General features: G+C 33.0%; 25 protein-coding genes and 1 long non-coding RNA gene across 35 annotated transcripts; 15 read left to right on the top strand and 11 right to left on the bottom strand.

Annotated features, from left to right (window-relative positions):
- The first annotated feature begins 13,554 nt into the window (after nt 1-13,554).
- LOC130828094 (cation/calcium exchanger 5) lies at nt 13,555-21,114 on the top strand. Its single transcript, XM_057693893.1, has 2 exons — nt 13,555-14,442; nt 19,374-21,114. Exons 1-2 carry the CDS (start codon nt 13,654-13,656, stop codon nt 20,136-20,138), a joined length of 1,554 nt encoding a protein of 517 aa, XP_057549876.1. The 5' UTR covers nt 13,555-13,653; the 3' UTR covers nt 20,139-21,114.
- Nucleotides 21,115-25,293: 4,179 nt separating this feature from the next.
- Nucleotides 25,294-31,936, top strand: LOC130828093 (nuclear transcription factor Y subunit C-3-like). Of its 3 annotated transcripts, none has more exons than XM_057693891.1 (4): nt 25,294-25,397; nt 25,703-25,761; nt 30,459-31,245; nt 31,545-31,936. In XM_057693891.1, the coding sequence occupies exon 3, from the start codon at nt 30,460-30,462 to the stop codon at nt 31,225-31,227; it is 768 nt and encodes a 255-aa protein (XP_057549874.1). In that variant the 5' UTR covers nt 25,294-25,397; nt 25,703-25,761; nt 30,459; the 3' UTR covers nt 31,228-31,245; nt 31,545-31,936. The 3 variants fall into 3 exon arrangements, with proteins under 3 accessions (XP_057549874.1, XP_057549873.1, XP_057549875.1); XM_057693890.1 differs by having other exon boundaries at nt 25,311-25,397; nt 30,443-31,245; XM_057693892.1 differs by having other exon boundaries at nt 25,322-25,397; nt 25,703-25,727.
- A 43-nt stretch (nt 31,937-31,979) lies between these two features.
- LOC130828092 (increased DNA methylation 2-like) lies at nt 31,980-36,531 on the bottom strand. 2 transcript variants are annotated; one of them, XM_057693888.1, is made up of 4 exons: nt 36,350-36,531; nt 33,303-33,836; nt 32,801-33,193; nt 31,980-32,720 (listed from the first exon to the last, which is right to left on the bottom strand). In XM_057693888.1, the coding sequence occupies exons 1-4, from the start codon at nt 36,393-36,395 to the stop codon at nt 32,473-32,475; spliced, it is 1,221 nt and encodes a 406-aa protein (XP_057549871.1). In that variant the 5' UTR covers nt 36,396-36,531; the 3' UTR covers nt 31,980-32,472. The 2 variants fall into 2 exon arrangements, with proteins under 2 accessions (XP_057549871.1, XP_057549872.1); XM_057693889.1 differs by lacking the exon at nt 36,350-36,531 and adding an exon at nt 34,823-35,151.
- A 22,864-nt stretch (nt 36,532-59,395) lies between these two features.
- LOC130828091 (alpha-crystallin domain-containing protein 22.3) lies at nt 59,396-69,209 on the top strand. The gene is made up of 3 exons (XM_057693887.1): nt 59,396-59,568; nt 65,620-65,948; nt 68,495-69,209. Exons 1-3 carry the CDS (start codon nt 59,549-59,551, stop codon nt 68,740-68,742), a joined length of 597 nt encoding a protein of 198 aa, XP_057549870.1. The 5' UTR covers nt 59,396-59,548; the 3' UTR covers nt 68,743-69,209.
- Nucleotides 69,210-69,806: 597 nt separating this feature from the next.
- On the bottom strand, nt 69,807-70,430 carry LOC130828538 (uncharacterized). The gene has a single exon (XM_057694502.1). The coding sequence runs from the start codon at nt 70,428-70,430 to the stop codon at nt 69,807-69,809; it is 624 nt and encodes a 207-aa protein (XP_057550485.1).
- A 47-nt stretch (nt 70,431-70,477) lies between these two features.
- LOC130828090 (root phototropism protein 3-like) lies at nt 70,478-77,347 on the top strand. Of its 2 annotated transcripts, none has more exons than XM_057693886.1 (4): nt 70,478-70,582; nt 73,887-73,959; nt 74,587-75,717; nt 76,735-77,347. In XM_057693886.1, exons 2-4 carry the CDS (start codon nt 73,957-73,959, stop codon nt 77,083-77,085), a joined length of 1,485 nt encoding a protein of 494 aa, XP_057549869.1. In that variant the 5' UTR covers nt 70,478-70,582; nt 73,887-73,956; the 3' UTR covers nt 77,086-77,347. The 2 variants fall into 2 exon arrangements, with proteins under 2 accessions (XP_057549869.1, XP_057549867.1); XM_057693884.1 differs by lacking the exon at nt 70,478-70,582 and adding an exon at nt 72,351-73,076 and having other exon boundaries at nt 76,735-77,341.
- A 4,147-nt stretch (nt 77,348-81,494) lies between these two features.
- Nucleotides 81,495-87,312, top strand: LOC130828089 (uncharacterized). Its single transcript, XM_057693883.1, has 6 exons — nt 81,495-81,713; nt 81,905-82,005; nt 85,842-85,921; nt 86,021-86,195; nt 86,380-86,441; nt 86,577-87,312. Exons 1-6 carry the CDS (start codon nt 81,569-81,571, stop codon nt 86,884-86,886), a joined length of 873 nt encoding a protein of 290 aa, XP_057549866.1. The 5' UTR covers nt 81,495-81,568; the 3' UTR covers nt 86,887-87,312.
- Nucleotides 87,313-87,792: 480 nt separating this feature from the next.
- LOC130828085 (amidase 1) lies at nt 87,793-92,996 on the top strand. Of its 3 annotated transcripts, none has more exons than XM_057693878.1 (9): nt 87,793-88,158; nt 89,423-89,575; nt 90,576-90,700; nt 90,785-90,910; nt 91,074-91,256; nt 91,400-91,547; nt 91,656-91,824; nt 92,306-92,440; nt 92,541-92,996. In XM_057693878.1, exons 1-9 carry the CDS (start codon nt 88,058-88,060, stop codon nt 92,700-92,702), a joined length of 1,302 nt encoding a protein of 433 aa, XP_057549861.1. In that variant the 5' UTR covers nt 87,793-88,057; the 3' UTR covers nt 92,703-92,996. The 3 variants fall into 3 exon arrangements, with proteins under 3 accessions (XP_057549861.1, XP_057549863.1, XP_057549862.1); XM_057693880.1 differs by having other exon boundaries at nt 87,833-88,158; nt 89,388-89,575; XM_057693879.1 differs by having other exon boundaries at nt 87,833-88,158; nt 89,385-89,575.
- Nucleotides 92,997-95,636: 2,640 nt separating this feature from the next.
- On the top strand, nt 95,637-100,473 carry LOC130828086 (mevalonate kinase). Its single transcript, XM_057693881.1, has 5 exons — nt 95,637-96,098; nt 98,197-98,440; nt 98,709-98,962; nt 99,315-99,728; nt 100,063-100,473. Exons 1-5 carry the CDS (start codon nt 95,972-95,974, stop codon nt 100,185-100,187), a joined length of 1,164 nt encoding a protein of 387 aa, XP_057549864.1. The 5' UTR covers nt 95,637-95,971; the 3' UTR covers nt 100,188-100,473.
- Nucleotides 100,474-100,566: 93 nt separating this feature from the next.
- LOC130828088 (NADPH-dependent aldehyde reductase 1, chloroplastic-like) lies at nt 100,567-103,502 on the bottom strand. Its single transcript, XM_057693882.1, has 4 exons — nt 103,035-103,502; nt 101,900-102,276; nt 100,912-101,270; nt 100,567-100,827 (listed from the first exon to the last, which is right to left on the bottom strand). Exons 1-4 carry the CDS (start codon nt 103,155-103,157, stop codon nt 100,805-100,807), a joined length of 882 nt encoding a protein of 293 aa, XP_057549865.1. The 5' UTR covers nt 103,158-103,502; the 3' UTR covers nt 100,567-100,804.
- Nucleotides 103,503-104,847: 1,345 nt separating this feature from the next.
- Nucleotides 104,848-108,874, bottom strand: LOC130828084 (NADPH-dependent aldehyde reductase 1, chloroplastic-like). The gene is made up of 4 exons (XM_057693877.1): nt 108,475-108,874; nt 106,608-106,984; nt 105,540-105,898; nt 104,848-105,181 (listed from the first exon to the last, which is right to left on the bottom strand). The coding sequence occupies exons 1-4, from the start codon at nt 108,724-108,726 to the stop codon at nt 105,159-105,161; spliced, it is 1,011 nt and encodes a 336-aa protein (XP_057549860.1). The 5' UTR covers nt 108,727-108,874; the 3' UTR covers nt 104,848-105,158.
- A 1,473-nt stretch (nt 108,875-110,347) lies between these two features.
- Nucleotides 110,348-113,178, top strand: LOC130828083 (uncharacterized GPI-anchored protein At3g06035). Its single transcript, XM_057693876.1, has 3 exons — nt 110,348-110,429; nt 110,534-110,656; nt 112,184-113,178. Exons 2-3 carry the CDS (start codon nt 110,569-110,571, stop codon nt 112,675-112,677), a joined length of 582 nt encoding a protein of 193 aa, XP_057549859.1. The 5' UTR covers nt 110,348-110,429; nt 110,534-110,568; the 3' UTR covers nt 112,678-113,178.
- Nucleotides 113,179-114,960: 1,782 nt separating this feature from the next.
- LOC130828081 (uncharacterized) lies at nt 114,961-122,257 on the top strand. Its single transcript, XM_057693874.1, has 10 exons — nt 114,961-115,678; nt 115,840-115,906; nt 117,547-117,842; nt 117,925-117,984; nt 118,111-118,602; nt 118,681-118,749; nt 118,862-119,023; nt 119,249-119,465; nt 119,638-119,982; nt 120,619-122,257. Exons 1-10 carry the CDS (start codon nt 115,124-115,126, stop codon nt 120,729-120,731), a joined length of 2,376 nt encoding a protein of 791 aa, XP_057549857.1. The 5' UTR covers nt 114,961-115,123; the 3' UTR covers nt 120,732-122,257.
- Nucleotides 122,258-122,835: 578 nt separating this feature from the next.
- LOC130828082 (uncharacterized) lies at nt 122,836-130,951 on the bottom strand. Its single transcript, XM_057693875.1, has 2 exons — nt 130,416-130,951; nt 122,836-123,375 (listed from the first exon to the last, which is right to left on the bottom strand). Exons 1-2 carry the CDS (start codon nt 130,754-130,756, stop codon nt 123,360-123,362), a joined length of 357 nt encoding a protein of 118 aa, XP_057549858.1. The 5' UTR covers nt 130,757-130,951; the 3' UTR covers nt 122,836-123,359.
- Nucleotides 130,952-132,261: 1,310 nt separating this feature from the next.
- LOC130828080 (uncharacterized) lies at nt 132,262-140,266 on the bottom strand. The gene is made up of 6 exons (XM_057693872.1): nt 140,044-140,266; nt 139,919-139,958; nt 139,750-139,830; nt 134,380-134,563; nt 133,227-133,494; nt 132,262-132,660 (listed from the first exon to the last, which is right to left on the bottom strand). Exons 1-6 carry the CDS (start codon nt 140,098-140,100, stop codon nt 132,454-132,456), a joined length of 837 nt encoding a protein of 278 aa, XP_057549855.1. The 5' UTR covers nt 140,101-140,266; the 3' UTR covers nt 132,262-132,453.
- Nucleotides 140,267-143,656: 3,390 nt separating this feature from the next.
- Nucleotides 143,657-147,905, top strand: LOC130828079 (uncharacterized). Of its 2 annotated transcripts, none has more exons than XR_009047317.1 (3): nt 143,657-143,889; nt 145,363-146,111; nt 147,237-147,905. It is a non-coding gene; the product is annotated as an uncharacterized LOC130828079 (long non-coding RNA). The 2 variants fall into 2 exon arrangements; XR_009047318.1 differs by having other exon boundaries at nt 145,919-146,111; nt 147,237-147,895.
- Nucleotides 147,906-154,784: 6,879 nt separating this feature from the next.
- LOC130828076 (mitochondrial Rho GTPase 1-like) lies at nt 154,785-170,303 on the top strand. The gene is made up of 15 exons (XM_057693870.1): nt 154,785-155,005; nt 155,097-155,308; nt 155,492-155,624; nt 156,670-156,819; nt 157,263-157,439; nt 157,592-157,843; nt 159,016-159,084; nt 159,409-159,464; nt 160,100-160,181; nt 162,592-162,803; nt 163,087-163,156; nt 166,230-166,342; nt 167,839-167,989; nt 168,910-169,096; nt 169,782-170,303. Exons 2-15 carry the CDS (start codon nt 155,106-155,108, stop codon nt 169,850-169,852), a joined length of 1,926 nt encoding a protein of 641 aa, XP_057549853.1. The 5' UTR covers nt 154,785-155,005; nt 155,097-155,105; the 3' UTR covers nt 169,853-170,303.
- A 515-nt stretch (nt 170,304-170,818) lies between these two features.
- On the bottom strand, nt 170,819-175,423 carry LOC130828078 (cyclin-P3-1). The gene is made up of 2 exons (XM_057693871.1): nt 174,874-175,423; nt 170,819-171,937 (listed from the first exon to the last, which is right to left on the bottom strand). The coding sequence occupies exons 1-2, from the start codon at nt 175,257-175,259 to the stop codon at nt 171,637-171,639; spliced, it is 687 nt and encodes a 228-aa protein (XP_057549854.1). The 5' UTR covers nt 175,260-175,423; the 3' UTR covers nt 170,819-171,636.
- A 1,438-nt stretch (nt 175,424-176,861) lies between these two features.
- On the top strand, nt 176,862-179,643 carry LOC130796797 (putative UDP-glucuronate:xylan alpha-glucuronosyltransferase 5). Its single transcript, XM_057659194.1, has 2 exons — nt 176,862-177,822; nt 178,567-179,643. Exons 1-2 carry the CDS (start codon nt 176,982-176,984, stop codon nt 179,457-179,459), a joined length of 1,734 nt encoding a protein of 577 aa, XP_057515177.1. The 5' UTR covers nt 176,862-176,981; the 3' UTR covers nt 179,460-179,643.
- Nucleotides 179,644-191,536: 11,893 nt separating this feature from the next.
- On the bottom strand, nt 191,537-194,312 carry LOC130796764 (probable microtubule-binding protein TANGLED). The gene is made up of 4 exons (XM_057659145.1): nt 194,086-194,312; nt 193,837-193,979; nt 193,113-193,171; nt 191,537-192,651 (listed from the first exon to the last, which is right to left on the bottom strand). Exons 1-4 carry the CDS (start codon nt 194,170-194,172, stop codon nt 191,843-191,845), a joined length of 1,098 nt encoding a protein of 365 aa, XP_057515128.1. The 5' UTR covers nt 194,173-194,312; the 3' UTR covers nt 191,537-191,842.
- Nucleotides 194,313-213,150: 18,838 nt separating this feature from the next.
- LOC130796741 (uncharacterized) lies at nt 213,151-217,685 on the top strand. Its single transcript, XM_057659114.1, has 9 exons — nt 213,151-213,590; nt 214,946-215,033; nt 215,702-215,815; nt 215,942-216,024; nt 216,144-216,258; nt 216,701-216,792; nt 217,014-217,079; nt 217,151-217,244; nt 217,382-217,685. Exons 1-9 carry the CDS (start codon nt 213,310-213,312, stop codon nt 217,490-217,492), a joined length of 1,044 nt encoding a protein of 347 aa, XP_057515097.1. The 5' UTR covers nt 213,151-213,309; the 3' UTR covers nt 217,493-217,685.
- Nucleotides 217,686-217,970: 285 nt separating this feature from the next.
- On the bottom strand, nt 217,971-220,860 carry LOC130796740 (pentatricopeptide repeat-containing protein At3g05340). The gene is made up of 2 exons (XM_057659113.1): nt 220,735-220,860; nt 217,971-220,654 (listed from the first exon to the last, which is right to left on the bottom strand). Exon 2 carries the CDS (start codon nt 220,265-220,267, stop codon nt 218,285-218,287), a length of 1,983 nt encoding a protein of 660 aa, XP_057515096.1. The 5' UTR covers nt 220,268-220,654; nt 220,735-220,860; the 3' UTR covers nt 217,971-218,284.
- Nucleotides 220,861-221,735: 875 nt separating this feature from the next.
- Nucleotides 221,736-239,145, bottom strand: LOC130797300 (mannosylglycoprotein endo-beta-mannosidase). Of its 2 annotated transcripts, XM_057659851.1 has the most exons (11): nt 238,820-239,145; nt 236,269-236,407; nt 235,917-236,144; nt 233,724-233,782; nt 233,164-233,212; nt 226,816-227,046; nt 225,806-225,975; nt 225,529-225,733; nt 223,185-223,856; nt 222,856-223,083; nt 221,736-222,718 (listed from the first exon to the last, which is right to left on the bottom strand). In XM_057659851.1, the coding sequence occupies exons 1-11, from the start codon at nt 238,963-238,965 to the stop codon at nt 221,924-221,926; spliced, it is 2,922 nt and encodes a 973-aa protein (XP_057515834.1). In that variant the 5' UTR covers nt 238,966-239,145; the 3' UTR covers nt 221,736-221,923. The 2 variants fall into 2 exon arrangements, with proteins under 2 accessions (XP_057515834.1, XP_057515835.1); XM_057659852.1 differs by lacking the exons at nt 233,724-233,782; nt 236,269-236,407; nt 238,820-239,145 and having other exon boundaries at nt 235,917-236,056.
- Nucleotides 239,146-243,494: 4,349 nt separating this feature from the next.
- On the top strand, nt 243,495-249,903 carry LOC130796906 (protein AUXIN RESPONSE 4). The gene is made up of 2 exons (XM_057659335.1): nt 243,495-244,789; nt 249,218-249,903. The coding sequence occupies exons 1-2, from the start codon at nt 243,575-243,577 to the stop codon at nt 249,473-249,475; spliced, it is 1,473 nt and encodes a 490-aa protein (XP_057515318.1). The 5' UTR covers nt 243,495-243,574; the 3' UTR covers nt 249,476-249,903.
- Nucleotides 249,904-263,793: 13,890 nt separating this feature from the next.
- LOC130796711 (probable linoleate 9S-lipoxygenase 5) lies at nt 263,794-269,208 on the top strand. Of its 2 annotated transcripts, none has more exons than XM_057659080.1 (9): nt 263,794-264,345; nt 265,080-265,354; nt 265,726-265,972; nt 266,305-266,646; nt 266,723-266,808; nt 267,066-267,170; nt 267,274-267,581; nt 267,681-267,944; nt 268,356-269,208. In XM_057659080.1, exons 1-9 carry the CDS (start codon nt 263,979-263,981, stop codon nt 269,104-269,106), a joined length of 2,745 nt encoding a protein of 914 aa, XP_057515063.1. In that variant the 5' UTR covers nt 263,794-263,978; the 3' UTR covers nt 269,107-269,208. The 2 variants fall into 2 exon arrangements, with proteins under 2 accessions (XP_057515063.1, XP_057515062.1); XM_057659079.1 differs by having other exon boundaries at nt 263,864-264,345; nt 265,086-265,354.
- Nucleotides 269,209-276,644: 7,436 nt separating this feature from the next.
- On the bottom strand, nt 276,645-278,314 carry LOC130828536 (uncharacterized). The gene is made up of 5 exons (XM_057694501.1): nt 277,883-278,314; nt 277,660-277,803; nt 277,321-277,588; nt 276,908-277,153; nt 276,645-276,841 (listed from the first exon to the last, which is right to left on the bottom strand). The coding sequence occupies exons 1-5, from the start codon at nt 278,312-278,314 to the stop codon at nt 276,645-276,647; spliced, it is 1,287 nt and encodes a 428-aa protein (XP_057550484.1).
- Between the last annotated feature and the right edge of the window lie 8,833 nt (nt 278,315-287,147).

Here is a 287,147-nt window from a genome sequence, read left to right as displayed (position 1 = left end):
GACACGGCCAAAGGGGTTATCGGCCAGCCGACGCCCTTGGAAAAGTATGAGCTCATGCCCCCTCCAGCTGACCCTCTCGGGTCCTACCTTCGGAAAAACCTAACACACTAGGGTACTAAACCAGTGAAGAGGCCACCATATTGGGGTTTGCAAGGCTTGCATAGTAACACCTCGGTCAAGGGGCGGTATCGGCCACCCGGCGCCCAGTGACCCAAGCATGCTCATATCCCCCTTACGGTTGTCCCGTCAAACCTCACCTAGGAGACTACTAAATCAACTGGACATAATTCATTTGAGTCACGTCAGCTAATCATAATCTAATACTTTATCAGATGGGAATAACTTCCACTTTCGACTATTAATGAGCGCCCTGGGATAACAGCATGCAAAAACCCACTGAGCCACTCAACAAAATATGAAATTCACCTCTAAAGGAGTCATTCTAACTCCAAGTAAGGCATAATCCAATTCTTAGATAAATAAGGGAGTAGTCCCCGCCTCCTACTAACACTCTCATTCTCTATAGCTATTCTAAGCGCAAGGATTTCATAATCGATAGCTCTTCATATAAAGTGTACTCACTAGTATCTCATAGTTTCAATGCAATGTATATTATCACAATAAACAATAATGTCTTAAAGCAAATTGCATATAAAGGTTAGTTACTGCGTATACGTACCTGTAAGCATCACTGCACGATCAAAAGTCACCAAATCACCCAACTAAGGCTCTACTTTCCTCTTACGAAATGGGCACCTATATAAGTTATGAGTAGAACTAATAAGTTCCCTTAACTACTTTGTCATACCAAACTAATTACCAAAGTAACCGCTATCACCCATTCAACATGAGTTTTCGATTACTCTAGCACGCACAGAACTTATTTAATACAAGTCAAAATCATTAACTCAACACAACATAAGTTTTTCCATCAATTTAAAGTAGAAGTATGTGTGAATCGTTTCCTTACATTAACTAATTTTGAGCATATCGGCTCGCGTTACCCAATAATAACTAATCACAACTAAATCTTACAATTTTAATATAACATTAATATAACGATAAGACAAATCTTAGAGTTATCGTATCGGGATATCATTTGTTACATTCTCCAAAGCTATTAAGAACTATAGTCAAACCAACACGACAAACAACTTTAGCAACCATCGACGATAAGTTGGCATTATGCTCTTCGCTTACTAATATCATGTATCTATAACTTCAATAAAAACCTAATAAGGGTATTTATAATTCACAACAATCAAACCACGACAATAGTAACTATTTTCCCAATTTAATCAATCAAAATCACTTTCATAGTCAACTAACATCATCACCATTACTAATTATTCACAACAATAACCAATCGACCAAATATTATAACAACTTTTAATTTTATTTAATCAATCATCACCAAAATATAGTATAAAACACACATCATTAGTAATTTCATCTCTAAATCCAAGCCCTAATCGTTTCGTGTTCAAAGATAACATATTTAATTACTACCCATACTAAGATTCAAAGAAACTAATACAAAATCAACACACAACCCATAATTTAAAATCACACTTCAAACCCTAAGTCATAAACATGTTTAATTCATCAATCAAATTCTTACCCACAAAAATATTCAATGAAATTAACACAAAACCAACATCAAACTCAATACACTTAATAAAACTCTAATTAAAACTAGAAAATTAATTAGAGAATAAAAGAGATGGCTTACTAAGATGAAAAAAGAGAAGGGTGAAGAAGGGAGGAGTTGGTATGGTGGTGTTGGGCTACTGCTGTCGAGAAAACCACCACGAAGGTGGCTGCCGCTGCGTGGAGACTCACGCTGCTGCAGGGGGGAAGAAGAGAACAAAGCAGCCACTGATGTTGGGTGCCCACTACTGGGTGCCGTGAGGGAGGAAGGCGACGTTGCTGCTACGGTGACTGCTCACCGGTGGAGGAAGAATATGTGGCTGGTAGTGGTGGTGTGCCGCAGTGGAGGGATGAGAGAAGGGAAGAGGAGAGGAGAGGGAAAGGGGAGGCGTGTTTTGAGTGAGGGAAGGAGTACTCACAACCCTAACCCATCCTTTTATATTATTTATACACTTATTTATTTATTTATTTATTTACCTAGGTTCATCTTCTTGCGAGGCCCAACTAAGAAACTCACCTTCGTGTGCTCACACATTTTAATAAAATAATTATTTTGATTCGAACCTCTTTATTTAGAAAATCGTAATTGAATTTTTAATATAAATATATGTTAATATTTAAATTCGTATATGAAAGGAATTTATTAAAACTATTTCAAAATTAATTTAATATAATTACAAAATACCCAAAAGTTATTAAAATATTAGTTAATAACGTCAGAAAATCTCGGGGTGTTACAGACCACCCCTCTTAAAAGGAGTTTCGTCCCCGAAACTAGAGTAATAAGAGTACAATTCATGAAAATTTGTATTTCTAATAACTCATGAAGGTTTCTTAATGATTTTAAACCTAAGGAATTAACTCAAAGATCGTGACTTTATTGACACTATTAACAAAAAGATACTCAATCTATCAGAATATTCATACGTATTTCATTTCGAGTATTCATAATCACCTAAATTAACTCAACACCCAATTAAAACATGTAAAAAAATCATGCAATTGACTCAACATGATCAATTAGAAGCATGCAAATATCACACCAATTGATTCACACAATCAATCAAAGCATGTAGATATCACATAGATAGGTTCAAACAAACAATCAAAAGCATGTAAGTTTGTAATAGGTTGTTATCATAGAGGCGAAAATGCGTGAAAACGCAGGAGAAAATGCGTGTAAACGCGCGAAATTCTATCGCATTCTACCCCCCTTAAAACTTAGTTACGACCCCGTAACTCACTAACCTCGAAACATATGCAAGGATAGTGTGGTTAGACCATGGAACTCTAATTATTTAATATCTTTAATCTCAGTACTACACACCCTAGTATGTAGGTCTCAATATGTTCTCTTAGTAAGATAACTCTCCTCAATGTTTACAGAAGTAACAGATCTAGCAGATGTGGCTTTTAAAAAGTGTATCACTTGAGCTCGTAACAACATGAAATGTCTTGTCATCTAATGTAATTCTTCAAACAACCTTTCCACTTCTACGTGACCACCTAAGGTCGTACTTTGATAATCTTGAAATGTATGGAAGGTTTAACTATTATAATTTAAACCATGAATGGGGGTAAAATATCAAAACAACAAAGTCCTAAAAGTAAAGTGCACGAAGTTGCTCAACACTTAACTCGTATTACAATTAGACACCCTAGACCTGAGGATACTTGAATCTTACTAAACTGGTTGATTATCAACTCCCAAATCGATTCACTGCTAACTTTACTTATCATAACATAATCCTAACCTTTTACTTAACATGAAATGCTCTTTTCATTAATCATATATGATCAAATCATTTTATAACATATTAATTCATACATTAAGACTCGATTAGTAGATTAACAACTCAAATTAATAACTCAGAACATAATAAATGTTTTAAGTATATAATCAAATTATATATAACACATTTTAGCAAGTTACTGTAGTTATTAATTATACTTTTACAGCCATGATACCAATAAACATATCATAATCGTTCAACAATAACACACTTTATTCATCATAATATCAAATTCTGATTACGACAATATGAGGATGATTTAAAATCATGATGGGCAATGTCAAAGGTTACCAACGTTTTTTTTCAACTATTCACTTACCATACGACTAGATATGTTGAAAGTATAGAATTTTTTTATCAATTAAGATCACGAACTCATATATGACTAAAGTAATGCATCATGTTCATAGATAACGACAGTACTAATGGTACTAATAGGGTAATAATAACAGTGATGATCAACAAAGATGACATTTTATGTATACAAAAAAAATGCAAGATGAAAAATAATTGATGAACACACCTACATCACCGCAATATCTAATATCAATAGCAAAGCAGTCATGTATCATCTAGTTTGATAAAGTTGTGATACCAACACTAATTTCACAATATCCAATCTACATCATAACATTTCCATCACAATACTACCTCTAACTATAAGACCATTATCGCAACCACATGACTGCTACATTAACAATCCTAAAACTATACTAAAGTACAACAACACAAAGCCAACAAAATAACGCAACACTTGAAATTATGCATTACAATTATTCCTTCGCAAACAAGTGGAAGTCAATCACCCTTCGACCTAAAATGCGAAACTTAGAACTAACAACTATAACATAATCGTTTGTATTAAAACACGTCAAAATTTCAAAACTCTTTTCATCAAATGCTTATTACGATCCAATGATTTAGTAACATCAAATTAAAACTCTTCTTAACACAAGTGCGAATATTATTTAACTCTCTTTATCGCATAATAATGATTGTGTATAATAATCATTTAAGACATAATCCATTATCTCGATTCATCTCTCAAATTATTACTATACGCATACTCATGGTCTTTTTTTTCAATGTTTAAATTTTAAAACACCTCTTGATTTTTTTATTAGGACCATATTATCTTCAGTAACTCTCCAAACTTAATTTATCACGTATCACATCAATCATTATTAAAACAGTAACCTATGTAAAGTCGGCTTCATTTGGAAACTCATCTAAGTCTTAACATTTCAATGCACTGGCAGGACTATTAAATTGGTGATCAATGAGATAATCTAAAATACTTAAAACATTTAACTGTGTCTTATGTGCACAAAGACGCTCATTTAACCTCATCGTCAGATTATTTTATCGTTATGTCTTATAACTGCCCAGGAGGCCATGAGAAGACAAATTATAATATCACTGATTCCTTTTTAATTTCAAATATCATTCTATCTAGCTAACGCTTTAAAACCATCACGATTCTTCTTCACATTATCATCCGATTAAAACATTCATCACTCTATATAAGCATTTAATAAGACAAAATGTCTTAACTTAATAGTGCTCCCTCGAATCAATCCTTAGGCCCTTAACATGCAAATTTGTTTACGATGATTATTCTTTAACTATCCACTTTAATATAAAGTTATCAACTTATGTATGAATGATATATCATGTCTCAACGAAATACAGAACTCAAAGGACTTGCGAATAATAATTTTCTCCTTTGATACTCAAACTCATATGTCTTCAAGAAGGAAAAGAAATAAAAAATAAAAAAATAAAAAAATCACCCTTATTTTTTCCAAAAAAACCACTTCAACTAGTTTTTTTTTTTTTTTAACAACAAATAGTGATTTAAAGAACGTTATCACTCGGCAAACATGAAATACTATATTCATTATGATGAGAGTTGGATGCTTACAAAAATCAAAATCAATGACAGGGGACCCTTATAGTATATAATTCATCAAAATATATATAAAATGATTACTAAGGCTAATAGGTTGACTATCGTTTTCACTCTCAACTGATTCTCAAGGTCTCACTACAAGCATAAGATGCTGGGTTTAGAACTAACAAATATATATTATATTAACCAATTTAAAGCATCAGTCTCAATCACCGTATGAGATTGAAAACGTTTATTGGTAGACACGATTATACCACACTAAAACTCAACACCAATGTTACTATAGCTAATTACAAAGGTCAAGAGCCTCAACCTAGTAAGAATTATAACTTCAAATGAAAATATTAAGGCAATTCTAGTTTGAACAACAATACTAATGTGATAATTTAGTTCAACTGATATAAAATTATCTTTAAACACTTAGAGACATTGAAAACAATCTCTTAACTTCAACTCATCACTATATGAAGAATATATCAATAATACTCTTATAGATCATGACCCGAAATTGGGGGTTGAATTGTCAAACTATAAACTCTTGACGTGCTCTCGAACTTCTCCTTAATATTTAGGTTTTTTTAACGCATCTATACTTTAGCTATGACCACATTATTATCATCAACTAGTGATTAAAACTTTATTTTACAAGGTATCGCATACAAGACCCCTTTCTTTCATTTACAATATATCGAACTCTTATTACACTTTAGCTTTTGTCCTTATTCTGATTCAAACTACTTACGATCATACTTGCACAATCATTAACCATATTCAAGAGAATTATGATCTCCACCTTCTATGTTATGATGAACGAATGCACTTGACAAATGAAATGCTCGAGCAGATAATTAAATAGTGGGTTCATGTATAGGATCAATATCAAAAACTTATAAGCTTTATGTAAACAATTAACATGAACAAATATTCAGACACATAAGACTAAATTTCATATTATCATCAAAAGCAAGAGAAAGTTCCCAATGCAACCAACTTCTCTAGAATTTCATCATTCATACTTCATATCTGACTACTTATAATACAACTCATGAGTTGAACCAAATACTCAAAAATTTCATTGTTACTTGATAATACATAATTCAAATCTACTGATTTGTTAAATCATGTCATCATTCAAACCACCATCATAACCTTTAATTATAATAATAACACACATGAGAATGAGTCTCATAACAAGCTTAACAAACTATATATTTATCTATGCACGTGCATTGATAATCATTATACATGAATATGTAATATACACCTATCCCATATCTACCCAAACTCTCACGAATAACTTCTAACTTCAAGGAATTTCTCAACGAATTTGAGGACACAAAGCGTCGAAAATAGGGACCACTGGCTCTGGTAACCACCTGTAACACCCCTGAATTTCCGACCCCTTAACGAAACCAAAATCGTAAAGGACGGGAGGAAATTCGGGTGTTACATATCCGGTCACCGACCTCTTGGTATCCACATCAGCTGCATAATCAGAATCACTATAGCCTGTTACCAAACACTCCTTACCATTCTCATACACAAGACCAATCAGTTGTCACTAGTGGAAAAAACCTCATTTGCTGCGGTTTTTTGGCCATAATATGCTGCAATTTTGGCCCCAAGCATTAGTGATAGAAACAGATGGCCTATTTTAAATGTTGCTAGTGTTCACTTCCAGGTTAAGCCATGAACCTACTTACAACACTAACAGCGTGCGCAATATCCGGCCTAGTACAGACCATAGCATACATCAAACAACCAACCCCATTGGCATAAGGGACCCTAATACAGACGTTGCTAGTTTGAGTCACCATTAACAACAAATACTAATTTATATCCCATCTTCTAATAAATACACCACCCCTACTAATTACACATCGATCAGATTCGAATACTAATTTATATCCCATGCAATTCAAGGTCGGCCCCGACACTAAATTCCTTGCAATCTTAAGAGCAAACATCACTTCCCACTAGTAGAAAAAAACGTATCTGCTGCTAATCATTTGCTGCGGTTTTATATATATGCAGCAATAAATAGGAAAAAAAATTAGGAAAAAAAATAAACATTCAAATGTTGCAGTTTTAAGCTTGCCCGCAGCATATAAGCACTTGGACAACTTAATTGTTGCAGTTTTTGGCATGCCCGCAGCATTTTACACTTTCAAAAACGCACCTAATAACGTTAAAATGCAAAGCCCTCTTCTGTTTCATTAAACATATGTTTTCATCTTCTTCAAAAACCCAGCTCTTCAAAAACCGACAGTTTCTTGCTTTTCAAACCCTCTTCTTCATCATCTTAGTTCTTGCTCTTCTTCATCATTCTTGCTCTTCTTGCTTTTCTTGCTCTTCTTCATCATCTGCTGCTTCAAACGCACTCTGTACATTGTTGTTGCTCTTCTTAAACCCAAGAAAAACCCACAAAATTTAGGCTTAGTTCTTGCTCTTCTTCAAGGTATAATTTTTTAAATCTTAGTTCTTAAATCATTGTTGTTCAAGCTTCATTAATTGTGTTTTAGAGCTTAGTTTTTTTTATACTATTTTTTTTTTCATTGTATAGGTTATACACAACCCAAAACCCACAAAATTTCAAGGTGTAATTTTCATTTTGATTTTGTAAATTAGGTTTAAATTTATCATAATTTATGAATGTGTATGTAGTTGTTGTTTTTAAGTTTTAAATTTATCATACATTTCATGTTTTGTAATATTTCTAAGTAATTTCTTCATTTTGTTTATAAATGTGTATATAGTTGTGGTTTTTATGTTTTAGATTTATCATAATTTTTTTATAGTTTGTAAATTAGGTTTAATTAGGGTTGTTTATGGTTAAATTTATTATTATTATGGTTAAAACAATATTCTTATTAGAATATACCTATTTTTTGAACAATTTATAGATTGTGATGGTTTATTGTTAATATTCTAAATTAGGGTTAAATGAATGATTATTACTTAATTTTGTGGTTAATTGAAGTTCGTTAAGCATATATGTTAAAAGTTGTTATTAATTTTGTTTTGAATTAATTAATCACACTAATTAGGATGACAAAATATTGTTCTTGGATGTATGGAAGCATTGAATCGTCAGAATTTATTGATGGCGTATTAGAATTTTGTAGTATTGCGATTGAACATCAAGTTAGGACGGGGAGAGTTGGTTTTGATTGCCCACGTGTCACTTGTGGCAATGTATCAAAGGTAGATAGTGTTCATATTCTTAGGGAGCACATATTTCGACGTCAGTTTAGGGCTCAATATCATGTTTGGGTTTGGCATGGTGAGGAGGGAGTTTACAAAGAGAAAAGTGTTGTTGAGAATGTCAATAATGTGGTTGATGTCAATGAGGATGTAGTAGATCATGTTGATGGGTATGAGACAGATGAAGAGAATGTCGATGAGGATGTGGATCGTGTTGATGAGATGATGGAGGGAGTCGAGGATGAGTTAGGAAAATGTCCTCGTGTTTTTGACTTGTTGACAGAGGCTTCTCAAAAGCCTTTGTACCCTGGATGTACAAAGTTCACCATATAGCGAAATACAATTCAACCGAACCTTTCTCAAGAACTTGAATAGTAGAATTATTTCTCATATAGCGAAACTCATCACCATCACACTTGTGAAAGGTCTTGAACCATCTCCTATCCATGCAAACATGCTTAGAGGCACCCGAATCGATGTACCATGAATCATCCTGCACACAACAAAAATATAATTTGTTCCATTTAATTCCAAAATGGAATTAAATTTAATTAATTGTGAGGAAATACCTTCAGTCACGGGATCTTGGCTATTAGAAGCCTCACCCTTGTTACCATTCTTTTTCTTGAAAAGAAAACAATCTTTATTGCGATGTCCCGGTTTTCTACAAAACCAACACCCACCAACCATAGGTTTCTTGGAAAAATTAGTAGATTTCCCTTTGAAAGAACTCGAACCCCTTTTCTTATTCTTTACAAGTTTAAACTTGTTTGAATTTTCTCCAACCATGTTAATAGCAGAAACTGAGGATGGATCCTTCCCTTTTTGTTGCTCACGAATCCCAACTTCTATGAGATGATGGGTAGCAAGTTGGGTAAGATCGATTTCCTCCCTTTTGTGCTTGAGGGTACTCCTAACATCTTTCCAAGATGGTGGTAATTTATCAATAATACTAGAAATAACAAACAGTCCATCCATATTTATGTCATGCCTTTTAAGATTATCATATAACCTTTATATCTCATGAAATTGTTCCAAAATAGGGCGATTATCATCAAACTTAAAATTATTGAAATTACTTACAAGAAACTTTTTGCTTGATGCATCTTCGGCCATATATTTAGTTTCAAGTAAGGACCACATTTCTTGAGCGGATTCATCATTTTGGTAAACATCGAAAAGAGTATCACTCATACCATTAAGGATGTGCTCCCTACAGATGAAGTCGTCATCAACCCATTTACTTCTAGCACGGATATCCTCCGGAGTCTCATCTTTCTTTTCACTAGGCCTTGGTGTACTTATCACATAAAAAACTTTTAAAGTAGTTAAGAGAAAAAGCATTTTCTTTTGCTATCTCCTAAACTCATTGCCTACAAACTTGTCAAGTTTGACAAAGTTGGTAGTCAAATCCTTGAGACTTGTTGTTTCGTAATTCAAAGAAATTGATGTTTTAGATTGTTGTAAAATGTTACTTTAATTTATTAAATAAACAATAAAATAAAGCTACAAGTTTGTAGTAGAAAACAAATTACATATGACAATCAAGAACTATGCTTATATACACCACCGAGAACTCCGAGAAACCGATCTTCAATCCTGAACAAAGTAACAAGAAGATTTTGTTTGAACTTGATATTAATTCTAGGCGAGATGCTCTTTCCTAAAACATCATTTCCTCCCTACTACGGTGCTTGGGAAATAAACCGGAAATATGTTTTGAGATACAAAGAATTACACTAAATTCCTAGCACATGGAATTTAGAACGATGCAAGGAAAACTTAAATGGAACAAGATACGGAAAATTACAATCGAGGATTGCAAGTTATCTATGTAAAGTGCTAGAAAGAAAAGAAATCAGAAATTGCATGTAGAAAATAACCATACAAGCCTTCTATATTTATTGAATAGCTTACACCTTTTCACGAAGCAACATGTTACTCTATGAAACATAAGATTGATTCACGAACTAATGTCGTCTTTCAACCAAACCATCCCAATATATCTGGTTAATATAACCATATTTAACCGTTGGTAGTTACATTAAAACTAACAAAATGGATAAACTAACTTTGCAAAGAAACCCGCAAAACAGAGCGAAACTCGCGGGCCGCGACCTGCTGCTTCCACAAAACAGTAGCTTTCCCTTCCTTTCTCGCGATCCGCGAGTTGTTTCACAATCCGTGAATACTACTTTTTGCTCAAAACAGAAACTTTGCAACCTTGGGATATTCTCAAATTAATTTAATTTAATTAATTATAATTTTCAATGACCATTATACACTCTAAATGACAACAATGATCACCATTCACCTGTTATAAATTGTATCCATGTGCTCCAGTTTAGTTTCCTAGAAGTATTTATTTTTGAGGATATTTAATTCTTTATTTTAGGTTTTTGTAGGCTGATCCCTACATTTAGGTAAAGATTTTATGATTTAATATTCTTATTATATTATACACTCTTGACAGGAACAACTAAGATAGAACGTAGGTTCGGTCTTGGAAATAGGCTTAAGGGGTAGTTGTCTAGGGTCTAAGATTTAAATGCATTTTAAGGTTATTAAAGGGAATCGATATTGTATTTAAACAGTCTGCTCTTGTAAAAGACCTTTGACAACTTTTACAAACGGTCCAATTCAATTTTTAATAAAAGAAAATTTCAAAAAAAGGGAAATTATCTACTCTATGTGTTTGAGGAAAGCTGAAATTTTACACATAACTAGTTCCTAATACAAGTCTTCTTAAAATTAAATGGCATGTTTGGAATTCATTTCCAAATGTTAAATTGGCCTAAATATTATGTTTGGCAAATCTTCATTTTGGAAATGTAAAATTGGGTCAATTCCATAGAGTTCCAACAACGAAGTAAAAATAGGCCAAATATCAAAAGTTGAAAATTTCAAATACATAGGTGTTGTTTACAATTCTTGAATTTGAATACTAAAATTGAATTCTTTATTTTCAAATAAATTCTATGTTGTCAAACACTATCTTAAAAAAAGATTTTTCAATCATTCAACCTTAAAATCACATAGAAAATTGATAAAAACAAATTTAAATTAACATTTAATCATTCAACTTATTGAAGAGGGAATAATATGAAGGGTTTGGTACTTGAATTTGACATGTTTAATTTACATTTTAATATCAATCAAACAACTATGAAAACATAATCAAAGGTAATATATTCAAAAGTTATAGATATAAAAAAAAAACAAATATTGGTAATGATGCTGATGAATATAGTTGCAGAATAAAGATGATGATATAAAGATGAATAAAAAAATTTTACTTTTATCGAAACATATTGATTTGTTAAAAACACCAATTTTAGTGCGTAAATTTTACTTTGTATAGTTTAACAACCTACATATAATTATCTTAAAATGTCTTGTATTTAATTTGTGTTAAAACATAATAATCTGACCACTAAAAATTCGCATCAGCTTTAGTATCTATTTTAATACGTAACAACACATATTTAAGTATTTTAAAATATCTATTTTAAAAAGTTAAAATTCCTTCTTTAGTACTTAAAATACATATATTAAATGGTTATAACACCTATTTTAAAAATAACTATTTTTTATTTTTAAAATCACCTACTTTAGGAGTTATGAATAGCTACTTTAGTACTTAAAAACACCTACTTTAGTACTTGAAAATATCTACTTTGGTACTTAAAAACACTTATTTTAATACTTAAAATATTTACTTTAAATGGCTAAAACACCAACTTTAGTACTTAAAATACCTAGTTAGATGCAAATACCTACTTTATAACTCAAAAAAGCCTACTATAAATGGTTTAAGCACCTACTTTAGCACTTATAAATGCTTATAGTAGCACATAAAACACTTACAGCCCGTTTGGTACATAGTATTAGAGGGCGGTAATGGTAATAAAATTAAGTAATAAAAAATTTGGTTGTTTGGATGCCTTCAATGGTAATGGATGGTAATAAAATAAGGTAATGAAATTACCAAAAAGGGCCATTTTTATTACCATCAAACAACCTGGTATTAGGCTGTAATGGTAATGAAGTAATACTGTGATAATAAAATAAGGTAATGTTGTTTCGAGCTGAAGAAAAAAATAATGAAGAAAAAAAAGGTAATGTATGTAATTATCCAAAAAATATTATTATTAAAAAAAGAATCATTAGACAGAATAATTTAGATACAATAATGCTTTTAGATACAAATATACAATAATGAAACTAAGAGTCATTACCATTTTTTATTACTAACAAACAAATGCAATCAATGGAATATTATCTTCCATTATCATTCTTTAGTCATGTACACCAAACAAAAGAATCTTCATTACCAATTCTCATATCCATTCCTTCATTATTATTGCCATTACAACATTTCATTCTCATTACAAATATTTACTTCAAATAGTTATAACACTTACTTTAAAACTTAAAAATATTAATTGAAGTCAAGATTCGAATGTGCTTAGTAAATTAAATTATTTAATTGTAGATTTAGCTTGTTGAAGAAGCCATTGAATGATTTCATCAACATCAGTTATTTAACCTAATTCTCTTTTGAATTGAAAAATCATTGCTTCACAAAGTGCAAGCATTCTAATTCTTCTTCCATTGATTCAAATAAGTTGATTTTCTCCTGAGTTTCTATTGTTGTATTCTGAAATTTTCATCCCATTTTTATTTACTTTTATTTTTTAAAAATAACCGATTATTTTAGGTTATAAATTAACTGAACACCTTTAAAAGTTAAAATGATATAAAGTTAAAACATTTAAAAGATAAATTAAAATTAAAACCTTTTACACCAAAATACTGAAAATTCGTATCTTTAAAACTAAAATTTCCAAAATAATAAAATGTCTTTTATTAATAGCGGATCGAACATGATAGTTATTAATCAAAATTTTTGTATGAATTTTTACTTAAATTTATTGTGAAAATACCGACAACATTTATTTAAGATAAAATTATGTAAATGTTATTTAAAAAAGAAGTTTCATAGAAAACGCGCAAATCTGGTCTGCAAATCAGCTGTATCTTCCGATTGTCCATTTGTCTCCTTTCACCATTTTCATCTCCATCTCTAATGGCATGGCAATCTCTCTACACTCCCTCACACTTTCTCTCTTTCTCCTCATCACTCTCATCTTCTTCCTCTCAATCCCTTTTACTCAATCCTCACTGAACCCATTAACTCCTCACAGAACCCTCTTCACAAACCCTTGCTCAATCCTTTCTAACAATGGCGGATTCCTTAACTACCTTTCTCTCCATACCTGCGTCTTTCATTCAAACCCCTTTTACTCTCTTCCTATCCTCTTCCTTTTCCTTTTTCTTCACTTCTATATCCTCATCAAAACCGCTCAAACCCACTTCTCATTCATAGTCACAACACTCTCTTCACAGCTTTCTCTCTCTCCTTCAATGGCAGCTGTTACCCTATTAGCTCTCGGGAATGGCGCCCCTGATGTTTTTTCATCGGTTGCTGCTGTTGCTAGTGGAAATCCACGCACTGGGTTTGGAGCTATTTTATCAGCGGGGACTTTTGTGTCGGGTTTTGTTGTTGGATTTGTGGGGATTTATGCGGCACCGTTTTGTGTTGATCCCTCGTCGTTTGTTAGAGATGTGTTGTTCTATCTGATGGCTGCTTTTCTTCTTTTTTATGTTTATTTAAGTGGGGAGTTGTATTTTTGGCAGGCTGTTGGATTTGTTGGGTTTTATGTATTCTTTGTTGCTTTTGTATTTTGGATGGATTTTGGTAGTAGGAGTAGAAAAGTTGAAGATGCTGAGGCTCATACTAGTGAAGAAGTATTATTAGATTCTAAAAAGGTTGATCACATTCATGTACATAGTCCGGTGCTTTTCACATCTTTGAAGAAGGTATGCAATTTAGTTTTTTATTCTATTGAATTAATCTTGCAACAATGTGTTGGTTTTATGCATCTAATTTAGTTTGATACTTACATTACTGATTATTGATATATGTAGCTTATTGAAATTTAAGGTTTGATAAGTTTAGATGAGTTTGGGTAAGGATTAACAAGGCTAAGGGTTGATGGGGGTCAATAAGTTTAGGTAAGAGTTAATAGAGACAATAGGTTTAGATAATATTCAATCAGGGTTAGGAAGTTTGATTAAGATCATATAAAAGTTGTCTAAGTTTAATCCAGTACTACAATGAGTTTATAAGGGTTATTACTTACTAAGCTAAGAAATCAGTTGATACGACCAATAGTATTGGATAGCTTAATAAGGGCCGGAAATTTTCAACATATGTTTAGGAGAGGATTGGATGAGTTGGATGAAACCTTGAGGTAAAGGGTACAATCATTTAAGGTTGTGTTTGGGAAGTGGGAACATATATCTCATTTCAAATTGTAGAGTTCAGTTATGAAATAATAAATGAAAAATTTGAGAATGACGAGGTTTAGGAAGTCATTCTCAAATTCTTAACTTTAAGTACTTTTAAACAATGGTGGATTGGCTCAACCCCAAATTTAATTTTTTTTATTAATTTGTCAAACACTAAGTTTGAGCTAATTTTTAATTTCCAAATGAAATCATTGTTCCCAAACTTAGCATAAAATAATTATCTTTGTTGAGTAGTTTTTTGTGATTGCATTGTAATCTGAAATGTGTCTTATAAGTTGCATGATTGACTTGTTGAAAAGCTTAATCGTTCTGTAACATTTTGCAACATGTTTCTTATGTGGTTTCTTTGGTGGCTCATTGTAAACTGGCTAACTTTATCTTGGGCTATTGTTGTGAAATCTAATGGAGTTAAAATGTATTCCAGTGTTTGGCTTGCTGTTTAGTCTGAATATGTTACTTTGGGATATTATACACCAACCCAAACCTCAAATCCTACCTTGCCCCAATGATTTTATTTTCATTGTATGAAGCATCAAACCACAATTACCTCAATAATGATAAGCATGCCTGCCAACGGCAGCCCTTCGCCTCACCCAATGTTCCAGACTTCTGGCATGAACTAACTTTCTTTTTTGGTGTTATAATTTTTTCCAAGGTGTAACTTTGATTTTTAAGTTAGTGCAATAGTCAAAATGGGTTTCTTGATTTTTCATTTGCTACTGTGAATCTTTGACTATCTATTTTTAAAACTTTATCCGGTTATTATGGAAGGAAAGAATCTTCTTGCATAAAGTTGAGCTTTGTACTGTTTGAGCTCAACTTTTGGGACTTTTCTTTTTAATCAGCTTTTCATTTCCACATACTTCGATTATACGTTTTTTATCGTTTTTTCCCCCTTTGGTATTTGATATGGACATTCCTTCAAAAGTGATGGGGTCTTCTTGAATGGCTTCAGGAGCGAAAGGAAAGGAAAGGAAAGCACCTTGAGGGTGCTGAATTGGCGTAAGATGAGAAAAAAAAGAAAGAAGGACGGGTTGTTTGTGGGCTCTGACTTGGTGAATGGGTGGGATGTCCTCCATGACTTTGATAGCCATGGCTTCGTAATCTGTGTTAGAGGATCGCAAAATCTTTCTAGAGTTTAATTTGACATAGAACTATTTCACCACAAATTAACTACCTGAAGGTTCCAAGACCACGAAGTAGTCTTAGACAAGGGTACAAGCATAGGCGACTTAAGTTCACTCCCAATCCCGAAAGAGCATACAAAAGACAAGAAACATAAAACGTCTAGAGAAAAGGTTTTCTAAATAACTCTACTTATTTTTATTAATTTTGTCCAATGGAGTTATACAATACACTCATTTGAATTCAAAAAGAAAACATGTAATAGAACACTATATAATTTCTACTAACTAAGATTTGCACCATAACGTTTTATTCAAAAGTTATTTTATGAAATTTGAAAGTATGTGGCACCATATGTCTTCACATGTCCTTCATCCTTTGAACATTTTTGAATCCTCTAAAGATAGCCGTGTGTAGCTTTTAATTTAGGTTCCTTGAGAATGGACATGTTTTTCCTTGAGAGTAGGCATGTAAGGCTTTGAATTTTGAACTCTGCATTGAATTTTTGGTTGGCTCTTAAAGAACTTGGACGTTCATCATTTGACTCCTTTTCAAGCTCCTACTTACATGCCTTAAGACTTGGTTTTAGATGTTTTGAATTCAAACTCCAAACTTGCCCCTCATTTGGATTAAACTTTAAAGTTTTGGACTTAGCAAGGGAAAGGTCAAAATAATTAAGCCCTAAATAATGCCTTGAGCCCTTTTACGTTGGTTCTTTCTTTAGCTTTATTCCTAGGCTTGTGGACTCTTCGCATTCTTGGGTCTCTTTTCATTCAATCTCACATGGACTCTATAATTGGTCTATTCCTTGCGTCTCTTCTTGATCCAACATTGGATGGGTTGGCCTTCCAAGCTTTAAATTATGTTACAGACTCAAAACAACAATATAACATAAACTCCTAAAAATCGAAAAACTTAAAAAAAAAATAATAATCCTAGGGGGAACATTCAAATACTCTAATGAACCCTTGGAAACTTACTGAACCCAAATGGATACTATCGAGGAAAGTAAGTCGAAAAAACACAAAAACTACATTTCACTTGATTAAGTAATGGCTATTAACTCCTAAAAAAATGTAAAGGCTATTAAAGAACATCTTGAAGAGTTGACTTAGTGTTCATCAATGTAACCTTGGACATCATACCTCCATTGCAGCAACATAGGACCTTCAAAAATTATGGACCAGGATCTCCATCACTTAAATCTAGAAGATGAAAGATCTCTTTGGATGCTGAAAAAAATAAATTTGTCATCAATGGAAGTGTGTAGGCCTTGGCTGCTCAAATCACCTTAAGCACAGAAAGAGCCCACATTGATGGGATTATAAAAGGAAAAGATAATCTTATATATCACCTTTGATGATGCTGGATATAATTACGCAAGTTTTTATGCTCGATTCAATTTTTGGGGTATGTCACACTTCCTTTGTGCTCTCCGTTTCGACAAATCCTTCTCTCTTTGTTAACACTCTCCCCTTGTATTTTTTTTTTCCTGCTCTCTACTTCCGACTTTTTGATCTATCAATGTTTTCAACTATTCTTTGATACTTTTGATATGAGGGTGTATATGCATTACTATTTGCTGTTCGGTATCTATACAGTTGCACTGTATAAGTGGATTAAACTTTGAAGCTTTAGACTTCAACTTATAGGAGTCTAATTTAAATGAGGGTCTGTAGCTTCAATATCTCCCGTAGTTCCATGAACTAATTCTGTTAAATACTCACGACTACAAATGCTCTCAATATTTTCTGTGTAGTTCATTTCTGATGGTTGATAATAGTAAGTAGTGTGTAATAATTATCTTCATGAGTTTGCACTGAATATGACTGTGATATGCGTATCATCTGTCCTTTTCTAAAATTTGATATTGTTTGGCAAAGGTGCTTGGTCCCTAAAGCTGACACTAGAAATTTGGAAATAGTTTCCAGAAATAGGAGCTCGAGTATGAAGTTTCTTGTGATCTAATGAAACTTTACAGCTTTCAAATTTACCCTCCACTACTTGCAAAATCCTTGTCCGTTCATTCCTGATACAAAGCATGTTAAATTAGGCTGGACTTATTGTGAATGCTAGCATATTAACGGGGGACACAAGTGCACACACTTCATAAGCCAAGGAGATATATACCATCCCAAAACCATATGGCAATGGGAAGAAGGTCTCTAATAGCTTATAAAGCGTGCACACCATTTTCAATTTATCGATGTGGGATAACTCATCCGAACACCCCCCTCACATGCGAACCCTCGTCAAGTTCGCATGTGGGAGTAATCAATTAGGGTAGGAACGCCATTCTTTTTCGAACCTACCATTTTTTTTTAAATTGTTGATCGAACCATCGGCTCTGATACCATGTTTAATTAGGCTGGACTTATTGTGAATGCTAGCATATTAACGGGGGACACAAGTGCACACACTTCATAAGCCAAGGAGATATATCCCAAAACCATATGGCAATGGGAAGATCTCTAATAGCTTATAAAGCGTGCACACCATTTTCAATTTATCGATGTGGGATAACTCATCCCAACAAACCAAAGCCTTAGTCCTCGTACTCCAATGGCCAATAGAAAGTATGTGTCTCCCTAGCTTAATAATCTTCAGTGCAGGGCATATCATATATAAGCTGCCAACGATGAGTGTGAAGAGAAAGAAGGGGGAAAGAGAGATAGAAGGCTTGATAATATTGACAGTGGTGACCACATTTGGTGACTGACAGGTTTGTCTGGTGGGAAGGAGATGCTAGAGGAAAGGCGTTGATCTGGGCTTTTTGGCTTGAAATTCTCATTGATCATATGGCTTAAAAAATTCATCTTAAATGTTTGGAAAAGGGTCACTATGCTAGTACATTTGTCGATTGGTTCTTTCATGATTGATGATTTTACAATACAATAGCCTGTTTTCTTCTCTTTTGAACATTGTCACATCTTATGTTATGTTATCTTATCTTATTTGTTGCTCTCTTTTTTGGGAACTCTCTAGTATGTGAGCATGTCCCTTCGTGTCTAAAAACTGAATATCCAACTAGAAAAACAACCTCTAACAACCAACCAGGGTAAAATTCACTTGTGTTTGAAAAGTGCTTGTGAAGTTGTGTAGGCAAACATCCTTGGCATTTCAGAAGAAACAAGTTTTGCATAACTGCTTTTGTGAAACAGAAGTTATTTCCCAAAAATTAGACCAAACAAACTAGAACATTTATGTTGATCCTTGTTTTGTTTGGTTATTGATTTTTCTTTATATTCATTGGCTCTGTTCTATGCTCAAATTAGTTTTCGAGAAACTAACATCATTTTTTCTGTTATGCTTAGATCTCAAATATGTGGGAGACTCCAGTTTCTGTGCTCTTGAAGCTGACAATTCCCCAAACTTCACCATCTGAATGGAGCCGGTTTTATCAGTCGGCTAATATTGCTCTTTGCCCTCTGGCACTTCTTTATTCTTGCAAGTCATTCATGCCCATGGATCATCCTGTCAGATTTTTGATTCCCCAAATGCATCTTCCTTTATGGTTAGTGGTACTCTTCTCAAGCTCCTCTTTAGCGATTCTCCATTACATTGTCGAAAAGAAACCTCCCAAAACCGAGCAAATCCACATTGTGTTAGTGGCATTTGTGATGAGTGTTTTCTGGATATCCAATGTGGCCGGAGAACTACTCAATTGTCTAGCAGCCTTGGGAAAGATTCTCAACTTGCCACCCACAATTCTCGGGCTAACAGTACTAGCATGGGGGAACTCGGTTGGCGATCTTGTTGCTGATGTGGCTGTTGCAAAAGCAGGACAACCTGCATTAGCCATGGCGGGTTGCTTTGCGGGTCCAATGTTCAATATGCTCGTAGGACTTGGAACAGCTTTAGTAATACAGACAGCCAAGGTCTATCCTGAACGTTATGTGCTCCATTTCCATGTCAGTATTGTGATAGCATTTGTTTTCTTGTTTTTGAGCTTGATGGGGTCACTTCTAGTGGTGACTTGGTCAAGATTTCGGGTTCCAAGATTCTGGGGTTTCTGTCTTGTTGGCCTCTATGTTTGTTTCATATTTGTGAGCTTAATAATAGCCAAGTTTTGGACTTAAAATCACTTTTGCTTACTGTAAATTGTGGTATGTAATTCTATGAAGGAGGGTATATACATAACAGTGACACAAATCTGAATCTGATGATTCAAACCAGGTGGAAATTCAATCAAAATTACTAGAGGTGTACATCTACGTTTTCAGGCAGGTTTCGGTTATGATATCTGGGGTCTAGTTAATTCGGTTCTTGTGTATATGTAAAAATCTTGACAATCTGATTTGATTTTTGTACGTAGGTGTTACGGGTTGAGTCGAGTCTAGGTCAATTTCGGTTATTTGAGTCAGTATTGGACAGATCTAGACATAACACATCAGCTCATATGTGCATAATCATCGATCAGAACTAAGAGCCAAAGAGAAGCAGCAATGTCACTGGCTACCCTCTTCCACTGCAGAGTATAATTGAAATTATGTTTTCCCCCGGCCCCTCATATTGGTGGATTTTGATCCTCCAAAATTGACAGCGTATAAACTTTTATCTTACTAGATAGTTCTGATACACAATTTCTTGGGAGAACCGTCACTTTGAGAGATTATCTTTAATTGGGCTAACTTATTATATATTTTTTTGAAATATTATTAAAAGGCATTAAAAATAATGTAAGTAGATATTTAAAATATTGTAAGTAAGCATTAAGGATAATATAAGTAGGCATTTAAAATACAATAAGTAGGCATTTAGTTTTAATGGGTTGGACCTGAGAGACGATCTCTCAAGAGACTAGCTAGTTCTGAATTCTGATAACTGCTTATAGACAACACTGTAGTCTGTAAAGTATGTTGTCCAACTATGGGTGTTCAACGAGCTGCTTCTCCATTTTGGGCCCTTGTGTGACCCCTTTTTAGAAGGATTTTATAAGGGCTGGGACAGAAAATAGCCCTGTTATAAATTTGTGATTAAAATAAAGCGGGCTATAAAAAAGTTTAATAAGGGTCGTAAACGGATTTTTTTAAATGGCATAATTTATAGATAATTTGATTATTAAAATGACAAGGTCAGTAGATTATTAACGTTTCTACAATTTAATTATTATAAATGATAATTTTGATTATTAAAATTAATTATTGGGAATTATAATAATTTTAAGTAATAAAAATGGGCTGAGGAGGCCGTGGTGGGCTTTTAAAGCCTGGCCATATTATAGCTAAAGGGCCATTATTCATTTCGGTCTATATTTAGTTAAGCTCGATCTAGCCCTTATCCGTCCAACTAAAGGTGATTCTTTTGCAATGTAAACTGCCACCAATAATAAGCTTTTTTAAGGGATTTTGTTAAGCTAACCCACTGAAGATTAGGAATAAACTGTTCATGGCTTTCTTTTGCTTTTTTATTTTTTTTATTTTTTCCGTTTTATTATATTTGTAATTGATAATATATTTTTCTATGTAATATATCACAAATAATTACAAGTATTTTAGAACCAACGTAATTTACTTGGTGTTGCACTTCAATGATTTTTTAATTGTGGTCGTGGTTTTGATTTTAATACTTTTAATTTCAGCTTTTACTCTATTGTTGTTATATGATATAACTTGTAAGTAGAATATAAGGATTTTTGAAATATATTGTGACTAGTAAGAGAAAATAAAATTAATTATAATTTTATTTGAGTTGTCTATTTATATATTTTTATAATACAAGTTTTTTTTTTTTTATATATAATTTTACATTTAGTTTTAATAACTTAATTTTAATGATCAAAAGAAAGAATTTTTATCTGGTAAAAAATAAAATGGTGCAAGAAAATAAATTGGAGAAAGTAGCTTTTTTGATTCTTATCAATGATCACATTTTTCATTGATGGTTCTTAACACCAATGAAACTTAGTCAGTTAGTTTGTTGAAAATAATTTTTTTTATAAAAATATAATTTTATTTATTAATATTCCTATAATACTTTAGACCAATTTGGCTCCACAGACCTGTTTTCCGCCATTGGTTTTAGGCATACACGCCCTATAAACATTTTACGATCTAATTGAGTTATTATATGACTCCTATATTATATTGAAATTATAGATTCATTTGTTTTCAAAGTTGTAAAAGTATCACTATTAAATTGAGATATATATTACTAATATATATAAAACATAATCATAAAACCATGCACTAAACAATATAGATTATAAGTAACTACACAAAAATGATAGAAGATTTCAACACATAAAAATAATATAAATAATTATTTAAATGTTTAATGTCTTTGGAAAACCTTAGAATAAGCTTTCAGCATAAAGAACATACAAAATTATTTTGATGAAAATAAATTTTTTACATAAATAATTAATGTATTATCCGATAATTATCCATTGTAATTAAAAGATACTACATATTTTAATTGATTGTATATGGTAAAAAATAGTAAATAAGATATAGTTTTAAAATCTTTTGTAACTCATCTATTAAACAAATCTAATCAGAAAGATATTACATGATATGCTAAAAAAATATTTGCCTAAAGAGAACATTAAAAAAGCGGAAAAACTTTTAATGTGAATTCGACATGTAATCTAATTGTTTTTTCATTAGTATATTGTATAGATTAGTATATCAATGTGAGTATTACTATATGTCTTATGGTTAGTATATCAGTATTCATATTAGTATATTAGTATTAATATATTAGTATGTTAGTGTTAGTATTAGTGGTAGTAATTGTATTAGTATATAAATATTAGTATTAGTCGTATTAGTATAAGCATTAATATATACACTAATATTAGTATATTAATATTAATATACTTATATGAATAATACTGATACTAATATTAGTATTAATAATACATTTAGTTAAAAGTTATAAAAAATTCAAAATAATATAATTTACATTCAGACTAATCAACCATACCAAATTAGATCAAACCTTAACAAAATCAAAACAGACCAATCCAATTAGACGTAGAAGAACATACCCTTTGAGTGGAAGAAATAAATTCAATCTTTGGATCATCCATGGTAAATGCACAAAGTGTTTTGGTGACCATCATGTAGAATTCGGAAACATAAAGCAATTGTGTACTTTTGTAGAAAGTTTTATTTAAGTAGCGATGGTCATGTGCAGAATCCGGTTAGACTTGAATTTAAACCCATTATTTTATGGTGGATCATACTCGAATGCAAACTTTTGGGTCTAAAAATTTTTGATTTGAATTCAGACCCATCGGATCCAGTAGTCTATGGTCCTAAATGAATTGTAAAGGGGTCTTAATTTAATCATTCATACTTCAACTGTTTTACATTTCAAAGATTAAAGATTTCATTAGTAGGTCCATATATATGTCTAAATTAAGACCAAATAAATATAGAACTAGATTTAGAATGAATTTAAAATGATTTTAGATTGTATAATAGGTCGGATGTAGACTGAAATAAAAGCCTCTAAGAGGTTTAACAATGAAAAACGAATGAAAAAAATATAATGCAAAGATGAACACAAGTGTTTATGAGGTATTTTGGATACCTCCACCTCAAATGTAGTTTTATTATATTGAAATTCAACAATTACAATGTAATAAACCTCCCCTTGTCTTGAGAACAACCTCTCAAGATCACAAATACTAAAGCAAAGTAAGAACACTCTCAAGTTTCTAACAATGCAATAGCCCTCTTAACAATATGTGTGTTTTTGGTGGTTGTTAATATGAGTGATGAATAATCCTATTTATAAGCAAGGTATTCATCACTCTTAGTACCCCTCATAAATCACCATAAACTCACATGTAACACCTCAATTAACACTCCAATTAACTATGACAATAAACAATAGAGTAATGCACCACATTATTGCATAATCACTACAAATTATGACCAAAAACAGGATCCATTGTAGTATGTTCGACTACCGCTCGATCGAGCCACTACCTCGCTCGGTCAAGCGAGTGTTTTGGACATTCTGCTCGATCGAGCCAACACCACTCGACCGGTCAAGCTAGGCACTGCTCGATCGAGCGCCTAGTTGAGCCACTCACAGTTTGCTTCTTTTCTTGTTGCTTTGATCAAGCAACTCTCATCAACCGTTCCAAATCTTAAACCACCCATATCCGATATATCTTTATCGACCCTTTTCAAAGTACAAGACAAAGCATGTTCGATTATATGTTTAAAGTTAACGTCATTATTAAGATTATTGGCACTTGCTTTAACATAGACCAAATATATAATTTATATTAAAAATTAATTTATAATTGTCTAATTGTTTTTAATTAGCTCGATTTAAAAATTAGTAAATTTTATCCAAATTAACTTTTAATTTGATAATATGAACTTTTGAGATTTTTAACTGTTATATATTTTTCATAAAACAAACCAATACCCACGCTGTTTGCTATTATTCATTTATGAAATTAAAAAGCCCCAATATCTACATTGTGCTTTTTTTAGTAAACCTAAAATAATTAAATATCTTGCAAATTTATATACTATAATCTAATAACAACTTTAATAGTAGTAAATACACAGTAGATAACATACCTAGATTTTGTAGTAGGACATTATTATAATTATTATGGGTGGCAATGGCAAAAGGAGATGAATAAAGAAGAAAGGAGTTGGTAAATGCTATAAATATTGTAGCAGTTGGTAAAGTAGAAGTAGGACAGACAATCTGAGAATGAAATGATACCAAACTTAAAACTATTTTACGAGTACTCTTGCTACTTGTGTCATTTTTGCATTACCACAAACGCCAAATTACTGAATTAAATTATTCCAAATCAAAAAAAAAAAAAAAAAAAAATCCTCCAAACTCATATCAAATATTCCATTTGGAGTTATAAATCAATTATACTCGATTTTCTCTGATTTCTCTTAATTTAAATTTTTAAATTTTTTATTTTGACACAATTAGATTTATTAAAGATTAAATAGTATGGTGATAATCTGTAAAAGTGAATAAGACATTTAATTCAAATATGAGAGAGTTTAATTAATTTATTCTAATAATAATAATAATAATAACTAAATATTAATAATATAACAAAAATAATTATTATATTATTAATATTTATTATTATTATTTTGAAATAAATAAATAAATATTAATAATAATTAAAAAAATATCATATAACCCTAATTTTTTAAACACAAATTGTTATGAGAGACGGTCTTTTTGAGAGGTAAAGAATATCGATTTCATTTTTTTTTGCGTAGATCAAATTGAAAAAGGAAAATAGAAGAACAAATAAAAAAAGGCAAAAGCTAAGGAAACAACAGAGGAATCATTTCTAGCAACCCCTTCTTCAAACTTCTGCAAGTACTCCTGTATTTTCTCTCTCTCTTTCTCTCTCTCTATCTCTTCATTTCTTGATTTTCTTTTTAATTATTTTCGTTATCCAAATCAGATCAAAACCCTAAAAACACGATAACGAAAAGATCTTTGTCTCACATAAAAATCCCTTGTTCCCCAATCATGGGATCAATGTTTTTAACACTGTTTTAAGCCTTTTTCCTTTTCTGGGCACTTTTGAATTCATGCAAATATTTTTTGTTTTCTTTTGTGTTAAATTTTTAATGGGTTTACATATATATGTTGATCGATCGATTTTTGTTCTTGTTTTCTGTTTTAGGTGTTGCTGTACTAGTCGAAGAGAAGTAAGTGGAAATTCTATAATTATTGTTGAATCAGGTACTTTTGATTTTCTATCTTTTATCGTTTTGTTGCCATTTATTGCATGAAAGTAATCCGTGCTGTGAAAATTTTGATTTGCATGTGTTTGTTGGATTATGGCAACATGAATGATTGGGATAGTTTAAATTTGGTCACCATTGTTTACTTTCTTGAACTCAATTTTTCTGTGAACTTCGGGCAACTGGAATCAGAAATTGAAAGAAACCGTGATTGTGATTATTTTTGTTGGTAAATTTTTTCAATATTTTCTTTTTTATGCTTATTAACAATTGCTTCAATTGGGTTTTCATCCTTGTATTTTTTTGGTTAAAATTCAAATTGAAATAGTTCATGCTGAATTATTATGTCGAATTTATTTTTTTTCTCTTCATGTTTGATGTTTGTATTTGATTTGATTTGTAGAAACGTGTTTAAGTATATGTGAGCAACAAAGTTGCAATGGACCACCCATTGTAAGATGTCTAATAAGTCCAAACCAGCAATTGGCATTGTCTCTGTCTTTCTATGCAAGTACTTTTAAAAAACTCTATGGATGTATTTTTGTTATTTTTATATTTTCCGCCGCTTATAGGTTTCTATGTAACGAGGTTCAACCAATTACTCTTATGTATTTTGTTGTGTTTTTGGTTTTGTTTAAGTATGCTCTTCCATCTTTATTTTAGTCAATTTTGTGGCCTCATTTATGTTTTCTTGTTAAATCTCTTGGCCTTTTGCCTTTAACACAACAGTTAAACTCAAAAACAGTAATTTATTTCACCTATTTTGTCTCATACATTTGGCTTAGTTGCTGTATTCAACTGTATTTTCTGTTTAAATTTTAGGGAGTTCATACATCTTCAAAAGTAACATTGATATATTTATTTCACCTCGTATGTTGATCGTTTTAAGAAAAGTGAGATTACTTTTGACGTTCTTTTATAGAAAAACTTTATATGAGATTTATTTAGAGTGAAGAGTGGGACTTTCATGTTTGGGAATTGCAGCAGTAGTGTTTGTGTTGGACTAAGAAGAGAAGCAACGGAGTGACAAGCGTGTTGTGAGTAGTTGGCTCACTTGACTTTTGAGATTGGAAAGCTGTGCTTTATGAGTACATCTTGGAAGTATTAGATTTTGGAAATTTGTAAGATTGTTGTTTCTTGATGGATCCTGTAAAATATTGTGACCTATTCATGTCTGCAATAATTTGTATGCAATTTGTGTTCTGCTATCGTATCTTCCTGTTGTGTTACCCAAAAATTCAATGTTTGAAGCTCTTTCCTTTTTAAGTAGGTTCTTTTTCCTATATCCTTGTGTTGAGAATCAACTTAGGTCTGATCTTTGCGTACCTCATTTTTTAGGCTTCTTTTAGTTTTTCTTCATGGAATTGCTTATAAATTATTTATGCCATGAGAAACCCGTTCTATACACTTCCATATAGTGCATACAAAACGAATATAATTGTTTTAGTCTTTTAGATTAGGAGTGCCTTTGAAGTTTAAAGTTGAAATTGTCAATTGGGCCTGCTAGGGTGCTTAATATTCTTGTTTAATTATTTGGGAACTTCTCAATATTTAGCTTTAGCATTGCCTTTGGCGATCTTTAGGGGATAGAGGCTTTTAGATTTTTGTAGATACTAGATGCTTTCCTTAACTTTTGACTGTTTTGATTGATCTTACTCTTTAAATGTACAAGTGTATTGATCTTACTCTGAATCTGAAATTTGTTGGGTGTCTTGATGATTAACAACCATTCTATTTGGAACGAAATTTTTTAAGTTGAAAGTTCATGGATCTAAGATAGTCCTAAAATGATATGATGATGTATCTAATGTTGGGTTATTCTTTTTTTAAGTAGTTAAATTTCAAAGGTTCTAAAAAGAAGTAAAACATAGATATTGATTGAGATTGATGATGGAGATGAATAGACCTTGTTTGTTGTGGTGTACCCCTTTATTATTATAACTTCGATTTTTACGTGGAAATTATGTACATGGTTGGCAAGAAAGGCATTTTTTGGAGTTAGAAGCATAAGTTGAAGTTTTTTTTTGATGCATTATCAACTTTTCATTGTTTGTGAAGGGTGGTTCAGAGGTTGAGGGTGTATATGTTCTTCATTATGTTGGTGTGCATGTGATGTTCATGTGTGAAAATGTTTCAACATGTTTTTGTGTTGTCTCTCATTCTCATATTACTAGTTCAAGTTGAATAACTCGCTTGCTTGGCAAATTCATGGAATTTGGAACTTAAGGATATTTGAATTTCTTTGTATCATCTACTTACTATTAGGATGTATCAGTGCTTGATGCAACACACAACATTGCATTAATCCAATGTCATTAAGTGGCTCACACCTAGAGTGAGGTACAGAAGAGTTGGATGTACGCAATCTTACCCTTATTAATGATAAAACTAACAAAGAGGTTGTCTTCGATTGACAGTTGGTGGAAAATGTCATGTAGTTCTTGATGGAGGTACAAATTTATTATTTCTTTTCAAAATATAATGGACTAATTTTAGGCGTTTCTTATTTATGTGAAGTTACAAAATATTTGTAATGAAAGCCAATCAAAAACAACCTCTTTGTCATTGAAGGGCAATGTTGCGACTTGCGACCACCCCTAAACGACTTAGTAGCATTGGAGCTATTGAATGTTGTTTTAGAAAAAACTTAGTTGGTTCATGCTCTTTTGGAAAGGAATAAGCAGCCTAAATGCTTACATTAGAGCATTTATGAGGATTGACTTTGGAAACTTGCATGAGGAGTATTTTAGAAAATCTCCAAAGCATCACCCGGATATTTGCAAATTATTTCTAGTAGAAGCTTGATATTTAAATCTTGGATTAAATCATATGTCATTTCATGTGTGCTTCGTTTCATAAATGTTCTATTTCCTTCTACATTACTAACAATTAATTTTCACATTGATACCCACAATCTTTCACTTTAATATGTTTTGGTTCATATAATTGACCCCTTTCTTTGAAATTAAGGCTTTGGTACTGTTTTGTCGTTTATGCGACACTAATTGTCCGATTATAGAAATTAGATTTTTCTAGTGTCTTTGGATAGTAATAGTGGAGGGAAAGGGAGATTATGCGACATAGAATAAGTAGCTTTGATCTTTCTTTCAAATAACTTTGTTAGATTCCATTTTTCTCCCCTTCTCTTACTATTTATTTCAAACACAGGAAAATGACTTCACTCTTTCTCCTATTGCTTCCTCTAATAATCTCATTCCAGTTTTATTGTTAGTGTGACATATAAATCTATAATTGGCACGACTTTAATCTCACTAGTGGTAGTTCTCATTGTGTTAATACTATATATGTTACCAGCTTGCGATATATGTTGCATTGGTTTAGGATATATATATATGTTGATTAGAAATGTTTATATGGTAAGAAAGATCGAAAGTTGGAGCTCAGGAGACTTAAAAAGAGGGTGATGAAGACCGAAGAAGACTTGGAGGGCCAGGATTAGAAAGGAATATGAATGCTCTAGATTTACAGATTGAGATGGTAAAAAATTGAAATGAATAGAGGACAAGAATCCCTTTGAAAAAAAATTGAAAATAATATATTGTTATATGTAGTCGTCCCCAATCTTATGAGACTAAGGCTTTGACATTGTTGTTGTTGAGTGGAATAAGCATACTGGTCGAATTTGTATGACATTGTGATATGTGGATTACTATACATTATGTGGTAAAAGGGAACAATTAAGAAGTCCTATAATCTTTTTAAATGCCTTCGATTGAATCTCAATTTTCACTAATGTTTTAAGCTATTTATAGAACTTGATCTTTATACTTTATTAGATTAGCTTATTATAGAAAGCAGGGTTTGTTAACTTTAATTATGTTTTGTGTTTTGTCACTTGTTTCACTTCATTGCATGACTAGTTTTGGTAGATTCAGTATGGGCTGAGGATTGTTTTTTTTCCTCGGCTTGTGACTGCAACTTAAGATTTTTTGGCCCAACCCAATGTCAGGTCTACGAGCTGCCATTTTGACCTAGTATATATTCATTGCTTTCTGTGGGGGGTTTGTATGCTCTGTTCTGTATTCTTTAATCGCTGTTTCATGAATAGCTTTCTCATTCTTGTATTTTACTATTGAAATGGTGGTTTTTACAAGGCCTTGGCTATCTGGGTTTGTTGTTTCCTTTCCCGTTTATTTGCTTGCTTGTTTAGTGTAATTTCATTTATGTAAATTTAATCTTCAAGATTGTTAGAAGATTTTCCATAACAGCATCACCTTTTTAGTTTGTTCCTATTTATATTTTGAATACATTGGTTTGATTTTTTCGATCCTGTTTGTGCAATCCTTTGTTTTCATACTTGCTTTGTTGACGCTTAAAACTACTGTATTTAATATTTGACGGTTGGTGAGAAAATGTAAAGTTGTCTGTATTGGTTTCTTTAATATGCGATGATGTCATCTGAATATTGTGATTACTCTGTTATTATGACAATCAACACGCGAATCCTAACTGTACGAATTTCTCTTAACATGGTAGATGATTTATTGTTAAAACTAAATAACGCCTGTGTTAATTACTAGTATAAAATACCCTTGTATTTCTGAGCAATTCTAGAATGACATTATCGTTCCCCTTTCTCTTAACATATTGTTTTTCTTAACTCTTGACAAATTTTTTGCCAAAAACTGCTACGTTAATGTTTTAAAATGAATATATAGTTTCTGTTACTTGCAGAATGGACCAGCAAGGGCATGGTCAAGCCCCAGTGGTAGGAGCAGTTGCTGGGGCAGGCCAAGTTCCATATGGTGCGGCATACCCACCTAACCAAGTTACTGGGGCACCCTTAGTTGGTTCTGTAGGTGTGCATGGTTCTGCACAACCTTCTGGTGCACAAATGGCCCAGCACCAGCTTGCTTACCAGCAGATCCATCACCAACAGCAACAGCAGTTGCAGTCCCAACTCCAGTCTTTCTGGCAGACTCAGTACCAGGAAATTGAGAAAGTCACTGATTTTAAGAACCACAGCCTTCCTTTGGCAAGGATCAAGAAGATCATGAAGGCTGACGAGGATGTCAGGATGATCTCTGCTGAGGCTCCAGTGGTGTTTGCTCGGGCATGTGAAATGTTCATACTTGAGTTGACCCTGCGATCATGGAACCACACTGAAGAGAACAAGCGGCGGACGTTACAGAAGAATGACATTGCAGCAGCAATCACAAGGACAGACATCTTTGATTTTTTGGTCGACATTGTTCCACGGGAGGACTTGAAGGATGATGTGCTTGCGACTCTCCCGAGGGGTGCAGGGATGCCTGTTCCTGGTCCTGCAGATACTCTTCCCTACTACTATATGCCACCAACACAGAACCCTGCACAGGCCGGAGCTCCAGGTGTGATGATGGGTAATCCTAATGCGTATGCCGCACAGCCTCAGCCTTACATGGGTCAGACAATGTGGCCTCAGGCTCCACCTCAGCGACAGCAATCATCTTCTGATGCTTAGCATCTTTTAATTTAAAAGGTAGGTGCTTTTTTCTTGGACTCGATCAATACAAATAATCCAACTGTTTGACTTGCACATTGTTGGATGCTTGACAACATGGAGAGCTAAAATGGCGTTTGCGAATTCATTAAGATTATGTTTTTCAACAGGATTTTCAATTAAAAGCTACTCTAAATTTAGCGTTATAGTATCATCATATATGATCCTGCTATTTTACTTGTCTCCTCCTCAATCCCCTCTCTAGGACAGTTGATTATCATTCATATTTTGTTATATAAACTATTTTGCTGATTGAATGTTGTTCCATATTTATACAGGCTCATGGGCATGGCTAGTGGGCATTAGGAAGATGCAATAGGATTTGCTGAAGCTGGGTGGGCATAGAGTGGAAATTTGATCATCTGTGATACAGTTCATCTTCTTATTAACTTATGTATTTGGCTATTAGCCTCTCTTATGTGAGTTACATACTATGATTGTCATCAATAGCTTTGCCGCTAGAGATTAGTTGGGTCTTTTTGACCGAATTAGAATTCAAAAGTAGCACAGATAATTTGTTTTTGACTTCTCTGTTATTGCATGTCTTATCATTGCAAATGTGTCAAGAGGTGATCATGTATTCACTTTTATTTCCTCTCACTGTTTTGTGCCTTTTTTAGCTTGGGATTTATGTAGGGGATGTTGAGGGAAGTAAATATTAATGGGATTATAGATATGTTTGACAAATGACTTTCAAACAAAGCTTAACAACTGGCTTTTAAACAAAAACCTAAAAAGTACGACTTCTAATTTTTTAATCTACTTTTTCTGATTTAAATGCAAATAGAAAAAGCCAATGCTACCAGCTGGTATTAGATTGAGCTGGGGTTTAGCTACTTGTAGTATTGGATGTGTTCCTGTAGTGTAAATTTTACTTTTGGCTAGACACTCTGGCCGGAGGGATTGAGTTTTCTTCCGTGCATGGATTGTTGGAATCAATTGGAGGGGTTGAATTTGCCTCCTAGCAGAAATCTATTGGTGTCGGCAGGGGAATTGGATTGCTCTTCGAACATGTTCTTTCGGGCAAGAAACCAACCCACGACTATTTACATCAAAAAAAAGGCTGGTAGTTACTACTTTAAGGTTAATGCTTCGGTTTGTTAGTCTGAATGCACCAGCATTCCCTATTTGAAAATATATACATAAGAGTCTAGGGCTGTGCCGACAAGCAGGTAGTTTACAAGTCACAAAAATGTTAAATTGAAATCACGTTGAAGGTTTTCGCTTCATAACGATGCCCTCGAGGATGGCATCTGTACCGAATCTACCAGAAAATTGTCGAGGATCAACTGGACCTGGCAGCTGAAATGAGATGGAAAAGGGTCCTGATGGGCATAGGTTTTGTGTTTGCATAATAAACGTTTCTGAGTGACGGTAAACTTTCTTCTCGCCAGTCACTGTTTCTCCCTTGATCTGCACTCGACCATCACTTTCGACCTCACATTGGAATGCTCCTGCATATACCGAAAAACAGTTGTCTTTACATGTGTAATTCAAAAATCAAAGATCATGTGTATAGCCAGTGTGCACTTACGGTTTTCTCTTTTAACTCCTGGAAGGGCAACACGAAAGAGGTATGAATCTTCGGATTCTTCAATGTCCATAAGTCCAATAACCGACCCAATGTGACCCTTTGCAGCACTTCCTGTCACTGCATATGCATTTTTAACTATTTCCCCAATACGCTTCAATTCGTCCCTACTAGCCTGCGAAGGTAGAATAACAATACCAGGTCCGTATCTCATGTCAGATCTCGATTGTTTGGCTGAAGATGGCAAAGCCAATTGAAGTGCTTTTGCTGCACCATTACAATTCTGCAACTGTGGTTTCGGGTTTGCAGTCCCCATTATTTCAGCCAACCGCCTTTTTTTTTGACAACCACGGTAGTAATTTAAGATGGGCACCTCCTCAATCCTATCATCATTACCTACAGAAACGATTCAATACAAAATAATATATACAAAATTAACATAAAAATATTTGAAAATATCTAAAAATATAACCATTTTCGAAGGGCACCTGAGTCCGCCACTAACCTGAGCCCTCCTCGTCAAGATATGTACTATTGAGCAATTTTGCGACAGTATCGTTGTCTATGAAGAGTTTTTCTAACCGTGCTAGTCTCTTGAACCTGTCAATATCCTCGTCCTGGATGTAAAAGGTGGCTGGATTCCGAATGAACACAACGTCTGCTACAAGTCTACTACGGTTGAGTGACTCCGTTTGGGGATGCAAATGAGGAGGAAAGAGAGTCAGAAAACCTTCACCCTCAGAAGGATATTGTCCTTGGATGAACTGATGCAATAAGGGTAGTTTGACAGTAAGTGATCTATCCGCTGATCGGAGAAGAAAGTAGTAAATTAGCTCGATTTCAGACGTTCTGATGTGAGAACCTTGCAGGTGCTCCTGTGTGTAGGGTGGGAGACCTTCGGCTATCCTTTGTAAAGCCGACTTTTTAGTTTCATCCTCTTTAAGATCGGGGCCGAAGTATGTTCCCATTATGAAGTGAAGGAGGAAACAGCTATCATCATTGGTGTTCATCTTGTTAATCACATTATTGTCTGAATTCTCTGTATTATTCACAGTAAATCAACCATTTGATAAAATTACCCAAGAAAAAATGTTTAGGAAGGGGCAGGTAATTCATTTTAGAGTTGATACTTTAGCCCCAAAGTCTCTACTAAAAGTTCAACATTACAAACATAACAAACGAGGGATGTAATTCTTTTTAACCGCAAAGTTCATCTCTAGTGTCAATTCCCACTCCCATATGTTAAACATCCCCTAGAGTTAATAGGTGTTAACCATACATTTGATAAACCCGACTTTGACATGAGATCAAAAATGGATTTACAATAAAGTAAAAACCAATGTAAGACACAAGACATAATTTTAACCCTACCCATAACACCTAAATGAACACTCCTACCTAGAGTCTTATGTAAATCACAATCCATTATCTGATGCGAGTAAGTGCCTCCTAGTAACACCCTTGCACGTCGGACAACCGGTGAGCTAATGCTCATGGAGAATGTAGACAGACCTCATATACCAACACAAGTCTTTTCAACGCACTTTGGCCTTACTGATATGCACCCTGGATAACTTCCTAGGAGGTCACCATCCTAACACTTAATTGTGAAGTTCTTAGCAAATGGACTACCATGAAAAGAAGATGCACCTTATTTTTTTAAAGCTCAATCTGGACTCATACTTTGGCTTCTATGTATAATATAGATGACCTTTTCTTTGTAATAAGGAATCTATGATTTGTGATGTTAAGATTATTGGTGACTTATGTTCACCAAGTAATCAAAATATGATTAAGGTAATTAATCATTTTAGTTAGTATAAGATAGAAGAGAACAAAGTACCACAATTGTGATTGGTAGTATCGGAATCAATAGTACATGGTACTATTGATGGTGTATCTTTAACATGTGAAGACTAAGTGTGCAAAAATCAGTCCTAGGTTCAAAGTGTAATAGGCCTTAGAGACCGTGGGAATACATGGAAAAGGAAAGACTAGAAACAGAACCAATGTCACGCCTCTGACCTGCTGCTCGACCAGCCTACTCGCCCGAGCCAAGGGTCGAGCAGCTGCTACTGCCTTCTGTGCGTGATGTAGTGGTGCCTGCTGTCTTTATCAATTGCTGTCCCATTTTAAGCCCCACTGTAATTCATTGTTCCCTCTATAAATATACTTGTAAGTTGTATACTAGGTTATTAAGTTACACCAAAGTCCCACATCTAAGAGTTACTTTCTTTGCTCAAGTATACTCCCTAATTAGCTCCTCTCTTCCCTTACACTCATCTCGATTCTCGATTGTAATTTCTTCAAGTTTGTATTCTCTCCTTTAAACGCATTAATATAATCCATAGGCTAGATGGTGGATGTAGCCCAAGATTGATAAACCTCTTTAAATCTTTGTCTTGATTATCTCTTTATTATAGTCATTCATCACTACTCGCATATTTGATTCCTACACATTGACATAACACAAACCTTGAGTGAGGTTAATACCTTTCCTTTCATGTGAAATTGCAAATGTATACTATCATGCTAAGGAGGTTGATTATCAGATTCTCCCAAGAACAGTTAAAAATTTTATTAAAACAACACAAATGGTATGCACTCCTACAAAAAATTTAAAACTATTAATATACTCCATCCTATTTAGATATGCGTCCCATTTCCATACTTAGTCAACTCAACTCAAATGTCTTCTGGGTACTTTTTTTTTCAAATAAAATATAAACAATACAATAGAAAATGAGTATTATATTATTATGGCTTAAGTTTTTAGGGTTCTTATTCATCTTTTGTTGGAGGCCAAAAATAAACGAGATTACCATATATATATATATACTAAGATAAGGAAAAAAAACTTTAAAGAAAATGCAGTATATCAGACAAATTCAGAAAATCATGATGATATTCCAAGCATCTTAAGTCACTTAAGTTATGAATCAACCTAAAACTAATAGCTCAAAAGGATGATTTTCTTTTTTTTTTTTTGATTTTTTTTTTTCTTGTATTAAGGGAGAAGGCTTCTGAATTCAAATTGAAAGGATAAATCTAAATAAAAAATACTCAATTAGAGTGAATTCTAAATGGGGAATTTAACTGTAAAAAGAAAAAGAAAGAAACACATGATTATGAGAGTCAATGAGTCATGGGTTAGGCTTGTGGTTATAGGCTTTCCCTTTAGTCTCACACTCTTGTGAGAAGAGTTTGATTCTCACATTTAGAAGGGTTCAAAACAAACTCGCCGATGATATAATATTTATTCGATCTTATAACCGAATCCGACTTAACTGAATTTATATAAAAATTAATACAAGATCAGATTTTGAACATACTTAAAACATTTGATCCAAAATCAACTCGATAAGGCGAATTAACACCACTACTCAGTACTCACCATAAATAGAAAAATTTTAATTTTCTTTTCGTGTCTGTAGTGATTCTCTTGCCTACTCCGAATAAAAAAAACAAATATTCATAGAAATAATAATGGCAAAATGCAGCTAAAATATGGCAAGAAAGGGGGTGAATAAGGAAAGTATAGGTAGAAGTCACCTGGGTTTTCAGAGATGGAAGAAGACAGAGGGTCTGTAGTCAGCATAGTGAGGAAGAAGAGCAGGATCTGATCACTGTGGAAAACTGAGAACCAAGAATCTCAAATGTTTTTAGTAATTACAAGAAAAAGGGTGAAAAGGTTCATGCAAAAAGCAATAAGTAAAGCATGACACATGTGATTATCAAAGAATAAGTGGCTACTAATAACTGGCATTTGTCCTAACTCAACACTTTTATTTACTTATTTGGGGAATGTGTACTATTTTGGGTGTGGGGAGATGCTACTCATGTACTGATTAAATTAACAAATGAATTTTTAAAATAAGAAATAAAGTAGGAAAAACATTTTGTGGAAAGTTAGTAAGTCTATTCCCACTATAAAATAATTCCCTATTTTACCAACAGGCTAACAACAATAATACTCAATGAAGTAATGCTTTGCCTTTGTGATCTAGATCAATCCAGCCCAACATTAACTATTCCAAAGTTCAACTTGTTCAACATTTGGGTTTGGTTCTCTTTAAATTTTAAGCTAATTTTCAGATTGTTATGAATGGTATCATGTGTGACTTGAGTGCACAATTAAAGTGTGTATTCATGTATGTGACTCTTGAGTTTTGGAATCCAAAAGGGTCTAATTATGTGGAAGAGTATTCATGGAATTATTGGTGTTAATGAAGGTTAATGAAGAAGTAGAAAGGACTTGGTTTATGATTGCTCGATCAGAATTCTGGTAGAGGAAGCAGAATGGTCGCTCGACCTACCCGCTTGACCGAGCGAGCCTTATTGGTTGGTCGAGCGGTCAGACAGAATGTATCCAGAAGGTATCTACTGTTCGCTCCACCGAGCCGCTCAACCGAGCGAGCTCTCTGTTCCAGTCGAGCGGTTTCTCTAATGTGCATGGAATGCTGTTTTCGACCTTTCAACTTCTTGAAGTTATTTCATATTATTCATTACTCTATATTAACTCTGTATTCAAGTGAGCTATTGACATTCATTTCGATTTGTGGGGGCCTTTACGAAAGCCCTCCCTTAGTGGTGGTAATTATTTGTTGACCTTTATTGATGATTTCTCAAGAAAAGTCTGGTGTTACTTCATTAAACAAAAGAATGAAGTTTTTGATGTCTTCTTGGAGTGGAAGAAAATGATTGAGAAAAAGACCGGTAGGAGCATCAAAACCTTAAGAACCGATAATGGTCTTGAATTTGTTGATAATAAATTTCTCCAATATTGTTCTAGTGAAGGTATTGTTAGACATAGAACTTGTGCAGGGCGTCCTCAACAAAATGGCGTTGCGGAGAGGATGTATAAAACATTGTTGGAGAGGGCTCGGTGTATGCTAAAACAAGCAAATTTGGGAAAGCAATTTTGGGCCGAAGCGGTGGCTACGGCATGTTATTTGATCAACCGCTCACCTCATACCGCCTTAAAATTCAAATCACCACAAGAAGTGTGGTACAACACTCCAGAAAATTATTCTAGTCTTAGAGTCTTTGGTTGTCCAGCTTATATTCATGTAAATGATGGTAAGTTAGAACCTAGGGCTAGAAAATGTATTTTTGTGGGATATGTAGTGGGTGTAAAGGGGTATAGGGTATGGTGTAATGAGTCAAAAAGAATAATTGTTTCTAGAGATGTTGTATTTGATGAAAATAGCATGCTTGTCTCTAGTATAGAAAAGTCCACTGATAATGTTGTAAACAATGATGCACAAGTGGAGGATCAACCTCCCAATATTGATGATGACAAAATTGATGATGATAATGAACAACAAAGGTCTCCATCTTTGTCCAAAACTAGACAAAGAAGGAAGATCGTGGCTCCAAGAAGGTATATTGAAGAGTGTGATTATGTTGCCTATGCTCTCAACATTGCTAGCGAAGTCGAAGGATTACATGAACCGAGTACGTACAAGGAGGCTATGGCCTCAAATGACTCAAGCAAATGGTTGATAGCCATGAAGCAAGAGATGGAGTCTCTTGCAAAGAATGAAACTTGGAATATTGTTGAAGCACCAAAGAAAAAGAAAATTGTTGGGTGCAAGTGGATATTCAAAAGGAAGGAGGGTCCTTCTAGTGACGTTCCTCCCATCTACAAAGCGAGGGTAGTTGTAAAGGGATACTCTCAAATTGAGGGTGTTGATTTTCATGAAGTTTCTCTGATGTGCATGGAATGCTGTTTTCGACCTTTCAAGTTCTTGGAGTTATTTTATATTATTCATTACTCTATATTAACTCTGTATTCAAGTGAGCTATTGACATTCATGTACCTAGTACTATATATAGAGCTCTCATACTCATTCAAAACATCATCAAACACAACCCCTAAGCCAAACACATAGCCTTTTGTTTTTATCTCTTACACAATTGTAATACTTCATTTGTAAGTGTTGTTTACACTTCTTTGATATAATATAAACAGAAACTACACACCACGGAGGACGTAGCCATCATTGGGTGAACCTCCTTAAATCTTTGTGTCTCTTTTGCTTAGTTTACATTATCAAACATTGTTTTGTTCATTGTTGTTTGTATCGTTCTTAACATCGTAAGGATTTTGGCAAACATTTCACAGATTATTCGAGATTTATAAAGTAAATAATCTAATCATTTAGTTGTTTTTTTAGTTCACATTTCAGTTTTAAACTATGTTGCATCGTTAGTTAATTGAGTCTTTCTTTGTTATTTTAATTTCGAGTTATGAGTCGTTTTATTAATTGAGTCTTTTATTTTATTTTGAGTATTTGAGTCATTTTATTGTATTTTCTTTTATTGCAATAAATCAAGTCTTAGAGATGAGTAAGCCAGGTTTAGAATCAAGCTTCTTCATTTATCATGCTTAGTTAGTCGACTGGTTGGAAAATTACAAAGCTTGTGAAGCAAGAATCAAAACCAAAGACAATCAGCTATAATCTCATGGCAAAATATTCAAGGATACATGGAGAATATTGGGTAGAATAAATTGCAAGATTACAAATCAAAACAAATCCTCGTTTCCAAAGTTCAGAATTGGAGCCGTTTGGAGCAGCTCATATCAGCCTATTTTTTGAGCAATTTGGCATGAATATTATATTGGATATTTCATAAAGATTTCATCTACAAATCAACCATAAATTATCCCTTGAAAATTGAAGAAAATAATTGCACAATATTGTTTATTCTAGCCATTAGAAAGGAGTAGAAATTCTGATTTTTATTCTTTTGCAATTGTAATCTTTGTTTACTTATTTCGTGCTGAATTTTCTAGTATAAATAAGCTTGCTAGCTTGACTTGTATAATCAATTATTCATTCAACATTATTACAAAACCTTTTAGCAAGTTTGCTTTGTTCTTTCTTTGCAAATTACTTTAACTTGGATTAGTTTAAGTAATTTGAAGTTCCTATACTTTTTATTCTTTTAGCTAAAGATTGAATATGTTCTTCAGAGTCCTTGAACTTGTTTCGTGGTGTATCTGTATCGAAACAACTCTTTGATTAAGTCGTTTCTTAGTTGAATCATTCAACATATCCTTTTTAATTTTCCTTGCTACAAAATCAAAAAATCACAAAAACATTTCATTTGCGACAAAACAACTTTGTTAGATTGGTTTGTTTGATACAAAGCCAACCTATATCACTTTGGATTTTATCTAAATCAATATTGAAATTTCGGCCCATAACCTCTCATCAATCCCAGAATTATTTTCCAATAAAAATTTTTAAATAAGGTAACTCGCTATCTGAGATGGCAGTTTACTTTTATATTTCTTTTTAATATTTTTCTAAAAATCATATTTTGAATTAACTGTCATCTCACATAGTGATTTGCTAAAAGAAATAAAACTGTCATTTGTAATAGCTATTTGATTTGAAGAATAAATAAAAAAATATTTTGTGTATCGTCCTATGTGGACGATACATGGAAAATAAGTTCACAAATTCTTGTGAGAGACAGTCTCTTTGAGAGACCATTTCTAATTGGGTCGGCCCGTTATATATTTTTTTAAATATTGTTACTATGCATTAATAATAATGTAAGTAGACATTTAAAATATTGAAAGTAGACATTAAGAATACGGTAAGTAAGCATTAAGGATGATGTAAGTAGGCATTAAGAATACGATAAATAAGCATTAATTTTTATACATATCTCAAAGAGACGGTCTCTCAAAAGACTAGCTGAAATAAGTTTCCCATAAGTGTAAGCTACAGTAGTATGAGAATTTATCAAATATTCTCAACTTCGTGCTTCCCAACTTTAGAAGCTTGTTGATACTCCTCATAGAAACAACTTTGTGCTTTGGAACTAGTTTGTTTTACATTCTGTAGAAACATACTGCAAACTCCTATTAGTATATTTATGATTTTTTACCCTTTAAAACTTAAAGGATTAATAACTGTTGGGTGTCCAGCCCATTTTGGGAGTTATAACATTTTTGGGTCTTTAAATATTTGAACCTACCTATTATAACTTTGGGTTACCTTTCCTTGGAAGCTTTGAGTTGTCATTTTTTTTAGTCTTTGTACAGCAAAAAAAGGGGGCAGCAGTTGCTAAAAATCAGCATAAAAAAACAGTAGAAAAGAGAGAGAGAAAAAGTGGGTTGTTCATTTAAAAATCAGCCTGCGCAGTTTCTATCAACACATCCGATGGAAGGGCAAAAATGTTCCAATTTGGCTCAATTCTGTGTATGTTGTAGGGGACACATAAGGCTTCAATAGTAACGGTGGTGATCAGGTGTGGTGGTTCGGTGTGCTGGAAAACGTACCAAAACAGTAACTATCCTGTTTTTGGTGAAATTCTCTTCATTTTCTTCTTTTATTGTATTTCTCTTGTTGTTGATGGTTGATGGTGGGTAGTGCACTTTGTTGGATTGCTATTGGTGTAACACCCCTGAATTTCAGACCCTTCAGGGGTGTCACTTGTGGAAATAAATAATTATTTAGATAGGAAAAAAAAAAAAGATGACGTTTGAAAACTTCCAAACAAAGTCCTACGGAAATTTCGGCAGCATCTGCCTTGAAATTTGACGCGCCGAAGATTTAGACAAACGATAAATCATCATAATGAAGAGGCATCAATGGCCTCGTAACAGGATCACGGCGGAAAGGTCATCGCCAAAACCTCTGTCGACATGCTAAGCATGGATCGTGGTTCCCATGTAAACGCTTGGGTTTTCCAAGCAAAAAGGTAATCCACTGTACAAGTCATTCAAGATACTATAACAAAATATAAAACGATATAAATCTTTGCAGCGGAACGAATTACATCAAAAGGAGGACTCATGCCTCAACCAAAACATATACACTTTCAATTCGAAATCACATGCAGCGTCAAAAATGGTTCGAACAGGGCACGCGTCAAGGTTCTCACTCGATCCCCCCCCCCCATATGCAATGCAAGGAAACTCCAAAACCTGCAAGACCTATCTACGACGTCCCTGCTGCTCAACGTAAAGTCGTGGACCAAACGTGTCATAGCAGGGCCATCAGAGACAAGCCGTCAACAAGGAAACAAGCAGTACACGTCAGTATCTAGCAACAAGTTATATATGCAACCAACAATCAATTCAACAAGATGAGAGAAGATAGACACTCCAATGTATAAAAATCTACTCCAACCATTCCTCACTTCTGTGCACTTCTCAATGCCTTCACCATTTTCTATTCCTTCCTTAATTCCACGTATTATCTTTTGTGACTAGAGGCCACCATATTGGGGTTTGCAAGACCCACATGGCAACACCTCAGCCAAGGGCGGTGACGGCCATGCCGGCGCCCAATGGCAAGTATGATACCCCCGTACAGCGACCATATATAGATGATCCATGCCTCCGGGAACTAAACCAACTGGGGTACCAATCCAGTGGAGTCACAGTAACATCCAACTTAATATCTCATCAATAAGGGACTCATTCCCATTCCATCTCATATAATCCAACATTCTACTCTCGCGATATCAGAACTCAATCTCTACTATCTTTACAACTGATTTTCACTTGTGACACGAACTTAACCGTATTTAAATAGCACATCATATTCAACCTAGTTCGTATAATATTATCACGCAAGGAAAATAGATTGAAGATGCATGCAAGAATCAGTTACTGCGTGTACTTACCTGCACTGCAAGACGACAGCCACAAAAATCGCTTCGAAGGGGTTCTTACGCCCCTCTTATGAACCGGGCACCTATACACGTTTAAAGTAAGACTAATAAGCCTACTTCACATCATTTACGAAGCACCGACTCCATACAAGCTACGCTATTAGCCAATTAAGTTTCGATTCAAGCTAATACGCATTCTACGCATACTCATGTAATAAATTCAACCCATGTTCATACATGAACTACGCCATCAATTCCAATCAAACCATAACATTAGATTCTAGTCAGGTTTATATCAAGATATGTTCAAGAACACGTAATACATGACGTTACACTTAATAACAATCATATCACCTATGATAGTAGTGGTTTATTATTTTTCCAAGGTTTTTAGAGTGAAACGATTAAGAATGAATTAGATTTGTAGCTTGGCGAATCAATAACGATTCGTATAATTTGGGTCAAAGTCACCCAACTTAGCAACCGAGCTCAAAACTAACCACCTCATCAACGACTATAACCACGATAATACTTTCATTAATGACAATCGCTACCTTAATCCGTCTCAGTAATTATTATTATCGTTTACTCTACAACAATGGATATTAACAATACTAGTCACCATTCATCCAAACCACAAAAATAGTATATACTACTTTTAATTCATCCACCCCTAACTTATTCAAGTTCAATTCACACTTTCAAATGCCTACCCACTTTAAATCCTATTAAGATATAACTTAATCCAAGCTAAGATTCATGAATTTACCCAAATTACTATCTTTAAATTCATCATAATATAAACCCTAATCATTTTATTTCAATGATAATTCTTTTAACTACTACCCATACTATGATTCAATGAGACTAATACAATATACAATCAACACACAACTCATGAACATGGTAGATTCTAATTAAAATTAGCAAATCAATCAATTGAAAAGTGAGATGCTTACAAAGATCAAAACTAGCAAGAATGGTAAAGAGGAGGATGAAGGTCGTGGTGGTGGTGCACGAAAGCCAAGAATGGCTGGAGAAGACCTTAAATCGATAGCAGCTGACGGCTGCTGCTGGTTTGGCTGCCGGCTAGACACAGCGAGAGAGGAGGGGTGTGCTGCGGTGGCTGCTGCTTGCGTGGGGAAGGAGAAGCCGGCTGCTACTGCTGGTTTGGAGGAAGAAGAGCGCAGCCCTTGCTGCTGCTTGCGAGTGGAGCTGTCGGTTGAGGGAAGTGGGAAAGAGGCGCACGGGAAGAGAGAGGAAGAAGGAGAGGGAGGAGAAGGAGAAGACGGCTTGTCTTCGATGTTTAGGGTTTCGTGGGTCTTTAACCGTTTTTTTTTTTTTTTTTTTTTTTTTTTTTTTTTTTATTTATTTCGGTTCATTTTGTTGCAAGATCCAACTAAGAGACTCACCTTCGCGGCCTCATACATTTTAATAAAATAATCATTTTGATTCGAACCTCTTTATTTGAGAAGTCGTAACTATATTTTTAGTATATATATAAGTCGACATTTAAATCCATATGTGAAAGAAATTTATTAAAACTAATTCGGAAATAATTAAATAATAATTGTAAAATCTTTAAAAACTATTAAAATATTAAGTGATTACGTCATTAAAATGTCGGGGTGTTACAGGCTACCCCCCTTAAAAGGAGTTTCGTCCCCGAAACTAGCGCAACCAAGGTACTAATTGAGAAAATTTATATTTCTAATAACTCCAGAAGGTGTCTTAACGATTTTAAGCCTAAGGAATTATCTCAAGGATCGTGACCTTATTGACACTATTATACTCACTCTTATCCAAATATTCATGCATATTTTGTTCCGAGCATTCATAGTCCTCTAAATTAACTCGACACCCAAACAAAGCATGTAAATGTCACACAATTAACTTAACATAATCAATCAAAGCATGTAAAAATCGTACAATTGACTCGACACGATCAAACAAAAGCATGCAATTTTCTAATAGGTCGGTATCATAGAGGAGGAAATGCATGCAAACGCGCGAAGTTCTATCACATTCTACCCCCCTTAAAGACTTAGTTACGACCCCGTAACTTACTAACCTCAAGAAAAAGGTGCGGGTATTTCTCACGCATGGAATCCTCAGTTTCCCACGTTGCCTCCTGCGTGCGCTGGTTAGCCCATAGAACTTTCACCATTTTTATATCTTTTCTCCTCGTACTACGCACCTTAGAATCTAAGATCTTGATAGGCTTCTCTTCATAAGATAGATTCTCATCCAGATCTAAGGGTTCGGGATCTAGCACATGAGATTTATCGGGAACATATCTCTTCAACTGCGAAATGTGAAACACATCATGGACCTTACCCAACTCATTGGGTAATGCTAGTTTGTAAGCGACCTTTCCTACCTTCTCTGTGATCTCATAAGGTCCTATAAACTTTGGGCTCAACTTCCCCCTCTTGCCAAACCTCATGACTCCCTTCATGGGTGAAACTCTCAATAGCACATAATCCCCTACGGCGAACTCATCAGGTCTCCTCTTAAGATCTGCGTAGGACTTTTGTCGATCCTGGGCCGCCTTAAGTCTTTCTCGAATCATTTTTACCTGATCGGTCATCTCCTCTAACATAGCCGGTCCTAGAGTAACAGATTCACTGAAATCGTCCCAACATACAGGATTACGACAACGACGACCATACAGAGCCTCAAAAGGTGCCATCTGGATGCTTGCCTGGTAACTATTATTGTATGAAAACTCCACCATATCTAGGCACTCATCCCAAGATCCTTGCCTATCCAAGGCTACGGCTCTCAACATATCTTCAAGAGTCCGATTAGTGCGCTCGGTCTGTCCATCAGTGGCAGGGTGAAAAGATGTGCTTCTTAGAAGTTCTGTTCCCAGAGCTGCTTGAAAAGCCTCCCAAAATTTTGACACATACCTAGTATCACGGTCAGAAACTATAGATCTAGGGACACCATGGTATCGCACAACATTTTTAAGGTAAGCTCGAGCCAACTGATCCATACTCCATTGATTATTCATCGGAATGAATCTTGCACTCTTGGTGAGTCTATCAACGATCACCCATAACGTGTCATTTCCTGACCTAGTTCTCGGTAAACCCAAAACAAAGTCCATCGATATGTCATCCCATTTCCATACAGGAATATCCAAGGGTTGGAGTAAACCTGCAGGTCTCTTATGTTCACTTTTGACCTTTTGACATGTCAGACACCTGGAAACAAACTCAGCAATATCTCTTTTCATCCCAGACCACCAGAATGTTTGCTTCAGATCTCGATACATTTTATCTCCCCCCGGGTGGACGGAATACATCGAACTATGAGCCTCTGATAAGATTTTATCCTTGAGCTCTGCACAAGAAGAGGGTACACACCATCTACCCTTGTATCGAATGCTACCATCCTCGAATATTGTGAATCCTTCAGCTTTTCCTTCTCTAACCTGCTCCCTCGTTTTTTCCAATAAGGAGTCACTCACTTGATGTGTTAAAATTTCTTCAAAAATTGAGGGTCGAATTGATAAGGCTGTTAATCTGGACCTCAGCTCCCCGTGCTGCACAATCTCGAGGTTCAACTTTTCCATGTCTCTTTGCAACTCTCTAGGAATAGTCAAGGTAGCTACGGAATGATTGGTCTTTCTACTTAGAGCATCGGCTACCATGTTCGCCCTACCCTCATGGTAATTAAACTCTACGTCATAGTCGTTAATCAACTCTAGCCATCTTCGCTGCCTCATGTTCAAATTTTGTTGCGTATACAAGTATCGCAAACTCTGATGATCAGTGTAGATCTTGCACTTCACTCCATACAAGTAATGTCTCCAAATTTTCAAAGCAAAGACAATGGCTGCTAGCTCCAGGTCGTGAGTTGGGTAATTGACTTCATGTGGTTTTAGTTGTCTGGATGCATACGCGACCACTTTCCGATTTTGCATCAATACACATCCCAACCCATACTTCGATGCATCACTATACACAAGGTACTCAAGGGTGCTATCTGGAAGAGTAAGCACGGGTGCGGTAGTCAACCTCTCCTTTAAGGTTTGGAAGGCCAACTCGCACTCTTTAGACCATTCGAATTTCTTGTCTTTCTTCATCAAGTTGGTCATAGGGCAGGCGATCTTTGAGAAATCCTTCACAAATCTCCTATAGTAACCAGCTAAACCCAAAAAGCTCCTTACTTCAATCACATTCTTCGGTGCAGGCCAATCTCTCACCGCCTCAATTTTTGCAGGATCAACGGCAACTCCTTCTTTGGACACAAAATGCCCAAGGAACGAAACCTTCTCGAGCCAAAATTCACACTTTGAAAACTTCGCGTACAGCTTATTGTCCCGGAGTAATTGCAACACCTTCCTCAAATGTTGTTCGTGTTCCACCCTATCTCTCGAATACACCAAGATGTCATCAATAAAGACCAGCACGAAATTGTCGAGGCACGAACTAAACACCTGGTTCATCATGCACATAAAAGCTGCAGGTGCATTAGTCAACCCAAAAGGCATCACTGTGAACTCGAAGTGCCCATATCGAGTCCTAAAGGCTGTTTTCGGAATATCGCGCTCCGCAATCCTCAGCTGATGATAGCCAGACCTCAAGTCAATTTTGGAAAATAACCCTGCTCCCTTAAGTTGGTCAAACAAATCATCGATTCTCGGAAGAGGGTATTTGTTCTTCACAGTTATCTTGTTCAGTTCTCGATAATCAATACATAACCTCATAGTCCCATCCTTCTTACGAACAAACAAGACAGGTGCTCCCCAAGGCGAAACACTCGGTCGAATGTATCCCTTCTCTAATAACTCCTCGACTTGCTTTTTAAGTTCCTCCATTTCAGCTGGTGCCAACCTATATGGTGCTTTTGATATAGGTCCCACCCCTGGTACCAGGTCTATGGTGAACTCAACAGCCCTAACAGGTGGCATCCCCGGTATCTCCTCTGGGAAGACGTCTAGGAACTCATTTACGATTGGCACTGATTCAGGAGTCAACTCCTCGTCTTCTATCTTACGTACATGACATAGGTAGCTTGGCAGTCCCTTCCTCAATAATGTTTTCATCTTCAGGGACGATACTATCTTCGTTTGCATACCTGAAGTAGCTTTGCAATACTTAACTTTCTTTCCCTTGGGCCCCACAAGCCTGACTTCTTGCCTCTCACATTCAACAATAGCTTTAAACCGACCCAACCAGTCCATCCCAAGAATAATGTCTAAGTCGCACATCTTTAACTCATATAGGTCACTAGGAAAAATGGTTCCCCCAATGGTCAAAGGAACACTCTTATAAACTCTAGTGCATTGATACAACTCTCCTGAAGGAACTGCTACGGCGTACGAAGAAGGTTCGGGATCCTTTAATCCTAACCTTTCAATTATTGATGCAGATACAAAAGAATTTGATGCTCCAGTATCAAATAACGTATTGACAGGCACGGAGTTCACAAGAAACGTACCTGTCACCACATCCTTTGCATCCTCTGCTTCCCTTGTGCTGATGGCGGTTAATTTTGCAGGTGTTGATTGAGTAGTTAGCGCGCTGGTTCCCGCACTTCCATTACTTCGACCATTCGACTCTCCGGGTTTATAGTTGCTTGGACTAGGCCGATATCCGTTCCCGTTCTTCGACTGATGTAAGTTTTGACCACGGTAGTCACTCCCATTCCTCTGATTCCCAAAATTCCTCTGATAAAAATGCTGCTGTCCCCCATTCTGTTGATTCGGACGCCCATGCTTGGCATAACATTCGAAGCCACGATGACCCAACTTGCCACAAACATTACATTCTACTAAATTCCCATTACAATCCTTCCCTGGGTGGTTGTTTGGACACCTGCGGCAGAAATAAACTCTTTCCTTACTATTACTGTCTCCACTCTTCTTTTGATTGCTGAACCCCCTATGGTGCGACTTCCCATTTCTTTCGAGACTTGAAAAGCCCATGTGTCTCTTATTCTGCTGGGAATGGTGTTGCTGCTGGAAGCTCTCCTTTCTCTTATCCCCACTGTTGACACCTGCACTGCTAGTTTCAAGCTTCTTTCCCTTATCTTTGTATAGTAGACTTCCCACTTGAGCGGCTCTTTGGTACATCGCATCCAGAGTGGTGTACCGGTCACTATCAACGTGCACTTGAATTTCATTGCTCAGCCCCAATTCAAAACGCTGCATCTTCTGCTCCTCGGTAGGGACGTCATCAGGGCAATATTTCACATACTCCATGAACTTCTTATAGTATTCGTCAACCGTTAAATCCCCCATCTCGAGCTTCGAAAATTCATTGGACTTTTGCTTCCTGATATGAGGTGGGTAGTATTTTTCCCGAATCACCCTTTTGAACTCCTTCCATTGCAACGGCTCCTGAGGATCACTCATCAAGTTGTCTCTAGCATTGGACCACCAGTAATCAGCTTCTTCTTGTAGGTAGAAAGCGGCTTGGTCCACTCTCAGGTGCTCAGGGCATTGCACCACGTTGAAAATCTTGTCAAATTCCCGTAACCAGTTCTCTAAGATTGCGGGTTCTCCAGTTCCTGTAAACACAGGGGGTTTGTTCTGTGAGATGCTCTTGCTCACGGAGGCTGCCGTCTCAACTTCGGGCGCAGACCTAGATCTCCTTTCCTCGGCTAGCTCCATGACCAGTTCTCGTAAGGCCTTGTTCGAGCGTCTCTTCAAACGTTGACTAGACAACGGAGGCATTTCCCTGCAAACAAGAGTTTCACAAACGAGAGATGTTCACCATTCGATAAGATAACATGCTTCATCGCCAAATACACATTTTGCACGCAAATTCCAACCAGGCATACATTCTTATTTTGCGTGGAATTCGTCCTTATTTTGAAATATAACAACTTTACTAAGGAAAATGAACTAGTAAGCTTATCTAAATAATTTTGACATAAACTACTAACCAATGAAACATAAACACATAATCAACTAATATAAGGTTGCAGGTAAGTACGGCAACTCGTAGCTTAACTAGGACAAGCACATAAAAAAAAATGTAGCCTCTTACGCAACCCATAACTTGCAACATTTGCTCCTACAAACATAATTCATGCTTAAAATTTCAATTAATAAAACGTCATCTGTTAAGTTACCACAAATTCATTACAAAGATTCATTCCAATCATTGCAAGGATCGTAAGCCTAAGCGTGCAAATTCATGTGCAATAATACTCAAAATGCATGCATATATAAATGCACCTAACCCATGTCTACCCATACTCTCAAAGCAATTTAACTTCGAAAACAAAACAGGAATAAGTACTAGAGAAAACACAAAGCGTTTGGGAAAGATAGGAACCACTGGCTCTGGTAACCACCTGTAACACCCCTGAATTTCAGACCCTTCAGGGGTGTCACTTGTGGAAATAAATAATTATTTAGATAGGAAAAAAAAAAAGATGACGTTTGAAAACTTCCAAACAAAGTCCTACGGAAATTTCGGCAGCATCTGCCTTGAAATTTGACGCGCCGAAGATTTAGACAAACGATAAATCATCATAATGAAGAGGCATCAATGGCCTCGTAACAGGATCACGGCGGAAAGGTCATCGCCAAAACCTCTGTCGACATGCTAAGCATGGATCGTGGTTCCCATGTAAACGCTTGGGTTTTCCAAGCAAAAAGGTAATCCACTGTACAAGTCATTCAAGATACTATAACAAAATATAAAACGATATAAATCTTTGCAGCGGAACGAATTACATCAAAAGGAGGACTCATGCCTCAACCAAAACATATACACTTTCAATTCGAAATCACATGCAGCGTCAAAAATGGTTCGAACAGGGCACGCGTCAAGGTTCTCACTCGATCCCCCCCCCCCATATGCAATGCAAGGAAACTCCAAAACCTGCAAGACCTATCTACGACGTCCCTGCTGCTCAACGTAAAGTCGTGGACCAAACGTGTCATAGCAGGGCCATCAGAGACAAGCCGTCAACAAGGAAACAAGCAGTACACGTCAGTATCTAGCAACAAGTTATATATGCAACCAACAATCAATTCAACAAGATGAGAGAAGATAGACACTCCAATGTATAAAAATCTACTCCAACCATTCCTCACTTCTGTGCACTTCTCAATGCCTTCACCATTTTCTATTCCTTCCTTAATTCCACGTATTATCTTTTGTGACTAGAGGCCACCATATTGGGGTTTGCAAGACCCACATGGCAACACCTCAGCCAAGGGCGGTGACGGCCATGCCGGCGCCCAATGGCAAGTATGATACCCCCGTACAGCGACCATATATAGATGATCCATGCCTCCGGGAACTAAACCAACTGGGGTACCAATCCAGTGGAGTCACAGTAACATCCAACTTAATATCTCATCAATAAGGGACTCATTCCCATTCCATCTCATATAATCCAACATTCTACTCTCGCGATATCAGAACTCAATCTCTACTATCTTTACAACTGATTTTCACTTGTGACACGAACTTAACCGTATTTAAATAGCACATCATATTCAACCTAGTTCGTATAATATTATCACGCAAGGAAAATAGATTGAAGATGCATGCAAGAATCAGTTACTGCGTGTACTTACCTGCACTGCAAGACGACAGCCACAAAAATCGCTTCGAAGGGGTTCTTACGCCCCTCTTATGAACCGGGCACCTATACACGTTTAAAGTAAGACTAATAAGCCTACTTCACATCATTTACGAAGCACCGACTCCATACAAGCTACGCTATTAGCCAATTAAGTTTCGATTCAAGCTAATACGCATTCTACGCATACTCATGTAATAAATTCAACCCATGTTCATACATGAACTACGCCATCAATTCCAATCAAACCATAACATTAGATTCTAGTCAGGTTTATATCAAGATATGTTCAAGAACACGTAATACATGACGTTACACTTAATAACAATCATATCACCTATGATAGTAGTGGTTTATTATTTTTCCAAGGTTTTTAGAGTGAAACGATTAAGAATGAATTAGATTTGTAGCTTGGCGAATCAATAACGATTCGTATAATTTGGGTCAAAGTCACCCAACTTAGCAACCGAGCTCAAAACTAACCACCTCATCAACGACTATAACCACGATAATACTTTCATTAATGACAATCGCTACCTTAATCCGTCTCAGTAATTATTATTATCGTTTACTCTACAACAATGGATATTAACAATACTAGTCACCATTCATCCAAACCACAAAAATAGTATATACTACTTTTAATTCATCCACCCCTAACTTATTCAAGTTCAATTCACACTTTCAAATGCCTACCCACTTTAAATCCTATTAAGATATAACTTAATCCAAGCTAAGATTCATGAATTTACCCAAATTACTATCTTTAAATTCATCATAATATAAACCCTAATCATTTTATTTCAATGATAATTCTTTTAACTACTACCCATACTATGATTCAATGAGACTAATACAATATACAATCAACACACAACTCATGAACATGGTAGATTCTAATTAAAATTAGCAAATCAATCAATTGAAAAGTGAGATGCTTACAAAGATCAAAACTAGCAAGAATGGTAAAGAGGAGGATGAAGGTCGTGGTGGTGGTGCACGAAAGCCAAGAATGGCTGGAGAAGACCTTAAATCGATAGCAGCTGACGGCTGCTGCTGGTTTGGCTGCCGGCTAGACACAGCGAGAGAGGAGGGGTGTGCTGCGGTGGCTGCTGCTTGCGTGGGGAAGGAGAAGCCGGCTGCTACTGCTGGTTTGGAGGAAGAAGAGCGCAGCCCTTGCTGCTGCTTGCGAGTGGAGCTGTCGGTTGAGGGAAGTGGGAAAGAGGCGCACGGGAAGAGAGAGGAAGAAGGAGAGGGAGGAGAAGGAGAAGACGGCTTGTCTTCGATGTTTAGGGTTTCGTGGGTCTTTAACCGTTTTTTTTTTTTTTTTTTTTTTTTTTTATTTATTTCGGTTCATTTTGTTGCAAGATCCAACTAAGAGACTCACCTTCGCGGCCTCATACATTTTAATAAAATAATCATTTTGATTCGAACCTCTTTATTTGAGAAGTCGTAACTATATTTTTAGTATATATATAAGTCGACATTTAAATCCATATGTGAAAGAAATTTATTAAAACTAATTCGGAAATAATTAAATAATAATTGTAAAATCTTTAAAAACTATTAAAATATTAAGTGATTACGTCATTAAAATGTCGGGGTGTTACAATTGGTGCTTGTACTCTCATTTTATCATAATAAGAGTGACTTGGGTGGACTCCCTTGACTAGTCCCGTGGTTTTTATCCTTCACACCGAAGGGGTTTTCCACGTAAAAATCCTTGTGTATTGTTATTGGCTATTTTTCATTATTGTTTGTCTTTTGATGCTCATTGTTAGTTATTACTGGGGATTGAAGTGAGTTAGGTTTTAGTCTTGATTTGATTGATTGTTTTGCCTAAATTGATCTTTGGTGTGGGTATTGTTGGAGTTGTTATCAACCCTTTGTGCCCAACAACTAGTATCAGAGCGAACATATATTTAGGCTAAATGGAGACTAGTACTAGTAGTACTGATCCCATGATTAAGTTGACATCAACCAATTATTCCATATAGAGACCCATGATGGAGGACTTGTGTTGTAGAGATTTGTTTGATCCTATTGATGTAACCACTTGTTGTGATGATGGTGCTAAAGCTAAGACCACAAAACCTCAAAAAATGGATGAAAAAGATTGGGTAAAATTAAAGCGAAAGACTTTGGGTACCATTAGACAGTGGATTGACATTAGTATCTTCAATTATGTATCTAAGGAAACTGACCCTTATGAGTTGTGGAAGAAATTAGAGGGTCTGTATGAAAGAAAGACTGCTCACCACAAATTCTTTAATCAAAAGACTTGTTAATTTGAAGTTAAAAGGTGGAAAATTAGTCTCCCAAAATCTCAATGATTTTTAAGGCATTATTAACAAGCTGACGACAATGAAGATTGTTCTTGATGATGAGTTGCAAGCTTTATTCTTGTTGAGTTCTTTGCCGGACAGTTGGGAAACTCTTGTAGTGACTATCAGCAACTCTGCTCCAAACAGTGTACTTTCTTTGGATGTCATCAAAGAGAGTATGTTCAATAAAGAGTTGAGAAGAAAGGTAATGGGAGTTGATAATTCACAAACGTTAGTTGTTTAGAACTGGGGAAGAAGCAAGAACATAGGTCCTAAGGGGCGTGGTAACTCACATAGTAGGTCCAAGTCAAGAGAGGGAAAAGAGACTAGGACTTGTCACTATTGTAAGAAACCTGGCCATATTAAGAAGTATTGTTTCAAGTTCAAGAGCAAGCATAAAAGGCAAAAATCACATGGAGATGGAGACGATAAAAATACTACAACAACTGTATCTAAGAGTGATGATGAGGTCACTTTGATTTGTGCAACTTGTGAGTGTCATCATGTTGATGGCTCAGACTTAGAGTGGCTTGTGGATACATGAGCTTCTTATCACTGTATCCGTAGAAGGGAATATTTTCAAAGCTACAAAGCTGGTGACTTTGATAGTGTGAAAATGGGTAATCAAAGTTCGGCGAACATTGTTGGCATTTGTGATATTCGAGTCAAGACAAGCATCGGGTGCATGCTAACTTTGAAAGATGTGCACCATATTCCTAATCTACGCCTTAATTTGTTGTCTGGAAATGCTCTTGATCGAGAAGGCTTTAGAAATACTTTTGGTGATGGTAAATGGAAGTTGTCTAAGGGCTCCATGACAGTTGCTCGAGGTGATTTGTGTTGCACTCTATACAAAACACATTTGAAGGTGTGTTTTGGTGAGCTATATGCGGTAGATGAAAGGTCTTCTCCAAACTTGTGGCATAAGAGGCTAAGCCATATGAGTGAAAAGGAATTAAACTCTTGGCTAGCAAAGCTCTTATTCCTATTGATACTATAACTTCTCTTAATCCTTGTGATCATTGTTTGGCTGGCAAGCAACATAGATCTTCTTTCGCTAAGAAGTATACTAGAAAGAAAGAAAAATTGGATCTTATGCATTCGGATGTTTGTGGTCCAATTGAGCTAGAGTCTCTTGGTGATGGTAAATAATTTGTCACTTTTATTGATGATGCTACGCGAAAAACTTGGATTTACATATTGTAAGAAAAAGGCTAAGTGTTCAAGACATTTCAGAAATTTCATGCCATGGTTGAAAGGGAGACAGGAAGAAAGCTCAAGTGTCTTCGAACTAACAATGGTGGTGAAAATACACGTCAAATGATTTTGAAGGTTATTGTTCACATCATGGTATTAGGCAAGTGAAAACTGTTCCAAGAACCCCACAACATAATGGTATTGCAGAAAGAATGAACAGAACCATTGTGGAGAAGGTGAGGTGTATGTTGAGAATGTCAAATCTTCCTAAGCCATTTTGGGCTGAAGCTGTGAATACCGCGGTTTATGTGATCAATCAAGCTCCATCAGTTCCTTTGGGTTTTGAGATTCCAGAGAAAATGTGGAAGGGCAATGATCCTTCTTATTTACACTTGAGGGTATTTGGGTGCAAGGCATTCATGCATGTTCCGAAAGAGCAGAGGCTAAAACTTGATTCAAAGTCAACTTCTTGCATATTTGTTGGGTATGGTGATGAAGAGTATAGTTACAAGCTTTTTGATCTTGAAAAAGGGAAGGTTGTAAGAAGCAGAGATGTGGTGTTTTATGAGCACGAGATGGGTGCAGATCTTCTGAATGTTGATAAGGCTACTACTTCAGATTTGCCACTTGCTACTGATGATACTTCTACTCCTATTCCTATTAATCGCCTAGCAAATGAGGAGGTTGATGAAGTTGTACTTGAGAATGTTGGTGAGGTACATCCTGATGGTGACGCACTTGATGAGCTAGAATATGCAAATGATGATGATGCTCTACAACATGAAGAAGAGGTTCATGAGCAGGGGGAGCAACTTGTACCACCGGTGTATGATTTTGAGAATGCAGACATGTAGAGGTTCGAAGGTCAATTAGAGGAAAAATACCTTAAAAACAATATCCAAGCTCCACATATATCCTAGTCACTGATGAGGGGGAGCCACAGGACTTTCATGAGGTATTGTCTCACAAAGACAAAGACTTATGGTTCGAGGCGATGAGGGAGGAAATGGATTCCTTGAAAAAGAATGACACCTACGTGTTGTAAAGCCTCCTAAAGGTCGAAAAATCTTGAAGAACAAATAGGTTTTCAAGAATTAAAAAGATGGTGAAAATATAGTGAAGCACAAGGCCAGATTGGTGGTGAAAGGTTGCAACCAGAAAAAGGGCATTGACTTTGATGAGATCTTCTCACCGGTTGTCAAAATGACTTCTATCAGAACGGTGTTAGGATTGGCTGCAAGTCTTGATCTTGAGCTGGAGCAGCTTGATGTGAAAAATGCATTTTTGCATGGTGATTCGTTTATGACAAGCAATGGCTATAGGCGAACTTCAGTTGATCCTTGTGTGTACTTTAAAAGGTTCCCTAATGGTAACTTCATCATTCTTCTTTTATATGTTGATGATATGCTGATAGTTGGGCAAGATGCTGAGATGATTCACAGTTTGAAAGAAGAATTGTCCAAGTCATTTGATATGAAGGATTTGGGTCCTGCTAAGAAAATTCTAGGCATGGAGATTTCTCGTGACAAAAAGTCCAAGAGATTGTGGTTATCACAAGAAAAATATATTGAACGGGTGCTTGAAAGTTTCAATATGAAGCAAGCTAAGCCACTTAGTAATCCACTAGCATCACACTTCAAGTTGAGTAGGAAAGATTGTCCTACAATGGAGAAGGAGAAAGCACGTATGTCTCCCATTCCTTATTCTTCTGCTGTTGGTTCATTGATGTATGCTATGATGTGTACTAGGCCAGATTTTTCACATGCAGTTGGCTTGGTAAGCCGATATTTATCCAATCCGAGTAAAGTTCATTGGGAAGCAGTGAAGTGGATCTTCAGATACTTAAAGGGCACCTCCAAATTGAGCTTGTGCTATGGGAGCTCTAATCCTATTCTACAAGGTTACATTTTCAGGAGGAGCCATCTCATGGCAATCCAAGTTGCAAAAGTGTGTAGCATTGTCTACTACTGAGGCAGAGTATATAGCAGCAGTGGAAGCAGGGAAAGAGATGCTTTGGTTGAAAAGGTTCCTCAAAAAGTTGGGTGTGAGCCAAGATGAGTATGTAGTACTTTGTGATAGTCAAAGTGCTATGGATTTGAGCAAGAATGCCATGTATCATGCTCGTACCAAACACATTAATGTTAGATACCATTGCTTACAAGATGTGATTGAGGATAATCAGATGAAGCTGAAGAAAATTCACATGTACAAGAATGGTGCAGATATGTTGACAAAGATTGTTTAAGGAAGCAAGGTTGAGCTTTGTAGAAAGCTTGCCGGGTTGAGTTTCAAGTGATCATTGAAGCATTGTTATCTCCTCCGTAATGGGGCTAGAGGGGGAGTTGTTAGGTGTCCAGCCCATTTTGGGAGTTATAATATTTTTGGGTCTTTAAATATTTGGACCTACCTATTATAACTTTAGGTTAGCTTCCCTTCAAAGTTTTGAGTTGTCATTTTTTTAGTCTTTGTACAACAACAAAAGGGGGCAACAGTTGCTAAAAATCAGCATACAAAAACAGTAGAAAAGAGAGAGAGAAAAAGTGGGTTGTTCATTTAAAAATCAGCCTGCGCAGTTTCGATCAACACATCAAATGGAGGGGCAAACATGGTCCGAATTGGCTAATTTTGAGTATGTTATAGGGGACACATAAGGCTTCAATCGTAACGGTGGTGATCGGGTTTGGTGGTTCGGTGTGCTGGAAAACGTACCAGAATAGTAGCTATCCTGTTTTTGGTGAAATTCTCGTCATTTTCTTCTTTTATTGTTTTCTCTTGTTGTTGATGGTTGATGTTGGGTAGTGCACTTTGTTGGATTGCTAATGGTGCTTGTACTTTCATTTTATCATAATAAGAGTGACTTGGGTGGACTCCCTTGACTAGTCCCATGGTTTTGGGTTTTCTATGTAAAAATCCTTGTGTGCTGTTATTGGCTATTTTTCATTATTGTTTGTCTTTTGATGGTCATTGTTGGTTATTATTGGTGATTGAAGTAAGTTAGGGTTTAGTCTTGGTTTGGTTGATTGTTTTGCCTAAATTAATCTTTGGTGTAGGTGTTGTTGGAGTTGTTATCAACCCTTTGTGCCCAACAATAATTTCCTTAATTTTGATGAATGACAAATCTAAGGATAAATTTTTAAGAATTAAGGAGGTAAATGATATATACTCAATTATAGAATTGGAATGTTAATTATTACAGGGAGTAACGGAGTATTATTTAAATTCGTTAATGTGTTAAAGTTTTTTCGACACACTGCACACTTAAAAAAGGAAATCTCATGCTAACATGTTGTCGATCCTTCCTTCACAACTCCCACCACATCCATGGTCGCAGATCCACCATCACTCTTTTCTTTCGTATTGTAGTTGAAGTCTTAATAACCAAAGATATTTTAAACCTAACACTATCATTGCTAGATCTAATCTTTTCATCTAATTGCATGTGAATTTGATGCTAATTTCAATAATCGCTTGTTTAACCTCTTATTTCTTGAGCAATTAGGTGATGAATCTCTCTGGTTTTTTATTTTATCTTTGATAACATATTTCTCAAAGTTTAACTAAGCTCAAAGCTCAATAAATAATGGCGGAAATTTGAGTTCAATTCCACTAGCTATTCTTTTCCCTTTTTGTATTTCAAAGCTTAAAGCTTAATCAACATTGATTCAATCATAATTTACCATATTGGTTCACATACAGTTCTATTTGAAGCTCGTTTGTTAATTTTTTCTTTTGTTTTTCATTCTTCTTCACTATAATTAGTGATAATAGCTGAAGATGATTAAGCAAAAGTGATGGTTGGCTGATGAATTTATTTTGTTTCTTCAATTCTGTGAAATATATTTTCGCTTATGAAAGAGCAATAATAAAGTAATAACAATTGCTACTATTAAAAACATAAAAAGATGTAATAGATTCTTTCCGAACAAAATGTATCGAAAAAATATTACCATTTCATTACTTGGTATATAAAAATTGCATACCAAACATGACGTCATTAAATACATGGTTTGCAAAGGAAAAGGCATTCCCCACATTAATATTATTTACTACTACTTCATAATTCTTTATTGACCGACTGACTGTTCATATTAATATGGTTTTCTTTATTATAGTTTTGTGTAAATAAATTTATGTGGTCAAAAGCCTATAGTTTCTTTACTTGTGTTGATATCAATATGATTTTTTAATATCACCTTAACAACACTATCTTTCCTCTATTGAGTGTTCGTGTTGTTGGAGGTTTGCATTTTTGTTCTAAATTATTTTAGACAATTGATAAATTAACATTTTATATTTTTATGTTATTCATCATCTTGGTTTCTTAGAGTAATATATATTAACGCAGCAGTAAATTCAATAACTCTATTCGCTACTTATTACGTCTAAAATTAACTCGATTAATTAAAATTGAGTATGATTTGACCTCACCCGAAATCATCATCTTCGTCATCATATTTGGTGTATTCTGCTCATAAAAACTATGATCGAGGTATCTAGCGAGAGATAAAAGACGACAAACTATACCTGTAAAGAAGAATAAGGCTCAAGAGTCTCTTAGCTCAAAAAAGGTTTACAAAAGAAATCAAAGAAAGACAAAACAATATCAAAACATGATAAGACACTGGAAAATTAAAATTAAACTGTCAATATATTTAGTTATATAAACATATAAGAACCGAAACTACTCAATCTGAAACATTATATCCAAAACTTATTCAAACACTAAATATACTCCAATATTCACTATCATCAGATTTTTAAGTAAAAAAAAATATCTTTCCCAACATATTTTTGGTTGAAAACAAAAATCAATTAGCCGAATTACTTTTTTTTTTTTAAATATAGCCGAAATACTTGATATGTATACGGTGTTTCAGTTTGATATACGTTGTTTCAGGTCTACAAGTGGAATAAAGGGAGTTACTCATTTATTTTATTTATATTATTTTATTTCAAACACAATTCTTGTTCAACTCTTCATACTCTCATACTCTCAGTTTCTCTCACCCTTTCTCTATCTCCCTCTTCAATTCTCATGGCGTCTGCTTCATTCAGGTACACCCTAAAACACCTTCGCTATTTCATTTTTGGTTTTTTATAATCTGATTTTTGAATAATTTTTTAATGTATTTTTCTTGTAATTTTTTGTTCTGTGTTGTATGTCGTCGCTCTGTTATGGTATTAATGTAACTTTTGTACACAATTTTTTTTTGATTCGATGGATGATTTAGAATTTTTATTGAAATTCATTTGATTGGATTTATCTCTTTATTTTTTCTTGTTTTGAATTTTGATCTTTAATTTAATAAAAAAAGGTTTTGGAATTAATGAATGATTAAATTTTAGAGAAACTGGATCTTTTTTTATTCAGGTTGCTTGGGTTATAAATTTTTGTGGATGTTTGCCTTTTTAATGTTAATAAATGGATCCATATATTTTTGTTGCATTGTTTTGAAAATCAAAATGCAAAAGATTGACCTATTTTTAGATATGAGGGGAATATAAGTCTTGTTTTTTGATGGAAGATTAAAGTGGATTGATTGAACCATCTTAAAATTTTTGATTTAATGCTTTTGAACTGTTTGGTTTCACTTGATGGAGTATTTGTTGTGAAACTATTTTTTGAGAGGACAATTATAAAAAATTTTACGTGGAACCTTGAATTTTCTACTTTTTCACGTGGTAGACAAACCTTTATTATAATCCATGTGGTGACCTTGACCGGACAAAAGAAGTTTTTTTTTTTCGCTTTACGCTATTTTTACCCGACGTAATTTCATTTTTTTTCAGAAAAAAAAAATCGTGATCACTCTAATTGACCATATATTTCGAAATCCCGTCGAAATAAGTACTTAATTTAACAAAATACGTAAAATTTATCCATCACATAGAAAAGATGGAAGCTCAAGGTTACCAAGTAGATTTAAAAAATATTTGTGAAAAAGCCAAAAACTCAGGCCACCGCATGGAATTTTAGTTTTACTTTGTTTGGTTTGATAAAAATTGAAGTGGAAAGGGCAATGGGAATGGAGTGGAACAAGTCGGAAGACTGACGAGGCCGTCTCGGATATTTTAGGGCCTTGACAGAAAATTAAAATACGAACGTGCATGTTTCATTTTTTAAAAATATTATTAAGAGAAAATTTTTCTGATCAAACAAGACATTACTTAGCCTATTTAACCCAATAAAATACAACAAATTAACAATATGTGTACTTGGCTACTTAGATTTAATGTTTTTCTCTAAAAAAGAAAATACCAAACAATACTGAGCACCCCTAAACAAAAATAATAATTGAAAAACATAGCTATGTAGTATTAGCAAGGTAATGATAATTATTATTTATGAAAATTATTGACATGAGTTATACAATGACTAATGCACGTTTCTCTTTTAAATGAAAATAATATATTTTTTAATATATAATCTATTAAGTATATATATATATATATATATATATATATATATATATATATATATATATATATATATATATATATATATATGTGTGTGTGTGTATGTGTGTGTGTGTGTATACAGTCACACACACACAAATAGGCCCTCAAAATAACGAGAATTTGAGTTGTCACTCATGCAACTCATGCTACATAGCCGGGTTTGGAGAAGGTGAAGAGAGTAGGGAGAATTGAAATTTATATATAAGTGGTATTCTTACTAATGTTATAGTGTAACTGGCCATGGTGCCATGAATTGACGTCTTATAGCTCCTTTAATGTTGTAATTTAAGATAATATCCTCGTCTTTTAATGGTTATACTTCTCTTTCGCGTGAGAGTTCTTTTTTGAGAAAAGTGTAACAATTTTAAATAATGGATGATAGTTTCTAGAACATACATTTTGTAGAGTTTAGCTTTAAGATGATCTTTTAGAACTCTCAACAAAGCTAAAGCTATAATCCCAAAAGATTGAATTTGCTTATATGAACCAATTAATTATTTTCGGTGGTGGTCATTTACACGGATCTTTCTTTCCATTCAATATGATTTTCTACCAACTCAAACAATAACTTTAAATGATTCATGTCCCTTTCTTCTCCAGCCTATTAAGTAAATTATTCATTTCCATGTTTAGATTTTTCGTTTCTCGTATTTCGGTATCTTAGGACACGTTACTTTGAATTGTAAATTAAATTTCTTAAGTTAATGGTATAGCTGTTAATTAGCCGGAATTAGTGACTTTCTCATAGCTTTATATATTGTACTCTATATATCCCACATTCCTTATATGGTATTGTATTTTTTACGATCCTTTTTCTTCTTCATTGCTGTGTTATAATGGTCAATAATCAAACGTCTTTAACTCCTTCTAATACCATTACCATGGCTATTTGCCCTGCCATTGATTCTTCTTGTTTATTAGATAGCGGAGCTTCTCACCATGTGACTAATTATCTCACTGCTTTTTCTTTATGTTCCATATAATGGTAATGAAGAACTCATTGTTGGCGATGGTTTTTCCCTTCAAGTTACTCATCGGTTCTATGCCTCTCACCCTTTTTATTATTTTCTAGTTCTTTATTTCTAATGTATTATATGCTTCTAAAATTTCTCGTAATGTTTTATCTTTATCTTGCTTATGTCTTGATAATAATCTTCGAATTCTTTATTAGTAAGGACCTGTCCACTAATCACATTATTATCAAAGGTCAAACTAGTCAAGGAGTATATACATGCTTTTTATTCTCACTAGCAGTTTTATTCTACCATTTCTTCCAAGTGCCATTCTTGTACTTGGCATCATCGTCGTGGTCATCCATCTACAAAAGTATTAGATTCGATTTCCGACTTCTTAGATATTTCTCCTACTACATCTTTTAGGGTTAATTCCTGCCTTGTTAATAAAAGTCATAAGTTACCATTTAATGTTTCTACTCTTCAAATGCACCTTTAGATTTGATTATTTTAGAATTATGGACTTCTCCTGTTCAATCTTATGACAATCTTAAATATTGAATCATTTGTGTTGATCATTTCGCTAATTATATATGGCTCCACCCTACACAAATCAGATTCTTTAAATATTTTTCTTAGATTCCAACCATTTGCTTAAACATATTTTAATAGACCAATCAAACAATAGTGATAACGGTGGTGATTATATTAAATTACAATCCCATTTCTCATCTTGTTACATTAGTCATTTAACTACTCCTCCCCATACACCAGAATCATAATGGGTATGCTGAACGCAGACGCCATCACATTTTTGAAATTGGTCTTTCTTTACTCACCCATGCTAAATTATCACTAAACTTTTGGTCTTTAGCCTTTACCACTGTTACATATCTTATCAATAGACTCCTTACTCCGAGTCTTAAAAATATTTCTCTTTATTATGCTGTTTTCATGTTATTCTATTTATTCAAATCTTCGATTATTTGGTTTTTATCAACCTAAATTGTATTTTTTGTTGGTTATTCCTCCACTTGAAGGGCCTATTATTATTTAGATTCACTTCTTGATAAAATATATACCTCTGGGCATGTTAAATTTTTTGAGCAAGAGTATCCTTATATCAAGCTTAAAAAATACTTGTTCTTATTCCTCCTCAAAGTACCTCAATACTTTGAGGGTAATTATGTTCTTCCACTTGAAGAGGATAATTCTATCCTCAACACTTTTCATACGTGTCAACTTTCAATCCACCACCTACGAAGTTGACAATTTCCGCTATTCATTTATTCCCTCCATCAAATCCGCACGACACATCTATAGATTTCCTACAACTCGCGCTTAGTCTATCTCCAATGAGTCGGTCTTTGACTCCCTCTCACCCATCTAATTTGGCACCAAATCCAACACATGTGCCATATGTCACTACATTCCGTTCATACGTATCGAAGTCCTTTTATATATTTCATTTCGAATTTTATTTCTCAAGGTATGTTTGCTCACTTATCGAAGCATTCACATATTTGCTACTCTATCTTCCTTCTATGTTTCTTTTTAAAAGCAACTTCTTGATCCATCATAAAGTACCGTTGGTATAATATCCATATTTGCCACCCACACTTAGTTTTATGGGTTACATTTTGTTGGATATCCCCATTAATCAGCAATATGGATTCAAGGTATTCGAAATATCACTTGATCAATTTCTTTCTCATCCAACTTTATGGTCTCTCTGCTTATCTCATTTTTGCTAAAGTGACACTTCATGTACTCCGTTTAATTGAAACCCTTGTTAATCCAACTTTTGTCTTCGCCATCCTAGCTTAGAATTTAATCCTCTACCAAAATAATGTTGTCCGCAAACAATATGCTCTAAGACACGTGTCCCATCTAGGACAATTGCAAAAACAAAAGGGATTAAGGTCGAACCTTGGTGAAGGATAATGGTGATTGGAAAATCACATTTGTTATCACTTCTTGATACATAGCTTGCAATATATTTAAGTATTTCCTAGGAATACTATTCCTTGTTGTTGCCTACTACGATACTTCTCTAGCACGGGCGATTCTATAAAGTAGTGAAGGGTACCAGGGGCTACCGATTTTTAAAAAATATATATTTTATAATATTAAAAAAAATAACATAAATGGTTGATTAATTGATATATTCCCTGAGTACATTATAAGAGGTTTGTGTTTTAATTTTTCTAAACTACTTTTAATTAATTTTTTTCTATTTCTTTTGTAAATTGTTTATTAAGATTTATAAGTTGCATTTTTTTTGTTTAGTTCTTCTTTCCCTAAAAAGTGATTTTATAGGATAACTACTAAATTGATGTCTATGTTCCATTAGTCGCATAAAAACTTTGGCTTTTATATCTTTGATTATACAAAAGATACGCTCTCAATTAAAATTGTAGTACACAAGATATTTTACGCCACCCCTTCGCCAAATTTCTAGATCCGCCATTGTTTTCTTGGTATCCTGTTTTATGCCTTTTTCAAGTTAATGAATACCATGTGCAAGCCTTTTTCTACTAGCTCTGTAGTACATCAACATTTGTGTTATTAGATAGATTGCCTACTAAGTTAAAATAGTAGATTATGAACCTAATATGGTTAATTAGAGGTTTATAACTGTAGTCAAAACAAGATACACGCAACGGAATGGCATTTGTGAACGACAAGTTCAAAATCGATTGTATTAAAACCATTTAGTAATTTAGTGGTCTGTTTTTGGTTTAATGGACCTTGTAGTATGTTCTAAATTTAGTATATTGGAATTTCTTCTAGCGTCCCTAAAGCAGATGCAATTCTATGTTGATTAAAAACCATGTGTTAGGAATGCAAAACTTACTTATGGGTAATTAATTGATTATTTGACTATTAGAGTGGTAGAAACTCATGTTTATGACGAAGCATGAAAGCTGATTTTCCTTATTCTTGGGAAATATTAACCACTTTTATAAACCACTATGATTGCAATCCAGAGTTTGATGAACTTCAATTGGCTTTAATGAATCAAACCGACCCAATTTGGGATTTACTTGTCGGAAGATAAATTTCCACAACTATAAATTGTAGGGATTTATGATAGTAAAGATTATCCTTTTTTGTTACATAGCTATGACATACATCACCATTTTTGTGTCTGAAGGCATGTTGTTTTGTTTGCATCATTTGCTTGTACTTTGTTCCGATGTTCCAATCCTTTATATCATAATACACTTGTAGTTGCTAAATTAGAACTTGACTGTTGTATAGTAAGGATTGCACACCCTTGTCGAATTTTCAAGTGTAGGTAAGTTAAGATGAAGAGTCAAAGTAACATCATTTGTGGGGGCCATCTGTGGAAAATTGAGGCAGGAGCTTGGTAGTCTTACCACAATGGAAATTTTTGTCTTGAAAAAAGAAATTTCTATTAGGTAGTTGAAATTAATAGATGATTGTAAGTTACACAAATCCTGAAAATAGCGAAAAAAAAACACTAATAAGTAATGGTGGTAACATTATGCAGTCTGGTGCATGCAATATGACACTACCAACTGTAATAATTCTGAGTAAAAAATCCCTTGTCATAATTTACCTTTTCTTAGTATCAGAAAGTGAAGTTAAATTTACGGTTTTGGATGTATTTATTTGTTTATGTTCAACAAATAAATAGGCTGAATCTTTTGTTTTGTTGTTGATATAGGGCTCCTCAGCAACAATTTTTGAACGTAACTCCTCTGAATAGCATGCCTTATGTTGATCCAATTTCATCTCATGGTGATAATTCATCTCAACCTCAAGTCAATGGAGTTAGAGAGGCTGGAGAAAATTCTAAGCCAACTTTGATATATTTGCCCTCTGAACCAACTGCGGAGGAATTAGGACGAATTTTATCTGTCACAAGAGATGGAGTTGCTTTGAGTGGCAGTGCAGCAGCAGCTGTCTCGATTGGACCAGCTCTTGGAAAGATGGATATTAGTGAAAGTGACGATTCCTACTACTTCCGCGTGGCTCTAGCGGGTGTTGCAAGAGGTGAGACTATGCTTCGTTGTGCCTTTTAAAGTAATAAATATTTGTACCGACTTTCATTTTGATAAGGCTTTGGCATTGTTTTGTGTTGTTTTGTTTCAATTCGTTATTCTTTATTGTTTTCTTGGCTCTTTGACGGAATTTTGTCAATTCAGGCATGGCTGTTAGATTCAAATTGTTTTCTTTATTGGTGACTCTTGCAATTGTATGTAGTTTTGATTTTGATTGTCCATCAAGTGTCCATCCGCAATAACCTCTTTGTTTGAATAATGGTAAGGTTGTATATCCGATCTCCGCCAACCCTTTTAGGCGGGAAACATTACCATAATGAAATGTGTACTGCATTATAGCTAATTAGATAGATAGATAGATTCCCGTGCCAAGTACGGTTTATGAATTATTTAAATAAAAAATTAGTAATCCTATATGTGTAATTAAGTTATTCTATGACTCTTAACTTCTTAGTATATTGAAACTATAAATTGATTTGTTTTAAAAACTGTAAAAGTATTACTATTAGATTGAGATACATATTATTAATGTATTACTATATAAAACATAATCATAAAATTATGCACTAAATAATAAGATTATAATTACTTACATAAAATAATAGAAAATTTCTAAACATAAAAAATAATATAAAAATAATTTAAATGTTCAATGTCTTTGAAAAACCTTATAAAAAGTTTTAAGCCTAAAGAACATATTTTTTACTATAATAATTAACATATAACTTAATCTAAGTATTTATGTATTATAAACTTGTCAAACATAAGTGATAAAATTATCATTTGAAATTTTACCGATATCTTATCCTAATTATTAATTTTTATTTACTTAAATAATTAATGTGTAATCTATTTAATTTGTGCAGTTTTTTTAATATAGCTATGTAAGTAATATACAGGTTTATCTATGAAAAACTTTCAAAATTATTTTCTTTTCTTAATTTATTACAAATTTATTTTAATGAAAATTAATAATTTACATAAATAATTAATATGTTATTCGTTAATTATCCATTCTAATTAAAAGATATTACATATTTTAGATGATTGTATATGGTAAAAAAATTAGCAAATAAGGTAAAGTTTTACAATCTTTTGTAACAAATCAATTCAACAAATCTAATCAGAAAGATATTACTTGATATGCTAAAAAATATTTTCCTAATAAGAAATTGAAAAGAGGGGGAAAATTTTTATTATAAAGTCGACATGTGTCTTAATCGTTTCTTCATTAGTATATTGTATAGATAGATAGATAGATTGCTAGCACTTTGTTATTTGTGTGTATTTCTACCCGAGTCATCAATTAGTTGTATGCTTATTTGTCACTTCAAACAAAGTGTTTATACACATTTTGGTCTTTGAATTTAATAATACGTAAATCTTCCATCCATTTCTGTTTTCATGATTTTAAACTCAAATGATGCATAGTGCAACTAGATGTTTTTTTTTTTTATGTAGAATTTCTTTCGTAAATTGCAACTTGATAGAATAATATTGGAAAGATTCGACTTGATGAAGATGTATTACTAAGTGGAATAGTAGTAAATTCTTTGGCAATCGCTTCATGTGCTTCTGTATTAATGTTGGACAATTGTTTCAATGTTCCTAATTGTATTTCCGTTGTTTTTGTAATCTTGCAACATATGGTCAATAAGAGGGTTTAAAGAGGGTTGAAAACGTACCTTTGTAAATTTAAAATGGGCTTTAGTAATGTACAGTACAACCCTTGCTGAGATACCGCATTTCTGAGAAATTATGACAATTGCTGCCTGCTGGATTCTATTATATACCTTGTAATTTGCATTTTGGCTAGTTCAAATTATGTTCAATGCACTAAAAAGCATTGTATAATATTTTGTTTATTTTGTCAGCTCACCAAGTTCTGCCATATTTGCTTATTTTGAATTCTGGCTAGTAATATACTTCGAAATTTCAGATTACATACAAAACAATTAAATGTGTAACACTATGAATCACCATATTTGCTTATTTTGTCAATTAACCAAGTTCAGCCCAACACTTGTGTAATTTTTTTTAATCGTAGATATGGTCGGTGTATTCAATACGTCCCTAAAATTTGAAATAAGATAAACGGTTTGGGTTGGGTCGAATTGGGCTTGATGGGCCCAGCCCGTTGAAAGCCCGTTTCCTATTTTGTAAGGCCTGGCCCGTTTCTACTAGAGCCCTATCCGGCCCATTGCACAGGTCTGCAATTCGCATAGCTCATCAAAGTTTAGTCAGACGTTGCAAGCTTTGTTTTGTTGTAGCGTACAACTTAATGACTTGATTATGTTGTCATTCAACATTTTCCGATAGTTTCTTTTGTTTCCTTTGAATTTTCACAATGTCATTGACCTATATCCAATAAAATACAGACTGTGAATAAGACTTTTGTCCTTTACTTTGATTTGTTTTGGACCGAGAATTTTTGGTGACTTGTTGCCCGTATTTAGTAAAGCCCGGGAGAAGGTTGTTTCTTTGTCATTTATCTATTCACTTATTCTGATCAGCTGTATTGCGTAACTGTAATTACAGATGACTTCACTTGTGACGTGGCTCCTGACGGGCATATATTAATCAAAGGAGTTACGACAACCGGGGAGAAGGTTGTTTACAAGAATTCAATGAAATTCGAGATGCAATCTCAGAATCTCTGCCCACCAGGGCACTTTTCCATCTCATTTCATCTGCCAGGACCCGTTGATTCCCAAGATTTATCTGGCCATTTTGGCATTGATGGTATTTTTGAGGGCATCGTGAAGAAAGAGCTGGCATCTGTTTAATGTATTCGTACAGTAGTTACCATATTCGTGAAAATATTTCGTAGCACATTGAATTAAGCATGGATAGTTTGTATTTGTTTAGTTTTATAAACCGCAGTAAGATCAGGTATTCTGGTTTTGGGATACAGTTTCTTCACCACCAGATTAGAAGCTTCATCGGAGTTTTGTTAGAGCCCATCCTAAGATAGCATGAAGGAGCTTGAATCTTAGCTTCTGGTTAATCCGGCATGCAGGAGTTCTTGCTCTTTTAGCTATCTAGGATACATCTGGAGTTGCTGTGTGGAGCTTTTAGTTGTTGTAATATCTGTGTATTCTAGAGTTTAGAACCTGTGTTAAGTTAAAAGTTTAGACATGTTACAAAAATGACTTAGTTTCATAAAATTTAAAGTTATTTTATATTTGGACAGCAAATAATTTGTGTCAATTTAATAGAGTGTGATTCTGCTAGCCTATCTAGCTATGCATTTAAAAACAATCCTCTTTTTCGAGAAAGAGCTTATTGTTTAACTCCATCATATTCATTATATCCGCTCATACAAATTAAAAATTATGTCTGTAAAGTGTTAGAAGATGACAAACAATACCCTTTGTCTATATCAAGATAGATAAAGGGTTACAACCACTAAGATCTTCATTCCTCGACTTGAAAAAAACCTACAAATGAAATTAAAAGAACCAGAATGCGCTGTACACAAGACAAGCTAGACATGAAATATAATTATTTTTAGCTTTAATTTGTTTTCCATGTGTTAATGCATGCTTGTGAATTAAGATATTGAGGTGATTGCAGAACATATAAATGAGCAATATGAGAGAGCAATTCAACATTTCATTACGGTACAATTATACAAGAGACTGCACAAATAACAAAACTGCAACCCCAAATGGCCAAACAACAAAAATTGTATTGTACAAAAAAAAGAAACAATAAAATTGTAAAAATTGAAGAAATTGAAAAAAATTAATCTTATATGGAACTCGTTTTTAATGATTTGTCGTCTTTCTTTTTTATTCTAATTATAGTTTTCTTTGAGCCGAATAGAATGGTAACAATGACATATTCCTCATATCCATCTCCTAGTTCTTCTCTTCTTTGTATTACCCAACAATTTAGCAGAATTAGACTTAAATCCATCAATCCATCTCACAAAACATTGATTATTTCTTAAACCCAAACCCATCATCATAGCAGCCCCACAAGAAAATCCCAAAACCCAATCTTTAATTTCTCTTCTCCATCTCTTCACCAAACAATAAACAACAAATGCAGAAATCAAAATCAACAAAACCCATACAAACAATTCATTTTCTTTACCAATTTCTTTCTCCAAAACTACCCATAGAGCCAAACTTGAAGAAATCAACAACACCACCAAAAACCCTAATTTTCCTTTCTTGCGATTTCTTCCATTACCATCACCACCTCCAAAGCTTTTTCTGAACCCAAATTTCCCCCCACTTCCACCACCAAAAACACATAATTCTCTGATTAGTGAATCCCAGGGTTCGGGTAGAATCTTAACAGTGGAAGCAATGTGTGCAATTGAATTGAGGATGAGTTTGCGAGATGCTTGAGACCCAGATCGTTTTTTGCCCCATTTTGCAGAAATTAAGTTGTTTTTGAAATTTAATTTGTGTGTTGGTAAAAGTAGAGCGGGAAAAATGGGTTTAATGGAGATTAAGGTCATGGATTGTTGATCAATCTGATGCATTTCTCTGTTGGTTATTAATTGTCTTCTGTGTTGAATGGAACGAGCGGAAAAAGTAACCGTTTCAAATGGGATGTGAAGCGTGATTCCGTGAACTGTGAGGTTAACACTTGGTGTAATTCAAAAAGGAGGTAGACACTAATTTTTTTTTTAAATTCTATCTGATAATATTGAATTTTTGGCTTTTTTTCATATGATATATAATTTTATGTAATGTACGTAATCGCCTTTACCTTTCAATGTTTTTAAGTTGTAGATAAAATAGAAGTTTTTGTTCTTAATTTTACTTTTTTTGTCTAAAGTACTGATATTTTTTTAAAAAACAAACATCACGATTGTCCTAATTGACCACATATTTTAAAACCCAATTGAAATAAGTAATTAATTTAACAAAAAATTTAATATTTTGTCAACCACATGAAAAATTTAGAAGCTTGAGGTCACCACGTAAATTTAATAGAAAAGTCAAAAACTTAAAGTTACCGCATAGAATAATTTTTTTTTAATTTTTTTTAATTTTTTAAGGTGGACACTACTTTTCCCTTAGAAAATGGACAAGCTGTAAAAGGATTAAAAAATACTTCAGTATTATGAATTTTTTGTGGTACTTAAATAATTAAAAGATTGGACATAATGAACATAAAGTTACAATAGTAAGATAGGATCGATTTGAATTTCAACTCCAATTTTGTCCTTTTGTTCAGTTAAATAAAAATCATTACATTTTAATTTTTAATCATGTTGATGTAGTAGGTTAAATATTTTACTTAAATAATTTGGGTTGAATATGTGGATTTGTTTTGAATTTGTGACCTTTACTCTAATAGATTATAGTAAAAAAATTGAACAATTGAAACACAAGAGAAACTTATACTTCCTTCATTCATATTACTTGCACTAAATCAACTTTTGCAATATTTATCATTTTATGGTAATTTACATATTTTGGCTATTATACGAGAAAAAACATAGTCATGTGCTCTTGTTTTATTCATCTTATCACATATTTTTATAATATTAATTTTTTTAATAATTTTTACTTATGTATAACTCTAAATATAAACGATTTGACAAACACATTAAATTGTGCAAAAATGTGTTTGTGCAAGTATTTTGAAACGAAAGAAGTAATAAATAACAAATTTACATGTATCTTTAGTTATGTAAAAATCTTTGTGCAAGGCTTTCAAAGCTCAGCTTGTGATGAAGTGTGGTGGTTATACCATTAATGAGGTCTGTTTCGTATTCCTATCAACAGCTTGCCATGCCAAATCTATACCAGAACTATACATAAGCTTGCATTAACCATTCTTGAGACATTATAAACCACTCTTTTTATGGCTGATCTTCTCATCAATTAGTTTGTCAAAATCATCTTTCATCTTTTTTTCCACATATTCATTACCTGTATCCATCAACTATATATAGTGCAAGATCGTATAGTTTTAAGCCACATATCTTGCAGTTGGGCCAATTCAGAAAAATCATACAGACAAATCACATTCATGGGGATGATTAATTTTAGGATAATTTAATAGCTAGTTTTGAACGGGACGGCCTCATAATAAGATCGTCAATTTGGGCCGGCCGTTCGTGCGTGTAACAATCTGGACATTTTTTTCATTTTTGGGCATTTTTCAATTTTGATCTTAAAGGTATCGATTTTGACCTTAAAGGTATCAATTTTTAAAATTGTTACCTTTAAGGTCAAAAATGATAAATGCGCAGAAAATGAAAATGTTGTTACACGCGGGAATTGGGCTGGCCCAATTGACGGTCTCATAATAAGACTGTCTCGTGCAAGTTTTTGTGTAATTTAATATATATTAAACTTACCTTTGAGTTATACAAATTTTTGTTAGAGACGGTCTCTCTGAGAGACTATCTTTAATTGGGCCAGCCTATTATATATTTTAAAATATTGTAAGTAGGTATTAAGAATGATGTAAGTAGACATTTAAGATATTGATAATAAGTATTAAGGATACGGTAAGTAAGCATTAAAGATATGGTAATTAGGCATTAATTTTTAATGGGTTGGGCTTAAAATATGTCTCTCAAAAATACGATCTTTCAAGAAACTAGCTGTTTAGGTTATTTATATGGGGAGATGATTACATACAAGACTTGCTTAAGATTTTTTTAGTGTAAACTTAGAGGAACAAAGGAAATATAAAGCCTAGTTTTTATAGAGAATAATTTACTTAACGAAATTTTTAAAAGCTTATCAACTAAATTTTTTTTAATTTAATGTGAAAACAACATTATGCTATCTCAAAGGGACATTCTTGGTTGGTCCCCCAATGGAGTAAATACTATTAATTACATACATCTAAACTCTTTCTATTCCAAAGACTTTGTTGTCCGTTTTATATAATGCATGCTCATCTAATCACAATACAAAAAAGAAATTAGATAGCAACTTAATAATAAGGTTTGAATGAAGAACAAATTTCTTGTATTTGGGCAAGATAAAGCCAGTATGGGAATAGGAGGAAGGCGGAGTACTGACAAAAAAAGTAAAAGTATGGGGAGTGTTACAGGGGAAAAGCATAATCGCTGTGTGATCCTTCCGTCTTCAGCTGATATCATAGCTGAAGCTATTGAAAGAAAACACACTAACTGGTTAGTTTTAATCATTGTCTCATTATATTTTAGTTAAGTTTTTATTTAACGCCATGAAGTACCAATTCAACCAAAAATTAAAGTTGATAGTTGATGGTCCATAATAAATTATATACTTTAACACGCTCCCTCACACAAGAGCACTTTGGACTACAAGTGTAGATACAACACAAGTCTTCCACGTACCTGACGCTAAATATTTCACTTTAAATGATAGGTGGTTGAAATTTAAACTTGAGTCATGATGGTTTCTAATACCATGTCAAGGAATCAACTCAACTACAAGTATAAGTTTTTTGTTGAGTTGAATCCTTGATATGAGCTTTAAGTTATGGTGCAAGCTTCATGATATGCGATATATTGTGTCACGATTCACATCCGTTTATACGAGCACTTTTTAGGCTGGAAGTATGATACAACGCAAGTTTTCTTTATAACTTGACACTAATATTTTTACCTGAAAGGAGAGTGAATAAGATTTGAACCCCTAACTTGAAATTTTAATATGTATGTTAAAAAAAATCAAAAAATCATATTACGGTAGAGACTCCTTAGTATGTTATATCTAGGTCGTTTTTGAGAGTAGTTTTAAGGTGCAACCGTCTAAGTCCTAATTAATAAAGGGGCTCAAATTGAGTTAATCCTCGTTATTAAAATTTAGTTTGTGCATAAGATGGAGAAAAAAGAATCAAAACTCTACTTATACAAAGACATTTTTCGTCTAGGGCCCAAACAAGGTTAGAAACCACACTGTCTTGTATACTCTATGTCTCTATCAATATGATATAGATGACATTTTTTTTGGTGTAGGTTTGTTCGAACAAAAGTCCCAAGCGATCTAGTCATACAAATTGGAAACAAGAGTAAATTTCACTTGCACATGGTATAAAGTTTTTTTTTTTTTTTTTCTCCTGCTCTTCTTTTTTTGAGATCTTTCATTTACAGGAATTCCCAATTGTGCTTATTATGTGTAAATCATGCTTCATTTAAGTGTGTGCAAGTGACTTTTTAGCTGATTTATGACGTTTTACTTTTTGGTTGGTCAAACAGTTAAAAAGAATATTTGGTAAATGACTTTAAAGTAAAAAACAAAAGCCATTGTTAAATAGCCTTTTCATTGGCTTATGTCGTTTGATCCACTTTTTGTACATCAACAACTAGCATAAACAGGTAGTAAATCAGCAAATACTTCCGGCTAATCAAACCTGCCAACATTCATTTTCCAAACAGTCATCAAAGCTTAAATAGATTCTGTAAATTATAAGCTACTAGTGTCTCAATCTTCTGCACCAGCAAGCCTCATATGATAAGAACTGCAAATGAACATCTTAAGATCAACTCACCTCATTTAACATATCTATACACTACAATTTATGTACATTTAACTTCAACTGGCTATACATATTATTGTGTTGTATGATCCTGAAATTGATTGCTGCACTATTAGATCAATTACTTCTATATTTGAGCTGCACTAACAATTTTCATTCATGTGTTTCGTCGATTCAAGCTCCCCATGATCTCAAGAAGTGCCTATCTCAACAGACTAGTGTTCGAGAAGAAAAACGCAGGCGGGTCAATGAACAACTTAAACATCGAACTGAACAACCTTCCTGGTGGAGCAGATATATTCGAGTTTATAGTCAAATTCTGTTATGGTTGGAAGATTGATCTTACTGCCAGTAATGCTGCACTGCTATACTGTGCTGCAAACTTCTTAGAAATGGTCGATGATCTAGAAAGTGGGAACCTTATTTCTAGAACCGAAACATTCTTAAGTTTCGTAATCTTTTCTTCGTGGAAAGACACATTCCTTGTTCTGAAAACGTGCGAGACAATCTCTTCATATGCCCGAGAACTACACATACAAAGAAGGTGTTCTGAGGCCATTGCTTGGAAAATCTGCACAGACCCAACCGCGATTTCTGTTGGGAACGATGAATCACAATGCTTCAATTATTCGGTTGAAAACCACACAGATTACTCATATGAGAAAAAAGTAGCAGAAAATTGGTGGTTTGAAGACGTTTCGACACTTAGAATCGATCATTTCATAGAAGTTTTGGGGATTATTAAGCAGAAAGGACTTAAACCGAAGGTGTTGGGATCTTGTATAGCTTACTGGACCAGGAAATGGCTATCGCGAATCTCATTTGGAGTTTGTATACCAAACCATAAAAGTATGAACCATCAAGTAAGGAGGGTGATAGTAGAAAGCTTGATCAGGGTAATTCCTGTTGAGGTAAACTCGGTTTCTTGCAATTTTTTGCTTCATCTTTTAAAGCTTGGTTCTATGATGAAAATAGATATTAGTTTATTGTCTAATTTGGAGCAAAGAATTGCCTTAACCTTAGAGGATTGTATCCCATTAGACCTTTTGGTTAAGAATTTTGGGGAAAGTGAGACTTTATATGATGTGGGTATTGTTGCTAGAATAGTGGATGCTTATGTTTCTCTTAGTGTGAGAAATGCTGCATCAAAGATGTTTGTTGTTGGGAGGCTGGTAGATGGGTTTTTGGGTCTAATTGCAAGGGATAGGAGCCTTCCTTCGCATGATTTTCGGAGGCTTGCGGAGTCGTTGCCACAAAATGCTCGATATTCTGACGACAATCTCTACCGAGCCATTGATCGATACCTTAAGGTATGCTCTCCACTATACAGTATGCTTTACTTGGTTAAGATTTGAGGATACTGTATGTTCTGAATTTTCTGGTTATATTTTGCTAACCTTTACCACTAGCCGTAGTCATACTGGAAAAATACGATCTTGGTCACAGTCGTGAAACGGATTTCACAACCAATACGAATGATGTTGCGGTCGATGCGGCCTATATTTTGGTCCCAGTAAACTCAAAAACCTTTACAATATGATCACAATACGGTGATGCGACCTTATTTTTGCTCTATACCCCAGCTCAAGTATGAAATACTATGTAGTTTTGCAACCCAACTGTAGAACTGCATTATATGTAAGTATGTAGACTCGTTGAAGTTTGAACCGACCCGACTAAATTTGACCCATTGTCTAAGATTTAGTTAAATTTGAGTTTTATGTCAATATTTATAAGTTATAGCCTATTATTTTTTCATCAATTTTATTAGTTGAGTCAATATTCCACATTTATGACTTTAAAAGTTGTTTTTGGCACATATAACAAGAAAAACTAAATTTTAATTTTTATCGAACGAAATTACATTGTATTTGATCTATTTTTTTCAATGTTAGAGCAAGGAAAATAAAATAATTATAAATTCATGATTCATTGGGTCAAACCTGACTAACCTAAAACTGACCCAATTGCTATTTGACAGGTTTAGTCTTAAGCAAACAATTTTTAGATTGGTCATAAAAAACAATCACTTTGTTATTACAATTACAAGAAATTTATTGCTGTGACTAATATTTTCTTTGGATCCATTGTGAAAGCTAATATATTATCGAGTAAACATAAGGTGCACAACATATCTATGCGCACTATTTTTAAATTTGTCAATGTAAGATAAAACATCCGAACAGATGAGTATTGACTATACATATATCTGATAAGGTTTTATATTAGTCAACCTATTTCTAAATCTTCGATGTGGAATTACATGTACAAATAACGAGAAAATGTATCGTAGTGTTTTAAGTTGATGATCATTATATATTGTTCAGGCACACCCAAATTTGACGGAGGAAGAAAGGGAGGGGGTATGCAGAGGCATGGAGTACCATAAGCTATCACAAGAAGCACGCGAGCACGCAATGAAGAATGATAGGTTACCCATGAATATGACCACTCAATTTATCCTTCTCCAACAAGTTAATATGGTGAAGATGATGGTGAATGATGGGTCAATGTATCGAAGAACCAAAGCACAAACGATTATCAGCAAGCAAACTGAATGTTTTAAGGTTCAAAACCAGATGAAGATTATGAAACAAGAAGTTGATAACTTGAAGATTGAGCTTAATAAATTGCAAGTTTGTAGAGTAGAGATCAAAAAACTTGCAAGGAGGTTGTAAATTGAAACTAATTAAGATCAAAATACACGGATTTATGTAATGCTAATAATTATTTTCTTAATTTTAAAAGTATTTAACAAAAACTATCATTATTGTGTATTGCATGGGTACTAACCTGGATAATGTATAAAAGAAAATTATAATGAAGGGACAAAACATATTCTATCTTAAATTAAGTGGATTGACTCCTATAGAATAATGGAGTTGATTGTAAATTTCTTCTATAATAGGTTTCAAAAACTCTACCACTAATGTTGAATACATAAACAACAGTCCAAATAAGATACTGAAAGCTTGGACCCTCAAATGGCAAGAGGAGGTGTAGAAGACAGTAGGAAAAATAGTATAAACAAGAAAATAAAAAGATTGAAGCTTTGATGAACAAAACATACACACAAAGATAAATGGTGTCTTGAACACCTTCCTTTCAAATGGGATAATTAGAGGTGTTCAACGGGGCGGGTCAACCCAATGGGTCAAGGGTCGGGTCATTAACGGGCCTTCGCATAAAGGGTCGGGTAGGGTCAGGCTGGATAGTTATAGGAATTGGTAATTACCACTTTTTATATGATATTGTTATATTCATAGTTGAATTGATCTAACGGGCCATAAAAGTTGTAACATTCTGGAAAAATACTCGGATCGTTTTTAAAAAAAAAAGAGACGACCTTCTAAAGAACTAATTAAAGTCCGAGTCAAACCAGGATGTTAGAAGGCAGTTATAAAACGGATTTGAAATCATAGAAAGCTTGCAGATTGAGTTCTATTAGTGTTATTATAAACTACTAGATATAAGGAATTCTTGGCAACGGATAAGATTGTAAATTTAAATCTACTTATTACAACTTGAGAACGTAATCGCCTCATAAAACCAAATATTCTTTAAACTTTATTAGAAGTTCTTATCAAGATTTCTGTACCCTAACGATTTATTTCTCCAAGAGACAATCCTCACTCCCCAGACCTGCAACTTAACTTACTGCTAGTCATTGCCCAGAAGGGAAACAACATCATCGCAGGATCGTTAAGACCAAAAGTACACGTCAGCAAACGTCGCATACCATTTAATTAAATACAACAAAAGAAAGATTTTAATAATTGTCGGTTTCAGGAAATACGCTTCGATCACGCTAATAAAGAATAATCAATTTCATGTAAGGGTTAGTCAGCCACACTGCTGTACTTTTCCAGCCATACTGCCGGTACAACTCCAATCTCCATAAGTGAGACAATACATTAGGGGAAGCTAACCCCTAAGCACGTCTCTACCATAGACACTCGCCTTACTTCGGTGCCTATGGTTAAGTATGCATACCCCCGCGGTGGCTCATAATGCCCCCATATACCGCGAGTAATTCTTTTCCACCAATTGACGTCATACTACGTCCACTTTAAGGTTAGTGAGGTCATACTACCTCTGTTTATCAAAACAAATGTGTCGAAATTATTTATTCGGAAAGATAATATTATTCGTACTATATATCCATACTTTATTTTTGTTTACCATTAATATATATGGTACATCGGACAAAATGCAAAACTTCGCTGCGTGTACGTACCTTAAACAAGATAACCAACTCTCAAGCGTCTTATTCAATTCCCCGTCACGAATCAACTTCCTACAAGGTTCAATCGTATTCGGGAAATAAGCACACATACGCACTTTCCTCAAAACAACCACAACACATACATACAACTCCTACCACACCTAAAATACCACACACATCATGAACATCCATCACATACTATAACATGGTAAACACACAAAACAGGACAACATACATAATCTGTCCAGATTCGCAATTTAAAACTATCAAACTGAAAATCCGACTTCACCGTTGCGTCCGGAAGGCATCAAAACCCCCGGGTACCAATTTCCATAATTTATAACATAGTATAAGTATTTTTAATCTAATTTCAATGCCAAAAATGCTCCAAAAACATCCTTTTTTCACCATTCTCAAAACCTACGGGATTTTGTCATTTTTTTAATAAATACATACGAATTCCAATGTTCACATTTCTTATTAAATCCCTACCATCAAAATCATAAACTCATGTCCACATATTAAAAACTATCTTCATAGTTTCAAAATAATTCATTTCTTACAAATACAATTTTTTTTTTCCTAAACAAACCATTCATCAACACATTTAGAATTTACATATCACACCAAAATAATTCCTTATACTACACACAAGTTTCTCCATGAACAACCCTAATTTATATATATATATATATATATATATATATATATATATATATATATATATATATATATATATATATATATATATATATATATATATATATATATATATATATATAGTTATTTTTTTTTTATTTTTTATATATATATATATCCACCCATCATTTTAATTTAACATACCCATATAAAAATAATTTCTAAAGCAAAACATCCTATACTAAAAAAAAATTTGACAAGGCATAAATATAAAATTCATATCATCACTTTAAATCATGAAAGAAATGTCCAAGGATCAAAAATTCACAACAAGCCACCAATCACATAATTTAATTTAACTTAATATAAAGAAAAATAAATGGAGAATAATACTTACAATTTATATGAAAAGAATACCAAAATCAAGATTGCAAAAAGGAGTACTAGACGTGTGAAAATAGCTAGAGTTTGTGGGAGTTTTTTTTTTCCTTGAGTTTTCTAAGAAATTTGAAAGATAAAATGCAATGAGATTAAGGTAATTAGGAAGATTAAGGAAATAAAGAATTAAGGAAATAAAAAAATTAAGGCAATTAGTGTGATCCTTCAATATTCTCACAAGGGAGTTACAAACTCTACAATTCCTCCAATAGGGCCGGCCACCCTTTACTTCCCTCTAATTTATTTTTTTTTTTGAAATAAGAAATGGGTTAAAGGGTTTGGGCCCGAAAAGCTAGATTGTTAAAAAGACTGAAATATATAAGCTCAAGCCCAAAATAAATCAATAACAACTTTATTTATATAAAAAAAACTTTATTTATATTAAATAATATTACTAATAAATCATTAAATATATCGGAAAAAATATCGGGGTGTTACAAAAGTATAATACAAAAACTATTTTATAAACTTTTAAAAAACGGGTTAAAGTGGGTCGTATTTAAACGGGTTTAATCCCCCCCACCCCGCCCATTTTAATTTTGAATTGACCCACCCCGCTCCGGCCCATTGAGCACCTCTACAAATAATCAACATACTATCAAGCTGTAAAATGTGTTACACAAGCTTAAAGTTTGTATGTTTAATGGTGTTCATGAGCTCATCTAATACATTATGAATTCTCTAGGCTCTCAACCTCTCTTTTTCCTTGTATTAGCCTTTTTAGGGATCTACATAGCCCAAACAAACCTAATTTAGGGACCTTATATGGCCCCTAAAAAAAAAAAAAAAAAAAAAAAACCCATAGCCCAAAGGCCCAAACATGCCCACCAAGTTTAAGTCAAAACAGAAACTCGCAAAGGGGCCTCTAAACGAGCACATGGTGCAGTCCATTTACTGACTTCCATGTGCACTTGTGCCTCGTTCAAGGCACATTCCGTGTATCCCATGCCTTATCTAAGGCACCTTCCATCTTGCCTTGTTCAAGACACCTCTTGCCTTGTTCAAGGTACTCTTGTTGCAATCCTATCTTCTTGTTCTTTATTGCTCCATCATCATGACACATCAAAGACCCTCATTTATTACTTCCTTAAAGCCTCTACTTCATTGCACTCAACACCCTTGCATCCCCATCATCACTCATAACATGATGATGTGCATTGGATTAAGTTATTCGGTGATCAATATCACCTTCACATGTGTAGATTTGGCTCTTGTACAGTTGTACTAACAAGTAACAAGTACATTTACATGTCTATACCAAGCATAAAATACTTCTTATTTTATTTTGTTGTATAAATTTTCTTTTTTACATTTTTAGAATATAATTTGAATCTCAAAATACATAAATATGTTTCAAAAAAAGATAAATTATATAAAAATATATACATTGAGACAAACAATTTGTCACATGAATATATTTTAACTAACTTTTATATATTCACAAAAATCATGTCTATAATTTTCTCCTCTTATATGAAATATCATAAACATAACCAATAAAATAAACCCAATGGATTACAAATGTATGTAGTATAAATTAAAAAGTTAAATATTTGGATAAAATCAAAATATAATTGTGAATGAGATTAAAGAAAGTTAAAAAGTAAGTCTTGCATAGGTTATGGAAATTAATTTGAAAATGATAATGTTTGAAAAATATTGTTAACCTGTGAAACCGATCACCATTTAGATAAAAATATTGTTAAAATTATTATAGGAAAATTAAGAAAATAAATTTTGATATGAAATCATGATAAGAATTTTAAAATTTCATTTTTAGCTTAAAAAGAAAGTGGAGGGATGTGCCACACTGCCGAACCCAGCCGTGCAACACCACCTAGCCGTGGCGAGTTGGTGCAATGGATGATTGTGATCCAAACACAGTGTTACATGTCTCAGTAATGAAGGATAGTAACAAGGATGAAAAACCCAACAAAGATCCTTGCCCTATCTGTCTCTCTCTCATTTCTCAACACTCTTCCTCCTGTTTAGATCGCTGCTTCCGTATGTCCTTTCTTTTCCTCCTCTTTCTCTTACTCTTTTATTCTCATTAATTTCTGCTCACTTTCGTTAATCTTGATTACTTTTTTGCATAATAATGGATTTTTTCAATTGAATTCCTTATAATTTTTGGTTTTCATTCATTAGAATGGCTTGTTCGGTTGTTAAGCTATAAATTGATGTGAATTTTGCAGATGAATTTTGTTACAAGTGCATTCTTCGCTGGATTCAAGTGGTTTCTAGTAGGTCGACTTCTTTGCCCCAGCCATCTTCCATCAAGTGCCCTTTATGCAAGGTCCATATTCTCTTACTTTTTGATGGGTACTTTAAAATTGAATACTTTGATGTCATTTTTCATAACTGAACATTACTGTGGTAATGCATCTCTGTGAAATTTGATACCTAATTTTGTTCTAGTGGAAGTTGAAGATTAACCTATAGCTTTGAACCCATGTTTATGGGACTTCCTGAGTTATTGCTAATGTTTATTTGTGTGATCATCTTTTTGTTTATTGCAAGTTGGACTGAGAGAGAGGGGGAGCTAGGTTAGAATCAAAGCTAGAACCTTTTCGGAAAATCGGTACTTGCTCCTTGCTCCCTGACTGAGACATGATATGATTCTCATTTGTGTGATCATCTTAGTTTTTCATTGACTTCACTTTTGATGTTGGATATTCCTTTAAACGCTAGGTACTAGTTCATCTACAAAGAAGAGATCCATCTTTTAATTATTACAACATTTCTCCTACATGCTTGGGTGAAATGTTGCAACTTTTTAAAGACCCGGAAAATATAATTCCCCAGTAAATTAGGATGTCTAACCATTTAACTATACATCCTCATAGCTAGGTAAATGCACTTTATAATTGATTTTTCCAAGCTGGAGCATTGTGAATTATATACTATGAAAGGCCAAGTAGTGGTGAAATAACTCCAATTGTTGTTTGGCTAAGGCTTTAGTAAGATCTAAGACGATCTGCTCTTTGGTCTATAGTAAGATACATAACATAATCACTTCTCCTACAAAGTGGCATTCAATCCCAATATGTTTAGTACACTCATGGTAGTATTTTGAGCAATATACAAAACTTATTTTCTATCACAATAAACAAACATAAACATTTGTATGATGTATTTGCTCCCATGTAAATCAAAACGACATCAATCTGAATTATATTCAATAAAATTCCTGCCAAAGAAAAAGTCAAGTTCAAGATGAATCGTCCATATATGGGTAGTTATGGAAGTTTCTTAATGACTTTTTGGAATGTTGTTAGTACATCAAAATGGAGGAAAAAGGAAGTCAAATTTCTTTCGATATACCTCCTTATTTGACTCGTGACTCAAGTGAGTTGTGGGAAGTCATGTACTTACGCAACCTACTAGTTGTTATCGCCCTTTAAATTGAAGGACAAGAATCAAAGCTTTCCTTCCCTTTTTTACACGTATGGTTAGGGCTTTCTTTTATTTTATTTCTTCTATAAATACTCTTGTAATTCTTCATGTAAATCGTTGTTCAATGAATCATAAAATTGAGCTTTTGCTTGTTTGTTTTTTTTCCCAGTACTAAATTTTCTATTGGATCAAGAGCTTTACTTGTGTTTTTGGTGCATACTGAATGCCTTCTTAGGAGCCTTAAATTTATATGTTTTCAGTGTATCTCTAGATTGTAAACTTTAGCCAAACATTATCCTTTGTCCTTCTATCTTTCGTACTACCTTAATTCTTCATTACTTTACCGAATCCATTTATTTTACTTTTCGTTAAAAATCACACGCCAATTTCTTCTTCATCTTTTAACGTTCTTCATTGAAATGTTACATAGATACAAAATCGTTCACCCCTCTCCTTTGAATATGTTCTAATCTTCTATTCTACAAATTCTTTTAAAGCTTCTTGTCTCTTTTCTCATCAAAAATAGACCTCTTTCTTTCCTATTCAAACACGTCAAAATACCATGTTATCACCTTCTTATCTCTCGTTTAATCTTCTCAATCTTAAGGATAAATTTTGTTCATGTATAATTTGCTTTGGACACCCAACCTAAGAAGCACTGGGGCCAATATATGTAATGGCCTCTCCTTTGTTTATTACATATAATATACTTCATTCTTAGTACTAATTTACTATTGTTGGAAATTGATGAAAGATAGCATGCAAGAGAAGATCATTTTATATTTTTAGTTTTTTTCCCCCCCACATAATTCTAATATAAATTTTTTTGCTTGAAGTAGTTTTTTAGATTTTTTAAGTGAATGACCCTAGACCATTTGCTAGCCTTGTTGTAGTCTTTATGCTTGGGTATAGCAATGCAAAGTACGAATTATCTAATTGTCTCTTTTTCTAATGGCAAAAACTGTGACTTTTTGTTTATGAAAATGAAAACAATACTAAAAGGAAATTTAGTGCTATTCCTATGTCTGAAACTATTGAGGATCAAATTGCATGGAAAATTCTGAAAAATGCTATGACAGTTCACTCTAATGAAGGATTCTGATACACTTCATATCGAATCTCAATGAAGTGTTCTTTGCCTTGTTTTTGCACTTTGCAAAAATGCAGTAATGGTCGTTGCCGCGGTAACGAAATGGTGATGTGGTATTGTAACTCCTAAATATTGGTCAAAATCATGAAATATCTTTTGATATGGCCCAAAATTGTATTTACCCCTTTACATTGAGAAAAATGTCTGTTCGTTTTTTATTAAAACTTTTACAATGTAACCGATGCGATGCGATGGGACCTTTTTTTTTCACTATGATTATGGTAGGCTTTGTGCTTATTTTGTGCGGAAATGAATGTGGAGAATAATATTAATGCTTTCCTTACATGCTCTCCTTCATTGCATCATCACAAACCAGTCTCTTAATAATTAGACTATTTCTTCACTTAAGATTTTGTGTTTTGATGTATAACTGGATTCTTAGCAATGTATATAAGTATATAACTTACTAATTATCATAATGAATGTAAGTAGCTCTTCCTTGAATTTCATTGAGGTTTAATACAATCTTCTTTAGCCATATATGTCCCTTAATTCACAATCCTTGCTATAGTGGTTTTGCGTTTGAGATAACCTTGAAATTCCAGTGCAAAAATTGCAGTTATAGTCGTAGTCTTTGCGACGGGCTCAAAACTGCTTTTTCTTGTCAATGCGGATTTTTTTGTGGTTGTTTCTTCCCATATATCGGTCGTGGTTAGCTCAAAAAGGTTTTCAATACGGTCGCGAATAAGTGATGCAAATGCACTTTGCACGAAATCGTACCAATTCCTACATAAATTATGTAACCTGAGGTGATTTATTTATATTGAACATGAAAACTGATTTTCTTGCTGTGTGAACCGATTGGATTGGTTTGTAGATTTATTTAATCACCTATCATTCAATATTGGTATTAAATCTCGATTTCATGATAATGGTTTAGAGAGGCTCAACTGTACACAACTTCAAAAAATCAGGACATTGTTTCTGAATTTCTCCATGTGAGTTTGTTTCTGTAAAGCATGACTAGTAACCTGTTCGTTATAGAAGTTGTTGACTTGAATTTCATCTATGGTCCATACTCCCTAGTCCCTCCTCAATAATTCAGGGAATCTGCTTCTTGTCAGTAGGATGCTTTTTGACCTATGCCTGCTGAAATTGTCGTGAGGTTCTTGTACTTTTTTAATAGACCAAATATATTTTTTCCTGAAGAGTTCGGAACTAACGCAGAAAATTGAAGTTCTTTCTTTTTATTAATAGCTGTTTTATACATACATTGTTTTTCTTGATCATCCTTTACGCTGTTTGGATAGCAAACTAGAAGAGAAAAGGAAGGACGGGTAGGGGAAGGGAAGGAAAGGAAAGGAAGGGGAAGGGAAAGAAAGAAAATTTCATTTTTCCTTCCAAATCTTTCCTCTTATGGAGAGATATTGATGTTAAAATAATTAAGGGACTTAATCCCTCCAAACCCCTCCCTCTCCCTTTTTGCTATCCAAACAAGGGGATCTTCATCCGTCCAGAGTCCTGATCCTTTCCCTTCTTTTCCTTTCATTTTTTTTCCATCCAAACAAGGCCTTAATTAAACTTCTTTTTTTTTTATCGCTTTTCCCTATTGGTCCAGATTATTTATTTATCCAATGACTTTGCAGACAGAAAACTTTTCAATCATTTTCGGATATGATGGAAGTACTTTCCAAAAGCATTTTATCAATCAAAACAATAGCAATAGGTATTTGAGATGGTTGCTCTTTTCACGTTATGATGCTTTGGAGGAAATGATGTGCTGCTGTCCATCTGAACTTATTCTAGCTGTTCAATGAGTTTGCAGCAACTTCTTTTCAAAGGATCACAAGTATAGACTACAGTGCTACTACACTTTTCCCGAACCACGTCTTTTAAGTGATGCATTTAAAGTGGAGCGCTTTTGGAAGTTGAATAAGTATCTTCAGCCCAACAACTGGCTTGAGAAGTGGTTGAGAAGGGAGCTACAGGCTCTGATACAGGTGATCCTACTTTCTACTCGATGCATCAGTTCCTGTGTCGAAATCTTATTTTCTCTTTAATCAAACAATATTTCTACTTGATGACCCATCCAAGTTGCAAAAAAGTAGTTTTTCTCACTTTATACTTCAGTTTTGTCTATTTCCTTTTTTAAATAAAGATCATTCACTTGGCTCTGCCTTGTAGGAGGAAGATGTTGAAATTATAATGCATCACATACTCGGGGTGATCGACACATTTACAAGAAGGTATATTTATAACAATCTTTAATATTTTCATGCAGCAATAAGAAAGTTCAGATCTTTAAGTTATCGCCTTTGTGTTGATATATAATATGTGCTAAATGATGGTGTAATATCCGAATTGCTATGCATATTAATCAGTTCTTATTCCAAACAAACAACGCACTCAGCACAGCAAAAGCAACAAGAGTTCAAGGTTATAGTCGCTGATGCCGCACTGCCTTTCCTTACAGCTCGAACAAAGCGGTTTGTAGATGAAATGGAATTATTTCTCGCCTCAGGCTTGGCTGTCGAGTATTATGATAGAGCTTATAGAAGGTGTTTAGGTTGGAAGCAGCATGGGGAAACTTCAGAGGACGGAGAACAAACTAGCAGGGAACAGGAGCCAATTGCTTCACATCTTTACATTTTGGATGAAGACTTGGATGATATTGATTGGGCTGAAGGATAAAAATACATAGCTTTTAGTAATTCATTCATCTCAAACTGTTCTCTTGCCATTCTGCAATGTAGAAAAACTCAAAAGCATGTTTTCACCTTCTGTACACTTTCCTTTTCTAAGGATCTTTCTCGAGCTGAGGGACTTTTTAGCCGCATCCTTCTCTATGGGTATGGGTTGCCATCCTCCTTCCCTCCTCTGACCCTGATCATAGTTTTCTATGAGCGGGGTATACTGGGTACGATTATGATTATGTACACTTTCCTTTTTTGTTTAGTTCATTAGTAAAAAATGATGATCGATGGGGAACCTTCACTCATGAATCATGATCATATAGTAGTGAATTAGTGATTTGTACTAAGATGTTTGTATCAACTATCAAGTGATGCTGTTTATAAGCTCTCGTTGTTGGAGCCTTTGTTGGCATGGACACTTATCTATTTGCCTTAAAATAACTCCTCAACTTATTTTTATTTTATTTATTTAGTTATAGAATTTGTTATTTGTTTCATGGTGCAGGCCAAATCAGGAAAACAAAAAAATATAAATTTTTTTAATAAATAAGCTTTTTTAAATATTAAAATAATTTTTTATAAAAGTTATTTTCTAAAATAAGTGTATTTTTTATCCGAACCATTAAATGGGTGCTGTTTGATATGAAAAAACGACAAACAAGAAAATAGTTGATAAAAAAGATCAAAATCCAACATTATGTATACAACTTTCATATGTTGCACTTTAAATATTTTAAATGTTTAGTTATATTTAAAAGTTGTTTTTATTTGTTAATTTTTCTTATTAATGACCTATAATTATTAAACATACTCCTCTTTCTCTTTAATTTTATCATATTTTCTTTTTATAAAAATATCCTCGCTACATTTATTAATTTTCATTAGTAAATTTTTGTCCAATGCCATCCTAACAATATCAAAGAGATTAAGAGAGTAACTAATCGAACAAGTTTTGTTCATCATCCAATTAGAATGATTTCATAACGTTTTGACCCAGAATTAAACCTTGAGGCTTGAGACAAAGCAAACTTGGGGAAAAAATATCTAAAAGTTGCAATTAGTGAAAACTGAAACACGACATCTGTAAAACGTTAGCTATCATCTTTTGGACTGAAAACCAGATTACCATTAGAGGATTGTGATTTGTGGCCTGTGGGTGAGGAAGAGAGATGGAGTTGCATCATGGTGCTTTCATGGAGAAATTCACACTTCTTCCATCTTCTTCTGGGCAACTTCCTTTATCTGGTCTTTCTTTTGCTGTCAAAGATATGTAAGTAACGTCTTCATTCTTTATTTTACTCATTCTTATTGCTTCTTTTTGCTTTTTCAATCTTCTGCCCTAAAATTTTTCATTTACTCAAAACCATCTTGTTCTTACAGTAATCTAATAACATTTATTTATGGGATTTGTTTCATAAATTTTATGAATCCAAATTGCATTATGCTTATGATGGGAATGGGCTATGATATTTGACGAAGAACAATAAACAAACTAATGCAAAGTAAACACCCAAAAACAAAACAGAGCAAGCAACAACAATGGCAAAACACAAGAATATATGAAGTATCTAATGATACCTCCCCCTCAAACAAAGTATCTTATCATTAATATAAACTCATTTACACTAATGACTCACCTTTCAAAGTTTTAAGAACAATCTCCCAAAGCAAAGATTGAACCTTTACTTCAATCTCTCACAAATGTGCAAATACAAAGAGGAAGAACTCTTATAGTGTGAAACCTAGTTTTACTCTCTTGTATATGCCTCACTTAATCCCCTAATATACGCGTACTGTGGGCTGCTGCACATTGCTCGACCCGAGCTGGATTGGCTCGACCAGTCGAGCGCCAGTTCTGAGCTCACTGGACAGCTTCTATTTTGTGGCTCGATCAAGCTCTTCATGCTCGACCACTCGAGCCACCTTCGAAACTTTATATGAGCACTCCTTGCCTTCATCAAGGCACACAAAGTCTCCCACTTTGATCACTTCATCAAGTGATCCAAAACATAAGTTTCCATACCCCTTTGCATACACTATCACCCTCCAATGTGCAAGCCAATGAGTATCCTACGAGGTGATCGAACTCACCTCCATCATGTTGAGATTTGAGGCTTGACTCAACAGCTTAATTACTATTGAATGTTTGAATTTGTTTTGCCTGGAGTTCATTAAGTGGAATCTTTAGATGTGTATTCACACTCATGTGAATGGAAGATTGATAGAGTATATAACTCCAACTACAACCGTAAAACCAATTATAACTTGACTCAATTCGAAATACCCAGCATATTAATAATACACAAGAATCTATATCAATCAGACCTGAGATATCGTATCCAAACCCGCCCTAGCTCCAACCATTTATTGTTTGAATTTCATTTCAGTTTCAAATCCAATGTTCTTATGATTTTTTTTTCTTTTTGTGTTCTGCAACTAATTTACATTTTATCCTTTGCTTAAAATTTACTTTGTTATAATTACAATTACAAGTAGCAGGCTGAAGTTAAAATCTTTGTATTTTGGAGGGGCAGATTTGATGTTGAAGGGTTGGTAACTGGATTTGGGAATCCGGATTGGGCAAGAACTCATCTAAAAGCCAAATCTACTGCTCCTGTTATTTTGGCTCTTTTGAAGGCGGGTGCTACTTGTGTTGGTAAAACTATCATGGATGAAATGGCTTACAGGTTAGTTTTTCCAGTTAGCAATTGACATTCCAATTATCTATTTGATTAACCTAATGGATCATTGTGCTGTTTTCTTGTGACTTGTATGATTGTATCTGAAAGTGAAATTATTTTAATTGCTTAACTTTTGAAGATGCTTGAAGATATTAAATTTATTGCTTATGTGTTAAGTACTTTCACACTTGTGATATATGGCTTTCCTGTGAAGTGTGAACATGGGAGATGCCGACTTTTTTGTTCGATATGGTTCTAAAGATGGAATTATGTAAATCAATTATTTACTCTTAACGATCTGTTTGGCCATCGTTATCAAACAGTGAGAATGGTAATGAAAACTTAGTATAATCTTGGTAGGAAAAGCTTTTTACAAATTTAGTATAATCTCAATTTTTTCACAAAATTCATACAAGTTTTCAATGTATTACCATTTAGATTGGTAGTATTAGGTGATAAAGAAAAATTGCAAACATAGAAGTATTTTTATGATCAAAGTTGTATCACCATTGGAACGGCATGGCGATTTCATGAAAATTTATACTATAAATCATTCTCATTACCACTATTTAGTACCAACAACCAAACAGTCAAGGGCAAAACATTGAGCAAGGATCTGTCACTAATAATGGTTTACAATGTCTACGTCCCAGCATCCCCTAAAGAAGGTGTGATTCTTCCTTAATCCTAGCAAAGATGATTTATGTTTTATGGTGGGAACCTAACTCTATATAACTCATTTTTCACATTATGTATTATGAAGTATTCTATCACTATTCACTACAATAGGCAATAAAAATAGAATAGTTATGTTGTTAAGCATATATAAGGACTCAAGTGTTGCTAAATACAAAGTCGATAAATGAACCATTCGGCTAATGTTTCAGTCAATTATACTGCAATTAGTTTGTTTCTTTAGCTTAGTAGCTTGCTTTCTTTTATAATTAATTATCTAAAATGATATATGATGTAATTATAAACCACTCCTTTCCATTTTGTTTCATAGCATCAATGGAGAAAACATACATTATGGTACTCCTAGAAACCCATGTGCAGCTGATCGAATTCCTGGAGGATCTTCTAGTGGATCTGCAGTTGCCGTTGGGGCAAACATTGTAGATTTTTCTTTGGGTACATATTTTCTTGCCTTTTATGTTTTCTTTATAACTCAGCATGACTAAAAAATATGGCATTGTCTTTCTTCAATGTATTTAGGTACGGATACTGGAGGAAGTGTGAGAGTCCCAGCAGCATTTTGTAAAATTTATGGAATTCGGCCTTCTCATGGGATTGTCTCTGTTGATGGTGTTATTCCTATGGCACAGAGTTTTGATACAGTTGGTATAAATTCCACTATTCAACTAGTCCCCCATTATGTGTCTTGAACTGGGTTATCTCAAGTACAAGATACCCTGGTGCAAAACGGCATTTTGACTACATATGTAGAATCACCCTTCATTCTTCGATATGATGTCCAACCCTTACTTTAGCTTCAATGTGTCAGGATGGTTTGCTAGGGATCCGGCAATCCTGAAGAGAATTGGAAATGTGCTACTCCCACCACTTGATGCTAATCTTACAAATTCTAAGTCAATAATTATTGCTGAGGATTGCTTCAAGCTTCTAAACATCCCCATTGATAGAGTAAAACAAATTCTTGTCAAGTCAATAGAGAAATCATTCGGTGGTAAGATTATTGGTGCTATTGCTTTAATGCTATGAAAAATTTAGTTGTGATAAAAGCTTTTTGCAACTTCTTCTGTTATCTTGACAAGTGAAACTTGATGAATAATTTTTTTTATGTTAACTTCACTAATCATCTTTGTTCAGGTCAGGTTATCAAATATAGGAACCTTGGGGAATACATTGAGATAAATGTTCCTAACCTAAAGCATTTTATGAGCCAGAGTGGTCATGCAAAAGAATACAGCGTACCTTCATTAATAGCTCTCTCGAGTGCTATGCGAATTCTACAAAGGTACAGATCAATAGTATATTAGTGGATCTTTAAAACCTAACTGATTATTATATGCTACTGTAGTCATTTCTGTGGCTGACCTTTTTCTTTATTTATTTGGAAGTGTAGATATGAGTTTAAGGTTAACCATGGGGAATGGGTTTCTTCCACTAAACCTGAACTGGGACCAGGATTAAAGGAAAGAATTTGGGAAGCTGTCTCATCTAATGATGATAAGGTTGACATTTGCAAATCTGTTATGACTGAGTTTCGAGATGCACTTACTTCATTTCTGGGGGTAAGCTCTTGACTTAAAAAGTACCATCAATCTGGTTAATACTATCTCAACACTCAGAATGTGAACTTGTAGTCTTGCACATGATAGAGTATACATAATATTTCGGGCTTTATCTATCAGTTTAATATTTTGGTTGAGTTGATTCCTTGACATGACAAAAGGGTCACAATTTCGAATCTCATCCATCGTTCATTTCAAGTAGAATATCTAGCACCATGTTAGAGAAGGGAGTGTGTTGCAATTACCCTTCTAGCTTGCATGACACTTGTGTGAGGCGGCTTGATAGTACATATAACATATCTCGAGGCTTCAACGATCTGTTTAAGCTTTAGATGAGTTGGTTCGTTGCACCAGAATAGGTTATATACTCTACACTAGCACAAAGCTTGATCAATGGCTTAAAAGTTAAACCACATCGGTTTTTGGATTTAGATGTTCTTTCAAATTTTGAATAAACTCTTAAATCTTTATCTGTTTGCAGGATTCTGATATCCTTGCAATCCCAACTGTTCCTGGTCCACCACCAAAATTACAGACTGCAACATCTTCGTTGGAAACTTTTCGCTCTAGAGCTTTTAGCTTACTCTCCATCGCCGGAGTGTCTGGATTTTGTCAGGTTCTTCCCTCTACATTAGCAAATCCAAGGCATCAAAACCTTCATTCATTTTTTGGTCCCTTTCTCGTTTTCATGACAAAGATCTTTTTTATTTTTGCAGGTAAGTATACCACTAGGTTTGTACGATGATCTTCCGGTGTCTGTTTCGTTGTTGGCCAAACATGGATCAGATATGGTTCTGCTAAATCTTGTTGAAACCCTTTCTGGAACTCTTGAGGAGCAAATTGATGCTGATCAAGGTTGTGAGTCTAACAAGATTTGAAATTTATCTGTGTTCTTTCGCCAATGTGCGTCCGACGCATCTTCAGGTGAACTCTTCGACGTGTATTCATCCTGTTTACCCTATGTAGAGTAAATAATTCCGACAAACAGCTAGTTTTTGTGATAGTTTTTTGTATCAACTTCTAGCATATATAAAGAAAAGACACTATATACAACATTTCATTAGCACAATGTGTCATTAGTGACTCCTACCTTGGTGAGGTATGTGAAAGTCAGATGTAAGCAATTAACCTTGTTAGTGGAAAGGGTAATTGAAATCAATAGTTTGATTAAATGATACTCCCTCTGTCCCAATAAGAATGCACTTCACATTTTTGAATGAACTTTAGTGAAAAGGGTAATTGAGTAGGAAAATAAGAAAAAAAAAATTTTAAAAAAAACAAGTAGATGTTAAAAATAAGTGGTGAAGAAGAGAGATAATAAGTTTGTGAATGAGATTTAAAAAAGAGAATGAAACCATTTAGGTCTCAGTTTCATTCTCCTCCGACTTGTGGGTGCTGATTACATACTACATGTTCAAAGTGGTGAGGAGAAATCATATTTTATTTATCCGTCTTCAAAACTCTACCCCTTTAGATTTATCTAGCTTGACAAAGTTTGAGTCTGAGTCATCTCCTTAGGGCGTGACATTAGATAAATGGGAAAATATAACACTTATAATTTAATTTTGACAATGAAAATCTTTATAAAATCTTCAATGAAAACAATGAATCTTGATGATCGATGACGATCACAAACAAAAGAACAAGAAGTGTTTTTTTTTTTTTTTTTTTTTTGACTTGAGGTGCGTTTTAAGTTAAGAGTTAGTTCTCCCATAGCGCTCGAGTTTATGTCTTGAAAAATTTTGTAAGTGTTACACATTGAACATCCTTTAAATGGCAAATTTAAAAAACAGGACTCACTTGTGTTTGAAAGAATACAAGTTAACAATTATACACATAATATTAATCCTTACACTAACATCCATTGAAATTCCTTCAAATTTGTACTCTTTCCTTTATACACATAATATTAATCCTAGACCAGATGGTGGATGTAGCCCATGTTTGGTGAACCACCTTAAATCCTTGTCTTGATTATTACTTTATTATTTTCATTCATTACATACTTGCATCATTTGTTCCTACACTAAGACACAACACAAACATCCACTTAAACTTCATACTTGTGATCCTTGAGTGAGATTAATACCTCCCGTTTCAGTCAATTTGAAGTCGACAACCCAACTTTGCATCTCTTGCGATCAAGCCGAGAATTAATCTTTAAACCAATGACTGACGATGACTTGTGGAGTATGGTGAGTTCTAAAATCTCTTGCTCATGTACTATTTGGCATTTGACAATGAAAGGGGGTGTTTAACCTCACTCAAAGATCACAAATAAAAGTTTAAGTGAAGGTTTGTGTTGTGTCAATATATAAAAATCAAATATGCTAGTGTATTATGGATGACAATAATAAATAAATAATCAAGACAAAGATTTAAGATGATTCACTAATCTTGGGCTACATCCACCATCTAGCCTAGGATTAATATTAATGTATTTAAAAGATAAATACAAAACTTAAAGGAATTATAATAAAAATTAGTGTAAGGAAGAGAGGAGCTTAAATAGAGAGTATTACATGAGCAAGAAGGTAGCTCTTTTATGTGAGACTTTGGTGCACTTACTAAGGTCTAAGTCTTGTGTATATATAGCATATAATGGGCTTTTAGTAGTACAAGGGGGTAGCAATTGAAAGGCATCAGCAGCTGGCTGCTCATACAAACAGACGAGGGGCAGCAGCATGTATCAAAAAGCAGCAGGCAGCCTGCTGCTGGACTGTGCTTGCTTCCTTTGTTTGACTTTCCTTACCCATGTATGCTTTGGTCTCTAATGTCCCTTGTTCTTGAACCTAGGACTGAATTGAAAAGTTTCCTTAATTATGTTTTGATTACTTGATTAATATAAGTCACTAATGATCCTAACTGACAATTTATTGATAAAATTGACTCTTTCCCATGATTTATAATTATTCAAACAAATCAATACATTATTAACTTAAGGATTTGAATCTGATTCATGTTGGATCCCAAACCTTAATTATATGTTCAAAACTTCTAAGGAGATTTTTTGTTAGACATATATTGAGTTAAAAAGTAATCGCTATGAATAACCAATAATTATTGTAACTTTGTTATTTATTGACTTTTGATAATACTTGTTGAGACATTCATTTCGTGTATTAATTGTTCCATTTCACATGTAATCGAGAATAAGAAAAAAAAATTGTCATAATAATTCTACTTATTATCTATCTGTTGTAAATTATTATTGATTATTTCTAAATAATTTAATTTTAGTATATTTTTTTGCTGATAACATCCTTTGTTATATTTCAACCGGCTATTGTAAGTATCTACAATTAAAAAGGAGTAAGGTTAGACCAACGAAGAAGCATAAGGAGGAAGAAGAAGTGAATGGAATGGCTAGTAGGTCCCTACTGTGGCCGATTAAAATGTAATAAGAGGTGCTGTCAGGAAAAAAATACACAAAGGTTAAATTATTTAGACATAATCAATAGTATAGATTATTCATGACAGATAGATAATAAGTGAGATTATTCAAGACAATTTTTCCAAAAAAAAAAGAGAGAATAATATTCGTTTTGAAACTTTTTCATTTCATAACTACAGAAATATAAATTTAGAACATACATATTCATGTATTCAGCATTGACAGTGTAAAAAATATTAAAATTTTATCATAAGTTAAAAAATATAAATTCATTTTCAAATCTAAAGAGTGCGACATGAAAGTTTCGCGAATTTAAATCCAAGTTGAAATTTAAAATTCGTATAGTGTAATTATGAGATTTAATCTAAATCTAACTATCGAAAAGTTTTGTCAAACATAACGTCGGAGTTATTAAAAGAGACTTAATTGAATAAAAAAATGTTAATAATGATTTTCTTTCCCAGTTACAAAATCTTTCTTACTCATCTCATATTTCCATATGATGAAATTAATAATTTTCTTACATAGGTTAATATAATATGAAATCATCATAGGATTTTCATCAAATTTGATATTAGATTTTGGCATAGAAAGAAAAGGGAAAATAAAACCCCCACACCCACGAGAAACGCTTGCAAAATGCGAATACGCCTCGTGGGCTTTGTTCACACTCTGCGTAGGAGTATATATTTTGCACGAAAGAAAAAATTTTATTTGATCTCTCGATCAAACTGAAAACGACCGGAGAAAACTATGAAGGTAAGAGCAAGAGCTCCCGGGAAAATCATACTTTCCGGTGAACACGCTGTTGTTCATGGATCTACTGCTGTTGCTGCCTCCATTAATCTTTACTCTGTTGCTTCCCTTGATCTCTCTTCTGGTAATATTTCTTGTCTTTTTTTCATTTTGATTTTGATTATTTCTTTTAAGTACATTTGGTGCAGTAATGTGGTTTATTTTTCTTTATTTAGTCATTATCAATTGATGTTACATTGACAATTGAATGTCACATTTGTTGGAGTGCTTTAATTTTTCAATTTAGAAGCTGCATTCCGTCTGGGAATTATTCATTTGGGAGTATTAGCTGATTTCCCTTATTGATTATCTATGATTTTACGTTTTCCATGTTTTGAGGATGGAAATTTATAGTGCTTGTGGGCAGTGGAGTTAATTCCTGAAATCAGATCACATGATCCAACAGTGAATATTGATTGAGAGTGACTTAAAACAGTAATTTTTTTAGATTTTATAACCCTAAACTTGATTTAGTTCATCCGATGTGAAGACTAAGTAGACCGTAATGTTTTAAAGTACTCATCTTTGCCAATGAGTTTGCTACCTAGGAGATGGACACAAATATTTAGTAGTAGTTTTGACTAAAAAATTAAATTGTGTGATTATACTAAGATATAAAGAAATGTATTGATGAGAATTATGTAATGTGGTGGGGACGGTTTAAATGTAGCAAAATTAAGTGGGACGGATAAAAATTCAAGGCTCAGGGGCTAAGGCATAATTTTAAATGAAGGGGTGCCAAATAGCCAATATATTTAGCAAAATAATTGTTATTAAAATGATTAATACAACAACAAGCAAGTTGGGATAAATTCAAACTTCTGACCTTAAATTTCATTTCTACTAATTTGAACACTTTACAATAGTTGATTTTGTGATACTTAATTTGCTTTTATATTATATATTACTCTATACGTATTTTTTAATTGCACCCAAAGGTCCCAAACCCACTATGACACTGTTTATCATTCAATGTTATGTTACATATTGCAGTTGAAAAAACGTAGTTATGTATAACACCAGATATAAATATTCCAACAAACCTATAGGACAAATATAGATTATTAAATGGCTGGGTTAAAAGCACATTAAGTTGTCGCTTCATATATCATCTATGGCGTTAAGGGTCATCGATGGCTCTAGGTTCCAGACTAAGGCATTAGCCTTTGAGTCCAAAGCATCCCAAAATTCATACAACAACATTTTAATACCCCAATGTCATTAAGTAGTCCATCTAGAGTGTTGTTTTGGGGGTCGCATGTACGCAATTTTACCCTTTTTATTATTGTTAGTAATAACAAAGAGGTTGTATGCAATTGATCCTTGGCACTGAACATCATTTGCAACTTCACATAAATGGAGTATAAATAAACTAATGAGCCATACCTCAGAAAAAACCATATGAAGAAAGGAAATAAAGAACAAGAGAACAAAATTAAAAAGAAGAGAAGAAAATACATAAAACATATATCAAATGGACTTATTCAGAGGCTGAGACCAATTAACCAAAAGGCTCTTGAAGGCATTGTGAGGTGTTCGTTTTAGGCTTTATAATGATTTTTGAATTGAGGCGCTCTTAAGGAATCGAATTACCTAATGCTATCCATGCCCCTAGTCCATCGCAAGGCATTCACCTTAGGCGTACATATGGAAGCGTTTTACAAGAAAGTCCTTTGGTAGCTTCCTTTTGGATGTATAGCTTTCGATGTCCATTCAAACAATTTTTGACATCACTCATGAAATAAAAGTTCCATGGAATTGCGAATAGCTAGGCATTGTATGCATGCAAGCGCAAAGACCTAACTTATATAAAATTGGATGAACTACTTCAAAGAGTCAGAGTTGAAAATTTTGTAATTTAGATTTTTATCATCAATCGGCATTTTCTGTAGGCGTGGTTACAAATTTCTATAAACTTGCTTTGGAATTTTATCTTCACTCTTATCGATTAGCCTTGGACGTTCTACTAGTTGTCAAAGGTTCTAATCTTTCATACTCTACTAGAAAATGGAACATGAAGGCACTTTATCTATCTTGTTTTTAAAATAAGATACATAAACAGGGCAGAAATCTCCTTAATGTGTTTTTCTAAAATGTACTGTTTTTGACGTTGCTAGTGTGTCACTATTCTGAAGGTACTGTATCATGTGGGGTTCTTTTTTTTTTTTTTTTTTTTTTTACAGATGATGACGGTATGCTAAAGCTTGAGCTCAAGGATACAGAGTTAGAGTTTTTGTGGCCAACAGGGAGAATTAGAGAAGTATTGCCAGGTTTTGACTGTCCTTCGCCTTCAATACCAAAATCCTGTTCAACAGAGTCATACAAGTCCATTGCGTCACTTCTAGAAGAGCAAAATATTCCGGAAGCGAAAATAACATTGGCTTCTGGAGTGTCTACATTTATCTGGCTATACACTGCCATCCATGGGTATGTCTTGGTAAATTGTCTCTTACAATTACTTCTTTTTTTCTCCGTGACTTATTTAGGTGCCACCATAATTCAGTGGTTATCAGTATCTTAGTTCACTCATAGTCATATAGTCTTGTCTTAGCAGTTATTTTTTGGTCAAGTATTGTATTTTGAATGCCCTTTTATTGTGCTTGGTTAGTATGAGTGTTTTTGAAAATTTTATTGTTTTGCTTCATTGAATTTTCTCATATTAAATTTCTTTTTAATGTGTTTCTTGGTATGTCAGGTACAAACCTGGAAAAGTGACTATATATTCTGAACTTCCTTTAGGCGCTGGCTTGGGTTCATCAGCTGCATTTTGTGTGTCACTTTGTGGTGCCCTTCTTGCCTTATCAAACTGCTGTGCACTTGACTACGGTCAGCAAGGCTGGGTGACAATGAAAGAGAGTGAGCTTGATTTGGTAAACAAATGGGCTTTCGAAGGTGAAAAGATAATCCATGGCAGGCCATCTGGCATCGACAACACTGTAAGCACCTATGGTATGTCAGCCATGTATGTTGGGCATACTTAGTTAAGGTCATAACATTTTAAAGTTATGCATCCGTTGGGCATACTTAGTTAAGGTCATTGCATGTTCATTTTTCTGTCCAATGAATTTCAAGCATCAAGTTACATTGTTTTTGTCAAACTCAAAGTGAGAACAATTGTAGAATTTTGAAAAACATAAGAGGTACCACATAGGGTTGTTCTCATTTGCCTATGAATAGATTGTTGAGATTTTATACATAGCCTTCCTGGTGCGTTAGTCACATGTGAATATGTGATACTTACTCTTAGGAACACCACTTATGATGTATCATGTGAATCACCTATTGAAGTTGTATTGCACAGGAAATTTGATACAGTTCAGGTCAGGCGAACTCACACGGCTCAAGTCGAATCTTCCATTAAAAATGCTAATTACAAATACTCAGGTTGGAAGAAACACAAAAGCCTTAGTTGCTGGTGTGTCAGAGAGGACACTGCGCCATCCTGATATAATGGCTTCTGTTTTTGGTGCTGTTGACTCAATAAGCAAGGAGTTGTCAACTGTCCTCCAAACACCAGTAGCTGATGATATAGCAATCACAGAACAAGAAGATAAGTTAGAAGAACTAATGGAAATGAACCAAGGTTTGCTTCAATGCATGGGAGTAAGCCATGTTTCAATAGAAACTGTCCTTCGAACAACACTCAAGTACAAATTAAAATCCAAACTCACGGGAGCTGGTGGCGGAGGCTGTGTATTGACACTGTTGCCAACACGTATCCTTTTAAAACTCTTGATGTCTTGCATTAATTCAACATTTAAATCATTAATAGTTTGCTTGATTAATTAAAAGGACTCGTTTAAATCATGTGCACTTGTTATTTATGTAAAGTTACAAATGATGTTTGCTACCTCGGGTCAATCAGAAACAATCTCTTTGTTGTCGATAACAAGAGTAAGGTTGGGTACATTTGAACCTCCAAACCCCGCCAAGGTGGGATCCACTTAATCACACCGGGGTAACGGAATGAATGTAATACCATCCAAGTTGTGGCCTGGTCTATCTTCTTCCCAAAGTAAAATGCCTTTTTCCTTAACCAGGTACTTTAGTTCTGTCCAGTGTTGTGGTTGATAAAGTAGTTGCCGAGTTAGAAGCTTGTGGCTTTCAATGCCTCATAGCAGAAATTGGAGGCAGCGGCTTGGATGTATGCTTCGAGAATTCTTCCCGGAATTAAAAGGTTAATTGTTAGAGCAATTTTAGTCTCATCTTTATTGCGGATTATTGCTATTTGTACCAGTGCAAGTTATTCTTCTTTGTTGTACAATACGCTTGTACATTAAATTCATTATGGTAGTTGGCATCCTCATTCGTCGACTACATTAATATTTCTCTTTCGTAGCTCAATGGTGCTATGTATTATTGGGTCCTTAGATCTTTTGAGTAGTACATTGTGTGAAGTTAAATATTGAGCATTTATTAATTAGATTTTCGTTTTTTGTTAATTTTATAGCAATTTTATGTTTTATCTGATGCATCAAGAACTCATCTATTTTCATCCCTCAAACCGAAAACCTTTACAATACGTTAAAAACCTTTACAATACAATATGGGCAAGCCAGCCTTGTGTGCAGCTGTGCACTATAAATGTCACCTTTGTTGCATAAGAGAAACAAAACCCTTTTATTACCATTGTATACTCTCTTGGTACAAAGTTTCTTAAGATACATCCTTTGCAAGAAAGGAAAAAGAACTTAAAAAGGAACAGGCAACTAAATTCCAGGTATGACCATTGTACAGTTCTATTCAACTACACTGCACAAACCAAGATGTCAGAACTAGCCAGACAAAGATTTAGCCGTTCACAATAGCCCCTCCTGCATAATAGATGCAAACTTTCAGCATAATTCAAAACCGAAAAACAGAAACCTTAAATTTGAAAATAATGTTAGTAAGCCTACCATTAGGATGGAGGACTTGTCCAGTAATGTAAGAAGAGTCTGCATTGCATGCAAGGAACACATAGGAAGGTGCAACCTCGCTAGGTTGCCCTGCCCTTTTCATAGGAACCTCTGATCCAAAGCTCTCAACCTCGTCCTCCTTAAACGAGGCTGGAATCAAGGGAGTCCAGATAGGACCGGGAGCTACTCCATTGACACGGATACCCTTTTCTACGAGCTGTAGGGCTAGACCCCTGGTGAACGCCACAATCGCACCTTTGGTAGAAGTGTAGTCCAGTAATGATGGCTGCCCTTTGTATGCCACAATTGATGTAGTGTTGATGATGCTCGACCCTTCTCTCATGTGCTTTAGTGCATGCCTGCACAAATGTACATGGAAATAAACCCTATTGACGGTGATAAATCCTCGTTCTGCTACTAAAATCAAATTATTCTATTATTCACCCTTGAAAGAAGATTATGATCTAGTATGCTTTATGCATTACAAAATCATGCATTGTTGAGTTATACCAATGTTAGGTATCATCTAGAGGTGAACCTCGAAAGGGACTAGAGGATCTTAATCAATTTTTTTTGAATTTTTCAAAGAGAAAGAAAAATCAAAAGTAACTTTAGAAGGCCCACCAACAAAATCACTAGTTGTACGCATTAATACAATACACAAACCACATGTATAGAGTATCTAGTCTGGTTCCTCTATAGTTAAAAACCTAAACCTGGGTCCGCCTATGACATAACCCTTGGCTATGTTTAGCATGAATTTTGCAGCAAGATGCAATGAACAGTATGAGTTTCTGCAGTTTTTAAAGTACATTAAAAGAATCGGATGTTATCTCAGTTGGATCAAATAACATTTTAGTACCGTCTTTCCCAAGCAAAGTTCTGAGGTCGAATCTTACCCAACCCTTCCTCAGCCTACCTTGTAATCAAAAAGATATGAAATCCTCCTACCTTGTAATAAAAAAAATATGAATAAAAATGTGTTCACCTTGTGACAAAGAACTGTGAGAAGATGTTAGTCCTGAACACCCTCTCAAGCTTATGCTCACTAATCTCCTCTATACTGGAGCGCTCATACTGCTCCGCACAATTGTTGACCAGGATGTCTATGCGCCCAAACGCATTAACCACCTGGTCGACTACTCTTCTACAGTTCTCATCGTAGCCTAAATCAGCTGCAACTGCTATAGGATCCTTAGCACCAGAGCCCTTGGCACTTTTGATAAGTTGAACAGTATCGCTAGCATCCTTGTCCTCCTGGCCCTTCACATAGGTAAAGGCTATGGTTGCTCCCTCTAAAGCAAAGCAGTGGCACACTGCCTTCCCTATCCCCGAGTCTCCCCCTGTCACTAGGGCCACTTTCCCCTGCAATTACAATTGAAATATCAAAACTTTTGAAACATCTATCAGAAGCTTGATAACTAGATCAGTATCTTTATTACTAGACTATAATATTAAAATTTTACAATTTTAGGAAATTTGACCACTTTATCAAGGCATCTAGGCCTATAAAAGGAGGATTGGGCAAAGAAATGATCTAATTTTGGTAGTCAACAATCCATTCTTAGGATTGACATACTCCTTCTGTTGGTGAAAAAGGCGAAAAGTGATATGAAAAGTGATATGTGGATGAGATGAAAAGTTATGTTGAATATGCGAATGAAAATTATAAGAAAATGTAGACCATGACAAAAATATGAAAACTCAACGCTTCTCTGGCGCTTGCCTTTAGGTGGCTAGCCTGCCCTCAACGCTTGCCTCGGCAGGCACTATAAGTAGTCTACTCTCAGCGCTCGCCTCAGCAGGCGCTATAAATAGTCTACTCTCAGTGCTCGCCTCTAGGCAGCAGGCGCCCTTAGACACTTGCCTCTAGGCCCTAAGGCTATAAGGTGCCCTCAGGTGATACAAGGTGCTCTTTGGTGATTGCATCTAAGCACTACACGACGCGATGAACTAATAAAATGGCCTCACCTAGCTCTATCAAGACAGCTTAGCAATAGCCCAGCCTAGGCGCTAGCCAAAGGTGCTTCTTGGTGAGAAATCCAAGAAGCTGTGGTTGTGGATAGATTAGTGTGTTAACTATTTATCCCAGACGGAGGAACTAGGAAGTATGAGCTGAATACCTGGAGCTTATTGGCAGGTTTGTAATCAGGGTGGACGGTTCCAGGGACAGGATCCATGACATGCTGTTTCCCTGGCTGAGTTTCTTGTCTCTGTGCTGGAAAATTGCTTCCATTGGTCGCCATGTTTATCTTAGTTATAAGCTTCTTATCAAAGATTGAATAACAGAAGTAGAAGAAGATGACACTTATCTATAATGTATAAGCTTCTTGGCTGAGGCATTGTATTTATACTGGTAAGGTATTGTACTGGTGTAATGTCGAATGTGTTATCTTAGAAAACAAACAGTGCAACGTGGAAGAGAGTAAAGTTTATGAGTGTCCTTTACAAATCTTCCCCTAGACACGTACAATCTTTAGTGCATATTCAGATGGGTATGTATGCATATTCAGATATGGTTCCGTTTTGTAGTCATACTGGTATGCCACATTTTGCTGTCCTTATTAGAAAGCAAGATAAAGGAAATGGATGATTGCTGAGAATTGTACGGAAGGTAATTTGTAAGGATGAAATCCTTCACAATTTAACAAAACAAATACTTCCAACGTATGAAAGATTTAAAAGAAAAAAAAAAATACATATATTCCTTCTGTTTTACTTCTCTTTCTTTCCAAATTTTTATTCAAACAAAATTAAAAGATCGAGTTATTAATTCCTTCTATTTTCAAAATCCTTTGGACAAAAGAACCGCAATTCAATTATAATCACATTTTTGTTCAAATATCTAGGACGAAAGCAACATAAATCATAAATAAATTGAAAGAAAAATTGGATTACCAGAAATTAAGTTTGGGAAATCATATTTTATATATATATATATATATATATATATATATATATATATATATATATATATATATATATATATATATAATGTGATTTAATTCATATAACTGACATCAATCATAAACTTAACCTTATATCTAATAGATCATACCTTGATTTTGTTCAATCTCATAGAATAGATTATTATGTTAATTAACTTCATACTTAAATTTAGTTGATACGCTAATTGAATGGATCAGTACAAACTTATACATATTTAGTTCAACCTCATAGAAATAGAAGTATAAAATAGATCATTTGCTTAATGAAACTAATGTATACGCTGATTTAAGGCTCATACGTTGATTAAGTTTATAGTTGATCTTAATTTGGTATGACAATAAGAGGCAGAACAAAAATTGATAAATTCTTTAATGACCTTGTACAATTTTATATTTTCCAACAACTTTATATTTTTGAACACTTAACATATACTACATAATTTAATATTAAAATCCCAAATTTTTCGGAAGCCTATGCGTTGAACATGCTCAAAACCTCCTTTGGAGGCATCTTTTATGTCCTTTGAATAAATCAATTGTTTGGTGATATTCACGACAAATTTAAATATTAATTATTAGTTATTTTATGAAAATAATCAACAAGTCAAAAACCAATAAACAACCATAGGGATAGCTCTTTCATTCGGTTTACACAAACTCACAAACCATTCACCTAACACATTTTAAGTTTTTTTACCAATTAACAAAGTTAAAAACCAACCAAAAAGTCACTAAGCCGGATTCAAAAACACATCCATAATCTCTATTTCGATCTATCCCTTATTGAGCTGTTGGTGGTGCTTAACTTCCAAAAAGCATAGCTTTCTAAAAACAAATGGAAAAAGAAATCATCATAAAACCATATGTGTTTTAGTCCCACCTTTTAATTTCCAAATTTCCATTTTCACGTACCAAACACCCCCACTTAGTGTTTAACTTCCTAAATACAGATAGAAAAGAAATCATAAAACCATATGTAAATTTATGATTACATGATGTTATCTTATTTATTAATTGTCATTATCATTATCTTTTATGCACATTTTACAGTGCTGCTTCTGTAAAGGGACATTCTTATAATACATTCTTATTATACATGAGCTCTTTAAAGCTCTTTTAACATAGCAAAACAAGATGAGTGTTTCTATTCTTTAGTCTTCTGACTTCCCATACACCCATATGAAAAACGTCTACTCCACTAATTCTTTTATTAAACCTTCCGTTAAACTGTTTAAAACCGGCTGCACAGACCCCAAAAACATCCCTTAATCAGCATAACAAACCATTCATGATCAAGTTCTAAGCATTCACAATAGCCCCACCTGCATACAAGAAACAACCATCATTAGCTCACACCAAAACTATCAAACAGGGGACTAAAATACGGCAACAGTCTCAAAATGGATTTCAGGATGATTGTGCGATCAATGGGCCTATTTGCAGTCACAATACACATAACAAACCTTTACAATTCGATCATGATACGGTATTTTTTCATTATGCTAAGACCCAAAATCAAAACTTTCACGGCCAATATGGATGATACGGATGATTTTGAGATCAATGCGGCCTATATTTCAGTCACGGTAAACATAACAATTTGATCACAATACGGTGATGCAGCCTTATTTTCGTATTATGCTAAGACCCAAAATCAAAATTGTAAGTTACGATTCTTACCATTAGGATGGAGGACTTGCCCAGTTATGTAAGAAGAGTCTGCATTACAAGCAAGGAACACGTACGACGGGGCAACTTCACTAGGCTGCCCTGCCCTGTTCATAGGCACCTGAGACCCAAAACTTTTGACTTTGTCCTCTGAGAAAGAGGCCGGAATCAATGGAGTCCATATAGGTCCGGGTGCAACTCCATTGACACGGATTCCCTTCTCTGCAAGCTGCAAAGCTAGTCCTCGGGTAAAGGCCACTATTGCACCTTTGGTAGAGGTGTAATCCAACAGCTTGGCATTACCCTTGTATGCATTCACTGATGTTGTATTTATGATACTAGATCCTTCCCTCATATGCTTCAGCGCATGCCTGTAAATTAAATCAAAACCAAATATATTACCCAAATTCCAAATGAGAAGATTTTCAATGAACCAACTCCACCAAAAGCTTAAACCGATGCTTGAGATTCCAAGGCATGTTATATACCTCCTCACACGAGAGCCCTTTGGACCAGATGTGCAAATGCAGCACAAGCTCTCCTCATACCTGGCGCTTAATATTCCACTTTAAATGAGGGGTGAGGAGTACTTGAGATTCAAACTCGTAACATCTTGCGCTCGCTCTACCATGTCAAAAAAACGACTCAACCAAAAGCTTAAGCTAATAGTTGAGGTCCCAAAATATATTATATAAATTGATGGTTGAGGTCTTAAACCATCAGTATTGGGTTGACTCAATATACACTTACTAATTTAAAGTGATGACTTATATTTTAAAGTCATTACTTACAATTTTAAAGTGATTACTCATAATCTTAAAGTAATCAGATAGAAAAATAGACTAACTATATAAGCTCATAAAAAAACTAGCTCTAATCATTCTTTTTCATCATGAGATTCTATCATAGAAACATTTCACATAATGGTATTAAGTGGCTTTGCTAAACCTTAAGATAACAAAAATAAAAGATACACATAATAATAAAAAAAAATTAATAAAAAAACACATGCTCGAGCAATTCTATCAATATGAGAATTACATAACTCTTTTTACGTGAACAATTCTCTTTTAGACTTACCTTGCAAGGAAGAAGTATGAGAAAATGTTGGTCCTAAACACCCTTTCAAGTCTAGGCTCATCAATCTCCTCAACAGTAGTGCATTCATACTGCTCGGCACAGTTATTGACCAGGATATCTATGCGTCCAAATGCATTTACCACTTCATCGACAACCCTCTTACAGTTTTCGTCGTATCCTAAATCAGCAGGGATAGAGATAGGGTCTTTGGCATCAGATGATTTGTTCTTCTTGATCATTTGAATGGTGTCTTGAGCATCCTTGTCTTCTTGGCCTTTGACATAAGTAAAAGCTATTGTTGCGCCTTCCATAGCAAAGCATTGGCACACTGCTCTTCCTATTCCTGAGTCTCCTCCTGTCACTAAAGCCACTTTCCCCTGCCCATCACAAGCTCATATTCATATTTCCTTATAACTGTACTCATCAATTATTCCCATATATCAAAAGTTTGTGTAGAATTAAAACATAAGAACTTGGGAGAGATGGTCTCATAGACCGTACATATGGGGCCAGCAAAAAATTGAAAAATAAAAATAGACGGTCTTCCACAAATTAAAGAACAAAAATTCAATTTAATCTTGAAGATACCAATTTTGATCTTAAAAGTATCAAATTCAACTTATAATAAGTTTTAAATAGATCAATTAAAATAAAAAATTTTAATTTTAAAATAAAAGTGATCAAAGTTTAATACTAAACTAATCAATTTCATAATAGAGGTAATAAAATAGTATTATTATTCTATTAGGTAGTGTTTGGGAATAAGTATTTCATTTTAAATTATAAATTTCAATTATGAAATAAAAAATAAAAGAATTTGAGAATGACAAGGTTTAGAAACTATAATTCTTAACTTTAACTATTTTAAAAACAAAGGTGGAATTTAATCCAAATTTAAATTTGAAAATTTTTGATTTCCAAACAAAAAAATTTAAGCCAATACTAAAATTTTAAATGAAATTATAATTCCCAAACATAGAATTTCAGAATTCCCAAACATACAAGTATTATTATTCGATACAACGTGATGATTCTAAGAACATAGGAGTATATATACTCTTTAATTATCAATCAATAATAGAAGTACTACTCTTCTCTCAATTACTGTAGTGTTTGCTCCTGAAAATAATCAATAGAGTTCATGGCTCTTATATTATAAAAAAATTTCAATTTAAAATGATCAATTTAAAGCAAAGTGTCAACTATGATCAGTTAACTTATAAAAAAAATCAATTTTAACTTTAAATATATCAATTATGATCTAAAATAGATCAATTACTAATCGCATTTTGAGAAAAACTATAATTAGACAGATTAAACTATCTGTCTCGTATTGAGACCGTCGCTCAACAAGCAATTGGAATTAAAATAGCAAATCTCTCATTTGGATTCATCCATGAACTATGGTTTCATTGATAAATTTGGGTTGTATACAAAGAGTGAGAGTTGATTGGACATGTCCTGATGAGCTTCTATATCCTAAATCAATTGGTATTAAGAAGAATAACCCATCAAGTATGTATAATTATCAACCTCATATCCAGCATGAACATCATTCTTTTCAACCCGCAAATCAATTTTTTCGATGTGTAATTGGATGTGGTTTATTTTCCAATACTCATATCCCATGTTGAACAAGATCAGATCAATATTGCAAAAATTATTATTCAACTAATTCCACCATTTCTGTATCATATGTTATATTAGGATTTTGAATCAAGCAGACTTGGTCATGATCTAGTGATCTAGACAAACTCGACCCTAATTTCATCCGGGCTAAATGTAATCTGCTATCGATTAATACCTTAAAGAGTGATGCAAGATAGCAAAGAGTAGATGTAATAAAAAATAAAAAAAAGTAAAAAACCAGAAGCTTATTGGCAGGCTTGTAATCTTGTCGTAGAGCCTCAGGAATAGGATCCATAGCATGCTCTTTTCCAGGCTGAGTCTGCTGCCTTTGCGCAGGAAATTTATCACCATCAGACGCCATTCTAACCTTGTGCAATTGTTCTTGCCTTCCACTCACACGCTTCACGATCGGATACAACCTCCCAGTAGAGACCAGAGAAATACTTGCTGCTGTTACAGCCCTAGATGTTACTACTCCACGCAAAAACATACAAACAACAAAATGATCGATCAAACTCTTTCTAAATTTAGCTATTTATATTGTTCTTCATGCATGGTTGTGGTCACTAAAATGGGAAATCATGATTCATGGGATTGCTCATTTAACGTAATGCAACGTGTCTTAAGGATTGATCATTAATAGTTACGTGTAATGGAGATGGAATGATCTGTTGAGATAATTATATTCGTTTGTGAATTGTGTGGCAATTTTTTTTAATTCTTTTTCAATCTTTTTAGAGGATTATTACATTCTTTATTACCGCTTCACAATATATATTTTCTAAGCCTAAATTAGATTTTTTTTAAAATTGTTAATTATTTGAAGAATTTTGTAAGTAATTAATCACTGGATGAGATTGAATGCAATTAACCCTACGTGAATTTGTGTTAGAGAAATGATTAGTCTTATGAATGCAATTAATCCTACGTGAATTTGTGTTAGTGAAATGATTAGTCTTAATAGAGATTATACTGGTATAAGATTTGATTTTACTATATAGCCACTGAATTTAATTAGATTTCACCCATGACCATTTGTAATCATGACTGATTCAATCTTGAATTAAAATGCAATTTTAACATATCTAAAACACATTTAATTTATTTAAAACATATTTAATAGGCGAAAAATAGGCAAATAAGTATATGTGTTGACGAATTTTCGAAAAAGTCGTAAGGATAATTGCGACGTCCGTTTTTTGAAAAAATATCGTTGTGACGGGTTGAAACGACGTTAAAGTGCTAAATCACAAGAGTACAATTGTTAAAAAGAAAGTCAAAGGTGATTGGAGATGATCAACAAAAGTCAAAGGAAACTAGTAATAGTCAACAATCATTTAGGCTGATCAAAGGTCATGTGAATTGGTGAACAGTCATTTGGCTTGAATAATAGTCATACTTTTGAGGTTGTAATTCGTATTTCCAAATTTCAATACAATTGTGAGCAAAGTGTATGCATGATTGCCACGTGCATGTTGTAATAGCTAGTTTTTGATATAAATAATTAATTAATTTTTATATAATAATTCAAACATCACGCTTTATAGTTTTTGGTTTTGGCTTTATTATTAAGGAGTCAACTCAACTAAAAGGTTAAGCTGATGGTTGAGACCCAAAATATGTTATATATTTTAATATGCCTTACCACACGAAAGCCCTTTGGACTATAAATGTGGACGTAGCACAAACTCTCCTTATACCTAGAACTGACGCGAAATAAAAGCTAAATTAGATTCAAACCTGTGACCTTCCAACACGTAGGCTTCTGATACTATGGTAAAAAACTAACTCAAACAAAAACTTAAACTCATGATTGAAACTCTGAATATGTTAAATACTCAAACATTTATAAGGTAATATTGCAAAACGACTTATTAAATTATAGAGTTTCACTTTTTTATGCAAAATTGTAAATTATGTTTTTTCATGTAAAATAAACTAAAAATAATAACTATAAAGATAAAATTATAATTTAAAACTTGCGCATTCAGTTATTACAATTGCAATAATAGAATATTGTCCTTTTAAGATTTGAAATAAGCATGGATAAACGTTGAAGAATAGTGGAATTATAGTGAGACCCTGCATGTTTGCAACGTGTATCAAAACACTTGACGTCAACTTTATAATCCTCTTCATTCACTTTATCATCATAAACACTTAACTCAAAATTTACTCAAAAATCAAAAATTGGTAAGCAATCTCTAATTTCTTTTGGTTAGTTGTAGTGAATAGTAAATATTATTATTTGGTTATTTTGTGAATTGTGATGCATTTCATTTATGTACGTGTTTCAGGTAATTATAAGAAAATCAGATTAATTGGGTAAAAAATGGGACCTAAAAATTGTAAACTTGTATTCATGCTCTTTGTGCTGCTCCTTCAAGCTTCTCTACCGGTTCCAGTTATTTGTGGTGATGGTAACTTTTTATGTTTGCTAGTTCATTTCAAGTACATTCATTTTAGTTAAAGCTTATATGAACTTATTAGCTATTGACCAAATTGGTGGATTTATTTGGAAATTAGGGAAAAGCTCACATTATGAGTCTAATATGAAGTTATGCCCTTAAATAAACGATAGAGTTGTTCATTCGGGTTAACAGGGGCAAAGTCAGAATTTTGAGTTAAGGGGCTAAAATGTGGATATATTAGCAAATTATTTATTCTACAAAAATTAGTTAAATTATGAAAATTTTTAAATTAGATTGAAATTAACTTGAATCATGGCAAAAATATTTTATTTAACAAATAGAGTTGAAGTTTTCCTATAGAAGTAGGTGTTTTTAATGCTTTTTAAGTCTAAAAAAACACTTAAAATTTTAAGGTAGAAAAAATATACTGAAAAAATGAATGTGAAATTAAGATGAATGTGAAATTTTGAAAGACAAATAATGACATTATAATATAAATTAAATTTATTAGTCCATTAAAAAATTATAGTTTAAATTTAGGTTTGATCCAAATATGTTATTCCAACCATTGACGTAATTTTTGTTAGAATTATGCACTTTTTAAATTATATAATATAATATATAATATATTAGTAAGGGGCCAAAGCGATCGTATTTTCGACAAGGGAAGGGGGTCGTGCCTCCGCCTGCCCCCTTGCTTTGCCTATGCAGGTCAACCTATAAATTTGATGTTCTAGGTCGGTTATATACTCTTAAACACTTACGCAAAGATGATGTTTTGATTGATCTTGGTAACAAACATTATGCACATGATTATTTTAATATAGTTCATCAGAATTAGGCGGGTAAAATTATACGGATTTCGCATCGCATCTGCTCCGGTTAAAGCGCGGGTATGGATATGATTTTGATGGGTAGTAGGTGGTGGGTACGGGTATAGGTATGAAAAATGTACATTATGAGCCATGGGTAGTGGGTAGGTGGTGGCTATAAAGTCTTATCCGCCCATACTCACCCACCCAGGCCCATATCCACTGCCCCACTTGTCCTGCGCGTCCCATACTTGCCTACCTTATATATATACATCTATAATGTACTAATTTATATCATATTTATATATTTTTATTAAAAACTATTGACAAAAAATTAAAAATATTTATTTTATCAAATACATCGTAAAATTAGATGTAAAATTAGATGTACAATTAAATTTATAAGTGATTATAAAGTATGTAATGCGGACTTGGAGTGAATGTGAGATGGGTATAAGGTGGGTAATACCCATAATGGGTATATACAGTTAGTCATAATGGGTGAGGATAGGTTTGGATCTATGCTCAGGTGGGCAGACGTGGCTATAAAAATTAACCAACCATGGGTGGTGGGTATGAAAATTCTAGGTGGGTATGGGTATGGGGGATGCTGCATCCTGCCCATTTTACCATCCTAATGAGAATAAGGACATGAGAATGCCAAATTTTTATTTCAAAGAAAATGATAAGGGAACAATTGTAAGCAATTATTTGTATGTCACAGATGATGAAAATAACCTTCTGCAAGGACTAAACAGCTACAGAAGCTCCCTACAGCTCCCACCCTTAACCAAAAACAAGCAAGCAGGATGCCTGGCTGACGAGCTAGCTGATGAGATCGAAGATCGTCCTTGTGTTCCGACTGTAGCAGCCAATGCTATACCAGGGGGTGCAGGAACCCAATTTGAAGACTACCCAAAGCTTCTTAGAAAATGTAACATCAATCCCAATACTACAGCGAATGCTATAATCTTACCGGTTTGCGTCTCAAAACTAGTTCCAACCCTTGTCCTTACGAACTACACTCGAACTGGCTATGCGCGTTACGTCAATGATTCGAGGTTTACTGGAGTTGGTCTTGGCTCGGAGGATGATTGGATGGTGGTAGTGTTAACTACGAGTAGTCCGGCGGGTAGTCTTGCTTCTGATGCTGTAGATGTAGTTTATGGACTGACCAACTATTTCTTGCCTCTTGTTGCAGGCTTGTTTTTAGTCTAATATCTTGTTGGTTTAGTATGTGAATGGCTTGGTTAAGATTTGTCAGATATATTCTCGTTTGTTTTTTATAAAACAATTATGGGCGTCTTTTATGGCATTGAAGCAATGAAATGTTGTGAAGGTATGGAGTATGTTTTATTCTCTATTTAGATGAAAAGTGTCGGATTTAACTATCCCAACCAAAATTATATTTTCCTTTTTTTTTCTCATATACAATGTGTTAGTAGCTTAAGCTTTTGGTTGAGATGGTTCCGTGACACGATATTAGAAGCCAATATGACAAGAGGTTACGGGTTTAAATCTCAATAACCCTTCATTTTAGTGGAATATTCTGCGCTTGTGTGCATCTATACTTTTAGTTCAATGGGTTCTCGAGTGAGGAGCAAGTTATATAAGATATTCTGGGGTATCAAGGCTCTTAATCATCAGTTTAAACTTTTAATTGGATAACGACTGGGTATCAACGCTCTTAATCATCAGTTTAAACTTTTGATTGGATTACAACTGTTTTTTAGAGGAGTAGGACATTACCTAAAAATTATAGGAACATAAGAGACTGAAGGTGACAAATTGTACGTGGTCGTTATTAGAATGGTACAAAAATTCAGTCTTTTATTTAGCCCCACTGCTTTAGTGTTTGTTTCCAGAAGTTACAAAAACAGATGTTGAGCTGAAAATAGAAAGAGTTATGAATTTGATGCATTGCTGCTAAACACTGTACATCAATAATCTGATATTATGACACATACAATTATGTTATTGTTGGGTTTTTTTCCATAAACAATAGAATTTTTTGAGGATTAAGTTTTATTTGTGTGTATTATTATTTATTTAGATTGGTAATAACTGACAGATTTAAAAGAATAAATTTATAGATATTATCATCTAATCAAAACATCTAATATGTTTTTCATCAATTTAACGTAAAAATATCTAATTCTAACTGATAATATTATTGTGTATTTAAACATAATAATGTGGTGTTATGTTGTGAAATTTTTAAAAGTTAAGTGCTACTATGTAGAATATTTTATATAATATTAATTTTTTATTTATAAAAAATAATAATAATTAAAAAAATAAAAAATAATAATAATTAAAAATTAAGAGTATACAAAAGTCTAAGTGTAATATGAACTTGGTTCATACTACTTTTAAATTGAAAAAATTATTCGGAATAATCCGATCTATTGTCCATCAGTTGTAAATAGCTTCTACTATTGATTATTTTTAAATAATGCAACCTTTGTATATTGCTGATAGCACCCATTTTCACATTTTTACCGACTACTATATGTACCTACCACCAAGAGGAGTAGGGGTAAACCAATGAATAATAAGTATAAAGAGAAAGAAGAAGTGAGCGTAATGGCGAATAGGTATCTATAATAGTCGGTTAAAATGTGGCAAATGGTGTGTCAGCAAAAAAAATATACAAAGGTTAGATTATTTAGAATTAATCAATAATATGGATTATTCACAGCAAACGAACAATGGTTTAAATTATTAAGGATAATTTTTGCTTTTAAATTTTGATATTATGAGTTTATGACTTTAAACCCTTATCTCATTTAGCATTATTTTTCATTTTAGGTTCTTCCTCTCTTTTTAGATATTTTTATTTCTGGTGGTAAATATTCAACATATAATATTAATTTTTTATTGATAAAATACTAAAAATAAATTAAAAATTAAAATATTATGTGCATATTACGTAAGTAAAAGTCTAATATGAACTTGCATATAATTTTTATATTGTTATTATGACTCTACTTTCTTTGTCCCTCAACCTCATTTAGGATAGTTTTTCATTTTAATTGTCCTTATAATATTTATTATTTTTATTTTTGAAAATGGATCCACAACTTTTTATAAATGTCATTCATATATTCTAATTATTTTTTATTTTAATCCACACAACTCGATCTATCTCCTCATCCATCACCAAAATACTCTTTTTAAAAAAGAATAATTTGCGAATTACTAATTAAGGTTTAAGACTTTTGAGAAATTATAACTACAATGTTTATTTTTTTGAAAAATTACAACAACCAAAGTATTAAAATTTACGGCGTTCAGGCCAAAATTAAAAAATTTCGACCACTTAACTTAAAACTACGATCACTTAAATGGTCAGAATTATATGAATTGGCCTAAACGTAATAAACTTTAATATTTTGATGGCTGTAATTTGTAAAAATTAAGTTTAAGCTATAAATTATTGCTTTTTAATGCTACAGAGTAACGGATGAGTATAACTGTATAAAACTATTCCGTATAATAAAGTGAACAATTAAGAATTCGTTTACATTGACCGTCGACACTTGATTGATCTATCTCACATAGAAATCGGACGGCCGGAGAGAAAACAGGAATCCAGAAAAATACTGCAGATTCAGAACAACGATCATCTTCTTCTGTTGCTGGGAATCTCGAATTCCCTTCAATGGCGGAAGACGATGACGATTCCTTTTATTTTGGTGATTTTAAGTCTGCACTTCCTCTTCCTTCTCAACCTCACATCAATGGCGTCACTTTTAAATCCAAAAACGACGACGTATGGGCTGATTTCTTCTCCTCTCCTTCTCCTTCCCCTTCTCAATCTAAATTCAACAACGGATTCGGCCCATCCCCATTTCTCACCGATCCGAACCCGAATAAGTTCCCAAAACATAACGGAGCTTTACCCTTATTCTTATTTGGCGAACTTGAAGAAAATAATGATGAAAGTAATACAAAAAATGTTTCCTATGGGTTTTTTAATTCGAAGCTGAGGGATCAAAACGGAAACTGTGAAGCTCATGAAAATGTTGATTTGATCAAATCTGAAATTGGGTTTAGTTTTAATTTCAATGGGCAGAATCCAGATTTGATTGTTAATAATGGAAATAATTCTGTAGAAAAAAATGAAGACGCAGATGATTATGATGATGATGATGATGAATGGGAATTTACTGCTGCGTTTTCTGGTAATGGTGTTGTTGCAGATGGGAATTTGAAGGTATATAATTAATCTTTACCCCTCTTGTTTCTGTATGCTTTATATTGAGTCTAAACTGTTCACAATTAGCTCATAGTAATTGATTTCCTTTGTTAATGGCTTAGAGTGGAATTTGAGATTAGTATTATGTTTACTGATTAATCAATTATTGTTATGAACAGGGCAATTCTGTCGAAAGCGGATCTAAATTGGAGTCTATGGCGGCGATGGACCAAGAAAAGCCGGCCGGTATTGTTATACACCCTCATCCCTCCCCTTCAATAAAATAAATAAAATGCTGCCTTTCTTTCAATATTGTTGTTTAACTAGATGATTTCAAGGTGTTTTATTGGAGATTATGATCTTATTAGTTGAATCTTGGCTGTTAAATAGTTTTTTTTTTTTTGAGTATTTAAGTTATTTATAGAGTTAAAGAAGATTAGAATTTGTATACGAATCAGTAATGGTTCTTTTTATGCTGATACTTAGGAGTGCAAATGACAGTAGCTTTCAAAGTTGATAGTAGGAGGAATACATTTCCTTTCTTTTGGATCAATGTGAGGGGGAGTGAATTCAGTGGGTATGTCAAGCATTGATAGAACACTCCTAGGTATTGAACCTTTTGGCCTAATCTCGAGGCACTATAGATATTTTAGATTTTTATGGAGTATAATGTGTTTCTTGGTTCTATATAAGAGGGTAGTTGGAAGAAAACATAATGGTACTCGACATTCTACTGAGATCTTAGCTTAATGTGAAATTGTGATAATGGTCGCGATCGTGATAACGAAACAGTATTGCCTAAATATCGATCGAAAGCATAAGATATCCCTTGATACGTCCAAAATGCGGTTTTTTACAACTTTACACCGCAGGAAATATTAGTTAGGTTTTTTTAAAAAACGTTACAACACGGCCTACGCTATATGATTTTGCCTTGTTTTTACACCATGGTTCTTAGGAATCAACTTGGAGTATGTAATAGATAAACAAGAGAACTCACCCAAAAGACTAGTCTAATAGGTGAGAGAGTCCATTTACTCTATAAATCCCACATTAGTTGCCGATACAATCGATGTGGAACAAAAACCCATAAACTTATAACGGCCTCAAATCCATTCCATTACAAAGTCTCATGCAAATAGTCCTTTTTAGGATGTATTTTCCATACCTTATTTAAGCCTGCTTGTTGGAAAATTATTTTTGATAAGGCTGATAAGTTCAAATAAGATGTTTCAAAGGCAAATAATGAGGGTTGATAAGGTACAATAAGTTTATGAAAAGGCTAATAAAGTGTAGTAAGTTCAATTGAAGGTCTTCCACAAGGGTCAATAAGTTCAGTTGATGGTTGATAAGAGTGAATAAGATCAACTAAGAGTTGATAAGGGCCAATATGTTCATAAAGGTCAAATTTCAATGAAGAATACACACCCTTGTTTTGGAAGAACTCCTAGCTATTCCTTTGGATTCAAATAACAAGTCTGATCCTATGTGTTTTTATTTGAAAACTACCACTGATCCTGTTAGGAAATTTTCCAAAAAGGGAAATAAATAAATTATATGTTCTTAAATATCAGAGTATTGTCCCAGTATTCAAGATGGAGAGTGATTCATCTCCTTTTTGATGTGCTGTGTGAATATGTTATAGTAGATGCTTTCAATTGCTGGGAATATGGGGATATTTGACTTTTCAGACAAAATAACTATGCAATGATTTATGCTCGAGTAAGTTTATGATTTCAGTTTTATGCGAGGTCCTGCTGATATAATCATCAAATGGATTAGGATATGGTGATTTGTATGCTTGTACTAGAGCGTCAATTTTATGAAAATTATTATTGGAAATGGTACATAATCTTGATGCATTGAACTATCATGTCAATTGATAGGTCAGAATGCTTCCAACTCTGTTGAAAACAAGCCTAGTTCCCTCAACTTCTTTCTTCAATCTACTGATTTTTTCGCTGCATCATATGAAAATGGGACTAGTCAACAATTCAGTGAAGTGGATGCTGGTTTAAAGGCAACCACGAGCATGTCTAATGGTTTCATGTGGGACCCGTTTCCTAAAGTTGAAGACATTGGCCAAGCAGGTGAAGCAAACGCAAGATCAATAAATGATGATGATTTTGATGATTTTGGGGATTTTGTAGATGCATCTCATGAAACAGTGTCAAAGAAACAGGTGATTTGAGGTTTATCTTCAATTGAAATTTCGTCCATCATTGTCCATAGTATTTGATGACTAATCCCTGTGGTTGTGATAGGACCCTGTGGTTGCTCAACTGACTCCCACAAAAGCTCAGTTACCACATGAAGAAGTCCAGGTCTGTATTTTCTGTGCTCATAATGTCCAGTTAGAGTAAATTGTATGTATCAAGTAACTAGTTGTCACCTATAGAATTGTTGTTCAGTTGAAGTGTTTTTTCTCCACCATTTTTGGCATTTTACAGGAGAAACAAACAGCACACTCTAGAGGAGCTTTGCCGCTTTCCCTTTTCAGTGATGTTGCAGAAGAATCTAACGATTGCTTGGTTCTTCAGAACGAAGTGATTCATAAGCCCACCCTTAGTACTGGTTATAGTTTCAACACCCAAGGTTCTGGGATACCTATCCATGATCTCATATCAAATTTGTACAGTCAAGCACAGCTTAATACAGTTGATTCCACAAGAAAAGTTGCTGAGAATGGAGTCCATTTCCCATCAACAGTAGCAGTAACAACTCCATTGGACGGGGGTGATATCGGGGATGATGGATCCTGGGAATATATAGATGCATCGTCCGAAAATGAAGTTAAAGAACGGTTGCCCACTGCTATTCCTGGAAATATGTTTCAGAAACAGACTGAGATCTTACCAGAATTGCAAACTTACATTGATTTTTATGAGCAGTTGAGGGATTCATTGTGCTTTCTTCTTTCTTGGCAACTTGACGAGCTGAAGGTTTGTGTACTTCTAAAGATTTTTATATGCTATAGTGGCCTGTAATTTAACACTGACATTAAATCTGCTTACTGCTAGAAAGCTCAAAGCTCAGATGCTGTGTCTGACTATGGAGGGACGGAAAACCCTCATGACGCTGAAATCCAAGTTTGTATTTTTTTTAAGTTTTTCCACAGTTATTTTGGAAGTTGACTTGTTAATCATTATTGGATTATGAGTACTTGATTTGTCTGAATTTGCTCCTCTTCTTTTTTCATAGGAAGCTGTTAAACTATTGGAAAGCAGTGGAATACCAGAGGAAGTACTTTCAAAGAATGACCTTGAGAGAAAGAACTGTCTTAGCAATTACCTTGATGTTCTTCGAGAACCAAAGTTTAATGTGATTGAAGCAAATTTTTCACTGTCAAAAAAACTGCAGTTGGTATGCCCTTATGCAAATAATCCTTTTTTTTTTACTTGTGGCCTTCTGTCACTTGGAAAATATAGTATGGTGATGCTAATTTGATGTAATTGTCAGTATTCACTCCCCATGTGTTGGGCTTAAGCTTTGGCATTATTGTATTTTTTTCCTTTCTCGATCCATAATGTTGGTGCTTTTGACTCTGCTTTGCCTTGTGGCTTGATAATCTTCTATGAATGTACTTAGGCAACAAATGAGCTGAGGGTGGCAGCTGAACTGTTGAGGCATGCCCTATCAATGCTGAAAATTCTATATCTGGGATCAGCTTACGAGCAATCTATTTATGTTTCCACTTGGTCTAAGATTATCAATGTTTGTCTTCAAGAGTTGAGTTATGGTGCATTGATATGGAAACGGGCATCAGAGGAAAAAATAAAACATCAGATCTTGTCAGACTCTCAAGGTACGGATCCTGCATGTTTATATGTGATGTGATATCTTGCTAGTACCCTCAACTGCTTATTTTTTTGGATGTTTATACCCGATAATATAAACTTTAATAGCGCAAAACGATATTAGCCTCTAGCCTTGTGAACAGTATTGGTGGAGCTTATTGAAACCTCCTTACTGTATAGGTCAGCGGTATTTTCAAGCCCTTGGAGAAGTTTACAAGGTTGTGGAGCTTCTTGGGTTATCGGCCGAAGTTTTCAAGCCATGGATACTTCTAACTTACTCAAATTCTGCACAGTTTTTTGGCATTTTGGATGAGTGTAATTCTCTATGGTCAAATTCAGGTCTGGAAGAAGCGGTCCAAAATTTATCAGATCATGTTGATTTTGGATGTACCGAAACTGCAAAGGCACTTTTGTCTTCTATCAAGAATATCCGTGATATTGATATCATTACTATGTATGATTGCATTTTCATACAACGTAAGTCTATTTGTCGGATGTCAATGCTGCCTGAAGATATGCTGGAAGGTAAATTATTTTCTCTAAACACGTTTTTTTTTTTCTATTAACAAACAAATAAAAACAACCACTTGTCTTATTCTAAACTTTGGAGAAGAAAGAGATCTTTATATATGTGTTGGAAACTGGACAAAGCCTTTTTAACTTCATTGTTTCTTATGGAAGAGAATTTATTTTCAAGATTCATCCTTGCTTCTTCCAGGCTGCTATCTCATTAACAGTGGCGAAACTTGAATGATTAATTTAGGGGGGCAATACTTTAAACTCAAAACTTGGGTTTAATAATAATGGGGCTAAGTTTTGAGCTCGTGACCTCTTAGCTATATCAATTTTACTAATTTTTTATTGAGACCGTCTCACCGTGTGACGACTTCAATTGGGTCAGCCCAAACTATTTAAGAAAAACTGATTCCTATACAAGGAATTTAGATTTTATTGTTTTTTGTGTATGTTTTTTTTACTATCGGTTGCTTGTATTGGCCCGTCTCACGGTGAGACGATCTCATACAAGACTTGTTGTCTTAATATATATATTATATTTGGAGAAATTTTGAAGGGTGATGTGACGGATGTCCCCTCCCGCCCTTACTATCTTCCTCCACCGATCTCGTATTAAGCGTTGTTTTATTTTCCTTTCCTGACCAGACTTGAAGACAGTGATGTGGGGTGAGAAGACATGCTTTGTAAACTTGGCTAATTTGTGGGCTAATCTTATCAGTTGTGATCCACCTCAATTACCGCTATTGCAAGTTAGTTGAGTAACATGAGTTTTGAACTCCTCAAGATTTTCTCATTGAGATGCTGCTTGAAGTTTTGGGTTTTCCGAGATGGGGTTGTTGGAGTTCGTCTCACACATCTCAAGTGTTCAAGGTATGTGAGTCGACAACTCGACAGATCTTGGATATAGGTATTCATCTGTATTCTCATTATTTTCCTGTAATCTGTTTGCATTTGATATATCATTCTTTTATAGAAATTGTAAAATAGTGCCTGTGGTATAGAATTATAGAAATGTGCTAGGATAGGACACATTGACAAGCAATGTTCCCTGTGAGAGTATCAATTTAAATTATAAAGATGTTCACTTGTAATAAGTTAATAAATTTTGATTCTTTTTCCGGTGAGCCATATCAAACAATTTGCATTTTTATGCAACATAACAAGACTGCTGTCACCTGTCCGCGTCTTGGTCAAATAACGAATCAGATGAACTTTATTTCTCTTTTCTTTCTTTTGGATCGAGAGTAAGTCTTGAGAATTCTCTACGACGGTGAGCAAGGTTAGGGGGAAGGGGAAATTCTTGCCGTAAGTGATGGAAATCAAATTCTTGTCACAAAGGTATTTATTGTGAAGGTTAATTTGAAATAACGTCTTTGTTATTACAAAGGTACTATATGTGCATCCGACTTTTCAACTTATTTTAAGAGCTGACTTATCAACTTGGGGATGATTACATTTTGTTATATTCAAAAAATAGTTGTCATATTGCTGCCGTGGAAACCTTTACAACAATCACGATATTAGAGTTTTAATCCCAAAGATTGAGGTCGGCTATTTAAACAATTATTGGTCACAAATGAATAACTCGATGATCTTTATAAGCTCGGGTACAGCCCCGCGGGCACTATGTTATATAGATGCCAACAACATAGAATCATAAAATTTTATTGACCCTTCCTTTAAAAGCACGCTTGATTTCTTATTATTTTCTAATAGACCGAACCTGTAAGAACCTGGCCAATCTTGAAAAATAAAGGGTGAATTCCGTTATAAACAGGTTGGGTCACAAAGTTTTAATAGCTCCTGCCGCATTGAACGCCTTTAAGTCACAAATGATTATCTCGATTGAGGTGTTTATTCGGGTCATGTGTTTCGAGTTGGTTCAAAATCAAGTCTTGTGTCCATATTGACTTTTACATAATTTTAAATTCATTTTGAAGTCAGGTCAATCGGATAAAAAGCGTATTATCGGATATGTTTTGAACAACTCTAGGTAGAACCCTTCAGGCACACTTAGAGGTGTTCATTCAGGTAATCGGGTCGGTTTCGGATGGGTGTTATTCGATTCGGATGCGTGTTGCGACGGGTCATACTCGGGTCAGGTCGGTTAGTCACGGTTCAGTTGAAGATTGGTTATTCGAGCTATCAAGTTAGCATCAGTTCGGTGTCGGTTGAAGTTCGTGTTGAGTTTCAATCGGTCTCGGGTTGTTATCGGTTAATAATTGGTTCAGTTTTACTGGATGCAGATCGGATTTGGATATTTTTCAAGTAAAATTCGGCTACGAATTGCAAATTACTAATTACTATTGATCGAGTCAGTATCAGATTAAGTTGTTAGTCTTTTTTAATTGATAATAAGGTTTCTTTACTTAAAGCAAAATAGTGAAAATGCAAATCAATTAGTGATCATTATTACATTATTACTTTTACTTGTTTGACCGGAAATTAAAATTATAAAGTTCTATCAATTTTCATATAATTCGATTAAAAGTAGTTAAATAAACATTGACCATTGATTATTAACTCTAAATATATGAAACCATGTATTTATAAAATTTATTTTATTAAAATATTTATGACTTTATTAGAATAACTAATAAGATGATTGAATATGAGTCAATCATACTTCTATGTAAAAAATTGGTTCGGGTTTACAGCAGTTTGATCTAAACTTCGTTCGGGTTAAGTCAGTTTTAGCCGGATCGAGTTTGGTCTTGAGCATGATTCGGGTCGAATATGACTCGGGTCGGTCACTATTAAGTTCGGGTAATCTCGGTTAATAGTTAAGTGTCGGTTAGAAAAATCGGTTACAGCTCGGGTTCAGTTTTCTCATTTTCGGTTGTCAACCGGTTCGGGTATAGCTTCAGGTCGGGTAATATCGGTTTGATAAACCTAAAAAAGGAACACATTTTCGGTCGGTTTACTTTCAATTTCGAATCGAATTTTTAGATCAGATCACTTTTGAACAGCTCTAGGAACACTATGTTCTATCGATAGTGACATAATGAAAGAACATGTTACTATCACTAGTAATGTGAGAGGAACAGAAGAGTATATTATATTATATTATATAAAAAAACAATTGTTGTTAAATGCAAACAAACAGTAGCAGATTAACTGGTGGTTGTACTACATTAAATAGACAGACAGCAGACATATTGTATCAGCATTCAAATTTAATCTAACTACTCGTCTTTTGAAGCCCCACCAAGTTTTGAAAACAGTAGGGAGTGAGAGCACACCACGTACATTAATCATTCATCAATCAATCAAGACTCAAAACTGAAGAGGATCAACAATGTCAATGCCCTGTGGGCTGTTAATTCCAGCTTCTCGATCATTTCTCTGATTCTGCTATTTCCTATAGCATGTATGCACTTGATCTTCTACGTCTTTTCTTCTCTGCTTACCCAAAATACATGAACACCAATTCATCAATGCTTGCTTACTATACAATCCTTTGTTTCTAAACAATGGCCGATACAAAATAGTAGTATAGGGTGCAGAGTCGGCTCTACCGCATGAGCGGCATCAGCGACAGCTTAGGAACCCCATTATTTTAAAGACTCAAGAAAATTATATATTAAATTTAAAATTAAATATCTAAAATATAATATTTTTTGAAACACATGTAAATCTTCTTATAATTTGTGTGCATTCATTTTCATAATTAAGGACGATCATTAGTTGAATAGCGATTACATGTTTGATAATTATTGATTTTGGGTTCTGGCTAGAAAGTATTGTTCGATTTATTTATTTCACTATTAATTATTCAATTTGGGTGAGAAAGTAGTTTTATCATTCCTATCAAAAAGCTTATAGTAGTATTTGACTTTTGCTTAGTACTCTTAAAAGTTCGAAGACGGCCCTAATAAGGTGAAATGAACATATTCACCTCTGTGTGTTATAAACCAATTTGAATATTTTTTTTACATATTACATATTTCAATATTAATAGGAGTTTTATGTTGAATAATCAGGGCCAAGGCCTAGATTCTCTCTTTTTCTTGGTGGAGCTCTTAATTTCATATGATAAAAAATATTTGAACTAATTTGAAACCAAACAGTTATAAAAGGATGAAAATAATAGTGATTGATAAAATTAAACCAAATTGAATTAAAAGTAAGTCAAAAAATAAGAAAAACAAGTTCAATGTCGATAATAAGTAACATAAAGTGATAATCCACCATATAACTTTTGTCACATGGGAGTGAATTGGCTCCTATTTTCAAAGATGATTACTTTTGAATTCCATTTTTCATATAATTTTGTAAGATTTTATATGTTATGAGATGAGATAGAGAAGCTTGGCTAATATTTAGTCAAGAGAACACTTCAAAAAAACATATTAGCGAGAGATAGTCCACCATTAACTTAGCTAAATTTAGCTTTATGGCTAATAATTGCATATAGAGAAATTGTAATCATTGTCCTTAATCCCTAGGTTGCACTAAAACGGACACGGGCATGGACACGGACACAGGTACGGGAAAACGCCAACTTAAAAATGGCGGACACGGGGACACGAAAATGATAATATAATAAATATATTAAATTAATGATAATTTTACAATCTTTCATTTGATATATGTAAATAAACACTTTAAAAACATAAAACTCACATAAACAAATAACAATTTAAGAATTAATAAATGTTCAAAGAGGATATACAAAAAAATCAAGAACAACATTTCAACTTTTCAAAATTCAAATTACAAACACTAAGATTAAGAATTTAAGATTAAAAAATAACACATTAACAATTTAACATTAACAAATAACCATTAACAAATATTCAAAGAGGATGTACAAAAAAATCAAGAACAACATTTCAACTTTTCAAAATTCAAATTACAAACTTTTCAAGATTAAGAATTTAAGATTAACACTAAGATTAAAGATTAGAACAAGATTAATATTAGGATTTAGGATAATGAGTGAAAATACCTTAAACAAAATCAAAAATTTCAATTTTTAGGAGTAGCAGCAGCAATGTTCGATTCGAAGTTTCAAACAACCCACAGGGCAGCAGCAGTGTTCGTCTGTGATGGAGGAGCAGTCGGCGGTGACGTGGTGCGAGAGTGCGGCAGCGACAGTGGAGGAGGAGGAAGAGTTGTGGAGAGTTTTTAAGGTTAGAGTGAAAGAGAGTTGAGAGGAGTGAGAGCAAGAGAGGGAAATGACTCTTTGGCTTCAGTTCTGCTTCTGTTTGAGAGTTTTCAATTTTTTTATTTTTTTATTTTTTTTTTAAAAAAACGTGTCCTTGACTCTTTGCCGTGTCCCTCCCGTGTTCTTGCCGTGTCCGCGTGTCCGGAAAAATAATAAAATATTAGACACTACATTTGGCGTGTCGGACACGAATTTTCGCGTGTCCGTCGCATATCCGTGTCCGACACGCGACACGTAGGTTCAGTGGCGTGTCCGTGTATTCCAGCTTAATCCTTGTTAACATCTTTGTCAGAAGTTTACACAACTTGGCTTTGGGCATGTTTGCTAAATAACCATTTGTTAAGTTTACTCACTAGTTTGACTATTTGAAAGATTTGGCTGATAAACATATTGTTATTAATATGTTTGATAAAATCTATTATTGTATGTTAGCTGTTTACTAGAAAATAGTAGATAAAAAGCTAAAAAGTCTAAAACTCATTAAAAATAGTACTACTCCTAAGAGTTTTTTAGTTAGCTTAAAGTAATTTTCCAATAATTTTTGTTGTTTGATCAACCAAAAAGCCAAAATGACAAAGAAAAATTACTCCTAACTTTTTGTTTTGGTTGGTAATTTTTTTTACATACTAAATTTATTTACCGAATAAGTAATTTTTTATTTGTTTAACTAATTAAAAAGTGAAAAACAAAAACTTTAAAGTCAACCAACGAGAAAATGACTATCCTATTTACTAAAGACACCCTTTTAAGTACTCAAATTCAAAACAATTGTTCCAAAAAAACAATTACACTCTTTGGTCGAAGATGATAAACATAACATGATGTCATCATGATGATAATTAAACGTACATATGAAATGAGTCAAGAACCTGAAGAATTATAGTCATTGTTCATGCACTTCGTTCTCACCAACAATGCTCCATGTTTTCGGACTACAAAATTAAATTTCAAATCTTTTTTTTTTCTTTTTCAAATTATTGAGAGTAATGGTTAGTAAATATCAAAAAGAATTTTTCATACTGAGATCTCAAATAAAGAAATTTTTTGAAAAATTTAATAGGGTAATCCTGAATTTTAATGAATTTTTGACTTTTTCATTTGATAGATAAACCTTTTTTTTTAAACTAACGTTGTGACCTTGATCTTTTAATTTTTCCACGTGATAGACAAAAGGATGTTTTTCGTAACCACCCCAATTGTCCGCATATTTTGAAATTCAGTCGAAATAAATACTTAATTCAACCAAAACTTAACATTTTGACTATCACATAGAAAAGTTGGAAGCTTAAGGTCTCTACGCGGATTTAAAAAAACATTTGTGGAAAAGTCAAAAGGTCAGGATCACCACGTGAAATTTCCCAAACTTTCTTTAACAAGTCTAACTTATGCTAAGATGAAAACTAATAGGATTTTAATAAAAATAATATAGTCCAATAAACAATCACAATTAAACAAAAATAATTTCATTCCTATAATTAAGAATAAGTTTATTTTGATTATGATAAGTTTAATTTAATATAAATGAGTATAGATAAGCAAAATTAAAATTAATTAGAGGAAAATATGTTAAAATAATAACAAATATTATTTATTCACTCAAAATAATCTCTAGTATCTGTTAAATCATAATAATTTATATTAATGGAGTAACATTCTCATATTTATTAAAACAATGATTTTTTTAATTAAAACTTGGTATTATTTATAATTTTTTTATTAAAACTTAGTACTATTTTGAAAAGATGGATTGAACTTTAAATTATTATGTAAAGGTATTTCAATGTATCAAATATTTTGAGTTGATATGTGTGATTATTTTTAATCTAATTTTATTAACTAGAAAGGCTTAAGGCAAACCTTTTTAATCAACAAAACTTATAATCCTATTTCTAAATATTTTACTAAAAATTATAGCTGTGAAAGTGAAGTGTATACTATACTATAAATAAGAGTAGTGGAAATTAACTTCATAATTGATAACTTGATAAATAAAAAAAAATTATATTGATTAAAGTCTTCATCATTTTGAACTTACTTTTATAGGTTTGACCTGGTCCAAAAGCATATGTAAAACTCACGTTTAACAAGAGAAGAATGATGAAAAAAGTCAAAAATGGGAAGATGAAAGACAATAGAAGTCAAATAAGGGAGCACTACGCAATGAAATGAGCAATGAGCGAAGGAGTGTGGGGATCACATCCTAACGAACACTAAACAAATATTAATCAAAAAATGATTTTAAGTGGATATTTACGAGTGATAAAAGTAATGGACTGTTTGATCGCATATTTCTTTATGAATATTAGTTATTGTCTTTTTTTCTCCTCAGATCCTGATTATAATTTTCAATGAACAAAATACACTGAGTATGATAAAGTGGTAATCATGATGATGATGATGATAGACAATTGAGAAGACATCAAATTTTGATCTGATGATAGAAATCAATTCAACTTGATCCATCGAAATTTGATCGACTCAACCCTTTTCTTTCTAACATTCGGTAAATTTTAAGTTGTATATGGATATTTTTGAATTATACATATAGAGCTAACAATAAAATATTAAGTATATTTATGATCTGTTGGATAAAACTCAATCAACTCAAAACTGACCCGATTCGACCCATCCATACATATATAAGTCAAAGTAAGAGGTTAGTAAATTGGATGGTTTTTTAAATTTGAGTGTAAATTAAGTGTATATGGTGCCGAAAAATAAGCCATAAAATAGGGTATTTGCTTAGTTTAACTTTAACCACATTGATTTCTTAATTAGCAAGCTTAATACTGTTTCCCACTTTACTCGAATTTTGTGCCTATAATGCTTCCGTTTTCCTTTGCATAAGGCCAACCATATTGACTAGTTCATTTGAGGATTTTAGATCATGGTTTATGATTTAGGAATCCTGATAGGAGATTTTCAAATAAATTAAAAGTTAAATATCAACGAGTTGCAGTTTGACCTGTTTTATTATATGGGTTCGAATGTTGGCTAATTAAGAAAATATACACTCATAAGATTAAAGTAACAAACATGTGAATGAAATGAATGTGTGGGCATACTTGTCAAGATAAGATTATAAATTAGATTTTGAGATAGAGGCTATAGGTGTTAGACTCATTTATACAATGTGTGCAAACAAATTGAGATAATTTGAGCATGTACAAAGGAAGTCCACAAAAGCATCTATATGAAAGGTGGAAAACATCACGATTGATGAAAAGAAAAGTTGTATTATGGCTAATAAGATGTCAAAGAGAAAAGTAGGAATGACATGACATGAGTGAGTTACAACTCTCTAGAACTTGACTAAAGCTAAAACTAGTTGGAGACACACTATTGAAGTCTTAGACCATCGATAGTTATCTTTGTCATGTTTATTATTGGTGCCTATATGATTGTTTTATAAATATGTGGTTTGTTATTACTTATTAGTTTGTTTACTTGCCTTATCTTTTTATGTCTTGGCTCAACTTTTATCTTTGCTTGTAACAGGTTTAGGGTCTTTTGTTGTTATTTGCATGTCTTTCTCGAGTTGAGATCTCTATAAACGTAACTTAGTTATTACATGTGATAACAGTATTATAGTTTGTCTTTAATAAAAAAAGATATAATTTGTCGACTTATATCCCTCCTCAAACTCAGATAATAAATTATTATAATTGGTATACATTCGAACATGTACGAATTACCTCGTGGCTAGGCCTTTCACCTTATGTAAAAAAAAAAAAAAAAAAAAAAAGAAAAGATCATATCTCATCTTATAATAATAGATCGTTAATGTCATATTAAAAAAAGTTACATTTATGAACTATTCATTGGCATGTTCTCTTCCACAAGATTGGTAATCTCAAGCATCAAGCAATCATTTTCAACATGTTAGTGTATCTTGGTTAGCCTAGTGCGTGTTCAAGGTCTTTTTTTTCATTCTTGTGTCAGCAGTTCAATTTTACCATATAAGGAAAGGATTTTGAATTTGCATAGCCTACCCCAATCAAAAAAAATTAACTTTTGTACTTTAACACATTTTGCCATATTATTCTCTAAATAAACTCTAATCCTATATTAAAAAAAAATATAGCAAAGACGAAGTAGTAGTATCTATAAAATACTATTGTCGTCAATACAATTATTAGTATATATATATAATTTAAAAAAAGCTAATTAATTTGCGAATAAAATTGATTTTCAAACCCTACGAAATCTTACCCTAAAAAAGTTGTTCTAAGTAGTGGAGGAGAATTAAAGCCTATAGTTAAGGCTCTTTACTTCTACTATTTATGGATTAGACCACGCACTTAAATTCATTTTAAAACACCAATACCTTCTATCACAACAAACAATCACTATTATTATTAATTACTCAAATAAATTGCCCCCAATCATTTTACTTTCAAGTGCCTTCCTTTTTATTTTTTTCATTTTACAAATATATATTTTTCTGATGGATCACTCCCATCTTCCCCCTGAGCAATGTAAAATGAAATAAGCCTATATTAGAAGATTCCATATACAACATCAAAAGTTAAAAGCCAATGGCTGAGCTGCCAATATATGTTATATATATTATATGTTATGTTTCCTCGATTTTGACTCTTAAGGGTTAATATATGATATCATCATACATATTAATAAAAATGTTGGAAATTGACAAATGTCATTTTTAGGAAGCCTTGACAAATAGAATTATTTTAGTGGTTGATACTTGATTACATGACAAGATTTACCTAATTTAAAATTTGATTATTTTAAAAATTAGAGCTAAATAAGGTAAGGTATTTTAATTTATAGAAATTCTATATATCTAACTTAGAATTGAAAATATTTAATTGAATGAAAAAGTGATGCATTCGATAAATAATATTTAAAAAAATAGTATTTAATTTTTGCTATATTCAATAAATTTAATCATATATACTTGCATAATAAGTCTTTAAAGTTAAATTTTTATATATTTCATACTCATAAATTCATGCAATACTACACGAGTTTTTATACTAGTATACTCCATTACGTCCTCATAATCCTCACATAAGAATCTTTTGGGCTAAAAATATAGATGCATGGTTCACTAATGTTCGTTATACTTGCATTAATAAATCTACTGAAATGGAGGGATGAATAAGATTCGAACTCTATCTCAAGACAAACAAAAGTTTAAACTTATGGTTGAAACCCAAAGTATGTTATATATTCTAACAATCACCAAAAAACAACTAACTCAAATCTATCATAGTTATGTAATATAAAATGACAATAGAAGATTTACCTGTTATGCAAAGGATCTGGACCAGTTGGAACTGCTCTCTCACTATCTGCAACAGAACCTTCAAATTCATGAGAAGTATAATTACTACTTCTACTGTTGTAGTTACTAACGTTGATCTCATCATTGTACATCACTTGATCCTGTTGTTCATGTTTCTGATTTTTAGCTTTACGATCAGTTACTTCTGTCGATCTGTCTAAAAGCTGATGATCATCATATCTAAGTTGACGAACTCCCAAAACTTGGGAATCATGTAAACATGAAATGCCAGCCAAAATTAATACCAACATGCATAAAGCGGCTCTTTGTCTTTGTCGCCATTGATAAAGAGGAAGAACCATTTTAATTTAGTGTGAATTTGTGAGAATAGTGAAGAGAAAAGAGAAAATAATGGAAAATAATTGATTTATATGTTAGTTTATTAAGTACAATTTGGGGAAAAATATGTGACAAAAGTTGGGGGAATATTCAAACATAATTAAGGGAATATGGATATGAAGAAGAATATATAATAGGTTAATTTGTTGTTTACTATAAGATTTTAGAAGTTTTGTGAGCGGTATTATAGAGTTAGGACTTATTATAGATAGGGACCTAATAAGACCTTGTTTGTTTGTACTAATTATTTACCTTTAAGGTCAAGGCATCGGCTACTTGTTTTTTGCTCAAAACTGTGCAAGTATACGTATTACGATTAGAATTCACCGCGTTGGAACATTACTCTTGTTTCTAATTTAAAATTATGATTAGTTATAGACATGACAGAGAATAGAGATAATAGCGTATTAAATTTACTCTAAATATTTAACTTTGATTTTGAATTGACTCGGCTTTATGTTTTGTAAATTTGCTCCCGCTCGCATTCTTAGATCGGGAGTCAAATTATGATATGCACGTGGTCCATTGTTTAGAATTATATTTGTTTAACTATCTAATATTACAACAATAATGTATTTCAAATAAACTATGATTTATTTATTAAAATTTTACTTAACAAAGAAAATAATCTAATAACAAAATAAATCAAATAGATCAAATTACTCAAAATGATTTCCATATTCTTTTTCAAGCATTAGTTACACAAAATGAAAATCATCCTCCCTAATTTTACTTCTTTAATTTATTTCATATTTTATATTGGAAGAACATAAAAAATCAGAGTGAATAAACATAACAGAACATATACTTTATTTTCTAAAATTCGCAAAAAATTATTGAATCTAAAATTGTAAACCCATTAAAACTCAAAAAATTTAAAGATTGGAGTGAGTAAAGAATTTTTAAGTTCAAATTATAAAATGTAAAATCTAAAAGTAGAAAAAAAAATTAAACATTTATACTAGAAAGGAAATATAAATTTTATATAAATTTTCTAATGTAAAACCAAATCCTCTAATTTATATAAAAAAAAATTAAAAAAAAAATAATCTAAAAAATATTTAAAATAAAAAAGACTACCCACTACAAAAAAAAAAGACGCTATACCGACTAAAAACTTCCGCCTATCCTATTTCAGTTAAAATTTTTCAACTAATTTTTCGATTAATTCGGTGTAGTCAAATTTTTCACCAATCTCTGACCAAATAAGTAGTAGTTGGATATTTCGACTATTTTACGACAGGATCTTGATGTTTGTTGGAAAATTTATGACGGTAATCACTATTGCTGCGTTTACATTTCTTCACCTGACCGGCATTCTCTTTGTTTATGTCGATATTCTTTTTTCTTAAATAAATACTTCTATAAATTTGCTTTCTTAAACATTTTGAGAAGGCAATATACACAAATCCGACCAAAAGTGCTTCATCATTCAGACTCGAAAACTTACAGCCGGCACTAGGTAAGATGATCCGAAAGAGAACTCGATTCGACTTCAAAGTCTTTCCAACATATAAATCGCCAAAACTAATGAATACAATAAGGTTTGGACCATGAACATCTTTGAATTAAAAATTGACGGCCAAAATGCAGGCCAAAATTTTGCCATATGTATAACCGTAAAGTTACAACATATTCATTTAAACATTGATTAACTGTGTTAAACTGAGACCGTAAATAGGTAGACCTTTAGTGCAATTGCCAAAGCTACTTGTAAGAGAAATATGGCAACAACGATAAGAAACCACCTTTCTCCGGCTGATTCAATGTGTGCTTTAAGATTAAGGGCAACAAAGCTTGCAGACATAAACCCAGCTACGCCAGCAATTACCCATCTGAATATATCAAGGGGCACCACAGACAAGCACTGCATCCAAAGCATGCATTAATTAATCAGATTTAATTTACTTATGAGTTTTCGAAAATCTAAGACAAATTCTGCAGTGTTCTTCTACTTTTATTAGATCAAAATCAGGCCCCCCGTCCCCTATTTAATTCATCTGTAAGTCCTATCAAATCCATCTGTACTAAAGCCCGTTCTTTACATTTAAACCTGGAATCAAAGCCCTGTTGCTTACCCTTGCACTCAAGGAAAACATACCCAAATTTAATCCAGGGGTCCAGCCTGGGGGAAGCTAAGGTACCAAGTACCAACTAGTGGACTGTGGTGCCAAATTTTTGTATTCTCTCTACATTAGGTTGAATTCATTTAGTTATATCTCATTCAAGAATGAATATACTGTCTAAACTGAAGTACCCAGAATACACTGCCTCGCTGTAGAAACACAAACTACATAACCACTAATTATAGAGCTAAGTTGCAAACAATATGTTCTACTCTTCCATGATCATGTAATGGGCTATACTTGAACAAGAACATCAGTCATTTTATTTCACAAGGGTGCTTTTAAAGAAAAACCAAAGAGCACTTACCAAAGCAGGAACAAACACAAACAAGGAGTAACCATAAAGGCATAGTAGTTGAACAAAGCCGGATGGTGCAGAGAAGTACTTCAGCACTAAATAAAGGCACAGAGGAACAACCGTCACATAACCATAGAACAGACCCGCGGACCATGTCACCAAGCTTATATCATAATTCCATTCTTTGCTTTGTAGCTTGTGTGAAACATATGTAACAAATGTACCAATGGATGCCGCAATGAATATTAAAGTAGTGCATATCCAAAAAGGTCCATACCTGCCCAACATTTCACAACAGTATATATAGTCAATACTCAATAGCATGAGATGAACTCAAGAACCTAACGTACCAAATCCACAAACAAGGAATTAGGGATAACAATTTCACCAATCTACCTCTTAAAAGGTATACATAAATTATCAAATGAGACGGTCTCACAGTGAGACCATCTCTATTGGGTCGGCCCAATGTACACTTATAGTCTCAAAAAGTGATTACTTATAACCTTAAAGTGAGCACTTACAATTTTAAAGTGATCACTTTTTATAGTCTTAAAGTAATTACTTATAAGCTTAAAGTAATCACTAACGATCTTAAAGTGATCAATTAGAAAAATAGGCTAATTATATGGTTCGTCTCGAGGTGAGACGGTCTCATAAAAGACTTGCTAGAAGGTGTAATGGAAAAACAGAGTTGCAATGTTTAATCATACCCTATATTATAAGAATGAGTAACCCCTCTATCCAAAAATAATTACCCTAATATAACATAATTTGAACTATAGATATGGTAACAGCATCCTAACAGAAATAGTAATGATATATAGCCACAAACGCTGTGGACGATACTGCCTTAGCTCTTGATCTGCCGGCATAAAAACGTGAAGAAACATATCCAATCACCTTACAAAGATTGTGTGAAACTAATTAGCAAATCATACAGATCAAGTACAGAAGTACCAGAGATTAAACATAGTACAAATTTTTCTAACCTTACTGGTCTGCCAAGAAAGCATTTTCCATCTTACTTATAAAACCTTCATATGAGTAGAAAGATTTTTTATTTTCAAACTTGAGGCCCAAACAATGAAGGATGCAAAGTTCAAGTTCACAAAACAGAGAAATGTTTACCAACTCATGCAAGTAATAAAACTGAACTTACAAATCTGGGCTGTTGGAGATTAGTTCTGTGAAAGTCCCTTTCCACGGAAAAAGTGATTCTTTAATCCTCTCCAAGACATCAGAAGTATCAACATCGAAATATGGTTTGTAGGCAGCAACACTGAAGATTCCAAACCAGCCACTTGATTGAGGCTGATCAGAACGAACTGGTTTGGAGAAGGTATCTGAAAGAAAAAAATGTGTAAGGCACGATTACTAAATAGCTTATGACATCTTTATATACTTCAGCAGTCAGCACAGACAAATAAACAACACATGAAGTGTGGGGAAAGAGGCGTACTGCATGAATGATAAAATAAGCAATGAAGATATCAATACTTTGTTGTGAAAAGATCATCCGACTTCATGATAAAGACAACGATAATCCCTTCTTAAAACCAAACTATCAATTCATGAGCAACAGGGGCAACAAAATAAGGTTATTATTCCACTTGTGGAAAAATAGCGAACAGGTTACAAAACTCTGCAGAAAATTTGCGAGGAAGAGACAAATAGTATGAGTTAAAAGTTCAGAACTCATCAAAGAGGTAACTTTTGTATACCAGAATTTCCTTACTTTATATTCTTATTCCCCGCTGTTTTTCCTTTTACGCTTTCTTTAATCTCTTGTGGTAATACACATTTTACCAGAACCCTAGTGGCTAGTGACTAGTGTTACTTTCTCGTCTCAACTTATGGCACAACAACAATGTCAATTGTCAATGACTTAACCACAAAAGACAGGCAATTATTGGCATGAAATTTATGCATTTAGAATTTAAGATGACGAAATCAAAGAAATCAATTGGCTCACGATGAATTCCAAGTAGAATTAGTCAAGAAACTTCTTCAACAACACAGAGAATTGATAAAATGGTCAGGAGAAATGGAGTAAAAGCATACTTAGGCTGCAATTATTTATGATAAAGAAGATGTGCAGGATTGTTCAAACTATAGAGTGTGTTAAAACTTTCGAGTCATAAAATCAAGTTATGGGAAAATAATACTTTAAAAAAAGATTAAGAAATGGGTTAAAATATTAAAGAAACATTTTTGAACAATATCCCAGATAGCGTATGCAAAAGCCATTCGTCTTCACAGATATCTCAAAGAAATATTGCATACAAACAGGACGGCATATTTAATATTACTGAATAGATTTCACGAGTATGGACCCAAAAAGAGAACTATAGAATGACAATGACAAACATGGGTGCATCCTGAAAATGCATTAACATAATAAACTAGGTGATGCGGAAAAAAAGTACTAGAACATCAGCAAGAGGATTGCCCTATTGCAATAGGGTTACATATGGATTATATTAAAACTTACTACTACCCAATCAACCCCATACCAAGTTGGGCCTTATTATAACTTGTAATTTACAAGGAGTATATTGAGAAGACACTAAGTAGCTATTTAAACATGCCTTTACATATTTAAATCTTTATATCGATTAAATATTCATAGCATAAAACATCTAAAAATATATAAATCATTTACTCGTGAAAGTCATAGTCATAGTCAACAACCTAGTAGCATAAAACATTAATTAACCACTCATGAAATTAAATAATTATAAAATGTACATCCATCTAGAATATAATGTTAAATGACTAAAAATCTTGACCCCAACCTTTTTCAATCCCACTACAATTTTTTTAAAAAGGTAAATTGCACTACTATGAACCCGTTACACAACACAAATCGTTCCTCAATCAATAAAACTAGAACAAAATCATACTAGCACTAATTATAGTTCAAAGGGTAAGGAGGAAGATCATATTATGAACATAGTGTAACCAAAATGCAACAAGGACATGAGTGGCAAGTTGAATTGAATACATGTGGGAAATAAGACAAGTTGAATTGAATTCATGTGGGCAATAAGACAATAGTTGCAGTGAAAGGACGGTTAGGAGAACCTCAAGCATTGGTTTTGGTATGTGTGAACCTTGAAATCAACATGAGTTCTACAAATGCGTTGAGGAAGGCCAAACAAGACTTGGATTGGATAAGGGAAAACGGATATGAAAAGTTTGCACTAGATGGTGCAGCATACTAGTGTATCTTTAAATAGTTAAATAGAGGAAAGGATATTTGTGAAAAGCTAGAGTATCAATTTCATTTTATGCAACCGACCCCATCTTTTGAAACTATAGCTTGAGCATAGGATCATTTGTTTTAATATCTCTGATTGGATATGGGATTCATAGAAAATTCATTGTCTTGAGTTTCTTACATGGGTCCTCTCACTCTTAAAATCTAATGTGCATGTGATCCTAATAATTAATATACCAATTCTATAAATTGTGTTCCAATGATTAATAAGCCAGCATTAAAAAGATCAATGAACGATTCAAGTCACAAAATAGGAATTGGAGTGCAATTCACCATTCTTCAAAAAATGAAGGACCAAAAAAACATGGGGCCCAATTTTTTAGGTCCTAGAACGTTATATTTCGAATTGATTACTTTTATGAATTATGAGAAAATAATATATATTAAATTAATATTTTTCACTATCAATATTTAATTAAACTAAATATTTTAAATTTTCAATAAATATGTTATAGCATGTTCAAATAGATATTTAGTGTTCCGTCAATATACTCCTGGTAATTACAAGGTAGAATAGAAGCAAGTATTTATGGTGGGTCTATAGCCCACTTGTCACGCAGATCTTACCTTAAATAAAAAAGTTATCAAAAAAAATTCAAAATGAAATATCATCATAATTGACGGGGTGATTCATATCAACCAAATTAAGCATTATTAAGTTGACGTGGGAGCAGGTTATCCTATTCATTTGCATGTTCAGTCACGTGGGAGTAGGAATAGGGCTCCTTTTAATCTTTATATAATGGGACCGCCAACACTATAGGTTTTTTATTTCTTATTCTTCATTTCATTTTCTTGCTCGCGACATCGCCTTCAAGAATCGAGCTTCTAGAAAAGTGGAGCTTCAAAATTTCAAGTCTTTTAGCAAGTTTTTGTTGCTTTTTTCAATTTGTTTTCTATTTCTTGTGTGATCTTCAAATGGCTCTATTTCTCTCACTAATATTTGGTTGATAAAAAAGGATACAATTCGCGTATCCCATCAACTTGAGTGTGAGAAAATTATTTGGTGATGGTTCATTATCACCTAATGAAGATTCCAAGTAACTAAATTGAAAGTCTAGGTTCTTTACACCATTTTCTATTCCTTACCTCCAAGTCATTTTGGTCGTCCTCATCCACTATTTAAGTCCTCTGAGCTCTAACTTTCTATCTTTCTCATCTATTTGCTACTATCCCATCTTTACAAATGCCAATATTATCATCAAAGATTTCTTTTATTTTTTCCTCAATATTTACAACTCCTAAATCATATTTGATATTATTATTTCTAATTTTTTTCTCGCAATTTATGCCTTCTTGTCCATCAAAGCATTTGAATTTTTGCTATTTTCATCTTCGTTCAATGATTATTTTTAAAAGTCTAATATTCTGATGCTTATAATAGAGTTGGTCTGATGGTCTTTCGATAGAACTTACCCTTTAGCTTTAGGGGCACACATCGATCACATATTATTCCAGTTGCCGCTCGCCATTTTTGTCACCCATACTTAATTCTATGGGTCACATCTTGTTTGTTTATCCCCAATACTCTACAATATGAACCCAAGATATTTGAAGCATCCACTTGATGCGATTTTTATCTCTTCTAGCTTTATAGTATCACTTGTTATTTCGTTTGTGCTATAGTTACACTTCATGTACTTTGTCTTACTCCATTTTCATTTAAATTCTCATGACTCCAACTCTTTTCTGAATCATTTTAGCTTTACCATTTATCATCTCCCTGGTCTCATCTACCAAAACAAAGTCATCAGTAAACAACATGCATCAAGGCATGTCTAAACAACACGCATCAAGGCATATCTTGTATCAATCGAGTAATCTCATCTAGTACATTTTCTAAAAAAGAAAGAAGGTTATGGTCAAGCCTTAATATAAGTTCAATTGTGGTTGGAAAATTTTGTTTTCCCCCTCCACATATCCTAACATTTGTCTGTACTTCTCAATACATAACTTCAACAATATTAATGCACTTTTGGGAATACTTGTCTTCATCAGTGCCCACCAAAGTACTTCTTTTGGCACCTCATTAAACTCATGCACAAGTCTCTTTTTCTAAGCTTATAGTTCTCATCATTTATCACATAAGATTAATTGCTTCCATAGTAAATCCCTTAGCATAAATCCAAATTGGTTCTCTGAGTACATAAAAACATATGTATCCCTATCACTCTTTTCTATAACTTCATAGTATGGTTCATGAGTTTTTCTCCTCGACAGTTGGAGTTATCTTGGATATCTCCATTGTTCTTTTAAATAGGCACTATAGTACTTTTTCTCCTGTCGTTAGGCATCTTGTATGTCCTACAAATCTTGTTGAATAAAATTGTTAGTCAAGTTACTTTAATCATCACTAGACATCTCCATACCTCAATAGTTTTACCATATGGCCCAACAACTTTTTTCAGTTCATTTTCTTCAAAGCCCACTCCACCTCTAATTTTTGAATTCTTCGCCAAAATTCCCTATTTTCATCTAAGAAAGAGATTGTTATATGATGTACAACATTTCTTGTTCTCCATTACATAGCTTCTAAAAATAATCCCTTCATTAACCCTTATTCTTCTTAATATACTTTACTACACCTATATAGTGTCACATGATTCATTAATCTCCTCGCGAACTGCAAATTGAAAAACGCGAATTATGGTCAGTTTTAGGCTACTCTTGGACAAATTTGAGCGAATCGCGAATTTAAAAGGCGAATTAGCTAGCAAATCATGTTACACTGCACCTATATCATTAGTTTTGCTTGGCTCCTCGTTGTCATCCTATAGATATCTTTGCCATCCTATGCAAATTTGAGAGAGTTAGTTCCTTTAAATCACTCTGATTCACTCCGTCCAAACATAATGTTAACCTAGAGGCCAAATTAATTCACTAATGACCTTGAGTCTATAGTTAACACTAATGACTAGAAGTCTAGAACAAATCGATTTTTCAGTTAACACAAACATTGACCTCAACAGGTATACCAGGCACATCTCTAAGTGCTTCGACTCTCAGAAAAGGGGATCCACCGTCATTTCTCAAGAAAAGGCACTTGCAATCATAAAATGACACAATTCGTTTTTGAATCGTAATGACTGACAAGACAGCTGATGGTTTCAAGTTTCAACTATGAAAAGCTCAATTTATAGTTATTTTCTTTTGCATACCAATGTTGCTGATCAATAAAATTCACAAAAATTCAAATAAGGCGGCTAAAAAATATAGCTCAAAGCTATAAGATAGAAGAACTCAATATACCATCAGCATCTCGAGGAGGTCGGGAACCACCAGCTATCTTCCCAGACGCTTCTGATGGAGGAAATGTCTGAAGATTTGATTCTAGCATTCACCACAACAATCCAAAAAGAAAAAAATTAGCAACAAATCTAAAATTAACCATAAATTCAACGAAAGTGATCATAATTACCGGCGAATTGAACGGGAACATGGCCGGAATCTGCAACTGCCTGGAAACAACAAACGAGAGAAAATCAACAAAGATCTGAGAACAAATTCGAATTATCTGGTTAAAAATGGAGGCGAAACATTTACAGGAACAGATCCGGAGACGTTCTGATTTTCAATGGTAGTATAATTGCCGGACATCATCTTTGCGAACAGAGTTGGTAATTGCGAGCGTTGTTCGAGATCTGAAGAGAACTCCTCGACTCACAGTGTCCCACTAAGTTTTACCTTACACTTTTGGACTCGTCATCTTTCACCAACTCGCGTTTTGTTTCTTTCGACCTTTTGGGTGTGAATCACTCTTCCTCATCAACTTGCGGAAGAGTTCGGCAATTTTATTTTTTTTATATTTCGAGATTTTGGGTTTTTCACATGGTAATCACAACTTTTAAAAGCTTTACGCAGTAATACTGAGGTTTTTCAAATTGTTTCACCTTAACTTTTTTCATATAAAATATTAGCAAATTTTAATTTCGATGCTTTAAGGCTGGTGTGCATCTATTTATGCGACTCACTTTTTCAAATTCTATCAGTTTCAACCTTTTCTCAAAACATAAACCCTAACTGTACTGTAACAAGCTCAAAATTCTTAATCTTAATCTTCCGATTAATTATTCCGAATTTTTTCAATTCAAATTCCTAATCCTTTGTTTATCTAATTCAAATCACCTTTAATTCCTAAACCCTTTTCCGATCTTGTAATTTCTTCCAAATATTAAACTTAAAAAAATTATTTTCTTAAAAAATTATTTTATACTACGAAAAGTTAAATTTTAATATTATATTTACGATTTTGTTAAAACGTTACGTTTTAATTTCATTTCCTTAAGCTAACTTTACTACTTATCACTTTAACTTTACAACTTTGATTTAATTATTTTATACCTAAAAATTAACCAAATTTTTATTATTAACTTTAAGTATAGTTTTAACCAAAATTTTTAAGTGAACTATCATATTTTCATAATCAAACCTTAATCAAACTTACCCATTATTATAAAACATATTCACTTGTATAAATTAGAACAAAAATTTGATGAACCAAAATCTTTTCTATAGTAACCCATGATGTTCATTACTTACACAAGCTATCACCATTTCCTTACACAAATTAACCTTCTTCTACACTCCAAACTCTTACACATTCACTTACACACTCCAACTCTTACACATTCACTTACACACTCCAACTCTTATACATTCATTCATACACTCTAAATCACTTATACAAGTTAACCTTCTTCTATACTCCTACCACTCTTTTTCATACAATCTAATGAACTACAAAGTTGTCCAAAATCATTATAAATACCGTCCTTAGCCATGAGATCTTACGCCACCATCATCAAATAATTCTACCATTCTTTCGTATACCTTTGCTTCATTAAAATCTTACTAATTTTATACCTTTTTTATTAGTTGAAGAATCAAATGAAGATAGAGCTTGATCTTATCACTTTTTAAGCCAATAATCATCAACTTTTGAAAAGTCAAGTATTATCATTTTGAAGCTTGGATATCATTTTTGGGTTAATTGAAGATCTATTTATTTGAAGCTTGGAGCCTTGAAGACCTTCTCTTTTGGAGCTTATTTCTTTGAGTTCTTATTTTCCTATTATTATTCTCTTGCTTGGTTTACCACCACCTTTGGAGAAAAATGGTACATTTTCTTAACTCTCTTATTATGTGATATTTATTTATAGTTACTTGATAATATGAAAATTATGATCAACATGATTTTATTAAGCTCGACATGGTCATATTGAAGTCATATCAAGTTTAGTGATATTTTCGTAAAAACAATAATACTTTTGGGGCACTCTAAGAAAAGTTATAAGTACGGAAATTTTTGATTAATATGATAGTGTAGATATATATGAATTTTTATGTGAACTATTATTTTAAGTTTCATGTAGTTAGCTTTATGAACTTTTGCATTGAGAAAATGCTTAAAAATGATATTTAGTGATGTTTTTTGTGATGAAATATTGGTAAATAAAATTGGTGTGAACTTGAAAATTTTGAAAAAGAGTATTTTATAAGTGCTTTATAATAGCTAAAAGTTAGGATATCATTTTAGATATGTTCTTTAAAATTTACTTCATTAAAATAACGTTTAATCGAATTTTCGTTTAAAAATATTGTTTTAATGGGAAGAGGTGTTGAATACTTTCTTAATTATTAAAAATAGCTAAGAAAATATATTACTTAAGTTTAAAATAAGTAAAAAGTTTATAAATAAATTTATAAATAAAAAAAAGTTAAATAAGAAATAAATATTAAATGCGTTATTCTTAACTTGTAACTTTATGAGACACTCTTATAACATGTTGAATCACATGATAACCCTTGGGCAAATTGTCGTGAATCCTACGGACTTTAATTATATTTATAACGATTTATGGCTAAAATGATCGTATTAATTATTTAAAGTAATAATCATGAATTTTATTGGTTAAATAAACTTATCTCTTTAAAAATGATTCCATATCATCTTGATATTTTGATAAAGTTTTTTTATTTTTTATTTTAGACTCAAGTAATTATAAAGAATTATTAATCAGTTTATCAGTAAAATAGTGAAACTAATTTGTTGAAATGCTTCGTTATTTTTCTTGAACTTTTTAGTCAAAAACTCATTTCATTTAGATTTTGGACCCTTAATAACTTATCAGATTATTTTTCATTGTTATCATAGATCCGTTTTACTATTTTACTTAGTTATTTGATAAAATACGTTGTTAAGTATTTAGAAATATTACCCATGACTTTTATGATTATTTATGACATAATATATGACTTAGTTTAGCCTCTGAAATCTTAGTATAATTATGAATATTTATTATTTAATTAATATTAATTTATTAGATAACTAGTAATTTGTTTATATTAAAAGGGTAGAATTGTCTAAATTTTAACTAGTGGAAAGTTGACTTATAAGAATTTAAACTAATTTGGTTTAGAGTCTTGTTTTATATTGCATAATATTGATTGTATGACTCTGATAGTAAGGTAACGTCGAACCATGGACTGGCATGTAAAATCTCAGCGTCTGTGTTAGCCGGCACAGTTAGGGTTTAGGACTACGGCCCTCACCTAACCCATCCTGTGAAGTCTCGAGCATAACAGTATTGAGAGGAGTAACGACTCTCACCACAGTTAGGGTTTAGGACTACGGTCTTCACCTAATCAGACCCTTACATATATCAGTAGTTATTATTGTTGTGATCTTGTGATGTGATATGATGGTAAAGTTATGAGGTTTAATCGAACTTGATTGAATAAGCATTAAGGTTACCCAGTATTTAGTAGCTGTAATCACTACAAAAACTACGGCATGTAGCTACACTTATTTAGGCATGCTTATTTAAGTGTGACAGATTTTTTTTGCAATTCGACTCACTTTTTGCACTTTAGGCTCGATTATCAAGCGTAAGAATAATAGTCTCACTTATAAGCATGGCTACAAGTCAACTAAATAATGTTAAAATGTTATAAATTCAATCACACTAATAAGCGTGGCAAAATGTCTTAATCAGTTCAGCACACTAATAAGTGCGGCTAAAACACAACTAAGAATATAAAAGCGATCAAATCAGTCACACTAGTAAGCGTGGCTAAACACGACAAATAAATAAACCCTCACCCAATACAACGTTATTAATTAAAAAAATTTTAATCTCCCTCTCAGTAACGCATGTTCTACTTCCACACTCGAACACAACAATACTGATTTCCCTCTCTAAAATTCTCACCCTATACCACCGCACAGCAAAAACGATCCCCACCCCTTCTCTTTGACGCCCACAGCAATTTTCCGTCACCCAAACCAGCCCACGCCACCACCAACTGAGTCCCAACCCCACTGGCACCGCAACGACCGATCTGTTTCACCACCAATATCGAGATTGTATCTTGGTCTTCGATTTTCAGGTATTTTCTTCTAGTTTTTGTCCACTATTGATTAGTTTCACTAGCCTCCATATTCTAGTCTTTGTCCGCATTTACCAAAGGTCGTTAGTTGCAAACCCTAGATCGAGATTGTTGTTATAATTTTATTTGTTAATTGCAATTGAGACTGAGTAAGTGTTTTTTTTAATTTGTACAAAAAATTAGATGTTCACTGTTTCATTGTTTCATTTGTTTTTTCTTCATTTTCGTTTGTTGTTTCAAAATTTTAAATCCAGAATAGAGTAAGTGTTTTTTTAATTTGTACAAAAAATTAGATGTTCACTGTTCCATTGTTTCATTTGTTTTTTCTTCATTTTCGTTTGTTGTTTCAAAATTTTAAATCCAGAATAGAGTAAATGTTTTTTTAATTTGTTCAAAAAATTAGATGTTCATTTGTTCTTTCTACTGTATTGATTTTATTTGTTTGTTCTTTCATCATTCCTTTTTAATTGGCATACAATAAGTGTTTCATTTAATTTGTTAGCAATGATTGTATAAGATTGGATCTTTCAAACAAATTGATGTGGCTTAATTATTTGGCATACAACCATAGCAAAAAATTACTTTTTTTTATTCTTTTTAAATAATCTTATTGTGAGGAGTTTTGTTTAACACTTTTTCTTTAAACATAGAGCTTTGTGAAGCAAGTAGTTAGTACCCTCTTATAATGTGAACTCCTGACTAAATTTGAGCTTTTTACCAGTAATTTGTTGATCCTTTAATTATTGGCTATACAAGTTTTTGTGGCTAGGTGATGTGGATCACATTAATTCTGATCATAAGAAATTATTACTGACCAATACTACAATGTAGATATTTAAGCATTCAAATGTGGCATCAAGTTTTTTTAATAGAGGATATGATTGTTAAATGAGCAAGATCTCTTTGTTATGTGGGATTAGCATGTTATCAACAATGTTAGCAATCTTAACACTCAAAGAATGAGCAGTCACTCTACTAACAGCACATATTTTATGTGTTGTAAAGGTGTAAAAAAACTCATTTTGGCCTGTTTCAAGGCATATATCATGCTTTTGTCCAATATTTGGCTTTATGATGACCACGTCTTTTTTGTTACCGCAACACCATTCTATTACCGCGATCGCAACCGTAATCATATTTTCGCACTATGTAGTAAAGTGCACTACTGGATGAAATGTTAGGACTAAGACTTGTTAATTAATGGTTAATTGGCATTTTCTGTTATATTTATTTCTTGTTTGCATTTAAACTGGGCACTGTGAGTCCTGTTACTATCAAATACAACAAGATTTTTGTTGACGCCTTATGAAACAGTAGGAAGTAAGAGTTTCTTTCTTTCGTGACTAATCATGATTACTATATGCGATTTCTTGTTCATCTTTCATATTTATCCTTGTTTGGAAATCATAAGCTAGACTTCTTTGAATGTTTAGTTATGTGAACAGAATTTTGAACTAAGCTTAATTTATGCAGACAATCATTCACAATGCATATGCTTCAATTAATGACATCATGGGCTGTAATTTGTGATGTTTGGTACTTGAAACCAAAACTACAATTACTTAATTTTTCCACCTCCTCTGTCAACCATCTTGGATCTATTTAAAATTCTTTCTACTGTTGATGCTCTATTGAGTGAGTTTCTGATCTTGTTGTATAGTTGATTTTAACTCTTATCTTGCTTGCGTGTTGCTGCTTGTTGCTGTTTGGTACCCTTCTGCTAGGCTTTATGTCTGATTTAATACCATCTTGATGCTCCTGATTGTTTATAAATACAACTAGTGATCTTATCTTGCCCTTCCGTGAGGATCTCAAGGGTTGTTGTGATGATCCTCCATGGCTTTTGGTTCCTTGAGAATCGTGCTTGTGTTAGATGGTATTTCTTTTTTATTATTTAAATGGATTGCTGTTAAAAATATAACAAGTCATTACAAAATTCTATGAATATGAATAATGAATAATGCACTTGAATATGAACAAACTATTGATGTGCTGGTTTATATGTTGTATTGCTTGCTATATTATGTAGAGGAAGGAGCAACTGCTATTGCTGCTGCGCACAATGAAAGGAGCTGGTTTTAGACCAAGAAGATATTGTGTTATTGACTGTGTTGTTGCCCTGTTAGTCCTCTGTCACGTTGCCACCAGGTTGCTTTATATTAATGGGACAATGTTTGGTCTACAAACTGCTTGCTAGTGTATGTGCTTCTGTACATGCAGAGGTACACACCCGCTTGTGATAATTTTCATGAGATTAATTCACTTTAGACACCTTCATTACCATTATCGTAGCCCAATAATTTTGTTTGAGTTGTGAGTTTTTATTTAGGCTAAGCCACTTCAATTTAGGCAATTGATAAGTTTGGGATTGCAACAAGGGCAGAGCCTTGAGCAAATAAGTCACCTGCTTGGGCAGTTCAAGGACCATATTGTTCACCGTATAAAAAAATAAATCAACCAATATTTGGCACAGTTCATTAAATCAATACGAATATGATTGTTCAGTATGTGAGCAGTGAACCCCACCCCTTGGGTCTTGATAAACCAAAATAAAATTCTATGTCAGTACATTAAATGTTATTGCCTTGTGGGTAGTCCCTAGAAAGTCATACCAGCTTCAAGTTCGCAAAATCTCAACTTACTGTGAGCAAAATGATTGGTTAAGTCGTTTCATCCATTCTGTATATTTATTGATCATACATCAGCTGTGGCAGGAGTTAGGAAGTTTATGTACATGGGTCATTGTCGATAGTCTCTCTAGTCTATCTACAAGGCTTTCGTGAATTATATATAAATAGTTGCTCATGTACATTGTAGAACATGATCTTGATTTTTAAAGAAACGGTGATTCACAAAAGAAATTGTCCCGTGTTTCGATCAGGCCAGATATTTATAATTCATTAATTCTTTGGTCTCATATTATGACGGACTATGTCAAAATGATATATTAAATCATGGGCACTATGATGTTTGTATCAGGAGTTTAACGAAAACAACCTCTTTGTTATCACTATCAATATTCAAGGGTACCGTTACGTACATCCGACCACTCCCAATCCCACTTATATTAGAGCCACTTAATGGCATTGTGGTAATAGGATGTTGAGTAGTTCACAGAATTCTGTGCTTAGAAATGAAAATGGATGCAGCCGAACCTATTTCTTCCTTTGTTCATAGCAGATACGCTTCTTGTTGCACTAACCCATCAGTTACCTCTTTATGAGGAAATAATATTCATTTTTTCTCTCACACATAATTTTCATAAATTGTTAGTCTGGTCTGCAGTTCTTGTTGCATTTTAAAGCTGTTTCTTCACTTTTTGAAGCTGTTCGTATTCTGATTTGCAGTTCTCTTTTGCCTCCTGTGCGTGCTCTCCCGCAGATGCCTGTTGCCTGCTGTTTTCCTGCTTAAGTTGCTGGTCTTCAGCTGCCTGCATCTGTGGTTTCTTTTGTTGTCTGATCTGCACAACTTAAGATCAAATATCTGCACATCTCTGATCTGTAGTTCTCTTTGCATTTTCCTGCTGCTGCTTGGTGATCTACACCTATGCAGGTCCCCATACGTATGCAATGAAAGCTGATCAGATGGATAATGACCATACTGCTGGTTTTGCCTTTTGCCCCCTTGGTAGTACAGTTGAGGAGTGTTAATTACTTTGTCGAAGCTTTAGGCATGCTAATTTTGTTCTCATAGAAGAGTTTTGTATTTTAGTAAATGTATAGACGATTCATGTGTAGCTACCCTTGCCAACTGTGGCTTTTTTTGGGTTTTGTGGTTCCTCCTTGTTTGATTGTATAGACCTTTATTCTATTGAATGATATATATATTTATAATATAAAATAATAATAATAATAATAATAATAATAATAATAATTTACCGTCAATATTAGTTAAAAAAAGTTCAGCCACACTTATTTGTGTGGGAAAACATGAAGAAAAACAATGGACTATGAAATCAATGCAGCCACACTTATCAAGTGAGGGAAGTTTTCAATACCTAAAAGTGCGGCTAAAAGGTACTACTAGCCACGTTTATTTGGAACTTTAGCCACACTTATTAGCGTGCCTAAAAATTTACCAACACAAGCACAGACCACGCTTAATGCGGTTAAATGTATCAGCCTCACATATAAGCGTGTCTAATTGCATTTTTAAGCATAGGTAGATGCAATTTTTTTGGTAGTAAATGAACTTCTGCAAGTATTGAGAATGTAACTTAATGGCTTAATAAAGGTCAATAATGAGTAATAACCTTCGATATTGTGCTTGATGATTATTTTGTAAGCATGATTTAACTATCGCATCATAAGCTTGTTGAGGAAATTATACTCGGTTTTATCTATAACAACCCGGCTTACCGTTGACTAAGTAAGTTAGGTCATCACGGGGTTTACTTACCCAAAGAACTCAAATGTCAAACCATAACTCGTGGGGAGGGTCACGAGGTCTAAAACATAACTGTAACAATTAATCTTAAATCCAAAAATCTAAACCAAGGTCCTAAAGTAATCATAAACTAACCATAAAAATCCAAAATAGTCAACATAACCAACTACGACATAATTACTAAAAATTGTTACAGATTCTACAACCTCTATATACATACTCAAATACAACATGTCTTTCCAAGAATACTCTAATCACCTTCGCCATCTCATCGTTCCCGATCGGTACCGATCTGTAAACAATCTAAAAGATGGAAACAACAGGGAGAGATGAAACTGAATGAGCAGAAGCAATCCAAAACAAACATGAAATCAAAATAAAAGATTTAAAAGCAACATTAGTTTCCTAGATCTTTGTGCGTACGGGGAGTCTAGTTTGAGAGGTGCCCCATAGCTCTAAGGCTATCTCGCTCTCCAGTGAAGTAGTCAATATTTGAATGACAACTCGCCTCAAAAACAAGGAGTAGGAGACGATGTCCCACCACTCCGTCAACGACCAACTCGCAAGCCCGATCCATTGACCCATGTAACAATATGGGACATAATAAGTCACAACGAATTTGTCTCAACAATTAACAATTTCAAAACAATTTTATTAAAAATATTTCCAAGAAAAGTAGGTCTAATCAGACCCTTTAAGGGACTGCTACTACTCACCTACAATGTTGTTTTAACGAGTCGAGTCCAATCCACGACCATCAACTAGAAGGCTTCTCGACAAAGATGTATCCTGAAGTATAACAACATCACAACATTATGGAAGACAGTATTTGCAGGAAAATTAAACTTAGGTTTCGAATTAGGCTGCAACTTTAAATATTTTATCGAGGACTTAGCTGCATTGATTTTATTTATGACTTTGATGACTATATTGTACTTATGTTTTTTTATTGTGTTTAAGCAACTCTTATGTTATATTTTCTCAGTTGTAATATCTTTAGCTTATGTTTTAAATAGTTTTAGTTTTTAATGGTTTTTAGCAGTTCGGCGTTTTACACTTCTGCATTATTTATCTTAAATATAATTATTAATGTTAATTATGCATCGAGAGTGCCGCGTCTACTACATCTATCATCTTTCATCCAAATCACATTTTCCCCCTAAATTCAAATATAATACTTGTAATGGTGAATTAGGGTTTATGTTTTGGGGAAAAAAGTTGAAACCGATGGAATTCGAAATGATGAGTCACATAATAGGTGTACATCAGCCTTAAAGCTTCGAAATTAACGTTTACTAATGTTTTATTTGCAAAAGGGTTACGATGGAACAATTTGGTAAACCTCGGGGTTATTGCGTGGATTTTTTTAAAAGTTTTGGTTACCACGTGGAAAATCCAAAACCTCAGGGTTATCACGTGAAATTTTCCATTTTTTTTTAAAAAAAATATTGTGAATAATATAAATTTTTACTATTTTTCTTATAATAATACCAATTTTTGATCAACTATCAATAATAGTAATTTAAAGGAAAGGATGTTTGTCTAAAATAATATCAAATTTTGTTTATAGTAGACTATTTGGCAAAAAATAAAAGGTAAATTGATGGTTAAACAAAGTTGGTATTATTTTAGGTAAAAACACTCATAACTTGGTATTATTCATTGTTAATCAAAAGTTATTATTATAGGAAAATTAACAAAAATTTGTAGTATTCACCATAATTTTTCCTTTTTTTTTCCCTTTGGTTATTGGCATTTAGCTTTTAAGTGCTTTTGGTTGGTCAAATATTTACAAAAGTGTTTGATGTATAGTTTTAAGTCAAATTCAAAAAACTACTCTTTATTACTTTTTTTCATTGGTTTTTAGCTTTTAGTTATCTTTTCTCTAATAAAAAGTCAACATTCAATTTTTAATAAGTTGCTTTTATTAGCGTATTCAAAATCAAATGGTCAACAAATAAAATTAGCTAGTTAAATCAATTGAAAAATTCAACTAGTTAAATTAGTCACTTCAATCAACTATTAACTATCAATCGTTTATCAAACACCTCATTTGTAAATATACTCATTCACTCTCATTATCATTATTCTTGTAAAGGAAAAAATACAATTAATTAGCACCAAGTATTTTTGTGAGTGTTAAGGTTTGTTTAACAGAGATTGTTAGTTGAGAGGCTTGTCTTTGCTATCTAGTCTTCTTTGCGATAAGACCACTCTAATGATTGTATTTGCACTGGTAACAAGGGTTAGGAGGGCTCAGAGATATTCTTCAGAGACCTACTCCAACCCCCTTGTCATTAATATATAAGATGAGTACCTAGCCAACCCATTCCCAAGTGCACTGTGGATCTTAGCATGAAGGAACTTCATTAGGATTCGTTTATGATGTGAGGCCCGAATTAATTCTCTTGTCTCACAAGAGTAAATGAAGTAAATCAATACAAAGATGATTGAATGCAATAGTTTGTTCTCAATAAATACAATTGAGAGAGAAGCTAAGTTCAATAAAAAGTGTAGTCAAAATATCAATACGTTGAGAATGGTTAAAAAGAGTATGTATATCTCATCATGTAGCTATGAGTCTGATGTGCAAATTTTAATTAACTACAAGCGCACGGTGTACGTGTAGCAATACGGGTCGAACTCAGGGAAGCGAGTAAATAGATTCGTTCAGTTTATAACCATGAGATACGGATAAACAAATATAAGTGGGTTGAAAATCTAACACTACTATGAGCAATAATTTAATTGATATAAATGAAACTAGTAAATAAAGTAAAGACAACATCTAATATGAATATAATGATAATAAAGCAAATTTAGGATGTCGGGAATCGCCTAATTCTGACAATCGCCTAATTCTGACATGGAAGTCAATTACTCTCATAATTGTATGAAATTGAGTCTTTAGCATGATTAAACATGATCTAATTAATCTTAAACTTTTGTTCTATTGATCAATATCGGTTTAAGACCTTACTAATATTAATTCTCAAACTTCCGTTTTATTGGTTAAACTAATATGAATTTAACTTAAATATACCTTAATCCTAAATTAATCCTAATCTCAAACTTCCGTTTTATTGAAAAAGTTAATAAAGATATTTAAACTAAGATTCATTAAGCATAGGTTTAATCATAGACCCAAATTTCACACAATAAATCGATAAAATATCATTCAATGCATCAAAATAGGGTTTATCCCTTAACCCTAGTGAAGAAATCTACTCACTAGACATGGTGATGAACATGCAATTAATGATGAATGAAAACCTAATTAAAATACTACACATGAAAATAATGAATAATTTAATGCAAAAAGACAAGTAATAAAGTAAGAAACTTACTAATTGAGAAAAACATAAATGTAATTTGCAATAAAATAAATGTAACGATGGAGTTCAACAATCAAACCTCTCAAAAAAATAAGAAAAAGAGAGAAAACTGAAAATAAACTAAGAAAAACTGATAACTAGAGCATTAGGGCATCTAGGGCACTAAAAGCACAAACAAATGAAATTAACTAATGCATATTTATATTCCAAGGTTTCTAGGGGAACAATCTCCCCAAAAATAACTGATTTCTAATAATAAAATAAAGCTAAAATAAATAAAACCACTAAAATAGTGAAAGAAAACCGTCAGCGGGATATCAGCAGTTGGAGACGAGTCGTAGCTTTCAGGCGATGACTCGTCGCTTTGCTTCTGACGGGCAAACTTTAAACAACCGCCATTTCTTACTCGGTTGTCGGAATGGGACATATGATATATCGTTGGAAAGCTCTTGAAGTCTACTTTCCAATGCCCAAATCTTGCATTAATGCGATCTTTCTATCAAAAGTTATGACCAAAAGAGTGAGCATGTATCAAATTTCACCTCAAAACTTTTGCATTTTAAACACTTTTCAACTCTTTTGCCCATCTTCATTGTAAAACATCTTCAAACGATAAATAATCACCTTAATAAACTCCGTCATCATTAAAACCATAAGAATTATGCTTAAAAACGATCAAAACTGCTTAAAATCAACATAAATAACCAAAATGGGTAAAGTAGCATAACTCTTCAAAATAAGCACGAAATTACTAACAATAACCATCGTTAAGGAGTATAAAATGATATAAATAAGTGCAAATAATTGCACTTATCAGAGTCTAAAGGTCCTAACGGTACCATGGATAATAGAATATTTCTTCTCATTTTGGGGAATCATCTGCATATTCTCAGCAACAATACTTCTCTGTCAACTCATTAAAGTCAATGAGGTATTGTAGCAGCATTGTTCCTCTACGACTTTCATTTAATGCTATGTCCTTTGTGAGACTGATCATTTTTGCGTCAAGATTATCTTTGATGAAAAATTTGTCATTCTCAACATGCATGTTTTATTCGGTCATGCTGTGCTGGTTCTTTTAGATGCTAATTGCTTCTTTGTTGTCGCAATAGAGCTTACACGTTTCATTCTGAGAAAAACCAAGTCCTTCTAACAATTTCCAAAGCCATAAAACTTGACAACTCTTTTTGCAACCTCTAAACTCTACTTCTACACTTGATAGAGCAGTCACTATCTGTTTTTTGCTTTTTCAAGTCACAAGATTTTCATCAATCAGAGTGAAGTATCCTGACGACTAACGTGGATTTTCTTTCATCTCGGTTTCTTACCCAATCTGCATCTGTATAGACTGAGAGATTTATATGATTATTTTTCCTAAAGACAATCTCTCTTCCAATAGTGCCTTGGAGGTATCTAAAGATCTATATCACGACATCCATGTGTTGGATTTGTGGTTGGTGTATGAATCTACGAACTATGCCTACTACATATGAAATATTAGGTCTTGTATGTGATGGATAGTTTAGTTTCCTAACAAACCTTTTGATAACTTCCTTGATCCGTCAACTTAGCTCCTTCAACAATCTGGAGACCATGATTTACCACTATTAGAGTTTTGACCATTAATTCATGTGTGGTGATCAAGAGAATTGTTTATGATTCGTTGTTTGTTGTGTTGTGTTTTGTATTGTTAGTTGTGTGTTATAAATTAGTGAATGCATGAGGTGCATCGGGATAAATTAGTTTGTGTTGTGCATGTTCGCTAATACATGGTTATTAAGTTCAATTATTTAGTTCATCAATTTGTGAGAGGTCATTAGAATCCCTTGAGTTGCACTTTGAAATACCCATCTCCCGTGGAAGATGATTATAATTCTTGCAATGGATGACCATTAATCCTTGAAGTACCCTTCAAACTGATATATTTATAGGAATCTTCTCACCAACGATATAAGCAATAGAAGCAAAGTCCTACAATTTTACCATCTTTTTGAACTCAAAAGTTGATAGAGGCTACAAGGACCCCTTCCTTAATAACTGGAGAAATAAAATATAAATCCATCCCTTTGCACCAAGAAGAGATTTTAAGAGATTCCGTTATGAAGATTCAAGATTACTTGCAACATGTTCCTCATCAATGGATTGGCCTACTGTATTGTTGGTTTGTGCCCTTTTGGCTTTCAAACTCTTCACATGATCCACTAGGATTTGTAACTGCCTTTGTGTTACAAATAAATCTACCACTTCCACACTAGTTTCTAGGAATTTCTTCCATTAGAAATGGGTGAAGGACCTAACTCCACAAGCACTTCAATTAGGTTTGGAACTTCTTCAATAGGAACTTTATGTAAGGAAGATTCTCCAACTATACATGAAGCTTGTTTGGTCTTTGATTGAACCATGACAATAATCATCTATTTTTCTGTTGTAATGGATTTCAAAGCATGAAAATCTGATGATTTTTTATAAAATAGAAATCTAGAGTTGATTTCCTATTGAACATTCCATGATTTATGTTATCATAGAAATAAAGTTGATTTTCTAATAGGCAGATATATATTTTAAAGCATGCAAATGTAATGTGATCGAAGAGAAAGTAATAGAAGTCAATATGTCTCTAATTTGATTCACCACCTCTAGACTACATCAATAATCATCTCCTCATTCTACTAATTCACCATTCCAATAGCACAATAAAATTGATAATTCAACTATTTAATTTCTGAATGCAACAATCATAATATATAAACCACCAAAAAAAAAATAACAAATACAATGCAAACACATCTACAATTGTATATTAGGGCACACAACTTTCAAATAACATATGACTAAAAAGACATATCAAATAAAATTTTAAACATCTTTAAAAATGCAATTGAAATTAAAAACTCCATCAACAAAGGATTTTGAGTCGAACAAACAAAGGGCCATAAATTAGTTGTTATCGTCTTAATTTGTATCATCATAATTTTAAATATTTTGAGCATTAATATGTCAAAATGAAGAGAAGTGGATATTGTATATATAAGGTGTATAAGCCCATACTACAATCAACCTTTCTTTTTCAAGTACAAGTAATATCAACATTTTATTCTACAACAATGTGGAACAATCCAAATACCAATTGGACATAAATGATTAGTGGGGCATTATTTTGGACAAGTTGGAGAAGCATAAGAAATTTTGAAGGATAAATACTTAGCTGCCATTGCTGATTCTATCCATCTTGATTCTTGAATCTTTCTTCTCCCATCCTGTTTTCCGCATCTACTCAGCAATATTCCAATTTGAATAACCCAAATAGAACTAGGGTTCTTCTTCCTCTTTCTCTTCCAACAATTAATCTTCTCCCGGCACGTCTTCCCATACTCCCCGAACTCCATAACCAAATCGTAATTTCTTCTTTATTTTCTAGAATCTTGTACTATGTCTTTCCTTCTTCTCTAATTAATTTTTGACTTTTTCTTTGTTTTCTTTTAACAGATAGTATTCATGGCAAAATCTTCAAGTGGCAACAAAAATGACATCCGAATCGTTGTTGCTGGTGATCCTGCTACTGGTAAATCCAGCTTGATTCTTACCGCGGTTTCCGAAAATTTTCCGACCAATGTTTCTCCGGTTTTGCCGCCTTCTCGTCTTCCTGACGATATGTTTCCTGATCGTGTTTCTATTACTATCATCGACACTTCATCTAGGTATACCAAACCCTTCTTTTTCATGCATTTGTTGCTGTTTTTATTTTTAATTTTTTAAGCTAGTGAGCTGTTGTTTGTATGGTTCTGATTTAGAACTTTATTTTGAAGGTTATTAGTTTGGGGTTTAATGTAGTTTTAATTGATTGGGTTTTTATGAGGAGTTTTGGTGTTGGTTTTGATCAGTGTTGAACTGAGGAATAAAGTCGGGGAGGAGATGAAGCGTGCTGATGTTGTTGTGCTAACTTACGCGTGTGATCGTCCGGAGACTCTTGATCGTTTGAGTACTTATTGGCTTCCTGAGCTACGTCGATTACAGGTGCTGCCGCCTTCACCTTTTATGTGATGAGTTTTTTGTCATGCTATGTTTATTTTTTGGTATACCTCTTGTTTTTTAATAGTTGGAACACCTTTTGTTTTCAGCTATTTAATGTATTTTTAATAGTTTCTTGTTACTCATGCTTAGAAAATATTATTATAAAAAATTAAATATTTTAAAAATATGCATCGATACAAATCAAACAAGATGCAACTTAATTATGTTTTTTTTACACGCGTTATTACTGATTACTAGTGGCTACTATAAAGTGTATTGCTTGATAACTAGTTTGTGGCTACTAAACAAGTATTGCAACTATTAAAACCAAAGGTAGTATTAGAGAAGTATATGAAGTTGTTCACTAAATTAGAAGTATGAAGTTCCTTCGACAAAAGTTTTTACTTATTGGTTGTATCAGGTGACAAAATTCACTATCATAAATGACCCTTTAAGAATTAGATAAATAAATTGTCATAAGCAGTACAATAATATCTGATACATTCCACATATTAGAATGCTATTATGTGGTTTTGAAAGCTTTCACCTGAAAGGTTAGATATGAAACCTTAACCTTGTGATATGGTGTTTTTTTTACTGAATGTGACGCACAATAATGATGATTAATTATTTAGTTTCAATAATTAATCTTCATGTTATCTGATTTTATAGGTTTTACAAACTTTGTGCATATCTATTAGATCAAAGTCACAACATTACAATGTTAGTTAATGTAGGGTGTGGATTCTTTATTGTATTAAACTTGCTCTTTTTTTTCCTGGTACAATTTAATTAGACATGTATTTCTTTGTATTTCCCATACTCAAACTTTTGGCACAACTCCTTCATGTTCGGGGAAACCTGTTCGATTGAAGTTTAATATAGAGGCAAACTACATTACAGGGACAATTTTCAGTTCTGTATGAATGGCCACCGCTGGATTAATTGATAATGTGATACATGAGTTATATACATGTGTTTATATATAAATGGTGTCATCTTCAGCTTGACTTCAATTTTCATTTGAGGAGTAAATATGCATGATCAGGTTAGAGTCCCTGTTATAGTTGTGGGTTGCAAGTTAGATTTGAGGGATGAGGAGCAGCAAAGCAGTCTGGAGCAGGTGATGTATCCAATCATGCAAAATTTTCGTGAGATTGAGACTTGTATAGAATGTTCTGCATCCAGACATATACAGGTAAATTAACTTTGCCATTACCTTTTGAGTTTTGAGTTTGTCAATCTCATTTCCACCAGTCCGCTGTCTATGTGTGATACTTTTGATATCTATCACTGAAAAATTCAACAAAACTCAGAGTCAATATCTTTATCAAAAGAGATACCTGCCAGAAAGAGTCTTAAGCCTGCCCGAAAAAGGAAGTTTCCTTCTGATTTATACATTTCATTTCAAAACTAAAAACATTTCTCCTGCAATCTCGCCGTGTGCGGAAATTTTTCTATGAATTTTAAGTTTTTTGTTGACATCATACTTGATAGTCTCTAACTGCCTTGATTTGTCATTTGTCTTGACCTTTGTATCTTGGTGGAGAATGTTGAATGTTTAATTTGATTATCTGTTATTTTTTTGGGATGGTAGAGACAGTTTTTGTACTGGACTTTTATGAGTATGACTTGTTGCAGATTCCAGAGGTATTTTATTATGCCCAAAAAGCTGTACTTCACCCCACAGCACCATTGTTTGATCAAGAGACTCAGACATTGAGACCACAATGTGTCAGGGCGCTGAAACGCATATTTATATTGTGCGACCATGACAAGGACGGTGCGCTAAGTGATGCAGAGTTGAATGATTTCCAGGTTTGTGTATAGAATTGTAATAACTCTATGGGTATCATAATATTGTAACTTGTTGCTTTCAGAATATTGAATTTTGCTAGTTGCAGGTTCTTTTAATGATGTCCAGTATGATTTCTGACTACTGTATGACTATATATGTTATCTGTAAACAGGTTAAGTGCTTTAATGCTCCTCTCCAACCATCAGAAATAACAGGTGTTAAGAGGGTCGTGGAAGAAAAATTGCCTGAAGGAGTAAATGGTCGTGGTCTCACTTTGAGAGGATTTTTATTTCTTCATGCCCTTTTCATCGAAAAAGGGAGGTTGGAGACGACATGGACTGTCTTGCGTAAGTTTGGATATAATAATGAAATCAGGCTTGATGAAGATTTCCTTCCACCTTCATTTAAACAAGCCCCGGACCAGGTCAACTCACTTTCTTCTTTTTTGTGTTGGCTAAAAGCTGCAGAACCATACATTTGTTGTCTCCCACTCCTTGTATAGGCCTTGTTCATGTCACTTCACTGTCATCATTGTTGCATCTTGACAATGTGCTTGTATTATTGGCTTGTTGCCATGTGTGTGTTTAAATTGACATAATCATGAAAGAATGGAGTGATGAAGAAAGCAAGTTTTTGTTGAGAATAGTAAAACTCTATTCAAGAATTATGTACATGCAGAAGATTGAAAGCATAAAGACATAATACTAAAGAGAAATGAACTCCCAAATTTTGACATCTACTTTCCTTGATTCTTCTATTTAAGACACAAGCATTTTATTCTTTTATGAGATTCCTTTAACTTCATGTTCATGCCTTTTCCTCTGAAGTGATTTATCTTTATTTCTCACTATAAAACCCCCAACCGCCTTCTGTAAACTTTTACTACTAACTACAGTATAAAGTTATTTCCAGTGCACCCCTCTTAGCTAATTCATAGCAGAGTCAGGGTGGTACCTCACATTATTAGCAGATTTACATTGAAAGTTATACTTTTGAGATATGCTGATTGAAATGGAAACCTCATTAGCAAAGTAATGTTAAAGGTGTGTTTTTCAAGCTATCTAGACTGGACTGGGACTATCATAAAACAAATTTATGTTACATGGTATGCTATTTGAGCTGTTTACGTTGAAATGGGGATCTCATTAATTCATTTGAGAACCCTACCTGTTGTTTTGCGTGAAAGCAACACGAGATATTTGGAATTATTTATGGTAACCAAGTTAAGTCTAGATTGGTCGTGCCTTTTTGTTGTATGTGCTTTAGTGCTTATGTCAAAATAATAATAATCTCAAATAAGAAAATTTAGGGCTCCATTTTCAGAGAACTTCTGTAAGGAAGTATCTAGATTTAATTCCTTCCTAATCTTGGACCATAGTATGTTGTTCATTGCAAAGTTTATATTTTGTTCCTTGGTTAGTATGGTTTAAAGTTTAACCACAGTTTTGCTGTTTGATACCATGATTTTTTTAGTTTTTATATGAATGCTATGATGGAAGTAATCAATACATCACGCCATTGATGGTCTGTTGCTTTCCTTGTTCTTGTCGTATCTCTAAAGGTGGCTTGTTGATTTAAAATATTTAAAATATTTAGGGTGTGGAGCTGACACTTGATGCTGTAGAATTCTTGAGAGGAATCTTCAGTATGTATGACAATGATAATGTAAGTTTGTCTATTTCTTATTTCTTCTGTTGTAATGGATTTACATGTTTGTACAATCATGCAACAGTAGTGTTTCTTGTCTTTTTATTGTAATCCTTGAAGCGGTTTGAATAGCAAGTGATTTAGTGTTGTTCAGCTACATAATTTTGCCTATACATCGAATCCTAAGTTTGTATAGTAGTTTCCGTCTCTTAATATCCATCGTATCTATCCTTTACTAACTGTTTTCCTTAAATATGTTGCTCTTTGATTTGCATCTTTTATTAGTTGGGTTGAGTTGTATTTTTTACAATTGCTTATATGGATTAATACGTTTCATGGTAGGATGGTGCTATACGCTCTGCCGATTTGGATGATCTTTTTTCTACAGCACCAGATTGGTATGGCCTTGTTTCCTAATTTTTTTTGTGTATGGCCTTGTTTTCTAATTTTTTGTTTGGTTGTGTCTTATCTATATTACTAACACCCTTAACTTCAAAAAATGCGCTTCGCTTTGCGGCTTGTGCGCCTTAAGCTGTAGCTTGGTTGAAAATGCCTCGGGCGCCTTGGGTGCCTTGATGCGCTTCACGTGTTGCTCTCTGTGCGCCTCCGTGTTTCTGGGTAATTAACTTATGCTTGTTTGTTTGAAAAGAAATGAAACTCGAAACCCAAATTTACTTGGATATGATGTTGAAACGTCGTTGCTTCTTTAAGAAAAACAAAAAGCATACGAAGAAGAAGAAAACAACTTTGTGAATTCTTCATATTTTATTATAATAGTTATGCGCTAAAGTGGTGTTACCGCAGGGATGATGAATGTTTTCAAGCTTGTTGATACTAAAATATGATCATTTTGTTTGAAGGATTATATATGTTTTAAAATTGATTTTTAAGCTTCCGCGAAAAAGTGAGCCTTACTTACAAAAAGTTCGTGCCTTCACCCATTTGCGCTTGGGCTCTAAGGATCTTTTGAGCCTTGGTGCACCTCGAGCTTTATAAAACTAAGGTATACATGTTTCTTGTTTTAATGATTTAGTCCTTGGAGCAAAGGTCCATACTTAGGGGCTGCACCAACAACTGCATTGGGAGGTTTAACAATGGATGGGTTTTTATCCAAGGTATGTCTTCTTGAGTATTTTATGACCTATTGTTGATATTTATTTTTTGGCATTAATGATTCGTTGTTAAGATTGTAAGTTTCGCAAAATCATTATGCCTGCCTTTTTAGTTTTTATTGAGGTTGTATAGTCCATTTTCTTTCAGCATTTGATAGAATAAAAAAGGAGATTCTATTTGTTTTTGGGCGACTGGTCTCAACTTAGTTGCAATGATTGATTATTTGATGCTATTTTCTGTTCATTTACTTCATGTTTCTGGTGGTAATACATCCCTTCTGGTTGTATAAATTTATTCCAGGGTTGCCCTTGCATGAGAAAGGTGTAAGCATGATATTTGTGGTCCCTCATTTCTCCTTTTAGTTACCATGGGAAAATGTTATGATTTTTCAACCATTCTATCGCAATACCATGTTAACACAATATGATGTAGTAGTGTTTGCAATTTTCTTTTTTGTTTACTACCATTTAGAGGGTCTATTAGACAAAAGTAGTTGTAGAAGTAGCTGCGGTGTAGTTGTTAGTTGTACGAATAGGTGTTATTATGTTATGGCCCATTGCAAGGTATGAGACTTGTCCCACATTAGTTGTGAAATGCAATTGATGTGGGGTTCATAGGCAAATGAGCTCTCTCACCTAATAGGCTAGTCGTTTGAGTGAGCTTTTCAGTTTGTCCTATAACAATGGTATCAGAATTAAACTCGGAGTGTGTGGCCTGCAGAGTGGATGGCTTGCGGAGTGGGTGGCGTGGAAGAGCCAGTCGTGACCTAACGTAACCGTGACTCAATGCAACAGTGACCCAACGAGGACGTTGGCCTTATGGGGGGTCGATTGTTATGGTCTATTACAAGGTATGGGACTTGTCCCACATCAGTTGTAAAATGCAATTGGTGTGGGGTTTATAGGCAAACGAGCTCTCTCACTTAATAGGCTAGTCTTTTGGGTGAGCTCTCCTATTGATCCTATAATAAGGGTGGCTGGTAGAGTGGGTGGCTTGCGGATTGGTTGACCCAGATTAGCCAGTCGTGACCCAACCTAACCGTGACCCAATGCAACCGTGACCTAACGAGGATGTTGGCCTTATGGGGGGGTCGATTGTTATAGTCCATTGCATGGTATGAGACTTGTCCCACATCGGTTGGAATATGAAATTATTGTGGGCCGTGACCTAATAGGCTAGTCTTTCGGGTGAGCTTCCTGTTTGTCCTATACCATATTATTGAACTCGTAGATAGTGGTTATTTGTCAAAATTGATATTTGAAGTAGTATGTGAGTCTAGGGATGGTCATGGGGCGAGTCTGGAGCGAGTCTAGCTAGACCCGGACCCAGACCCATTTATTTTTAATGGATCCAGACTCGGATCCGAACCCTAAGGTTCTAAAATTTTCGGACCCAAATCTAGACCCTTTAGATCTGATGGGTCTAGGGTCCTTAATGAGTCTAGGTATGTTTATATGATCATCAGTGAAATTCCAAACAATTAAGAGTTTTTTGTCTAAAAATCTCAAGCAAAAACATCACATTAAACATTATATGACAATCAACTTTCAAATATTTAATTTCTAGGTATTTTTATATATGACAATAAGCAATAACAACCAAGCACAACTGTATGAAGTCGTGAGCCACAAAATCTATTTTCCATAATCATACAAACAAGCATAGCTATATGGAGACAAGTTTTATACACTCATAATAAGTACTTAAGTGAAACAAAATAAACTTAAATAAAATAAACTTAAGCCATGGAATTCTCATGCTTGAATTCCATCCAAAAAGTCTTGTGAGGAAGAACTGAAGAAGACGAACGTGACCATGAAGAAGAATTGAAGAAGCAAAACTACACAAGAATGAAAAGGTCAAAGTTTTTAGGGTTTGGGTTTTGGGAATGAGTGGGAACAAGGATGGGGACGGCGTGATTGTAAGAGAGAGATTGAGAAGTTTGTAGGGTTTGACAATAATATACTCATAGCCATAAATTCGAGAATTAATATAAAACAACTGGGTTTGGATCCGGGTCCGGGTTCGAGGGTCAGGATTCGAACCCAGACCCGTTATTTAATTTTTAGATCCAAATCCGACCCGGATCCAACGGTTCTCAAAAAATAAGACCCAGAGCCTTAAAAAAGTGGCGGGTGCGGGGCGGGTCCATCAGGGTCCTGGAACCATGACCATCTCTATGTGTGACTATTAAAATGTGTTTTTAAAAGCATTTGTAATATAATCTAGTTTTATCAGCATTTGCAAAACATAACCGTAAAAGATATAAACTACTACAAAACATCTTTCCAAAAGCAATGTATTGACTAAAGTCAAGCCACTAAAAGCTAACCTAGAAGCTACCAAACAAGCCCGAACGTAGCTTTATCGATTATGATGCCTGGTTGCATATGTGTTCTATGTTATCTGCAGTGGGCTCTTATGACCTTTCTGGAGCCAGCTAAGAGTGTGGAGTATTTGAAGTATATAATGTATAATGGGGATGCTGCTTCGGCTATTCGTTTGACTAGAAGGCGGCGTACAGATCGCAAGAAGCGGCAATCAGAGAGAAATGTTTACCAATGTTTTGTCTTTGGACCAAAAAAGGCCGGTAAATCAGCATTGTTGGATGCTTTTTTGGGAAGGTTTGTCTTGTTATCTATAATTGCATGTGCATTATATTAAAATTATGACTATTGTAGCATTTTTTATTGTTAGCTCTTCAGCTGGACCACATATAATGTTATATTTTTTCTATTCTGTTTGATTCTAAATTTACACCTAAAAAGCTTCGGCAATTTTGTAGAAATGTTGCAAGTAATAAAGTCTGGAAGAATTATCTGTTAATTAATTCTATGTATGACTTAAACAGTTGGAAATATGAATGTGTTTTAGCATTCTCCTAGTTAACTCATTTTCCAAATGCAGACGCTTCTCTGAAAAGTATGGTGCAAATGCTGAAGAGCGATATGCTGTTAATGTCGTAGAAGGGCCCAGGGTTAGTCGTCCCTTTTAACTTTGATTGCAAGAGTTTACACTTGTTCGTATCATGCATATCTAATAACATGATTGCTTTTAACCGGCTTAGTTTTAAAAAGCGCGCTGTTGTGTTGGCCAATTACAATAGAAGGGTTATTCTGTTTCTACTTGGTTCTTTTTTGCTATGATATTCCTATGCTAATACATGCAAGATAATTTCATGTTGCTGAAATAGCTACTCTCCTATGATAATGGTAATATCATCAATTAGTTTCCGGCTTGTGATTATTTTTGTTTATAGTTCTTGGGTAAGAAAAATAATTTTTAGAAGGGATTCCTTTGATGATACAAAATAGTTCTTTAATCATGATAGAAATTTATTTTGGTTGAGTGAACAATGGTTACTGTGGTTTTGTTGGCTTGATGATGGTCTAATACTTCCTTATATTGTTATGTCTTCTAAATCTCGTGAAATTACATCATTGGAGGAAGAATGGTTTTGGAATTATTTTCATCAATATGGATAAACTATTGCAAATTTTAAAAGAAAAATCCCACCTTTCAACCGTATATATAAATCCTATCTTTGTATTATTTATTCCACTAAAGTACTCCTAGGTTACGTCGTACAACTTTCGGTCCACATGTCATGTCCTATTAGTCCACTTGGTTGAAATAATATGATATTTTTTTTTTAAAAAAATGTCTATAAAGTTGAAGCAAAAAAAAGTGGAAATTTAAAAATAAAATTTTCCCACCCCTTTCTATATGATTTTCTCTGCAAAACCTTATAGCAATGGTGCATGAAATTTTCTAATAATCTTTCCTCATATTCAATGGAAAATTTGTTAATTGAGAATAGATCATGAAGGGAGTAATAAAGAAACTACCTATGCATGATACTGGTATTCGAGCCTTTAGATATTCCAACTTATTTTGCTCTTAATCAATACCCTTAATCGTCAATAATCTCTCAGTTTTCATATGCTATTTTGCATGTTAAGTTTGCTTTTGTCTTTTTCTCCCCTCTTATTCTTTATCGATTGAAAATAACTTGCAAATAAGCATTTTTGGGTTCCTGACATAATTTGGCTTGAAATAGTCCATAAATTGAATTCCCACTTTCTTGTCTTTCTTTCTTCGTCTTCAAATCATATTTTATGGGTTGCTAATATAGATTTCCAATAGTATTGATGATCCGGTAATTCCCGCCTACAATCTTGACAAAAATTCCCTTTTTAACCCAACTTCTACCAAATGTTTATGCTCAAAAATTGCATCAATTAAGTTACCAAATGAAGTGAATGGAGTTTCATCTTTCAAACCAAATGCTTCTAATTTATTATTCATAAAATTAGTTTTTGAACATAATCATTGAGTAGATATTTAGTGGCTGAAAACGAAAAGATGTGTAATTAAACAATGAAAATGAAAAAAAAATTGCCCTAAAGAGAATCATGGTTTGATCTAATAGTTGAAGGTTGTGCCTTTCAACCTTATGACAAGAGTTCGATTCTCAAACTCTAGATGAGGGGATTAGTTTCTCCTACCCCATGTGGGGGATTCTTAGCCTTACTCCCGAACAAAAAAAAAAAAAACTTACCCAGGACATCAATCATGATATAAGTAATGCAAAGGTGGAAATTTAACATACTAATGCAAAGTTGGGATTTTAAAAGGCTTAATTCCTAAAGATGAAAATTTTTCTTTTTTGATTTTTCTAGATATTTTGGTACAAATATATTTAGATTTGCTTATGATTTAGAAAAATAGAGTCTTTTGTGATTATTTTTTGTTTTGAATCGGATAATTAGTGATTTAGGCTTCTGTTGTAAGTGAAAATAGCCTTTTGTTGTGAAGACGTTGAACATGATTGAAGGGGTACTACGACCAGTTAAACTTTTGCTTTTTTTCTTTTGGAAAATTTATATTAATAATCCAACCTTTCACCCATCCGCTCTGAATAATCCCAGTTTTGAATTACTTTTTAATAAAGCAACCTTTGCCCTTAGTTTGCTGTCACCATACTAATATGGTATGTTGATATCAAACTAAGGGCAAATGTTGAGTTATTATAAAATAAAAGGTTATCCTAATAGCAAACTAAGGGCAAAGGTTGAAGTATTAAAAAATAATTCAAAAGTGGGATTATTCATAGCGATGGTTGAAAGGTTATTGTTAATATCATTTTTTCCTTTTTTTTTTCATATTGAAGGCTTGGGTCTGTTGTTCAGGATGAATGTACTCCCTTTCTGGGTAATTTCATTGGCATAAGTTGAAAGGAAAGATGTAAATTGGCTGGTTTGCATAGGAATAAGGAATCCTGCATCATTGAAATTTGTAGCCTGATTGGGTTGGTTCTTTGTGGTGCATAAGGCAGGCAGGAGTGTGATAGATCTTGAGAGGCAAAACCTTGCTTTGCTAGGCTTCAATGGACTTTTTTGAGGCTTTAATATTGCTCGAAGTATGTGCTTTACTTTGGGAATTTATTTATCATGTTTCTAGTGTGTACAAAATCATGCATGATTGAGTAGGTTGTTTCTGCAGTGAGTTATTTTTGTTTCCTTTCTGGTTGTATTTGTTATTCAGTTTATTCTGTGGTCCCTACTCCCTTCAATGGGTTGTGAAATTTGACTTTGATGTTGGAGCAAATAGGAGCATGAATTTGTAAAGTTCTTTTGATAGGTGTAGCACAAGGGAAGGTGTTTCTTGGTATTACGTTATCTCTTGCAGGGCTATTAATCACTGAAACAGACACAAAGTCATTTTTGGTTGATGCTTTTTACAATACAATCATATTTTAGGAATTCTACAAAATTGTATTAAATATGGAAAAAATGTCTCTTTTCTTTGCAATTTTTTTTTGTAACAAAACAAAATAAATGGTCAAAATAGTATTAAATATTGAGTATATTAGTTCTGGTTATGATGCCTTTATTTTGGTGAAGGAGTTTTAGTTTACTTGTTTAGGGCTTATATCGGATACTTTAAATTATTATTTTTTTTTCTAAAAAAATGAGAAAAAGGAAAGAAAGAAACTATTACATGTTTATGGACTATGGTTATGTTTAAATTCCAGTCTTTTTTGGCAGGGAGTCAAGAAGTTTCTTATTTTGAGAGAGATACCTGAAGATAAAATTAAGAGCATACTTTCGGCAAAAGAATCTTTAGCTGCTTGTGACATAGCGATTTTTGTATATGACAGGTGCGTGTACATTATTTTTATGAAGGAGCTTGTTGCTTTATAATCTTGGATCCATTTTGCGTCTGACAAAATGTAGTCATGTTCTGCTGCAATGTGCTTCGAACTGGTTATGTTTTGTGGAATTCTTTTTCTTTACAAACTGATTGTCATGCAACACATTCAAATCGTATATGTGCACCCCATGTGATCAAAACCTTACTAAACTAAACAATTTGAGTCAAAATCCATTGTAATTCGATTGAAAAATTTTGGACTAAACAATTTGAGTCGAAATCTATCCCAAACTTTTCTCGTGTTCAATTCAGTTGTGCTTAACAATATTCCATGAGCTCTAGACTCCTATTGTGGTTTAGTTGAATCGAAAGTATAACTTTAAACCCTTTTCTTTTCCTTGCTTAAGTTTATATAGTTCCATTTCGTTCCTCAATTAATGACAGTGGAGCTTATAAAAGAGAAAGTACAGGATATTAAACATCTTACTCAACAGGGTTAACTTCCGTGTAGTAAATGAAATGGATAAAAGGGCCTTGGTGGGAAAGTTTTATTACTTGACTGCTACGGTTGTTGATAATTTTTTAGGCAGGATTTGTCAAAGAAAGTGTCTCATGTGTCGGACTTCAATTGGTTAAAGAGATTGATGTATTGCTTCACAACACATGGTGAGCATAAGACAGTTTCAGAATATGAGAACAAGGCCTATATGGGAGGATGTTTTGCCTTACTTTGTTTGATAATCTAGGTTTGTGCTAAAACATTTATGTGAGGTGTGGAGCTTGTTGTATGCATATCGTGTGTATCAGACACTAACTCATTATGTGGAAGTAGTAGGATTTGAGCAAGTTATGTTTAGCAATTGTGGCTATGAATTATGATATTCTTTCTATACCTTATGTTCACCTCCTTTACCAGATTCACAAATCACTAATGCATAGTTAGTGATGAAAATTGTGGACCCTAATCATAAAGCCACTATTCGTAGCTGTTAGTACCTAGTTTTTGATATTAATACCCTTCATGGATTGGTGGAATTTATTTATTATGTTAGTAACTAGTTTTCCTAGCTGCTTTTTTGGTGAGGGCTTTTCTTTCAATTTGCCATGACCGGAAGAATTTAGTGTACAAGTCAATTGTCTACTTTAAAGTTCAGACATACTTATTCTCCTTGATTTGATGAATTGATGATATTGTATTATAGTACATGATGTTTTTAGCAGTTGATAAAAATCAAGTATTAAATTTCGTTAATTGTGGGGCTTAACGTAGAAAATCAGTTTGCTCTAGCTTGTTGTATGTTTTTTTTGTTATTGGTTACTGTTTTTGCTCAAGAAATTAAAAATGTGTGAAGAATTACCATTCTAGATCTTTTGGGTACAAGTATGGAATATAATCTTGCATCTAGATTGTCTACTACAAAGAAGAGATGAATTGACTGACTAGATTTTGGTAACCATTTTTGTTTGTATACTTGTGAGTAATGAGAGGCATTTTAATCACAGTTCTGACGAATTATCGTGGAAAAAGACTGCTGAATTGCTGGTAGAGGTTGCTGGCCATGGAGAAGATACTGGGTATGAGGTGCCTTCTCTTATTGTGGCCGCTAAAGATGATATGGATCCATATCCTATGGCTATCCATGATTCAACTCGGGTATTTGTCTTTCTATTTCTTGCACATTAACTTCCTTGTTTTATGTTTTGTATCTATGTTGGTTGGGTAGAGTAGTAAGTGTATCAAGATTATTTGCTGTGATCTCGGCCAGTTTTTCTGCTTTAGTGCTGTTATATTCACCTGTTTGCATTTGTATTGTTTGCTTTGGAAATGTTGATGCGGGTAATTATGCCATAGAGTGAATGAATTTAAAATCCATAATTCAACCTTGTTTTCTGATGTATTTTATTATATCTGCTAGAGGTGAAGTGGTAGTATTTGGTACCAGTACGGGAATCAATTCAAATCATCATTCTAAAAAGTATTAGGGAAATTATGTAGGCTTCATAAAAGTACAAGTTTATTTGGAGCCCGGAGGTACTGAAGTAATCAATTTTGTGAAGTACTGTGAGTCTGTCTTACCGTATGACCTACTATTTGTAAAAGTTACTGCTAAGAATCAAAAACGAGATCCAATAATGTTATTACTTATAAGAACTATCTGTTTCCCTTAATTGTGGTTACTTTGTCAATTATTAGAGCAATTTCCAAATCTTCATAAAATTGGAAGTGGTGGAGAGAAACTTTCTGAAACTGAAAATGGACAGAAAAAACAAGTGCTTTAGTAGGTATACTACCATTACTTTTTGCAGGGTTTGAATCCCTGATGTTTTTGCAAAGGATGTTTTTTAATAAAAAATCTGTACGAAGGTGTCTATGCAAATTTGGTGGGCATATTGTATGCTGCTTTGACAAACTTGTAGTGAATCTGTTTCTGTCTTCTAATATTGAGGGTTGGGGGTATTAGAAAATCTACATCTTTTCATATTAAACATTTTGGGAAAGCAGGACTGCAGGAGTGTGTTATGTTAGTTCTCTTTATAACTAAAGAAAGAATCAATATAAATTTTTTCCTTCAGGTTAGCCAAGATATGGGTATTGATGCCCCAGTGCCTATCAGTGCCAAGTTGGGGGACTTCAACAACATATTCTGTAGAATTGTGAGTTCAGCAGAGCGTCCTCATTTGAGCATTCCTGAGACTGAAGTTGGACGAAGCAGAAAGCAATACCATCGTCTCGTCAAAAGTTCTGTTACTTTTGTTTCAGGTATTTCAAATCCATAAAGCTTGCATCGTTATATTGTTATTTCTGCATTGACGAGGACTTTTCCAGTCTTGAGCCGTAAACTTTTCTTGAATTTATTCTTCAAAAGCTCTTGCGCTCAACACTTTCTAGGAGAACATCAGCTATGATAACATTCTTTCCTTTTTACTAGAAAATTTTAGATACATGTAGCACATTAGCTTTTTAAAAGGGTTTTAAGGCAGGCTTTCTTGCAGGTGAACTTTGACTTTTAAATGCCAATATATTTCTGTTAATTTTGCAATTATAATTGGGATTTGGGAGCAAGGAGTCTTTTTAAAACAGTTTTTCTGCCTTGTATATTCTGTAGTTCGAATTTTATGATCTTTGAGTGTACTGTATAGTGGATATTGCTGATTTTTTCCCCTGTAACTAGTAGTCATAGGAGAAGCATTAAAAAAGCTTGACATAATTATTTGACATCTTAAGTACCATTGAGAAAAGACATTATGCGGTCTCTTTAGCATCTCACAAACGGAGGCATCAGAATATTTCTGGAATTTGCGATTTTCCTTGTGGCTTGTTAGACTTAATTTGCTTATAATATTTTTAATCGGCCTTGTGAAACCATTGGCTAAAGCATGAGCAGACACCTGCTTATTTCGTTGCACAAATGCATTTCTCTAATTCTGGTGCTTTATTTTGACAGTTGGAGCAGTTGCCGCCCTTGCCGGATTGGCAGCTTACCGTATTTATGCAGCAAGGAAGAATTCCAACTAAGAAAAGTTCATTTCCTCCCTGCCATATTTGTTCCTAGTATGGGTACCCGCCTTGTGTCGTTCATTGGAGACGCGCACACCGAAGTTTGGGCTTTCAGGTTTGTATCTCAAATGCAAGGTTTTTATGGTAGTGTATAGTGGTTTTATTAGTGATTATGTGCACAGTATGTGCAATAAAAATTTTGCCAATTATTAGTTTTACATTGTTAAGCAGCAATGATTTAAGTTGACAAAATTTATAATGTTTGATTGCCATTTATCTTTTTGATATTACTTAGTTAATGTTAAGGTTTTGTATCATGCAAGCCTCATGCCCAACTATGTAGTCCAAACTTTTTCTTAGGGGCTGATCTAGAACAAATTTAAATGTCGATAATATTTGTTAAAATGTGCTTAATGTATCTGAGTCAATACTTTCACGTAATAAAGCTCTTATCAATTTAATAACTACATATATTAGCATCTGTAGATATATGTTTTTATAGCGAATAAATTGGTTTTAAACTTTTAATCTAAAGTCATGATTATAGATGTGTTGTAGTTGTAGTTGTAGCATGCTCAACTAGTTAAGCGTGCTGTTTTAAAATAGTTTGATTGCATCTTGTTGACTAATCCCATTCAATAATAATTAACTATCGGACATAAGTGGGGTGGTCTAATCAACTTTAAAGTAGGAAAGGTAGTCAAATCTGTTATTAATTTGCAATTGAAATATAAAACAAAGAAGAGGTGTTTAACAAACGGTTGATAGCTGATTATAATGGCTGATTAGACTAGTTGATATTATTAACTAGTTTGATCAGCTAATTTTAAACTCGTTATGAGCAGTTTGTTCAAAAATAGCTTATTCATAACAAGCTGTTTCAAACCTACTAGTTTACCAAACATTGGCATTGGTTAGCTTGATCAATCAACCCTCAATTTGTATCAAAATAAGCTAAAATTGCCCAATAAATTATTTTGTCAAAAACTTCGTAAGTGATTGAAAGAAAAATGTTAATGTAATAAAGAGCAAAATGACTTTGTGTATGAAAATACGATAATATATGAAAAGTAAAATTAAAACTTAAAATGTAGTAAAATTAAAAGCATTAAAATGATACTTAACAAGCAAGTAACATTGGTTAAAGCTTTTAACCATCAATTCACCGATAAGGCTCCACCATACCAAAAACATCTCATTAAATCAAGAAAACTTCTTATTAATGTTGAGATAATGTTTTCAATTTTGGGTTAATCGGAAATAATTTCTTTATTATTAGTTATTACTGATGAGGCTGAGGTTGTATATATTTGACCCCTTCAAACTTTAGTCTAATTGAGAGCTATTTAATGACGAGTAAAAAACAGTTGTAGGCTTGTAGCATAACAAAAATGTTTTTCTCATCTTGTCATTGTGTCTATTTTTGTTTGGGTGGAGGGTAAAGTATCACGTAATTTACTGGCCACACTCACATCTATATTTATGATTTTATTTTTACGATATGTCTTGGCCTTGGAATTCAAGCACAGTTGGTCTCCTGAGAGATCGTCTCTCAGACTCAGTTTATTAAAATTTAATTCCTATTTTTACACTATAATTTTCTGTAGGACTGATCCAATTAAAGGTGGTCTCTTAAAGAAACCGTCTCTTGAAAGAATTTGTGATTCAAGTATATAGAAAATATATATAAACGTTTGTTTATGAGTGGAAATTAAAAATCATTAACTCTTTATATCCTCTTTTGTATGTCGCATATCCCGTACTTTTTGGGACATTACAAGAGTAAATATGGTAGTAGCCAGTTATAAGGCTCCACAAGTATACCCAACAAATTTAGGATTGCATTTAGACTCATTCTTCTTGAGCCAGCTACCTCTGAGACTACAGACTTGAGTCGCTCGCTCAATTTGGCAGTTCCTTCTCTCGCTACCAGAACCAGAACCAGCAATATTTGTCCTGTTCAACTCTAGACAATATTGATCGAACGTCTCGACTGTGACATGAAGCCTGTAGCTGAGGCTGCATAAAAGCTTTAACTCTAACTTGTTCATTTCTGCTATGTTTACGCCCCCTATTTTGGCAAAATGTGCGTTGTTGTAACCCCTGCATTATTTCCAAACTCTTTTTTTATCATGTTTCTTACCATGCCACAAATAGTGTTTATAGAAACACTCTAATAAATGTACATTATTGAGAATTGCAACTGCAAATTTGGAGATGTTGGGTCTTTTGCAAATTGAGAGTGGGTTTGAAATATATATATATATATATATATATATATATATATATATATATATATATATATATATATATATATATATATATATGTTGTGGTAACTATATTATTTAAGAATAATTTGAAGAGTATGAGAGATAAGTGTACAATTAGGCCTGTCAACATATCAAATTGGGTCGGGTTCGTGTTCGGGTTCAGCTCATATATAAACAGGTCAGAACCCCTTGACCCAAACCCAACTCATTTAGTTGATTGGGTCAAAAATCACAATCTTGACCCATTTTGACCCCACTTGCAACAGATCAGGTCGATCTGATTTTGACCCACTTAACGCACTTAAAGTTTTTTGTTTTCATTTTGTGGTTTTAACATTGGTAAAGATAAAGGTAAAGGACACTCCTAGTATCCCGTACAAGGCAGGGTCCGGATGAGTTTATTTTATTTTATTTTATTTATTTATTTTTTTTTTCCTGAAAGATACGGACAAACCATATATGTCCCTCTCAAAGAGAGGAGTAAAGAGTTTTTTTTTAACATTGATTACATCAAATTCCTTTAGGCTATAATTTTCAACTTTTTGTTTTTAAGGTGTTTATTTTGTATTTACTATGAAAAATAAGAAAATATTAAATGAATTAAGTTTAGGTTATAATTATTGATTTAACTCGAAATAAGTCGTTAAATTGAATGGGTTATATAGGTTTGTTTTAGGTTTAAATTTTGACTTGAACCTAACACATTTAATAAACAGATCAGATTACATTGATCCGTTTAATTAATTGGGTCAAAAGTCTCAACCCAAACCCACTTATTTCAAATTAGGTTCAGGTGGAGCTAATAGATCGGTTCAGCTTTTGCTTGGCGTATGCACAATAGATGTTTTCTATGGATAAAGCATAACAGTAATAGCATCTATACAGAATTATAAACATCGACATTATTTTTTATTTTTCTTGAATTATATTGTTTCCAGAAATCGAGAGTAAACAAGTTAATTATTTTTAAATAGGTTGATACAATTGGTATGAAATTAAACACTTGTTAATTGTTGTTAGAGGTGCATATGATTTGATTTGATCGGTCTGACACTAAAATTAAACTAGACCAAAATCATGATATGAAAATTTTTTAATCAAATTAGACCATTTAAATTCTAGATTGTACCGAACTGGACCGTTCTTTAGTCTGTAATTTTTTGATTTTTAAATTTTTCTAAATCATTAATCTATTTGTTTATGCAAATATTTAGCACGTATAATCACCAAATATAATACTTTGTGATTAATTGATCACACCAACATAAGTCAAGTATATATTATCATAAAAAACTGTATCTTGAAAAATCTAGATAGCAATTTATTTTAAAAAATAAAATGTTTAAAGTTTTTGATCATAGTATAATTTTTGGCTTGGTCTAAATTAAAAAGTAAAGAACTAGAATCAAACTGAAAACCATATTCTATTTGAAAAAATTGAACCAAACTATTTAGACTATAGATAAAAAAAACACAAATTGTTATGAAAGACTATCTCTTCGAAAAATGCATTAACTATATGGACTAAATAGCTTAAATAATACAAATTAAAAAGAAAATAAGAATATAAATTTCTTATTTTAAGGTCGTCTATCACAAAAATAGCTGAAAAATAAAACAATAATTTAGTCTGATTTAAATTGTGATTTAGACCAATCTTTCCCGGTACTACTTGTTATACCAAAATTGCAGCGTAGGCCGTAGAAAAACGTATTTCTTACCCTCCCGTATTATAACTCCATCCACCTTGCCCCACTCAATTAATACTGTCTTATCACCTTTGACAACCTTTATAAATGCTCTTAATTGCGTTTTCTTCTTTTGACGCAGCAAACCTGGTAGTGCTCCATGGGGTTGCAATGTACCCCATCCAGAAATATGTGATGTATACTTCTACTATTTTTTTTTATTTTTTTTTTAAAATTTAAGTAAGTGGACACATAAAAATAAATGCTATTTCAGGAAATACTATAGTAGATGAAAATCACCATTAATTTTAATAATCAGATGGTCAAATATAAGAAATTTCAAGATTTTCTCTCGATTCCAACATTTATGTTTTATGTATTTTGCATGTTATTTAAAATTTTAATAATTAAATATTTTAAAATTATACCTTCAACTTAAAATTTTTAGATACACAGTGCTATCAAATATATATATATATATATATTCTATTTTATGAGACTAGGAAACAAAAAGTTGCATATAAGACCTAATAAATTGCGAATAAATCAACTCAATCAAAAACTTAAGCTATCATATCCTTTATGAAAGCCAGTACGTTAGACGTATGGATGCAATACAAAATCATTCATATATATATATATATATATAGCTTCAACGGGGATGAATAAGATTTTCTATCTAATATTATGTTGACTTCTGATAATGTCAATGATTTGACTTAGCTAAACTAGCTTATTGGGATCTTTATATATACTCTATTGTAAATCAATGCAATACTGTTAGAATATATAACATTAGGGCTTCAACCATCAACTTAAGTTTTTGGTTAAGTTGATTCCTGTATCAGAGCAAACTTGACAAGAGGCCACGGATTCGAATCTCAACCAACCCTTATTTAAAGTGGAATATTTAACACCACGTATATGGAGGGACTGTGCTGAATTCACACTTTTAGCCCAAAGGGCTCTCTGTGAAGAGTCGTGTTAGAGTACATAACATATTCTGAGACCTCAACCATCGGCTTAAACATTTGGTTGAGTTAGCTTACAAAACAAAATAAGAGCAGAGATTGTACTTACACATCTTCAATAAACTTGGTAGCCACAAGAACAGAAGCAATGAGGAGACGATGAGCATTGAGAGAAGTAAGATAACAATTAGTAGCTTGAATAAACCTATCCAAGTATATATAAGCTACAACAAAACAAGAAGAACTGCATTTGGAATACTTGTATATACGCTCCAAGTATTGTGGAATGTCCATCGTAGGAGCTCTCGAACCATGAAATATTGTCACCCTATCTTTACTTCTCCATTTCTTCAACAATTTCTCATTCTTTTGAATGTTTCTTTCAAGAATTGAGCCTATGATTGACACTATTTTCGGGGGTTTTTCTGATGCATCATATAATCCTAGACTTGTGTAAAGTTCTAAATTTCTGGTTTTGGGGTTTAGATTTTCCATAAAAAGAGAGGAAAATTAATAATTTTAATAAGGGTTATTTGTTATTTGATTCTTGGAGTGATTCTAAGGGATGATTGTTTGGGTAAAGTAGGTAAGGCATAGATTTGGTTCAAATATTGAAATGCCATCCTTATCTCTCTTTTCTTTTTTTTTTTTTTTTTTTTTTTTTACTTTATGCTTTTTGGTTTGGAAATTAATAATGGGAAATATTGAAAAATATGAATGAAATTTGATGCTTTCCTTAAAGATGAAAAGGGAATATGATGGGTATAATGACAAATGATTATTCCTCCTTGTGTTGGACTTATCTTTGGTCATGATAGATCAACTCTATTTTATGATTTTGGCCTTTTGTTTTGGAAATAATTAATAAATTTAAAATTAGAGAAGGCGGAAGAAGTTATTTTTTTATATATGAGAAATTAAATGCATCACTTTTGGTATTTAAATGAAGATGAGGTGATGTTGGGAGATGACGATGGTTTAAATTGTTATTATGAATAAAAAAACTTTTTGTTGTTAGAATGATCTTTGTGCAAGAAATTATGTAAATGGGTTCAATTGTTTAAAATCGTTTTCACTTGCACTATATTTTGTTGTCTCAGGCAATGACATTACTCAAGTATGAACTCGTGATATTGAAACAAATATTACCTAAACTTAACAGAAATTAAGTTTCCAAATTATTTTGCCTTCAAGCTTATTTCTAAAATAAATTTCAGAAAAAATGTATTTTTAAAAGATTTCATCATACATTTTGTAGTCATCCATTTAGTATTAAAAAATGCAATAACATATGCCAACGGTATGAATGGGCTAGTTTTTTGTGCCACTGAGATGCATTGCATTGGGCTTATTGGCCCGTGGTCCCCTTTATTCTCATCAGCTGATCTTCTAAGAAACCGTCTCTTTAAGAAACGTTTGTCAGGCCAACCCATTAAATCTTAATGTTCACTTACTGTATTCTTAATGCCTATTTACATTATCCTTAATGCCTACTTACAATATACTTAATGCCCATCGAAAAAGTATTTAAAATGCCTACTTACGATATTCTTAATGCCTATCGAGAAACTTAGCCTACTAGCCTACTTACCATATCCTTAACGTCTACTTACAATATTTTTAATGCCTACTTATAATATACTTAATGCCCACCGAGTAAGTACTCAAGTACCTATAATATTCTAAATGCCTACTTAATTATAATATTCATTTACCTCAAAACTTTTTACACAAATTTTTGTTGTATAAGATCTAAATCTTAATTTATCGTTTTGCAATAAGTTTATTTTTATAGATTTAGTGTCAATAAGTTTATTTTGTAGATTAACTTCTTATAAAATAATGTTATTTTATGGTGAATAGAAGAACTCATATTTAAGAGTAAACAATTGGTTTAACAATGAATACCTAGTTTATGTTTATTGGTTTTCACTCTTTGTTAGTCTCCCTTCAAATTGTTGCACAACAGTATTATTATTTTATATTTTATTAATGTGTATTAATTATTATTTCCTCCCTTGTATTATTATTATGAAAATTAATTAATATCATTTTTCTTATAATAAACCCTATATATCAAGTCATGCACAATGAACCTACACTTAAATAAACCAACTTCATCCCTGAATCTCCTAACAATTACAAGTAGTTATCAGCTAGCTAAGCTAATTTTAAACAAGACATGCTAAAATAAAATTCATATCTCATCTAATATACATGGCTTTCTACAAACCAAGCCTATCATCATCAACAACTACTTCCATTTTTACTTCCTCCTACAAGAGAAAAACCATATTTCTCTCCTCTTTCTTCCTCATATTCTTCCTTCTACTCCTTTTAGGCAATGTATTCTTCTCAAACCCTAATTTTTTTCATGTTGAGCACCTCCTTATCCAAGCAAAACCATCTCAACCTCAGTCTTCGTTTCATCCAAACAAGATTAAACCACCGGAATTGTTTAAGGTCATTCTCGAGAATCAATTAAGACCTCATCAAACCCTAAAAGTAGGTTTAATCAATTTTGAGGACCCACCACATTCATACTTAAATTTTGGTGGGACCGTAGAAATTGTAAACATAAAGCTTGAGCCAATCTCATCTAACATCACTTGGGAAAAACTTTTTCCAGAATGGTTGGATGAGACCCAAACCAAAGACTCGTGCCCAGAGATTCCCATGCCAAAGCACGGGACATACTCTGGGCTCGATGTCGTGGTGGCAAAATTGCCATGCACAAAAGGAAAGGAGGAAATCAACATGAATGGGAATTGCTTAAAGGAGGGAATTAGAGATGTTCATAGGCTACAAATAAGTCTTGCAACAGCTCATTTGGTAGTTGAGAATGGGATTAGTAGCAAAGAGAAGAAGGTTTATGCTGTGTTTGTTGGAAAATGTAATGAGCCCATGGTGGAATTATTTAGGTGTGATGATTTGCTATGGCATAAAGGGGATTATTGGGTGTATAAGCCTAATGTTAAGAAGTTGAAGGAGATGATTGGCATGCCCGTGGGAAGTTGTGCTCTCCATCATCCTTATGCTGGATCTTCAGAAGAGAAAGGTACCGGATAAATTATTTGTTTTTTTTCAGCTTATCTACCTATGTAAAACGATATTCTTTACATTGATTTTGTGTTAGTTAGGAACGACTTTGGGATGGTCTTGGGTCAGATCCAATCAAATCCGAACCCAAAATTATTAACTTATATTATTATGAATTCATATTCATATTCAAACTTTTAGGGTATGATAAAAATTTTGGACCCGTATCTAAATTTGCTGAATTTGATGGTCTAGGGTTCTAAACAGGTCCTAAATTAATTTTGATTTAATTATTCATACTTAAACTTTTTTATATTTTAAAGGTTTTATTAGTACTAAAATAGGTCGTCTATGGCTTGTATTTAAGTCTAAATTGAGTCTAAGATTTGAACGAAATTAAAATTGATTTTGGGTTGTATAATAGGTTAGGTCTAGAATTGGACTAACAAGTCTGAGTCTTAAATAGATCCAAAAAGAGAATGTAGGTCTTAAATGAATCGAGAGAGAGAATGAGTCTTAAATGGGTTCAAAAAAATATCTGTGTCTAAAGATCCTAGACTCAAATCCAAATCTAATTATTTTTTTCACATACATCTCTCCAAGAGTGACGACACTTATTAATTATACTAGAAACAATATCTATATTTATTTTAAGTTGTTTCTATTATTTAGAGGGCATTGTTATTACTCGCATATAACGTAATTTCTACACACACCAAGACAAATTTCAATTAGAACTCATTTAGTTAATTATATTGCTCAGGAAGTAGAGAGTTGCTAGCCAATGGAAATCAATTTCTACACGAGCTTCAAAGTGTGCCAAGATCTACAAGCACGTACGCACCAAGAGAAGCCTACGTAACAATTATCCATTCATCTGAGGACTATGTATGTGGAGCTATAGCTTTAGCGCAAAGTATTCTCCAAACTAATACCACCAAGGAACTAGTCCTTCTTGCGGATCATACCATATCTCATCACTCCATCTTAAGGCTCCAATTGGCCGGTTGGATAGTAAAACGGATTGAACGAATCGATAGCCCTAACCGCAAGATGGATGCCTATAACAAGTGGAACTATAGCAAGTTACGAATTTGGGAATTAGTCGAGTATGAGAAACTCATTTACATCGATTCTGATTTTATAGTTCTTCGTAATATTGACCATTTCTTTAACTTACCTCAACTTTCCGCTGCACCAAATGATAAGTGGCTTTTTAACACGGGAATTATGGTCCTTGAGCCATCTAAGTGCTTTTTTGACGATCTTATGGCCAAGCGTTTCAGTCTTAATTCATACAATGGTGGAGATCAAGGATATTTAAATGAGGTCTTAACTTGGTGGCACAGACTAACGTTGAAAATAAACTTTATGAAGATTTTTAGTGAAGGAAAAAGAGAGATACTTGTTCCTAAGGATAGGTACACAATTCATTTCCTAGGAACAAAACCATGGTTATGTAATACAAGTTATGATTGTAATTGGGATAGACTAGAGAATCATCGTTTTGCAAGTGATGATGCTCATGCATATTGGTGGCAAGTTTATGATGCAATGCCAAAGAAGCTGAAAAGATATTGTGGGACGACAAAGAAACAAGATAAAGGTGTTCACAATAAAAAACCGAGAGCTCGAGAACATCTCATTGCACTATAATAAATTTAATTTTTTGTGATATTAGATTTAGTGGCATTAAAAAAATGTCACTAATTCATATTTTTAATGTAATAATTATTAGTTTTTATTTTAAGTTCCACCATAAAGTGATTTAGCGACACTTTATTTGGCCTTTAGTGGCATATATAATTGTTACGATAGTCTATAGTGGTAGTTATGAGAAATGCCATTAGATCTTATACTGCAAAATGTTTTAGTGTGATTTTCTAGTATGCGGCTAAAGGGTCTAATAAATGCCACTAAATCTTCTATATATACTATTAGCAATTTGCAATATCGACATTTAAATTGAATATCGTTAAATATATCCTACTAAAAGCAAATTATGTTGTAGTGTTGATAAATTTACGAATCCACGTGTGTAAGGGGCCAAATACAAGCCGAGTCCAGCTCAAAATTAAAAATAAAGTAATGCAAAAATTAAGAGTTTGAAAGACAATCTTATTGATGGATTAGTAAAGAGATTGAAAATGGAAACAAATTGATTGTTGTTTTGCTTCATAATTTCTACAAAATTGCCGAATTAATTTTTTGATACAAAACCCTTTTATCAACACCAATATTATCTAGCCGCATGTTTCATGATTCATAACCCCAAATTCGATTATAAATTAATTTGGAACGTTTTGATAAAGAATTCATCTGGCCAAATATTATAATCAGGATTAGATCTTCTTAGAGATATTAGTGGATAATATGCTAAAATAAATATAAAGCACTCGTAATAATTGGGAAATAAATTTTTATTTTAAGAAATTAAACTTAACAACCTTAAAAAAAAATATACTCCCTCCTATTTAGCTTATGTGTCTCATTTCCTTTTATGGTCAAGTCACTTTAATTGTCCCATTTCTATTTTTGGTATGGGTTTTTGCCTTTTATGCCCTTAGTAACTTTATCCTATTTTCAATTATACCCTCCATTACCTATACTAATTTTTGTTCCTTACACTAAAAAAAACTCATAATACCACTCTCTTTCCTACCATTAGGATCCCACTTTTAACGCTCCTTAAAATCCGTGAAAAGTCAAATAGGACTGCTAAGGTGAATAGGAGGGAGTATTAAAGAGCAAGCTTGTTCCAGAACATTTAAGTAGCTATCGCTGAAGGTCATATGGGGGATTTGAATTTTACAAAAAGCCTGAGAAATGAATTGTTTGATTTTTATAGATTTTACAGGCCGGTCAATTCCACAATGGGAGAAATGCATGTGTTAAATCATGTATCTTAGCACTACAATTCTATCCATCATTTGGCAGCCGCGTAACAAACAATTTTAGGGTTATGTTTAATTTTTATAAATTTTTAAAATTAAGGCCTTTTATAATTAAAAGAGAGATTTTCTTATACTAAAATAAAACTCAACGCAATTTTAGTTTTGAGTACTTGAATTAATAAAAAACTTGATACAATTTTTATTTTATTAATATTTATTTTATAAAAATAATTTAAATTAAGTTGTAAAAATTAAATTGTCATAAAGAATTATTTTTTTATAATAAACAAAGTATTCTATTGCATGTTACAATTATAGTAATTAAAATTTAATAAAAACCATTGATGGACATTTCTTGATTTACTTGGGTGATTTCATCAATATAATAAAGCTTAACGATATATCACTTGATAAAATTTTATTGATTGATGGTAATTTTTATGTATTTTTTCACATATATTTTTAATATAGTTGTATAATAAATTATTTCTTCGCTTTGTCAATTGAAATATATTATTACAATAAATAGAAAGATTTAAAGATTAACTTTATGTTGAAAATGAATTAATTTTATAAATTAATATTAATATATTCATATAAGTAAACATTTATTACATCTGTATTTTACGCAAGAATCTATCTAATATAGTCTACTAATAGTCTTATACTCTTATAAGGAGATCTAATCCTAATTGATTTGTTATCATATACTTGCCATATGTTAATTGGTACTTAGTTTTCTAAATAATTATAGACTTTTAATAGTCATATTTTACTTACCTCTTTTTGTTATGTAGTTTTTATTTTTTATTTTTCTTTCTTATTTTATTTTTATTATTTATTTATTTATTTATTTAATGTTTTTCAAATGATATAATTTTAGTCCAACTTGTTTTGTGTTTTGCAAGTAACTTTTTTTCCATGTTATCTTGGTGCTAATTAATCATCTTTTATTTTGCAGGGCTTTCATTACATGCGAGTTTAATTATCGCGTGCATTCCTTATGGCTTCATCCTCAAGAGGGTATGAGTATGATCTATCCGTAACTTTTCCTCTGGACTCTAACTATATGCGGAACTGTATGGGCTTATAACCATGACACATATCCATGAGTAAACTTATTACAAACTTGAATATTAAGATTACATTTAAAATAGATTTAGGAAGAATCGAAACAAATCATATCATTAATGTTATATTCACACAAACTTAAGATCAAACTTGGAAGTATATCATTAGAAAAGGCAACAAAATTCAAAATGTTTCCTAAAAGAAATAACATCTTGCTGATCTATTTTCTATACATTAAATATGCTTAAAATCTATTTTTCTCTATTATTGAAATGTACACCAAAATGATTTCATTATATAGTTATGAGGTACTATTGAAATAAATCGTCCCTCAATAACACGATTTCAAACAAAAAGTTCATATTCTCCTAATATATATTAGATTGGCTATTTAATTCAAACATAAAATACGCATCTTCGTCTCATATAACAATTTGTGTAATACTCCAAAACTAAAATTAAACTTAACAAAAACAACTTTTCAATAAATTTATCATATATTTTTGATCGTTCTTTTCCACAAAATAATGCAATAAAATCCATATCAACACACCACAAAGTCCTTATGATTTAAGAAATGGGCATTTTTCACAAAGCACAACTTACCATCTCCATCTAATCTCATAATAATCCTCCTCTTCTCTTTCTCCATACTCCTCCTCGATGCAATCTTCTTCCATCATCTACTCATTTGTTATTTGTCAAAAAATCAACTCAACCAAAAGCTTAAGCTGATGTTTGAGGCTCCAGGATATGTTATATACTCTAACACACCCCTTTACACAAGAGCCCTTTAGGCTAGATGTGTAGATGCAGCACAGACCCTCCTCATACCTGGTGCTAAATATTCCACTTAAATAAGTGGTGATTGAGATTCGAACCCGTGACCTCTTGTCACGTTGACTCTGATACCATGTTAAGGAACCAACTCAACCAAAAGCTTAAGCTGATGGTTGAGGCCCCAAGATATGTTATATACTCTAACAGTTACAACAATGGTAAACCTTCAAATCTAACAGTTACAACAATGGTAAACCTTCAAAAATACTCGAGATCATTCATGGGGCCCACTTAAACCATAACAAGTCCTTGAAAGTGGGTTTTATCAATTTTGAATATTCAGATCAATCCAGTTTAGGCGAATTTGCCGAGTCTGTAATTATAAATTTCGAGTCTGTTTCCCTGAATGTCACTTGGAAAAAACTGTTCCCTGAGACGATTAACGAGACTGACTTGCATAGGAAGTGCCCACAAATTCCCCTCCCAGATGTTGGAAAGTATGTTCGGCTACATATGGTTGTGGCAAAATTACCATGTGGAAAATGTGGTAGTTATTTGAAGAAGGGGATTAGAGATGTGCGTAGGTTACAAGTAAGTCTATCTACTGCTCATTTATTGGTGGAGAATTATGGGGGAATTAACGAAGATAAGGATGTTTATGCTGAGTTTGTCTCGAAATGTGAGCCAATGATTGAAATATTTAGGTGAGATGATTTGATTTGGCATACAGGGGATTATTGGTTGTATAAGCCCAATGTAGAGAAGTTAAAAGAGATTGTTAGTATGCCTGTAGGAAGTTGTGCCCTTGTGAGCATTAAGGGGATAGGTATTGCAGCACTATCGGATACAAGATAAGAAAATGAAAAAGAGAGAAAAGCTGTTTGTATTATTTCATTACACCACATATTAGGACTGATGCATCCTTATAATCGAAAATACAGTTGTCAAAGGGAAAGCAAAATTATTGGGAATATTTGGAAATATTGTAATTGATATCAATATTAGTTATATGACAACAATATCATATAGCATTATTCTAGGAGATTGGGAATATTAGCTATATGGTAATATTATCTTGTGGTATGTTTTTAGGCCAAGTTTACTTAATTAGATCTCAACCTTATATAAAGATACATTGTAATTAAGGAGGGGGAGCAAAAACATTTTTAGAAACATACATGCTTCTTATTCTTTCATGGTAGCAAGGGTTAGTTTTTTTTTTCTACCTTCATGGCTGGCGACAATACACTGCAGCCACAAAAACTTGATTCCACCTATCCTTTCTACCTCGGCGCACATGATCGTCCAGGAGATTTTATTACTCCGGTTCGACTCAAACTTGACAACTTCGATTCATGGGCACACGCCATATACATAGCTCTTTCCTCTCGTCGCAAATTCGGATTCCTCGATGGCACCATCACTAATTATGCTCCACCCGCAACAAAGGAGGATTGGGTCGTTGTTCATTGTATACTCGTTTCATGGCTTATGAATACCATTGATCCGGAGGTAAAAAGTATGTTGTCTAATTATGATAATGCTAAGCATTTATGGACTGATTTGCATGAACGGTTTTGCGTTGTCAATGGTTCTCGTATTCAACACTTAAAGTCTCAAATTAATCGTTGTGAACAAACTAAAACTATGACTGTTGCTGTTTATTTTAGTAAATTAAAAGTTTTATGGGATGCTCTTGCTCAATTTGAACCTTTGATTTGTTGTAAGTGTGGTCGATGTACTTGCAATGTTGGCAAGCAACATGAGAAAAGGCGTGAGGATGATAGATTGCACCAATTTTTACTTGGGTTGCACTCTGATTATTATGCTAATACACGATCCACCATTCTTGCTCAAGATCCTCTACCCTCACTAAACAAGGCATATCAACAAGTTTCACAAGAAGAACTGGTTCGTGGCCTTGATCACGTGAGGGAGGAGACCACTCCTGCTGTCGGGTTTGCTCTTCGTACCACAGCAGGTACTGGTCGAGGACGCAGCAGCACAGTAGTGTGTTCTTACTGTCAGATTCCGGGACACTCCTCCTCGAGGCTACGCGATGCTTTGACATTGTTGGGTATCCGGATGGTTGGAATGATAAAAGCAAAGGTCTGAAACACACAGCTGCTCGAGGGAAAGGAGGTATGTGCGTCACTGAAGCTGGTGGTCGTATTCCCGCGTCCGTATCACATGCCTCTGCCAATGCTGCTGCTGGTTATGCTCTTGAATCAGCATCACCTGCGTCAGTTTTCACGCCCAAGCAATGGAGAGCTATTACGGGATTCTTTGGTAATGCTACAATACCAGAAAATCGCCTAAATGGTAAGTTTGATGTATCCTCTTGGATAATTGATTCAGGCGCTACTCATCACGTCACAGGTGATAAGTCATGGTTACTTTCCATTCGTCACATTCATTGTTCTGTTGGTTTGCCAAACGGCGAAACCGTAGTTGCTTCTATGGAAGGATCGGTTCGTTTATCCGATACGATTACTCTTCATCATGTTCTATATGCACCTCATTTGAGTTGCAATTTACTTTCCGTATCCCAACTTAATGATAATTTACAAACTATTGTCACCTTCAATTCTAATATGTGTGTTATACAGGACCAAACGAAGGCGCTGATTGGAACGACCACTAGGAGAGATGGATTGTACTATTTTAGCAAACATGAGATGGTGACCGCAATCGAAGCTACTTCGGCTCTAGAACTCTGGCATAGGCGTCTTGGCCATCCTTCCGAAAAAGTAATAAAGTTACTTCCCCATGTTAGTAGTAATAAGGTTCATTTAGCAAAAGATTGTAAAGTGTGTTTTCGTGCTAAGCATCATAGGGATGTTTTTCCGTTAAGTGAAAATAAATGCACTAGAATATTTGAGAAAATTCATTGTGATTTATGGGGGCCTTATCGACATGGATCTTCTTGTGGGGCTCGTTATTTTTTAACAATTGTTGATGACTTTTCTAAAGCTATGTGGATTTATTTATTGCTTGATAAAACCGAAGTTTTCCCAATATTTATGGCTTTTTTTGCTATGGTTGATAGACATCTCAAACTGTTAAAATTGTTCAAAGTGATAATGGTACAGAATTTAAATGTTTGATTGATTATTTTACGGCCACCGATATTATTTTTCAAACTTCTTGTGTGGGTACTCCACAGCAAAACGGAAGGGTTGAGCGCAAACACAAACATATTTTGAGTGTGGCAAGAGCCTTGAGATTTCAAGCTCAATTGCCGATTTATTTTTGGGGGGAGTGTGTACTCGCGGCTGCTCATTTAATTAATCGTACTCCAACACCCCTCTTGCAAAATAAGACACCCTTTGAGATTCTTTTTCATAAACCACCCGCTTTTAATGCTATTCGTACCTTTGGCTGTTTATGCTTTGCTCACAATCAAAAGACCAACGGAGACAAATTCGCAAGCAAAAGTCAGAAATGTGTATTCATGGGGTATCCTTTCGGAAAAAAGGGATGGAATTTGTATGATCTTGAATCAAAAGAATTTCTTGTATCTCGTGATGTTAAGTTTATTGAAGATGTTTTTCCGTTTGGGTGTTTGGAGGATGTCAATGTTGGTTCGAATATTGTGGAACATGGGGATATACATGAGGATTTTTGTGATCTTGGTAGTTGTGATGATAACTGTGACATTGAGGGGCAAGGAATTGTGCGTAATGGTTACGAAAGCGGAATACCACAGCTTATGGTGCAGCAGTCCCCACAAGCTCAGCCTACGACAGCTTCTGTGCCCACGCATCCTGTTGCCCCTGATACTCTTCTAGTAGAAGCTCACTCGGGCAGTGCTGCTCCATCGTCAGTTGTCGCTGCTAATGATATTTCGGGTACCGATAACATGGAACGTGGATTTCGTACAAAGTTTCCTTCGGTCAAGCTTCGCGACCACGTCACCGCATCCGTGTTTGCTAAAAGTCAGTCTCCTTCTCTCCCGGCACCGTCCTCCGATCACACTTCAGGTACTCTGTATCCCTTAGCATATTATATTCACTGTGACAATTTTTCAGTACATTATCGAAAGTTTATTGCAGCTATTATTAATGGTACTGACCCCAAGTCCTTTAAAGAAGCGATGAAACATGCTGGTTGGCAGAAATCCATGCAGGAGGAAATTCAAGCTCTCGAGGCTTATGGTACATGGACTTTGGAACCTCTTCCTCCCGGTAAAAAGGCTCTCGGTAGTCAGTGAGTTTACAGGACCAAATATTTGTCCAATGGCGCAGTTGAACGACTCAAATCTAGGTTGGTTGTCTTAGGTAATCATCAACAAGAAGGCATTGACTATAATGAGACGTTTGCTCCGGTTGCAAAAATGACAACAGTTCGGATTTTTTTGGCCATTGCTGCTTCCAAAAATTGGGAGCTACATCAAATGGATGTTCATAATGCCTTTTCGCACGGTGATCTCGCTGAAGAAGTATACATGAAACTGCCCCCTGGGTTTGAGAGTTCGGATCCTTCCTTGGTCTGCAGATTACGTAAGTCATTGTATGGTCTCAAACAAGCTCCCAGATGTTGGTTCGCAAAGCTTGTCACCGCTTTGAAAACATACGGTTTTTTACAGTCCTATTCTGATTATTCTCTTTTTTCGTTCACTAAGGCCAATATCCAGATTAATGTTTTAGTGTATGTTGATGATCTCATTATTTCTGGGAACGATTCCGCTACATTATGTACTTTCAAAGCATATTTGAGTGATTGTTTCAAAATGAAGGACCTGGGTCCTTTGAAATATTTTCTGGGCATAGAAGTGGCTCGTAGCTCTGCAGGTCTATTTTTGTGTCAAAGGAAATATACCTTAGACATTATTTATGAAGCTGGTTTGTTAGGGGCTAAACCAAGTGGGTTTCCCATACCACAAAATCATAGGCTCGGCTTGGCTGATAGAGAGCTTCTGCCTGATCCGGAAGTGTACCGTCGATTGGTTGGACGTTTAATTTATCTTGCAGTCATCAGGCCGGATTTAGCCTATTCCGTACACATATTGTCTCAGTTTATGCAGGAACCACGCATTGAGCATTGGGAGGCTGCTTTAAAAGTGATTCGTTATTTGAAGGGTACCCCGGGACAGGGTATTTTGTTAAGTGCAGATTGTATTATACTCTTATCATCCCCCCCTCAAACTTGGTTGGGGTATACACACCAAGTTTGGCTATTAAGTGACGAAACTGAGTAGACGGAATGATCTTGGTGAATATATCAGCTAGCTGAGAAGAAGTAGGGAGGTAGGTTAACTGTAACAAGCCTTCCATAACCTTTTCACGTGTAAAATGACAGACAATCTCCAAATGTTTTGTACGTTCATGATAAATTAGGTTCTGAGCAATATGGAGAGCATACATATTATCACAATGCAAGGTAACAGGCTTTAAAGATGTTAAGCCAAGTTCTTCAAGAAGATGAACAACCCAAACAACCTCAAATGAAGCACTGGCCATGGAACGATTCTCAGCTTCAGATGATGATTTTAATACTGTAGCTTGGTTTTTTGATTTCCATCTAATGGGTGAACGACCGAGAAGAAGAACAAAGCCGGATTTAGAATGTCTAGTATCAGGACACGCCCCCCAATCGGAATCAGAATATGCTTCTTAACAAAGAGAAGAATGCCTTGACCCAACGTGGCTAATAAGTAACCAAGAATATGTGTAAGAGCCTCAAAATGATGAATGGTTGGCTTTTGCATATGTTGACTAAGAGCTTGGACATAATAAGAAAGATCTGAGCGAGTATGAGTGAGGAAGTTGAGTTTACCAATGAGGCTACGATACAAGATAGGGTTGGACAATAAAGGAGAGTCATGAGTAGACAGTTTATGGTTTGAAGGAAAAGGTGTAACATGAGGCTTGAGAGCAACAATACCAGAATCTCGAAGCAATTCGTTACTAAATTTTGCTGAGTTAGAATGATGTCACTTTGAGAATATGTAAGTTTATGACCAAGGAAGAAACTCAACGGACCAAGGTCTTTAATACTAAAAGCAAGATGTAAATGGGACTTGAGCCGAGATATAACATCAGGATTATTACTAGTGACCACAATGTTATCCATATATACAACAAAAATGGTGATGGAATCATGAGATTTGTGAGTAAACAAGGAATAGTCCAGTTTAGATTGAATAAAATCCTAAGAGATAAGTGCAGATGTGAGCTTGGAAAACCACTGGGGGGAAGCATGTTTGAGGCCATAAAGGGACTTGCGAAGTTTACATACCATATTAGGAGGAACCGATAAACCATCGGGCAAAACCATATACACATCCTCATTTAGGTCACCATGCAAAAACACATTATTAACGTCAAGTTGATGCAAGGGCCATTTCTTAGATGCAGCAAGAGTCAATATACAACGAATGGGGGTCATACGGACTATAGGAGAGAAGGTATCATGAAAATCAATGCCATATTCTTGAGTGTAACCCTTGGCGGCAAGTCGAGCCTTATACTGTTCAATAGAACCATCAACTTTGAGCTTAATTTTATAAACCCATTTGCAACCAACTGTTTTCTTGTCAAGAGGAAGAGGGACAAGATCCCATGTATGATTATCTTGAAGAGCTTGAAGTTCAGATGTCATTGCTTGGACCCATAAAGGATCCTGTGCAGCTTGTTTGTAAGTTTTTAGGTTCATGCCATTGACTTTGAGAGGCAAGTAAAGATTGATGAACAGGGGGTAAGGAATCAAAACGGACCAGATTGCACCAATGATCTGTGTGACAGACAAAATCTTTTAAATGAGAGGGTGGTTGATTAGGCGAGTAGATTTTCTAGTAGGTAGAGAAGGGAGAATAGTGGGTTGGGACAAGTCAACAACTAGAGATACTTCAGGAGGGAAGGAAGAGGAAGATATATTATCGGTTTGTAGAGGAATGGCTGAAGAAGTATTATCATTTTGTGTAGAAATAGCAGAAGTATCAGAAGGTGAGAGTAAAGGTGAAGTAGTAGGGGTAGTATTAGTAAGACTAGAAGTAGAGGAAAATAAAGTGGAAGGGTGGGGTATAGGAAACGAATTAGAGGGATGAAAGGAGTCATCATAAGGAGGAAGAAGAGTGTAAGCTGGTAGGTAAAAAGTAGATAAAGGAGAAGTACTAGGGGTAGTAGAGTGGTAGGGAAAATGATGTTCTTGGAATGTGACATCTCTAGAAAAGACAATAGAGTTGGTAGTAGAAAAGACAATAGAGTTGGTAGTAGGATTATATGTCTTGTAGGCTTTTTGACTAAGGGAGTAACCTATGAAAATGAAAATGTCAGCTCTCGGATGGAACTTTGACTTGTTGTGCTTGAGAGTGGATACAAAACACAAACATCCAAAAGATTTAAGGTGTGAAATATTGGGTGGTTCACCAAAAAGTTTTTCATATGGGGAGATGTTACCATGAACAAATAAGGAAAAGCGATTGATGAGATAAGTTGCAGTTTTGATGCATTTTCTCCAAAATCGGATAGGAAGATTAGATTGAAAAGAAAGGGCACGAGCCACTTCCAATAAATGACGATGTTTACGCTCAACGACCCCCTTTTATTGAGGAGTACTACGACAAGAGGTTTGGTGAATTATACCATGATGAAGATAAAAAAGTTCAGCGTCACCGTCACAAAATTCTTTGGCATTGTCAGTCCGGATGATTTGAATTTTTGAGTGAAACTGTGTGTCAACATAAGCATAAAATTGTTTAAGAAAAACAATGTACTAGTTCTTGAATTTCATCAAATACAACCATGTGGCTCTTGCAAAGTCATCGGCAATGGTAAAATAGAGTACAACCATCATACGTAGCATGTCTAAATGGGCCCTAGACGTCAATGTGGAGTAATTGAAAATTTGAGTGTCGGCGAGCAGGTTATTCCTAAAGATCAATATGCAATTCATTTCTTGGAATTAAATCATGGGCATGTTATAAAGATTATGATTGCAATTGGCATTTTGAGGGTTATTTGAATTTTGCAGGTGATCAAGCTAATGCAATTTGGAGGAAAGTTTATAATGAAATGCCAAAAATGTTGCAATCTTATTGTGGAATGACTGAAAGTGCGGATGCTAGGTTGCGCCAAATGAGATCTAGAACTCAACAAGCTAAGCTTAAGAATGGGCATCGGGATGTTGAGATTAAGGATCCTAGGCAGTATGACTTGGTTAAGACTTAAGCCTAATGTACCATAGTTTGTGCTCTTTATTAATTTTTCGTTTCTTGTTAGTTCGTAGTATTTTTGAATTTACTATATTATACAAATTGAAATAAAAGTCTTTTGAATAGTGTATAACAAATTCAAAGGGATAAATAAAATTATCTTACGTAAATTGAAATGCAGCAAATCTCCTAAGAGACCATCTTTTTGAGAGACGGTTCACATCTAGCCCAAATGATTTAATTATGAAAGAAGATATATTACAAATCACTGACAAAAACGCTTTCGTTGACTTGCGGTCAACTGATTCTTTTCTTGATCACGCACGGTTTCTTAAAAATGCATACATTTCATTAATTATTCAAACTATACCCTAATCTTTGTTCGAAATTCATCTCTAATTAAATGGTCAGCTAATCTTGCGAGCCACCGTCTTAATATGAGATCAATAGCCCAATCAATTTAATTATAGTTTTTTCAATATGTGATCTATAATTGATTTATTTAAGGTCAAAATTCATTTCTTTTATAAGTTATAAATGATAATATAATTGATCATTTTATATATAATTAATCATGTGAAATTTTATATATAATTAATCACTTTAAATTGAAGACTTTAAAAAAATATCATATGAAATTTTACAGTCTTTTTATTAGATTGTATAATTGTAATTGGCTGAAAGTTTTAAACAACATCGAAATATGATACTTCTTCCTCTATCCCAAATTACTTGTAACATTGTAAATATAATACTATTCATCACCCTTAATTTTTTATTAGTTTTTAGTCTACTAGTTAAAATATATTCAAGTAGAATCATATTTGATTCGTCTAATGTAAAGATTATTAATATCATATTTTAATAATTTTAATATACATAATTAGAGATATTAACGATTGAATTAATACTTTGGACCTCATAAAAAAAACAAATGTTAGCTAATATTTTGGAAGAGAGAAAATAATATTCCCTTCACTGTGGAAATTGTAGAAGCAAAGAATGAGTTGCATATACTTCTAGTGAGATATATACTTCCATGAACTGGCCAAATAACCACATGTATTGATATACGAACTATAGACATTGAGAAAATATCATTGTAAACATCAAAATATGTTTTGACAACATCAAACACATTAATCTTGAATTCCAATATTAGAAGTTCTTGTAGAAGAAAACCTCAGTGGCATCATCATCAAAGCAGGAGTCCTCTGTTTCATAACTCCACCATCAAAACTACCACCATTCAATGAAATCCTTCTTCCCTTCAATGGAGAAACTAATCGATTCGCCAATCTCGAAGGCGACAGCGATCTTCTCAATTTTGAAGCCATTGAAGAATTACCCATTTTTGGAGGAGACTTCCTACTCAAAATTGTTGTTTTTGAAACAGGGGAAACAGAGTTTAAACCCTTATGTGGACTCTTGATTTTCACAGGGGATTTTACCAGAAATTTGTGAGGAGTTTCTATTCTTTTAGGGTTCGATTCACAATTTTTCTTGCGAAATTGATTCGGTTTTGAATTGGGTGAGGAATGAAACACCGGATTTGGGAAAAGCACAGTTTTTTTAACCCAAGGTTTATGCTTTGGCGATACTCTGTTTGTGGTATACCTAATACTACCATTACTTCCATTCTTTTCTCTCACAATTTCTGATCTTTTATCTGGTGAAACCTTAAAATTAATCTTGGATCGAGCTTTTCGTGATGAAGGAGTGCCGGATTCAGCTCGAATTATACGAAATTGATGCTGTTTTTCCCTTTTTCTTCGAGTTTCGATTGGGGTTTTTTCTGAGCTTGGTTTCTGTTTCCTTGGAAGGGGTGTTTTCGGATCTTCAATTTTGGCATTTCCCATGAAATCTCTTGTGATTTTACTTGCTTGAAGGATTTCAGCTACGGTTTCTCCTACTAACATTGTTGATAATGACATTCTTCTCCATTCCCCTGCTACCATCAAAATTGTTATCAGGGCGAGGCTACATGGAGGACGGGAGGCCCGGCCCCGTTACGAAAATGTGATTATTTGTATTTAACTTTGAAAACTTACTAATATATGATACACTTATGCTTTATTCTTTATAATTTTATATTCATCTTTCTGGTATTTTTATATTTTTACTATCTTAATTTTAATAATATTATTTTTGAAGATTCGCTAGAACAATATATGGAGGCAAAAAACACTTAATTTGTTCAAAAGAATAATTATAGAAAAATTTCAACTTTATTTCTTATATGTAATTGTTGCTACCTATCATTTAAATTTATATCAGAATAAATAATTTGAAAATTTTCATAATATAACTAATTTTTACTTATATTCAAAATATTGACTTCATTCCTGATTGTCAGATTTATCAATTTTAGTCAACAAAAAAAAAATATTCTAAGAAAAGAGTTCATACCTATCACACTTGCTGGCAATTTTCCTACAGGAGATTTCTTTGATGCATTGTTTCTAATCCTACACAAAAGTTGAAAAAAAAACTTCCATGGAATTCCACTCATAATAATGCAAAAATCTTTTTGTACAATGGAACCTTGGCAATTAATAATAATAAGGCCACATACCCAAATGTAGAATCTATATTTTATAAATCATAATCAATATTCAGTGTATTTATGATTAGCAGGGTCGTTTCTAACCTTAGGCAAGGTTTACCTACGACCCAGAGCTAAAAAGGGTCTAACATTTGAAATTTTGGTTAATAGAGTAGAATTTTAAAAAAATTACAATTTATAATTTGTTTTTTTATCAATTAAGAAATATATGACACGCCTAAGCTATATTTATAATGATATTTATAATATATTCAGTTTGTCTCTATTATTTTGCCAAACGCTCCTTAATGTTCAAAATTAACATTCTTTATAGAGGGCTCATTTCATTTAATTTGTCTTGACCCCATATAATGTCAGGAATGACACTGATGATTAGGATCCAAAAAGATTGAGCGGTAGGCAGACCATACCTTATCAAAGGAAAGAAGAAAGTTACAACCAATGAGACGAGATTATCGAGTATCAAATCGAGAAAGACAAAACAAAAGACTTATAACATGCCAAAAGCACTATATACTTTATGCATATGAATTAGTCCATTAAAATAGAAATGAAGAAGGGAATTACCTAATAGATTCTTGTTTGCATCTAAGACTGGTTTTTAAGTAAGATTTAGTACTTCTAGGGCTAAGTTTAACACCAGCAACCACTTTATTTCCTCCTGTTACTGTATATTGAAGCTCTTGCAATCTTGCCATACATTGATCCACCTAATTTGAATAATCCAAAATTAATTATCAAAAAAAAAAAACAATACTCAGAATATATACAGATTAATCAAATCAAATCAAAAGAAATGAATGAATGATGGATTACCTTCTTAACAGTCTCTCTAAGAAGAGTAGGGCTTAATGGAGAAGCCACCATAATTTTCCTTTGCTTTGGTGGGGTTTTTGCCACCATTTTTATTTCACAATCAAAATCACAGAATATGAAGTATAAAATAAAAATAAAATAAAAGTTTATCTTTAATGAATTAAAAGTGGGATCAAGTAATTATATTTGAGTTTACACAGCAGAGCTTAGAAGAGAAAGAAACTAGCTGGTATGAATAAGTAACGGCTTTATTTCTTTTTGGATTTCAACGGTCGAATTTATGAATGGCAATAGTTTTAAATTTATTTTGGAGGGTGGGGTGGTCATCACAACTCCCTCTCTCACTAGACTTTTTATTTATTTTTATTTAATTGAATTTTTTTTTAAAATAATATTTTATTGTGCGGTAGCTGGTACACATGATTATCACCGTCGATTTGGGTATGGTGAGGTATGCAACTTCAAAGGATGGATGTTTTAACGGTCATTAAGTTTTGTCAATTAAGTACATGCTTTTGTTGATTTTAGTGTTTAGTTTATTTTTTTGTTTGAGGATTTATTTAGTTTAATTATCAATTTAGCAATATTAGAACAAAATATTATTATAAATAATCAACAAAGAATATACACATGATTAAAGTGAGCAATTGCTCAAATCTCCAATTCCAAAGGTTTCTACTATATATGTTTTATATTTTTGTTATTTAACCAATTGATTAATATTTAAATTAGTTATTAAAAATATAGAGTTGTAGATTTTTTTTAGCTTTGTAAAGTCTATATTAAATAAATTGAGAATTTTACTAGCTGCAAGCCATTATCTCTTTTTGATAAGGAATAGTCTATTGTCATACTTTCTACGTTCTAAAATATTCGCTACATTTCGATTATGTGCACTATTCATTGTTCAAGTTTATTTTATATTAATATATTGCGATTAATGTATAAGTAAAATATAGTCAAATAGAATCTTGTTTGAATCGTCTAATTGCATACTTTTATAATATTAACTTTTTTTAATTTTTAGATTTGTATTATTTAACTTAGAAATAAACAAAATATCGCATTGGAATGCGTAAAAAGCGAAATATAGCAAGTATAATGGAATGGAGAAAATAATTATTATCAACAAGATATGCTGAATATGACGACGATAGATTAAGTGCATAATAATAAAATAGTGTATATCAATCATTAACTTAGGAAGTACTTTCTTCGTTTCAATTTACTTGCAACATTGGAAATACTTGCACTATTCACTTATCTCGCTTACTTTTTGATTAATTTTTAATTTTATAATCAAAACATAGTTAAGTGGGATCTTATTTGATTTGTCTTGATACAAAGATTATTAATATCAAATTTTTATAATTTTTTATTATACATAATTATAAATATTAACAATTGTATTAGTGTATTAGTGTGAGTTAAAGGAGTTGAGAATAAAGACTGAAGAGTGTATGATAACTACACAAACCATTAACGAATTGTGCACAACATTTTGATTGTGCACTAAGCCCATATATTAGCCAAATTCACGGAGATGAAGGTCTGTATTGAGAAAATTTAAGAAGTGATCATTTACTTTAGTTTGAACATGCTCATTTACATTCTTAAATACTTCCTTTGTATTTTTAAAATAATCACTTTAGTCTTGAAAATCAATAATAAGCTAAAACTCATCACTTGCATTAAATATAAAATGCACATTATATTCTTAGAGTCATTAGAGATCACCAATAGTTTTTAGATTTAAGATAGCAATATGGAACTAATATGTCACCTTCTCTGTTCCTGCAATATTCGTCACTAGACCTACGACATTTACAAGTCTATTAATCGTACTTTCTCTAATTTTATTTGTAGGATCACAATTTCATAGTTTTCTAGCACCCATTCATAAGGAAAACGAAAATAAAGCAACTACACATTAATACTATATTAACAGGAAATGAAAAAACTTTTATTATGAACCATTGACATAAATTGACAATAACACCTGCTTGAAATCCCATGACAATTTCCTAAACAGTGTTCTAAAAATTATATTAATTACACCATATCAATCCTTCATCATTTATCCTTTGAAGTTAGCTTGTTGGAAATTCCCGGCTAAACCCAGATGAGCCATAAGTAACCATGTCATAGTAATAAGTTCTCCACCTACATTTAGTCTTGCTACATGTAATCTAGCTTGTGACCGCCTTGCAGCATAACAAAGTAGGTGCACCCACACTTTACTTGTAATTTCCCACTGATTTTCTTCTAAAGTTCGCAATTTCTCTGCGAGTTTACAGGCATTATAGAACACAACTTTCTTTCCATGTTCTTCTTTTAGTATAGACTCTTCTTTACCCACATCCGACATCAGTATATTGGAAAACCGCTCCAGCACCGTTTCAGGCTGATCATTCCCTTCTTGTTCCTTGTTCCTTTCTAAAACCCATGCCAATAATTGCATCCTATACGAAGTTGTCTTTTCGAATATCATATCTGAAAGCCCTGCTATAGAAGATAACATCGGTCGTTGCCTTAGTATAAGATATAACATGTAATCTGACAGCTGCTTACTGAGTTTACAGCACAGAGCTTCACCAACACACTTTTATCTTTCATTGCACGATAACGATTGTCTACCCAATAGCATAACTCATTAGTTACATGCCAAGTTAGTAAAATTTCATCGTAGTTAACATCGTTAGTCCAGTCCCTTAATATATAAGGCGCACGGGCCATATTCGTTTGGAAAACAGGATTAAATCTAGATTAACTTGTGCTTGGTCGTCACCGGCTAGCTTGGCCTTCTCATAAATCTCTTGAGTTACAAGTTCCACAGGTTTCCCATCATCAATTGGGACATCGCGCACATAAAACCATCCAATGAAAACATCCTTGACAGATGTTACGAATATGTATTTGTTATGTATAGGGTGAAGACCTCTACATTCAAGCAGATTATATTGTGAAATCGGCTCAGACCATCTTCGAGAATAGCCTCTAATCCATAATGATAAAAACTTGCGAAACTTGATACTAACATTTTGGTATGAGGGTACTTTATTAATGAACCAGTCAGACACGAATAACTTAAGAACAACGTACAAATCTAACACTACAGCTCCAACAAGCAATACACAAGTTATCCAGACATCAGCGTTCTTGTATTTAGTCTTATCTGTGAAACAGAACAACAATGCAGCTACCACAACAAAAAGAAAGCAAACAACACGACCGAATAGAAGACCTTTTTTATTTAACAATAGAGTGGCCTTAGCTTGTTAATTATTTTGATCTGTGTGTATTTTATTTACTTATGTATGCAATGTTAATTATTTATGTATGTAGTTTACTTATGTATGTATGTAGTTTAATTAATTATGTATGTAGTTTACTTAAGTATGACTAATCACAATATTTTACTTATGTATGTAGTTTGTTAATTAATTAAAATATACACAATTTGAATATTTTAAATAATATGAAGATTAAATAGGGTAAATTTTGATTAACTAGGGTTAAGTGTATATATATATATATATATACATATATATATATATATATATATACATACATACATACATACACACACATATATATATATATATATATATGTGTGTGTGTGTGTGTGTGTGTGTGTATATATACACACACACACACACATATATATATGTGTGTGTGTGTGTGTGTGTATATATATATATATACATATATATATATATATATACATATATATATATTGTTGGGTTCGATGGATGCTTAAAGCGGAATTTCAGGAAACACTTCCCTAACATCTATCTCAGGATCATAAACATAATCAGACATATGAATCATATAAAAGGATTAGTCTATATTACCTTTGTAGCGTGAAATCCACGAAATTAACGCGATAAGATAATATGGAGAGCCTCAAACGTTGCTCCTCTATTCAGTCTACCAGAATCAATTGAATACCAACGTTTGCTAGAACGGAAGAGTATTGTTTCTCTTGCTTTTACTGGTTTTTGTTTCTGTGTGTGTGTGTATGAATAATTGAGAGTGAGAGTTTAAATTAAAAATATCATTAACACTCACACCCCCATTATCCCCACTTCTCCACTACTAGCATTATATCCTCATATAATACTAGTAACCTAGGTCAAAAGAAACCGATTCTTTTGTTAACCTAATTGGATCGCAAGCCCATACTCCTAATGGGCCCGAGTTATTTATCGTTCAATTGATTCTTTTGTAAGACCTTATAGGATTAATTATATTAGTTGTGGTCCAATTATTATTGACCCACCAATTATATTTATTCTCTAGCAAGCAAATATAATTACTAATAATAATTAACTTTATTATCTTCATAAATATCCTATATATTTATATTTAGTAATTGTCGGAAATGTCTACGGACATATTCCTTCAATCTCCCACTTGTCCGAAGACAATTGCACAATTATAAATTCCTTAAGCCACTTAATGTGAAATTTGACAACACAGTGTTATTTCTCAAATTATGTTTCTTGATCTCTGAGTTCGAATTGTTCAACTAAGGATTAACCATTTAATCTTATTCCGCATGGCCATGCAATTTTCAATTCTCGCTCATCAAGAGGCCTACACACCAATCCTATCACATAGGAGGACTTATTCATTCTTGTATGACCATAACTCCCACTCAATTCTTAGCCCACCTGATCACTACCTTTATAGCCTCCTTTTACAGCACGACGTTTAACAGCGTCAAGGTTAAACTAATTATTTCGTAGTGATTAAGACATACTCATGTCTAAGGAATCCACTAAATATAAGGATTCGATTATGCCCTTTCGAATCAGATTAGGTCAAGTCTCAATGCATCAGGTATGCATCCATGTAATCGATTAAACATCTCTATGTTTCCATAGCCCATGGAACCGAGCTATCAATTAATTATATGCTAATCTTTAATAAACCACTTATGTCCAATTTAGTGATTTAGATTAGGGACATTATATAAATTGTGATTTCAGTTCACTTATAGGGTTCCATTATCGAAACGTTTCCAATAATCCTATTGAAAACACAAATTATATGGACATTTTATTTAATACTAAACCAAGCAATAAGAAACAAACTATTTATATTATTGATAAACATTCCAAACATATGGTAAACATAATTCTTTATAATTGTAAACATGAAGTAAACAACCTAAAGACATTCTCCTATATGCTTAAGCCCCATGGACCTAGTATGACACTCATGCTTCGGCTGAGGGAGTGGTTTAGTCAACGGATCTACTATGTTATCCGTGGTATCAACTCTACTTATTATTACATCCTGTCTTCCAACAATTTCTCGAATAAGATGGAATTTTCTTTCAACATGTTTAGATTTTTGGTGAGATCTAGGTTCCTTGGATTGAGCAATAGCACCTTCGTTATCACAATACAACTTGATGCCATTCTCAATGCTAGGAACTACACCCAGTTCACTAATGAACTTTTTAATCCAAACTGCCTCTTTTGCTGCTTCAGCTGCTGCTATGTACTCAGCCTCTGTTGTAGAATCTGCAACTGAACTCTGCTTGGAGCTCTTCCAGCTCACAGCTCCTCCATTCAGACAAAATATGAAACCAGATTGGGATCGGAAGTCATCTTTGTCAGTTTGGAAGCTTGCATCAGTGTATCCAGTGACAAACAACTCATTAGCTCCGCCATATACCAGAAATTTATCCTTTGTCCTTCTTAAGTACTTGAGGATATTTTTCGCTGCTATCCAGTGTGCATCTCCTGGATTGGACTGGTATCTGCTGCACATACTCAAAGCAAATGCAACATCTGGTCGAGTACATATCATAGCGTACATGATTGATCCTATTGCAGAAGCATAAGGAACATTATTCATACGCTTGAACTCTTCTGAACTCGATGGGCACATAGTCTTGCAAAGTTTAATGCCATGTTGCATAGGAATAAACCCTCTTTTGGAGCTTTCCATTTTGAACTTTGTGAGAATCTTATCTATGTAAGTCTCTTGATTTAGTCCAATAAGTCTCCTCGATCTATCCCTATAGATCTTTATTCCCAGTATGTACTCAGCCTCTCCCAGGTCTTTCATGGAGAAATGACTTTTAAGCCATTGCTTGACCGACTCAAGTATGTTTTTGTCATTTCCAATGAGGAGTATGTCATCTACATACAGGACCAGAAAAGTGATATTACTCCCACTTAACTTCTTGTATACACAAGATTCCTCTTCATTTCTGAGAAAGCCAAATTCTTTGACTGCCTCATCAAATCTAAGGTTCCAACTCCTTGATGCTTGCTTCAATCCATAAATGGATCTCTTAAGCTTGCATACTTTCCTTGGATTTTTCGGATCTTCAAAACCTTGTGGTTGTGTCAAGTACACATCCTCTTTTAAGAACCCATTCAAAAAGGCAGTTTTGACGTCCATTTGCCATATTTCAAAGTCATGAAAGGCAGCTATCGCAAGGATTATCCTAATGGATTTTAGCATGGCTACTGGAGAAAAAGTTTCATCATAGTCTATACCATGAATTTGTTTGAACCCTTTTGCTACCAACCTTGCTTTGAAAACACTAATGTTTCCATCCTTGTCTGTTTTCAGTTTGAAAATCCATTTGCATCCAATGGGTTTTACCCCATCAGGCAAATCAACCAAGTCCCAAACTTGATTTTCAGACATGGAATCCATTTCAGATTTCATGGCTTCAAGCCATTTTTCGGAGTCAGGACTCTCCAAAGCATCTTTGTGACTAGTAGGCTCTTCTGATTCTAACATGGTTATTTCAGAGTTTTCTGTCAAAAGGAAATCAATATATCTTCTTGACGGAATTATTGTCCTACTAGACTTACGTAGGGGAACAACAAGAAAAGTTTCTGCCTTATTAGGTAGAGTGACTTCGCGTGGATTTTCTCCACTTGGGGCGGTAGGAGGTAAGTGTGTTGAATGCATTTCCTCCTGGGCATTATCATGCTGGGGCGCCTCTGATGAGGTGTTAACCTTATCCATTTGTTGCTCATCTCGAACTTCTTCGAGATATACATTACTCCCACTTGTTTTTCTAGAAATAAATTCCTGTTCTAGAAAAACACCATTGCGAGCAACAAATACTTTGTTTTCGCTTTGGTTGTAGAAGTAGTATCCCTTTGTCTTTTTTGGGTAACCCACAAAAAGACATTTGTCAGATTTAGGTGCTAGTTTATCAGATATTAAACGTTTTACATAAGCTTCGCAACCCCAAATCCTTAGAAAAGACAACTTCGGAACTTTTCCCGTCCACATCTCATATGGTGTCTTTTCCACTGCTTTGGTAGGTGCTCTATTAAGTGTGAATGCAGCTATATCCAATGCAAATCCCCAAAATGAAATAGGAAGATCAGCAAGACTCATCACTGATCGAACCATATCTAATAGAGTTCGATTCCTCCTCTCAGAGACGCCATTTAATTGTGGTGTTCCTGGTGGAGTCAATTGTGAGAGTATGCCTCGATTTTTCAAATGATCATCAAACTCGTGAGACAAGTATTCACCACCACGATCGGATCGTAATGCTTTTATTTTCTTCCCAAGTTGGTTCTCTACTTCATTTTGAAATTCCTTGAACTTTTCTAAGGACTCCGACTTATGTCTCATGAGGTAAACATATCCATATCTGCTTACATCATCAGTAAAGGTTATAAAGTAGCTGTAACCACCCCGAGCCATGGTGCTCATAGGTCCACATACATCAGTATGTATGAGAGCTAAGAGGTCATTGGCCCTTTCACTTGTACCTGTGAAAGGTGACTTTGTCATTTTTCCCATCAAACAAAACTCGCAAACACCAAATGATTCAAAATCAAATGATTTTAGAATTCCATCTTTATGAAGTTTCTCTATGCGTTTTGAACTTATGTGGCCTAATCGACAATGCCATAGGTAAGTGGGGTTTGAATCATTTGTTTTACGTTTCTTGCTGTCTATGTTATAGATGTGAGTTTCTAAGTCTAGCACATACAACCCATTTAATAATTTAGCTGAAACATAGAACATATCATTTAAATATGCAGAACAACAATTATTCTTAATAGTAAATGAAAAACCTTCCGTGTCCAAAACCGGAATTAAAATAATGTTCTTGGTGATGGCAGGAACATAATAACAATTATTTAGTTCTAAAATTAAACCAGAGGGTAATGTTAAAATATAAACTCCAACAGCTAAAGCAGCAACTCTTGCTCCATTTCCGACTCGGAGATCCACCTCACCTTTGCTCAAGCTTCTACTTCTTTTTAGACCCTGCACATTACTAGTAATGTGAGACCCACAAGCAGTATCAAATACCCAAGAAGCCGAAGTCGCTAAATTAATTTCAATAACATATATACCTAAAGATAAAGCACCAGACTTTTTTTCTTCTAGATAGACGGGGCAGTTCCTCTTCCAATGGCCAATCTTGTGGCAGTGGTAGCACTCATGTAGTGCTGCTACTTTAGCCTTTGGAGTAGCCTTTGGTCTGGGAGAGGCATTAGTGGTAACTACCTTACCATTGCCATTCCATTTAGGAACCCCTTTCTTCTTGAACTTTTTATTCTTTCTGACCATGAACACATCTTTCAGTGCGGGTTCAGAAGGTAAGCTCCTTTCAGCCTGAATAAGCATACCATGCAATTCTGGCAAGGTTGCTTCCCCTCCTTGCATGTAAAAATTTAATCTGAAAGCATCAAAAGTTTCTGGCAAGGATCTGATCACAATATCAGTGGCCAGCTCTTTGGGATAAGGAAAACCCAACTTTTCCATGACTTGAAAATGCCCTATTAAGGCGAACACATGGGGTCCGACGGGTTTTCCCTTGCCCAGTTTGCATTCCAAAAGTTTACAATTAGCTTCAAATCTCTCTAATCGAGCATTCTTTTCGAACATTGTTCTAAGTTGCTGGATTATTGTGTAGGCATCAAGATTGTTAAAACGTTTTTGAAATCATGTTCCATGCAAGCAAGCATCAGACATGTTACTTGCACAGAATTGGCCTCGAGATTTTGCCTAGCTCTTTTCTCTGCAACTGTTGCAGTTTCTGGCAGGGGTTCAGGGAGTGGAGTGTCAAGAACACTTTCCCTTCCTTCAGCTCTGAGAACAATTCTCACAGCCATTTCCCATTCAAGGAAGTTGTTTGCATTCAATTTGTCTTTTTCCAAGACACAGCGTAAGTTAAAAGCAGGAGTGTTGTTGTTAGTTGAACCAGACATGATTTCTACAACAATGTAATAAAGTAAAATTAATAGTCTATCAATAAGCAGTAATTAAACAAGTTTAATAATTTATTCAAAATTTTAAAATCCCCTTTTGAATAAATAACAACTAAGATCCTTTCCCACTACAATTAAACGGACTTTGGCCCTGCCTTTAACTATAGTAGTTAAGGTAACTAAACGTTTTACTAATTATAACTAATTATAATTCTTAGTAGATAGATTGATAATACTTGTTCAATCCTATCTCTTAGTTTCAAAATCCAAAACTTTATTTTTGATGATTTTGTTGAGTGAAACCAAACATGAACCTGTAAATTTTCAAAAAAAATTTACCCCATATCCCAAGAATTATGAGCAATACCTCGCTTTGGCAGAATGTATTATTCATTATCAAAGGCTTATAAGTGTTGTTTGGAAAAACAATAAAACTCAATATTATTTATGGGGATTCAAGTTAATTAACATGGTTAATATTAAGTGAACACATAGCATATTTAACCAATACATTAACTTATGCAAGCAAAGACCAAAATAAAATAAACGCTCAAAGCAAATAAAAGCATGAATAAAAGATGATCTAGTATGGCCCCTAAAAAAAAAACTTCATGAAGCTTCCATGAATCTCCATTGATCACCTTCCTTGAAACTCCTTTCATTTGTGATTACATACTTTGAATAATAAAAAAAAATTAACGATGCGCAGATCGTATTTAATTACATTCAAAACAAACGATTCGCAGATCGTATATACTTACATTCAAAACAAACGATTCGCAGATCGTATATACTTTCCTAATTTTATATATAAATTTTGTTTTGGGCCATACTAGTCATCACATGTCAAAATAATATCAAATATTATAAACAGCTTTAACTATACAATATATCAAACTAAATGGTCATAACAATTAGCATATAAAATATTCTTATGTTGAGTCAAACTTAACTAATTTAAGTAAGAAATTTTTAGGGAAAAAAAAACTGTTTAAAATTCAATTAAAACTCTATAAATAGTTATATGTATATATATATATACATATATATATATATATATATATACATATATATATATATATATACATATATATATATATATATATACATATATATATATATATATATACATATATATATATATATATATATATATATATATATATATATATATATATACATATATATATACATATATATATATATATACATATATATATACATATATATATATATATATGTATATATATGTATATATATGTATATATATATATATATATATATATATATATATATATATATATATATGTATATATATATATATATGTATATATATATATATATATATACATATATATATATATATATATATATGTACATATATATATATATATATATATATATATATATATATATATATATATATATATATATATATATGTATATATATATATATATATATATATATATATATATATATATATATATATATATATGTATATACATATGTATATACATATATATATATATATATATGTATATATATATGTATATACATATATATATATATATATATATATATATATATATATATATATATATAAACACACACACACACCTTTGATACACGGACACGCCAATTGACAGACGTGTCCCGTGTCGGACACGGACACGCGAAAACTCGTGTCCGACATGCCAACTGAAGTGTTCAATATTTTAATATTTTTTCCGACACACGGACACGGCTAGGACACGCAAGGGACACGGCAAGGGACACGGTAAGAGTGAAGGACACGTTTTTTAAAAAAAAAATTTAAATTTTAAACAAAAGAACAGAACTGAGAAGTTCTTCTCACTCGAACTCAGTCACTCACTGTTTCCCTCTCACTCAATTCCTTCTCTTTCACTCTAACCCTAAAAACTCTACTCAACTTTTCCTCCACCTCCACCGTCGCTCCGGCACTCCCACACCACGCCACCGCCGGTTGCTCCTCCATCACAGACGATTACGAACACTCGAACTTGGTGCTGCGTTGCTGCTGCTGCTCCTAAAATCAAAATTTTTGATTTTGTTTAAGGTATTTTCACTCTTTATCCTAAATCCTAATATTATTCTTGTTCTAATCTTTAATCTTAGTGTTAATCTTAAATTCTTAATCTTGTTGACTTTCAAATGGAAATAATTAGAGTTAATTCATGTAATTCATGTAATTCTAAATTGGGTTGTTTGCAATTTGTTATGACTGTGAATTCATGTAATTCTTTGATTAAGAGTTTTGGAAATTTAGGAATGGGTTGATTGCTGGAGTTGCTGGCCATGCTGGGTTGATTAGGAAATTTTTGAAATTCATGTAATTTTTTTGTAATTTTTAATGTGCTTTTTTTTAAGAGTTCAATTCTTAATTGTGGTTTTTTAATGTGTTTGTAATTTGATTTTTAAATTTTATGTGATTTTTATGTTTTTAAAGTGTTTATTTACAAATATCAAATGAAAGATTGTAAAATTATCTTTAATTTGATATATTTATTATATTACCATTTTCGTGTCCTCGTGTCCGCCATTTTAAAGTTGGCGTTTTCCCGTACCGTACCCGTGTCGTGTCCGTGTCCGTGTCCGTGTCCGTTTTAGTGCAACCTAGACACACACACACACACATATATATATATATAAACACACACACACACACACACACACATATATATATATATATATATATATATATATATATATATATATATATATATATATATATATATATATATATATATATATATATATATATATATATATATATATATATATATATATATATATATATATATATTGATTAAAATCTATAGTTTGAAATGAATATTTATTTCGTTCTCAAACACAATCGAAATAAATATTCGTTGTTATAGTCCCTCAATTTTCTATTAATATTCTTTAAGAAATATTTTACTTTAGGAGAGAGACACTTATATATGGTTTTGCATCTATGTTTACAAGTTAAAATATATGCATGTGAGATTTTATTTGATTCGTTTGAATATTCGAAATTTTATTATTTTTAAATTTCTAATGTAATACATTTATATATACTTCTTTTATTCCAAAATACTTGTACAATTGCAGTTATTATCTTGTTTGGTTGTTTCACAAAACTTGCACTATTTTCATCTTTGGCAAAAAATAACTCAATAATTTTTTATTTTACCCGTATTTGATTCTCACTCATCATAATACTAAGGAAAAATTATTTTTAATAATCTCACATGTTGTTCATCTGCTGTGACTAATCTCTATTATCGATTATTTCAAAATAATTTAATCTTTGTATAGTTTTTGCCGACATCACCTATTTTCACATTTAACGGTCTATTGTAGGTACCTACTAACCGTTACACTCATTTCTTCTTCCTCCTAATGCTTTTTCGTTGGTCTAACTCTACGTCTCTTTGTTGGTAGATACCTACAATAGTTTATTAAAATGTCGCAAGTGTTGCTATCAGAAAAATGTATATAATTGTTTGAATTATTTGAAACTAATCAATAATTACATTTATTCACAACAGAAGGGCAATAGGTGAGATTATTAAGGATAATTTTCTTATTATTTTTAACCTATCATTTAAAGAAAGTTAAAATAGACAAAAATGCATCCAAAATAATTTTTCTTAATTACTATGTTACCATCCAAATATACAAGTAATTTTTGAATGTAAAAATAATTCAAAATTGAGGAAGTATGTATTAAACTTCAAACACATACTTTCTCGTTTCTAAAGCATTTATATTCAATTATAATATTATGTTATATGGTAAAATATCACTATCATTAAAAAAAATAATTGAAACACAACTAAATATAAAAATTTCTAACGAAAAAGTATATGATTTGATATGCACATTCTTTGTTGTTTAAATATCATATTTTTGTTTAGATTTTTAACATTATAGTTCTGACCTTCCAATTTATTTATCGCTGTTTTTAATGTCTAGAAGATTGCTCATTTACTCCCGCTTTTGCAGCCTAGGTTTGCCACGTTTCAGATCTGGATCTCAACATCATGATTTCGTGCATTAGAGTGAAGTTGTCATTTGTCAATTTGATGATTTATTTGTTATCACAAATAATTTTTTTATTTAGAATAAAAATATTTTTTTTATCCTCAATTTTAATATTTTAGTAACTAGTATAAAACCTGTGTAATGCACGAATTCTTAGTATGAAAAAATATGTAAATTTTATTTTCAAAAACATGTAATAATATATATTGTATACTAAAGATGAAGTAATCAATAATAATTGTTAAAAGGGGTGATATGACATTTTTATATGTGTAATAATTTTAAATAGTTTGTAGATGAGTAAAATAAATTATAGGTTGATTAACTTTATTTGCCACTTAAATCAATATGAACCACTAAAACTCTTTCATCTCGCGTGACTTTAAAAGATTGACACGTGTGATTTTTCAATCTTTTTATTAAATTGTAAAAGATTAGTTGAAATAATTTCTATAATTAACTCAGTCTAAATCTTAATAAATTATTAATGTCATCTAAATATTTCTTACTTTATTTTATTTTCAAATTTCTGTAGCAATAATTTATTAAAAGATATATGATTAATATTATGTTTTCTAATTTATAATTTTAAATTTGTTAATATCACCTAATTCTTAATTTATTGTTTCTATTATCTTAGTCATTTTATAGATTAGAGTATTTGATTAGTTGAAATAATTTCTATAACTAAATCAGTAAATTTAACAGTTTTAATATTGATTGATTGTCAAATCTTTGATTTTGTAAACTGGTCAGCTATTTAATTCAGTTAGTTTAAATACTCCAATCGAAAAATTACACATGGCAAGTGCTCTAGAAATTTGACACTTAGACTTTTCACAACTTTTTTAATAGATGTTATGGTATTTATTGTCTCCACGTGTATTCCACTAATTTTAGTTTTAAATTTTTATATTACTCCCCCGTTCTCTAATGTTCTTTCTATTTGGAATATTTCATCTTAAGGAGAGAGAAATTTAATTAATGTTTTTGACACATATTTAGAAGATAAAATATATACATGCGAGATTTCGTTAGATTCGTCTTGATGTATACTTTTGATTATGTATTTTTTATAATTTTTTATTATGTATATTTAGAGATGTTGATGTTTAAAATTTACTTTGAAAACTGTGCAAAAAGTAAAAGAGAAGAACAAAAAGAAATAGAGAGAGTATATTCCTACTAACTTTATAAACATATTTTTTATTAATTGTGGTTCACATATTTTTTTCATTATCTTTTTTTTAATATTTTTTTTATGTTTACAATCTCTATTTTCACCTATTAAATTTTTTATTTAATAAAATAATATATTTATTATCTAAAACATTCTATTTTTCCTAATTATAGTAAATATTTGTTCTTAATGCTATTTTAATAAGAAAGGGATGGAATATGTAATTGTGTGATGCGACTATTTTGAATGTCCGTGTGCATCTCACATTCACACCCTACATAATTTATGTAATTGTGTGATGGGGCAAGTGATTCAGAAAGAGAAATTAAATGTTGATGGTTGCTTATTTAATTAATTCTAGGTGGGTAAAGATGATTTATTTAATCATAAATTGACAAGTAAAATAGGAAAGTACTTCTAATATATATAGCCTTTAGAGCTACTTATAAGCATTAATTAAAGTTTATAATATATTCTTATTATATTTCCTATAGAAGAAATTGAATGTAGAAAAAATATAATATTTAATAAATATTACAATTTAAAATAATTTGCCAAGATCGATACGATGTTAAGAACTTTGATGAACGATAATAATTTCAATGAACTGACAAACGTTTGATAATTGACACAATGATTTAAGGAAGTTCACTCAATAATGGCTACGTCCTACGTGGTGTGTAGTTTCTTGTTTATACTAATTCAATGGAGTAAAACACTCTTACAAATGAAGTATTACAATTGAGTAAGAGACAAAAACAATAGGCTATGTATTTGGCTTAGGGATTGTGTTTGATAATCATCTTGGATGAGTGTGAGAGCTCTCTATCTATAGTACTAAGTACGTTCAATGATAATTGCTCACTTAATACATGCTTAATGCTGAATAATGAATGAGTTGAAACAGCTCCAATGACTTGAAAAGACAAATATAGCATCCTAAGCGCATCAGAGGAACTGCTCGACAAGAACAAGAGCTCGCTCGGTCGAGCGGGCTACAGGCAGCTTCTGGATATATTCTATTTGTTCGCTCGACCCACCCAAGAGCTCGCTCGGTCGAGCGAACTTCAGTATACTTTCTGTCAGTTTCCGCTCGAGCAAAGCATCTTCTAAAACCCTTTGCACTTCTTCATTAAACACCCTTAAAACCAATAACTCCCATGATTACTTCAACAAATAAATCACACTTAAACACCATAAACATTAAGTTATTCACTTAATTCTCCTATTAACCAATGTCATAGGATTTCATCCCATCAATTCCATTCATAAATGCACACATCAATTTGTGCACTCAAGTCACACTATTCATAACACAATTAATAACCTTTTGATAGATAAACAATAAATACCATGAAATCTATTTTTGTGCAAGGTTATATTTTCTAATTTTTAAATTATCAATCTAAAAAATATTTTTCTTTATATCATTAATTATATAAATTGATTTCTTTAAACCTTTATTAACCTTTACATTTCATTTTAATTCCTTTAAATCACCGTTTTAGTAATTTTAATTAAAATTAGATTTTAAATTAATTATAAAAAATTATATTAAAAACAAAATATCAAGACCAAAACCATTTCTTGCAAAATTTCAATATTATAAACATGTAGAGAAGAAATGAGAAATTCAGAAAATTGGAATATAAATTCTAAAAAATATATCTACAAAATTAATGAGACCTAGGTCTCTATCTTAAGACTTAAAACAATGCAATGAAGTATTACATTAAAACATCCTTTCATTACGTGGGGTTCAAAATAGACCCAATAATTTAATATTCATCCAATTTTATACCGAATGTAAACTTTCGTCGTATGTAAGGTCTGTTATCCATGGTCGTATGTCATCAGGCACAAGTGTAAACTCGGTTTGGACATTTTAAACACCACTAGCTGAATCAACTTCTTTGGTTGTGCTTTCATTACTGGCTTCTTTAGCCTTCAAAATTATCTTGTCAGTGATAAACTCGACAAGTTTTCGATCATCAATTGGGAGTGCTTGCACATAAAACCATCCGATCAAAACATCTTTGACACGCTCTATCCATACGTATTCGAAATATAAAGGAAGATGATCACCTTGACAACATGCCAGCAAGTTATACTGTAAAATTGATTTTGACCATCTGCGAGAAGAGCTAACAACCCGTAAAGATAAGAACTTAAGCAACTTCTTACAATGTTTTTGTATGAAGCTTCTCTTGTAGCATGCTTTGATGATGAACCAAGTGGATGCTACTAACGTAATAGACGCGTACAAGTCTAACGTTATGATCCAACAAGCAACACAAATGTTATAACAACATATAAGCTTCTTTTATCATGTCTATTGGTCCTTAAATAAGCGAGTGACCATCGCAGATTGATTCTCCCTCTTTAGAAAGCTTGTGCATGAAAATGTCGGTGCTAGCGAAGTACAATGCACATGTTCGCTCAATGTATTTAATACACCCATCCACAAACATGAGCAATGTTACTACATTATTTTTCTTCTTATTTTTTTCCTTCTATTGATGAAAAGTTACAAAGAGATCATTTAAATAGAGATGCAAATAATTAAATTTCCTAAAATTAAGCCACTAATATAATGCTAATGAGAATTTAAATAACCCACTAACCCACTACTTATAATAACTTACTAAAATAATTAAGTCCTAAATAATAGTGGTGTTCAAATAATCTAATGCTAATATTTAGTAAATTAATTGGTTAAAGCATCTTATTATTATGAATAAGTTGTTTTTAATAAACTGCTTATAGCAGCATGCTCAAACTTAACTGGTCAAAAAAATTAATAAAATCAACTAATTAAATTAGCCACTATAATCGTCTTTTAGCTATCATCTATCAACTATTTGCCAAAAACCCTTAATAACTATTTCAATTTTGAATCAAATCTCAACATAAATAATAAAATGGGACAAAGAGTATATAAAAAACAGGGTAGAATTGTGACCGAGATGTAAGAGAAGAAATGGTGCCCAAAACGCAGCTAGCTCTGGGCCAGGAAGAGAATCTTGATTGGCATTAGAAATCAGTCCGATAGTGAACAATGAACAGCATATGCTGACAAATACAAAAACGAAAGAAACTATTCCCGCAAAACTTTCTGTAATGTACAAGAAAGGTAAGGAATACTTGAATTAGAAAGCTTATGACCATAAATACACGGATGTCCCATGTATTCCATATTTCTTTAACTTTCTCAATTGTCTGGTTTTCTAAATCCATTTGAATGATGTAATGTCTTAGTGGTGTAGAGACACGAGAGTACAAAATGATACTTTTAGTGAAAGCTGTAAATGGTGTTCATTAAAGATAACATATTGATTTGTTTTAGGAGATAATATGTTATAATTTTCCAATTTGAGTTGAAAATACTATACGTTATAATTTTCTGGGATTCCAAATCAGTTTGTTTAGGTTTTATTATCCAATGTAGGATTCCGTTCATATCCACACCATATTAATCATCAAATTCCAGAAATTTAGGAGCACCATCACCTCCACTCGACCAGCTAACATATCTCAAGCTGTAAACGAAAACTGGACCCAGGAACAATCTTGTATCATTTTGGGACCCAAGATGGCACCGCAATACTTGCACATATTTGTAGCATTTCGTAACAAGATCATAACCAAACCCCATAAACCGTCTCTCAAAGAGATGGCCTCAAAACATGAAACTCACATTTTAATTTTCTCTTTAAGTTGTCTTAATTGAGCTATTTAGCCCATATATGTAATAGATCTCTCAAAGAGACCGTCTCTCATAACAATTTTTGTAAATAAATAATTTGATTGTAGTTGCGTGTAACCGGACCTATGAAATTGGTTCGCTCAAATAAAAATAAAATAAAAATGGGCTTAAATAAGCCGGGGATAGAGTAAAATGTCTTATAACTTAATTACTTGTTTTTGTCAATATAATTAGACTATTGACTATTTTAAATCTATAGTAATATATCATAATTCAAGCCAAATAAAATAATAACAAAGGCCTATTTTTTTAGCTTTTTTTTTAAAAATAAAAAATCCATTTAAAGCCCACACATTCAAGGATCGATTTTGAACCCTTAATAGGCCCTCGGTCCATTCCACAACTCTAGATGTAACATATATTTCTTATGATAAATATTTTTGGATATTTTGAGTATCCAAGGAGTATACTCAAGAGGCTAAATACTCAAATTTTACTTCTATTTATTGAATTAGATACAATTTAAAGTGATGTGTGAATTTGTAAAACAAGGTAAATAACTTATTTTATCATCTATATACTTCCTCCGTTCTGAAATACTTGCTACATTATGGCTTTTGGCACTATTCATCGTTCAAGCTTATTTTATGTATTGCAGCTAATGTGTAAGAAAAAAAAGTAGTCAAAAGAGATTTTGTTTGAATCGTCTAACCACATACTATCATAATATTAACTTTTTATAATTTTTAAATGTGTATATTTTAATATATAAATGATTAAAACAACACAATAAATTGCCTAAAAAGTCAAATATAACAAGTATAATAAAACGGAGAAAATATGTCTTAAAAATTTTTTTTTTTCTCTACAAAATAAAATTTTTTAAATAGGAAAAAAAGTAGGGAAGCGAGGGAGTATTTGCTAGACCAATATAGGACATTAGGGGTAAATTGGGTGAGTATGTCCTAAATTCAAAAATGAGCATTCTAAGTTGTTTTACTATTGTTTATTAAAATAATTGTTCTGATAAAATCGTTCTGGACAAGCAGAAATCAGAATTGGACAAGTGATGGCCACTTCTTCACAACCGAGCTTGTTGAGCTACCATTTTTGCTGCTGTTCTAACTCTAATACTACCAATTCAACCTCAGCCACTCGTTTTCCCTCATCTATTTCTCTTTCTACCCTTCATGGATCCAGAAGAAGAACGCAGCTTTCCACAAATCATTCCCTCTCTCTAACTAGAACTCATGCCAAATTTGAGAAATTTGAGGGTAGTGAAGATAGTCCAGTCCAACTACAGCAAGAAGATGAACAGGTTTTTCCTCAAGTGAAAGAAGAAGATGATGAGTAAGATTAAGATTCTTCTTTTATTTCTAAGTTTATGTTTTTTGTTGATTTTTGGTTAAATCATGTATGATGATTGATGTATGTCTGGATATGAGGAAATTGGGTTTTATTGTGAATGAGAAATCAAACGTACATGTCACAGATTACAAGTAGAGCTTGCGACGTTTTCTTTCTATCGTTTGATTTTGGTACACTTTTAATTTTGACGTTTTCAATTTGATATATCTTTAATTTTGGGTTTAATGGGTTTTTAAGTTGAATCATTGTTACTGTTGTATATGCCTCGAATCGGATTCATTTGTAGGTTATAGGTATGGCGAGTTAGTGTCCGATATTGATAGGCTATGTTTGAGGTTTGGTTTGTGTAGCAAAAGGATCAATTGAGCATAGGGGAAATGTGTGAGCTTTAAGACCGAGGAATAAGTTGAGTCGGCTTTCCTTGCGCCTGTCCCAAGGTATGAGGCTGAGTTTTTAGTCGAGTTGGCTCTGAAAGCCCACTCGGCATGAGCGTGCTGGGGCTTTTGCTCGTTGCTTGGTTTTTCGTTCCTTAAATCTAATGATTATGTATTGGGGTATGATCAATATATTGTTGGAAGTCATGAGCAACTCACCTCTCCATGTCAAGCAATCCGTGTGCCTCACCAAACAACCCATGTACATCAACAAGAAGCACAAAGGTAGTTAGACTAATTCTAACCAACTTCTGTTAGTGTAACAGAATGTTGTTAGATATAATTCACTCTTAGCTTGCTACATTCTCTTGTATGTATATATAGCCCTACTCCTTGATGTACCTTGATAAATTCAGCTCATACAAAATTGTGTGTTTCAAGATTGAGTTAAAGCTTTCTTGATTAGATTTTGTTATGTTAAACATATATACTTCCAATACACTAAGACCCAATCAAAGCTACTCCCAAAAGATCGTATTCTCTTTCAATTGTAATCCTAACCATCTAGCCTTAAACACTTAGTTGTATTCTCCAACTCTAGAAACCTCATTGGCGTTCTCCAAGAACTTCGTTTTTCATCAATTAAGAAACACATCTAGGCTTAGGGAGGACGTAGCTAACATTGGGTAAACTTCCGTAAATCTTGGTGTAGATTGATTGCTTTGACTTTTACATTTTTGCACTTGAATTCCTAATTTCTGATTTTGTGGTTTTACCAATCAAGGGCTTTACTATTGATCTTAGCCATTAAAGATTGATTGCTAGACTTGAATCTCATCATTCACAATAGTTATCTTTTTACCTACATTTTAATGATCTAAGTCTCTTGACTGAAGTTAAAGCATACAATGAAAAATAATGTCAGAAATATCACTTGACTTGAGCTTTCTAATTATATGACAGTTGCTTGCCTTCTGACTTGGTGGGTGCGGTTCGACAATCAAGTCAAGCTAGCGCTTCGTTTGTAGATGCTGGAGGTTCAAGAGCTATTGTAAGTGTTTCACTAAACAAAATGTTTGTCAACTTCCCACAATTCGTATCGAGTTAGGATTGATACTCTTTTGTATATGCACTCAAATTTAACGCAACTACGTATAACTCATTTAGTTGTTGATATCAAATACTTAGAATAGTATAAAAAACATAATACAATTTAGTTAGAATAATTACTTGACAAGGTTAATGATCATGTTTGTCCTACTTTAATAATTTATTTCTTCATAAATTTGAAAATTCCATCAATTGCCTCTTGGAAGAGAGGTATTAGGTAGTAATAGGAATTTGTAAAGAAAACCACTTGTCGCTTAATTATTATGAAAATGACATAACATATTCCGTGAAAATTTTAATAAAAAGTCATTTCCATTATTACTTTTATTATTGAGTACCAAACAAAATTTTTTCGAGTAGTTATGTAATTCTTTGTCCCACAATGGAAATGCCTGTTCGGAAAAAACACAACAAATTTCTATGTAGGAAGTGTGTAGCCTGGAATAGAATAATTGGCATCGATTCTGGAAACGGTACATACATGTATCAGTAATAGGTAAATCATAGGCTCAAGTGCAAATCTGCAAGATGAAATGGCTGGTATTGCTTTAAGATGCATAATTGGTTTTCTTAATTTTCAATTCATACCTTCATTACTTCCCGAGATAGGTTGAGCTTCTGATACCACAGCTGCAATTTTTGGACGATGAAGGTGCACAAGCTGAGCTATGGGAACTATCAAGGGTATTCTTGGATACACTTATAGAAGAAACCGAATGTCAGGTCAGTTAAAAGCCTCAATCTATAGGAACTTTTGGTATGTTCTACGAGATGGAATCGTAGCTTTATTATTGCAGTCCTTCACCTCTTCTGCATAACTCGGGCTTATACTTCTGTTTTGGGTAACAGAAAGTAAAAGCAATCTTTCCAGATACGGGAGCTGCTGCACTGTTGAAATATAAATGGAAAGATGCTGTGTTTGGATTTTCAAGGTAAACATGTTCAACCTTTTTATCGAATGAACTTGTTCAAGTTCTTTCCTGAATTCTGTTCACACATTAAGATATCTTAACAGTAAATGCTAAATTTTCGTGTTTGCATTTCCTTGAAGCTTAAGTGACAGGAAACCTGTTGAAGATGATGACGAGATTGTTGTCATGGTGGTTCCTGATTATCAGATGTTGGAATATGTCGAGAAAATTGCTTCTCTTCTCTCAGATGACCCGGTATCTATCTTCACTTCCAAATTTGAATGTTAGGGAAAAAACTCATATTTCACTCAGCTTGCTCTACCGAAGTCCGATTATCCAAATGTTATTCTGTTTGACGAGAAACAGTTAGAATACTTGCTATTATATGCTTGTTTGTCAACATGTTATTTGATAATTGCACTAGAGAAGAGATAGCTTACGACATAAGCCAAATTAAGTACAAACGTGTTTCCTGTCTGATATGCAAGTACAGGCAATGAGCCATTTTGTTAATTGGATAAAACCCTTAAATTTGAACCATAGATGCAAGGATACGATGTAGAATGAAATGAAATGCTGAATGGTTTTTTTCAAAAAAAAAATTGTGACTGTTATTTCGGGTTTTCAGGAGTATAATACCCTTAAATGGGTTTCCGTTCATAGCTGCTTACATCTTATGAAATTTCTCATATCTTAGCCAAGGCCTCTTATCATGTGGAATCCTCGTCTTGTCAGTGAAGATGTAGGAGTCGGAATGAATGTCCGCAAGTTAAGACGCTACTTCCTGAGGTAGGTTCCCTTTCCTCTCTTTCAACCTAGAATTTCTAGTTCATTTATCCCCATTGATCAGCATCAAGATTCCTACATATTGCTTTGTTAAAATCATAATCATATAGGCAACCATCAGTCTCACAGACATTTGCCGAATCTCCTAGTTTGTTCAAGTGTTCCAATTCACTCTGGTGTGATCTTATTTTTAACTACCTTGAAATGTCTCATACACATTGCAGAACATTTTCGGTGGTCTATTCAATGAGACCTATGGCTGCTGGTGCAGTGTTCAGGTGTTATCCTGGGTAAGTACAGTATACTGTTGTTATATACTTTATTCGTTACTATTATTGACTCAGATTTTTGCTATCAACAGATTATGGAAAGTATTTTATGATGATAAGGAAAGGCCGGGCAGGTATTTGCTCGCTAAAGAACTGATTAGCCGTCCTGATGCTGAAGAACTAGAGGTCAGTTTTTCGCCTTTCACAATGATAGTTTAAACTTACAATCAAAGGGCAGCCCATGCACAAATGTAAATGCCTTTGTTTTATTAATATGAGTTCTTTCTTATTGTTACTTGAATATTTGCTTGTATTTAATGCAGTATATTTTCGGAGATGTACAAGAGAAGGTCGAAGAGGGACCTTCTTTGTTTGCTCGAGCTGCAGGCATATTCTCATCTATAAATAGGTTCATGAGAGTTATATCAAAATAATGAGAAATCATGCATCTACATATTCCATATTCATTTCACTGGATCAGCAAAATACCATCCAGATAGTGTACCAAATGTCAGAAAACTTTGATGTATGTTCATTCATTATTGAATAAGCTTCAACAAACAATTAACAATGGGATGCTTGTACCTTATCACTAAACCACAATCGTATTGTAAAGTTCTTTGAGTTTATTATGATCCAAATCAAAAGGAAAAAAAAAAAGCTAAATTTCCAGTTTTAAAGAAATGCACCATTTACCTACTCAAGCAAGTCCATTTCACATAAATGAATATAGGTGTTCATTCGGGTCATTGGGTCGATTTCGAGTCAAGTGTTTCGGTTTGGTTCATAATCAAGCTTATGTCCACATTGATTTTTACATGATTGTAAATCTATTTTTAAGTCGGGTCAAATCGGGTTCGATTATAATGTCGGGTGAATATTAAATCAACGAGTCTATTTTGAAAACCTCTATATTTGAACCACGAGGCAACAATAGATTTCTGCCAATTGAGCCAAAACATATTCTTGTGTACAAACTCTGCAAGTTCTACAACAGATGGTGACTGAAGAATTCATAGCATATATGGGCTCACTTCAATTTCTTGTACACAAACTTCATCTTTTTCATTCTCAGTTTTCCTTTATTTGTATATTTTCGAGGGGGTATTCCGGGCACAAGAGGCAATACCAAAGTACTGGAAGGTCCATTCTAGCATCAAGATTATGTCTAAACAAGTAAATCACAATAATGACCAGCTCAATTAGTTTCTAAAACGGTTCGATTACTAGCAACCAGTTGCTTCATGTTGACTCCCCTCGTCATTCTGGCCCGTGCAATGCAGAATAAACTTCATATCCGGCTTGTATCCTTCGTCAACCAGTTGCAAAAACAACTCCGCAAGGACCGAGTAAATGGTCTCGGCTTGTGGATGCATCTGATCACACACAACAAAGCTATGAACCTTTCTCTCAATCTCAATCCAACTTGTACCGGGTTCCTTGGATAAGCCCTCCTCTTTCATTCTCTTTATAGTCCTGGCTCTGTCTTTCCATTGTCCTTCACAAGAATATATATTCGCCAACTGAACATATGGAGCAGGGTTTTCAGGTTCTAACAAAAACCACTGCTCAGCAGCGTATTTTCCCATTTCGGAATCTCCATGAATAGAACAGGCACCAAGCAGGGCTTGCCATACAAGAATTCCTGGTCTATCCGGCAAGTCATCTATAAATTTTTTAGCGTCACTGAGCCGCCCTGCTCTTCCTAACAGATCAACCACACAAGCATAATGTTCCATTCTTGGATTGATGTGATGAAATTTGCTCATGGATTCAAAAAACTCCATGCCTTTCTCAACTAAGCCAACATGGCTGCAAGCATGGAGCAACGAAATGAATGTAACATCGGTAGGCTCTACCCCTTCTGATAACATTTCTTCATATAATTGAATGGCTTTTAGTCCATCACCATGTCGAGCAAACGCTGCTATTAAAGAATTCCAAGACACCGAGTTCCTCCGAGCAATGCGACTGAAAGCTTTCATCGACTCCTCCAAATTTCCACATTTAGAATACATGTTGATCAGCCCATTGCTGACAAAAAGGTTGGTGTCAAATCTTTTTTTGATGATCAATGAGTGGATTTGCTGGCCAAGACCCAAAGAAGTGTCAGTACCAAAAACACCAAGAATAGCAGACACCATATTTGGATCAATGTCAATTCCTTGTTTCATCATTTTTAAAAAGATTTGAATAGCCTCTTCTTCAAGCCCATTTTGAGCAAAACCCACAAGCACAATAGTCATGAAAACATCATCAAACTTATCTACAGAGTTAAAAATACGCAAGGCGTCGTCCATGCTTCCACATTTAGAGTACATGTTCATTAGTGCACTCTCAATACAAAAATCCAAATCAAGTCCTAGTTTCAACACCAATCCATGGACTTGTTTCCCTTCTTTGAGAATCTGTAAACTAGCACAAGCTGATAGCAAGCTTGAATATGTCAAAGAATTAGGAACCACGAATTCGCTACGCATTGTACTAAACACATTCAAACTCTCCTCACAAAGTCCAGTTTTCACAAGACCAGAGATCACAGCAGTCCAAGTAACAAAATTCTTTTCGCCCATTTCAAGAAAAACATGCTTTCCAGACTCAGCACACCCACATTTAAAATAAGAGGTTATTAAAGCATTTCCAATTGTAGTTTCACCTTTATAGCCACTCTGAATTACTAACCCATGAATCATATTTGTTAACTTTAGAAAACTCAAATCATCACAAGCTGATAAAACAGTAGTGAAAGTACATCGATCGAGATAACCAATACCCAGTTCAATCATCTCCCTGAAATACTTGAATCCGATTTCAAACTGCCTACAACTCAAAAACCCATAAATTAATGAATTCCATGAAATAGTATCTCTCATGGGCATTTCGTAGAACACCTTAAGGGCATCCCCCAGCGATCGGCATTTAGCATACATGGAAAGTAGAGAATTCCAAACAGCAATCACAGTTCTGGGATCATTGTGAAATTTATGATGATAAAGGTAGTGCCTTTTTACGATTGATGAGTGAAGGGATGAACCCAAATTGAGATTTCCTTCTTTTCCGCATATTGATAGGAGACGGCTTATTTGTATATGACTGAAATCATTTGGAGTGAAAAATGGAGAGTTACAGAAAGTTGTGATGAAAGAGGAGAAAAAGAAATGAGGATGAGTGAGTGAGATTAGGTTGTGAGAAATCCATCTGGGTTTCATCCATGTAACTAAACTAAACTTGCCTGAACTCGTTGCAATTCTGGCACTAGAACAGTTTGTTAATAATAGTACTAACAAGTATCTGGGAATTTCAAAATTGTATTTTGAATAATTAAAAATTGATTTGGTAAACAAGGCGGGCGGATGCACTTTGTCCTTCTCAATCTCTATAATCCATCTAAATTTTTATATTCATCGCGTACATACAATTCATGGCTGGTAAAATTTTTCTATTTACAACTGTGGTATGCATTCAAACTTATTCTTATCGACCATTTGGATATATTCATCTTATACTCACCTCACCTTCATTTCAAGTCCGCGCTATCAGCTCCATGAAATTGCAATCCTTTACAAATTTCATTGTCTACCTAATTTTATTTAAAACTGCAATAAAATAGAATTAATATTTTTGATTTTTTATCAATAGTTTTTAATAAATAAACAAAATCAGTATAAAGTAATACCTTGTCCATATGGAGCGGAGCGGGGCGGGTAAGATCTCATACCCACCACCTATCAACTACTCATGACAGATAGGACTTTTTCATGCCCATATCCTCTTAATATCCACCAAATTCATACCCATATACGCTCCAACTGAAATGAATGCGGTGCAAAATCTATATAATTTTACATGGAAATCATCACTAGTTGAAAACAACTTTTACGCTTTAAGAAATTATAATAGCGAATTTTTTTTTTTCCTAACGAGTTATAACCACAATAAATTCAAAAAGACAAACATTCTAGCCAAGTAACTAGATTTTCATGACTTTGATTAAAGATGACTTGTTTGACTTGAATTTTGCTTTTGATTTAACATAGAAGACTCTTGACTTTTCTTTTTTATATTTAAAGTTTTTATTTTAAAATTTTTATTTCGATTTACTTTAAATATTTATTTATTTATTAAATATTAATTATACTTAATTTTTTAAAAATTAATTTTTAAATTACTTATTATTTTAAAAAGGTCATCACAATAGGTAAAAGAAACTTTTATTATTTTCCAACACACCGATTTTTCCAACACGCAAAATGAAAATACAATTAATGTCATTTTAGCTAGAGCTAATAATTATTTTTGAAAAATAGACGTGGCAATCACCCTTATGAGAAACCTAGTTTGAAATCCAATCGAAATAAGTACTCATATTTTAGTTTTAAATTTGTATTATACCTTTTCGATTTCTCTAACTAATCACTTTGAAATTGTAAGCGATTATTTTAAAGTTATAAGTAATAACTATAAGACTATAAAAAATGATCAATTATATGAGTAATCACTTTAAGATAGTAAGTATACATTAGGTCAATAAAAATGACATCACCGTAAGACCGTCTCATTTTGAAAACTTGTGTAATTTTTTTAAACTATCGTGTTATTCTTTTGAATCCATCATTATAAGTGTCTCATATTTATATTTGGACAATTTCACAAGTATCTTAATTTCCAACAAAGGAATGGATAAAGTGTTGTGCCATTCAATGTTTCAACGCAATGTAAAAAAACTATATCATCATATTAAGATATACACCACATAAAAGCTACATAAATCAACGATACAAACACACAATTCACGGTTGCTCATGTGACATGAACAAACTCTCAGGGAACAAGGTTAACTCTGACACCAACACCTCCATGGAGGATTACAAAACAGTAAGCTCATCATAATTCCAACCACTAAGTCTAATCCGTGGAGATTTTCCTGGAGGAACCTCGAAATTCATCTTTATTGACATGCGCTCACCTGGTACCAAAGAAAAGTAGTTGTCCGAATAATGCACAGGAAGAATTCTGGTGTCTTTCCCTTCCTTATTTTCCTCCTCTGACATATGAACTGAGAAATGCAAGAAGAAAGCTACCCCTACATCGGCTCCATTGATTTCGACAACCCTCAAACTGTTGCTTTCCCGAGAGAAAAGCTTGCTAAACTTCTCGAGAATTTTAGCTTGACGTTTATTTTCAGCATTATCTTCTGTGAACTTATGTAAGGAGTCATCATAACCACCTTTGCCAACTACACTGCAAAAGTTGTTCTTGTGCAGCTGACCCTCAAGATTTGGCTTCTTGGATGTGTTTTCTACTTCCATCAGTACTTCATAGGTGTAACCTTGACTAATAACTTTTGATGTTATCTTGAGAGGTATTTTCTTTGTTCTATACGGTTCTAGCAGCTTGTAATCACCAACCGATAAATGCAACCAGTAGAAGTTCCTCGATAATATACGATAATCTGACATGTGATATAGCTTGAGGAGAAGGAAGTATACTGGCTTTGGGTTTTTGGATTCAGGATATTTCATCTCTGTGATAGTTACAGTCTTCTTCGGCAGCACGGATAGCCTCTCATAGACATTGTAGTATGGGCATGTGCCTTCTAAATCCCATATTGAGGTTTCTATAGCTACATCAGATAGCTTGTGTGATGTAGTATTAACTACCTGGAAAACAAATTTCAATCAGTTACCTATGAACTACAGTATTTGTAACTAACGAACTACATATTTACTTTGAACAAATTTAAGACGTGTAGCTGCTATAAGAAGACGCAACGCAAGGACTCCAGCCAGACAGATACCTCTATACAATAGGTTGCAAGATTTAGCTGGACATGGATGGGTTCAGCAGCAGAACGGCATCCATAAAAACCAGCAGTTTGGTCATGAAAGTGATCATAAAATTGACCCCTCAGACCAGGCCATGGATTTTGTGTTTTCCATATTAAGACGCCTGTAAATTTACTCCACATATGAGAAGTCCATCCCTCGAGTAGAGCTCTATATTGTACATAGTTAACAAGTTGAGACTGAAACAACAAAAGAAGTCGTTAACGCATGAATTGCAAATGCAAACACACGGCCATGGCTAGAACTAAATAAAATATATTCCACAGAGAAAAGAAATCACCTTCAAGCAAAAATCATCCAAATCCTTTGGAGTTCCATATTGTAGGATCTGATCACGAACAGAACCTGGTTTTGAGTAGGGAATGTATTTATGGTAATCCCAGATTGGATTTGGCACCTCTTCTACATAACCATTATCCAGTATTTTAAATTTTGGAATCTTCCAACCTTCTTTTGGCATTGTTGCCCTTATCGTAGCTGCAACTGGCATTCCGACAGATCCAACCTCTGGATTAAATCCATAATTGTAAAAGTTGTCCTTGAAAAAGTCCTCAGGGTTCTGGATTTCATAAGGACCGTCTGTAAAATTTCCTTTCCCATCAGCAAATCCATCCCACATAGATCCTTGAACATATACTCGAGTGCCGTCCAGGTATAGACTAGGATCAGTATCCAACATCCCAACTAAACCTTTTATCAAAGTGCCATTTCCATGGCCAGTTTCAAATAATGGATGAAGTCTAAGGTCATGTTTAAGAGCAGCATTAATGTCCTCTGGTGGCACTTGTTCATTTCCACCAACCCAGAGAGCAAGACTAGCATGATTCCTGAGGAGCTTGACTGTGTCTCGAGCACATAGCATAAATAGATCATGGTCTAGAGGACCATTTGGATTGGATATAGGCACTCCTCGTCCATCAACATCTCCGGTAATCCAAAATTCCTGCCATACCTGCAGAAAATGTGCATAAAATGCACCATTAAACATACTGCAAACAGACGGGCCGAAGAGATAGCTAGTCATCACACAGATATTGATTCAGACTGTTGGATCGGTTTCTCCTTTCTAAAACCATATCAAGTCTACATAAAATACACACATTACCAAAAAAACAACTATACCAACTAGCATAACCATGGATTGTTTAATCTCAAGCAATATCTATCAGAAAATTTGTGAGAATATAAGAAAGAAAATTCACTCCAAGAAACAAAAGCTATAAGTGGAAGAAGGGAGAGGATTAGTGGAGTCAGGAGTGCTAAAGAAGAAAACTTTTTCAGCATGTCTGAGATATATTAGCTGCACCAAACAGACTTCGCTTGTTCTAGGGCAGCAATGTAGAATCTAAATGAACCTAAATTAACAAGAAAAAAGGCTTACAAAGGGAAAACGGTGAATAGACAATGTCATTCCACCACTCCAGAAAAGGCATAACATAGTATCCATAAACACTAGCATTACTATAAAATAATCCAACATCATGGAAATCATGTGAGGAGAGTATTAGAAGATAGAAAAAGTATTGCCATGAAGGCGAAGAAGGCATTCTTGAAACCCGGTCTTTTTCGAACTATCTCATCAAAAGTTTAAAAAACTTTCTTCAACAATATAATCTTGGATCCTCACAAGTCACAACTTTCAGCGCTGATGGGACTATGGGAGTCTATCATAAAGATAAACTTCACCACATCAGCTTTAATTCTATTATGTAATTTAAGGCTGAAAATTCCTGGGAAAGACAGGATCCCTGAATATGCAGAACAAAAAGTGGTGCAGTCACAATTATGATAACAACAAATAACTAGTTACAGTAGCATCTCAAAGGCATAGCATCAACTGTCACAGCATCAATTAGCCAATTAGAATTTTTCACTACCTTCAGTAATTCAATTTATGTTTTCCAAAAGTGACAGCAGTCAACCTTACCAAAACATCTTTCATGTTAAGAGATGAGAGGTTCTAAATGATTGTAGATTAGTAGTGAACAAAAGCATGCACATAAGTTCCTTCCATAAATTTTGCATAAATTTCAATGTGCATAACAGCTTAATAGCTAGTAAGGGCTGAGACAGTGAATATAACACTACTCAACTGATGCCACGATTTGCTTTCAAAGCACATATTAGAAAATAATTTTATGCTTTACAGAAAGATAAAAAGCACTAGAAAAATGGTCCCTACATAACAGAACAATTTTATCTCGTTCCTTTCGACTAAGGCTATACATTTGCATCAAAAGCTATAATTCTGTCATTCTAGAGTAGACAATACGGATATAGATTTTACAGAGAAGGTTAGCAAAGAGACTCATGTCCATGTAGAGTAAGTTTACTTCAGATTCATATACCACTAGATAGTGTAAAATCAGAAATCGCAAAAAGTCATCGCACAGGCATACAGAGATCACGGAAATATTCTAAAATGAAAGTAAATAATACACTTTTAGCCAATGGATAGATATTTAATTAACAGAGAAGAAGAGTAAAGATAAATCAGTAGAAAAGAAAAGGCAATTAAAAAAAAGTAATAAAAAATAGCACCAAAAAAAAGCCTCATTTTGGTTTGTGGACTCGATACTCTGGAGAAAGCAACTACAGTTGGAAGAGTAGAGAGCGTAACTTACCAACAGCCCATACACATCACAATAATGGTAAAATTCTGGTCTCTCAGCCAATCCCCCACCCCAACAGCGTATCATATTAAAGTTCATATCAGCATGGAATTTTATGTCTGTTTGATATCGCTTCTTGGAGAGACGCAGTAAACCATCTGACAAAATCCAATTACCACCACGGATAAAAACAGGCTGTCCATTAACCTTAAACAACCTGTAGATGGTAATGATTATAGGGAACCTACATTTTAAATCATAATGAACAATAGTTTACTTGTTTTCATACCTTCCACCAGTAACATTATCAATATAGCTTTCAATTTTGCGAAATCCAAATAGATGGTTCCACATATCTGATTCTCCAAATCCTTTCACATCCACTGAGATAATGATATTATACAAGGATTGCTTGCCCATACCATTTGGCCACCATAGATTTGGCTTATAGAAGAAAAGCTGCACATTGAAGTTTTTCAAACTTAGATAAGTTCCTAAAATAAATATAGAATCTCATTCCATCAAGACAACAAAATGTCATTCAAAATGTTCCCTACAATCTGGCTAAATTTCATAGATCATAGGAAGCCTACGACAAGATTTAGTCCTTTCGACTCTAAAAAAGAGTTGAGGCTTTATATAAGGAGAACAGATTAAATAGAGCATGATCAATCATTTTCTTCATCTTGTATCATGTTTTTACATGTATACAACAGCAAATTTAACATTTTAACAATATGCACAAGAGCATGAGAGGTTAATAACATTAACCAATCCCTCGGTAATCATTATACTAAGATCTAGATGGTGTGTTCAAGCGTCCTCCATTACAAATAAATAAGTGGATGCATCATGCTGTGAGAGAATGCAAGATGTATGTATTACAAACAAAAGGCTACCAATAATACAACAGCAAGTGAGGGACATGGACCCCTCAACAATCTGGTACACTATCATCCCGCGATCCGAATTGACATTCCAGGTCGAGAAATGGCCATGGGTCCCATAATCATGGATACAGTGAGCTCGAGTTCGAAAAAGTATGAATAAAGAAGTGATTCCAGAAAGAAAAAGAACTTCACCAGCATTCTTTTGTAATTTGTTTTTACAGCTATAAAGGTTTTCCGTAAATTATAAGTAGATTGTATGACCAGAATTAAGAGAATTTGTACTTGTGACATCTATACTTTTTTCTTTTTTTTTTTCCTTTTTTGGGTTATTAGTCTGTATGAAATTTAATTATAGATATTTCCCCAGAAATCAGATAGAGCAAACGAATTTGAAACTATTAGAACGTACCTCGGGAAATGAATACTGAACATGTGCCCCAGGAGGGATTGACAGGTTCTGAGTCTGAAAATGCTCAACCAGGCAGATATTATCCTCGACTTCAGCAGTCACTTCAATGCTCAAAGAGCATTCTGCAACCCAACCACTCCTATTTTCCAGTTCTACTGTAGCATACAAGTATGCCGTCTTATAGTCATCAAAGAATGATGATACCAAGTGCGGATCTATTATTTTGACCGGCTGAACAAGACAGACATCAACATCAGTCATTTACTACATCATCAACAGCACATTTCATTGCCTCAATGCCATTAAGTGGCTCCCACCTAAGGTGGAGTTTGGGGGGTCTTAGCATATGTAACCTTGCCCTTGTTATACACTTATTAGTGATAATAAAGAGGTTATTTCCGATTGATCCTTGGCAGTAAACATCATCTGCAACTTCACATAAAGTCATTTACTAGATGTTGCACAAAATATATTTCAGCTCATCACAAGACAAATAGCAGGATTACAACTATTTAAAAATATGTCAGGAACATACCAAAATACAATTTTGGATAAAACCCAGTATATATTACATTTCCCTAAAAGATAAGGTGAAACAGTCGTATTATTAGGAGATTTCATTAGTCGTTTTTAGCGCCTAATTTTTCTTATATATTTGTTCGTTACTAACTATAATTTAATTAGTGATGGTCGTAATTTAAAAATTCTCTACAATGATTAGAAACTTGTTAATTCGTAACGTCATTATGAATCGTAACAAGTAACGTAAACTTTGGAGGTAAAACTTAAAGTTGAGCAACTACCCATAACAGTTCGAGAAAATTTTAATTATTACCCAAGCATATTATATAACCATGATGGCAGTAAATTAAATATTTCACACATATACAAGTGATTTTTAAACATGAAGTACAAGTTACATAACTTGTTACATGTACAACACTTTTTACCCAAACCTTAAACTATCTTAGATAAACCTTTCTTACACCATATTAGACCAAATTGAGGATATAAATCACCTCAAATCAGCCCCAAAACAGCAGTCCCTAGCTGCCATACTAGCCCTCTTTTAGCCCCAAAACTCACTTGCACACTCCACCAAACTCTCTACCCAAAGCCCCTATTGTTCTTACCCAAAAACACCATCATAACAAGCATGCAAACATAATAAATTAAGACATATTTGCTGTCCATATTTTCAGCTCCATCAACCTTCTTTCACTCTTCATTTTACTCCTTATTTCATCCATAAGCATAGTTGAAGTTCAATCTTACAATTCCTAGCAAAAACACCTTCTTTTCTCATCAAATCTTCTTCAAAAACCCATCTAAAACTTCTGAAAATTTATGTTTATAAACTCAAATCTCCCATAAAAATAATCTTCATCTTAAGAGCTTTCTATAGACACCAAACTTGAAGAAATCCACCAAGTATAGAGTAAGTTATGTTCATTTCTTTATTCCACTAGTTTTTGTTAAAACTTGTTCATGTAAAACATATTTTTTACATGAATCTTTCTATAAACTAAGATCATTATAAAATGAGTATTTTATCTCTAAACTAAGAAAATCATCACTTATAAATCTATAAAAATCGGCCATAATAGAAAGTAAGAAGATGTATTTCCACAAACATATAAATTTTGTTACTTAAAGGATTCAAATAAAATTATGAGAACTTAACTAAGCATGTTGCTCAACATAATAAGTATACTCCAAATATATTAAAATCATCACAAGTATTAGTCTAACAACTCTAACTAGAAAAAGTTAAGTGCATGTTAGAAATCCAAAATTATTATTGATTTTTGGATGAATGCAATATGTTTAGTTGAAGAGTTGGAGTTGAAACTTGAAGGGCAAGGACCCGAAGTTAGAACCGCTTCTAAGAACGCGTAGGAGCTTACGGAATAATTATATAGGCTTGGAGTCAAGGTATGTCACATGGGGTGATTTTTAAAGGATTTAAGAACAAGTTGGGAAAGTTTGTGTATAAACTTTTTTTTTTAAAAAAAAAAAAAAAAAATTCCCAAAGAGAAGTTCTTAAATCTTGAAAAATGATATCAAAATGATAAATTTGAGTATGGAATAATTTATTACATGTATTATTATTGTGGGCATCATGCATGTTGATTTTATAAATTATTGTATGTTTAAAGGCATGTTTAACACTACTTTGTTAAAGTTATTGTGATGGAAATGATTATATGAATTTGAAAATATTTGAAATTCATTTTAAAAGAAATTTCTAGTAGCTATATGTTAAGAAAATTTCTTGGATACTTTTTTGTTGAGAATATTCGTTAAATTGATATTTTGATGGATTTTAAGGTGTTAAATACTCTTATTATAAAACATGGTATTAGATAAACTCTTCATCATCAAAAATAATTAATAAAAACATATTATATTGTCTCCAACAAGATTTGGCCAGAATATATTTAGTTTTGAATTTTTTTTTATGATTTTTGAATAATCATTAAATTGTTTAACGGTAAATTGTAAAATGGTAAAATATAAAATAATTACCAAACAAAGACATATGGACTTGAAATTTTTATCACATACTCATATGGACAGTAGGTAAAATTGGTAAAAGTTTGGGAAGGTTTCGCTGACATTTAAGGACCTTAATAATTTTTACTCGGTTATTAATAATCGGTAAGTTTGAAAACGGTAAAATATAAAATAAATACTAAATGACGTCTTTTGGACATGAAAATTTTATGAGACAATTATATAAACAGTAGATACATGTTCAAAAATTTATATGGATTTTCGTGACCATATATGGACTTAAATAAATTTTATTCGGTTTATCAGTAAAATAACGATATTAATTATTAAAAATACCCCACATGATTTTTAATGGTTATTTAAAATTTTATACCCCTTAAAATAGCTTCTGGAATATCATATAATTTTTATAATATTTTATTCGGACTCAAATAATTTTAAACCTATTTTATTCTATTTATCGATAAAATGTCTATACAAAATAATAAAACATTATACATGACTTTTATAAGTTCAAATGGCCTAATAAACATGTTATTGACTTCTGAAACTTTGGTATAATTTTATAAAATAAATTATTAATTATTTACTAATTTATCAAATTAATAGAAAATGTTTATTTATTAAAAAGTGTAATATTGTTAATTAAATTTGTGTAAAAATAGACCTATATAAAAAAAATTATAATTATATTAATAACCTACTGCCTCATAGTATAAATTAAGTTTAAATTAGATGGTTTATCAATTTTACGGGTTTAAGACACCATTTAAATAACGGTAAATACCCAAATTGTCAAAAATAATTGTAAGATCATTATAAGTTCGCATAACCAATTATAATCTGATGAGACAACCTTAAATTCATTTTAAATAAAGGTATTATAATGGCTTGATTAATTTGGGCCTTGTTGGAGAATTAATATGTACTTTGTAAATCAATTATCGATTTTATTACCGGCAAAACTATCTCGTATTTAAGAAAATAGTGTTTTATGAAATCTTCTGTCGTAATGATTTTATAGACTTATGAATCATATTCTAATTGTTTTGAATGAATTTCAAAACCCTTTTAAGTTATATTTACTTTAAGAAGGATTGAAACGAAACATTTTAGTGGTTTCCTTAAAAAAAAAATCGTATTGAACTTTAATTACTTTTTGTTACGATGCATTTCCATACATGCTAGTGATGCCCCAATATAATACAAAGGTTATGTTTAATGATATGATTATGCTAAGCATGTTTTACCCATGTGGAAAATATTATGATTTGATTTTGCTAAGTCGCAAATAAAGTATGTTTTGCTATGTGCAAATAAATGATGTTTATCATATGGAAAAAGTTAATATTTTTAACTTTCAAATACTATTAAAATTACAAGATATATACTATGTACAAAAAAATGTTTTAGCCTAAATGGCGGGTACATATGCCACAGCAAATGTTGTGTGCATAATTAAACGGCTCACCAATGCTGAGCGCGTATTGTTCACAATACCATTGTGTTACACTTGCCGGACATGTCACGGGCAGTAGACCGACTACCAAACGAGTCACAGGATGACTCACAGAGTACCCATGTAAATTTATGATATGAGTTTGAAATTGATTTGGATCTATTGAGATCTTATGATTTATGATGAAAAATGAGAATTTGAAATTACTATAGAGCCATTGAACTGGATTTGAATCATAATATGATTTATCAAATGAAAAAGCATATTTCAAAATAAATTTACTCAATAAAAAAAAAGATTTTAATAACTTATTTGACGGACACCAGTGTATTTATACTCAGCCTTTTTCCTGATACTATGCTTTGTATGTTTTTCCAATGGTTTTGTTTTTAGAGTAAACCCCTATGGCACCTCGACGGAGAATGGATATGCGAGCGGAAGTTGAACCCGAGTTGGAGTATGACTCCCCTTTTGTCTAGATCTATTTATTGTATTTGAAAGACTATTAGTTTAGATTTAGACTATTTTAAGGATGTAATTTGAACTTTGGACTTATTTCGATTTGGTTGTAATTTTCCTATATTTTGGACAGTTAAGACTTCCGTTATATTGCTTTGGTTTGGTCAAGTATTATACTTGAATATTGGTTTGACCTTTAAGTAACCCCTTAATTGTGTTGGCAAAAGTAAGCTTCCGCTTGATTAATACTAAATTCCAGTTAGTGTTTGCCTTCATAATTCGAGGCGGTTACATAAGGCGTCAATGAAATTTCTTACTAATAGGTAGTGAAGCTGTTTTAGTCTAAAACCAAAATGGAGACCTAGACCAAACCACGCTAGGGACAATCTCATGCATAATTTTAAGACGGATTCTTGATCCCAAAACAATCCTTACAAATTTAAGCTATTGGCCATGAGACCATCCACCACTGAGTCTTTAAAAAAATCCACTCCTATGTTCTTAGTTTTATTCCCCAAACCATCTTTCTCATAAGTAATTTCAACCAATATTAAATCCTATCCTAACCAACATAATTAACAATATCTCCCCTTATCCATCAAAACCGCTTACGCATGGATTCAAATTCTAATGAAATGAAGAGATGGAACACACTCTCAAGATAAACAGGGGTTCAAAGTTTAATGATTATGAAAAAGACCAGTAAACTAAAGAATCAGAGGTGAACAGCTTGCAACAGACAGGTCTGTCAGAGACCAATTTTATTGGAAGTAACCATTGACTATTTATCTAAATTTCCTCAACATTGTATTTTTTTGATTGGAGTCAAAGCAACTTTGCTTCTTTCAGAATGAACCACTGTATACTACTTCAGCAGAATTATCACTGCTCAACTTTCATTTATTATGTGGATGTATTTAATGCTTCATAGTTGAGCAAACTTGTGATGAAAAGATTTAGAAACATGAAACATCAAATGGTCATGGACTTATTTTTTATTTTAAACTAACTGAATTGTTCTTCTAGTTAAGTTTTAGATACTACTATAAGAAAATTCTTTTGGATTGAAAGAGTTGAGTGTGATAGAGTATATCACATATCTTGGGGCTTCAACCTTTAGCTTACTATGTCAAGGAACCAACTCAACCAAAAGCCTAAGCTAAAGATTAAAGCCCCAAGATATGCTAAATACTCTAACATCCCCTCACACGAGAACCTTTTGGGCTAAAAGTGTGGATGCAACATAAGCCCTCACATATCTAACTTAAAATATTCCACTTGAAATGAGGGTAGCTGAGATTCAAACTTGTGACCTCATAACGCATTAACTTCTGATACTATGTCAAGGAACCAATTCAATTAAAAGTTTAAGCTGAAGGTTGAAGCCCCAAGATATGTTATATACTCTAACAGAGAGATGGGTGGAGACAGGTAGGTTTCATGGGGAATGACGAGGGGAGTTGGATTTTAGAATGATTAAAGGGGTTAGGATAAGACTAAATGTTAATTAGCATAAATAAGTTGAAAGGTGGTTAGTAAAACAGGATTTTGGATGACATTTTTAATGACTGAAATTACCAGCGGTTAATTGACTAATGGAGCTATTCAAGAGTGCTTTTTGTAAGAAAAAGCCTGCAGAGTATTAATTTACAGAGTCCATATTTGATGCAAAATGTTTCCAGCTACTATGAACTTAAAAAACAAAAAAGGAGACGTCATAAAAAATGATTTGAGGACAATGCTAACATAACTGCAAGAGAGAAGACAGTTCCTATATTCCCGGATTTTCATAAAGGATTGGTCAACATTTAACAAGGTGACAAAAGGCAATTGGTTACACGACGAAGCCACATGGTTTGAGAATTGATTCGACACAAAGGAAAAAGAACAAGCATGTTAAGCACAATACTTACCCCAGTGACTGAGAGTGAAACCTCATCCCAAATGCCAGTGTTTCTGTCCCTGTTAGATTTGAACAGAAAAGATGTCTATGTAAAAATATGTTGTTATTTTAATTCACAATCATTTCTGGTTATGCAAAACATATCAGGAATCCATCACCCACAAAGCATCAGAAATTGAGATCTAGTACTAAACTATATCCCACTCAACTGATTATGCCTGAAATGTCAAAATGTGCAATTGTTCAACATATACCAACAGCATGAAACTTTTGTGCCAAGTGGTCATTTGAGTAATGAAATTCACATACAAGGTAATAATATATAAAACACATAAACTGCACAGACCCATCCACTCGTACATTGAAGTTAATGGATTCCAAAACTATATGCTTAAGCAACAAGTTCATGAAAATCAAGCCAATAGCTGACAACCAAAGGTATAGCCTAGCAATAACTCGTCCATCTCAGCTCTTAAAAGCTCCTCTTAAAAACAAGAATTAAATGGAAATGAAATTGGGATGCAAACAAATTCCATACTATTACTTCTCATGGTCTCATATGAGAGTCACCTGATAGGAATCATCCAATCCCAACCCTCCACATATTGAGCTGCAACATCTTTTCCGATCTATCATGTTGACAAAACATAGGAAAATAAAAGGAAAATCAAAAATGTATTCACATTCCGAGCTTTTCATATAATAGCGTAAAATATTACAAACATGAGTCATGACTTCCTTATAGAAGAAAGAAAAATAGTCAGACGTTTTATATGACTTGTACTTTTGTCAAAAAGAAAACATTATCGCAAGAAGTATATGAGTAGCTTTCACCAAAGCGACTTTACCAAGGCTGTAACATTAAATAATCAATGCCTTTAATCAATGCCTATAATGACTGATGAGACTTGCATTACACCAAACTCAACAATCTAAAGATCTCTTATGGATGATGCTAAGACATAACTCTCTTTAGTTGAACCAGTCCCCTCTTCCCTTCTCCCTGAACTCTTACATTTCACAGAGAAAGATTCCTGCTAGTATAGTTAATTGTCGAAACGTAATCAGGTAAATATATACTAATTATCAAATTAAATTGTCTCAAATCCTTGCTTAATTTTAAGAAAAGGGAGACACAGCCTGTGGCACTGGAATTCGCCTCGGAACAAACAAGGAAAGGCAGTTCCTTGTGATGTACAGAGGCACAACTAGAGGCGCGAAAGGTTCCTAAGCATAGGGAAATGTTCGTGGGTGACGTGCATTCAGAGCTTTTATCAAAACTTCTTTTCAAAACATCCTTTTGAGCTTTTGGACTCAAACCTAGAGGTGACACAGCCCATACTTCGTGTGTTAGTGCTCTAGTATCCAACAATGATTTTCATTCCTAAGCCCGGATAAAGGAAGATGGTTAGAGACTTAGAGTAGATTAGTGAAAACTAGTATAACTAATCGTTACATCTTGTGACATGAGCCGAATTTGAATCAACGCCTAGGTTTCCCCTATCAACGACGTGGTACCCTTCCCAAGGGTAGTGATAAGTACACAAGAGTTGCCAAAATGTGGAATCAAACGAGCAAGGGAGTTGCTTGCGTGCATTCTTAAGTATACAAGGGTTGCAAGCAGCGTGCCAACTCTCCTAAATTTGGTGTCAAATAAACAAAGATTAATAGGTTTTAGAGATAAGAGACTAAGAAAAACAAGTTGATCAAAACTAAGATTAGCATCTTGGAATGTTGGTACCGAAAGTGATTAAGTTGGTAGATATTATTAAAAACGCAAGATTAACATTCTTTTCATGCAGAAAACAAAGTGGACTATAGGAGAGACCAAAACAGAGGTAATATGCAAATTATAGTATTCTGAACAAGATAAGAGAAATAGAGTCGGCATTAGAATGCATCAACAATCCCTTTGTCCCTCTCATTTTGCCTCATTTACCAGTTTGGTTTGCCCCTTTCATTTTTCATCATTTATATATTTGGCCTATGTCTCACAACTTTCTACCCTCTATCATTCTTCATCTATCTATTAATTATCATATTTTTGGCTTATGTCCCACCACATTTTACTCTCTTCCTTCATGACTTTTAAATTTTTTACACAAGACAAAAAATACTACTCCTCATATACGTCCTAAAAATTTCACCCTAAAAGCATTTGATGACAGAGGATTCGTTAGCTATTAATGTGATAAAGGTGTAAAGAACAAATGAAAGTACTGTGAAAATAAATTTTGTTTATGTAAGAGAAATATTCGAATGTCATATGTGCATATATGCCCAAGTAGAAAGTAGAGCAAGAAAAGCACTCGAGAAAATTTGGGATAAGTTGAATAGTGTGACACAAAGTATCCCAAAAGTTCTATATTGGTAGTGATGTCGCAATGATGGTTAGCACATCTCCAAGGTAAGCTCTATTGGGTTCAACGAGATACAGAGGGTGCGTACTTTCATGCGCTTTGTGGTTTTTGCGCCTTGCACTTTCTTCACTTTTAGGAAAAAAAATCAATAATTTGTCATAGATTAATCGGACTTAGAAACAAAATTTGTCCCCCTAGCTGCCAAAACTACTTGTTTGGTTCCATCTGGGAGGGAGAAATTGGAACCGCCTGAGATTGGTTCGAATCCAGTTCCATCTTGGGGAGCTGGGTGGAAATGGCCAACTACCCAGCATCTAAGTCTATGATAGTATTGGGAATTGATCCATGGTTCAATGTTTAAATGATTAAAGAAATTACAGAATTCAAGAAAAATGTTGCTTACCTCATGATCACCTCCTTGACCACCAGTAGGCGGGATTCTACCGGGATGATCGGGAGGGTGAACAATTACAGCTAGAAGATTTTGACCAACGGGGGACAATATGTCAGTGACATCAAGAGAGTGTCTGCGGAACATTCCCTTTCCAAGAACTCTTTTGTGACCATTCAAGTAGACCTCTGCAGAGTAGTTAATGGCACGAAAATTCAAGTCCACATGTTGGTTCACAGCCTGAAAAATTTATATAAAGAAAAGCTTGTCTTTATGTCAACTTTAGCTTTCAAACTTACTACCAACGTACATCAAAAAAGAATGTATTTGTATTATGAAAATTATGAAGTATTTTGTCACTTACCAACTTACACTCAAATTTTGTGAAAAAACAGAACGTATAATGATCCCTCCCAGAATCAGCAATGTCTATAATTTCTTTGTTTTTCACACCATAGAATGGATCGGGAAGCTCTTTGTTTTCCACAAGGGTTGCTAGTACCCTGCCAAACAAAATACTCACACCACCAATCAGCACAAGAAGAACTTGTTCACTTAAACAAATATCCTCTCCGTTACCAGTAAGTTTCCAATTTATTATTAATAAACAACTCATATGAAAGGGCAGCATATGATTTTCTCCAAGCTCGCATGGTTGCAGTATTTAACAAAAGAACGAAAGCTATCATGCTGTCCAACAAAAGAATTAAATTAACAAAAGTTTCAAACTTGTTCTAGGAATAACATAATGTAAAAAAGAAAAAGACTCCCAAAACAAATGATGAATCATGCCAAATGTTTATAGGACAACTATTGTATAAACTATAAACTGAAGCCTCTGCAATCTCACTGCCATCCCAGGGAATTTAATGAGTATGAGATGAAAAGATTTGGACCCTAAATTGGTGAAGAAGATGTAGAAGAAGGGAGAAAAACCGAGCATACAAGCAAATAAAGATTTGCAAAAACAGAGCAAGAACACAACAATATTTATAGTACCTTAGGTACCTGCCCTCAAAAGTCATTATATTTCTTTGATGATTCAACAATACAGAAAAGAAATATCTCACCACTATAGCTCACCCTCTAAAGCTTACAACATTCAACAGTGGAGTTTCTCATGATTACAATACAAGTCTCTCTAGAGTTCAATAACTCTATGCCACTTGTTTGCACTCACAGACAATCCTAGATAACCCTAATTTCTGAGTTGACAAGACTCTTTTATAGTTCAATGAATCAAAAAAAGGAATCTCACAAACAGTGGAGATCAAGACATTAAATTAAGTGGGTTTCAAAAGTCATGGTCAAAGTCCACAATAAAGTCAATGTCATACAACCAAAATTTTGCAATTAGTAATGTGCACCATTTAACTTGTCAATTTATGTTCAATTTCCATAAATAAATAGAGTCAATACATAAACCTCAGAAATGTCAAATAGTTATTGTTCGACTAAGAAATTTAAATTTGTGCCAAAAATTTAATATTTTTTAGAAAAATAGTAATTTATATTTTCCCACATACCATAAGTTATCCGACATAGAAAAGGTCGGTCAATTATACATTTATACTCATTCAAATTGATTGATAAATGTCACTATAGCAATATTGTAGCTTCAATTTCAAATACTCTTGCATGTTATTCATATGTTAAGTGGATTCAATGTAAAAATCTTCTATTTTTTCTTAATCATACATAGTAAATGTACATAAATTTTCAAGAGTCAAAAAACTCAAGAGGGGTCATTGTCAAAAAAGTCAAGTGGGGTCAAATGACCCCATTGAATCGTAAGTGCCTCTACTTCTGCTCCCAAAAGGTCAACACACATTGCATTGAACAGTTGTCATGTGATACATATTTGTCTTGCCCCCATTTTGGCTTCTTAGAAGCTCCTCCTTCAATGCCCACCTTCAACCTTGAATTCCCTTCGCTCCCTTCATCAACGCAACTTAGGCAATAGCTTAAGAAATGATTGAGGTCATCTCCATATATAGGAGATTCGATTATGGACTCAATAGTGTACAACTACGCAACATCTTGCCTCAAACACTCCTCTAAGCCGGCAGTCATTATAAATAATGCAGTGTAATTTGTAGGTGGTAGCCTTTACATAATAATGATCAAAGCTTTCCCGTGGCACAAAGATTCCATCTATCAAAAACAATAACATGATACACCAAATCATCTTTAATTTACTTCCCAGCATTGACAAATATGAAAGCATCTCTATATCAATTTCTAGCCTCATCAATATACTTAGTGGCTATTATTACCTACTTCACTTAACTTTTGAATTCACCTCAAGTACCTTTGACACTCTCAAACATAAATAGGACACCGAGCTTTTATTGGATCAATATAAGAAAATTTTTCATTTCAATGCCAGGCCAGATGGATGCCTAACTCATGTAGAATATGAGGTTCAGAGTCTGTAACATAAATAATTACTATATAATAGGATGTGATTACCCCTTCAATCCCAACAAACAGAACAACATACATCATGTATTCCACCATGGGTAGGATTTGAGAATTCCAAGATGTACACAATCTAGCCTTTTCCAAGAAAAACTCACAAATCAAAATTAGTTTCGGATAATTACCAGAAAAAAGGCAAACCTCTAAACAATGTCAACGAATAACTTCAACTAATCAATAAAACAAATAAGCTTCACAACAATAACAAATGTAATCACTCGTATGATTCAATAATCATCAAAAGCACACCAAAAAATTCAAATTGAATGGAGTATCAGCAAAAATCAAAATTAGTGCTACTTCCAAGTTCCACCGTCAACATGAATCATAATTCATAGCAACAAATTGACAAACTGCATCACCTCCATAAACATAGAAATGCTACGAGCAAAATCAATGAATCAAAATAGAAGAGAGAGGGGAAAGATAATTACGTTCCGGGAACAAGGGCGCTCATCCAAGGGGAAAAAGGGCCGGAAGGTGGATGAGTAGTAGTGAGTTGTACTCCAGTGAGGTTGATTTCAGAAAATCTGGCTGCTAACCATCCTGAATTCAGCACTGTTTTCCCGATTTCTGCCATTGATGAAGCTCAATTGAGCAGTTGCAGAAACCCTAAGATGTAAATGGGGATAATGTAGGTGAGATGATGAAGCAAAGTATTAGTGAGAGTTGACATTGGTACGCGCTTGTATCAGTATGTTGCTTTGAAGAGGAGTTTGGTTAATTTCCGGATTGGTCTGGTCCACTGTGTCAACGTGGTTTCATTCATGTAGTGTTGATAAGTTATATAGTACGAAACCCATCTTTTATTTAGGGAATGTTTTGTTTTAGCGGAGGTGTTTGGTTCTTACCTTATTACTTAGTTTTTTTTATTGATTTTTGGTTTTTAGTTTGTTAATTGGTCAATAGCTAAAAATTTATTTGGTAAATGGCTTTTAAAGTGGCTGGAAAGTTAGCTTTTTAAGTTAAAATGAAAAAGTTGTTCCAGCTAACTTTTTCAGTTGGCTTTTGGCTTGTTGGCCCACTTCTTCTTTAATACACAATCAACAGCCAACATTCAAATTTACCAAACATCTCCATAAAAAGCTATCTTTTTCAACTAGCTCAAAAAGCCAATAAAAATAGTCCATATTTCTAGTTAGTCAAATAAGTCAAGTAAAAAAATCAACAGTCAACGGTCAACGGTCAACAATCAATTACTAAACGCCGAATTACTAAACACCCCTTAGGTTTTACTAGGTTTACCTTGTGTGTATATGTTCGAAAAGTAATATGAAAAATGAGATATTTTGATGGAGTATTTGGTATAATCTTTTATTTGTTTGGTTTAAAGAAATGTATCACGAAAACTGTTTTTCAACTCTTTTTTTTCTCTCTCATGTAACTCTTTTTTCTCTCTGGTGTAACTATTGACCACCATTACTATCCATCACTATCACACTATGAATCTTCTATGTCTTCTCTCATCTCAAGCACTCCTTCATTTTCTCCATCTTTATTTTCTTCAAGAATATGATTCATTTATTTAGGGTTCAAATGATCAAATAAGTTGGTTTGTTCTCTCAATTGGTTGCATTGATCTAAAAATTTGGCAGCTTCTAAATTGATATGGGGCAGTTGACTTAAGAGAAGATTGAATCTGAAAATCTTGATTAAAATTTGAAGAAAATACATGATCTCCAAGAACATTGACATACTATAGTGGACATGGAAGTAGATTACGGCGGTGAACAGGCATTAGATGACGTTGGTGGAAATCGTCGATGACTTAAACGATGGAAACTTGTGTTTGGATGAGTAGTAATCTCAACTTATATATGCTAAGGACTTTTGGGAGTTGGTGGCTTTTTTGTTTCGACTAGTTTATGAGTTGTAACAAAATAACGAATTATATTACCTTATGAATTTATGATAACAAATTTCATTACTTTTCATCACAAACTAACAACTAAAAACGATATCTACTTAATATATTAGCAAACCAAACAGCTCCTAAAAATATATCCAAAGTGTAGTAAATAAGAATTATCTAAATCGATTAAGAAAGAAAGGAACTAGAATAACCATATATTAGGGCATAACTTCCACCGACATTAGACTGGTTCTATAAATAGAGTTTTATGCTTTGCAAAGAATTCTAACACAAGAAACACATTATGGTTTGCAAAGCAACATGATTGCTCTCAAAAGTATATAGGTGAGGAACAAGTGTCCCACAAAAATATAAATGTGCAATGTAATTTGTAATCAATTATTTGTAATTCAATGAATATCTTGTTGGGTATTTAAAACATTAATTACATTTTAATGTCTTATCAAGCAATCACTCATTCGGTTAGAGTGAAATCACTTGACATACAGCTTGGGTTAGCTTGGGCTGACCATAGCATTGTCAAAAGACAGTGTGCTCAAATGGTTTTTAAATAAATTTCTCTTGAACTAATTTCTTCACATGATCTTCACCGGTTAGACGACATATCCTCAGGTTATCTTTCATCATATCTGATAACTACAACTGTCAAAAAAATGAGCTCTAAACACCAGCGTTTGGAACACTAAAAAACTCACAAGTGTCCACTAGTCCTCCTACAACCATGGGTAGCCATCATCCATTTAGAATGTTTTAGAGGCTTCTCTTGCAGTTGCATCCTTTTTACATGTTCTAAAGATGTCTACATTGGAAACTGATGTTCATGTATAGCGCAATTTAGATTTCTCACATGCAAAACCTTCTTTCTATCCAAATGACTTAAGCTCCTGATATCGTCTATTATGTTTATGTGGGAACGCAACATGGTTTCCGTTGAAACACTTACATCAATATGGTTATGTTTTTGACAACTCCTACTATTATTAACCTATTATTTGCCTGCTAAATGCATCACCAATCATGTTCATATTTCTTATGTATTTGTTTAACAAATTGCGCTAGCAATACTTTTGTATTATCTACCTTAGCATCAAAGCACAATCAAAATATATTCTACCTTGATATCAGTTGTTCTTTACTTCACATTTTATCTTGCATTTAACTAAAAAACTTGTTGCAACAACATTACAAATAGTTGCTTCTTATATGTACTACAACAATTTGCAACAACATCACATTTATCAATGATCAAGTTAAACAAATGGCGCTAACAACATTAGATTTTATCAACTGAATTTTGATTCATCTAAATTACTCCTTGTTATATCTAAAAACTTTACATATTAACACAAACTCTTATCAATACATCTACAACATCAAACTTACAATCATGATAAATTAATCAACTTTTCATTACGATTTAAATTCTCACATAATTGTTGGTTTTATTTACAAATGATGCACAGTCAAGTATAGACTAAGTTGTTGTCTCAACCTATGTGCACTTATATGAAACTAAACCTTATTTTATTACATAATATCAACTTATATCTACACACATTGACTGGCTTCACAAGACAACCAATTACACCCCACTAGCAACAACAATAAACATATACTCGTACCATCAAAGACAAATCAACACAAAAACATCAACAAAAATGCACAACACCGAAACCAAAGCAATTAACAATCAACATATGCAACAACGTCTTCCTAATAGTTCTTCGCCTCAACCTAACATCTCCAAAACAATCAACAAGAGCATCCCTTTCAACTTACACGATAGGAAACAACAGGAATCAACATCACTATTCCACTCCAAGTTGATTGTTTATTATTCTTATGCGTAAAGTACTTCTCTTTAATGTACATTTCAATAAATCATTTTCGTCACCAACTATTTTATCAAAAATACTCACCCTGTATCTCAAATATAATTTATGAATTTTAGTGTCAAACTTTGATTATGATTTCTCATTGATGTATATGAAAAAACATATTCATGTGCGATCTTGATAGATTAGTCTCAGAATATATTTTTTTAAATATCAATTTTTTTTGAATTTTTATAAACTCGCACTTAAAATAATTTGACTTTTTATGTTTGCATTGGGATCTGCGTAAAAAGTGAATGAGAAGAACAAATGAAAACATAGAGAGTACATAGAAGGGAGTATATTATTTTTTATTAATTAACTAGAGATGTTCAAAATAGACTCAATGATTGGATATCGACACAATGTTGTAATTGTTCGCAACTTTAATCCGACTTCAAATTTGATTTACTATTATTATTAGGGAAAATTACTTTAAAAAATCTCAACTTTAGGTGTTTTTAATCTAAAAATTCTAACTTTGGATTAACAAAAATTTAAACTTTTATAGCAATTTAATTTTATAGTCTTTAGCGACCTCTAACCGATTGAACTAGTTAAATTTGATTTCTTTAATTCACAAACTTTGAAAAAAAAGGGAAAACCCCGTAAAATCCACCCTACTTTTCCCACCCCTTAGCTACCCACGACTGAACCACCTCTCCTTAGCCGTCGACACCATCAAAATTTCACCACTAGGATGATTTCCCCTTTATACCACCGCCTGGTGACGATGAACAACTTAGCCCCACCACTGCATTGTTTGAAACCTTCTCTTTTTCCTCCACTTATTTAAATTCCATTCACTGCAACCAGTAAGAACCAACATACTTAAACCAAGGACCCTAAAACCGCCACATTCTATACCAACTTTCTCATCTCCATCGCCATAAAGGGTAGGTGATAGGTGGTTGTAGTGGCAATAGTGGAGAGTGGTTAGGTTGATGGTGGTAGTGGCACTAGGGTTAGTTATGGGAAAGGGGCTGGAGTAGGAGGAGTCTTTCTTTGTTTAATTTGGTTTTAGTTTTTTTTGTGTTTTTTTTAAACTTGTGAGCCATCAGGATGATAAAAGTGTCACATTTTAACCACTTATACCAGTCACCAACTGATCAAGTGCTTTAAAATAAAATAACTTTTGAAGTTTAAATTTTTAAATATTAATCCAAAGTTGAGATTTACCCAAAGTTGAGATTTTTAGAAGTAAATTATTCTTATTCTTATATTATTATTATTATTATTATTATTATTATTATTATTATTATGTAATTATGTATTTATGTATTGTGATAAAAATAAATATGAACACAACACTAAATTTTACTGAACCGAAAGGAGCTATAAGACCAGCATTGGTGTTTGATTTGAATTTGAAACTTTTTCTTGCGATTTAGTAACCGCTTTCCTCTTCTCTCACTGCATCAGACCTCAAAAAGCACTTTAAAATGGCGATCATAACAGAGCATGAAGATGAGCATATTGATCAACCAGGTTCTCCTTCAAAATCTAAGCCTAAAATTAAACCAAAGCTCAAATCCAAACCCCCGAAACCAGAATCACGAACCACAACAACCCCAAACCAAAACCCATTCATTTTCTGGTTCTACTTCACACTTATTGTTTCTCTAATCACTTTCTTCTTCGTTTCTCTCCCTTCTTTTTCATCATCCGACCCGAAGACTTGGTTTTTAAAACTACCCACAATTCTTAGAGATCACTACTCTAAGGGGAGAACTATCAAGGTTCAAATCAACCCAAATGAACCTGCAATTGAAGTTTTTGCTTACTCACAAGGTCCTCGAACTTCTGAAAATGTGTTGATTATTCACGGGTTAGGCTGTAGTTCTTTTACATTTCGTAATGTAGTTGATGATTTAGCTTCTAATGGTTTGTTTGCTGTGGCTCTTGATTTACCCGGTTCCGGGTTTTCAGATAAAACAGTGGTTAGAGAAAGGGAGATTGTAGGTGATCCTGGGGTTTTTGAGAGGTTTATGGAGGTGTATGAGGAGATTAAGGAAAAGGGTATTTTTTGGGGTTTTGATAATCTGATTGAAAGTGGACATCTTCCCTATGAAGAGGGTAAACCTCGAATTTCGACTAGGAAAGTTGTTGAGCCTTTGGATTTAGGTGCACAAGAAATGGATAGGGTTTTAGGTCAAGTCATTGATTCAATGGGATTAGCTCCTTTGCATTTAGTTCTACATGATTCAGCATTAGTAATGGGGGCAAATTGGGTTGTTAAAAATGCAGGGAGATTGAGGAGTCTTACACTTATTGATACTTTGCCTAGAGGCATGGCATTACCCATATGGGCATTGCAAGTTCCGGTGCTTCGAGACGTTGTTTTGAGCATTGATTATGCATTTGAGAGCTTGATGAGTTCATGTTGTTCAAAGAAATTCAAGGGTTCAAATTTAGAGGCTCATAGGGTTCTTATGAAGGGTAGAGATGGGAGGGAGACGACTGTAGGAATAGGGAAGAAGTTGAATCAAAGCTTTGATTTGGCTGAATGGGCAAGTATGGATGAATTTAAGAGTGTGCCAATGCAAGTGCTTTGGTCTGGTAGTTGGTCACAAGAGTGGAATGAAGAGGGTAAAAGAGTTGCTGAGGCTGTTTCTCAAGCTAAATTCGTCTATCACTCTGGTGGGAGGTGGCCTCAGGTAATCTCAGGGTTTCAATACTTCTATGAACTAATGCATTTTCCCCTTGTGTTCAAATATCTTGTGTTTTGTTTAATGTTTTGATGGATTTTTGCTAGAATTCTTTGTTAAATTGTTGTTAGAGTGGTATAATCAATTGCTTAGTGTTAAAGCAAGTGTCAATAATCTTAATAACGACGTTAACTTTAAACATATAATCGAACATGCTTTGTCTTGTACTTTGGAGAGGGTCGATAAAGATGTGTCGGATTTGGGTGGTTTAAGGTTTGGGACGGTTGATGATAGTTGCTTGATCAAAGCAATAAAGAAAGAAGCAGACTGTGAGTGGCTCGACCAGCTGCTCGATCGAGCAGAACCTAGCTCGACCGGTTGAGCGGTGTTGGCTTGGTCGAGCAGAATGTCCAAAACAAGTCAGTGGCTTCACGGGATGCTCACTCGACCGAGCGAGGTAGTGGCTCGGTCGAGCGGTAGTCGAGCAGACTACATTAGATCCTGTTTTTGGTCAGAATTTGTAGTGACTATGCAATAATGTGGTGCATTACTCTATTGTTTATTGTAATGTTTATTGTTATAGTTAATTAGGATGTTAATTGGGATGTTATATGTGAGTTTATGGTGATTTATGAGGGAATACTAAGAGTGATGAATACCTTGCCTATAAATAGGATTCATCACTCATAGTAACAACCACCACAAACCCACATATTGTTGAGAGGGCTATTGCATTGTTAGAAACTTGAGAGTGTTTTTACTTTGCTTTAATATTTATGATCTTGAGAGAGTGTTTTTACTTTGCTTTAATATTTATGATCTTGAGAGATTGTTCTCAAGAGAAGGGGAGGTTTATAATACTTGTAATTGTTGAATTAAATATAATAAACTACATTTGAGGGGAGGTATCCAAGATACCTCATATATACTTGTGTTCATCTTTGCATTATATTTTTTATTTGTTTTTCATTGTTAAACCTCTTGAGGCTTTCATTTCACTTGGAATGAGATATCCAATACTATATGAAGAGTCAAACATTTTCATGAATTTGACCTTGAGCTTAAAATATTATGTGCTCAAAAATTAGATGAACACAACATGGTATCCTTTCGGTTTTATTAGACTGTAGCCATAGTTAGTTCATATCTCTATACTGTGATTGTTTGGTAGATTTTACTGTTTGATGAAAGTAGAATGGAAGATGCTAATAATGAACCACATTGCTCAATCAAGGTGTTACATGTTCATGTCAAAAGTTCAATTCTACGCTAGCTATAAACTTACGGCCAGTTTGGTAATTGGTACCAAATGGTGGAATGATAATAGAAAGTTAGTGTAATTTTGGTAGGAATATCTTTCGATAAATGTACTGACCATGCTTATTCTCCTTCAACAATCTTATTTTCTTCGCAAAATTTATTCCAATATATTATCATTTGAACATGAGGTATTAGATTGTAATGAAAAATTAGGAAAAAAAAACTTTGTTATGATCATACATTCATTAATATGGAAATGACATGATATATATCATGGAAATTATGTTATAAATCATTCCCACTACCACTAATTAGTACCGTTAACCAAACGGACTGTTAATCCTATATTCTAACTTTTAACTTCATTGTTATCATCATAAATTTGTCTCGTTTGAGATGTTGCTATTGCTACTTTTCATTATGAATCTGTGTCTCAAATTGTTCACTTCACATCAAATGATTTACCTTGGTCCTTTATATTATATGAGATAACATGGATACTGCAAATTATGGTCCTGATTCACTAATACCTTGTCTTCTTTAGTGGTTCACTAATACCACGTCTTTTGCACATGGTTAAACCATTTTAAATGTTCTTTTTTATATCTTTATGTCAATATTTTCTTAGATCTCCGTTTTTGATTATATTCTTCAAGGTGTGCTCACTCATCCTCCAAAGCATTTGCATTTCCCCTACTCCCACCTTTTGTTTATGGTACCTTCTAACAGCCTAGCATTCTGGTCTTGCTCTATGGTCGTCGATAATACTTTCCCTTTAGCTTTAGAGTCTCAATCACATAATATTCCATTAGTTGCTTTTCTCTTTTTCCAGCCATGCTTGATTCTATGGTTCACATCTAATTAAATACTCCCATTACTCTGAAATATAGACCCAAGGTATGTGAAACATCCACTTGGAGCGATTTCTTCTCTTGTAACTTTATATTGTTTCTACTTATCTCATTTGAATTGAAGTGACGCATCCTGTACTTTGTCATACTCCAAATTAATTTAAACTCTTGTGTGACTCCTATTCTTGCCTCTATTGTTCTAGCTTAGCTTTACCTCATTTGCGGTCTCATATACCAAAACAATGTCATTAGCAAACAACAACAAACAACATGTACCAAGACATGTGTGCTTGGAACGATTGAGTTATTTCATCTAGTACCACTTCTAAAACAAAAAAAAGCATATCATCAAACCTTGGTGGAGGCCAATTGTGATTGGAAAATCCGTCATTGTCCAAACATTTTTCTTGACTTCTCGATACACATCTTGCACCCTATTAATGTATTTTCTAGGTATACCCATCTTTATCATTGCCCATCAAAGTACTTTTGGTGCCATGACATATGCCTTTTCAAAGTCAATGAAAACTATGTGCAAGTCTTTTTTCTAGCTCTATAGTACACCATCCTTTGTTTCATCAGATAAATCATTTCCATTGTAAATCTTCTAGACATAAACTCGAATTGGCTCTTTGGTATGTTGGTACATCTTCTCATATGTAATTCTATCACTCTTTCCCCTAGCACCAAGCATGATTTATGAGCTTTATTACTCATTAGTTGGAGCAATTCTAGATATCTCCTTTATTCTTATATATGGGTACTACTTCTCTGTTTGTTGACATCTTGTTTGTTATCCAAATCTTTTTGAATAAATTGGTTAGTCACTCCAAATCTTGCATTGGGATGTTATTATCCTTATGTATCCTTAATCCACTTTACTAATACCTTTTGATTTTGCTTGTGTCCTCTTTGCCATTTTATAGATATCTTTCTCTCCTATAGAATCTAATTTGTCAAACACCTCTTTGAAACCTTTAATTTTGCCTCGCGAAATGCTATTTTTGTCCATCTTTTAATTTTCTTATATTTAGATAAGTTTTCCTTATTCCCGTATTTCCTAATGCAAGATAGCATTCTTTATTTTGCTTTATGATGCTTTGACCTCCTCATTACACCACGTTGTATCCTTTACCACAATATTGCCCCTTGATTATTCTAAAATCTCCTTTGCTATTTGAGAAATACTCCTTTCGTATCTTTTCAAATGTCTCATTTGCTTTTTGAGTACTATTCATCAACCACTCTTAATTTGTAATTTATTCTTAATCTATAAATTAAAACATAGTCAAATGAGATCTTATTTGATTCATCTCAACATAAGGTGTATTAACGCTATTTTTATAATTTTTAATTATGTACAATTAGAGATATTAAAGATTAAAGATTGAATTAGTGCATTGGCAAATGTACAAAAAACAAATAGGACGTTTGAAAAGAAACGGAGGGAGTACAATTTTTTTATCTTATGTCCTAGTAGTCTTTGCATTCAAAGCCATTTCTCAATCAGCTTCTTTAACAACGTTTTCCACTAAAACTTGAACAATATTCTCTTTTAACGTCCACATCTAATTCTTCATTCCTCTTTGGCTTTCTTTTCCTTCCTTCTTTCTTGTAAGTGAATATTCATACCAAGAAGTTTGTGTTGGGTGGCCGGCCACACTCTCTTGGAATAGCCTTACAATATCTGTCCTGTTTGTCAAGTAGTCAATTTAGATTGCATTTAAACTAGTTCTAAAAGTCACGAGATGACTAGAAACAAATATAGCTAGTTTAGGCCTCTAGTTGGATTCACATATTACAGCTAGCCAGAATTCTAAGCCTACACAATTACTTGGCCAAATAGTCTATGGACGCTTAAAGTGTATGCATGAATACTCGAGACACTCTTACTACTCTACTCAGCCTTTTTTCATGTAAAATCGACCTACTTAAGGGTGTAGGCAAACATATGAAACCTACAACTTGAACAAAAATAAGCCGACTAAAATACCAAAATGCTCTTAAAATAATACCCAACTAGTATTATGTAAGCCAGGATATACAAGTGAGAAATGTTTGTTTATATGTGAACAAATTGAACCCAATAGAGTCAAGGATAAATATGATCGGTTCATCATTTGACATTGCCTTTGCAGGATATGGCAATTCCCAACTTGATTTGGCATGTGTTGCTGGTTTCCCTCAACAGGGAAAATTGGTTGCACGGTCTAGAGCCAACTCTAGTTTATGGATCGTTGGTTTCTTTGCGTAAACAAGCTCTGCTCATTTCTGATCTTGTATGGATGTTTCACTGAGAGTACCTACCCATCTTTAAAATTTGCAGGATGACACATCGAGTGAGTTAGCTGAAAAAATCAACAGTTTAATATCATCTCTTCCGAAGACTGAAAAGATAGTGGATGACGAGCCTTTACCAGAACATATTCAAAAGAAGCTTGACGAGGCAAAAGCGGGAGGTAACCACCATCATCAAGGTCATGGTAGTCATAACCACCATGATGGGCACATTCATGACGATGGAGCTCATGCAGGTTACATGGACGCCTATGGCCTTGGTCATGGTCATGGGTGGGGAATGTGATTTACTTGGTCCCTCTAATGACTGCTTAAGTATATGAACCTGCCATGAGAGACTGATGAAAACTACCAACAGTTGTGGATATCCGAAATCATTTGGATGTGGCATGAGATAACCGAATGACAAAATTTAGCGTTTCGAACGGGGTGTGTTGACATGCTAGATTGCTAGATGTTCTTTTTGTTTTTCAATTTTGTACGCCATCTTTTCATTTGCGTAGTAAAATTTGTGCTTTGTATTTAAACCAGACTCCTTGTCGATGTAACCCGATTGTCCAGGTTGCTTGGGGGCTGTTGTATTTTTTCAGCTCCTGTTAGAATTTTGATGCATGTGTTGATAGGGAATGTTTTCTTCCTCAAGCTATTGAATGCTCAAATCGATGTTGTTTGTATAATGACTTTTGAGCTTCTATCTTTTCCCCCTTATGTACCTTTGGTAATTGCATGAGCTTGTTGTATCTTGATATATTGAGGATGAAATATTGGAGTCTTGGTGTTTCAAAATTATTTTTCTATTGACTTTTGACTTTTAGATTTGTAGTTGATCAAATTGTAAAAAAAATGTTTGATAAATGACTTTAACTAGTTTTTAAATTAAAACCAAATAATTTTCACCAAACATGTCCTTAATAACTAGTTTAAATAGTTGGCTTATCAGATAATATTTTAAACTGGTCAAATCAGTTAATAATTTTAGGTAAGAGTTTCAACTAACAATCATTTGTCAAATAGGCTATAGCTCTACATCTGCCGACTACTATAGAATGCAAGCTACAAAATGTTTGTCTAGCATACAACCTAAATGTAGCTTGCAACTTGCTATGTCTAGAGGTTTTTATTCAGGTCATCGGGTTGATTTTGGATTAGACTTTTCGAGTCAAATTGAAATCAAATTTTGTGTCTACTGTTCATATTTTTTTACATAATTGTAAATTATTTTTAAAGTCGTAGTAAAAGTATAACGGTAGCACTTGCCAAGTTTATTATGGAACTAAGTTATATCTTGAGGCAAATATCAAAACATAAATCCAAGAACCTTAGAAAAGTTATATTACTTCCATGGGTGGATTTAGAGGGCTCCCATGCTCGCATGTGAAGGCACTGAAATTTTAGAAAATAAAAATTATATTTAACAAAAATTGAACATGAGACCTACACTTGGTGTATGCGCCAAGCAACCAACTGAGCTGCTTATATTCTTTGCTTATAATTGTAGTTGATATAACATAAACAAATGCTTGATATATTGAAGACTATAAATATTCTTTTGTTGTTCCTTCTTCAACTTGCTGGAAATGAAAATCATCATACCCATGATAAATCATTGTTACTACTTTGTTGTTGGCAAATTTTTATTTTATTTTATAATTAGAATTCGTTGTTGGCAATATATATTTTATTAGTACTGTATTTTTTGTTTGTTAATATCATAATTAAATTCTACATGTATCCTTATTAATTATTATAGTTAAACTCATAATTCATTGGTTAAAATTACTTCATTTATTATTCTATATAATCTTCTAATTTAGTACTAATAATTCTTGTTTAATAGTTGGTGGGACAAATACAAATTAATTAAATAACTCATTTTTAAAGTTTTTAATTTATTATGTTTATCGGAAAATCATTCATTATTATCATCATCATAATCAATATATTTCGCCCGTAAAATTTATGATCAGTTTTCGAGAATATTGAGGGATTAATTCTTTTGGACAAATAAGGCCTTGTTTGTTTGTTTAATTTGTATTTTATTACAATGTGGTTCAAGATACGAAAACCCGTTAATATATGTTATAGAACATCATTTTCTAGAGTTCGATCGGAAATGTTAAAAATAATTTTTTAATTTATATATTAAAATAAATTTCCTTCTATAATTTTTATTGGATAAATGTCTCATTTGCATTTAGATTACTATTCATCAGTCACTTTTAGTTTATATTTTATTCTTAATTCAGCATTAAAAAAATAGTCAAAATGAAATCTTTTTGATTTGTCTCAACATAAGATTTATTAATATTTAGTTTTTATAATTTTTAATTATGCATAATTATTGTTTTGAAAAGAATTATACATAATTATTGTTATTAAATATTAAACTAATACATTGATAAACGTATAAAAAACAAATGAGACTTTTAAAATGAACAGAAGGACCATTGTTATAAGGAAACATGTGATCACTTGTGATGATCATCAAGTTGACGTATTAATCTTATGTTTTTGTGTGTAGGTAGCATTGGAGTTGGTATACAACAATGACGACCCTTTTACTTGCCCATTTGTAGGTGCTCCTTTGTATTGCTTTTGTTATTATATTGTTATTTAACTCCCATTTATTTATAACAATGTCAAGCAATAAAATCCATTTGACAAGTTTAATTTAAAAAGAGATGACATCCTATTTGTCAACTTTGAACTAAGTGTTCGCGTGGATTTCACTAAATGTCAAAACATGTTAATGCTTATTTTTTCTGATTTATTGAAACTACTCCATATTGTAATATTATCAAGATATAAATCCAACGTAAACTCTCTCTTTATATATATATATATATATGAAAAAGTTCAAGTGAAAACTGTCATTATATAAGAACCGTGAGAACCATAAAAAGGTGTTAATTTTCATATAAAAAGGTGTTATTTTTTCAGAAAAACGTGTTATTTTGCATTTATATTTTTTTTCTGAAAGTTACATTTTTGGTAAAAAGTACCAGATTTTTTTAAAAACAAAAGTAACACATTTTTTGTGCAAAAATAACACATTTTCTATAAAAAGGTAACACATTTTTTAGTTCTCACGATTCTCATATAAGCTTGGTTTTCACTGGAACTTGACCTATATATATATATATATATATATATATATATATATATATATGGGATAGTTTGTACTAATATGATAAGAATAAGAAAGTAAGAATAAATAGATATGCGTTATTTTATTACAAGTAGGCAAGGGAAAGAAGAGGGCGAAGTAAGCATCAAACTCATAATTTAATTGTAAAAAATAATACTAATTTGAAGTAGAAGAAGATTGATATTTAGGTTGCAAAGGATCGGTAAATCTAAGCGAATTTAAATTTTAGAAACAAAAGTGACTAATTGTTACAATTGCAGTTGGTTTCAGAACCCATCATAGATGTAAATGGAGGAACTCAATCTTACATAATTAGGATGGATCTTTAATGGTGCGTGGGAACTCAATGGACCATCTATCATATATCTATTTACAGTTATTATTTATTGTATAAAACTTTAAATGATCAATTCATTTAAGTATTGCAACAACCCTCAACAAACACAACCATTCCCAAACCTGACAAATGACAATCAAGCTATTTAGTTTATAGGAGTATAAACCATCATTCACTTCAATAAATTAAGTAGGGACTGTGTATGAATTTATAAATAAATAGCCTTAAATATTAAATGGTACGTAATATGCATTACTACTTTCTCTGTTTTATAATATTTTTTATATTTTAATAGAATTGTTATTTATTTTCAATTTTATTTAAATGATTGTAACTCATGCGTAAAAAATAATATGATCATATGAAATTTTTATTTTATTCTTTTTAAAATCTAATTTTTAATATGTTTTCATAATTTTTTATTTAGCTAAAATAAAAATATTTAATATTAAAATATACATAATTATACCTAAAAGAAATATAGCCAATATTAAATAAGGAAGAAGCACACTATAGACTTATAGTGATAGCGTAGGCAGACCCAAGAGGTGGGGCCTTGGCCCAACCATTTTCAACGAAAATTTGTTTCTAAGAGACCCACATTTGTACGAAAAGAAAATATAAATGCCTATTTTATTAATAAATACTTCATTTTCTTGGGATATCATCATATTCAGTGTATCTCATCTGTAGAAAATTATGATTAGGGTCTGAGAAAGGAAGAACAGCGGCAACTCATACCCATAAAAAGAGAGCGCGGCCAAAGAGTCCCTCGACTCGAGAAAGAATAGGAGCAATTTCTACAACGACTAGGGCCGAGTGAGACTAAAGCTAACTCCTCAGGACCTCAGGTTTGCATCATATTGCCCAGGCGTGACCCTTAAACATAAAAAGATAAACACAATACACATATAAATAAAATAAAGTAAAAATAACAATTAAAGAAACAATAATAATAATAATAATAATAATAATAATAATTGAGCAAGTCCTAAACAACAATATTAATGGCTTTCTGGGAGCCGAAGGATGACAATCGACTCATAAACACGTAATAGTCGATCGAGTTAAATAGATTGGGATGTCTGTGTTTATGAAATTAATGAACGTCATTATAATTTTATAAGTCTTTTTATTCACTATTATTGTCTTATTTAATTTTTTAATACCATTGAATAATTATTTTTGATTATATTTTATTCTAATTTATAAGTTATAATATAATTAAGGGAAATTATGTTTGATTCGTCTCGATGTAAATTTTATTAAAATCAACATTTTGTTATTTTTAATCAAATACAATTTGAAAAATTTTTAATTGAGTACGTGCATTGATAAATGTGTAAAAACCATTATCAGAGAGTAATTTATAATAGAAAAGGCATTGGAACAAACAATAGTGAAAAAGAAAGTTTAATATAAAGCTTAAAAACAGATTATAATAATGGATAATGATGGTCCCTTTGATTATTGATGTATGCTACACAATGAGTTATAATGTGATCAAAATCACTTGCAACACTTAATAAAGTGATACTTGGTTTAACAATCTCCCCCTCAAAATCAAATCTACCCACATTAACCAATATTACCTTCTTTGGTGACTCACCTTCATTATTATTGATTTTGTGGCTTAGGCAATCACTATCAACTTGTAACATATACAACTTGCTCTCACTTCTCTTTATGAGCACCATGCGGTCTTTAATGACCTTCAAACTCATCCCAAAAGAATATCCCTTAACCTCTAATTTACCAATGAATTGAGGTTCATCTCAAACTTAGGTACATACTTTATATCACAAAGTCTGCCCTTGACGCCATCATATGTCACCACAACAACCTTAAACATAGTAAACTTCTTCTTACAACAAGTATGAAATAAGCAACCAGACTCAATCACTCATTTCTTACCATAAGCATTTCTTCCATCAACAAGAAGTGCTCCATATTATTCATCATCCTCAACAAAGCCTAGGGCAACCACCCCCTTGGTCTCAACATTCTTATTCCTCCATCGTCTTTTATGTTCTTTTCCCTTGGTCTTTCTTCAACTCTTTACGTATCATTTGTATGTATCACTTTTTCTTACAATAGTAATAATCCCTGTTACTTCAATCAATTTTTTTTTGAGACTTACCCCTCTATTGGTAACCTTCTCCTTAACTCTCCCTGTACTTGAGCCATCACCAAAAAACCTTCTCCCCACCACTATTCTTCTCTTCCTCCTTATTTCTCACCATAAATCGATTATTCACTCTCAACACGCCGATGCTTTATCAAGAGTGATCTCCTTTCTCCTAATGAGTTAAGTTTGAGCTATATTTCTATTTCTCTTAAAAAGGAAAGACAAAGAAAGTAAAGCTTTTTCGCATTTAATAATTTCTCATTCGCATTTTAACAATTGGCACACAAGTTTACTGAATGTATTTATGTGATCGTGCATATTTTTATCTTCCTTCATGACGAGTTAATACAACTCCCACCTTAAGAAAAGTTTGCTAGTGAGAGACTTCAAAGCATACATCGGTTGAAGCTTCACCAACAACACTTGAATCCTTCTCCTTCATTGATTTCAGGACAATAACAAGACAAATAGTGCTCACCACCTTCTTCATGGATTAACATTTCTTCTTCTCCAAAAATGTTGGCTTTGTCTACTTAAGAGCCTCATGCTTCAATCTCTTGTTGAACCAACAAGTCCACGATGAATCTTTTTCACAATAAAAAGTTCATCCTACAAAATCAAAACTTTAAATGAATATAAAATTTTCCCCTTTTGCTTATCTTCTGCGCCAAATCCAAGCTTTCACTCACTCAATATACATAAGGAAACATTCAAAATCTAATACCAATTGAAAGGAAGGATTTTAGACCCAACAATGATGAAAAACAAGGTTTAAGAAAGCTTGAAAAACCGAGCACAACAATGGAGAACTAAAAACAAACAAACAAAAGCACAAGCAAGAACACAAGTATTTGATGGTGTCTTGAAAACCTCGGCCTCAAAATAGATTATATTTTATTAATTATTTAGCACTAAAATAATTAAATTAGTCATAATATGATGTTCACGCACTCTCTAGAGCTACCAAAACCTCTAGAACAAGAGTTTTCACGACAAAATTCTATTCGGTTTCACTAAACCTTTAATTTTCTTCCTAATACTAACCCGACCACAATGATCTTTTACCCATTTTCATGCCTCTTTTATGGAAAAATATCAGAATATATAGAATCTTTTAAAAGGACAATACGTGTTTTTTAAACATGATATTTATCCAAAAGTCAAAAAACATCGTTGTGTTCTGGTGCTCGAACGAGCACTATGCTTACTCAGATGAGCGCTATGCATGAAACCACTTTTTTCTTCCATTACCTCAACCTGAAACCACCTTGATTCCTTTGCATCCCCTCGCTTTCCGCATTGATGTATGCTATGAAATGAGCTATATTATGAACAAAATCACCTCCAACACTTGTGATTTGATTCTTAGCCCAATATTCTTTTACTAATTTAATAAGTTTTTATAAATAATAATAAATTAAAAATATCAATACAAAATTTTTAAGGAGAGTATGTGAGGTTGTGATATTTATTTCTTTTAGTGTAATAAATGAAGATAGAAATTGAATTTTATGAATCGATAAAATTAAAAGTGAGTTTAAATATGTAGATAAGGTTAACAAATAAGAAAATGACGTAAAATAAGATGCAAATTAAGTGAGACAAAAAAAGTATTAATTTTTTTGGATTGTTTTTGTTAGCAAATGTTTATACTCGCAAAAATCCGATCAAAACGGAAAATTATATTTAAAGCTTTCGTTTTTATTCTATTTAGAGATTAAATGTTTAGTAATAATGGCATAATATTTGCATCAACACTAGTACTAGTTAATGTCATAGCAACTGCCATTTATTCTTTATTAGGCATTTGTAAACCGCCCGTCTTTTCTTTTTCTATTAATCCACTTGTTCCTCGTAGAGACGGATATACAAAAAATAATTTTTTTTCCATCTCTTATTTTTAATATTGTGCACCTACTATAATTTTTTATTTTTTTTTTTTGAAAAATCACTGTCTTATCCTGGGATCATCGATAGAAACGATCTGCTAACACATTTTAGGGTAAGTATTGCAAATGTCAAAAGAAAACAACATATTACTTGATTATAATTACTTATTTTTTATAATATTGCACTTAATTATCATTTTGTGGTTCATAATTTTACAACAAAAGCTTCCAGAAATGAGCATACACTATTTTGAATTTTGAGAAATCAAACAAATAAATAGCAACTCCGCTATTTGTTTCATTCATTTGGAATCTATTTTTTTTATAAAAATTTATTGTTATATAAGCTGATGGTTGACTTCAGTTTCTAAAATATTGCCTCCTATATTTTCTATTAGTCCCATTTACTTTTAGGTTACAATTCACTTATTACTCTTAATATATATTTTGTTCTTAATCTATAAGTTAAAATATAGTCAAGTGGAATCTTGTTTGATTCGTCTCAATGCAAGGATTATTAATATCAAATTTTTATAATTTTTAATTAAATATAAGTAATAAGTTGAATGGTAGGGAGTATGTTATATACACAAATATTTATAACTAGAAAATACCTTAACATGTTTATCTTCTGAGACATTAATGCAAATTTATCCATTATCATTTTCCATAAACTAATCTTATAAGTGATTTTTCCATTTCAAGGCTATACAAGATAGAATAAATTTGGGTTAGGTTAATATCAGGTAGGATCGATTATGGGGATCTGATCACTTTGAGTTAGACAAGACTCTCCTTTTCCCACTAACTAAAACATAAAAGTTCTCACTTTAATTTAAAGGGATACATCCTTTATTATTCCGATTAAAATTTTGTTCAAGTTAATCTCAAATTATGTTATACTCGGGTTAAGTGCAAAAAATATTATAAAGTCAAAATAATTATGTATTTTTTTATTTTTCTTATTTTGTATTATTTTTTATTTTAATTTGTCTTATTTATTTTGCACAATTTTCTTTTTTTAGCAATGGTTCAACTCTGATTCTATAAATATCATTCACAAATTTATATACTCTCTATCATCTAATTTTCCATTTCAATTTCTCTTTCGACTGATTTCACCCATTTCACACAAAACGCAAAATAAAAAGGGAATAAAGAGTATAGTCGAATCAAAATTCAAGAGTCAAGTCAATTTTATTGAGCCATAGTTTTAGCGAAGAACGAGTGGTTTTTGGTAGTCATGCATGGTCCACAGCTAAAACGCGCACATAAGGCAGACTCGTCGTGGTCGTCAATTTAGAAAAAACAAAAAAATCGTCAAGAAGACTTTTCCGCTGATTAGCTTTGTAATTTGTGTGCGTAATAGAAGTGGTAGTATTTGTACTAGTAAACCTGCGTCTGCGAAGTGTTTAGGATGCACATTCTCACCCAATTACACGCATGATTTAGAAGTCTAATTTAGGTTTCACATTAACCTAACGTATTATACGACTTACTCTTGTGACCGTGTCAAATATTTCTAGACTGCCTTTTAATTTGGTTGCTCTTATCTTTCAATTTTTAGTAAATGGTGAAAATCATATTTCAACCTTGTTATAAATATATATGAAAGGAAAAAACTTTCATCTATTAAACTAAATCTAATTCATCATCCTCACTTTTCCCATTACTCTTAATTTGAAATATTTAATATTTATTTCTTTTACTATCATCTTTAATAGGCTTGACAAACGTTGATTCAATCTACTAATCTGATTTGAACTAAACTCGAAATGAGTGGATTTAGGTTGAGACTTTTTACTTAATTAATTAAATAAGTCAATCTGAGTCGCTCTGTTTATTAAATGAGTTAGGTTCAAACTAAAATTTTAAACTAGAAACATATCCCATATAACTCATTTAATTAAAAGAGCTAAATCTGAGTCAAACCAACAAGTAAAATATGAACTTAATTCATTTAATAATATTTTCTAGTATTTAATGATAAGTACAAAATAAACAACTCATATTTAAATGAAAAGTTTAAAATTGAGGTCTAAAAAAATGTATTGCATGTTAAAAATCCTAAAATGAAAGCAAAAACTCTAAATGGGTTAAACGAGTCGAAATCAGGTTGGTGTTGTTATTTCGACCTAATTAAATAACAACTACTCTTGTGAGAAACCGCCTTTTAAAGAGACGATCTCAAAACAAAAAGTCAACATTTTTATTTTCTATTTAATTTGTATTAATTGGGCTATTTAGCCCATATATCTAATGCGTTTCACAAAAAGACCGTCTCTTATAACAATTTCTATAAAATAAATGTGATAGGTTTAGGTCAAGGACAAACCCCTCTTAATCTTTATCCGTCAAATATAAACATATTAATAATTTAAGAACTCGAAAGTCTTAATTTTTTTTAATCGGTGAAAAAATATGATGGAGATTTATAATTTATTATTATTATTATTATTATTATTATGATGAGTAGACGAGTTTGGTAAGTATTCAATGGTTTCCAAAGGTAGATTCGCAAGAAACGAGATACTAAATTAGATATTGATGTTGGTTTATGTACGGCTTTAGAGTAATAAATAGTGGAACAGTAATTAATTTAGCTGAGTATGCCTCGTGGTCTCTGGACAAAGCTATGAGTGGGTGACACTATTATTTGTCTACCCATTCTTTTCTTTTTTCTTTTTTCTTTTTTTTTTTATTTGTAGTAATGATAAGTGTCCATACAGCTTTTTGGCCCCTTGCTTCGAGCCATATTACATTAATGATTGAAATCTTTGGAGAATTTAAGATCACATTTATATTTTATACATTCACAATCAAGAACTACCCTTTAAGGATGATTATCAATATGTGCAAAACATCAAACCATCCAATTACTTAAAAGACCTTATTATTTTTTACTTATGTTCGAATTATTTATTTATAGGCATTATATATATCGAAAATAATATAAGATATATAAGATTTTAGTAATTTTATATGTATTTACTCTACCTTTAATCTTGTGAGTAAATACTAACGTATATTTTTTATTTATCATTGCTTTATAGTAAAAATATGCAGCCTCATCTTACTGAGTTTGTTAATACTTTCAAATTGGTTGATTTCGAAGAGGTTGCTATATTTTTTTAATATGAGTCACATTTTTTTGTATACTGTATAAATTCAATTTTGTCGGTTCATAACATCAATCCATTTTATCATACACTTAGTATTTTTTATTATTTTTAATTCTTAGTAACTATCTCACCAAGACCCAACAACATATTTACAATATTCCACTCATTTTACTTCATTTCGAACTATAATGCACTAAAAAAAAACAACTTTCCGACTACCCAAAACAGTCGGAAATCAGTCGGTATAGAGCTATACCGACTAATTTTCGACTATTTTGGGATAGTCAGTTAAGAATGGTCGGAATTTCATTTTAGTAGGAAAACAATCGGATTTTCCAACTAATAAATAGTCGAAAAACACTATTTCATAATTTATCCCAAAATGACAAGAAAAAAGGTTTTTTAAATGGTCGGGAAAAAAAAAGTTGAATGAAAAATGTGCCACGTCATACCCACATGCCACCCAACACCTCAACAATCATCTTACACACAAATATTTTGAGGAAGGTTCAAACCCAAAACCTCATGATTATTACATTCACACTCCAACCAATACGTCATCTATTGATTAGTGATGTTTTAAGCTATGTTATTGAACTTATAACATAACACTTTTACCACTTAGTGTATTATTATTATTATTATTATTATTATTATTATTATTATTATTATTATTATTATTATTATTATTATTATCATTATTAGTTGTATTAATGTACTATTAGTCGTATTAGTTTAGTATTAGTCGTATTAGTGTAGTGTTAGTATTTTTATTAGTTGTATTTGTATATTATTACTTGTATTAATATATTATTACTTGTATTAGTTGTATTTGATTATTATTATATTATTAGTTGTATAAGTATATTACTACTCGTATTAGTGCATTATTATTACTTTATTAGTCATTTAGTCGTATTAGTGCATTATTAGTCATATAAGTGTTTACTCAAAAACAAAAATCGTATTAGTGTAGTACTAATATATTATTAGTATGTAATTAGTCGTAGTAGTTGTATGAGTGTAATTAGTCATAATAATTATTATTAATAATATTATTATTAATCGCTTTATTGTATCATTAGTATAATATTAGTTGTATAGTATATTATTATTATTAGTTGTAGTAGTGCATTATGTGTCGTATTAGTGTATCATTAGTATAATATTATCTGTATAAGTATATTACTATTCGTATTAGTGAATTATTAGGACTTCATTAGTTATTTAGCCGTATTAGTTATTATTAGTCGTATTAGTGCATTATTAGTATTTTATTAGTTATTTAGTCGTATTAGTTATTATTAGTTGTATTAGCATATCATCATCATCATTATTATTATTATTATTATTATTATCATCATCATTGTATTGGTGCATTATTAGTCGTATTTGTATATCATTAGTATAATATTAGTAGTATTAGTATTTAATTAGTCGTATTAGTGTAGTATTAGTAGTATTAGTATATTATTAGTTGGTATAATATATTATTACTCGTATTTGTTGTATTTGTGTATTATTATATTATTATTAGTTGTATAAGTATATTACTACTCGTATTAATGCATTATTAGTACTTTATTAGTTATTTAGTTGTATTAGTGCATTATTAGTCGTATTAGTGTTTACTTAAAAAAAAAAGGTCGTATTAGTGTAGTATTAATCGGTGGATTTTAGTCGGGAAGTTGTCATTTTTTTGTAGTGTTAGTGCATTATTAGTTTATTATTAGTTATGTTAGTATATTATTAATCGTATTTGTGAATTATTAATATATTATTAGTTGTACTGATTGTAACAATTTCTAGAATTTGAAGGTAGTATGAAAAAATATAATGAAAAAACAATAATTGTTTGACTTACTATCATGCATTGCGTGTACATTATCTGTGCATGCAAATATAATAATTAAATAGTGAATCCAATAAATTATCAATGTCGCCTAACAACCTAATAGTGAAAACTGAAATCCATAACTTTGGTCAACAATTTAAGGAAATGTGGAATAGTGAATTTTAGTTGGAAGATGGTGGGAAATTTTCAAATTAAAATTCAGTCGAAAATTAGTCGGAAAATAATTAATCGTAAATTTTTTTTCTATAATTTAAAATTCTTATCAAAAACTAATTCAGTAGCAAATTAGTCGGAAATTCCGACTAACGTCTATCAGTCGGAACAATAGTCAGAAATTTTCGACTATTGAAATTAGTCGGTAGATTTTAATGGATAAGTTGTTTTTTTAGTAATATGAGAATTTTTTGAACCAAATAATATAAAATAAATGAAACAAAGAATACTACACAACTAATATCTGATTATGTTGAAAAAATCATGAACTTTAATTAGTAAATTCAATTTTGTCGGTACATCAACGCATTTTATCATATACTTAGTTTTTTTTTGATTTTTAATCTCTAGTAATTATTATCTCACTAAGAACCATTATCATACTTCCTCTGTTTCATTTAGGTCTATCAAATAGATCAGATTGAATTGTGTTTAAGTTCGGATCATATATAAACAGATTAAAAAACCCTTAATACAAACCCAATCATTTAGTTAATTGGGTTGAAAATCACAACCTTGACCCGACCTGCAACAAATCAGGTCAACCTGATTTCGACCCACTTAACCTATTTATAGTTTTTTTTTTTTTTTTTTTTTGTCAATTTAAGATTTTTAACATTGATTACATCTAATTTTTTGGGCTTTAATTTTAAACTTTATTCTTTTTTGTTGTTTATTTTGTGTTTACAATGAAGAATAAAAAAATATTAAATTAATTAAGTTTAGGTTATACGCATTGATTTAACTCAAAATTAACACGTTTAATTACATGGATTATATAGGTTTGTTTTAGGTTTAAAATTTTGACCTGAACCCAACCTATTTAATAAGCAAATTATGTCGGGTTGACCCATTTAATTATTTGGGTCAAAAGTCTTAACCTAAATCTACTCATTTCGAGTTAGATTCAGATCGAGTTAGCAGATCGTGCCAGCCTTTTTCGGGCCTAATTTCATTTATTTTGTATTATTTTGACTTATGCTATGAGAATTTTCCAATTAAATAATGCACAATGAATGGGACAAAAATCACTACTATGCAACTTATATGTAACTAATACTCATATTAGATTCTTCATTCTTGTAATAAGTGTATTTATCTAACTTTGTAAAAAGAATACCTCTTTGTAGATGAAAGTGTTTTCATGAACCCTTTTTAACACATGAAAATGATTCTTCTTAAGTCTTTATCACATGATATTGACCGAATAAAAAAAACCCAAAACTATAATATTAATTGACGTGTAAAATCAAAGTCAGTTTTACACACAAAAAAAAAAATAAAAATCTTTGCAGTAAAAAAATCGAATTAGAGTGTGAAATAATGCAACTGGAATATATTCTAATCTTATAGTTACTACATTACATTTTGTTAGGTTATATTAATTTTTTTTATAGTTTTCAAATAAAAATACGAGTTTTAATATCTATAAATATATAAATAAAATTTAAAAAATATTTAAAGTCGATACATTTAAATAAATCTTACTAGATTTTATATGGATGTAGTTAAGGTTTTAGAAGTATGTACACGGTTTTTTTCTTTATGTACTTTTTCTGTTTCATAATGCTTGCCTTATTATCTTTTACGGCTGTTTTTGCACCCTTTTCATCTATAGAAAAAAACAACTCAATAAATTTCCATTTTATCCCTATTTTATTACTCCCTTCTATTTACCTTATGTGTCCTATTTATTTTTAGGACACTATTCATCTATCACTCTTAAAAAATTGTATTATTATTAATCTATAAGTTAAAATATAGTTATGTGGGATCTTATTTGGTTCTTTTTTATGTAAAGATTATTAATATTTTTTTATAATTTTTAATTATATATAACTCAATATATTAAAGATCGCATAAATACATTAAATAGAGGGTATAAAGTAAATTAAACAATTAAAATGAATGAAAAAATATCACACATTACCTCATTACTTTTTCATCTACCATTTCAAAAGATAAAATCAACGAAAATAAATTGAAAGTGATCTTAATTCTTATGCCACCATCTATGAATACAGAGAACTGTTATAAAAAGCTGTGAAATTCTGCATAGAAGAACAACTGTCAACCTAAGCTTCAGAAGAGAGTGACATGGCAAATTCCAAACTTATTTCCTCATTCTATTCTCTTTATAATTCTCAGAATAACACCAACCCATCTTCATCAATCTTTCTACTCCACAAAAAAAAGTTGAAACTTCTACATAATCCAACCCATCAGTCAAATTTTACCTTAAATACAACCACACAAAAATCCAGGAACTCATTCAGTAGTATTCTTAACACTTTAGGAAGAAACAAAACTTCTGTTAAGAAAATGGAAGAATCTAGAAACACTACCAAAATCAGTGTTGAAGGAACAGTCATATTGAAGAAGCAGCACAGATTATCTCATCATTTCTTATCTTTTATTCATCCATCCAAGATTTCTATTCAGCTTATTAGCTCTGTTCATCCTGGTATTTATTTCTTATCTTTTTCTTTTTTTCTTGTTTTTTCTGATCTTTTCTGCATAAACCCACAAGTTTTTAATTACATTCTAGAATTTTTACTAGGTTATTTCCCCAAATATTTCAAAAATAGCCTAAAACTAAAACTAATTATAAGTCGCTTTTTTCGAATGGCAATTTGTGTGATGCTGGTTTTAACCTTATTATAATGCCAATCATGAGTAGTATAGTATAATTGAAGATGGAATTCAAGACAAAATATGACTATGACTGTATATCACTTAACTTGATTAGTTGCTTTTTAGTCTTTATTAATGGCTATATCTTGATAAATTTTTTGAGTAAAAGAAACTAGCTACACATAAGTGTTAATGGGCCCACAGGGCATTTGAATTCCTTGAGATTGGCTTATATTTACATGAGCTGATCAAGCCTAGCTAAATAATCTAGCTCATGAACATGCTCTAAAAACTTATTCTAAAAAGAATTGTATATAAATATATTAAAGTTTTGGTATCATATTGAAAGATCCCAACTTGAAAGTCAAACTTTAAACAACTAACATGTTATCAGAGCTAATGTGTTAGAGTACATATCTTTGGGTCTCAACCATTAGGCCTCGAATAGAGCATACAAAGTGTCAAATATCATTTACAACGATTGTGGTTTTCTCTAGTTGAAGTAGAAAATCTGGACTTAAAGGTGCCCCATAAGTGATACTCTATTATTGTGTATTTTGAAAGGGAAAGAGGGAAAAGCAGCATATTTGGAAGAGGATATCAGTGAATCCATTAGTGTGGCTGATGGGGAGTCTGCATTCAGAGTGAAATTTGTTTGGAATGAAGAAATTGGTGTTCCTGGTGCAATATTTGTGAAAAATGAGACTGATCATGAATTTTATCTTAGAAATGTCAGCTTGAAAAACATCCCAGGTCATGGAAATGTTCATTTTCATTGCAATTCTTGGGTTTATCCGTCTCATCTCTACCACAAAGATCGTATTTTCTTCACAAATAAGGTTATTCTTTTATCACATTTGTGTAGCAATGATGCATAGTTACTTTTGTAAAAAGCTTTTTGGTTGACTTTTACTAAAAAAAACGTCTTTGGTAAATAACGTTTCAAACAGCCAAACTTTCTTCATTTGCTTTATTTGGTTGGATTTTCATTGGCTTTTGGTTTGTTGGGTTATTTCTTCTCCAATAAACGGCCAACGACCGATGTATAATTTTACCAAACATCTCTTTAGTCGGTTTGCTTTGCTTATCCAGCTAACTTAAAACCAGCAAAAAAGTCAAGATGTTTGCCATAACTGGTCAAACAAGTCAACTAAAAAAACCACATGGGTTTAAGATGATTGATTAATGTTATATGGTTTTCCATGAACAGACATATTTGCCTCATCAAACTCCTGCACCATTACGCAAATATCGCGAACAAGAGTTGCAGATTTTGAGAGGAGAAGGAAAGGAAAATGTAATGCTTATGGAGTGGGATCGAGTTTATGATTATGCATTCTACAATGATCTAGGAGAACCTGATAAAGGTCCGGAGTATGTCCGTCCTATATATGGAGGGTCTGCAGAATATCCTTATCCTCGTAGAGGTCGAACTAGTCGTCAACCAACAAAAACAGGTTTGCTTGCCTCACTTTTAGATTTCCCCGCTTGTCTGAAAATATGCTAATTGCTTACAATTTAGGGTTTGTTTGGCAAACGGCTGTTGGCTGAAACTTCTAGCTGGTTTCATCAGTTAGAAATATTGACTGATTTGCTAACTGTTGCACTTGTTAATCTACAATTAGGTTAATGTCTTGGCAATTGTTAAAATCTCGTTAACCGATACCTAATGACTCAAAACCAACATTCCCATTGATTGTCAAACAAGCCCTACTTAACTGAGTACTTCATTGAAGGACTTATAATATGTAGTTAAGCAATTTTCTTACTTGTATATGCCTTTTTCCAGATCCTCACACAGAGAGTAGGTTACCAATAGTCAAGGCGAAAGAGTTCTACGTTCCAAGAGATGAAAAGTTCGGGGACATCAAGTTGTCAGATTTTTTGGGTGATACCTTTAAGTCTTTATCTCAAGGTGTTGTTGGTGTGTTGGACGCGCTATTCGACAAAACACCAAAGGAGTTCGATACTTTCCAAGATGTGCTAGAGATGTTTGAAGGAGGAATTAAGCTTCCGAATAGTTCATTACTTGGAAAACTCAAGGAACATATTCCTAATGAATTTCTAAAAGCGGTTATTCGAACTAATGGTGCACCGATTTTGAAATATCCAATGCCTGATATAATCAAAGGTGAACATTAGTATTAATGAAGCACAAAACTCTATTCAGTTAGTTAATGTTAATGTCTTGTATCATTTTGCTACAGAGGATAAGTCGGCTTGGAGGACTGATGAAGAGTTTGCGAGGGAGATGCTAGCCGGTATAAATCCTCTTGTTATCCGCCATTTGAAGGTAAAAACACTGAAATGTTTTCTCGCCTTGTATCATATAATAACAAAAAACGGATAAACGTTTAGAGAGCTAAGGCGTAAGAACAATGTACAACTATAAAAGACCTTATTCTAGTTATTACATTATCTGAATGCCATTAAATGGCTCCCACTATAGGGGGTCTGGCGGTCGGATTTACGCAACTATACTTTTTCTATTGATAGCTAATATGTTGTCTTGATTGACCGTAACTGACAAGATTTCCCCTTTTGCTGCAGGAATTTCCACCGGTGAGTAAACTTGATTCCAAATACGGAAACCAGAACAGTTCAATCACTAAAGAGTGTCTAGAAGGAAACTTAGATGGGTTAACCGTAGAAGAGGTAATACACTCAGAGAATAGTTTCATGTTGCACGAGTTCATTTAAGGATCATATTATGTCGCTTATTTCCAAAATTTGTTCCTTCGTTTGTTTCTTCGATCAGGCAATGAAGCGTGATAAGCTTTTTATATTGGATCACCACGATTTAGTAATGCCATTCTTGAGACAAATCAACAAAGATACATCTTCAAAAGTCTATGCCACTCGAACACTACTTTTCTTAAAAGATGACGGAACTTTGAAGCCATTGGTCATCGAGTTAAGCTTACCACATCCCGAGGGGGATCAATACGGTGCTGTTAGTGAATTATATAAACCCACCAGTGATGGTGTTGAAGCCTCCCGTTGGCTGCTTGCCAAGACCTATGTAGCTGTTACTGATGCGGCTTATCATCAACTTATAAGCCACTGGTATGAATCGGTTGAATGAATCTTTATGCAACTTATAGTATTAGTTTTTTTCTTGTTCCAAATGTAGAAATGATATAAAAATACTTGTATTTTCGATAGGTTGCACACTCACGCAGTGATGGAGCCGTTTATAATCGCATCAAACAGACAATTAAGCCAGCTTCACCCGATCCACAAACTTCTGCATCCTCACTTCCGGGATACAATGGCTGTTAATACGATAGCACGTCAGATTGCTATGAATGCTGATGGATTATTCGAGGCAGCAGTCTATCCCCGGAAGTATGTTGGGCAGTGGACATCTGCTGTGTATAAAAATTGGGTATTCACTGAGCAAGCTCTTCCTCAAGATCTTATCAAGAGGTATTTATACTTCTACAAATAATAATCTTATACGTTAAGTCGTTTATTACAGGTGTTCATTCAACTTATCGGGTTGATTTTAAATTAGATGTTTCGAGTCGTTTTGAAATCAAGTTTTGTGTCCATATTGTTTTTTACATGAATGTAAATCATTTTTAAACTTGAGTCGGGTTCGGTTATAAGGTTGGGTAAATATCGGATCATCGGGTCTGTTTTGAACACCTATAGCCTTCTGGTTAGGTGTCTGACACGATGTAACATAATCTAATGCTAAGTTATTCGTTTTTTGAATTGGGGATTTGCTCAAAATGACCCAAGACTAACCATAATTTGCTTTATTCGATTTACGATTCGCGAAAAGATTAACAAATCATATGACACTAGTCTGACGAGCTATACTTTTTTGTTCAGAGGAATGGCAGTGAAGGATGTGAATAGCCCTCATGGATACAAACTACTCATAGAAGACTACCCATATGCTGTGGATGGGCTAGAAATTTGGTCTGCAATCGAGACTTGGGTCAAAGAGTATTGCTTATTTTACTATAAATCCGATGACATGATTGCAACTGACCCAGAACTTCAATTCTGGTGGAAAGAAATCCGGGAAAAAGGTCATGGCGACAAGAAGGATGAGAAGTGGTGGCCGGAAATGAAGACCTTCAATGATTTAACCGAAATTTGCTCGACCATCATATGGATTGCTTCTGCACTCCATGCAGTCGTTAACTTCGGTCAATACCCATACGGAGGATACATGCCTAACAGGCCTACTATAACGCGGAGGTTCATGCCAAAAAAAGGCACTCCGGAGTATGAAGAACTAAAAACAAATCCGGATGGCGTGTTTTTGAAAACTGTAATAAGTCAAGTTAGAACATTAGCAGCAATCTCGGTGATTGAGCTTATTTCAGGGCATTCTGCCGATGAGGTTTATCTCGGGCAACGAGAGCCTGGATGGACTTCTGATATGCCTCCATTACAAGCGTTCGATAGATTTAGTAAAAAACTCGAGGAGATCGAAAAAAATATCTTAGCAAGAAATAATGATCCGAAGCTCAAGAATCGGGTTGGTCCTGCTAAATTGCCATTCACATTGTTGTGTCCTTCAAGTGGTGTAGGAATAACTGGAAGGGGAATTCCTAATAGTGTGTCTCTGTGAGGTTCTGCTTTTCTTGCTTAGTTTTTAGTATTCTAAAGCAATAAGATTAAGGTTGTAAGGAGTTAAAATACTGCCTAATTAATCAGAAAAGTGTTAGATTAATAGTAGTGTAATTTAGCATAGCAATGTGGCTATTGAATAATCTTTCTGTTCTTACGAGGACGCACCATATGATTTAAAAGGCTCTCACATATTTGAGTATATATTAACTATTACATCATTTTCCTAGGCATAATTACAAAAATACAAGTGAGATGCTTTTTAAAGCATTAATTCCTTTATGCTATGTTTGGGAATGAAAATTTTATTTGAAAATATAGATTTGACTCAAATTTAGTGTTTGGCAAATATAAAAATTTCAAATTTGAATTTGAGTCAATTTCACAATTATTATAAAAATAGTTTTTAAAGATGTGGATTTGAGAATGACCTCTCAAACCTTGTCATTCTCAAATTCTACATTAAGGATTTCATAATTGAAGTGTATAATTTGAAATGAAATGTTTGTTTCTAAACACAATCTAAATGTATTCGAATGATCTCACGTATAACACGTTTGGTAGTCGGTATTAAATAGTAAAAATACTAATAGGAAAATTTATTGATAATTTTAATGATTATGCGTGGTCTTTTTTAATATTATTTCATTTTCTTTCCAAAATTGAAATGATACGAACAAGATTATGTACATCTTAAGTGAACAGGCCATATTTTGCCTCATTATAGTTATTATTAGTGACTTGAAACAAATTTAAGACATGATATGATCTCCTACATACTGAAATTCAATCAATGGTAAAGTTACTTCTTATCATTTTAAATTGGTTTTATTTGTTTTTTTTTTTTATATTTTAAGTATATTTTGGATATCAATATCTTTAAATATGTTTTATATAGATTATTAAAAAAAGTAAGTATTACACTTCTAAAAAAAATTATGAAAAATTATATTTAATTTTTTTGATATGAAATATTCTAAACATAATCAATAAATATAAAAGTTTGATGGTTAAATACGAAAGTTATCAACAAACTCTAATGACTGAGTTGGCTTCAATAATAAGCAAAATCAATTTTAGCAATCTACTCTTGTGAAAAAAGTGTATAAATACATGATAAACAAAATTTTTGTCCCATGAATTTGGCCAAAGTACAAATCTTGTGCAATTGAAAATAATGACACAAAATTATACGAGAAGTGAAAAAAATATATATATTTGACAAAAATAGTAAATAAAAATCAAAAATTGAGTGTAAGTCATAGGGCAAAATTCAAAATAAACTAAAAAGTAAAGTAATGCAAAACCAATTCAACACAAACATCAATTGAAAAAGGGAAAAACATGATATATATATTACTTCCTCTGTGTTCATATGTTCTTTTCAAATAAAATTTACGAATTTTAGTGTCAAATTTAACTATAATTTATCATTAATTAATATGAAAAAACATATTCATGAGGGATCTTGATAGATTTATTTCAATATATATTTTCTAAATATTAATTTTTTTATATTTTTAAAAAACTCACAATTAAAGTTATTTAACTTCTAAATTTACACAAAAAAAAAAAATAGAAAGAAAAAACGAAAGTAGAGGAAATATCTTATGCACCAATCCTCGAACTCTAGACCTGAGATTAAAGTTTTACCTTTTTTTTGGTGTTTATTAAGATTTGATTTCCAGAGCAAAAGAAAAGGATGTTTAGTGTTTGGAAGTTTAGAATAAGAATCATGTTTTATGCTGTTTACAACTGACACATGTGTTGGTTTCTTCTTCGTTCTTGCTAATTTGTCTTCTTTGACCGCTCATTTATCCGAATTTTGCCTTAGTGGGGAACGAATCTGTACCAAACAAGCCACTTTAGATTCTGCTATACATTTTTTTTCCTAATTATAAGACAGATGAAAGAAAGGAAAAGGACTAGGTAAAATTTTAAGAAAATATATTTTTTCTAAAAATAATTATATTTATTTTTTTGCAATTACGATTTAAGAGTATCTTTATCTCCTTGTTCACATAATCTTGTTCAAACAATATTTTTTTTATTAAATTTAATAAGATTTTGTTGAATTTATCTCATAGTATTTGCTAATTTTGGTTATTTTTATTTGGTTATATCACTCACCTTTTTCCAACAAAATTTATTTTTATTGAATTTATTAAATTTATTTTATTATTATTATTATTATTTTATTATGTTTAAACTTTTTTTATTAAACTAAAGTTTTTTAATTTTTTTTAAAAGTTATTACTCTTAATTAGGGCTAAACAAAGTTTGGTCTAAACCGTAAATCAAACCGAATAAAACCGTAATTTAAGTATTTAGTCTGGTCTACGGTCTAAATGGTCTAGTCCAGTTTTTTTTTAAAAAATTACAATTTTCAATCCGATCTTGGTTTTAAAATTTTCAAACTAAATGGAACCGGAAAATCATATTATTTTCTAGTCTAGTACAACCCGTAAACTGTAGTCCATTAACCGCAATAATAGAGGACATTATGCTGTTAGGCAATTGGTCCAACTCTGAATATGAAGTGGTAGATTACTGCCACTCTACCAGCCCATTATATTTTAGGTCGAAAATTAAATTAAACCTTATTTTTGTCTTCATTTTTCTCTACTTGCAGTTTGCGGGGCCTTCCTCTCACTTTACTGAATCAATTTTTCTTATATTCTTTCTTCTCACTTTCTTCGCTAAATCAATTTTTCTTCTCATTTTACTGAATCATGTGCTAATTTTCGTTCAAGACTTGAAACACTACTAGATATTTTGTACTTGAATTAAAGATTTTCGTAAACTCAATCAAAGACTCGAAATATATATTAATATTTATATATATAGAGATGAATACATTATCTTAGATTCTTAATTTAAAAAATACATTAAAAAGAAAAAACCGTAGACCAGACCATTATAGAACGGTCGGGTCCGGTTCGGTCTGGTCTGAAAATTTGCCGGACCAAAATTTTTAATCTGGTCTAATTTTTGTATCAAACCAGACCAGACTGAACCGGACCGTGTGCAGCCCTACTCCTAATCTACTCCTATTATTTATCTATTTCATCCTATTTGTCAAATTTTCCATTTTAACCCATAACAATGAATTTGGTCAATTTCTATTTTGGGTATGATAATATCACTTTTTCTTTTTCTCTTATTTTTTAATATCTTGCTATTTTTAATGCATTGTATTCAACTTTGGTGAACATTTAATGTATATAAAATCCTAGGGTATATCATCAAGTACTACAAATAGTAGTGGGACAAAATGTATTAAAATACAAGGTCTAAAGGGGTGGCAAAAGGAATGAACCAAAGCGGACTCGACTTTTGGTTTTGCTAGGCCAATATGTGCCTTTTAGTTTTCTTTGATCAATGTGCATTAAATTCCTTTTCTTTTTCACTCTTTATTCTGATTTTATGAGGTGTGTTAACAATTAAGGCGTGAAATATTGCTCATGAACACCACAATAAACATGGTATTGGTGAATGTTTATTATGTTGATCATCAATGGACATTACACTAAAAGTATAAATAGGAGTCTTGGGGAAGGATGTGAAATACACAATTTTTGAATTCTATTCTATCCTTACTTTCTTTCTTGCTTGTGCTTTTCAAAAATAGTTATAAATTTTTTGTTAGTCTTCCAAGTTTATAATTCATATAAACACATTGTTGTTAAGTTATATATCCTAAGTACTAAGGGTATATTGAGTTGTTTGTAACTTATTGTGAATTTTCAAGTTCAAACACAAGAACCTTTATGGGGGAAATTTTGTAAAAAGAAAGTAATTACACGCCTATAATTTGTATCAAGTTTTCAGGTAATGGTCTTCGTTACAAAAACATCTTCAAGTTCTTTCTAGTGTTATTTGTCTAAGTTTATTTATTTTAGTCATCAACAAAGGAGAAATACAAATTCCTCCAAATTATAATTTGTATTTCGCATTATTATTTGTAATGCAAATAAAGTAAATATATATAATTGGGATATAGAAGTACTCCATAGCTAAATTATACTTTTTTTTTTCTGAAATTAAATTATAAGCTTTAAATTAGAAAACGTAATAGTGTGCTTGCTGCTACAAAACACAACATACACATCTGACATATGAAGAAGGTGAAAATGCATTATCAAACAAATCAAGAGCTTGTTTGGATACTAACTAACATGTGTCTTTTATAATTCCACCATAATAAAATTTAAGTTTCTCTAACACAAATTTTCATTTAAATATTCACTTTCGCAATGAATGTACTTATTTTATAATTACTTAAATTTAATTCATCATTTTAAAAGTTAAAATACAAATCATCCACTATAATCGTTTGAAAAAATCACCTTAAATCGTTATCATAATAGGAGTTTAGGAGGGTTTGATACAAAAGCTCCTCCATATACAATAACGTTCATGAAGTTAACATTAAATTTTTTTAACATAAAAAAACACTAGTACTCCATATAATATTCAAAATAAGTATTTCCTCGTTATTTTTAAAATAGCACTATTTAATTTAAATATGTAAAAAATTTTAAGTCAAAGTAATTTTATTTAAATGAAGCAGAAGTAGTGATATAATACTCCTAATTCCTAAACATAAACAAAATTACAAAACATTGTTTAACAAATAAACAACATTACATACATCCAAATTGTCCAGACCCAATAATTGGGCAGCGTTAGCCCATTAATAAAAGCATACACAATATATTCTCTTAGCATAAGAAAACATCCAAATTTCTGTGTCATGTTATGGAGGCTTCCAGCATAAGTCAACTACTCTAATTAATTGACTTCTTAATTTAACTTAATTTCATCAATTCGTCTGCCAATTTCCTCAACTTGACTCCATTTACCACAATTAATATGTTGGGAGGCCTAATGGAGCGGAAGCCATGAGTTTAAGGTGGGTCAAGGATAATTGAAAATTATGGCTCTGATAGTGCACTAATGAATATAATCATCATTATCATCATGCTTAATTCTCGTTCGAAAGTAGGATTTGGGTGAGGAAAGCTGACGGTCAATCCATATTCGTACTCCTTTTATGGGTAGGACTAGAAGAAAGCGGTCGGTTTACCCCCAACAATAAGAGCCCTGCAACAGTGATTACATCTTGCAGATAATAAGATGATTTAAGCATAAAATAAATAAGAACAGTAACACAGTGATTTAATGAGGATCACTAAATGTTGAGTACATCCTTCATCCTAGATTAGTGTATTTCATATATATGTTTATAGGATATGAGAGTTTAAAAGTTTAGACAAACATAAAAAGGTTACATCTTGGAATTAAATTATGTAAGGAACTAAGTAATGGATCTCTTGACTTGACTCATATTTACAAATGAATGCAATAATTTTAAAAGACAAAAATAGGGCTAGATACTAAATTACAATATAACGCAAGTAATACATAAATAAACTTTTAGTATATTCTACTTGAACGAGCACCTATTCACTGGAAAGAACACTTTAGAATGTACTAGATTGTTTCTTTACTTCTTTCATGTACCACCCTTGGTCCCCAATTTATCCAAGCATTTTCAATAGTTGTCCAACGTATTATACCTTGTGCACTAAGAAGAAACCCATTCCAATCTACCACACTTGTATATGTACATGTCAAGCCATGGAAGCTTCTTCACCAATCAAAATAAGACAATGGTTTGACACAATGTTGTTACACCAATCTTTAGGGTCCAAAATTCATTTACAAACAACTATGTAAAAGAGAGTTCAAAACACTTGAGTCAAGTTACACTCCTTCACAATTCGTACCTTTAAAATTTGGAGACGCCTTATAAAACATGTGAAAAATATCTTAACACCAACCTGATATATATTCACATCTTAGTATGATTAACTAAAAATAAAACTAAATTAGTTAGATTAAAGGCAAAATTATTAAAAACTACCTAGTATATACCCCATTTTGTAATAAACTACCTTATTTAAAAAATTTTGCATAAAACTACCTTATTTAATACAATTGTTTGCAAAACACTACCTTATAACGGATTGTGGCCTTTGACCGATATCTTTAACTGTTGACCCGCATGTGACACGCACGTGATACTTTAATTTATTTAATTCTTCTTCATTTCAGTTCAGAGCATTCGAAAATCCATTCTTTCTTCCTCCCATTTGCAGCGACAAACCCTAACTATTTTTTCTTTCGCCTTTCTTTCTTTCACCTTGCATTCCAATCCCTAATTCATTCAAAGATCATCATTTTTTTCCAATTAATTAGTTATGTCTTCTTGTTCTTCAAGTGGAAATTCGATACCTAAAAAATATGGGTGTGGAGTTCCCTTTGCAAGGAGGGTTTCATGGACCAAGGAAAATCCTGGAAGAAGGTTTAAGACTTGCGTTTTTTATGATCCTGATACAAAATGGAGGGGATGCAAAAAGTTTAAATGGATTGACAAACCTGAAACTGTTTGGCAAAGAGAAGTGACTAACAAACTTGTGGAGGACAAGCGACAATTAGCAACTGAAATCAAGATTTTGACATCAAGGGTTTGTTGCTTGGAACATGAAAAGGAACAAGCACTTTCAGAAATTAAAAGGATTAAGAAGAAATGGATGAATGAGAGGAAGCATGGAAATCATATTACAAGCTTTGTATTAGGGTTTTTCTTTTGTTTTTTTTTTTTGGTGTTTCTTGTATTACCCAAGGCTAGTAATTGAAGTGTAAGACCTATTTAAGAATAATTGTAACAGTGATTTGGATATTGTAACATGATCATGATGAATGAATTAAGTTTTATTTTGTCCATTTAATTTCTTTGCAGGTATTGTAATTACACTTGTATGTTTGTTGTGTTTGCTGTTTTGTGTTTATGACCTGTGTTTGCTGTGTTGTGTTGTGTTTATGAGCTGTGTTTGATGTGTTGTCTTTGCTGTGTGTTGTGTTTGCAGTGTTTGCCTGCTGCTTGGAACACAACATACACTTAACTTACAGCAATGTGCTTGGGATTAACACAGACATCAATGTACATACACAACATTGATATGATACACATTGGTTCAAGGATCAACACAGATCCATTTGCTTACATACATATACACACTGATGAACTTACTCATTCAGAACATATTTGTTTTTCAACACTGATTTGCAGCATAATTCATTTGTTTCAGCACTGATTTGCAGCACCCAAACTTAAAACATATTTTCAAAACACAATCCCAGACCTCAAGAATGCTGTTTAGCTTTCTTTTTCTACAAATGCAGCACTAGTTCTCATTAGTAAGTACTCAAATCAGTATTGTTGTACTGACTCATGTTATGTATGCTGTGTTTGACCAATGCTTGGAACACAACATACACTAAATTTGCTGCACTTAATTCAACACAGTAACTAAATTTGCTGCACTTAATTCAACACAGTAACTAAATTTGCTGCACTTAATTCAACACATTACATTCTCAGTGCATACACTGATTTGCTAAAATACAGTTCAACATAGTACATTCTTAGTTCATACACATTACATTCAACAGTAAATTACTTATACAGGTCTATATTTGACTATTTTGATCCATTACACATGAAGTAGATGCAGCATTTTGTGTTTGTTGTTGACTAATGGAGCTAAGAACATCATTTGTTGTAGATTGTTGAGTAGAAGAAGATCCCATTTTAGGCCTTCCACCCTTTGACTTGATCTTTGTTGGTGGTGGTTTGGGTGGATTCTTGCAGCCTTTTTTGTAGTGACCTAGGTCACCACAATTACCACATCTTTATTGCTTGAATTCTTTAACAGCACATACAGCCTTCTTACCTCCTTTACCTTCATCAGCTTCCTTCTTTCTTTTCCTCTTGTTAGGCCTTCCAGGCATCTTTCGATATGGTGGAGGAAGTGGTTTGGCTAAAGTGGTCGTGGGCCACATTTTGTGTCCTGGCATACCATAAAACTTTGGACTATACGTCTTTTGATACGTTTCTACAAGATACGCCTCGTGGACGAAGTCGTTGGCATCTAATTTTCTAAGAACAATACAAGCCAAGGCATGTTTACAAAGAATCCCTATAAGGTCTCAACTTCCACAATGGCAAGTCCTATTTGCCAAGTTTACAACGTAAGAGCCGTCATTATCATCCACCTCAAACTCACACACATCCACTGGGATTACCCTTAAACCATATATTTTGCATTTTTTTCAATCATTTTGGTGATAGCTGGCATCAACACACCTTCAAAGTTACTCAGCCCTTCCCTTTTGGCTGCGCTTCTTTGCATCACATATCTCCTAATCCACTCCATTAGAGAAATTATAGGCTTCCCCCTTGCTTCTACTAACACATTATTGAATGCCTCACAATTATTATTTAACAACATCCCAGACTTACTCCTACTACAAAAAGCATGCCTAGACCAGTGTTTTGTAGGAATAGCAGCTAGATATTCATATGCTTCAACAGAAATATTCTTTATTTCATTCATTTCTCTATCAAAATGAAACTGTAAACATAAATTGTTACTAATTAGTTTGACATTATCTCAGAAATTTAATTGTATACTTGATTCCATACCTTATTGTAAGCTCTTGCTGCTCTCCAAAAGTGTTGTTTGAACAACTCTCCAGGGAACTTGATCTTGAAGTTCGCCCATATATGCCTACAGCAGAACCTAATTTCGAGTCCAGGAATCACCGAGTTCAAAGCTTCAACCAAACCCTAAAAAACACAACAAATTAATATTAGGGTTATAGTATTCGTTGCATTTAAAACAAAATATGTGTTAACAAGAAATTACCTTTTGCCTATCGCTCATGAAGGTGAAAGCTTCACCTTCTGCTTGAACCCAACTACTCGATGCAGTAACCGACCTAAGGTCTTCTACGAGGAGATTTAGAAACCAAGTCCAAGTTTCTACATTTTCTGTTTCAACCACAGCCCATGCAACGGGGAAGATGTTATTGTTCCCATCTTTACCTACAGCAGTCAATAAAACCCCAGGGAATTGTCCCTTCAAATGTGCCCCATCAACACCTATAATAGGCCTACAGTCAGCAACAAAACCCTCCTTACATGCTAGCAAGCATATATACATCCTTTGGAACAAAGGTGGGGGTGTGTCTATACCAATGCATTTAACGATTGCAGTGCTTCCTGGATTAAACCTCCTTATTGCTTCCGCATAATCCCACACCCTGCTATACTCTTCACTAACATCACCATATATCATTTTCATTGCAATTCTTTTAGCCATATAACACTTAGAATACTTCACTTCACAACCTAACTCTCTATTAACCCGTTTCTTAAATGCCTTTAATTCCCAAGTTGGATTTTCCCTCCAATCATCTATGTATTTCTCAGCTAAATACAAAGCAGTGACTTTGTTATTTTGGTGTTGGTGACCACAAGTGTGCTTGGGAAAATAACTCCTTATTTGAAGTGTCTCTTTATCTTTCAACTTCACAGCATGAACCTTAAAATAACACTTCTTCTCCTTCCCACAAACACAGTTCACAATTCTTGCTCTCGATTTAATACAATCGCATCTATTGTAGCAATACACACTGATCCTACTTCTACCATTATGCAGGTAATAATAATTGTAACCACATTCAATAGCATGGTACCTTAGTGCTTTTCTAAACACATATGTCAAGGAAACTTAAGGCCTAAAGATAAATTGATCTTACCCTTGAAATCAACCTTAGGATTGAATGTAGGATAGCTGCATATACCTTCCTCATCATCGTTCAATGCACCCAAATCATAATCATCAGACTGCGGTTCATCATCATTACAGTATATGTCTCTGTTGTTTTCTTCATCAACGTCCTTATCTAATATCAATCTAATTTCATCATCACCTATAAACACATCATCAAGACCATAAACTACATTTTCTGCAGACAAATCAGAATCATCCTCATATTCATCTTCATCACCACAATTATAATCATCATCACTACTATCCTCAACCTCATCAGCATCAGCATCTACATTTGTTCTTTCCAACTCATCCACAACCTCATGTGCCACATCAGAACTTTCAATCACCACCTCATCTACCCTTACATTACCCACCTCAGTTGCCAACTCAGACTGCTTCTTTTTCGAATCACCGGCTTTTTTACGGATTTTTAATTTCTTCATCTTATTGATTTAGCTAATTTTAAGAACCCTAGTACATTATTCAGATACAACAACAATCAATTTACAAATTACAAGATATGAAACAACAAATTCAATAGAAAAAACGCAGCAAAAGGAAGCAAATTTGTAAAACCAAATAAATTTTAAATTATACCTAAAATACAACAATAAAATACAACAATGAAGTACGAGGTGGATGGGAGCGAAATGAGAAGTTACAGCAACGGAGTTGTCGCTGCAAATGGGAGGAAGAAAGAATGGATTTTTGAATGCTCTGAACTGAAATGAAGAAGAATTAAATAAATTAAAGTATCACGTGCATGTCACGTGCAGGTCAACGGTTAAAGATAGCGGTCAAAGGCCACAATCCGTTATAAGGTAGTGTTTTGCAAACAATTGTATAATATAAGGTAGTTTTTTGCAAAAAATTTTATATAAGGTAGTTTTTTACAAAATGGGGTATATACTAGGTAGTTTTTAATAATTTTGCCTAGATTAAAATATATATGGTAATTTATCGATACTCCCTTCACTATTTATTCTTTATTTTTTCACATGAAATTTCAGAACGTTGTTACATTATGATCTTTCTATTTTAAACATGTTTTCTTGACCAAAACAATCAAAATTTTCTTTATCATATTTTTATAAGGACAAGGAATATTTATGATTTTACCTCAAAAAGCATTAGGGGTGCACACAGTTTAATTTAGTCTGGTTTGATACAAAAATCAGACTAGACCAGACCAGTTGAAAATTTTTTTAGGCCGAATCAGACCAGACCGTTCTACAACCGTCTGGTCTGATCTACGGTTTTTCTTTTTAATGTATTTTTTTAATTAAAAACACAAAAAATTTAACCAAATCAAGAACTAAAGAATTCAACCAAAAAATTCGTTGAAATATTTCTCTGGAAATAGGCCTCTTTATGTGTATTGCTATTGAATATTTTGATCAGAAGCAAAATTCTGGTCAGAAGAAACAATTCTTGTTCAGTGATGTTTGCTTCCTTCACTTTTTTGCGCCACGACCTTTTTATTTAGAGTTTGAGCTTGAGAGAGAAAAAAAATTGCGTGGTAAGATACCAGGAAGAGTTGGACCAAAGGCATAATGTCATATATACAATGTACGGTTTATACAAGACGGATATTACGGTTTTACGGTTCGGTCTGATCTAAAAATTTTAAATTTTAAATTGGACCAAAAATCGTAATTTATTTTTTAAAAAAACTGGACCATACCAATTAGACCGTAGATCAAACCAAATACTTAAATTACAGTTTGGTCCGGTTTAATATACTATTTAAACTAAACTTTATTCGACCCTAAAAATCAATATGATTTTCTTTTTTGTGTGCACTTTCCGTTTAAGAGATGTTAAAAATATTTTTTCCATATTATTCTTTCTCCTATGATTGAATTTATGATTTTCAAGGTACTCATTCATTGTTTTCAACTACAGATGGCAACGCATACTAGGCCCGCATTTGTTTTGGCTGATCTGGATCCTATACTTTAGATTCGATAAATTCAGATCAGATTTGAATTCATATAAAATTGATGGATCTTTGTCTTGAAAAATATTCAAATCCGAATCCGTGGATCAAAGAGACCCTTTTTATTTGTAATAGTATGAAAATATTATATATCAACAGAAGTTTAAGTTAATATTAATGACTGTACTTTATTGTATCAGAATATATTCTCTTTAAACCGTGGTGTTAAATATTACACTGGAAATGAAGGGTGGATCATGGATGAGATTCAAATCCCTGATCATATTGACTTTTAATATTATATCAAGTAATCAACGCACCAAAACTGAAATAATGAATTTATCCCAAAATATGTTATATGCTCTATCACTTTCATATGGACAATTCAAGATGAGTTTTGGAATACTCTTATTTGTGATGGGAAAAAGATACCAAAAAATCAACTTCACAAAAAACTTAAGCTAATAATTGTATTTTGTAGCCTTAAATATATTGCCTTTAAGCTAAAACTGTGTGTTAAATATTTCACTTAAATAAAAAATAAATAAAATTCAAATTCATAATTAAATGAATTTCAAATTCATAATCACATTAATTTTTGATATTAGATCAAAGAATCGTCTCAACGAAAAATACAAGTTGAAAATTACTTCCATATTCCACACACTGTCCATGTTTAAGCTTCCCAAACTACACAATCACATGCCATAAAAGTCCAACTTTATGGAAACAAACTTTTTTGATAATTCCAATAACATTAGCGTAATTTGGACAAAATAATTCATAATTGCAAATAGAAGTGTTCATTCGAGCTATCGAGTTGATTTGGAGTTATGTGTTCTGGGTAGATTTAAAATTCGGGTGTTGCATTCGCATTGATTTTTACATATTTTTGCATTCATTTAGAAGTCAGGTTAAGTCGGGTTCTATTAGAGTATTTAACATATCTTGGAGCCTCAACCATCAGCTTAAGCTTTTGGTTGAGTTGGTTCCTTGACATGGTATCAGAAGCCAACGTGAGAGGTCACGGGTTCGAATCTCAACCACCCCTCATTTAAAGTGGAATATTCAGCGCCTATGCGCATCCACACTTCTTACCCAATGGGGGTCTCGTGTGAGGGGGCGTGTTAGAGTATTTAACATATCTTGGAGCCTCAACCATTAGCTTAAGCTTTTGGTTGAGTTGGTTCCTTGACAAGTTCGATTACAAAGTTGAGTAGATATCGAACCGTCGTGTCTATTTTAAACGCCTCTCATCATGAATCAATTTGTTTCCTCTCATAAAACTTCATAAGTACAATTAGAAAACTCAAAACAACACTTAGCTAAACTAATTTAAACCTTGAATGAACCAAGTCACCAATCACAAACACTTAATATTATCATAATAATACACTTCTTAACTTATGAATTTGGAGGAGTTGAGTGACCTGTGAAGCATTAATTATCATTATCTCCTTCTAATTAAGAAATAATTAGTTTCTACTAATAATGAATTAATGCTTAAATTACTGTTAATAATTAGACGTAAAATTAAAAAAATTTAAGCTGCTGTTTTAGTCTTGAAAATGTACGACTTTCTACTCTAACAAATTGCATCTCATCTTCGTGCTGACTGCCGGGTGCTTACACAGACACAGCCAGCACAACATATGTTTACCAATTACACCGTATTATTCCAAGCAGTATATTTATATTATTAGAATATACCCAAAACTGGACAAACAAAAATAATACTTTGTTGAGGTGATTAAAATAAATTCAACATTTCAATATTAATTTGACTTTGTAATCAAACTTAATTTAACTTGATTTCAAAATGAATTTAAAATTATATAAAAATTAATTAGCACACAAAACTTAATTTTAGACTGACTCAAAATTAACTCAAGCGATGACTTGAATGAACACCCCTAAATTTACTCTAACACATTTTTTTTGTAAAGAAAAAAAGTTTTCATTCCAATCAGACAAAGTACATCAAAGACCAAGGGTTTCAAACCAAACTATACCCAACTTCCTGGAAGGTTCGTACAAACCCACTATTAGAGGTGTTCATTTGAATGATCGGGTCGGTTCTGGACGTGTGTTATTCGATTTAGTTGTATTTCAGATCGATTATTTTTTGGATGCGTGTTACGACGGGTCACAATCGGGTTAGGTCGGTTAGTCATGGTTCGGTTGAAGATCAATTATTTGAGCTATCGGGTTAGCATCGGTTCGGTGTCGTTTGAAGTTCGTGTCGAGTAGTCAATCGGTCTCGGACTGTCATCGGTTGATAATTGGTTCGGTTTTAATGGTACAGATCGGGTTCGGGTATTATTTTCCAGTAGAATTCGGCTGCGAATTACTAATTACTATAGATCGAGTCAATATCATATTAAGTTGTTAGACATTTTTAATTGATGATAAGATTCCCCTTAGTTAAAGCAAAAAAACTTAAAATACAAATCAGTTAATGATTATTACTTTGTTACTTTTACTTGTTTGACTGTAAATTAAAATTAAAGTTTTATCATTTTTCATCTAATTCGATTAAAAATAGTTAAATAAACATTGACCACTGATTATTAACTCTAAATATATGAAACTCTGTATGTATAAAATTTAATTTATTAAAATTTCTATTACTTTATTAGATTAACTAATAAGATGATTGAATATGAGTCGATTATACCTCTATGTTAAAAATTGGTTCAGGTCCACAGCATTTCGATTAAAAATTAGTTCGGGTTTTAGCCGGATCAAGTTCGGTTTTGAGCATGATTCGGGTCGGGTATGACTCGGGTTGGCCACTATTAGGCTTGAGTAATCTCGGTTAACGGTTATATGTCGGTTATAAAAATGGTCGCAATTTGGGTTTGATTTACGATTTTCGGTCGTAAATCGGTCCAAGTGCAACTTCGGTTCGAATAATGTTGATTCAATAAACCTAAAAAAAGAAATATATTTTCGGATCGGTTAACTTTCGGTTCGGATTTTCGGCTCGGATCACATTTGAACATCTCTACCCACTATTCATTTGCAATAGTTGGAAAGAACCTCAGGGAGGCTAAAACCATATAAACTACTGTCTAATTTCTCTAAACTACAGATTAATTTGAAATTTTACAGGGTACAAAACATTAAATCTAATACGAATTTGCTGACGAATGAAATACATGAATTTATCAACACAACTCTAACACATTAGTACTATGTCTTTTTACAGTTAATATTAATAATGAAATTTTCTTTCATTGTTGTTATTTTAAATAGCAATTTTAAAGGCATTAATGAAATACATTATTGTCATGGCCCTCACTGCATGACTGGTACATATATAGAACCATTAATTAAATTGGGTTGGTGGAGACTTGTAAGATTATTTATTTTTTTAAGTCAACTTAATGTCCAATGAAATAATTTATTTCTATATATTTAAAAAATTAAATAAAAGTTGTTTGCATTTTAAAATTTGCATACAATAATAAATTAATGATAGTTTGCTATCTTCTTTTTTCATCATCAAATTTTGTTTGCTATCTTCTTTAACTTATCTCATCAGTTTGGAATAAACGCTGGCTTTATTATCATGAAGACATCAACATATAAAAATTAAATGAAATAAATATAGGTTTAGAAAAATAAGTTTTCTAAAGATAAGTCAAGTCTTCTAAAATAATTTCTTATCTAAAGTATCATCATAATTAATTTCTATCTCTTAAATAATGCAATTAGTGATTTTTTCTTAAATTATAATATTATTTTGAATCATTTTTCCTATAAAATAAGTTGCTATAAAATCTTATTTTTATTAGAGTATATAACATACTATGAGCCTTAACCATTAGCTTAAGTTTTATAGGCGGTACAAAAGAAAATAATAACAAAGGGATCATCCATAAAAGTGACATATTGTCTAACAAATTATTTATCGGGTTATTTGTATTGCAACTTTATTATTTTTTATCTATCATCGTCTTTAGATCTTTTATTAGTTGATGAATGTTTATTTTTAGTTGATGTTGTTGGAGCATTTCATTAGTTGATTTTCTCCATGATTTTCTCGATGAATTATTTGTAGATTGCCCCGGTAGAATATTAATTGATGGTAGATTAATTGGACGTATATGTACGTGAATTGGTATTAGAGGATTATTAGTATTGTTGTAGAGGTGTTTATTTGGGTGATCGAGTTGGTTTCGGATGGGTGTCATTCGGTTCAGTTGTATTTCTGATCGGTCATTTTTCGGATGCGTGTTACGGTAGGTCACACTCGGGTTAGGTCGATTAGTCACGGTTCAGTTGAAGATCGGTTATTTGAGCTATCGGGTTAGCATCGGTTCGGTGTCGGTTGAAGTTCGTATCGAGTAGTCAATCGGTCTCAGACTGTCATCGGTTAATAATTGGTTCAGTTTTACCGGGTACAGATCGGTTTCGGGATTATTTTTCAGTAGAATTCGACTACGAATTAATAATTACTATAGATCGAGTCAATATCAGATTAAGTTGTTCGCATTTTTTAATTGCTGATAAGATTCCTCTTAGTTAAGGCAAAATAGTTAAAATGCAAATCAGTTAATGACTTTGTTACTTTTACTTGATTGACTGTAAATTAAAATTAAAGTTTTATCATTTTTCATCTAAATTGATTAAAAATAGTTAAATAAACATTGACCATTAATTATTAACTCTAAATATATGAAACCATGTATGTATTAAAATTTAATTTATTAAAATTTCTATTACTTTATTAGATTAACTAATAAGATGATTGAATATGAGTCAATCATACCTCTATGTTAAAAATTGGTTCAGGTTTATGGCATTTCGATTAAAAATTAGTTCGAGTTAAGTCGGTTTTAGCCGGATCAAGTTTGGTTTTGAGCATGATTCGGATCGGGTATGACTTGGGTCGGTCACTATTAGTTTCGGGTAATCTCGGTTAACGGTTATATGTCGATTTAAAAAATTGGTTGCAGTTCGGGTTCGATTTTACGATTTTTGGTCGTGGATCGGTTCGGGCACAACTTCGGTTTGGATAATACCAGTTCGATAAACCTAAAAAAGAAACATATTTTCAGGTCGGTTAACTTTCGGTTTCGATTCATATTTTCAGGTCGGGTCACATTTGAACAGTTGTATTGTAGTGAAAAGTATGGCTTTATGCACAATACTCCCTCTTATTAAGCATATGTCATTTTAAATATCTTATTTTTAATTTAGATATCTTCTTCTTTTACCATAATTGGACTCTCTCTCTCTCCTACATATTTGGTTTCAATTGACTATAAATTGGACTCTCGCTCCCCCACATGTGTTAAACCACACTGTGACTCTCTTTCTCTTACACGTGTGGTCTCATTTAACTATCTAAAAATTAGTTAAAAGTCAAATGAAATAAGTGTGGTGAATAAGAGGGAGTAATATATAAAAATGTGTTAGAAATACCTTGAATGAAAATATTGATACAATTTGATTATTAGTCGATTTATAAATACCACTAAAAAAAATAAGTACTAAAGTTTGAAGAAAATATTTAGCTTCTTAGATATCAAGGGTGCAATTGATGCTCATAACATGTGCATTCGTTAATAGATAAATTCGCTTTTCTACTATATGTTTTTTGGCATTTTTCAATATACAAATTCAATACCTTTAACTACGTACGTTGAATCGAGAAGATTTAAATTAGATTTCATATAATTATATTTTAACTTATAAATTATCGACAATATAAAAGTCAATTTGCTTAACATTAATATTGCAATTAAAAAAAAAAAACTTTTACCCACAAAAGTTACTATAGACATTCATCCATGTGTGAAAGCAGTAAATGCACTTCAACACTTTAACTTCTTTTAAGAACAAGACCCCCTATTTTTGCATTTTATATTAGGAAGTTCGGAAAATAAGTTTGCAAACTTTGCAACACAACACACAAATAATTGCATTATAAGTGTACGTTGTAAACAATCCTAGAATTGTTAATCACTTTCAATATTAAAATCCCAATTTGAATGCACTCAAAACACAAATTAGACGAGTTGAGACACACATATTTTTTTATATACATTCAATCTTAAAATTAATCTTTCTTAAATTTCCTTTTTATGTTTAAGTTTTTGGGAAAAGTATTTGATAAAATTATTTAAATAAGCAATAAAAAAATAACACGTTAGCCCACTCAATTGTTAAGTACGATACGGATATTGCTAATGAAAAGATTTGTATGATCCCTTTTCCTTAAGGTATTCAAACCTTAACTTTGGCTGAACTTGATTTATGTTAATTTTCTCATGCTCATTAAAAAAACCTTTATAGACTTATTTCAAAGCAAATATGTAGTTTAGAGATAATCGCACATTAAATACGTCATAAAATTACAATAAATCCGACACAACATAGAACCTACAATTCGCTGATACGAGA

The sequence above is a fragment of the Amaranthus tricolor genome, chromosome 12 (assembly GCF_026212465.1).
Source record: "Amaranthus tricolor cultivar Red isolate AtriRed21 chromosome 12, ASM2621246v1, whole genome shotgun sequence".
Lineage (NCBI taxonomy): Eukaryota > Viridiplantae > Streptophyta > Magnoliopsida > Caryophyllales > Amaranthaceae > Amaranthus > Amaranthus tricolor.
Note: the sequence above shows the minus strand (reverse complement) of the source record. Positions and strands in the feature narration are given on the sequence as shown.

What these genes read in the sequence shown, in the direction of transcription:
- LOC130828094 (XM_057693893.1), top strand. Translation starts at nt 13,654, where the DNA reads ATGGCAATCTCTCTACACTCCCTCACACTTTCTCTCTTTCTCCTCATC. An exon ending in TTTTCACATCTTTGAAGAAG is followed by an intron (nt 14,443 to 19,373) that starts GTATGCAATTTA and finishes TGTTATGCTTAG; the next exon opens with ATCTCAAATATGTGGGAGAC.
- LOC130828093 (XM_057693891.1), top strand. Translation starts at nt 30,460, where the DNA reads ATGGACCAGCAAGGGCATGGTCAAGCCCCAGTGGTAGGAGCAGTTGCT.
- LOC130828092 (XM_057693888.1), bottom strand. Translation starts at nt 36,395, where the DNA reads ATGCTGACTACAGACCCTCTGTCTTCTTCCATCTCTGAAAACCCAG. An exon ending in TTCCATCTCTGAAAACCCAG is followed by an intron (nt 33,837 to 36,349) that starts GTGACTTCTACC and finishes TGAATAATACAG; the next exon opens with AGAATTCAGACAATAATGTG. An exon ending in AGGAGTTAAAAGAGAAAACC is followed by an intron (nt 32,721 to 32,800) that starts GTAAGTGCACAC and finishes CGGTATATGCAG; the next exon opens with GAGCATTCCAATGTGAGGTC.
- LOC130828091 (XM_057693887.1), top strand. Translation starts at nt 59,549, where the DNA reads ATGGCGTCTGCTTCATTCAG. An exon ending in ATGGCGTCTGCTTCATTCAG is followed by an intron (nt 59,569 to 65,619) that starts GTACACCCTAAA and finishes TTGTTGATATAG; the next exon opens with GGCTCCTCAGCAACAATTTT. An exon ending in TCTAGCGGGTGTTGCAAGAG is followed by an intron (nt 65,949 to 68,494) that starts GTGAGACTATGC and finishes CTGTAATTACAG; the next exon opens with ATGACTTCACTTGTGACGTG.
- LOC130828538 (XM_057694502.1), bottom strand. Translation starts at nt 70,430, where the DNA reads ATGACCTTAATCTCCATTAAACCCATTTTTCCCGCTCTACTTTTACCA.
- LOC130828090 (XM_057693884.1), top strand. Translation starts at nt 72,892, where the DNA reads ATGAAGAACAAATTTCTTGTATTTGGGCAAGATAAAGCCAGTATGGGA. An exon ending in GAAAGAAAACACACTAACTG is followed by an intron (nt 73,077 to 73,886) that starts GTTAGTTTTAAT and finishes TTTTTGGTGTAG; the next exon opens with GTTTGTTCGAACAAAAGTCC. An exon ending in CCATTGATCGATACCTTAAG is followed by an intron (nt 75,718 to 76,734) that starts GTATGCTCTCCA and finishes TATATTGTTCAG; the next exon opens with GCACACCCAAATTTGACGGA.
- LOC130828089 (XM_057693883.1), top strand. Translation starts at nt 81,569, where the DNA reads ATGGATGATTGTGATCCAAACACAGTGTTACATGTCTCAGTAATGAAG. An exon ending in TCAAGTGCCCTTTATGCAAG is followed by an intron (nt 82,006 to 85,841) that starts GTCCATATTCTC and finishes ATGACTTTGCAG; the next exon opens with ACAGAAAACTTTTCAATCAT. An exon ending in ATCGACACATTTACAAGAAG is followed by an intron (nt 86,442 to 86,576) that starts GTATATTTATAA and finishes CATATTAATCAG; the next exon opens with TTCTTATTCCAAACAAACAA.
- LOC130828085 (XM_057693878.1), top strand. Translation starts at nt 88,058, where the DNA reads ATGGAGTTGCATCATGGTGCTTTCATGGAGAAATTCACACTTCTTCCA. An exon ending in CATTGTAGATTTTTCTTTGG is followed by an intron (nt 90,701 to 90,784) that starts GTACATATTTTC and finishes CAATGTATTTAG; the next exon opens with GTACGGATACTGGAGGAAGT. An exon ending in GCTATGCGAATTCTACAAAG is followed by an intron (nt 91,548 to 91,655) that starts GTACAGATCAAT and finishes TTGGAAGTGTAG; the next exon opens with ATATGAGTTTAAGGTTAACC.
- LOC130828086 (XM_057693881.1), top strand. Translation starts at nt 95,972, where the DNA reads ATGAAGGTAAGAGCAAGAGCTCCCGGGAAAATCATACTTTCCGGTGAA. An exon ending in CAACACTGTAAGCACCTATG is followed by an intron (nt 98,963 to 99,314) that starts GTATGTCAGCCA and finishes TGTATTGCACAG; the next exon opens with GAAATTTGATACAGTTCAGG. An exon ending in ATTGACACTGTTGCCAACAC is followed by an intron (nt 99,729 to 100,062) that starts GTATCCTTTTAA and finishes CAGGTACTTTAG; the next exon opens with TTCTGTCCAGTGTTGTGGTT.
- LOC130828088 (XM_057693882.1), bottom strand. Translation starts at nt 103,157, where the DNA reads ATGGCGACCAATGGAAGCAATTTTCCAGCACAGAGACAAGAAACTCAG. An exon ending in TCACAGTTCTTTGTCACAAG is followed by an intron (nt 101,271 to 101,899) that starts GTGAACACATTT and finishes ACATTTGTGCAG; the next exon opens with GCATGCACTAAAGCACATGA. An exon ending in ACAAGTCCTCCATCCTAATG is followed by an intron (nt 100,828 to 100,911) that starts GTAGGCTTACTA and finishes TCTATTATGCAG; the next exon opens with GAGGGGCTATTGTGAACGGC.
- LOC130828084 (XM_057693877.1), bottom strand. Translation starts at nt 108,726, where the DNA reads ATGTTTTTGCGTGGAGTAGTAACATCTAGGGCTGTAACAGCAGCAAGT. An exon ending in AGCCTGCCAATAAGCTTCTG is followed by an intron (nt 106,985 to 108,474) that starts GTTTTTTACTTT and finishes TGTGATGGGCAG; the next exon opens with GGGAAAGTGGCTTTAGTGAC. An exon ending in TCATACTTCTTCCTTGCAAG is followed by an intron (nt 105,899 to 106,607) that starts GTAAGTCTAAAA and finishes TTTAATTTACAG; the next exon opens with GCATGCGCTGAAGCATATGA.
- LOC130828083 (XM_057693876.1), top strand. Translation starts at nt 110,569, where the DNA reads ATGGGACCTAAAAATTGTAAACTTGTATTCATGCTCTTTGTGCTGCTC. An exon ending in TCCAGTTATTTGTGGTGATG is followed by an intron (nt 110,657 to 112,183) that starts GTAACTTTTTAT and finishes TGTATGTCACAG; the next exon opens with ATGATGAAAATAACCTTCTG.
- LOC130828081 (XM_057693874.1), top strand. Translation starts at nt 115,124, where the DNA reads ATGGCGGAAGACGATGACGATTCCTTTTATTTTGGTGATTTTAAGTCT. An exon ending in TGTCAAAAAAACTGCAGTTG is followed by an intron (nt 119,024 to 119,248) that starts GTATGCCCTTAT and finishes GAATGTACTTAG; the next exon opens with GCAACAAATGAGCTGAGGGT. An exon ending in GCCTGAAGATATGCTGGAAG is followed by an intron (nt 119,983 to 120,618) that starts GTAAATTATTTT and finishes TTTCCTGACCAG; the next exon opens with ACTTGAAGACAGTGATGTGG.
- LOC130828082 (XM_057693875.1), bottom strand. Translation starts at nt 130,756, where the DNA reads ATGGTTCTTCCTCTTTATCAATGGCGACAAAGACAAAGAGCCGCTTTA.
- LOC130828080 (XM_057693872.1), bottom strand. Translation starts at nt 140,100, where the DNA reads ATGATGTCCGGCAATTATACTACCATTGAAAATCAGAACGTCTCCGGA. An exon ending in ACGTCTCCGGATCTGTTCCT is followed by an intron (nt 139,959 to 140,043) that starts GTAAATGTTTCG and finishes TGTTGTTTCCAG; the next exon opens with GCAGTTGCAGATTCCGGCCA. An exon ending in TTGTGTTTGTTCCTGCTTTG is followed by an intron (nt 132,661 to 133,226) that starts GTAAGTGCTCTT and finishes CTTTGGATGCAG; the next exon opens with TGCTTGTCTGTGGTGCCCCT.
- LOC130828076 (XM_057693870.1), top strand. Translation starts at nt 155,106, where the DNA reads ATGGCAAAATCTTCAAGTGGCAACAAAAATGACATCCGAATCGTTGTT. An exon ending in CTGAGCTACGTCGATTACAG is followed by an intron (nt 155,625 to 156,669) that starts GTGCTGCCGCCT and finishes ATGCATGATCAG; the next exon opens with GTTAGAGTCCCTGTTATAGT. An exon ending in CTGCATCCAGACATATACAG is followed by an intron (nt 156,820 to 157,262) that starts GTAAATTAACTT and finishes GACTTGTTGCAG; the next exon opens with ATTCCAGAGGTATTTTATTA.
- LOC130828078 (XM_057693871.1), bottom strand. Translation starts at nt 175,259, where the DNA reads ATGGAAAATCTAAACCCCAAAACCAGAAATTTAGAACTTTACACAAGT. An exon ending in ACCAAGTTTATTGAAGATGT is followed by an intron (nt 171,938 to 174,873) that starts GTAAGTACAATC and finishes GAAATAATGCAG; the next exon opens with GGGTTACAACAACGCACATT.
- LOC130796797 (XM_057659194.1), top strand. Translation starts at nt 176,982, where the DNA reads ATGGCTTTCTACAAACCAAGCCTATCATCATCAACAACTACTTCCATT. An exon ending in TGGATCTTCAGAAGAGAAAG is followed by an intron (nt 177,823 to 178,566) that starts GTACCGGATAAA and finishes TATATTGCTCAG; the next exon opens with GAAGTAGAGAGTTGCTAGCC.
- LOC130796764 (XM_057659145.1), bottom strand. Translation starts at nt 194,172, where the DNA reads ATGGTGGCAAAAACCCCACCAAAGCAAAGGAAAATTATGGTGGCTTCT. An exon ending in TTAGAGAGACTGTTAAGAAG is followed by an intron (nt 193,980 to 194,085) that starts GTAATCCATCAT and finishes TATTCAAATTAG; the next exon opens with GTGGATCAATGTATGGCAAG. An exon ending in ATTGCCAGCAAGTGTGATAG is followed by an intron (nt 192,652 to 193,112) that starts GTATGAACTCTT and finishes TGATGGTAGCAG; the next exon opens with GGGAATGGAGAAGAATGTCA.
- LOC130796741 (XM_057659114.1), top strand. Translation starts at nt 213,310, where the DNA reads ATGGCCACTTCTTCACAACCGAGCTTGTTGAGCTACCATTTTTGCTGC. An exon ending in CTCTTCTCTCAGATGACCCG is followed by an intron (nt 216,259 to 216,700) that starts GTATCTATCTTC and finishes CTCATATCTTAG; the next exon opens with CCAAGGCCTCTTATCATGTG. An exon ending in TTAAGACGCTACTTCCTGAG is followed by an intron (nt 216,793 to 217,013) that starts GTAGGTTCCCTT and finishes TACACATTGCAG; the next exon opens with AACATTTTCGGTGGTCTATT.
- LOC130796740 (XM_057659113.1), bottom strand. Translation starts at nt 220,267, where the DNA reads ATGAAACCCAGATGGATTTCTCACAACCTAATCTCACTCACTCATCCT.
- LOC130797300 (XM_057659851.1), bottom strand. Translation starts at nt 238,965, where the DNA reads ATGGCAGAAATCGGGAAAACAGTGCTGAATTCAGGATGGTTAGCAGCC. An exon ending in GATTGGATGATTCCTATCAG is followed by an intron (nt 233,213 to 233,723) that starts GTGACTCTCATA and finishes CAAATCTAACAG; the next exon opens with GGACAGAAACACTGGCATTT. An exon ending in GATAATGTTACTGGTGGAAG is followed by an intron (nt 225,734 to 225,805) that starts GTATGAAAACAA and finishes TACCATCTACAG; the next exon opens with GTTGTTTAAGGTTAATGGAC.
- LOC130796906 (XM_057659335.1), top strand. Translation starts at nt 243,575, where the DNA reads ATGGCGATCATAACAGAGCATGAAGATGAGCATATTGATCAACCAGGT. An exon ending in CTGGTGGGAGGTGGCCTCAG is followed by an intron (nt 244,790 to 249,217) that starts GTAATCTCAGGG and finishes TAAAATTTGCAG; the next exon opens with GATGACACATCGAGTGAGTT.
- LOC130796711 (XM_057659080.1), top strand. Translation starts at nt 263,979, where the DNA reads ATGGCAAATTCCAAACTTATTTCCTCATTCTATTCTCTTTATAATTCT. An exon ending in TATTAGCTCTGTTCATCCTG is followed by an intron (nt 264,346 to 265,079) that starts GTATTTATTTCT and finishes GTATTTTGAAAG; the next exon opens with GGAAAGAGGGAAAAGCAGCA. An exon ending in GTATTTTCTTCACAAATAAG is followed by an intron (nt 265,355 to 265,725) that starts GTTATTCTTTTA and finishes TTCCATGAACAG; the next exon opens with ACATATTTGCCTCATCAAAC.
- LOC130828536 (XM_057694501.1), bottom strand. Translation starts at nt 278,314, where the DNA reads ATGATATATGGTGATGTTAGTGAAGAGTATAGCAGGGTGTGGGATTAT. An exon ending in CAGCAAGAGCTTACAATAAG is followed by an intron (nt 277,589 to 277,659) that starts GTATGGAATCAA and finishes TTATGTTTACAG; the next exon opens with TTTCATTTTGATAGAGAAAT. An exon ending in AGGGCTGAGTAACTTTGAAG is followed by an intron (nt 277,154 to 277,320) that starts GTGTGTTGATGC and finishes GAGACCTTATAG; the next exon opens with GGATTCTTTGTAAACATGCC.